The 288,358-nt window shown below is 44.8% G+C and overlaps 7 protein-coding genes across 11 annotated transcripts in view; 4 read left to right on the top strand and 3 right to left on the bottom strand.

Annotated features, from left to right (window-relative positions):
* Positions 1-7,008, top strand: part of ZRANB2 (zinc finger RANBP2-type containing 2) — a 10,691-nt gene extending 3,683 nt beyond the window's left edge. The window contains exons 7-10 of the mRNA XM_065657284.1: positions 550-722; positions 2,691-2,777; positions 4,532-4,696; positions 5,263-7,008. Of these exons, the coding sequence (XP_065513356.1) occupies positions 550-722; positions 2,691-2,777; positions 4,532-4,696; positions 5,263-5,326 (489 nt within the window). The 3' untranslated portion in view covers positions 5,327-7,008. The remainder of the gene's footprint in view (positions 1-549; positions 723-2,690; positions 2,778-4,531; positions 4,697-5,262) is intronic.
* A 2,338-nt stretch (positions 7,009-9,346) lies between these two features.
* Positions 9,347-14,339, top strand: PTGER3 (prostaglandin E receptor 3). The gene is made up of 2 exons (XM_065657408.1): positions 9,347-10,171; positions 14,052-14,339. Exons 1-2 carry the CDS (start codon positions 9,347-9,349, stop codon positions 14,337-14,339), a joined length of 1,113 nt encoding a protein of 370 aa, XP_065513480.1.
* A 44,484-nt stretch (positions 14,340-58,823) lies between these two features.
* CTH (cystathionine gamma-lyase) lies at positions 58,824-74,475 on the bottom strand. 2 transcript variants are annotated; one of them, XM_065656363.1, is made up of 12 exons: positions 74,398-74,475; positions 71,631-71,712; positions 71,002-71,097; positions 68,075-68,184; positions 67,652-67,783; positions 65,589-65,646; positions 65,263-65,340; positions 64,597-64,749; positions 64,296-64,417; positions 62,630-62,682; positions 61,294-61,432; positions 58,824-59,547 (listed from the first exon to the last, which is right to left on the bottom strand). In XM_065656363.1, exons 2-12 carry the CDS (start codon positions 71,650-71,652, stop codon positions 59,527-59,529), a joined length of 984 nt encoding a protein of 327 aa, XP_065512435.1. In that variant the 5' UTR covers positions 71,653-71,712; positions 74,398-74,475; the 3' UTR covers positions 58,824-59,526. The 2 variants fall into 2 exon arrangements, with proteins under 2 accessions (XP_065512435.1, XP_065512433.1); XM_065656361.1 differs by lacking the exon at positions 74,398-74,475 and adding an exon at positions 73,053-73,227.
* A 2,975-nt stretch (positions 74,476-77,450) lies between these two features.
* ANKRD13C (ankyrin repeat domain 13C) lies at positions 77,451-101,422 on the top strand. Its single transcript, XM_065657024.1, has 13 exons — positions 77,451-77,951; positions 83,391-83,432; positions 86,952-87,056; positions 87,608-87,693; positions 89,177-89,222; positions 90,469-90,535; positions 91,896-92,040; positions 92,775-92,906; positions 93,202-93,363; positions 94,053-94,132; positions 95,612-95,710; positions 96,327-96,427; positions 97,565-101,422. Exons 1-13 carry the CDS (start codon positions 77,603-77,605, stop codon positions 97,693-97,695), a joined length of 1,545 nt encoding a protein of 514 aa, XP_065513096.1. The 5' UTR covers positions 77,451-77,602; the 3' UTR covers positions 97,696-101,422.
* A 1,169-nt stretch (positions 101,423-102,591) lies between these two features.
* Positions 102,592-122,288, bottom strand: SRSF11 (serine and arginine rich splicing factor 11). Of its 4 annotated transcripts, none has more exons than XM_065655628.1 (13): positions 122,230-122,288; positions 121,959-122,108; positions 115,859-115,992; positions 111,774-111,883; positions 109,731-109,823; positions 108,367-108,416; positions 107,779-107,906; positions 106,729-106,810; positions 106,444-106,575; positions 105,807-105,896; positions 105,103-105,198; positions 104,505-104,643; positions 102,593-104,397 (listed from the first exon to the last, which is right to left on the bottom strand). In XM_065655628.1, exons 2-13 carry the CDS (start codon positions 122,084-122,086, stop codon positions 104,200-104,202), a joined length of 1,380 nt encoding a protein of 459 aa, XP_065511700.1. In that variant the 5' UTR covers positions 122,087-122,108; positions 122,230-122,288; the 3' UTR covers positions 102,593-104,199. The 4 variants fall into 4 exon arrangements, with proteins under 4 accessions (XP_065511703.1, XP_065511700.1, XP_065511701.1 ...); XM_065655630.1 differs by having other exon boundaries at positions 102,594-104,394; XM_065655631.1 differs by lacking the exon at positions 105,807-105,896 and having other exon boundaries at positions 102,592-104,397.
* Positions 122,289-124,691: 2,403 nt separating this feature from the next.
* On the top strand, positions 124,692-140,105 carry LRRC40 (leucine rich repeat containing 40). The gene is made up of 15 exons (XM_065655633.1): positions 124,692-124,866; positions 125,700-125,881; positions 126,385-126,458; positions 127,405-127,534; positions 127,916-128,039; positions 128,834-128,976; positions 130,057-130,229; positions 130,537-130,627; positions 132,335-132,380; positions 134,385-134,493; positions 135,079-135,186; positions 136,786-136,896; positions 138,042-138,119; positions 138,508-138,693; positions 139,467-140,105. The coding sequence occupies exons 1-15, from the start codon at positions 124,722-124,724 to the stop codon at positions 139,570-139,572; spliced, it is 1,806 nt and encodes a 601-aa protein (XP_065511705.1). The 5' UTR covers positions 124,692-124,721; the 3' UTR covers positions 139,573-140,105.
* Positions 140,106-146,981: 6,876 nt separating this feature from the next.
* LRRC7 (leucine rich repeat containing 7) lies at positions 146,982-283,180 on the bottom strand. Its single transcript, XM_065655878.1, is given in 26 exon segments — positions 146,982-147,089; positions 150,639-150,713; positions 151,936-152,028; positions 153,911-154,129; positions 157,691-157,810; positions 161,523-161,672; positions 163,176-164,853; positions 165,843-166,023; positions 166,251-166,362; positions 172,046-172,246; positions 174,907-175,031; positions 176,246-176,345; positions 177,846-177,915; positions 187,426-187,541; positions 187,948-188,077; positions 192,493-192,565; positions 194,609-194,753; positions 196,729-196,803; positions 200,346-200,409; positions 215,978-216,034; positions 217,456-217,545; positions 218,132-218,210; positions 218,541-218,658; positions 223,749-223,951; positions 282,506-283,108; positions 283,111-283,180. Coding segments are annotated over 26 exon segments (5,055 nt in total).
* Positions 283,181-288,358: the final 5,178 nt, after the last annotated feature.

The raw sequence follows: 288,358 nt of genomic DNA, 5'->3' as shown, positions 1-288,358 counted from the left end.
TTTCCAGCAATTATTTTTTAATCATTACTACGATACTGTTTACTGGTAGTAGGTAAGGTTTGGTCTGTATTTTTCGCTGTCTTTGGAGCATCATCGAGGAGTAGCTGTCAGAATTACGGTGCCTGTAGCTTCTGTAAGGTGTGGGCACAAGCTCTCTTTGGTTCCAAATGCCTCCATTCAAAGATGTCTCACTTTTTGAAGCCATCAAGAATTATAAGCTTATCTGAGATCAGGATCCAAAATTCTGAGATCTATATTTGGAACCTTTTTGTGTAATTGGTAAAAATGAATGTCTGTGTTTTTATTAACTTCATGAAATAACAGAAAATGGGATTTCAGATGAGGTTTTTGCAGCCTTTTTATTAGTTTGCTTTGAACCACAAATTTTCAGTCACTCTTCACTCCTAAATTGGTGGATCTCGTTGATGCACTAACAACGATATTTTCAAAGGTTAAAAAAAGAGCACAAAATCAACCATAAAATAAGTACAAAACACTAACTGAAGAGAAAGTATTTCTTAGGTATTTTTTGTATATCTGTTTTTTCAGGATGAGGATGAAGATGATGCTGACCTTTCAAAATATAATCTTGATGCCAGTGAAGAAGAGGACGCTAATAAGAAAAAGAAATCCAATAGGCGCAGTCGCTCTAAGTCTCGATCTTCCCACTCCCGATCTTCATCGCGCTCATCCTCTCACTCAAGCTCAAGGTCTAGGTCCAGGTAAACGGGTACAGGTCAAGGGTAACGCCAGGCAAAATGTCAGTATCTAACTTCTTTATTTACTTTTTTTTCTTGATTGCCTTACAGTTTTAGTTTAATAATGTTAACAATGTTATATACAGAGTTTCCACAGGTAGTTAATGTTCCGTTCTGCCCTCTGTGGTCTTCAGCAGGAAGGCTTCATGTGTCTTGTTGCTTGTTTTAGTGAATTTAAGTTGATATTTCGGTTGAATCCTTCAAATATCTTTAAAAATATAACTTAGTTTTTATTTTTAGGCTTGTTGGCCATATGTGATTAAATGAGTGAACTGTTTTTAGCAATGTTGGGCAGAGAAGCAGAAGGTGGGAGATTGTTAAAGTAGGAGAAGATGGCAGAAAAGGGCAATGGTGATGCAGTCCAGACAGGTTCAGGGAAAGGACAGAGTGAAAAATATCCCCGAAATAAAGAGAAGAAACTTGAACTTAGTTTGATGGCAAGCGACAAAGCTCTAACTACAATGGCAATTTTGTCAGGATAACAATAAAGGTTTATATTGATCACGGGGCCACAAAAAAGGTCTACTGGGTAGATGTAAGGTCTCACATTATTATTATATTTAGTAATATATGAACAATTCAAGAAATGTTTTGTAATCAGATGATGTAAATCATGTTGTAGCTTTTTAGCTGCCGTACAGCTGAGACAAGGATGATACCGTTAGGTTTGAGACTTCAGATTGGTACTGGCTCATAGATTTATACATAAAGTTCATATACGTACAGTCCAAGTTTCTTCTAATGTTCCAAACTTTGTCGCTGCACCTCTCTGCTCTCAGCGCTGTGATCACTGCCCGAATCCTGCATACCCTTGTACTAACCACACGTCAGCCACTCTCCCTGTTTTGTCTTTTTCCCCATTGCTATTGTGCTTTTTTTCATACTGCCTCTTCTCTGAAAAATTAGATATTTGAGTGCAGTTCTCAGGTTTAGGGCTGGGAAGGTCAGAGAGGAGAGAAAAACTTCATCTGGCCATAGCTTTGTTCACTAGTGCACAGTTGCTAACAGTGAAGTACGAAGTAGCTTGTCCTGATTGAAATTTGCTGGGGATCTTTCAACTTTCTGTTGAACTTTTTGCTTCTGGCTGCAGATAATTAATTGGAAATATCACTTGCCATTTGTGGATACTTCTTTATGCTTTTTTAAAATTTTAAATATACTTTCTAGTTAATGTGTGTTCATACTGCTTTTGTTTTGCACAGTAAAATGAAAAAGACATGGTAACAATATAAACTGGGAGGTTGACAGCATGTATAATGTATTTTTCCTGAAAATATTTTTAAGAATTTGATTGCAATGCATTCTTTCTACAATGGTTACTGGAAGTCCGCTACCATTTTTACATCTCTTGTGGTTTGTGCCTTAAAGAAAATCCATTGACATGAAAAATTTGAAAACAGTTCTGACTAGTTACAAGTAGGGTTGGATATGTCTGAATTTTAGCCAAGAATTAGCTACTATTTAACTTTTAATGCAGGGGAAAGTCTTAACAAAAACTTGAAACTGCTTCCAAAATGCTCATGAGAACTTACCTGAGCAGAACTGGAGCTCGCTGGTCTTAATGCTCTTAACTACTCTGCTTTGAAAAGAAACTGATGGTTTTCAAGTTAAGGCACAAATTAAAAGATAAGACATTGATTTCGTGAAATAGTTAATAGACACACAGTTGTTTCATTTTGCCAAATAGCTGCAATCCTGTTTAACTTTTGTGCTATAGGAAAAGTAATACAAAGCTGACTCTCATAAATTTTTAATGCATCATCTTATATTTTAAAGTTTCTGTTTTAAAATGTACCACGGTGATACTGGGGGTAGGGGGACATTGTCACTTGTTTAGTGGTACTGATGCCTCGTTGTCTCTGCTGCTAACAGTGCAGTTATTCTGCTAAATACGAGGCAGACACTGGAAAGAATATCTTCGTGTTGTTTCAGGTCCCATTCAAGAAGTTCTTCCAGTTCCAGATCAAGATCTCGTTCCAGTTCCAGAGAACAGTCTAGATCTCGTGGGTCGAAATCAAGGTGAATGAGGTAGCACTCCGTGCTTGCAGAGAGAAAAAAGAGCAGAAGAACCAACCGCTTGTTGATTCCATTGTAAAATTGTGCCGGTCAAAAAACATTAACTCGTTTTTACCTCGGAAGTCAGAATTCCTGGGGTCTCTGCGTGGGGTAGTTACCACCACAGATGTATTTCTTGAGAGTGCGAGGTTGTGGTTGAAGAGTTAAGTCTGATCTAAACTAGATGAGTGGTTGCCACAGAACATCTCTTGGAAGGAAGAAGAATTTGAATGTGTGTTTGCTCACTCCAGTCATTCGTGCTGTGTTTGCCGTTTCCACTTCGGCTCCTTGATGTGGAAGAGTATTAGAAAATATACAATACTTGTGGCTTTGTGCTTAGTGATAACTTATCTGCCGTAGCTAACTTCCACTAGATAGTGCAGCCGTTGTCTTTAGAATGTGGAGGAAATGGATAAAAACATTGATAGTAAACCCTGCGAGCAGCTGACAGGAGTTGGAGCTGGCTGGTGTTTGCCGTGTGGCGGTTATGGAGCTGCGTGGGGATGTGTCACAAAACCATATGAATTCCTCGAGGTGTCCTTGCACGGGGGCCCTGTGGCAGGACTTGCCCTTTGCGGTGGAACGAAGATCTGTCCCACCTCCGCACAGGCAGAGAATCTTAAACCTGTATTCAGGAAAAGAAATGGAAGTTGGGAAGACATTTGGTAGCAGAAACGTGCTGTGGGTTGTCCCATGAGGGTCAGCGTGAGATGGAGTCCCTGCTTTTAGGAAGAGAAAAGGGTGTTTGTGTCCTCAGCAGACGCTGAGCTGGGTTCATTGCTGGTGCCCCACGACACCGGCTGCCCCAGCGTGTGGGCTTGTGAGAAACGGGGCCGCTGGGCTGGCTGCAGCGAGAGCCCTGACAGTGCTTTACCAACAGCATACACTGTGGTGGTGGGGCTGGAAATACCCAGCTTGCTGTAAAAAAAAAAAAAAAAAAAAAAAAAAAAAAAAAAAAAAAAAAAAACCACAAAAAACCACCACCAAACAAACAAACAAAAAACACCACAAAAAAACAAACCAAAAACAAACAAACAAACAAAACCAAAAAACAACAACAACAAAAAAAACCCAAACTACTGGTAGGTGGTTTTAGACATGTTTTGAATTACAGTTGAGGACTTTCTAGCTCTATTACTTTTCCCACAAGTGTTTTTGTTTTTTTTTTTTAATAACCAGAGTGATTTTTGAGTCCTTGTAAGTGAAGCTGCTTCATTTTTTTTAAATGCCAAAGTGACTGTATTCTAAGAGGGGTTTTTTAATATTTTGGTTGTGGAAGGTCTTGCTCTCTACCCAGATTTGTTTTGAGATTTGTAAATACACCTTCTGAGGGTTTTTACTATTCTGGTTAGATAAAAATCACTTGACAAATTTCCAATGTGAAATATCCATTAATGTGAAGCGAAACATTGTGAAATCTGCGTTACATCTGTGGGTTTCAAACCATTTTGCTTTGAATTTAACTACTGAGGAAGGTCCTTGCGTAGCTACTTCCCATCCCCATCTTCTGTCACTTCTTTGTCAAAATGCGTCATTCCGGAAACACTATTTAGCAAAATTTATTAAGGAAACTACCACAGCAGTGAAAGTCTTTATTGGCAGATAACTAAAAATGCTGATGTAAACAGAGTAGTGAGTGTTCATGGAAACTGTCTCTTTGTGTTCTTTCTTTGTTCTTTATTATACCAGAATTAAATCTGATTTATTTCTTAATAAAGATCCAGCTCCAGGTCCTACAGGGGGTCTTCCACCCCAAGAAAAAGATCTTACTCAAGCTCTCGTTCATCATCTTCCCCCGAGAGAAGCAAGAAGCGAAGTCGCTCTAGATCTTCTTCATCTGGTGATCGCAAAAAAAGACGATCGAGATCACGGTCACCCGAAAGGTTTGGGTTTATGTAGAATAAGAATGGGTGTATTTAAATGTGTGATGATTTTTTTTCTTTTTCTTTTTTTTTTTTAACTGAAGGACTGAGGTTCACTGGGAAAGAATTGAATCTGATCAGTTATCCTGATATTAAAAGTAGTTTTCTCCCCTCCTCTACTATTCCTACCTATTAAAACCTCTGTAATTGCCTTTTTTTTTTTTTTCCCCTCCAATGAAACCTCCTCCTGCTAGGAGCATGTCCATAGAAAGACCCAAGTCACCATTCTTACAGTGTGTGAAAGTGTTAACCTGTACCTTACTGATTTATTTTCATTAGTAAAGATTGCATTTAGAAATTGTATTCTACTTTCAGTATTAAACTTAGTTTTCAGTATTAAATTCACATTCATGAGCTTAGTTATTTCTGTATTCTACAGAATATTCTATCTACTTCTATGTTCTTAGGAGGCCCCTGTCAGAAATACTTGGCTTCCAGCTGTTGTAGGATGCAGACTACTCAAAGTGGATGCCAAAATTAATTGCAACTTACTTCTTTGCATGCTTTTCTCCGTTTATATCTTACAGACGCCGCAGATCATCATCTGGATCTTCCCATTCTGGTTCCCGTACAAGTTCTAAAAAGAAATAATGAGTAAAGCTCACATTTGAAAAAAAAAAAAAAAAAAAAATTCCAGTCAGTGCATGAGACATTTTTAAGAATTTGGTGTCTTACTTGGTCAGAAGTGCTAAATCTGCTAGTAGAGGTGCATGTCTGTCCTTGCTTTCTGGAAAACTGCAGCTTTGTTCAGTCATGAAACAAAACTTGAGGTAGCATTTTAAGCCATAAACTCCCCAGAGGAGCTGTGAAGTGCTAGTGTTGGAGTAAAGGGGTTTTTATTGTTTTTAAAGACTCAGTTACTCAACTCCTGGCTCTGACACGTGTGAGCAGGCACAGGTTGGATCTGTTCTGACACAGCTCTGCTCTTCGTGTGACAATGACAAGTATCTGAGGAATACTGGAAGAACCCATGAGCTTTCTACATCCAGCTCCGGAGCTTGTTTGGTGGAGCTCGTGTGGGACCACAAGAGATGAGCGTAGCTGTAGGGCCGACGTTACCCACTCGGCGGCCGTAGTGAGTACTTAGGTCTAAGTATTTGTTATTTTCCTGTGTTGAAGTGTAGCTGGACGCCCCTCTCTTCAGCTACGCTCAGTGCACAATAGCCGTGAAATGCCCAGGCCATGGTATGACGCTGCAGAGAGCGCGTTAGACTTGGTTCCTTGGACTGTAGAGGTGGTTTCCCGCAGTCAGGACAGTGCCCTTTCTGCAGCGGGTTCTGGCTGCGGTATCGCACGTGCAGGGACCCGGGACTCTGCGATCCTTCTAGCAAAAGGATCATTTAGGAGCTGCCCTTGAGATGCAGGAGTGTGGAACTGGCTCCTTGGAATCACGTGAAGCTTCTGCAGGCCGGCTGTAAAATGCATTGGGGGCTGACTTAAAATTTTCAAGGTATCTGATTTTTATTTATATTTTAAAATGAAAACTAATAAACTGTGTAGAAAGTTCTGACATCTTAAATGTGTTCTTCCTCAGTCATTCTTCTTCCCTTAAACATAATTTATGGCTTAAAATGCTTTATTGAATCTATTTTACTAGCAATATCCCATTAAACCCTGGTCTCTCTTGAGCTCTGTTTGGTTAAGAAGGGTTTAAGTATCTTCAGTGCCATCAAAAGGTAAGTATGTTAAGGAAAACTCTTCTTTTTAAGCAAGAAAACAGCAATATATCGCTTGATTTCAGTAGTAAAACTTCCAAACCCATATTTGACCGCTGCTTTTTTTAAATGAACTGCACAAAAACAAACGGAGCAAAATTTAAAACCTATGTTCTGCTTGCTTTTTTTTTTTTTTTTTTAAACCCTTTATTTTGGACTGGTATATAAGCAAAGTGGTTTTGGTGTAGAAATATTTTGATAATCGTTTTGCAGAAAAAAATGCTCTGCAGTTTCTTCTTTAGTGCTTTCTTTTTTATCTAATTTCCATGCTAAATGTATGTAGATTGCACAAGAGCAGGTTAGTTTGTAACTGTGCCTCTGACGGCTTCCAAGTCCAACTACTAAATTGTAAAGATCAGATCTAGACGCTATGTTGTTAGCCTTTGGTTTTCTTCTCGTGCTTTGTATTAAAATTGTTGCCGTACTTAACAGATGGAAGTTTTTAAATTTAGCACACGATAGGCTACAGGCAAAGGGAAATTAAGGTTTCATTGGGCTTAGATAAAATGTAAGGCAAACTGATTCTGTAGACAAGTGTAAATAAAAGCTGTGAGTCAACCCTGTGGCGAGTGCTTTCTCTTGAACAGAAGCAAATCTTTCTTTACAGCCTGCGTGATGGTGTTCTCTGTTACTGCAGCACAAGCAGGGCAATACCTGCTCCTACGTGCCCACACCTGTCACACATTCTCAGATTATTTCACCTCTTTCAGCACTGGAACTATTTGTGGACTAAGGCAGTAGCATGTTTAAAATGAGCTTTTACAAATCTTCAGGGTATTTTCTGCTGTCTATGTTCCATGTTGTCCTTTCAGAAAGTTTTCAGAGAAAGCAGTATGTTTAAATCAGTTTGATTTCTACATTTTCGAATGCAAAAGCAGAGCGCCTATGGTAGCGTTTGCTGGTCATAAATGACACAAAAGATCTCTTTTTACTTACTGGATCAGCAAATAAACTAGAACCAAATGTGGTCCGCATCTGATAAGACACAAAGCTGGGTTAAGCTCAGGCACTAAAAAGGTGTGTGTTGGATGGTGACGTTGTCTCCAGATGCCCTAACAGTTGATTTTTCCGTTCCACTATAAATTATTTCCCTTGGCCTCAGTGTAGCCTTTGGGGTCAGGTAAATTGCTGCCTGTAGAACTAACAGGTATTTCTGGGCAGCTTTGCCAAAGATCAGTGACGTTTGCCATGGCAAAGGAGGAAGTTTGGATGAGTTTAAGTTAATGTGCTGATCTGAGATAAATGAAATACATTTTTGAAAGCAATGGTGGTTTTGTGTAAGCATTCTGCTGCGGTAACTGAAGACTAGGAAGTGATTCTAAATAAAAACAGACTAGCCTTTAGTTTTAGGTAAATTTGGCAGCAGGGTAAAATCCACTAATGAAAAACATTTCCCTTTTTCTTCAGATAGTCAATTAGTAATAAAAAGCATGAAAATGTATGTATTGGTGCATCTTGGAACACGATGGCTTTGTGTCCATGCCAGGGAACAAGCAACCAGAGATCAGATGGTCTGTGTTGGGTCTCACTAACCCCCAAACTCAAGTGTGGTTGCAATGAGCTACTGCAGGTCAGTAGTTGCACCCAGTAATGTGCAACTTTTCCAGCCCTTTGGGTGCATTAGGCGTTTGCTGCATCTCATTCTGTTGGCTTTATGGGGGATAACGTTGCAACCTGGGCTTACATTGCTGATGAGCAGACTGATCTTAAATTATGGCATTTTAAATGCAGTAACAGCATCATCAGCCCACCTTTGGGGAGTAATTGAGCATAAATAACATTTCAAGAGTAATGAAAAATACCCGTGTTGTTGAAGACACTTGGAACCTTTGTCATTTCAGTGCAGGACTGTGAAACAGATGTTGAAACACAAATAGCAAGGTGGGCAGGGTAGCTCCGAACAGTACTGATGCGCCTTTCATCCAAGTATCGGGAAGAGCCTCTGAAAAGCAGATTTTGAGGATCGGGAGCTGAGCGCTGGGCTTGGCACTGCGGGCTGGGCTCGGACCGCGCGGGACCTGGGGATTCATTCTCCATAACCACATCTTAACTGGTGACCGTGACAATTTCATGTCGTGTTCCGTTAGAAAGGACTTGGCGCTCGAGTCCTTGTCAAGCCAGGGATCAGCTGAGCCCTGTCCCAGAGCTGCACCCACGGACGGGGACAGCGGCGGGTGGGCAGCGCCGGGTGGGGACGGGGGAAAGGGGCCAGGGCCAGCCCCGGGGGGGGGACAGGGACAGGGACAGGGACAGGGACAGGTCCAGCCCCGCTGCCGCCCGGGGGCAGCAGAGCCCGCGGACCGGCTGGGGCAGCGCCGGGGCCGGCGGGGACACCGCAGCGCGGAGCCCGCGGGAGCCGCCCCCGCGGCGGGGCACGGCCAGCGCCCCGCAGCGCTCCTGCGCCCCAGCCCCGGCCTGCGCCCCGCAGCGCTCCCGAGCCCGAGGGAGGTGACGGGCCGTGCCGGGTTCTGATGGACCGTCCCGGCTGTGACGGGCCGTGCCGGGTTCTGCCGGGCCGTGCCGGGTTCTGATGGACCGTCCCGGCTGTGACGGGCCGTGCCGGGTTCTGACGGGCCGTGCCGGGTTCTGATGGACCGACCCGGCTGTGACGGGCCGTGCCGGGTTCTGACGGGCCGTGCCGGGTTCTGCCGGACCGTGCCGGCTGTGCCGGGCCGTGCCGGGTTCCGCCGGGCCGTGCGGGCTGTGCCGGGCCGTGCCGGGCTGTGCGGTGCCGCCTCTCCGCCCCGCGCGGAGCACCGCCTCCCCCGCCCGCCCCGTCTCATAACGGCTCCTCCCGCGGCGCCCCGGCCGGCAGCGCCTCCCGAGCGGCCGCTCCTCGCCCCGCCGCCACCGCCCGGGCAGGGAGCGGCGCTCGGCGCCCCGGCAGCCCGGCGGGATGAGCCGGGGCCCGCAGTGCCCGGGCGGCCCCAACGGCAGCGAGCCCGGCGCCGTGCCGGACAACGGGACGGAGCGGGCGGCGTGCTGCGGGGCCGTGACCGTGGCGTTCCCGCTCACCTTCATGATCGTCGGCCTGGTGGGCAACATGCTGGCCCTGGTGCTGGTCGTCCGCTGCTACCGGGCCAAGGAGAACCAGCAGAAGCGATCCTTCCTGCTGTGCATCTTCTCCCTGGCGCTCACCGACCTGCTGGGGCAGCTGCTCATCAGCCCCATCGTCATCGCCGTCTACCTGGCCGACCGCTCCTGGGACACCATCGACCCCACGCACAACCTCTGCATCTTCTTTGGCTTCAACATGACGGTCTTCGGCCTCTGCCCACTCTTCATCGCCAGTGTCATGGCCGTGGAGAGGACTCTGGCCATCCGCACGCCCCACTGGTACGCCAGCCACATGAACACGCGGGTGACCACCATGGTGATGCTCGGCATCTGCCTGTTCATCTGCGCCTTCGGGCTCCTGCCCGTCATCGGCCTGGGCGAGTACACGGTGCAGTGGCCCGGGACCTGGTGCTTCGTCAGCACCAGCAACAGCCAGCTCACCAGGAACCTCGTCTTCACCTCCATCTTTGCCCTCCTGGGGCTCCTCTCGCTCGTGGTGACTGTGGTGTGCAACCTGGTCACCGTGGAGGCCATGGTGTCTCGCTGCCGGAACAAAGCGACCATGTCGCACTCCAGCAAGCAGTGGGGACGGATCACCGCAGAGACGCTCATCCAGCTCTTGGGGATCTCGTGCATCCTCTTGGTTTGCTGGGCACCGCTGCTGGTAGGTCCCTCAGCCCCCAGCGCGGGTTAACCCCAGGCCCCCTCCCTCGGGACAGGGCGGTGGCAGTGGCGGTTCGGGTTCCGCGGGGACGGTGTGGCCGTGCGTGGGCTCTGGGGAAAGCGGGGACAGGGACAGAGCCCGGGGGTGCCAGGCGTGGGGAGCTGGTAGGAGGACACGGTGGCTCCCGCCCTGCGCAGCCCATCACCAGCACCCCAAGGCTCTGAGGGTGACGGGACCGTGGTGCCACAACAGGCTCGTTCCTCATGTGGAGGGACCTGTGAGGAAATTTATCAAGGGCTTACAGCGATGGAGCCCTGTGCCCTTGGGAAACGGCCATTGACAATTTTTTATTTGCTGCCGCCTTAGAGTTAAACTTATTTCAGTGCTTTATGAGAAAAGGTGCTGCTTGTGCCTTCTGGTCTTCAGCAGGTCGCTCACTGTATCTTATTTATGGCAGCGTTCTGGGCTTGTTTCTGTTTTTTTAAAGGACCCTGGCATTTGTTTCCACTATTTTGTTATTCCTCGCTTATGCCGTTTCTTTCTTGTCAAGCTGGAGTAAACCCCTCCTCGTGGTTTACGAGTGCAGGAGGCTGAATCCACATCTCTCTGCACACTCGCGAGTCTGGTACCCTGGCTGAAAAGGGAGGCTTATTCTGTTCCCAGAGGATAGTATGGTTTTTGGAAAGTTTGTGCTTGGGATCCATAAGCAGGAAGGGGCTGAAGGTGGCTGTGGGTATTGGAAGTTATGTGAGAGGTACCTAATGGCCGGAGAAGGATTTCTCCTCTTCTGCACAGAGAACTTGAGCTCTCGTGAATGGGGCTGTGACATGAGGAATGGCCGACAAAGCTGACGGGGCTGAGGTAAAAAGAGAAAACAAATTAATTTAGTAACATTATCCTTGTAAATTAATTGAAACGCCATAAAATCTCCAAAATAACACTTCCCCAAAGTGAGAGGCTGTGAGTTAACTTTCTAGAGATCGTTAACAGCTTGCGACAAAAGTGAAATATGAAACCACAATGAAAATTCAGTGAGAATTTGCAAGCAAAGAATAATGCTCTGCCCCCGCAAGCCCTGAGGAACATTGGGTTTGATTAGTTAAACCAGGTGGCTGCCCTGTCCCATTTCTGCTGTCCCACTGACGGGCGCAGTGAAGTCCCGAGGGGAGACACCAGGATTTCTTTATTTTACTGAAGTTAACTGTTGCACGCTTGTCTGTAATTAAACAGCTGAAAAAACGGGAAGGCGTTCATTAAATGAAGGACGCGTTTGTCTCCCAGCCCGTGTTTTTGTAGCCGTTCTGTTGGGATGTGGGTTCTGCCCCGAGATGCTCCCTGGAGCAGGACCACGGAGCCATCGCGCCCAGGGGTTTAACCAGCCTTGGAGAACAGAGAGAAAACCTCCGAGATGAGGGACGCTGTTTGTGTTCCTTCAGCCCCCGCGTGCTCAGCATAACCCGTGAGGACGCAGGGACCCCTCTGGGTGCTTTGCTTCCCGTGGTGTTTTTGCAGGTTTAGCAGTCGGGAGCCGAACCGGTACGGCTGCCCGCGCTGCGCTGGACGGGTCCGCGGGAAGGGTTAATGGGGCGAGTTAATGGGCAGTGCTAATGGGATGAGTTAGCAAAGCTGAGCCCGGAGCAGAGGCTGTGCTAACACCGCGGGCACCTCCGAAAACACTGGTGGGGGAGCGCGGGGCGGTGGGACGTGAGCGGAGTCGCTGGCCGGGGGCCGGACGCTGGGGCAGGGCCGGGTGAGGAGATGCTGATCTGGACCCTCTGCACGTGTTTCGTGACCGTGTGGGGGGCTGGTCCCCGCTGGGCATCCCGGCTGGGATCCAGGGCGAATTCGCCGGCGGTGCGGCAGCGACACTTGAGGGCAGATAATTTGCGCTGTGGAGTTCTGCAAAACTTCTCCAGCTAATCAGCGTGTTCTCCGGTCTTCATATGCTGGAGATCAAGCAGCATCCTTGATTTCCTGCAGCCGCAGAAGGATTTGTATACGTAACACTTTAATGTTTTCTGTACAACTACAAAGCACAAATTAGGAAAAGTACAAACTAGAAGATTATATTTGGGAAAATGTTTGTGTTTTATGGTTTTTTTTCCCCGCTAAGTACAGTGGAAGTTCCCGGTGAACTCTTTGCAGTACAGCAGTGCTGCCCGGGGCAGCGGCACCGTGTCAGGGGGAGGGTCGCCAGCCCAAGAAACAACCCCGGAAAGTCCCTGTGAGCTACAGGCCAACCTCAGCCAGATACTGTAGAGATATCGCACAAAATGCGGCTTGTCTTTGGTCGTAAGTTTGCAAACCAGGGCAGTGGAGGTCTGATGGTGATGGAAAATTACATTCAGTGATAACAGTAACGTTTTATTTACTCTAATTTAATAAAACCAATTTTTGACTATATTAACATATGCGTTTTGAGCCAGAATTTTTATTGGCATAAATTGTGTTGTTCCACCTGATGTTGTTCCTCCAGCTTTTGCAGTCCTTCTTTTAATTCGTTTAGAAGACCGGTACAGGCCATGATAAACAACGTTTAAGGACATCAAACAATTAAAATTTCCAGTAGAGCAATTGCGGGTCCGATAAATATTCCAGTAAAGGAATATTATGTAATAAAACCAAAAATAAGCAGCAGTTGTCTGCTTGGGAAATGTATTTTATTAGCCTGGTATTTTTGTAGCTCCATGGGTTCACTAACAAAAGGAACAAGACAAGGTCTGGAAAACAAGGCTCATTGCAGAGTTCCCAAAGGAAGAGCCAGAGGAGCCCCTCTGGTTTGTCCCAGTATTCAGATTCTTTTCCCCCAGGTTGGGTCCAAGGGTTCACTAACAGAAGAACAAGAGAAGGCGGTGTAGAGCGAGCTGTGGTGGTGCCGGTGCCGGTGCCGGTGGCAGTGTCCCAACAGGCGGCGGCGGCGGGGGAAGTGGTGGGGCTGTGGTTGAGAGTCTCTTTGATGCGGTCGGGATCCGTATCTCTCCGTACTTTTAAAAAGCTCTGCCCACCGTTACTTATTTTCAGTTTTATTTAAATTAAAGGTAGTAGATTAAATCCTCAACTGCTTCTATTTAAAGAAACACAAACAATTCTGCGTTGCCATCCGAGCTGCCCTGCCTTCCGGACTCATCTCGGTCTTTCCAAGGTCAACACACGGTGAATGATCTGGCACCCAGAATGTCTCTTGGAATGGAAAAATCCTCCCCCGTAGCCTCTGCTCCTGGCCGCTCTTGCTCCGAGTGTCCCCGTGTCTGGGGACAGCAGCAGCCCAGATGTGCCGTTTCTGGGTGACGCTGTGCTCTCAGGACAGCGTTCTGTGGGAAAACCTGGCCTGGCGTTTGGCTGGCGGCTTTGTCCTGGCGCTTTCTAAAGGCCGAAGTGGAGACGTTGGGCAGGGCTGTGAATGACTGGCGGCGAGTCTCGGGCTCTTCCCTGCGCTTTCTGTTTGTTTAGCGTGTGGTACCACTGAGCTTTGCAAAGTTAGGTGTGCAGCAGAGCCATCATGCACAGGTGTCCGTCTCCTCCACATGCACAGGAGACACTTCAAAATCGTAGAATCACAGAACAGTTTGGGTTGAAGGAACCTCCCCAGGTCCCCAGCGCCCCCCCTGCCATGAGCAGGGACATCGGCACCAGCTCAGGTTGCTCAGAGCCCCGTCCAGCCTGGCCTGGGATGTCTCCAGGGATGGTTCAGCCACCGCCTCTCTGGGAACCTGGGCCAGGCTCTCACCACCCTCAGGGCCAACAATTCCTCCCCCATGTCCAGCCTGAATCTCCCTCCTTTAGTTTAAAACCATCACCCCTTGTGCTATGTGACTACCCCTAGTGAAACACAGACACACTCTCTTAACAAATATCACTTTTTCCTCCCAACTCTCCTTAGATAATGATGTTGAAGATGATCTTCACCCAGACGTCATTGGAGCACTGCAAGGGCTTCCCCCTGGACACGCAGAACCCAGACCTGCAGGAGATCTGCAGTGTCTTCCTGACGGCCGTGCGCTTGGCCTCGCTAAACCAGCTCCTGGACCCCTGGGTTTACCTGCTCTTCAGGAATTTCCTCCTGGAGAAGTTGTGCCAGTTGGCCAGCGCCATCTCCAAGTGCTCCACCAACCAGTGGAAGGAGAGGTCCATCGCTCTGACCGAGGAGAACCGGCAGACCGAGGCCTGAGGGAACACTCAGCCCTTCGTGTGGAAACGACTTCAGCCAGCGAGCGGTTTTAAATCTTACTGTGAACTGGGCTACCTGTAACATGTTTGCGTCTGCATAAATAGCTGACAATGGTGGATTTATACTGCCAAATAATTGTTTGTCCAGTGTGCCAACAATTCTTAAATACAGAAGAAGGACTTAAGTTTGTTGCTGCGTTCTGTTGTCATTGCCATTCGTAACTGAGCTGCAGAACATGACGTTTCGTGTGCCTCAAATAGAGTTTGGAGGGAATTTTCTTGCGTTAAGGTAGAAAAAATGGGTTTCCTACCAGGGGACACTTGGGACAGATTCAACAGATTAAATTACTGAAGAGATCCGCTCCTATGTATATTTTAATACTAAGATTATCTACTTCAGAGAGTCCTCCTCCCTCCTTTTTTCTGGAGGGACAAGGGAAAAGGGGGAAAAAACTCAAGAATGAAAGGAAGACAAAACTAGGAGGCTTTATCTGGATTTCAGGGGCTTAAAACTGAAAAGGTTGTGTTGTACCAACGGGGGTACATCGGTCTCTTTGGAGAACTGAAGGCGGCGCGAGTCTCGTGACACGGGGGCTCGTCCTGGTAAATGCTCATTGTGCGTGATGCTAAAATCAGCTCATCTGCCGCGGGGACGGAGCAGTGGGACAAACAGCGCGGCCGAGAAACCTAATACTTCTTTTTTTTTCTTTAAATAGCAGCCTGTGAAATAGCCGGGCATTCCAAGAATTGCTGTTTGCAAGGCAGACTACAAAACTACTTTGAGCAGATGGAGAGAGCGATAAACAGGTTGTAAGAGACAGTAAATGTGCTCCTTCCTGTAGATTAATGGCGAAGGTTTACAAAGCCAAAAAGACTGTTTTCATAGGAGTTGTTTTATTTGTAAGTGCACATGTCCAGGAATAAAATGAACATCACGTGATTTCTAAGTCATGGGGATGCCACTTGAAACTTCTTCATTACTAAAATGTCCTATAAAGTGGCCAAAATAGTACCCCCAAAAAGACAAATTTGAGAGATACGGCAGCTTTGGGAGTTTGTAAAATAAAGCAGACTGGAAGAGGGGGGTGGAAGTGTGTGCGTTAGTCAGATCTTCCCCACAAGTAACCTTCAGGTTTTATTAGAAAACTGAGTTTGGATCCATTTGTGTCGCATCTGAAGTTTATTTTTCAAAGGGCTACATTTTTTTCCGTGTTTTCTTAGCCCTTTTGTAGACGATAGCCGCCAGTGTCTCCTGTGTCACGGCCTCTTAGGTGAAATTAGATGCAAATACAATATATCTTGTATTTGTACACTGTGTGCTATGTGCCATGTAGTGTTGAATTCGGGAGTCTTAAAGGCAAATGTAATCCTGCGTCTGCTAGGAATTTCTTGCACAGAACCTTTATTTTTACTTCTTTTATTTATAAAAGTACTCAGAAACTGGCCACTCGTCTTGTTCTGCTGCATTGTCTATTTGCTTATCTTCCTATCAGTCAAACAAAAATAATTAATCTGACAGCAGAAGCCGCAGTTTACATAAATCTGATTTTATCTGGGCAGCGTTTGAGTGCAGCCTAAAAGCGAATGTCTGTCTTTAATTCAGGAGCCGGCCTAGAACCACAGAGGCACGTTGCGGAGGGGCTGCCCTTCTTGTATCAGTGCTCAGCAGCTTCTTCAACTTAATGACATTAATTCCCTTCTAGTTAGGAGCTGACTGCATCCTCTGCTCGCTTACTCATCAGCACTTTGGGAAACACAATTAAGTAAAAATTTTACTCGTTCTCTTTGAAAAAGAGCCTTGCAAGATTCATATTTTTATTTTTAAAAAGTTATTTTGGAATATAAGAAGCCTGTTCTTCTGTCCAGAGGATTGGTATTGTTCCATTTATGTACACTAGCTTTTTAAAACAAATAAGCAAAGCCAGTCACTTGTAAAATATGTCGGGATGACCTGAACAACTGAACTAAATCATTTTTTCTTGCACACAATCAGCCAAATTCGTGGTAACAAGAGAAGGGCTCAATCTGAGGTTGCTGTGGGAAGGAACCCTTGTTCGGTTCTGGAGGATCTGGACACGAGTTTGTTCTTAAGGGTCAGGGAGGTTTCACTTCAAATAATTGTGTTATGCCGTGCCTTTTCTTAGCAAAATAGGAAACTTATATTTGGAAAAAGGCAATTCTGTCCGTCTTTGGCTGTGGTGATATGAAGAAGCTACTTTAAATATCAGAAAATGGGGAAGAACGTCTAATTTTGGTCTGTTTCCAGAGGAGCTGGGGCACTGTTTGCCAGCTGTGGCTGCCCCTGCAGGAACGCACTTTCAAAAACTAATTCAAAGGGTTTAGCGTCTGTGAAAGCTTTTGTTTCCCATGTACTTGTCTGAGCGGTACATTTTTGTTGCATTTCTTTAAAGATGCCTTTTATGTGATGTATTTAAATTCCACCAAAGTCGTGTTTCTAGTACTAGTTTTAATACGTTGTACTTCTGTCAAAGACATTGTGGGAATCATCGTGTATGGAAAAAATTATTTCGAGATCGTCTTTTTTTGCCTTAAAGCCAGCTTGTTTGTGTACCCAAGCCGTGTGTGTTGTGTCAGTCGGTATCAGGCTCAGCAGAATCGGCGGTCCCCGTTTCCTCGCCGCCGGGGACGCGGCGTCGCGGCGATTCGCACCCCCTGCTCGCGCGGTCCCTCCGGACGCCCCGAGCCGTGTTCGGTGACAGCCCTGCCAACAAACGGTGACGTGAGTTTTGCGAAAGCAAACCCGGCTCCCGGCGGGTCCGCAGGGCTCAGATTTTATCTGCGCACCTCCCCGGTGCTGGGTGGGGACGGCAGAGGGGACCAGGGCTCTGTGTTTGGGGTTTTTTTTAACATTTTGTGATTTTAACACAAAGCAGATTTATACAGAAGAGCAGCGACTCCTCTAATGTGCCAGAAGCATCGTTAGGACAAGCAAACCCAAAGCACCGCAGCAGGACTCGTTGTGCTCCTCTGACAAGTCAGTGACATGTCACCATGAATCTCCCCCAAGTTAAATTAAATGACTTTCAAAAGAAAAACAGCAAACGACTGTGTGCAGCTTCCCCTTGTTTCAGCTGCCCTGCCTGTTCCCTCACTGCTGGGGGATTTACAGTGGTTGTCGTGTGGGGGTTCCACTTTTCAGTGGGACCGGCACCCCAGGGAAATGGACACAGGCTGATGGAAGCCTTGGAACCCCTGCTGTGCAGCTAATAACAACAAAAGCACCTTTATTTAAATTTTCTCAACCCAGCATGTCACTGCAGAACTGGAAATATATTCACTTAATTGTTCTCAGTGTGCAAACAGCAGCTGGCAACCAACAGTGAAACACTGAAATCTTCCACCTCCGGGGGCCAGAAGGGACCAGGAACAACCTCAAATCCAGTCCCTTTGTGGTGTCACCCGTCGATCCGCAGTGCGGTCCCTCTGCAGTGTCACCCGTCACTCGTGTCACCCGTCACTCTGCAGTGTCACCCGTCACTCTGTGGTTCTGTCCCCTTGCGGTGACACCAATCACTCCGCAATGTCACCCATCACTCCACAGTGTCACCCATCAGAGAATCACAGAATCACAGAATGTCAGGGGTTGGAAGGGACCTCGGGAGCTCATCCAGTCCAATCCCCCCGCCGGAGCAGGAACCCCCAGCTGAGGTTACACAGAAGGTGTCCAGGCGGGTTGGAATGTCTGCAGAGAAGGAGACTCCACAACCTCCCTGGGCAGCCTGGGCCAGGCTCTGCCACCCTCACCGGGAAGGAGTTTCTTCCCATATTTAAGTGGAACCTCCTGTGTTCCAGTTTGCACCCATTGCCCCTTGTCCTATCATGGTTGTCACCCAGAAGAGCCTGGCTCCATCCTCCTGACACCCACCCTTTATATATTTATAACCATGAATGAGGTCGCCCCTCAGTCTCCTCTCCTCCAGCTCAGAGCCCCAGCTCCTCAGCCTTTCCTCACCCGGGAGATGCTCCACTCCCTCCAGCATCTTGGTGGCTGCGCTGGACTCTCTGCAGCAGTTCCCCGTCCTGCTGGAGCTGAGGGGCCAGCACTGGACACAATATTCCAGATGTGGTCTCACCAGGGCAGAGCAGAGGGGCAGGAGAACCTCTCTGACCTACTGACCCCCCCGCTTCTAATCCCCCCAGGTCCCATTGCCCTTCCTGGCCACAAGGGCCCAGTGCTGGCTCATGGTCACCCTGCTGTCCCCAGGACCCCCAGGTCCCTTTCCCCTACACTGCTCTCTAATAGGTCATTCCCCAACCTGTACTGGAACCTGGGGTTGTTCCTGCCCAGATGCAAGACTCTACATTTCCCCTTGTTATATTTCATTAAATTTTTCCCCGCCCAACTCTCCAGCCTGTCCAGATCTCGCTGGATGGCAGCACAGCCCTCTGGCCTGTCAGCCACTCCTCCCAGCTTGGTGTCATCAGCAAACGTGCTGATGGTACACTCAATTCCCTCATCCAAGTCATTGATGAATATATTGAACAGTATTGGTCCCAGAACTGACCCTTGAGGCACTCCACTAGATACAGGCCTCACTCTGCAGTGCGGTCCCTTTGCGGTGTCACCCATCGCTCTGCAGTGTCACCCATCGCTCTGCAGTGTCACCTATTGCTCTGCAGTGCAGTCCCTTTGCGGTGTCACCCATCGCTCCGCGGTGTCACCCATCGCTCTGCAGTGTCACCCATCACTCTGCAGTGTCACCCATCGCTCTGCAGTGTCACCTATTGCTCTGCAGTGCAGTCCCTTTGCGGTGTCACCCATCACTCTGCAGTGTCACCCATCACTCTGCAGTGCGGTCCCTTTGCGGTGACACCCATCACTCCGCAGTGTCACCCATCACTCTGCAGTGCGGTCCCTTTGCGGTGACACCCATCGCTCATCATCACGCATCATCCGCGCTCGCAAACGGGCTTAACGCCATTGACGCATGATCGGGTGCTGATCGGTATCGCTCAGAGCACGTGGATTTGGAAGCCAAGAGGTTGCACAGCTGCAGCCTTACCCGAGACGTTTATTTGCAAAACAAGCACGTAAAAGGGGGCCCAACTCATGCACGTAAGTAATTGTGAAAGACGGCTGTGTTTGCTCCACGGTGGGAGCAGAGGGGAGCTGCGCGGCGCTGGGCGGCAGAGCGTGACGCACACCCCGACAGGGCACAGCAAAAAGCAGCTGGCAAGGAGGAGCCGCCAGGTGCCCGAACTGCCCGACGTGCTGAAGCACAACTAAAGCACAGCCTCAGACACCCAGGACATCCCCCGCTAAGTGGCAGATTTTCTAAATTAAAATATGAGCTTTAGGCAGCAAGAGCAGCAAATCCCAGATTATATTTTTTTCGTTCGTTTGCTGGTTGCAGTTAATGCTAAATAATTTAGACTAAAAACCACACAGCCTGCTGGTCCGAGTCTGAACACCTGTAAAGGCAGCAGCGATCGAGCGCGAGACCTCTCCCGTCACCACCGCTTTATTTAACCGGTTTTCTGCTTAGTTACAACTTCCACCGTCTGGTTTGTCAGTTCAGCAGCTCGGATACCACGACAAGTGGTGGATTTGGGGTCAGGTCGCCGGCAGAGCTGCCAGGGATCTCATCGCGGGCGGGCTGGACCCCGGTGCCAACCCACGGGGAGCCCGCAGCACTCGGCTTCGAGCTCCAAATGTGGTTGAAGCGCAACAGCCTTGCTGCAGCTCCGCTGGCAGCACGAACACCACGTGTGATGGCAGGAACACCTCGCCGCCCAGCCCCGGCCCCCATGGAGCAGCTCATTTTCAATTTCCTTTTATCAGCTAATTTGATCTCTGCTTAAAAAAACAAAAACAAAAGCCAAACAAATAAACAAACAAACACACCCAAAAAAACCCACACACAAAAAAACCAAAAAACCCACAAAAACCAAAGCCAAAACCAACCAAACGAAAAAACCACAAACAGACAAACAAACAAACAAAACCAAAACACAACCCCCCCCACAAAAACCCCAAACCACACCAAAACAAAAAATCCAAACACACACACAGAAACTGTGCTTAAAAAAAGCAAAGTGCAAGAGCGCATTAAAGGCTGCGAAACGAAAGAGGTGGAACCACAAAAAGCAAATCTATTTTATCTTGAAGAGTGGCAGGAAGAGCAACAACCGACAGGTCTGGTTGCCCGGAGGCAGCTGGAAGCTCCCGAAAGTGCGATCTGCAAGGGTGAGCTGGTTTTTTCAAGATGCACGAGTGAGTGCCCAGGGTTGCAGGAACCTGGCGGGACGTAACGTGTGCTTTAGGGGCTCAGACCCGCGCGGCGCCCCGGGTGAGCTCTCGGCCGCGGGAAGGGCCGGTCCCGAGCGCAGCCCCCACCAGCGCGCCCCGTCCCAGCCTCGGCTCCGCTGGTTTTCCAGGCGTCTCCTCCGCCCCTGGGGTCACGCGTGAATTTTGTTGGGGCACATCCCGGCCCTCAGGACTCAGACGCTCCCTCCTTTCTGTTTAACAGATCGCCCAATGCAATTTAAAAAATTAAATGCAAAGTCTGCGATTTTCGTGATGTGGAAATGAGTATTTTAAGAATACTGTTTTGACAAATTATAAACCCAGCGACAAAGGCAGAAGATAACAATTTACAGATGAAGGAGCGATACTGAGCGGTACCAGAGGCATCGACAAAGCAGCCTTAGGGATGAGCTGCTCCCTGTTGGAACTGGGAGCACCTGACTGCCCGTGGGCAGGATGCTTTATGTTCAATAAAGTATTTAAGATCACACCAACGCAGTGAAAGACCCGGGCTGAATTACCTACAAGAGCTGTGCAGCCCAGGCCACTTTCTGTGAAGGACTGTGACCGTCCCCTGGCCCCCCAGTCCCCACGTCCCAGTGCCCAGGACGTTCCCCAGCTCCCCCCAGCAGCGCTGGGCTTCCCTGGGCGGGGATCTGACCGTGACTGATGGAAAATACATGAAATACACAATTATTTCATATACGTGTCCATGACCACCTATGCACACACTAATGTGCTATTGCACTTGCTCCTGCAAACCAAAGCAGCTTCCCTGGGGCAGCTTCTTCCATGCTCGAGAGTTCGATGAAGAAGTTGCCTGGACCCTGCAGAGTTTCTGGTGATGGCCAAGCAGGATTTCCACCACACGGATGGACCTCCCAGCTCCCATGGGCTGTGCGAGGGGGAAAGGGTGGAAAATCTGCAAAAGGAAAAAAGAGCCACCCCCCCCGGCTGCCTGCCAGCACCCAGGAATCATCAAGGACTTTCAAATAAGCAACAACCCAAACCTGGCTCGTGCAGCGACAGCTTGCGATGCGCGGGCTCCTCGTGGCCAGCCAGCTTGGGGCTGGTGGAGCTTTTCCAAAAAAGCTGTGGGCAAGAGCGACGGAACTGGAAAGGTGTTTACAGGCTGTGTCCTGCGGATCGCCGCCGATTTATGGGGACTCGCGTCACCGTGTAGCTCGTGGAATTGACGTTCCTGCGATTCCTCCTGTGGGATGGCTGGCTGCGTCCCAGCTCCGCTCTGCGCGTAACTGCTCCGCCGCCGTTTCGCTCGAGAACAACGGGTTATAAATTAATCGGCTGCTACTTTTATGGTTTCGGAGGTTTTTGTTGGCAGAAGCGTGGGTGAACACCTCCACACTCCATTTTCCTCGGTGTTTCCATTCCTCCTGGGAAGCGCAAAGAGAGATTTTTCCATTTCTGTCAGAATTTAACTGTTTGTGGGGTTTATGAAGGCCCAGGCAGGGTGAGGAGGAAGAGCCACGGCTGCCCCAGCTCTGCGCACCCCAGGCCTGTGTCCTGCCTGCTGCAATCCTGCATTTCCCAGCATTTGCTGAGAATACAGAGCACCAGCATCTCACCTCTGGCACATCTGGGCAGCCACAGAGTCCCCGCGCACAGGAGCCGCAGCAGCGGCGAGTCGTCATAGAAATGCCAACTATTGCTTATCCATCTCAAACTGTGATTTGTGAGAAATCGAACCTCAGGACACATCATTGTGGTGGAAGGACGAATCTTCCACCTTACAGCTTTTACAGATAAAAACGATCCCCAGCCCCAGGGCAGGCTGTGCTGTACATTAACATTTAAGGGAACAGCGCTGGAAAATGGAGAACAGGCAAAGAAAAATACCTGAAATGTACACTTAGACAATAAAGCAACAGCAATAAAATAAGTTCCTTTTAAATCCAAGCAGCTGGCAGCTCTTGGGCAGGCAGCGTGCTCCGAAGCGGTACCTGAGCAGCACTTTGGATGCTGATTTGCGGTGCCCTCCATGGATCCCAGCCGTTCCTGGCTGGCCACAGCCAGCGGCAGCGCTCTGGCCAGCTTCATCAGGCCCTGGTTTCCCTCTCTGAACATTTCAGATCTTTCAGGCATGAAGTCAAAAGGAGAATTAGTTCTGAGTTCAGCCAGGCTTGTCCCCACAAGCCCTGACGCCGATGCTGACAGGGGATGCGCAGAAATTCAGCCCTCGCTTTGGCCTGCTGCAGAACACAAAAGAACCGCTTTGAATATAAAATATGCTAAATATGTTCGAATGCATTTTATTAAAGACAATGTATTTATATTTTGGGCAGCTTTGTTTTGATAATAAATTGTAGCAAAGGATAGAAGCCCCAGCTCTAATGACTTTTTGTAAACATACAGATTTAACAAATCTTGTCCACCCTTCAACACAGGGGCTTGCAGATGAAAAGACGTATACACTCCATTTTATTAATAGAGTGACTTTAAAGTGTGAAGACATAATTCCCAACAGTTTGCGGTTTATATGACAGGTTGGAGCCGGTTGGGTTCTTGCCTGATGTATTTGCAATTCACTGGCTCGGGACACAAACAGGCTTTAAAGCAGAGACAAAAACATGCCTGGAAGCCCTTTGCCCACATTTGGGCAAGGTTTGGTCCCATCCTGCCTGCTCGTAGCCACCACGAGCACCCCAGAATATCAGAGGGTTCAAATGTTGCTTCAGACCCCCCTGGACCACATCTGCCCCCTTCCCTTCCCTGCACAGACACACAACACGCCAGGACCTTTAGAGGAGGAGCTGGCTCCTCTGATTCAGGTGGGAGGGAGCTTAAATCTTTAAATGCTCATACTTAAAATATTTAAAACTAAAGGAATCTTTGAAATATTAACATTTTTTATGGTACACAGGTGTCACAAGGGCAAGGCAATACCAACTCTTTGCAGGGCAAATTTTCACACTGAGACCAATCGGCCACTGGAATAATCTCCCCGGGGAAGTGGTGGATTCCCCAAAATCGGACACTTTTCAGATTGAGCTGGACAGGGCGCTGGGCCAGCTTGTCTAGACCGGGCTTGTGCCAAGAAAGGTTGGACCAGATGATCCTCGAGGTCCCTTCCAACCCGGTATTCTGTGATTCTATGATCTCATTTAGCAGAATAAAAGGCACCAAGGTTCAGTGGCTCAAGACTAAAACCAGAGAGTTTCACATTGCAGATTCGGTGCTGTGCACTTAAAACAGCGACTGTGGCCTCAGAATAAAACCACAAGAGGTGACAGAGTCTGTCCACATCCTGGAGTCATCACATCGTGACTCTTGCAGTGACAGGCTACGCCAGGACAGGTAAAGCCTCTGCAGACACGTTCCCCAGCTCCTCGCACTAAACCACCTCGCTGCCCCTCCTGGTCCTCATTTTTCTGTTAAATCTGTGCTACCACTTCGCATCTAATGAAGAGGGGAAGAGTAATTAATTTACAGGCATCAGATGTGTTGAAACAGCCTGGAAATAAACGATTTAGCGTCAGAATAATCAGGTTTCTGCCCCTCCCGCCCCTTTCGTGCTGCTCTCTGGATTTTTCGAAGGCCCTTGAAGGGCAGAGGAGCCGAGGCTCCGGACCCTGCACACCCTGCTGTCCCCAGCCGGAGCGTCTCCCCGCCAGCCGTCCCCACGTCAGCCTCTCCTGAGCCAGGACAGCAGCAGAACACCTCGTTACTGCCACCGCGACAAACTCCAGCTGGAGCCTTTTAATGGTTTGTCCAAACCATAACAATGATTAAACGGTCCCTGCCTGATTGAAGGACGTCCCTTTGACGGGGCTGGCTCCGGGAGCACTCCGTGCCCAGAGCCGCGATAACGCAGCCCGGCAGATTAAACCTCCAGCTACATTTACATGGCGAAGGGCAAGAACTTACTGTCCCTTTTGTCCTCTGCCAAGGCTGCTGTGTCCTCCCCAGGGGTGACAGCACAGGACACGTGCTCATTGATGTTATATTTGCAGTGGAGCTGCCGGCGGTGCCCAGCCCGGGGATGGATGGGGAGTAAAGATTTCCCCCCAAAACACACAAGTCTCATCTTTGCAGGGCTCCCACTGGACACGGGCTCTTCCCTGAACCTCCTGAGGTGGGGACCGGCCTGTGGTTTATCAAACCAAAGCGGGGTTCAGCCTCTACAAAGCCCAGCAGCGATGAATGGCATCACCACAGAGCATCTTCTTCCCTGGCAGGGGTGTGGAGGCATCTTCGCCACAGCAGCCTCCAAAGACAACCAAGGGAACAGACCCACTTAATGCCGCATTCAAAATCAGGTTGGAGAAATTTTTCTTTATATATAATTAAAGAAACCCAAACCAAACAAACATGAAGATCAACTCAAACCCGAATTACTTCAGATCATCTTAACCACATATGTATCCTTTACAGTCCTACAGTCTCACAGCTCAGCCACAGACCAAAATCCTGGAGAAGTACATCTTGGTTGATGGAAATGCTTTTTAACCGGACAGGGAGGTCTGCAGGAGACATAAACCGCCCCGACTGCGTCAGAAGTCGATAAACCTCTGCCAGCCCGCAGTATGACAGGATTTCACCCGGTGGCAACATTCATTTCTAGTTTTAAAATGGCTATTCCCAAGCCTCATAAACTGATCAGAAATTGAATAAAGGTAACATTGTGGTTGCCTTTAGGAAGTTTAATAAACTGAGTTTTATTGATTTTTTTTCTTATTAAGTGCATGCCCTGTTCTCCAGTATCTCTTGCTGCTGTATAATTAAAACATGGTTTTGGTACATGATGCATATCAATATATTCTAACCGAAGAGCTTCTGACAGAGCATTTCCCATCATCTCCCCAGTATGACTCAAAAGGCCAAGGACAGCGATATGTCACATTTTGCTGCCCACAATGTGAATCCACAGGAGTGAAGACAAAGCCATACGATGACTCTTGACCAAGGTAAACTGAGGCAGGTGCTCCTGCAGAAGCGTCCGTCCGTCCGTCTGTCCCGCTTTGCTCTGCACCACTGGCTGACGGCTCCACCCAAACCCACCAGTGCTGGGACTCTCCTCCCGGACTGGTGCCTTCACAACTGCTTCTGCTCACCCAGAAGTTATTTTGGTAAATCCCGCAGAATTAAGTTACGGATGAGTCATTTCAGTCAAAGCAAAGAAAAAGATATGATCAGGGCTGCAAAGGCAGCCTGCAACTGAAATGTTCATCTCTGAATTACACCACAAGCAGCTCACAGAAGACGTTCCCAAATTTGCAGATCGCACGGATGCATACCTTTGAGGGAGGAAAAACGACCCAGGTTTTTCAGAACCTTGATCTGATCTGGTAACCTGCAGCCAACAGAGCCTCAGCACAGGTGACTCGGGCAAGGAGATGCCCCAGCGTGAGGAGGAGCCGCTGCTGGGTGCAAGCAGAGGGACTGTTTGTGTTGTGACAACATCAGTGCGAATGTGCGATGTATACAAATGCTGCCAGTCAGTCCAAGCTGTCCATGTGCCCTCCTCCATGCTCAGAATATGGTTTGCCTTTTTTTTTTTAATATAAATCAACGCCACAGTGGGGTTTGAAAACCAGTACTTTGATGCATTATTTGCTAATGAAGTAATAACTCTTCTTGTTCATCACAGTCATGGTTTAACCCCAGCTGGCAGCTCAGCCCCACGCAGCCACTCGCTCACTCCCTCTCTGCGGGATGGAGGAGAGAATTGGAAGGGTAAAAGTGAGAGAACTCGTGGGTTGAGGTAAAAATAGGCCATCTCCAGGACAGCTGGGCTCCATCATGTATAACGGTGACTTGGGAAGACAAACACCACCACTCCAAACGTCCCCCATTTCCTCCTTCTTCCCCCAAAATACGTACTGAACATAATGTCATATGGCGTAGAATATCCCCCCAGCCTGTCTGAGTTGGCTGTCCCATTGTGTCCCCTCCAGCTCCTTGTGCACCTGCAGCTCCTCCTGGAAAGTCCTTGACTTGGTATAAACATGGCTTGGCAACAACCGAAACACCAGTGCACTGTCAACATTCTTATCTCACCAAATCCAAAACACAGCACTGTACCAGCTACTGGCAAGAAAATTAACTCTGTTCCTACAAAAACCAGGACAAGCACTAAAGATCTCTTCATTATTATTTTGGTGACGGTTTTTGACCATGTTTGGGTGACTGCTGGGGTGCAGCTCGTCATTGTAAGTCACCTGGTGTTACTGTCCTAAAGCTTTTCCATGGTACATATTCCAGTCCCCATGCTGTGGTTCTCTGGGGAGCCCCAAGCTGCTCCGTGTCCCTCGGGGGGGACACTGCACAGACAGTGCACCCGCTGCAAACACCAGCCCAGGGTCTGCGGTTGGTGTTCTATGACTCAGAAACCAAGACTTTGGCTTCCAAGCCTGGGTTTAATTGCTCCAAGAACCATTCTGAGTGTTAGTGGCCCCGGCGTCTGTGCTGTGCGCGGGGGGAGACGGCGGCTCCGGCTTCCAGGAGAGCAGCAGCCGCAGCGCTGCCCGGAGCCCCAGCATGGAGACAGATCTTAATGGGGCCGGTTACAAGCTGCCAAGTGCCCAGGAGCACTTATCCCAGGATAAACAAACAATATTCAAACACCAGGGACCGTATGCCCAGGCTGCCCCCCTCCCTCCCTGCTGCTCCCTGGGCACTGTCCCCTCCGCATCTTGAGTGTGCCCTGAGCCTTGTCCCCAAGTGTCCCCAGTGCCAGACCTGGCTGTCGATGCCCCAGTCCTGGTCCTTTAGCCCAGGCTGAGCGCAAGGAGCAGCTGCAGCCCAGTAACAGCAACGAGCTACCACCAGCCAGCAAAAATAATGAAAAGCCGCAGCGAGCAGGCTGGGAACAGGTCTCCCTGCCCCTGCCTCGCTCCCCAGCTCCGGGCTGGGACGGGGTTCGGCAAAGCCACATGCAGCAATGCATCGCGTGGGCTCAACCGGGGCATGGCACAAGTGTGATCAGTGCATTGCAGGAGCTCAACCAGTGCATGGCACAAGTGTGATCAGTGCATCGCATGGGCTCAACCAGTGCATGGCACAAGTGTGATCGGTGCATCGCATGGGCTCAACCAGTGCATCACACAAGTGTGATCAGTGCATCACAGGAGCTCAACCAGTGCATCGCACAAGTGTGATCACTGCATTGCAGGAGCTGGGCTGGTGCATCGCACAAGTAGCCAAAGGCCATCAGGATCCTCAGCTCCACACAAAGCTGTCACCAAAATGCCCTATTAAAGGCAATCTTAATGTCAAAAAGACACTCTAGAACCTGCAGTTGCCTGTGGTCTGCACTTTACATACTCAACCATGGCAATCGGGCATGACCAGGCTGTGGCGGGCAATGGGACGAACCCTGGGTGCCCAATCCAAGCCCTTCATCCTCTCCATCCCCATCCATCCCCATCAATCCCCTTCATCCTCTCCATCCCCATTAATCCCCTTCATTCTCTCCATCCCCATCAATCCCCTTCATCCCTATCCATCCCTATCCATCCCCTTCATCCCTATCCATCCCTATCCATCCCCATCCATTCCCTTCATCCCCATCCATCCCCTTCATCCCCATCTATCCCATCCATCCCCCTACATTCCCTCCAAGCTCACAACCCACCCACCCACCACATCCCCAGCAGAGCTGCTCCGCACCTGGAGACTTTTCCAGCAGCTTCAGAAACATAGCAAGCACCAGTTTGAGCCCGGCAGGGTTTGGTTTTAATCACCTGCTCCCCCCCACAGCGCTGTTTTGACACTGCATTTATCAGACGGCTGAGATCAGTTTATACACATTCATCTGGGGAAAAACAAAACCAGAAAGGCACTGGGTGCCAACTGTCTAATGAGCTGTTTGCCTCCCTCCCCCTGCCTCGCTTTAAAAACACAATTACAAAACCACCACAGCAGGTTTTGGCCCTGTTCGCTTTTCCCCCCATACATATTGACCCAGCAGAATTGTCTAAGGTACCGGAAATGCATTATTACAGCTGCTATGTCAATAAATTAGTTTGATTACAGTAACAATGTCAGAGTTAATAATTCAGCTGATATTTTACTGGACTACGCAGTCATTGCCCGTTATTGATTGGTTTTATTTGATTGCTGGATCTCAGGTACGTGTTCATTTTACACTAAGCATCTCACGACAAATTACAGGATCACGCAGCACCCTCCCTGCTTTTAGTGCTCTGGCGCCTTTGCCTCTGCTAAATCAGAAAGTTTACGCTTTTGGAATAAAATAATGTTGCTACTAAATGCAGACCTATATTCAAAGCAGACACACACATTTCCGAGTGAAGGCTGCTGTGAAACGACGGGGTGAGCAGCATCTTGCATTCCCAGTCAGTAGTAGGCGACTCTTCATAAAGCCATTAGTGGTTCAGCTGTGACATTCAAGAGTAACTACAAACCACCTGCTTTGGTTAACCTGGCATTTTGAAACGCTCCAAAGAGCAAGGCGAATGCAAGGCGAGCTGCTTGGTTTATTTCAGAATGTGCCTGTTAACCCTTACGGCATCACTTAATTCCCACATCACACCTTGGGCACTCCACATAGAAATAAACGCACAGATCCCTGTGTCGGGCTCTGCTGCGGCACCCACAGTCAAGGGCACGAGATCGGCTCTGGGTGGCAAGGTCAGAAGTGGGTGACAAGATTGGATCGGTGTGATGAGGTCAGACCTGGGTGATGAGGTCAGATCTGGGTGCATGGGCTGGATGAAATTGCACGTGGGCGCAGCAACCTGCGCAGCAGTGAGGGAAAAGCCAGTTAATAATTGATAGAACACGTACGGGTGCCGTTGCCCTGCGGGGGGTGGAAGGTCTCATTTCGGGAGGGCTCTGTGTCCCCACCTCCCCGCTGGGCACCGAGCCGGCTCCGCTCCGTGCACCCTTGGGGTGCAGCATCTGCCCAGGCTCACCCCCCGACAGGGCTCCCCCTTGCCACGGGAGCATTTCAAATGGAGCTTTCCTTGACGGAAAGGGTACCGACCCACCTGGGCCTGAGTCATCCCCGCTTTATGCCATCTTGCCTTGTAATTCTGAAATTAAATCATTGGCGTGATGCATGCTAACTGAACCTGAGCTCCCAAAATTAAAAGCTGTTTGTGCAAGTGGTCGCACTGCGGAGGTTCCATCCGACACGCTGCAGCAGAGGGCTGGGGGGATAAATAAGGAAAGTAGGATAAATAAGGAAAGGCATCACCAATCCCCACAATAACCCCTGACCGGGGTCTGCCCTGGGTGCTCTGCAGAAATACGGCTGTAAATCTGTACAGCCATTAGGATTTCCTAAGAAAACTCTCTGGTTCATAAAACCGAAAAGCAAACAGACCGTTTCCTTATGTACCTCCCAGAGCAGGAGACCGGCAGCATCCCTCATTTGCTGCAGTCCTGAGCCCACAGAAACCGCGGGTCTTTTTTGCGGCTCCGCAGTTTGCAAAGCACAGCCAGGGTCACGGTGACAGTGACACGCGGCAAACCCCGGGGTCTGCAGGTGACGCAGTGACACGCAGCAAACCCCGGGGTCTGCAGGTGACACAGTGACACGCAGCAAACCCCGGGGTCTGCAGGTGACGCAGTGACACGCAGCAAACCCCGGGGTCTGCAGGTGACGCAGTGACACGCGGCAAACCCCGGGGTCTGCAGGTGACACAGTGACACGCGGCAAACCCCGGGGTCTGCAGGTGACACAGTGACACGCAGCAAACCCCGGGGTCTGCAGGTGACACAGTGACACGCGGCAAACCCCGGGGTCTGCAGGTGACACAGTGACACGCGGCAAACCCCGGGGTCTGCAGGTGACACAGTGACACGCGGCAAACCCCGGGGTCTGCAGGTGACACAGCGACACGCGGCAAACCCCGGGGTCTGCAGGTGACACAGCGACACGCGGCAAACCCCAGGGTCTGCAGGTGACGCAGTGACACGCGGCAAACCCCGGGGTCTGCAGGTGACGCAGTGACACGCGGCAAACCCCGGGGTCTGCAGGTGACGCAGTGACACGCGGCAAACCCCGGGGTCTGCAGGTGACGCAGCGACACGCGGCAAACCCCGGGGTCTGCAGGTGACACAGCGACACGCGGCAAACCCCGGGGTCTGCAGGTGATGCAGTGACACGCGGCAAACCCCGGGGTCTGCAGGTGACACAGTGACACGCAGCAAACCCCGGGGTCTGGAGGTGAGCAACTGCTGCTGCTCCTGCCGGGGTCTGCTGGGACCCGGCAGAGCCGTCCCCCAGGAACAGAGCCTGCGATCAAAGAAATAAGGAGGATTTTTTTGTAATTTAGTGGATGTAAATGTGTTTGAATGAGCCTGGAGAGGTGCAGGACAGAAGAAATCGTGATGCTCTGTGATCTGTTGGTGTACGGTGGGCACGGTTCCAATGAAGAACACACTTCTGTACTATTTATAACAACCAGTGGGCAAAATCCCCCCCATTTTTATACAGAACATTACCAAATCATTTTGATTAGCATATTAAACAAAATAAAGGTATCTTCACCTTGCCATCTGACTTCAACTGCATTTACAATGTCTTTTCCCCATCCCTCAATTCTCAGCCCAGCGTCCCTTGGGGAGGTGGATGAAGGCAAACCCAGGACACCCCAGGGGTAGCAGAATCGGCACCGAATTCATATGCAGACCTCAGATTTAAGTCATTTTAAAGCTTCCGGCGTGCTAAATTAAAAAGCACTCTTGTTGAAGAAGGGAACTCAGTCACCTATTCCAGCGCCGTCGGGCAGCCCAGCGGCGTTTCGCAGCGCGGAGCTGTGAGTGCGGCACCCGAGCGCGTCCCCGGCGCCTGGCGGGACAGCGGCTGCTCCATCACGCGTGGCTCCGGCACAGCCCGGCAGCTCGGCTCCAAAAACCGCGGCGGGAGCTGCGCCGCCTTGGGAAAACCGGCTGCTCTTTACTGGCAAAATAAACATTTAGAAATACGGCGGCATCCTGTTGTCTTTTCCTTTCCTTAAATAACTGGGGCAAGCAATAGCCCAGAAAATAAAGGCTGTTAAGCCAAATAAAAGGGGCTTTGTGCAAGTGTGACCTTGTGATTTTGTGTGGCCAGCAGCAGCCGAGGGGCGAAACCCGCCCAGGCTCCCCGTTAGACATTTCCCACCCCGATTCCTGGTACCGCGTCCCTTGGGACCAGCCCTGGGTCCGCAGCAGGCTCGCCCTTTCCCGGACGGGGAGCTCGCCGGGGCCGCGGCCGCCGTTGGGAAAGTGCGGTGAGAGGGCAAGCGCCGGCGTGCCAAGGGCTGGCGTGCCACGAGCCGGCGTGCCACGGCACACAGCGAGGTGTCAGCACGGTCCCCCGCCACGGCAGCACCCACACTCACCCTTCTTGCTGTCACTGTCACCACTCGGATACAACCCAGCAGCCAGCAAACCCCCCGGAGTTTTATTCCCAAAGCACTTTGTTTTTCCCATGTAAAAATACCCCAGTGTGGACCTGATTCTAACTACTGCCAAATATTGCCTTCCCAGCAGTTTTCTCCCGTTTTCTTACCCGGGAGCCATGACCATCCAGCAAAATCAGACCAGGCACCACCAGATCCCACCTGCAGCCATCCAGGACGTGCTTCGAGTGGCCCAGGTCTCTGCTTTGACAGCAAACTCTTTGTGCTCATATTCACTGCCAAAAGCTTTCAAGGCTTGTTCATATTTTGCTGGCAGTTGAGCTGATACAGGTGACACATGGGAGAAGATTCCAGCATGTCAGCAAGGCTGGACACAGCACAGCTGGAATAATAAAGGCTGCAGATCTTCCACTGACGTTTGCTGGACGCTGGCAAAGCTTGGTTTTAATTTTAGTTGTCTGTCAGCAATTCCTTTTCTTTAGGACGCAATGTGACTTTGGCAAAGCTCCTCAAAGGCATCTTTGCTGCAATACCGAACACGTTTCACAACACAGCCTGGCAGCTCCGCAACGCCCTGGTTGAGTAATCAAAAGGGTGATCATCAGTTATTAATACCACCCTGCACAGGACCCACTGGAGGTAAGTGCAGTGATTTGCTCCTCCAGACACCTCCTGCACGTGAGCTGGGGAGCAGGAGAGGACACCAATTTCTTCCTTTTTCGGGAAGCTTTGAATGACGGATTTTTTAATCTCCAAAGTATCTCTGCTGCTCACCAGTCAGTGACAAATCCTCCCCTCCAAAGGCAGAGGAGGACCCAGCCCGCGGAGGCTGAGTCAGCAGAGAACGTATTTGAACATTGCTTGCTATTTATGTTGTGGTTTTTTTGAATTAAGTGTTCTAATATTACTTAATGCCCAAGTACATTTCACTTTCTCAAGTTCATCAATGTGCAAGCAATGAGGGCTCCCAAGGCAGAGCAGGCCAGTCAATGCACGGTTGTAAAACACCGCTCTCTGACGCACCGCATGGTCACGCTGAAAAAATGCGTGGATGCTTTTTCCCCAATCTCATCTTGTTTTTTTCCTTTCCCTTTGTCATGCATTGTGAATGTTGCTCTGACTTTTTTCCCTTGAGTGTCTACTAAGAACTGTCTGAGCTCATTACCCATTTCATTGCCCTGGATGCTGGAAGAAGAAAGTTGCTGGGACACTCGTAATGTCGCCTGGACCTGGAGTGGGACATTTCTCCCTTCCGCAATGTCCCACGGACTCTAATTCACCCAGGAAACAAAACAACCTGAGGATCTGAATTTCAGGGAAATGGGAGTACCTGGAAAGAGCATTACGTGGCTGCGGCTCAGAGGCACTAAATCAGGAGGAGCTGGCTCCTCATGTCAGGATGTCTCGAGAGGCTGCAGCATTCAGCTGGGGATGGATTTCATCAGAGGAAGGGTGAACACAGCCTAAAGAAGGAGGGGAAAAAAAAAAAGAAAATAAAAAAATCAGAAAAATCTACGTATTTCACAGCTGTGTCCTGTTCCCAAAGCTACCTCCAATATTAACTTTTGTTTCACATCCACCCAACCCATTGGAGAAGGAGAGATGCTGAGCCTCGGGGAGACATTTTCCAGGGACCCCGAGGGGACAAACCAGCAATTTCACGGCATGTTACAGACGAGGCTTCTGCTGCGGCTGCTCCAGCAATTACCTTCCCCATCTGCCTGCACATAACTGAGGTGCAGCGCTACCACCTCTGTCATTTATTTTAACACATACATATAATTTACTTTGGTTTCCGTGTCCCTCATTAGGGCGTCACGCAGATTTTTTGCAGTATTATTCCACAGTTAACATTTTATACCTATCTATTGTTTTTCTGATCTTTCTTCACCTGTTTTCCAAGTAACTTAATGCATTTTAGGGGGAAATTCAGGCATTGCTAAGCTGCCTGCTGCTGCCTGCAATAACTGCTCTGCACGACAAGGAGCTTTCGCTTTGAAGGGAAGAAGTGGATGGGGGCTTGGGGGGTTTTTTGGAAGAATAGAGGTTATTTCGAACAGGGGAAGTTTTCAAGATACTCTTTGTTCAGGGGTACTATTAGTGTTTTTTGCAAGAAAAAAAAGGTAAATGAGTAAGTGTTCATTTTTGTTAACGCCAAGTTGGATATACCTCTGCTATACCCTGTTTCACGGATACGTAAGTAAATGTACGCATATATGGCTACAGGTAAAGTCTGAATGTCAAACAGAACAAGAATGGGTCAGTTAGCAGATTCTTTCTGTTTCTTCTAAAAACAATCAAGACTTCTGACGTTTTCTCCGTATGCACAACCCGTTGGAGTGTATGCTGTAATTTGGGGGGCTATATTGCACCTTCAGACACTCGCAGTGGTTGAGTTCCCCCTGGCAGTGCAGAACATCATCCCAAAGGGTCAGGACAAGGCTCACGTCTTCCTGCACTCGCTCGCCAAGGATTTTGCTAAGAACCCACCAAGTGCAGGAACAGCAGCGGCTTTGGCACAGTGTGGCCCTGGGTTCCCAAAAGCAGGCCTGCCCTTGATGAGCTCGTCTGGCAGCCCTTCTGCTAGAAAATGTGTGCACTAACGTCACGCCATCGTCCTCCTCGCCTGCGCGATGTGACGCTGCGGTTGTGAGGCAGCGTCAGGCAGAGCAGTGACTGGATCCAGACACCTCATCAAATAATTTAGCTCGTTTTCATCCCGTGTGAGTGATGCTACTGGTGCAAGCATAAAGCGCCTGCAAACAGCAGCAGCATTTCTAACGCCGTGGCCAACAGCCAGTGTCCCCAAACCAGCATCTTGGCCATCAGCACCACACTCGCACGGTTGCTTGGGGACAAAAGGTGCATTGGCTGTTGCCACCGCTCTGGGCTTGAGGTTTGCTCCTTTAGAAAAAAAAAAAATTCAAACCGTGAAGATACAAATAGGAGGGTTAGTCTAGTCAGCTATCCCCTAGAAATGTGAATTATACCAGTCTCTGTGTAATACACTGAAAGCAGGATCATAGAATCACAGAATAATTTAGGTTGGAAAAGACCTTTGAGATCACCAAGTCCAACTGTTAACCTCACACTGCCACGTCCTCCTCTGAACCATGTCCCCAAGCGCCACGTCTCCACGTCCTTTAAACCCCTCCAAAGATGGTGACTCCATCGCTTCCCCAGGTAAGCATGAAGCAGATTGCAGGGAAAGACAGGAATCTGAGAAAAACATTTCCCCCGTCCACAAAATGAGTGTGTCATTAGAACTAAGAATGATGTGAAACAAAAAGGGAAAAAAACCCCAAACATGTAGAAGTGTGTGAGGACTCTTGAATCCCACAGCTGCTTCAGTCCTGATTCTCTGAGATGCCAAGTACTTGGCAAAGACAACGTTCAGGTAAGCCAGAGGTTACTCTGCATTCTTATCAGAACATTCAGCGGTTTGTATTCTTAGGCTATCAGCGCCCTGGGATACGGCACTGTTGCCAGCAGCACCCTGGTTTGGGAGCAGGGTGGTGAAAAATGGTTTGATACCGCTCCCCCTCATAACTGGAATGAGGTGCTGTGTCTTAAGCGAGTAACACAAAATTAAGAGAGATGACTTTTAAGAAGAACACTTATATTCCTGAAACGTGTTGACTGGGGCAGAGCGAGCCCCCCCAGCTCCACCCTGCAGCCCACAAAATGTCCATTTCAGCAGAATTTCCCTTTGTGCCCAGAGTACAGATCCACAGCAATGGGCAGTGGAGATGGGTACAGAGCCGTCGTGGTGAGACAGAGCATGAGTTTTGGAGAGGAGATGGTTACCAACACTGAAACTGAACAGGAGCGGTCACTGCCCAGGCACGGCGGGAGGAAGGTGGTCTTTGGTGGTGGATGCTCTTTGGCGGTGCCTGGCCTTTGCTGTAAGCAGCAGCGATGCTCAGCAAAGCGATGCTCAGCAGAGCGATGCTCGTCCCATCTGAATGCTTTCTGGGGCCAAAATCCCTATGGGAAGCAGCCCAGACGTCACCACGGATGCTCCAGGGAGAAGTTCCGAAGACACAGCTGACGTGACATTTAGTTATTTCCATGTGCTAAAGATATACGTAAAAAATACTGAGAATTTATAGTGCCAAGGAACAGCTTGACCTGCGCTGCTAAAATGATCCTCCAAAGCAGCAGAGACGCAAGGGTCCAGAAACAAGCAGGAGGATGATTGATGGGATGGAGGAGTCCCATGGCAGAGAGGGTGGAGGAATGTTTCCTTGGGACCACCCTTTCTTTTTAAGAAACACGAGCACATCACGACTTTGTGCGTCACTGCGGAGCCTCTCCCCACGGGGTCTGTCCAGATGGAGCCCTCAGCTTTGGTACCCACCAGGGGTGGTTTTGGGAATGGCCCCCCGGGGGTGGTTCCTGTTGAACAGGAAACATTCCTGTTAATCAGCCAAATAAAAGAGGAGAGAGGTCATTCTGCCACCAGGCTGTGACCGACATACAGAAACCTGGGCCAAGTGATGATATTTAGCGCATTGGGGAGGGACTGTAGCAGCACCAATAGCTGCTCTGACTGATCACCTTGTCTTCTAATATCCACAGCAATAACTGAGCTTAACAGCATTTCGTTATTTATTAAAAAAAGACGTTTTGGGAAATGGTACCATATTTTTCCCCTGAGAGATCAGACTGCTTTAGCCACGTATTATTGCTGCAGAACCTGACCGTAAAACTTTAAATGCGTCTCCTGAGGTTAATGAGTTACCCCAGTGCACATAGGAGAATACCGAATCCAAATGCTGCCACGGCTAAATACAGGGCAGCCGCAGGTGCTTTGTATCTGCATTCAGAATTTGAAATATTAAGGACCCTAAAACCTACTGTCGAGAGTTGGCATGTGAATACATCAGCCCAACATCAGCTCCTGCAGCTTCCGCAGATATGGAAATATAAACGGATTTAGCACAATTATAACTCCCTGTCACAATTATGCTGTGTATTTGGTTTTTATTGTTTTATTTCTCTCCTTGCACAAGAGCACTTAAAACTAAAAAAGGAGCTCAGGCAGAAACTAGTTACCCACACATCTACATGATTATGCGTTTGTTTACATGCATGAGTATTGGTTATTTAGCAGTTAGCCAGTTGCTATGACACCAAACATCACCGATCTATGAGCAAATAAGTGCTTACTGCCCTAGTTCATACATACCAATCATGGTAGAGCAGCTCAAAATTTTCCATTCGGATAATCTCATCCATTTTCTCCCCCATCTTCTTGTTATATGGCATTCTTTGCTTTCTATTGAAAATGCACCTTTTTAAGCTACTTTTCCCCATTTTACTCAATCTCCAAACGCAGTCCTTCTGCAATGCATCACCGTTTCGTGGTCTGCACGTCCAGCAGCCGCGAGCCCCCGGTGCGCCCGCATCTCCTGCGCTGGCCACGCGAGATGCTGAGTCAGCATCTCACCAGGGGTACCTTCAAACTCGGGGTGTGAGCGCCTGTCCCAGAGGGAATTTGGGAGGGGGACAGGGGAGTGGGGGCGGAGACGGGAGCTGAAGCTGTGATGCAGCTGAAAGCTTTTAGCGGTTTTCAAAAAAGAGTAAATTACCCAGAAATCAAAATAATGGTGCTTGGGTTAAAATACTGCTGCAGCAACCTGAACCTAAGCTGCTACACCCTCGGATTTAAAGTTTGCGGCAGCCTGTGTCACCAGTTTAAAGCTGATAAAACAACAAAAGGGACTAAAGGTATTAATAAGGATGTGAGTAACGGTGCTCCATGCAGCCAGACACCCGGCACAGCCCAGCATCCCGGGAGAGCAGCGTCACAGCGCTGGGAAGTCCCCAAAACAACGGCATGGAGCGTTGTGGCACATTTTTAAACCAGACAGAGAAAAGTCACACACACACGCTTTTCTTCAGAGACGTTAAAAACAAAACCTTTGTGCAAGGTCACAGCTGGCTGGAGGAGCTGGCTCGGGAGTGTCACGCGTTTGTGGGCAGAGAGGTCCAGAGAAAGGAAAACAGATAAAAGACCCTCTTGAGCGTCTTGGGAGCACCAGACCGGCCTGAGAACCTCAGCAGAGACACGGGAGCTGCGGGAAGAGCAGGGCGGGAGGCGAATTTGGGAGCTGAACCCACGGATGAGCACACGCACCCGGCGCTTCGGGCGCGTCCGAGATGCTGAGCTCAGGATGCACCGGTGCCGAGACACCGATTAGCGCATCTGGTGGAGGTCAGGGCAGCTCGCCTCTTCCAGCCAGGGTCTGTAGGTCTGCGTTTTCCTCAGCTCCCCGTCAAAGCCGAATTGCCTGACGAACCTCGCTCGAGCCTGGATCACAGAGAGGATGTGTGGAAACTCAATGAACACGTGGATAAATAGATAGAGAAATAAATAAATCCCTACCAACTGATGCAGCTACATGGCCATTTCCAAATTAATCTACTCTGCTTTCCTTCCCACCTCACCTCATGACACTGCAGCCGTCTCACAGATTTGACTCCATCACTGTGTTCTTACTGCAATCGCAACCCTCATGGGTTGGAAAAGGGCAATTTTTAAGTGTAAGGCTGTCTTTCGAGATCACTCAGCCACACAAAAATTGTCAAATTGGAAGATATCTGTCCTTCCGCAATATCAGAGACTGGAAAACCACCAGGTGAATAATCACAGCAATATTGGACTCAGTGTCTCACAGAAGCACAGACCCTGCGTCTTTTAGCCTCAGACCTCTAAGAAATGGTCTGACTTAACCTCAGTAACTTGAGATATCCTTTAAAGTTTATTTTCTCCAGGCTGGAAGGCTGTTGCTTCTAATTTTACAAGATTGGAGGAGGGGAACTGAAGGGTCTGTTGACATGGGAATAGTTTTAAAGATAATCCAGAGATGTGTTCTGGTGAGATTCAACTTATTTTTTAAGCACCAGTAGATTGATTTTCTTGTTATAAATCAACAACAAAGTGTTTGTTTCAGCGAGATCTATGTACAGTACTGGTGATAGGAAGCAGTGAAGAAAGTTGTTTAAAATTAAAAAGAAAAAAACAAATCCAAGTTTTTTCACACTGGTAGCAAGCCAGGTTATGTTCTCCTAGATATCCTGCCAAGATATACAATATATCGCAGTCTCAGCTTCCAGAAATGGGGCCTGAGCACGTCGTGGGCTGTGCGCTGGGTCTCGGACCCCAAAACCTGCCGGGTCTCCCCCACATTTCGTGCATACCTGGTTTTTGAATTTGTCTTTTTCAGCCAATATTTAATTCTACGTATTTGTCAGCGTTGGGTCAGCATTACCAAGACACGTTTGATGTTTAATGTGAATCAATATGATTTTACAAAGCATTTAATTTTGAGAAAACAGACGACCTTCTCACAGGCAGGTGTAGATGGGCACAAGACACACACATGTAACTATTTTCTCCACATCTGATGTCTTGCATAACCATATATCTGTAAATTTGTATTTCCAGGCAAGTTTTACTGCCTATTAAAGACCCCGTTTGTGTCCTGTTCAAGAGCACGAACTCCCCTCTTCACGTGCACCGACACCCCCATCCGAATTCTCCCCAGCTGAGGGGAGCACCAGCGCCCCGTGAGGAGGCCATCTGAGACCTGGGACCAGCACAGAGGTTAATATCCTTACTTCACAATGGACCAGTAAGAAAAAAACACCTACCCAGTTTGGAGAAGAAATTTCCATGTACACAAGTTTTCCAGATTAAAAAAAAAAAAAAAAAAAAATTAATATATGTCACTTATCTCTGTGGTTGTATTTCACAGGGGAAAATTTTCAAAACAACTTTGACTTTTATTAGAGGACAAACGTTTTCAACATTTTTTTTAAAATGAATCAGCTGTTCCATCTCTAGTCTGGGTCTGTACCCTCAGAAGGGAATCTATAAATACCTGCAGAAGACGACCTTGGGAACCAAGAACTGAGGAGTGATTTGAAACAATTGTTTTATACACTCGGGGGGCCCCAAACTGGAGGCCGCGTTCCGGATGAATCTGAGAAGTGCTGGGATGATCTCCTGCCTCCGTCCTGGCTGTGTTAACACACACCGGGATGCGGCTGGTCCTCCTTTCCCAGCCCGCTTTAATCAAATCACACATTTATCACGTGTTTTCATCTGACATGAAGCCATTCTCATCCCCTTGGCCGCTGCAACACGAGGTGCTGTGCTGGCAGCTGATGTACTTTGAAATCTGGCTGGTAGGAATGGATGGCTTGCGGGAGAGCAGAGCTCTCCCAGGCGTTTCTAAGCCAGGTTTCTGTGTCTAGTGCTAAGCCAGGACTACAAACCGTCGCCCGCTCATGCTGAGCAGCAGACAGCTCTGTGTCAGTTCCTGCACCACCAAAGCCCCACTGATGCTGCAACATCTCCAAGAGGGAACAGCACAACCCCTCCGCAACATCGGCTGCGAATATTAACCAGAGCGTGAACTCTGAGGCTGAAACCTGGGTCCTGAAACACAAACCAGATCCCAGCGCTCTGTGCTAATCCTGTTTGCTCCAGCAGCTCGGCTTTGGAGAAAACATTCCCCGCGATGGCCGGGAGCCTGGAGCCGGGCTGCAGCCCCGAGCCGTGACATCAGACAGTGTCTGGACACTTCCATTCACATTAGCTTCTCTTCTTCGGTGTATATTCAGAAAATTAATCTTCCAAAACCTGTGAGGTTCGTATTAGCTCTTCCTCTAGAAGAACCTGACAGACGCTGATGTGCGCCCACAGTTAACCCCGAGCGGGCTCCTTCCCTCCAGCCCTTTCTCCAAACGCCTCTCAGCACACCCAAAATCCTTTCCCTTTGCTCATGCAGCACTTGGGGAGGAGACAGACCAGCCACGGGCGCTAGAGTCAGAGCAGCAGAACGAATTCGTGGGCTCTGGGGCTGCTGCGAAGCCCGTCACGCTCTGCTGCATCCCCAGGCATGGGGCACAACTCACCTGGGTGGAGACCAGAGGAAAGAGGAGCAGTGCTGAGCGGAGAGAAAGGGGACACGAGCCAGCCGCAGCTGCCTGAGCGTCACCGGGGTGTCCCCTGTCCTCGCCCCACCGCTGCCCGGCCAAGGCAGCAGCTGCTCCACTGGTACCTCGGGGCTGGCGGGTGAAGGGCAGAGCCAGGCAAGGGCTGGGAAACGGAGAGGTGAAAACGAGCAGGCTCAGCACGCCCTCCGAACCCAGCTCTCTGGTTTTCCCTGGCCCAGAGCCTGATTCCTGCGGGAGGAAACGTTCTCAATTTAGGAGCAGGGACCTGGCCCCTTCCCAGCCAGCAGGCAGACCAAGGGGCGAGCATCCCGCTGGATGCCAGGAAAGTGCATAGACAGGAATACAAAACTACTAATTTATTTTTTTTTAAACAGCACATTAACTAAAACCATAGCGAGATAGCCTCTCTCTTATTTGATGCCAAATCTGGTATGAAGTTACAGCTTTGCTGTTGTGGTATATCTGACCAACATGCCTCATTGCACATCCTTCCTCACCCGGTCGTTAAGGCTGAATTATTTTTCTGTCAGCCCTTCAGAGAGTACCAGGAGCAGAAGTTCTCTGCACAAAGCTAACGTGCGTGACTCTGGCTTTGCTGTCAGCTTTTATTCTCCCCCTCCCCAAACACAGTTTTTCTGGGTTCAGTTGTGTGTCAGATGTACTTTTCACCAATGAATAAAGGAGAAGGTGGTGGAAAGGTGTTTCAGGACAAGGCTATTCTCTCCTCATTTGTAAATAACAATCAGCTTCTATATTTTTGTTGTATTAACATATATATATTTGTCATGTGCATTTATCTATTTTTAGCAGCAAATTTATTCCTTTGGGTACCCCTAGACTACCCACAGCAAGTAGGTTTATTGCAGCTCTACAATATCTTTTGTAAAGTCCAAATTCTATTTTCCCCGTGAACAATAACGAGCACGTTTCGCTGCAAAAGAGGAGCGTCGGTACTGCAGCCTGTGCAAAAATATCCCACAGTCACACCAGATCCCTGCCAGGTTTGGGAGAACAACAAATTTCACCCAGATAACAGTGTAAGAAGGGAAATGTCCTTTCGCAGCAGCCAGAACAAAGGAGCAAACCCGCCAGCCTGAAAGGAAGCAAACAGCAGTTGCAAGCGATAATAAGTGAGTTGTGTGGCTGCCAGCCGCGGTCTCGCCCCGCTCGGTACATTTTAACATGCAGCAGGAGAACCTGATCCTGCCCCGGCCGGCGCAAAGCCCCCGCGGCCGGAGCTCCAGCAGAGCGCGGCCGGACGGACCCACGAGCAGATCCCGGAGCCCCGACACCGCGGGCAGGGGCTGAGCGCCCCCCTGGCGTGGGGACACGAGGGACACAGCGTCACAGCGTGCCTTGGGTTGGAAGGGACCTTGAAAGATCACCCAGTCCAACCCCCAAGGCTGCAAGGGGCTCCCACGTGCTCCGCACCCCGGGACTCCCACAGAAACTGTGAAAACGGGGATTTTAAATCCCAGCGTGTTCAGCCTTTCATGCACCCCCTGAGCCTCCTGTGCTTCGGTACCATATGGCTGCTGGGATGGGAAGACGGGGAACCACCTTATACTCTTCGTTTGCTACCCCTGTTGCTGTCTTACTTTTAGACCAGCACTTTGCCAGCGGGGGGACTCCTGTGACCACCCCACTTTCTGAGGCAGCAGCACGACACAGATTTCCCTTGGACAGATCTCTCTTGAACTGAGACAGGAAATCCGTTCCTAAAATGATTTTGCCCCCTATTTACCAGAATTATCCACTCATCCGGTTTATCTTCCCCTACCCACCACTGGGCATCACTGGGGACCCGTGGGGTCTCTCGGCTGCCCCTACTCTCTCACCCGTGTGTCACCCACCTCGCAGCTGTCCCCAAAGCGTCCCCAGGCACCCCGGGGTGCCCCGGGGAGCCGCAGCACCCCCAGCCTGCCCGCACCCCTGCTCCCCCAAACAGCCCTTCCCAGGGGCCGGCAGACCCATTTGTCACACAGGCTGATGGGAGCTGGCTTTGTGCTGGCAACGTGCCTCCCTTTTCCCAAAACGCAGCCTGCAAAGGCCAAATTCTCTCCGCTCAGTCCCCGGGGGTTTGGCAGAGCTGCCTGTGCCTGGCTCAGGATGGGCACATGGAGCACCCGAGGGTGACGCTGTGCCACGACACCCCGGCCGTGCCAGAAACCGCGGAGCAAGGGACCCCAACAATGTGCCACGTGGAGTCAGCGGAGCCCTGCTCAGAGCAAAAAGGGACCCGAACGCCAGGTTTTTACTGGAAAACAGCCCTCTGGCTCTGCGTTCGCTGTGTCTGCTTTGTTTTCCCTGCAAACTTGGGGGATGACCTGACAGCCAGAGGGTTTGTCCCCGGTCTGAGGGCCGATGGGAGTTATAACGACCGTGGGACAGTCCAAACCCAGCTCCTGTCTGCAGTCAAGCCTGGAAAAACATATCTGCCTTCTGACCCATGAGCCGCAGCTAAAATGTAGATTATTAAATTGCACCTTTAGTGACTAAGCCCAGAGGCCCAACACTAAATTTTTTGTTTTAAAGACTAAACCAGAGAGGAAGACAAATTGCCGTGCCTTGGTGGGGTTTTTTTGTAAGGCAGGGAGTGGAGAGAGTAAAACATCCGACCGATCACAAGACGCACCTGACACTCGCAGCCGGCAGCTGCACAGGAGGCTGGGGCATCCCTGCGCGCTCGGAGGGCAGCGAGGACCACCCCAGTACCCCAGCATCCCAGGACTTCACCACCACAGTACCGCAGCATCCCTGTACCCCAGCATCCTCTCCCCAGCATCCCGGTACTCCAGCATCCTCTCCCCAGCATCCCGCTACCCCAGCACCCCACTCCCCAGCATCCCAGTGCCCCAGCATCCTCTCCCCAGCATCCCTGTACCCCAGCATCCTCTCCCCAGCATCCCGGTACTCCAGCATCCTCTCCCCAGCATCCCGCTACCCCAGCACCCCACTCCCCAGCATCCCAGTGCCCCAGCATCCTCTCCCCAGCATCCCTGTACCCCAGCATCCTCTCCCCAGCATCCCGGTACTCCAGCATCCTCTCCCCAGCATCCCGCTACCCCAGCACCCCACTCCCCAGCATCCCAGTGCCCCAGCATCCCAGTACCTCAGCATCCCAGTGCCACAGCATCCCAGTCCCCAGCATCACCAAAACGCATCACCGTGGCAGAGCTTTATTTATGGTCTGCGCTCCCCCTTAAAGAGAAACGGGATTGCCTTTAACGAGTCTGCTGGAGGTTCACAAGTCATGCCAAATGAGGCTAATCCAATTTGTTAAACAAATCCAGCTGAAGATGTGCCAATATTTGCCCAATATCGATTTTTTAAAAAGCTTTAAAGTGAAAAGTGCATTTATGCATGCATTTGTTTTATGGAGATATCTTAATCAGAACACAGGAGCAGGTCCCCAGGCAGGCTGTGACGTCCCCATTGTTAGGGATGCTCAGTTCCTCCTGACAGCCCCTCTCCAGGGACCCTGGTGGGGCCGGGCTGGAGCCGGGGGCTCTGGAGGCCCCTGCCCACCCCAGTCCTGCTGTGGGTCTCGTTTGGACACATTTTCCTTTGTGTCCAAAACATGAGCGCGGGGGCAGGTGCTGACCCGCAGCACCGGCATCCGCACCGGCCGGGCTGTTGGTGTGTGCCCTGTCCTCTGGGAGAGAAATTAGAGACATGAAACAGCTCTTTAAACACAGACAATCTGATGAATAATAGCCCCTTGGAGGAGTATAAAATAGCAGTAATCCATAGCAGGGAAAATTATTTTCTGTTAAAGGGAGGTGCAGTGGGGAATGTAACACAGCCAGGGAAAAACACAACATAAAATACAGCCTGAGCCATAACAACCCTCAGCGCATCCCCCACCTCCGGAACTGCTCAGCACCTTTTTTCCACCCCCGAGCCAGCTCTGGGTACCCCTCGCGGGGGGTATGGCGATGTCGGGTCACTGCAGCATCGCGGGGGGATGCGCAGATCCCCGGATTTCAGCAGGACTGACGGTGCGTGTGAGGGCAACACTTCGGCTGCTCCGCGTGATAAAGCAATTACATGGTTACAGCCAGATCTGGAAGATCCCGAGCAGGATGATACCTGGAAACCTAATCCTCCAATCTTTTCAACTCGACCCAGGTGTATTACAAAGGCATGTTTTAAATAATTGCTTTGCTTTAGCAGACGTGGGAGCAGGGAATTCTTCAGCACTTTACACTAGTTTTGGTGCACACGCCATACCGAATTTAACTTTGTCATCTTAGCTGGAATACATGAGGACAAGCAGACAGGCAATAAATATACATTATTGCTCTACAAAAGAAGATAAATGTCTTTAGGAATATATATGCAGCCTTTAACAAAAGTTAGCATCCGCTCCGTCTGAAATGAACAATTATTATTTTGTGCATCTCAGGAATGCCTCTCTCTTCATTCCACCTATGTTATCCTTCTTCTCCCATCCCTGTTTTTATAATTTCTAATGATCATTTGAAAACAGGAGTTTGTCTTAGAATCGAGAAGAATTTCCAACATAGCAACAAGGTGTAGGATAAACATGCAGCTCCATAGAGATTGAGCGCAGAGGACTGTCTAGACAGCCAAATTCCTATGGATTTCATTTATCGGCCAAGATCTGTTCTGTTTCCAAACAAGGTCTGGTGAGACCAAAGGAAGGAGATTCAGGCTGGACATGAGGAAGGAATTGCTGGCCCTGAGGGTGGTGAGAGCCTGGCCCAGGTTCCCAGAGAGGTGGTGGCTGAACCATCCCTGGAGACATCCCAGGCCAGGCTGGACGGGGCTCTGAGCAACCTGAGCTGGTGCAGATGTCCCTGCCCATGGCAGGGGGGCACTGGGAACGTCCTTCAACACAAACCCATCCGTGGGTCCAGCACAGCAGCGTTCCAGAGTGTGCTTCTGGTTTAGCGTATAAAGCTTTCTCTCTCTCTCTTTCTTTCTTAATTTTATCTGCAGCCTTATGTCCATCACATCATTACCAAGTTTTGACACACTTGCACAAAGTCAGCTCAGCCTTCTGTAAAGCTGAGCAGTAATATAGCGTTCATAATTCCATTATATTTATTTAAACTTTTCAATTACGGAATCCTGGGAGCAGGGTTATAGTAAACCGGTATTGCCAATGTAGTCTAGGGGTGATCTCGGCACTTCCCTTCATATCTACAGAAGCCAATTCCAAAAAGACTGATGGAACAAAGGAAAAGATCAAGCAAAGGAAAACAAACAAACAAACTGCTAGTTGCACTAAAAAAAATTTACTCACATACAAGCCAAACCAAATCAAACCAAACCAAACCAAACCAAACCAAACCAAACCAAACCAAACCAAACCAAAATTGTATTTGACCTGAAAGAGAAGCTGAACAAACCAGTCACTTAAAAATGATTTTTCCACATATAGCATTAGCAAAATCACTGCTGTTCATGCAGTCACACAGGAGCGGGAGGATGTAGGAGCATCTCTGCAGCCCCAGGCCCTGCAGCCCAGCCCCAAAGTCCCCAGTGACCACGGCTGCATTTTGGGAGCACCCCTGGAGCAACCAGAGCCCGACTTGTCCCTCCTGCTCCTCCCGTCCGGCTCCTGCCCCCCTGCAAACCCCTTCTCACGCCCAACAGCCCAAATTCCTTCTCGCAGCCAACATCACTGAAATAAAATCTTGCTGCTATAGCAACAAGGCCATGATAAACAGATAATCCCGTCTTGAAACGAGCCATCTATCATCCCAATTCTGCTCCTCCCTCCGGGGTCCCTGTGCTCACCCCTTCCTCTAACAGGGGTGGGCTTGTGAGCCTCCAGCTGCAGGGGCAGAACATTTGAGAGATGAGCGCTTGGCTGGGTGATTAACATAATTCATGTCTACCAGTGCTTTGCTTTTAACAGGACTTGGAACTTCCACATAGTTTTCATGGTAAAAAAGTCAAGTAATCGCCCCGACTGCAGCTGCCGGCTCTGCAACACGCCTGCTCGCTGCCAAATCTCCGTCCTGCTGTCCCTGTGGGATCACGTGCAGCGAACGCAAACGGGCCGTGGCAATTAGTATCCGTATTAATTCTTGTTCAGTTTTGATCCAGGAGAGATGCAGAAAAGTGGAGTTAAATCATACTCTTGCAGGAAATCTGCACAGGGGAGGGGGAACATCCTGTGTTCGCTATAATGAGAGGATAATATTAAACAGGACGTAATTATGTCCTCATTAGTTATGGTCATAAACGTTTATTTGTGGGATTAAATTTCTCTATTCGAACCACAGAACTCAACCTAGCCTAAAAGCAAGCAAGCAAACAAACAAAAAACTCACAAAAAAACCAACCAAAGGACAGCTTTTCCCCTCTGAAGTCAAAAACAAGTTTTCCCTCTGAAAAGCGCCAGAGTTAATAAAATCCATTAATAACCAAATAAGCAAAACTACCAGCAGGATCTCAAATGCCAGGGTTGTGGCACAGTGGAGGTGGCTGGGAAATGATGGCACGTTCCTCCCGGCCGGACACGGGGAGGGTTCACGGGGAAAGGGAAGGGGCCCCTGGAGAAGGAGCCCCGGGAAAACAACTGTCGTGGGAGGACGAACGCAGAGGCCAGCAGGTCTGCAGCCCACCTTCGTCCACGCAGCCCACCTTCGTCCGCGCAGCTCACCTTCATCCACGCAGCCCACCTTCGTCCGCACAGCCCACCTTCATCCACGCAGCCCACCTTCGTCCGCACAGCTCACCTTCGTCCACGCAGCCCACCTTCATCCACGCAGCCCACCTTCGTCCGCACAGCCCACCTTCGTCTGCACAGCCCACCTTCATCCACGCAGCCCACCTTCATCCGCACAGCCCACCTTCGTCCGCACAGCTCACCTTCGTCCGTGCAGCTCACCTTCATCCACGCAGCCCACCTTCATCCACGCAGCCCACCTTCGTCCGCACAGCCCACCTTCATCCACGCAGCCCACCTTCGTCCGTACAGCCCACCTTCGTGCCGTGCAGCTCACCTTCGTCCGCGCAGCCCACCTTCGTCCGCACAGCCCACCTTCGTCCGCACAGCCCACCTTCGTCCGCGCAGCCCACCTTCGTCCGCACAGCCCACCTTCGTCCGCACAGCTCACCTTCATCCACGCAGCTCACCTTCGTCCACACAGCCCACCTTCGTCCGCGCAGCCCACCTTCGTCCACACAGCCCACCTTCGTCCGCACAGCTCACCTTCATCCGCACAGCCCACCTTCATCCGCACAGCTCACCTTCGTCCGCACAGCCCACCTTCGTCCGCGCAGCTCACCTTCGTCCGCGCAGCTCACCTTCGTCCGCGCAGCTCACCTTCGTCCGCGCAGCTCACCTTTGTCCGCACAGCTCACCTTCGTGCCGCACAGCCCACCTTCGTGCCGCACAGCTCACCTTCGTCCGCACAGCTCACCTTCGTCCGCACAGCTCACCTTCGTCCGCACAGCTCACCTTCGTGCCGTGCAGCTCACCTTCGTCCACGCAGCTCACCTTCGTCCGCACAGCTCACCTTCGTCCGCACAGCCCACCTTCGTGCCGTGCAGCTCACCTTCGTCCGCACAGCCCACCTTCGTCCGCACAGCTCACCTTCGTCCGCACAGCTCACCTTCGTGCCGCACAGCCCACCTTCGTCCGCGCAGCCCACCTTCGTCCGCACAGCCCACCTTCGTCCGCACAGCCCACCTTCGTCCGCACAGCTCACCTTCGTCCGCACAGCTCACCTTCGTCCGCACAGCTCACCTTCGTGCCATGCAGCCCACCTTCGTGCTGTGCAGCTCACCACGGCCGCAGTGCCCACGGCTGACGGACCCGCAGCCACCGGCGCTTTGAGCCGAGTGGGCTCGGGCTGTGTACCCACCACCTGAAACGGTCTCTCTCTTCAGAGCCTAAAATATCATTTATTTTCTGATCTTTTTCTTTTTTTTTTTCTTTTTTTTTTTTTAACGGAAGAGGAAAGCTTCACTACCTTCCTCCTCGTTTATTATGGGGATTAAGTTAAACATCATTTCCTATTAAATTCAATCTAATTGAATTAATATCAATTTTGTACTGAGCCAGGCTAATCTAATTAGTGTTGATATTTAATATATTTTCTGCAAGTTGTGCTGAGAATGAGCTTCTCGCTTTCCATCATTGAGTCTGGAAAGAAGAAATAGCATTTTATTCCAGTTCAGGAATCCATACCAAACATGAATTAAGGAAAGGCCTGGGGCATTAAGAGACGTCAGGGTGAAAGAAATCTCCACAAGTGATCACCTTTATAAAGTACATCCTCCTCCTCCCATACACCCATCAAACGCAGCAGGAAAAAGCTGAGAAAGCCTGAAGTGCAGACATGAGTGTCCCTCCCTCAACACGGGGCGGAGGATAACGGCTCACTAACCAGCCAAAAAGTTGTTGGATTCCCTTTCGTTAGCGTGAGCTGATTGCAAAAACACGGGGCTAGCAAGCTGCACGAGTTACAGCACACGATCGTCACCGAGAAGCAAATAAAATGAATCCAAGATTCCTACATGCAACTGTCACGGTGAACACAAAGAGCTCAGCAATAAGCGCTATAAAAGGAGTTTCACCCTTGATTGCTGCAGCAGAGCCGTGGTCCGCGCATCAGACTGGTCTTATAAGTAATAACAATCTGCCGAGCACTGGTACCGCAACTCAAGCGGGCAGAACAAGCGATTCACTGCACACGCCAAGGGAGAAGGCACAAAGCCGCCGCGGGTCAGGGAAAGGCGTTTGGGGCAGAATCTCGACGTATTTTGCATTCTGGTAAGAGCAGCAAGCTCAAGATGATTCAGTATTATTCAGATTACTCCGTTTGAGTGTGTGCACGCGGGGTGTGCTGCAGACAGCCGCTCCCGCCGCCCGGCCGGGCTCGACGGCAGAATGCACAGCGAACCGCCGCGCAGCCCCATCCGGACACACCGCGCGAGTCCTGCAGCTACGTAAATATTTTTCTTACCCGGTTAAACACACCCGCTTTGTCCTTCCTCAGCGCTGTGATGAAAAGCACGTTTTAAATAAGCAGTGTGTGAAAGGGATGTTTTGATTTTGCGCGCTTTGCACCTCGTTTCATTCACTGGAATACGCTCCGGCTGTACTACGGGTGGGAACCCGCCAGCTTGGTCAGCTAGGGCTGGAAAAACACATCAAGTTTTCTGCAAATCCCTCGATTCAGACTCACTTTTAGACGATAACTCCTTGGTCCATGATTTTGCTGATCCCCATTGCTCCAGCCCCAGGGGTCCCATGTGGTCACAGCCACCGTCCCCCGCTCGGCCCTGCCAGTTTGACATCAACAGAAATTATTAAATTACAGACAGCAAATCGGTTACTTGAGGAAATAGACTCTTTTTTTTTTTTTTTTTTCCCATTAAGGAGACGGTCACAAACGGCCGGGGATTTCTGAAAGTCTATTTATTTTCAGTCAGCAGCTGCAGAATAATTTGCAAACAAATTTCGGCCCCATGTGTTTGCAGCCAGGCAGCTTCGCATCAATCCAACGTGCTGCTCAGGTCTCGCTGCCGAAGCTTTGCACCTAACTGTGATATAGTATTGATCGAGGTGGTTTCATACTTGTTTACTGAGCAATAAAGTCTTTGGTTTTCACATGAGCACAGCACGGCCAAGATAAAAATAGTTACCGTAAATGTTCCCCAGGTGCAACTAATAAGGGTTATGGACAGAGGAATAAATATTATGCACAGCCCAAGTACACTTTGCTAGCCTCGTGTTCCTTTTTTCTGACCGAATCCAACCAAATCTGATTAAAACAAAGTCAGTATTGTTGCAGCACGAACTGGTGAGGGAGGGGTTGATTCTCCCAGACCCTCTCCTTGAAAAACTGGGGATTTGCGCTGCAGAAAGGGCCGGAATTGAAGCCGGTTTGCGCATCACTGCGTGGCAGGGGCCAGAAAAGGGCTGGCATTGCGAAACCTTTGCGATAAGGTGTGCTGCGGGTCTGCGCGAGGCTTGGAATTAAAACCTAAAGAGCTTTCATCAATCTGAAGAGTGGATTTCAGTTAAAAAGAAGCCATTGTGACAGCCCTTATTTTCTTATTAGGGCATTTACGCAGCATCTGCTAAAAGATTAGAAAACATTCAGCATTTTTGGGCTTCTTAAACACACTGTTCAGAATATTTCTGTTTAAAATTCTTTCTATTTCAACACTTCTGCCCCAAACCAGCATTATTGGTATTAGACGGCCATGTGCAAAGTGCAGACGAGGGTTTGAGAAGCCCCGAGACCTTCCCCAGCAATATCCCCCGTGGCCATGGAAAACCCACCTTGGTTTGCACAAAGCGTTTTCATTTCCCTGAAACACGGAAAAGAAAAGTCACTCCAATATTCTTTGATTTGCTAATACTTGTCATCTCCCGCAGCCCAGACCAAACCCACGAGCGCTGCCAAGAACAAATAACTACCGTTTCCATAGATTAGCAGATGAATCATTCACGTTATTTTTAGCAGGTCATTAAGGGCTGGCAGCAAAATTTGCAAACTGACTTGTGGGGCTTTTGATCTGTGTTAACATAACCTTTTAAAGGAAACATAAACTGGGATTCAGAACAAAGGAAATTGAAGGACTGGAAATAACATCTCCTAAGTTTTAAAATGACAGTGAGAGATTACAATAAACAGACTTCATGTGAGTCTCCTACTCACAGCTCTCTCATTTAAGCAGAACGTAGCTGAACAAATCCACGTGAGAGGTTTTCTATAAAAGATGCCAGGCTAAGGGCTCATTTCCACCGGCTGGACATTCCCCTGCCCTGGGCAGGGATGCTGCAGGCGCTGGGACGGGACAGCTTTGCAGCCAGCGGGCTCTGCAGAGCTTTCCAGCCCTTGGTGCGGCAAAGCTTCCTAAAATGTGTGCTCAGTAAAGAAATCATGAGCTACATATTAAATACTCTTTCTTTTTTTTTTTTTAACAGCTACTCTCTCAAAAGCTACTCTTTTACCGTGCTGTTGTCAGCACGGTGAGATCCGTTCTCAGAAGCAAAGCCAGGGAGCATTGCCAGAAAACTAAACACGAGTGGGATGATGCCCAAGAGCCGGCCCTGTGCCAGGGCGTCTCGCAGCTCCCCGGAGGGGGACGATGGCCCAAGGTTCGCGTGTCCCCAACACAGCCAGACCCCCTGGGCAGCCGAATTTCTGCTGTAGCCCGAATCTGCCAGAGCAAGTCAGAGCCGGGCCTTGCCTTGCGCATACCTTCCCAAATGTGGAGGCACTCGTTGCAAACAGGACCCCAAGCGTGGCTTTGACAGGGCGCCAGCCATCCGCCATCAGCTTTCCTGGATTTCCCTGTAAAATGCGCTTAATCCGCAGCGATAATTTGTCACGCTGGCGTTTGTCAGCTGCACTGGCCACAGGCTGGGCTATCGGGGCATCACCCCCACAGAGCAGCCCCATCCATCATATGCAGCCTTACGTATCCACTCACCAGAATCAATGAGCCAGGGAGGCTCACAGGACAGTTGCACTCACCCTCATTAGTGATTTATCAATCATTTAACCGCCCTGTTTCAGCTGCTCTTGCTGTGGCCATCCCGACCCATCCTTAAGCGGCACGGCCCATGGGTAGTTGGAGCTGCCCGGTCGTGCAGAACATGAGCAAGGAGAGGTGGCACTCGGGTCGGGGTTACCCCTGCAGCGGGGGGGACACGGTGCCGGGGTGTCCCCCCGAATGTAGCTCTCACACCGGGTGTCCCCCCCGTGGCCACCCCGCTGCCGGCCCGGCCACCGCCGGCAGCTGGACGGTGGCCCAGGGCCAGGGGGCCCTTCAGGAGCCGCCGCCACCAAACCTCGTGCAGGACGGACACACGGCCAGGAAAACGGGCAAAGGGGACGGAGGGAGGCTGCACCACGGGGGATTCCCACATTTCAGGGAAAAACAGCTGGTGGATTCAGGAGGCACGAAAGCCCCGCGCCCTCCGGCCGGCCACCCACCCCGGCTTTTCAGCAGCTGCGAAATACAACTGCAAAAGGGCTCTCGGTTCCACAGGAACCGTGCAAGCACTAAACCTGGCTCCAGCTTCACCAGCTCCCGCAGCGCTCGTCAAATTAAAGGGCTCTGGTTCGAGGCTCAAAGGCAGCGAGGCCGCTCTGCCGCGGCTGGGCTGGCGGAGCCGTGAACGAGAGCACGCGGCGTGCGGGGAGGTTGCAGCAGACGGGCTGTGACGACATGAAGTCCTTGTCTGTTCTGAAGGGGGAAATTTGATGTCAAAAAGGGCCAGCGTTCAAGAAGGTGCTGAAAGTGCTTTACCTGAATATCCGAGGGCAGAGGAGAGCCGCTGCCTCGTTATCTGCTCCACAGCCTCCTAATAGAAAGCCCCATGTCCTTTATTAGCGGGATCAATAAAGCTCATTTCTCAACAGGTAATGAAATAGCACCTGTCCGCTCAGAGCAGCGCAGACAAGCGCCGAAACGAGCGCCCGTCCTCCCCTGCGTGTCCCCGCAGATCTCACTGTCGGGCTCCCAGCACAGGCACATCCCAACGCGGGCGGCTGCTGGGAAAAACCTCCCTGCGGAGAACGCGGAGCAGCCGGCGCCCTTCCCAGCACCCCCAGCTACACGGGCCGGAGCGCGGCTGCACAAACGCCGTCCCCAGACAGGACGGCAGCGGATGCCCAAGGACACCGAGAGCTGTTCTCGCCCTGGGGATGGGGACATGTGAAACGCACAGTCTGTGCTAAAAGTCCTGCAGCGTGTTCACTCGGATTTTTCTTTGAAGAATGGATTTAATACGGAGCGAATCGAATTTAACCTTTGCTGTAAACGGAGGCGTTTGTTTCTTGGAGTCTCAGGGGGAGTTTTCATTAATTATGCTGAGCTCAGTGGCCAAATTGGCAAGAAATCTCTCTCCAAGGCAAGTCAAAGGTAGACTTCGATATGGTTTTCATATACAATAGAAAAAAAATAGCACATTTCAGCATTAGGGCTTACCAGTGAATTTTGCCAGCTGAGCTGTGTCTCTGGCAGCCCCATGGGGAAGGTTCCTGCGGAGACAGCGGCAGCACCAAGGATGCTCCTGCCAGGGCCACCCGAGCCCGGGGCTGCGGGGCAGAACGCGCCCCTCTAGGAAACAAAATGCGTCCAGGCAGACCACGTCCCACCTGAAAAACAAGGCAAAATAAAGTTCAAGAAGCCAAATATTTGGAATCTAGGGAAAATTTTAGGATATGGATTGTCTGATTGCTTTTGCTTTTTCTCTGTTCTCTGCTTCTTTTCATGGTCACTCTCTCTTCTATTTCGCCTACAAGCAGAAGCACCTTCGTTTGTCTTTCTGAGACACTTGTCACTTCAGACAAATATTTGTTTGGCTATCTCAAATGCAGTTTTTCTAAATTTTAAATCTAAACCTCACACTGAAGCCAGCTGTGAACCCGCTGCCTGGCTGAACTCACCCACAAAAGCGGGCACGGTGATTCCGAAACGAAGCCTGGGAACAGAAAACATGACTTGTGGCTGGAACCCATCCGGTTCGGCTCTTCTCCATGTGTCCCAGCGAAAGAATTCCTCTTACGTTCATCTGTCCTCCAGAGAGCCTAGAAGAGGACAAGAGATAAACGATTAACATAATCTAAATAAAAAGATTTTCTTCATTCTCAGAGCCTCTGTGACACACTGTTTTGGGAAGTATTCCCAACTCAAATGGAATTCCGCTTCGTTCTTCACAGATCTCACATTGCTCTTCCAAAACACATGAAGCCTTTCAAAGCCGGTAATTCATGCTGTCAATAACGGTGCCACGGTGAGAACACAATAGGCAGCTTGGAAAGACAGGCAGATATGGAAATATTAAAAAATCTCCTGACTTTCCTACCCAGCGAGAAGGGAACGGCCGCAGCCCCTCTGCGATGGCACCGGCACCGGCGGCCTCAGCCTGCTCCCCGCTCCCGCTGACCCTCGCGGAGCTCCATTCGGGTCAAATGCATATATATATGTGTGTGTGTGTGTGTGTGTATATATGTGTGTGTATATATAGATGTAAACATAAGTGTGTGTGTGTATTTATATATGCTAGGTTTTATATGTGTGTGTGTGTGTGTGTGTATGTATGTGTGTGTATATATATATGTATGTATGTATATATATGTATATATATGCATGTATATATATGTGTGTGTGTATATATATATATATACACAACCTGGCACAGTGGCCCTGCTCCAGAGGCAGGTGCTCCTCTGAAAATTACAGATCTTGGATCCAACAAATTATGAATTACGATCCAAAATTGTGATTTTTTGGCTTTTTAAGAGCAGCTTGCTCAGCATTCCAAGTGCAAGAAATGTACCCCAAATTTCTATTCACCAACCTAATTAAAAGAGGGAGAGGAAATGATTGCAGAATCCTTCATGATTTCTAAAAGAGGTCAATATCTATAGTCATTAATTCATACTCACTCTCAAGTACTATCAGTAAATTAATTTTCATTGTTAATAGATCAAATACTCTCAATTAAAAAGCATTGCTATTGGATTTTTGTTCTTGCTGTAAATGGAGTGACCTGAAATTGTGTGTGACTCGCACTTTGCGGAGATGAAGTGGAATTTGTTTCTGCACAACCCGGACGGAGCTCAGTGCCACAGCGTCCCGGCCGGCCGGGGGTGCCCGTGCTTACGTCTCATTAATCACTTCTGCATTTTGCAAAAAAATATGGGTTTGTTCCCATTTCTGCTTGCCCTTAGAGCGGGGAAATGGGCTGGGCGGTGTGGTCCTGGGTGCAGGGGTGACGAAAGCCGAGCAGGGGGAATCTCTGCGGACCTGGAGCTGGGTTTGGCCACGGTTCTGTTTCCATTTTACAACACCTGACTTCTTAGCAAGACATGAGATAATCAATATTTTCCTAACAGAAGACGATAAAAGGAAGGAACAAAAACTGCATTTGCAATTCAGCTACTGCAACAAAAGCAGATGAAATGATTACGAAGCACTTATCAGGCTCAAACACATTTTTGTGTTTCACAAAGACATGGCCGCAACGGTTAGGAAGCCGCGCCAAGGCACAAGTGCATCTGCTTTGTTGGCCTTAAAGCCTTTGACTCCACTAAATCCATAAATCTGCCGTTCCCCAGCCCGTGCTCTGGCACAGCTCTGAAGCATCTTTGTATTTCAGTGTGTCACGGTCGGTGGTGACGGCAAGGGCCAGCCTGCAAATCTGCAAAATGGTGACATGGAAAGTATGCACAGTATCACTTGACATTTTCTATATATACAAGTTTATACAATTATGACAAATGGCAGATTTCAATTACAGTAACTTCCCTGTAAGTAAAAGCTGGAAGTTTCTAAGAACTATTCTGACTAATGCGATCCGGCTCTTGGCTGGGCGACGGCTGGAAAACAAAAAAGTCCTTCGTCAAAAGGCTGCAATGGTGACTGCAGCCGCTCAACGCCAAAATAGCTCAAGTTCGGGGAATCTGAGGCTGGGAGGGAGCGCGGGAGGCGCCGACTCCTGCACTCGAGCTTAGTTAGCCCTGTACGATTATTTACCAGGAACAAGCGTAATCTGTATTGAACACAAGAGTGATCTGGACCTCAACATAAAATTTAGGAAAAAAAAAAAAGAAATTCTTCTTGAAGTGTAACGCAAGCGGAATCCACATCTGCCAAATCTAACTGAAGGATGAAATGCAGCCTTTCAACTGCAGGAAGAATGTGGTGTGTGAAACGTGAGCTGGAGTCAGCCCGGGAGCGGGGACAGGTGGGACGACTCCAGGAAAGTCAGCGAACGGAGGGATGTTTAGAGGAGATCTCGCAGGATCATTTGCTGTTGAGACGGATAATCCACTTGCTGCGTTTTCCTACCCTTCACTTCCAACCTTCCCCACAAGGAGACCAGTTTCTGGCAGGTCCAACATGACACCAGCCCCCCTGCCGCGGGGACGAAAACCTTCCAGCCAACTCCAGCCCAACATCGCGTGTGTTACGAAAACCATCTATCAATTCATTCAGAATTTAGCTGCTGGCAGTTTCATCTGTTCTTTCCGCAAATAAACAGTGTAAAGGAAATTCACGTCTGCAGAAGGCAGCAGCCGAAGCATTAGGAAACGCACAAGCAATTCATTTCACGGCAGATATTCTTTTGATAGAAACCAGACGCTCGTGCCCCTTTGCAAGCAGCTGAAGACCAACCATCCCCACCCCAGGACCTGGAGCTCGTTGCACGACACAGCGGGTGCAGTTACTGTGAAAAAAACATGTATCTGAGAGACGTTCCGTGGATTGGCTTTTGTGATGTAACCAGCAACCAACATTTTGGAGTAACAAGAAAATTAAACCACAACCCAAAAGGTTGCACTCAACAGCCAGAACCTTGCTGGGCCTGTTGTGACAGGACAAGGGGTGATGGTTTTAAATTAAAGGAGGGAGATTCAGGCTGGATATAAGAAGGAATTGTTGGCCCTGAGGGTGGTGAGAGCCTGGCCCAGGTGCCCAGAGAGGTGGTGGCTGAACCATCCCTGGAGACATCCCAGGCCAGGCTGGACGGGGCTCTGAGCAACCTGAGCTGGTGCAGATGTCCCTGCCCATGGCAGGGGGGGCACTGGGGACCTGGGGAGGGCCCTGCAACACAAACCATCTGTGATTCTATGATTGCGAGAACACAAATACTTCCTGAGCTGGGGCAAGGCTGGGTGAGCTCAGGCCCTGATCCACCAAAAGGAGCCACATCAAGGCTGCAGGTCGTACCGGACCCGTCACCACCACCCCTCCCTCCCCAGGACTGCTTGCGGTTGATCTCTTGTCCCCCCCAGCCCTGACCAGTTCAGGCCCCCTGGGCTCAGCTCTCCCCCCTCCCACCAACCAGGCGCCCGCGCTGCTTCAGCGCGGCAGCTCCTGCATCCGACGTTGCACTGAAATCTCATTTTGACATTTGTGATCTAATTTGGAAACATCGATCAAGGAAAAAAACGACGTCTGGTTTCTGATCTCCAGGGCCGGGGAGAAGCGCAGGCTGCCCCCCTCGTGCCGCTTCACTCCGCACGAGCGGGGAGTTTGGGGGTTCCAGCCCGTCGCTGTCACCCCAGCGTGCGTGTGGCCCCCGGGATACCCCCGTCCCCCCCTCCATCCCTCGCAGACACAGGCTCATCTTCAGTTTATCCCAGCTAAAACCACCTGTGTTCATCACTCATTACATCCTCGTTAGTGAAGACAGTAAAAAAAAATACTCTCTGGCCTGGGAAATTAAATCAGACTTCTAGTCAAAAAACACTGTAACCACAAAAATAAAAATTTAAGAGAGGTTACCGTGGAAGAGAAGATGGTTTTCAGTAGATCATGGAGAGTTACCAGCTCACACCGTGTAACAACGATGCCTTTGAGGCTCTTCAGCACCAGTTGTGGGCTTTTCCAAAAAATAACAGGAGCTCCTCGTTTTTGTACCACCAACCAGCCCAATCCCCTGCAGCATCTTATCCATTTTGCAGGCGCTTTTATGACGTACTCGGCAATGCAGATGAGCAAAGGAGATGTTTGATACCATGCACACCTTCATCTCAGTTTTCCCAAGAGTTAATCTCTACTTAATCATTCTAGATAATCGAGACTTCTCTGTTTGTGTGTCCATATACACGATTGCTTGCTGCTCAGAAGGCACAGTGCCTGTACTTCACACTGAAATGCTGTATTGACCCGCTATAGAAAGCGCAGTCGATTTTAATTACAAGAAATGGAAGTTTTTACCTCCGTAAAGCTCTGCCTGAGCTCAGGTGCTGTGCAGATCGACGCCCCGTGACACTGGCTCAGTGCTTGCGCCAGCACCACACAAAGCAATTTATATCTTTTTTTCTTGACAAAAGTAAAAACAATGACATCATCTTCCTATAGGAAAATTTCAACAAATCCAGGGTCACTTTATCACCTGATTTTGAATGCACGTAGTATACACAAATGGCAAAACAAGCAATACATGAGGGAAGTTCAAAGCGTGTTTTAATTAAAATGATTCTTATTCCGAATATTAACCAAATCATTGCAACGGTTAATATTACATGATTTTTTTTTTTTTTTTTAAAAGGGAAATAATCCTCTTTGGAAAGTTCCTCATGTTATCCAGCTATTGGGTTTCACTTCATTTTCAATACTCCATAAAATATCAACAGGTAAAAGGCATTTAACTACGTTTCCAACCTAATTAAAAAAAAAAAAAAAAAACAACTAGGTTAAATCAACAGTTTTTAAGTGGGACTGTCGGATTAGAAGAGACGAAAAAAATTAGTTGTGCATCCTGAGGATCAGTAACAGAAATCAACCTTTTGACCTAAGGCCCTTGCAGCACTAGCATGACAAATGAGAACAGTCATTTCTGAGAGCAGTGGGACGATACTGCTGCGTGTGCACCCCGGCTGCTCCCAGACACAACTCACTGACGGCAGAAACGCAGAGTTCCAGAGAACAGCCCCGGGAGCAGGGGCTCTGCCGCGCACACGGGCCCCGCGCAGCCGCGCACCAGCAGAACAAACTAACGGCACAAAGCGAGAACTCCCAGGAGCCCGGCATTGGATTGAACAGATTTCAAGTCTCAAAGGCAAATCAAAGCAAAATCATGAGCAATTTGGCTTTTCGTGTCATCTTCTTCAGCCATTTCCGTGTTCGGTTGCAAGTTCCAGCTTTAAACGTCAAGCCTTATGGTCTGCAAACTGCAACGAGAAGGAAAAATGACAGATAATCATGTTATGCACCTATATCAACCATGCATTTTAAAATAAAATTTCATAAATAAGACCCATTTTAGCATTAGATTATCTTCCTGCTTTGTGCTGGCGTATAGAAATACATAAATAGGTGCAGTTACTGTGGCTAATTTTCCCTATCACCGAGCAAAAAAAAAAAAGAAAAAAAAAGAGAAATCGAGGGACAAAAAATTTCCTGTCTGCACAGTCCAAACCACTGTACATCTGCTCCAGATGCTGCCTCTGTGACCCCCTCCCACCCTGCGGCGCAGCAGAGCGTCCTGCCCTGATGAAATATTCTCACTGCCTGGCAGCAACACTTCTAATAGCGACATTGGCCTGCGTGGGAGCAACACACGACCGAGTGGATCCAACCGGCCCAGGAGTACGTTTAGATTTTTTAAGTCAAAGTTTTGAGTGAAGTTCTTTACCAGGCAAACAGGACACTTGGGAAAAGGAACCTAAACTTGTAGAGACAGAATAGCAGATTTCATGGATGGGAGTGTGTGACGGTGGCAGTTCTTGAGAACAAAAGCTGAGCTTGCTGCAAGATCCAGAGATCTTGTACGCATCCCTGAGCAATAGACGCCCTGGGATCTCCAGCAGCAGCGGAAAGCACCGGCTGGCGTGTTGGTTGCCGCCGTCCCATATCTCTGGTCTCTGTGGCTGCCAGGAGCAGCAGGAAACTCTCCTTCCTCCCCACAACACGTAATTATGCTTATGAAGGTTGGAAAGAAAGGTTGCAGAAACCAAAGACATTGGCAAAGCCCTTGGCGAGTCACAGCATGATAAATCCAGGGTACAGTACGACACGGCATATTCTGCAATGAAATACCGGTACATCAAACGGCAAGTCGCCAAAGGGGATCAGACTGATGTACCAGCTCAAAGTCAAGTGCCCGTGCTTTACATTGAATTTTCAGCTATGACTAATCCCTTCCAGTAAAAAAAAAAAAAAAGCGAATAAGAGAGGTGATTTTAAAAAAGGCGATTAAAAAACAAGGTGATTAAAACCCCCCATTATTCCCTCAGTTCCAGCATTATCCCACACGAAGCACAGCACAAAGCTGTGCAGGACCGAAAGATGATACACATTGAACATTTAACCAGCTCTCCCCTGCACATACGCGTGTGTGTATACTCGTACACAAACACACCTACACCTCACGTGTTTTAGATAAACCTGCCGTGAGAAGAAGAGTCACCACATGGCATCGCATTAATTACCACACGTAAAGAACAATTTTAATCTATTGCCTGAAATACAGAACTTTGGGTAGAGGAGCAGAAGCAGTGCTTATAAATAAAACGCCCTTACTCAAATATTAGATTGTCTGGTAGCAGCTCTTTTCTTGAAGCCCATGAATACATTTCAACCCTCTCTAAAACTGTGACATGAAACGTGCAGCGCACCGAGAACTGTGACACGTGTAGGAGCCTCCCCTCAGCCCTCAGCCAGCGCTCGGACACCGAGACACCCCGTCTGCTACAGAAATCCATGTAAATTCAAACCCTGACCGACAAGGACCGTAAACCTCGCTGCAAAGAGGCTGACAAGGAAAGCTTTCCACCCAGCCTGCCCTCTGCAAGGCACGCTTCTGAGTACCGTGAAAATGAAGTAAGAATTACCAGCAGACAGTTTAGTGAGAAAGGCAGAGGACTAGAGGGAAAAATATTTTGAGAGTGACGGCACTAAGATAACAGCCCACTTACTGCAGCTTTCAGAGCCTGATCGAGATCTTCCAGTAAATCTTCTTCATCTTCCAAACCAACTGACAGGCGAATTAATGTATTGCTGATTCCAAGAGCTTCTCTATCTTCTTCAGGCACTGAAGAGTGAGTCATGATGGCCCTGGAGGCAAAAAATAGCCTTTTTTCTAAGAAGTTTTTACTTTTATCGGTAAAGACCAAACAAATTGGTTTCCTGTCAGCTTCCCCAGAAACTCTGTGAAGATTTTACACCTTTTGTGTACCACCTGCTGGTTAAGCCACAGACGGAAAGAAATTGTATCATCGGTTACTGTAAATTATGGGAACTGCAGAGATGTCAGTGACTTGCATCTCCCAGTGTTTCGGTACAGTGTTTCCACGATACAAAGGATGAATAAAAACTGGATACTTAACAGTCTAGAAAAAAAAGAAGAAGAAAAAAAACCCTCCTATTCTTCTTCCATCCAGATTTTTTTTTTCTAAAAAAGGGTATCTAAAAGCTCTGCTTTAAGCATGTGGAGAAAGAGCTATAGTATATAATCACCAGAGGTTTTTTTCTTACTTCTGGTTTCTCAGATCACTTGTCAAACTGCACCACTTACATTGAAGAATTTATTCTCTCCAGCTACAGACAATACAGGTAAGAAACTATTATTATTACTGTATTTCCCCCATATGCTCACTGATGTCCACCAGTCAGCAATTACCCGCCAGCTGCTGGAGTGTTTTGAGATCTGGTGTTGTTCTAGAATGAGTAACTGAAACGATTTAGCATACAAGTCTAGCCATAACTTTCCATGTATCTTTTTGAAAAGCAAATTGGGCTTCAGTAAAATAATTTAATTCCATAGAAGTCCTGTTTTTAGCCTTTTAACCTAGACAGAGGCAACTAAGTATCACCAAAATCCCCACAAAACCTCCCTGGCCTGAAGACAGTGCAGTTTGTGCAGCGTGCTGACCGTGCCCTCTTGTGTGAGCCGGCAGAACGGCAGAGCTCCTTCCTCAGGCGTCACCCCATCTGCCCAATGCCACCTACTCCAACACACACTGATTTCTTGGATTCGTTCAGCAACGAATTGCGGCTCAGTCTCCCAGTTAAAACAAGGAACCGTGCAAACTCTTTCATCATTGCGTCCTTATCTTCACAAAAGCCACACTCATTTCTGGACTAGCCACTGTTTTTTGTGTTAACACAACGTACTACCCTCGAGTCTCAATTATATGCAAAATGTCTTAGTTTTACATACTACAAAAATTTTATAACTCCCATAGTAATAGATCAGAAACTTTTTTGCCACTCTGCAGCTTTTTTAGAGTTTTAAGATGAAGAATGACTTACGGATGCTCTGCTAGGCTTTCGTAACCACCCAGACTTTCGGCCAGTGTAAAAACCTACAGGGAAAAAACAAACCAAAGTTAATACAAGAAGTGTAAGGTTATGAATTTTTAGAAAGAGACAGTTAAGGAAAAACAAAAGTTTAGTGGTGTGTTTGTTTGTTTTTCTAAAATAAAATTTATGTTATAAAAGGTGTTAACTGTAGTTAGGGAAAAAAATATAAGTGTACACCTAACAGGTAAGAGCTATTAAGATATAGAACAGGCTTGTCCTGAAAAGGGTCTAAAGAGGTGCTGGTGAAAAACTGGATGAGCTCAGGAGGGGTTCTGCCAGCACAATGCAAGGGCAGCGAGCGAGGAAAAGCAGAAGGAAAATGCTCAGCACGAGGAGCAGGTTCTGCCTGGGCACCAGCAGAGAATTCGCTCTGCTCAGACAGACAGAGCAGGCGCCTGAACACAGCGAGATCTCCAACATCTCAGTCCAGGCTGAGGCGATTGTATCCCATCCTTACAGGCTCTTCTTTCAGCATCACTGAGGGGTTTTTCAGCATCGCTCTTTGAATTACAGACGTATATTCTGGGATGACAAAAAGGCTCTCTAGAGCCAGCTGGACCCACACAGGGATTCACCATTTGTCTGCTGTGGATGCTCTTACTATCCTCAACGTTTCTCTGCTCATATTGACATTTTTTTCCCTTTAACAAAAAAAACCCAAAAAAACTGCACAACCAAACAACTAAAGTTGTCAACCAGAGAATCCTCTTCTCAGCCTGGTTTAAGGAAACAGCTTTACTTTTGTACTGACTTTGTGACAAACAGATGCTTAGCCAAGTCAGAGGGCTGAAGTGAGTATACTCAGAAGGGATGACTATTCCTGGAATGCAATTCGTGATGCTTTTTGTGAAAGCTGGTAGATCTCCTGTGCAAGGATTAAATGTTCTCTCTCTTGTAAAAGGATATTTTGTGGGAAATTCATGTTTTTAGCAGATTCATTTTCAGTTGATGACACCAGCTGGCAAAGCAAGTAAGATAGGGAGGAGAAGGAAGCTCTGATTTATCCTTGTCCATTATTACTGATTTATTTTTCCAAGAACAAAACAGCAAACATACAAGAGCAGGCTGCAAATTAACCAGAGATCAAGACTAGCAAACAGAATCAAGGGCACAGGTGGAGTGAATATATTACAAAGACAAAAGCAAAAGCCTATGGTTTAGGTGAAAAAAACAACCACTTATTCTCCAAACCGAGGGAGTCCCTCTCTGCTTCATGATTCATGTCATTTCTCAACGGGTTTTTCTCCTGATGAGGACTTTGAAATATTACATCAGTATTACACCAGCCACAGCTTCTCTGCTTTCAACTATTACAGGTATTTTTGCAAAAGGCTGGCACGCAGGTGCTTTATTAGAAGCAACGCCTGGGCTATACATATATATACACACTACACCCTACTGTGTAAATAAATACTTCAAAAATACTTCCTTTTCTTCTCTCTCATTAGCCTCCAATTTACAGATAATCTATTATTTAGAGATGGTTACACCCAGAAGACTTTAGGAGCTTTGCAAGAACAGAGGAAGACTCTCGCCACCCCAAGAAAACCCACTTCCTTCCATCACCACCCTTAGAAGCACAGGCTCTAACGCCCCCGAGGTAGCGTGTATTTACCTTCAAATTCTTGAGAAAAGTAGCAGCATGATCGAGATTTCCCTTAATGTAAAAGGTGACCATCCCAGGACAGCCAGTACACTGCCGCTTGACCAGCTCATGCTGAGGGTGTGAGGGCAAGCCTGAAATTTGGAGAAGCCGCTTGAAGTTAATTACCGTCACTTCAAAGGGTAACGAGCTCACCCAGTGCCGAGGCAGACACCTCACCCAGAGTCACCCAGCGCGAAGGGCGCACAAACAGCACGTACTGCGACAGTCCCCAAATCCAGGCATCACCTGCTCTCAAGTGTCGCCAGCCTACCTGGGAAAATGACTTTCTGTACCCGGGGATCTGCCTCGAGAAATCGAGCGACAGCCAGCGCATTGTGGAAGTGTTGCTTCATCCGGATCTGCAGGGTCTTCAAACCACGACTACATAGGTAACAGTCGAAGGGAGACGGAATAGCTCCAAGAGCTACAGAATTCAAACAAAATCCCACATAAAACAAAGGTGTTTTGGTGTTGGGTTTTTTTTGGTTTTTTTAAGTAAAACTAAATACAGTCCTAACTTCCTAAATTTCTAAAGTTAGAACAAGACAAGTGGAAAGACATCTGATGCCATCTGTCTTCCTCACCTCACACACATGGGAAGCCAATTAATGAGCTGAATTAACAAGCTGAAGACTCAAGGATTAAATTTATTAGACATAATATGCCTTTATTTGAGAGAGAAGCCACAGAGGCCTACTGAAAGCTATCGCATTTGCTTAAGGCCACCCTACATACTGGTGAAAGGCCGGGAAGAGAATTCATGTTTCCTACATCGGTGTTACTGCTTTCTCTCCAGTCATGGAGACTTCTGCACATTTAAATGCCTGAGCTACAGCCCTAGATAGATTTCACAGTTGTGTGCATGCAACATGCTTATTATGAGCTGGTGTATTCAAATACAATTCATTTTGAGCTGTTTCCCACATTGACTACTTACAGTTTTGTAAGAATTTGAGCCTTTCATAGAGATCATCGCAGTTCACTGAAACAAGTCCCATCACAACATCACTGTGCCCTAAAAATGCAAGAAGACAAGGACAAATCAGCCACTCCACCCGCTCCAAGGTTCTGCCATGAACCCCCATTTTCTCAGTCTTGGTGCAAATAAAACCCCATTTTTCTGAGACGCTGCGTTCCTTCTCATTGCTGCAGCCAACCTCCCTGTGCAGCACAAGCATCAAAAGGCAGATTTTTTGTGAACTGCCCGCAGCCAGGATGGCTTTTAAACAGCCAGTCTGAGTTGTGGTCAACTCAGAAACTCACCGTTCATGTACTTGGTTGCCGAATACATACAAATATCCGCCCCAAGGGATAAAGGACGCTGAAATGAAAATAATAGGTCCGATTAAAGCTTTTGTGCACTCTGGTTCATTGCAAGCTATCCAGACAGGCTGTGATCAAACACAGAGAATAACAATAGGTGGAGATACTAAAAAAACATACAAAAGCTTAACACAAAACTTAACACCTTAAACACAGAAACCTGAGAATGAAGACCGAATATGTGACAAAAACAACAGTACAGGAAAGCACTCTGAATTCAAGATAGACACAATAAAAATAACCCAGGATAAAACTTGATTTAAAAGCCCTGGTATAATTCCCACCGGCTTCAGGAAGAGGAGTGACTGAGTACATCCAACATACAGCCTGTTCATACTGGTGACAAAAATAGCTCCGTTGCTTAGCTGAGGCAGGAATAAGTAATGGTATTTACTCTAAAGTATATTTCCTTTGAAAATGAAGACCTCAACACAGTCGGCAAAGCAAAAAAAAATATGCATTGTTTTCTAGATACCAAGACTGATGACACTGCACCGAAAAAACAGCTGAAAAGCTGCAGAAAGTGCAGAGGGTTTTGTTGGCCAGGGCTCTGCCCCAACGTCCCAGCTTTCTGCCCAGGAACCTTTTAAAGGCGAGAGGCAAACTGAGATCTTGACAGGCAAGAAGTAATGAACAATAGATTGGTTTTAATCAGTCACTAAGTAAAAGGTTTCACACATAATATAAGTGTATTATAAAGACTGAGGCGTAGCAATGTGTTAAAAGGTAACAAAGCGAGCAGATGTAGAATAAAAGCCTGCTGCTGTCAGGCCAAACACGGGTGTCGACTGAAGGGAGGTGGATGATGTGCATTCCCGCTGCGCATTCCCAGTGCACAGCCAGGAGAACGGCAGCATAAACACCAGTGCCTTTTACATCCAATATTGCCATATAAATCACTCTAAAATGATCATCTTATCAGTACGGTGTATCAGCAGCAGTCTGGAGGGCTTTAAAGACACTCCCTATTATATTTACAGGAATTAATCATTACAACTGGCTCTCTTTTAGCACCAGGCCAATAACAGATACATTAACTAGCTCATATATCCAGATACTCGCTTTTCTTCTTTCACATGCGTCTTTCTGAAATAATATACGTGGTGAGGGGAAAATCACCAAGCCTTTGGTATGTACAAGACAAACTCCAGTGCTGCTTTAGCTAAGCATTAACACTTTCTGTAAAGCTCTCTTAATTTATAAAGATCTCTGTACCCTTAGCAAAGACACCTTGCCTGTTGCACGCATAAAGAAGTTTTACTTCAGACCTGAAAGACAAGGGATTAGCTTGGTCTTCTGGAAAATACGTATGAATATTTCTAGCTCATATTAAGATAAATGAGACTTTGAAGCTTATTATTTCAAAGCATTTTTAGAACTTGAAAAAATTGTCTTCGCGTATCCAAGTTATAAAATCAGAAAAGTTATGTCAGTTAAGTTTGAGATCAAAATTATAAACTTCTGAGCCACACATTCACCAAAATATTGAAGAAAAGGTAACTTCAATGTCTAAAAGATAAAGTTAATACAGGTTGCTTGTTTTAATTTTTTCTTACATTGCCTTTTTAGTACCTCAAGCGATTCATAACAGATCATAAACAGCGTATACAAAAGAATAGTATAAAAAGGCCAAAGTCAGTAAACAGGACACTTTATAACAAGCCTGCTATGATTTCCATCAGCGAGAACTAAAAACTATGATTTCTGGATGACAGAGAAGCCATTCTCCCCATGGCTTAACTTGATTCAGTGCGTTTACTTGACTGGTGAGCTGTACTGGTTCTGCTGCTACCATACTGGTATCCAGTCAGCTATAACGTACCCTGCATATCACCTTTACTAATGGAAACAGCAGCAGCACACGGGTTGTGTTTAGAAACAGAACGAGCAATCTTACAATGCACAGCACAAAACCACAGCTCCTTGGGGGTGCTTCCATTTTAAAAACATACCTTCAAAGACAGTGAAATAATGGGGTAATTGCAAACAAACCAAGTGCTCACCTGGAAATACGCAGACATGAAGGTGTTGTCTACCACGAGAAGAACATCTTTATGCTTATGTACAACGTCTGCACAGGCCTGGATGTCAATGACCTTCAGCATGGGGTTGGTGGGCGTTTCAATCCAGACGAGCTGCAGTAATTCAACATGGAAACAGCCATTTAGAGACGTTACAATGCTGGTGATGGCCTGTGTGTAAGTCATAAGTGCTTTTGAACGTTAACTCGTGGAGTGTCAGCTTCCTACATAGGTTTGCAGAGTGGATATTGTGCCCCCACTGAAGAAAGGTGAGGTTTCTTGGGAGAGGTGATATTCTCCACACAAACAACGGATCCCCTCCGCTTCACCCAACACAACCAGAGCAAGAATGAAATGATTTAAGAACATTAAACAAGCGAGTTCAGCAACTTCCCTCTCCGCTACCTTGGTCTCCGGTGTAATCGCAGCTTCCAGGCATTCAATTTTCGCACAGTCAACAAAAACTACATTCAAACCCATCTTCATGGCTACTTTCCTGAAGTATCTGTTTGTGCCTAAAAAACCCCAAACGAAACAAAAAATCAGAGACACAAAATGAAACCATTTCCTTAACTTCACTGACCTCCAGCCTCCTGTACACATGCACGGAAAGTCAGGAGGGTACAGCTTTATGTTGTACATCATAAATGGCACATTAATATTTTGTTATTTCTAAAAAGTTTAAATATTGCTGTAGTTTTTAACATCACAGAAAAGTAACAATGGCAATATAGAACCAGAGTGATGTATGAAGTACTTTCAATTAACAGCTGTTCAGGGTTTTATTTAAAAGGGTCTGTGTACTTCTCCAGTTAGTTTGACAGCCTCTGCCTTTCCCTCCACCCCTGTGGTTCCAGTTTTCGGATCCTCTTTCCCCCACCCCACTTTTAGTAACTTTTTTCCACCACATCTTTTTAAACTATTCTTTTCTATTTAATAAACTTGATTGAGAATTCGGGAGAGGAAGAATCGAGGGGAAGATTCCAGCTACTGTGTGTTTCTTATAATTCCATTAAATAAACTTGTAGTGAGCAAGATTAAAAAGTGATTATTTCCTTCCTGCCTGCCTTTGAAGCCTTTCATTGGAAAGATTAAAAGAAGAAACCAGAAGCAACCAGTTGATCACTAGACAGCAACCTACTGGCTATCCAGCAACACTGCCTGGATTAAAAATTAATTCATTAGGTCTTTCTGCCAAGGTTATTTAACATTTACTCACATGGAACAGCAGTCTGCTGTCTAGCCATAAAGTCACAGTACACGCAGCGTATGATTCTGTGTGCTGAACGCTAAGTGTGAATGGTATTTCTTTTTCTTAAGGAAACACTTTTATTTCTACAATAACCTATATACTATTTTGTGCTGTAAGAAGCTCACTCAAGCATGGGACATTTTCATATAGGCTGTCAACTTTACTAATACAAACCACAGAAAAGCCTTACATACTTTTAATAACAGCACACTGCAAGTAACATAGATGGGAATGAGAGGTGACACTCTGCGCAGTCCTTTTAAGAAGTTACAGCAACGGCTCAGAATTCAGAGGTGTCACCTACCTACAGCTCCTCCTCACGCCTCCCAAAACCCAGCGCCTCTTCAGCACATCCCAGGCAATAGACTTTACAGCTTTGCCTTCGAGAGCTTTTCACTTTCTTTTACTGTTTTACTGACAAACCCAAATACTGTAGGCTCATTTGAGTTAGCAAGCACAGCGCAGCTTTCCTATCCAACCGGGGTTTTTACAAAAAAGAAGCTTCCCAAAGCATATCCTCCAAGGAGCAGGGACACATGCCGGTGCCCAGCAACCCAAAGGTTGCTAATACGGGGTTGAAGTACAAAAGGCTGCCCAGGGCAAGCGTGGAGGAGTAAACCCCACGCAGCAAGAAGTCAGCACGGGCAGGAGGTGGCTGAGCAAGGACCATGCACAGCGTGTGCAAATGCGAGCAGGGAAGACGAAGAGGAACAGCCAGAAGAGCAGAGGCCAGGAGAAAAGCAAGCAGGGACTTCAGGGACAAGGAGCCCTGAATATCTGAGGGGAGAGCGAAGGGGCTGAACACACGCTGGCCGCAGATGTGCAGACGTACCGTGTCACGGGTGTGAGCTCTGCTGAATGAGGCTGTGTGGGGAAGCTGCTCCCTTTACAACAAAAGTACGAGAAATTTCAGGGAAGAAACAGTGAAATTAATCTCTGCAGAAGCCACTACAGGCTGAGGCTTTAGTGAGTGGCCAAACTGGTTTTGCTTGAAAAATGGGCCTTTCTGAAGTGAGGAACTGATAAAATGCTTTGGCCAAATGACTTTGAAGTTCCATGGTGGGAGGGCCATGAATGAAAGGAGCAGATTGCCAGCAGGGATTCCTGCTGTCTCCACTCCGTTGTTCGGCTCCAGATGGACTTTGCTGAAGAGCTATCTGGTACGACAGAACCAAGACACTAAAACCAAATGTGTGTATTTATATTTGATGTGCATAAGCACAGAGAACTGACTGGCAAACAGTAATCACTCCTAGCGACGGGAAAGGTGATCACTCTTGCTAAAAGGTTTCCCAGCTATTGCTTGGGAAAACGCTACCTGTCGCTGACTTCTTTTTGTGCCAAGGCCCTGAAGCAGACAGAGGGAGACAAGAGGAGATGGCAAGCTTTGCTGAGCAGTGAAATGCAGGAGTCGGGCACCCAGGACACCGATTGTCACAGCATATCCTGGCACGTTTCCCAATTACAGACTTTAGGGTGGCATCGGCCTTTTGAAGGACTTGGGCGGAGGTGGATGCACTCTTGTTTGCTACTGGGGAGTTTCTTCGAGGAACGGATAAAAAAATAACTATGTAAGATCAAAACCTAACAGTGGGCTGCAGCATCGCTGATGCATTCAGAAGACATGGGCATAACAGATGCAAATTGTGCTTTCAGGGAAAATGACAGAATAGTTGTCTGAAACAGTCCAGATAAAATCCTGGTTGGTAAAGGGTCAAGCCTAGGGAAGTAATAGTTGAAATACCAGAAGCTGGAAAGCTGTGTTACATTGGAGCACAGAATACCCTGCCCTGCAAAAAAGTCTGTGCAAAGCTACCATGTTGTTATTTTCCCCTCATTCAAGCACATATTACCAGTTTACTATATTTTTTGAACCTCTAAATTGTGCCACAGAATCATTCAGTGTTTGAATTTCTAACACCAAAATCAAACAGGAGTGTTCTGTGTTCTCATGAAGTGAAAAGGCTTTACAGAAAAATAAGGTCCCATGTGAGAAATTCAGAAAGTTCATGAGAATCACAAATAGGTACATCAAATCATTTGCACCACGAAGATAAAAGCACCCTTGTGCTTTGCGTACCTCCATAGACGTCATCCATGCAGATAATCGTATCCCCTGCCTTTAAGAGGTGAGCAATATTCAAAGTAGCAGCTAAGCCAGAAGCATAAGCTAAACCTAAAACAGAAAAGAGTAAGTGGCAGACAAACTGTATTTTAATGTGATACAACCTTGTCAAACCTGCCGTAGCTTTCCTCACTTTGCTTTTCAAAGGAACCTGTTCTGTCACTCTCACTCACGCTATCTCTCTGGTTACGTGGATTCAGTAAAAGCAGCAGCCGGATTCCACGCGGGGTGGAAGCCGGGACGAGCACAAGTGACGCTGTCCAGTAACAGCAGCTCCCGCTCCCCCTGCACTCAGCGCTGCTGCGCGGGACGGATTCAGTTCAGCTCAAGCATCGAATGCAGTGGGACGAAGCAAAGCCGCTACAGAAAGTCCAGTGATTGAGCTGGGCTTTCCTGAATGATCAGCGTTGGACTCTTTCACACCACGAGGCTGCTTTTGCCCATCACCAGCAGCCAGCGGCTGGGAAAGTCTTGTTGTGACACAACTGCCGCTGTGTCCCTGCTCCCCGGGCCATGCCTGCTGTAGGCACTGTCAGGAGACACACGTGCCGACATCTTGCTTGAGGAACCTATTAATTACTTACAGTATTTAGCTCCATCTAGCATCGCCACAGCCTTCTCCAGGCAACTCCGGGTAGGGTTTCCACTCCGGCTGTATTCATAACCCTATTGGGAAAGCAAGAAACAAACAGATGTTAAGAGAAAGCACCGAGAAAGCTTCATACAAGAATAGTCCTGGGTTCCTTAAAAAGCCCTGGCTCGCATGGCCCTCCTCCGAGAACAGCAGGCTGGTTTTCTGTCTGCGCCAGGCTGCTGCACACAACACCCCATCAGGCATCTCCAACCTGGAAATGGTCTCTCGGGGGGCAGTATCGCACTGCCAGCCACGCTCTCCTGTTTTTTTCTAGATATCCATCTCTCGTCACAGTTGGGGAAAAGGCCTTACTCTGACACAGTCTGCTCATTCTTACGTTATCGGGAAGAATGTGTCCCATCTCCGCAATGCTCTGCTGTGAAAGATGTTACAGGGCACTAGTCAGTGCCAACCTGTACCTGCCAAGAGCTCCTGAATGCTCAGGCCTTTTGGTGGCACGCAATCAGGCCAAGTTCCACGCTTCAGTGCAATCAGGCTCTTATGTGACTACTGAGAAAATTTAAGGAGAAAAAAACCACTTATGCTTGCATGGATGCACTTGTTAAAGAGAGAACCTGGCTAAGCACCCTGGTGTTCGCGTACTTTGAGGATTTCTGTTTAATGACAACCCCATCACGCTCAGGAATGCAGCAGCCCGGTCTCAGAGCTTCCAGCAGGATGTGGTGACTCTGATCAGCACACGGACACAGCAGCGTGACTCCTGGGATCTTCAACACAGCCACCGACTCACACACACCAACGCTGGGCATGCTTCTGAGCGATTTTGTGCGGAATCAAAGATCACAAGAAAAATTCCTGTTGCCCAACCAGCAGTGTGATGTCCAGACCTTGGGTTTGGAACAAATACTGCTTTATGAACTGCAAATTTGAGCCATTTCTCTCACACGCACATGGTACCCATTAGAAACTTCGTGACAGTTCAACGCAAACACTTCCAGCGCTTTTCTACAATACATCCACAGAATACTTAGGAAATATTCATTGGGTCTGGAAGGACAACTAAAGCAGCCTCCTCCACAATGCGTGTAAATGAGACAATGTGTTCTGCCCGGGCCCTGCAGCGAAGTAAAGCTTTGTTATCACACGGTCTTCAAGAAAACCTCCACCTGCGTGCAAACCACCCGACCGAGGGGAAAAGAAGATGTTTGTGGTTTTTTGCAGGAGGTAGGACGAGGGAAAACATCTCCACCAAACCAGGAGCCCCTTCCCCTTCCCGGGCCTGCCGCGCCCCCAGGGACAGCCCGCCGGGCCGGGCTGCGCCCCCAGCCCCCGTCCTCCGCCCCCGGCCCCCGTCCTCCGCCCCCGGCCCCCGGCCCCCTCCCCGGAGCCCCCCGGACACGGCCGCACTCACCGAGTGCTGCCCGGGGGCCTGCTGCTTGAAGGTGGTGGAGAGGGAGATGGGCGGCACCACGGCGGCCGAGCGCCACTGCTCGGGCTCCTGCCCGGCGTGGATGGCCTGCGTGGCGAAGTGCGCGAAGGGCGGCAGGAAGCCCCCCGACCCGCCGCGCTCCATGGCCACGCTCCGACTACTGCCACTGCCGCCGCCGCCGCCGCCGCCGCCGCCACCGCGGGCGCCACCGCTGCCCCGCCCCGAGGGGCCCGGCGCGGGCGGGGCCTCAGCGCCGCCCCTCATTGGCTGGGGCGGGGCTGGGCGGTGCCCCTCATTGGCTGAGGCGGGGCTGGGCGGGGCCAGCGCCGCAGGGCAGGGAGCGGCGTCCCGCTGTGGCACCGCCCGCCCGCAGGGGGGCGCCGCCGGGCTGCAGCGCGCTGCGGGCGGGAGGCGAAATGGCGGGAAGGCGCCGGACCTGGGGACAGGGGACAAGTGACAAATAACAGGGGGTTCGGTGGCCCCTCCGGGCGATCCCTGGGGAACGGCTTCCTCCTGCCGCTGCACCTGAGGCCGTCGGCCCGGCGTTTGCCCGTGGGCGCACAACGTCAGCCAAGATGCAGACGGTAAGAGGCCTTTTCCTAACGCTTACACCTTCTCCTCTTACATTTCAGGCTGAATTTGAAATAATTTTCACTGCATTTGCAGGTAAATGTAGAGCAAAACTGGATCTAAGTGGAAGAAACACGCTGATTATTCTCAAGTCCGTTTTTCAGCCTCAGCACGTGGTAGAACCCTGAAGTTTAGGGTGGAGGAATTGAATCCTGCGGTGACACATCTGTGGGAAATGTCTGCACAGACCCCACGGGCAAAGCTTTGCTTCGAACCCGCCGTCCCGCCAGGACACCGAGGCACGAAGTTTCAGGTGGCCACTTCAGTATCATAACAGGTACGCGTTCTTTTTATAACAATTTGTATCGTGACATTCACGACAGTCAAGCTGAGACAAAGGGGAAAATGGAATTATTGTCATACACAATGTCTTCCTCTCCCTCGGTTTCCCGTTGTGGTGATCCGTGCAGCCCATGGCAGGTTTGGCGGCTGTTCCTGGAGGAGGTTGTCCTGTCCATAAGGACACAGCTCCTCACCCCCACATCCCCACAACTGGCTGCTGAAGCACTTCACAAAAAGGAACTAGTCCCACGGCTTCGTCTGAGCAACCTCAGTAAACGCCTTGTGCGTTTTTTTCTTTTTAGTAAGGAGATATAAAAATTTTTGAAGTGCTTCGGGACAGCACCAGTTGAAAAGAGAATTAATACTTCCCCTCAAACAGAAGCCATTGAGGCTACAGTGTCTTCGAATTTCTTACCTATTTTTTCCTGTTAATTTCTGTAAGTGTCCTTTGTCACTTTGACAAATGTGTTGCTGTCCAGCGTCTCTCCAGCCAATCATTCCGAATGCCTGGGGGAAGCAGATGTCAGTTTCTCCAGGGCTGGCAAATTCCATGCGCTGTCCTCCAGCACCCCATTTATTTTTGTTTTGCCTTGCGGAAATAAGAAAAAAGGCAACCGGAGAGCATTTCTCTATACTCAGGTGCTTTCAATATTCTATTAGGTATTCTTTATACGTTTAAATGTTACCGTTAGACTTACAGCTAGAATAAATGCAGATGCACACTTACAGTATATCGTTTTCGTTTACTGCCTACCTTTGGGTTTTGTAGAAATTTAGTCTTTTATTCCTCTCTATTTTTTGACCTATTCATTTCTATACTGAAGAAGTCAGCATCCTTGCTGGAGGAATCCACCCATGAGAAATTACTCCCCCATTATTTATTTCCTACTTGAGGAACACCATAAGTGAAGTTTCCACAGACTCACAGCCCAGAAACTGTAGAAAATGCAGTTCCATGTTGCCACAACACCTGATGCTGGTGCTTTTATCTAAACAGCCTAGTGCTTGGAAGAGAGCGATTTAAGTAATTTGAGAAGATGGAGAATATAACCAAGACAAAGTTGCGTTGTTAGATGGTAAAAAAAAAACCCAAACCCAAACATTCTCAGGAATTTGTAGGTATGTAATAATTACTCAGAACAGTCCCAGCACAGGAGGACACCTGGATTCACCACAAACGCCAGTTTTCACAGAGCAGTTCCCATTAGTAATGCGTTCCTTCTGTTTCTGGGTTGAATAAGGGACTCCATAATAAGCTGGTAAACAGTGACTTCATGCCTCTCTCTCCTCTTAGCTGGCCTCCAGTAATTAAAAATGCAACGTGAAGCTTCCAACATCAGCTAAAACCTGATGTTTCCAGCACGGCACCGGGGCAAACAGCATGTTGTGCAGCACTGGAGAGCAGACAAGAGACATCAGGGTTGCCAACAGTGTCAGCCTCTCAAATTCTGTTTGTAAATGGCTTTTAATTTTCTCTAAAAACAAGAAGAGCCAGAAGAATCTTGTCAGAAAGACCAATGAAGTACAGAGCAAAGGTGACTTTTTTTTTCCCCCCCTTGAATTACTTAAAATTCCGTGTTAGGATTGTAAGTAGCTGTGCAGGAAGCAGCTGTGCTGTCGTGCTGAAGACAGCAGGCACAGAAATCATATTTCATAGCTTCCATCTCCACGAAGAATTCTTTGTAGGCACTTAGTATGAGAGATGATGCAAACTGTGTAAAGAAAGGTCACCCACAAAGGCAGTTCTTTTATCACTGCAGATCTAACTCTCCTGACTTGTAGGTTATTGTCCCTGGACCTATTAGTAAAAAATCCAGTTTGCCTGGAATTTGACACATCATCCTTTTTTTTAGATGATTCATTCCACAATTGTAAGTAGATCCTTGCAGAACTAGCGCTAAAGAGGAGCTCTTTTAGGGAAATCTGGAAGCTCTGGACCTAAGGCAGTTGCTTTATAAGATGATAACCATCTGCAAGGGCTGATGTAAGGACAGGGCGGCTGTCTCGTCGTTTCCTGGCACGTGCTTTTGAGGAAGAACACTGGTACAGGTCCCGTCATTCTCCATGCAATGTCTTGTTTCACAGTCACACATCAGGCTGGGTCGGTTCCTTCCGTTTCCCTTTCCCTCGGTGGATGAAACAGCCACACAAAGGACACGGGTGCACAGTGCAGGGACAAGGCGACGTTTTGTGCACAACAGCATCAGCCTGTTTCTTGGCTCACAAGGGATTCTCGGGAGCACGGGCAGAGACGTGGGAACGCTGCCTTGAGGCCATGTTGAGAAACCCCTTGACCTTTTGTGACCTGGGAAGCGACCCGGAGCCTCTGCTCTCTTAGCAAACAAAGGGAATTGGCTCACGTCACCTATTACACTGTTGTGCGGTTTGTTTACACCTCTGGCACGCCGCAGCACACAGAACATACGCTGTTGTCTGTACAGTTGCATAACTAAACCTCAAACCAAGACGCTCCTGGAACCACCTCGAATCCGAGGGTAACCCCTGCAGTCCCCACGGCGGGTTTTGTACCTGGACCGGTGCTGAGATAACCCCGGGGGCACTTCCCACAGGCACAGCCTGTGCCGTGGCACCAGCGACACTCCGGGATGGGGCGTGCGGTCTGTGGGGCAGCAGAGACCCTGGAAACGCAGTTCCCTGGGGATGAACAGCGAGCGGCCCGGCCCGAGGTGCCCCGGTACCCATGAGACCGGGCAGGCCCGCACTGCCGGCACAAGCACAGAACAACAGGATGTCAGGGGTTGGAAGGGACCTCGGGAGCTCATCCAGCCCAATCCCCCCGCCGGAGCAGGAACACCCAGATGAGGTTACACAGAAGGTGTCCAGGCGGGTTGGAATGTCTGCAGAGAAGGAGACTCCACAACCTCCCTGGGCAGCCTGGGCCAGGCTCTGGCACCCTCACCGGGAACAAGTTTCTTCTCATATTTAAGTGGAACCTCCTGTGTTCCAGTTTGCACCCATTACCCATTGTCCTATCATGGTTGTCACCCAGAAGAGCCTGGCTCCATCCTCCTGACACCCACCCTTTATATATTTATAACCATGAATGAGGTCACCCCTCAGTCTCCTCTCCTCCAGCTCAGAGCCCCAGCTCCTCAGCCTTTCCTCACACGGGAGATGCTCCACTCCCTCCAGCATCTCGGTGGCTGCGCTGGACTCTCTCCAGCAGTTCCCTGTCCTGCTGGAGCAGCTGTTTCCCCAGAAATGCCGGATACATATTAGCGTGTGCACAAGGACAAACCGCAGCCCCAAACCAGAGCCAGCAGCCGGCCGGCGGGGACTGCCCGGCAGCGCGGGCCCGGCTTTCGCCTCAGGCTCCGGCCCTCCCGGAGCCCGCCCAGCCGGGCCGGGCGAGGGGCGGTATCGAACCCGCGTCCCCACGCCTCCGCCGCCTCTTCCCGCCGTCTCGCGGTGCCGGGCAAGTCTCGCCCTCGCCCCGCGCCTCTCGCGGGAGCACTCGGCCAAGATGGCGGCGCTGCCGGGCCGTTGAGCGGCTCCGGGCGGGCGGGGGATGCCGGCGGGACGGGACTCGCCGCCGCGGCTCTGAGCGCATCGACCCTCCGGCTGCGGCGAGCCCGCCCGGCGGGGCCGCGCCGCCGGCGATGACCGGAGAGAAGCTGCGCTCGCTGCGCAGGGACCACAAGCCCGGCAAGGAGGACGGGGACCTGCTGGCGCCCGGCGAGGAGGAGGCGGCCGCCGCGCCCGGGGGCATCTTCACCGGGGGGCGCGGGAGCAGCGGCAAGGGCGGCCGGGCCGGGGGCCACCGCGTCTTCAGCAACCACCACCGGCTGCCGCTCAAGGGGGGCCCGGCGGCCGGCGGGACGGGCCCGCCCGCCGAGCCCGACCGGAGCCCGGCCAGCTTCCCCGTGCACGAGTGCGTGTTCAAGGGGGACGTGCGGCGGCTCTCGGCGCTCATCCGCACCCAGGGCATCGGGCAGAAGGACACGCACGGTGAGCGGCCGCACGGCCGGGCCGGGGGGCGGCTGGGGACCCGCGGAGCCGCTTCCCGCCGCCGCTCGGCCCGGGCCCTCGTCCCTGTTTTCTCTCGTTTCTCTGCGTTCTCCGGTGTTCGTTTCTCGCCGGGGGTTCGAGGGGCAGAGGGTGAAGGGGTCCGCGGAGGAGTGCGGCCGCACGCCTGGAAAATTGCTGGGATTTTGGTAAAATGAGTGAGCGCGGGGAGCGGGTTTTGTAACAGCGTGATGCTGGGAGAGCTTCCTCCCTCCGGGTGTTGCTTCATGTCCAAATGCCTACTTCATTTGGAAAAAAAAAAAATATATATACATATATATATATATATTTTTTTAGAGTGCCTGAACTGTCACCTCTTTGCTTTTGGAGATGAGGAGTGCGCTCAGGAGGGCTTCCTTGGGCTGTTGGTGGAATTGTCTTTGGTTTTTCAAACAAACAAACTTTTTTTTCTTTCTGAAATCCTTTAGTTCTGGAACTTGAAAGAGCCAAAATCTTGTGTTCTGCTCCTCTGCAAGCTTGCTTTGGACACAGAAGTGGCAGTTCCAGAGGCAGAAATACGATCCTTGTGATGCCCTCTAGTCCATAAATATTTAAAATCTTGCTAGGACGATATTTTAAAATAGTACATTAAACTTGGGGAATGTTTTACATTGTTGAAAAATATACCAGCCTTACAAGTCAGCTTAAGTTTCGTGGTTAGTTTTCACCTCTACGTTTTTACCTATTTCAAGAGTAACATGATAGGTTTCTGCTGGAGAACGCTAAGTTGTACCACATGTGGGATCTGGAGAAGTGATTAAAGGGTACAGTTATGTTCGTTTTCTGACTAAGACACAAATGTTCCCTTTGTTTTACTTGTTATGTAAAATAAAAAGGAACATTAAGGTAGACCAGTGTTTGGGACCGGTATGATGGGAAGAATAATGTAATTGGCAATTAAAAGACCTGTCCGTGGTAACAGGAGGCACTCGGAAACACGGACTAATGTATGTGGAGTAACAGACAGCTCAGTTTTCTCAGTCAAGACAGGGAGGAGTATTTCTTACAACTGTCATAACATTTTTCTAAGAACGTTGTTATAAATATAGCTACAGATATATTTATCCTGTCGTCTTCATTCCAAACGTTGCAGCAAATACTGGTAGAATGAAAGCAACAGACTTGGGAAGAAATTTTCTCACTCCGTGTATTCCTTCTGCTGCCTTCTCCCCTACACCTCCTCCAGTTCCTCATCAAATAACTTTTCGTCATAAGTTTAATGTCTTTGCTTTGGAGGCACTTCCTGAGCCATCTTTGCTGCACTGCTATTACAGACATTGATACAGTCCTTTTTTTTAATACGTATACACACACACACACACACACACACACACACACACATATATAAAAATTTCAAACGACCGTCTTTCTGATTTCTCGGCGTTATTTACAATAGGAATGCTTTGGGGATTTCTCTCTCATTATCTTCCTCCACGTTTTTACTGTAAGTGTTACTTTGCTCTTCAGTTTCCAAAAAAACCACAACAACAAAACCCTTGGTGTCTTTGACATACCAAAGGTCTGACTAATATTTCCTTGTTATTGTTTTCTTTCTGCCTGAATCCATCTGTCACTTGTTTACATGTTTGAATTATGAGTTATTTGGGGTAGTTAACTTCAGCTTACAATTATAGTCAGAACTAAGCCAGAAGGATCCTAGTACATGATAAGGAAGTGACAGAGGGAAGAAAGAACTTGTAGTAACAGTTATTGTTTATGATTCAGTCCCATTTTTAGTGTGCAGTTAAGTGCAGAAAAGCCAGGTCCTGTAGAATGTTAAACTCTTGGTGTTCCGATAAAACAAACGCTGGCTGTGTCTGGAAATTGAGTGCAGCCCTGGCTCACTCTCTAAATTAACCTCCAAAAACGTTACCCATCGGAAGATAGTATCGTTATTCCAAAAACAATGAGTTTCTTGGGTGAAGCTTGTGTGTATATCTATTAGATTACTTTTATTTTTCCTATAATAGGCATTTAAGAGCTTAAGCATATATTCAGAATAAAAACACGTTATATTCTGGAATAGACCTCTCTTCTTGCCAAATTACTCCTGGCAAACAGACTCGGCTTCCTTGTAGGAGCGCCAGGTGCCTAAGGAGAGGTTAAAAGCTACATGTGCACACGCTTGTGGACAAGTGCTGTACTTCACGGTGGTTGTTTGCGCGCCCTGGCTTGCTGGCGCTGTTTGTCACTGCTCCCTGGGAGCCAGGCCCTGCAGGCTGGGTGGCTTGGGGAGGGAAGCACATATGCTCATTTCCCAAAACTATAGATATTGACGAAGTTGTCTTTAGATGGAAGGGAACCGTGAGATTTGTTTATACGGTGAATCAAGCTGTTGCCGAAAGAGGATGAATTTGGACGCGCTTGTTCAAGTATGTGCCTGTTCGTGTTCTAGTCAGTGTCCAGAAGGGATCACGTCAAACACATGATCATTATGATTAAATTGCACGAAAGTCATCAAAACTATGTGTCAGTCACTTAATTATTTACAGTGCCCTTTTTGTGACAGCTCTCTCACACAGGTAAATGACGCAGTTGTGTGCTCGCTCCCTTCTCTCTGGCCGGCAGCTGTCTCATGTAAAGCCACTTGTTTTTGTGGAATCTGACACTTGTGGCTTGTGCTGTGGTTCACCCCAAACCCCAAGCTGTTAGAAGCATCCATGCCACTGAAAGAAGTGAAACTGCTCTCTCCCACTCTCTTCCCTATCCTGGCAGACGCACTTAGTTGCACTGTGCCAGTACTGGCTGGGTAAAATTATTAGTGTTAAAGTTGACCCTTTTTTTTCATTGGACTAATTTTACCTGGAATTATTCTGTATGCTCTGGATAGTGAATGTTGTACAGGAGCCACAGCTGTTCTTGCCATGATGAAGCAACTAAACATGATTTGTATTTTAGGATCGGTGGAATTTGAGGTTACAGCGTGATAGAATTCCAGTGGAGCGGTTCCCTTTGAGTCCTGTAAATACTGATACTAATTAATTTATCAGTCTGGGACTTAGATCATTGCAATGCAAGCCGAGTGTGATAGTGTGGCCCTGTTTCAGCAGCTGCTGGGACTGGGTTTACATTTGCAGATCCCGTCTCTCCCAAAGGAGCAGAGGTTGAGCCGTGGTACCTTCCAGCCAGCAGGTTTCTGAGGTGGAACGCACAGAAGGTCTTTGGCCGCTGCTCGCTTCAGACCCGGGTCAGTGCCGCTGCTGCTCCGTGGGGACAGTTGGCAGCTGGTGCTCGGTCCAGACTGTGGCAGCACCGCTCTCGTCTTTTCCAAGGCGTTTGCCTTCCTTGGGTTTTCCTGCGCAGAGCGAACACTTGCCTCTGCTTGAGACTGTGGTCAGACAGAAGAGGATCTTTCTGCTTCAACAACTCTGCCCTTTCTCCTGCTTGGGGAAGAACCTGAAGATTGCACAGAGACGTTCTATGACCTGCATGATTCTTCGCCATAATGTCTTCATTTTGTGACGTCCAATCTTATGCAGTTTGGATGGCTTATACTGATAAGTCAGAGTTAAATTTGCTACTGATAAAACCCATTTTGTTTGGCCCAAAGAGCATCGGGACCTCCCCAGGTAGCCCAGAGCAGTAGGAATTACAGTGGTTCTTCCCAAGTTTCGTAATGTCCCTTTTCTATGTGTTTGTCTCCTTCTTACCCCTTTCCTAAAGCTCTTCCCTGCTAGCATGGCTCCTCTCCCGTCGGCACAGCAGCCAGCCTCTTATTTTATTTTGCCAATCTTTGTTAAACCTTGGATTCCTCCTTGCCAGGCACTTACTGGCCAAAGACCAGGAAGCAGGAGTTGCCTCTTCTCAGCTGCCTCATAAATAGTTGGGTTTTTTTTTCTGGAATTGACAGATTCTAGTTTCTGTGCTTTCTCGGTTGTTGTACTGTCTGTTGTTCTGCATGCTTCTCTCCCCCTGCCCCTTGGCTGTTGTATCCAAGTTTCCTGTCTCATTTTTTAATTGCATACTTTTTGGTGTGAAGACTATCATTAAGTCAAAGAAAAATCTGTGCTGGAAGAGCTCTCTGGAGGTGATGCGTATATATATCCTGTTGAAGTGCTTGATACTGTGAGGAAAATGTTTACCCTGGCTTGCATAATTTGAATTTTCTGAGTATGTGGTTTGGCTTGTTCTCAAGTTTGCTCCTCAATAACGTTGTTATTTCAGTCACTTAACAAAGAATGGCTGCATCCGGTATTCTAAATTATCTTTTGGCTCACAGATGTTGCAAAATCTATTAATAGAAAATTTGAGGTTAGCTTAGAGTGCATAATGAGCTAAGATGTAGCCGTCTGTGGTGGTGCTAGTGACCCACAAGAATAATTTGCACTACATGGTGAGTGGCTCGTTCCAAACCACTCAGCAAGTCTGCCTGGGGGTGCTTTGTCTAATTTGATCAGAGATTTCACGATACGATAATGTGCTGGCAAGTACTTTGTACACAGCCTCTCTGTTTTGGATTGCATCTTTTAGATGTATGGTACATCATCCTTTGCATGTGGCAAGTACTTATTGCTAACATGATACTGTAAGATAACCCCAAAATCAAGTGCATTTGTTATAATTGCAAAATAAATTAGTTTTCCAGCAAATTTTTCTATTAACTCCACTAAAAAATGTTTAAGCATATAAACAGAGTAACACAGTTAAATGGAAGAATTTTACGTCCTTAAGCTACATGAATAAAATGTATCAGAGTTCTTGTAGCAGCATTAATCCAGAAAAACAGCTCTCTGTACCTGTACCGTGCGTAGTGAAGAGCAGAAGTACAAAATGTGTCATATGCATAGCCAGGAAAACAGGGTGGCGTTTGTAATGTCTGCTAATGACCTGGGAAGCTTTCTTTGGAAACAGGGTACTAAAATAACCAAAAGGCTTTTTTGTAGTGAAGTTACTGTTACTTCGCAATCTGGCCAATACTGTACTAGTAAAAATCTTGTACTAAAGCTTTGAAAAATTAATAAAATAAGCTCTTAAAATTTTAATCAGTATCATATCTTTGAGTAGCTTTTAACCTAGATATGCCATTCTTTGTAAAACACCAGACTTTTCCGACCATGATAAGCATAGAGGTTTGGTTATCTCATTCTTGAAGATACAATTGGATCTCTTTGGCTGGAGTAAGTTTCATGGTGTAACTAAAAAAAAGCTCTTTTGGCCCATGAAATGTGTTTCAGAGATATTTATTTCAACAAGTATAATCCAAATGCTTGCTTAAAAAATTGTAACTGCTCTGGTGTATTTTAGTGGATTCCTTGATTAGGTCACGTAAATGAAGTTTCTTAACACGTAACGTTTGAGTTGTATGTGCAAACACCTGAAGGAATTGCAATGGATTCTGTTACCTTGGATCTAATATATTTTTATTTCTATTATCTATTTTAGGAAACACTCCTTTGCATCTTGCTGTGATGCTGGGACATAAAGGTAGGTAAACCCGTCAATTTTATGAGCTGTTAAATCATCCTGAAGAATTAGGAGCAAGAGGAAAAAAAAGATTTTTCAGTTTCCCTGAACGTAGTCTTGTGTTTCAAGCTAGTTCAAAGTCGAGGTTTTCTGAAAAGAAGACACCACACAGATTCAGAAGAGTTGGCGAAGAAATCAGAGCTGTTCTTCAGGCCAAAATGAAAGAGCTGGGTAGTGATTGGGTTGGGTGGAAAAGAGTTGCAGCAGTTGGACTCTTTATGAGCAAAGAACATAAACCATGGGTGTACCCAGCTCCTCGCTTTTTGCAGAGTTAGAAGGAAATTGGGAAACTTGGAATAACTCGGAAGATCAAGAAACAACTGGAAGCAATGGAGACAAGTGCGTGCACACCTGCTGCTTCCTGTCTGGTGTCTGAGCAGCCGAATCAGAGGGAAATACTCGGCACGTGTAGGCAGGGGAGCTGATCCAGGCACGTCTCTCATGTGCAGTCAGTTCATGGTGCAGAAGGATTATTAACTTCTGTTTGATGATACCTTGTCTCTTTATCAGCACTTTTCGGGTTAGTAGTGTCACTGTGTTTGTTGCTGACCTGCTCACTCGCAGTGCTGAACAACCCTTTTCCCAGTGAAGTGAATCAAAATGACACCCTCTAGAAAAAATGACTGAGTGGAGATGTGAGCGCTCACCTGCTTTCTGCTCCCCCCCGCACTCCCTTCATTCCCGTTTCCGACTCGCCGCGGGCACGGGGCAGCCCCTCGATTCACCATGGCTCTCATCTTCCCAGACATCCTTCGCGGATTTCTTTACAGCAGAATTTCAAGGCACAGGATTTAGAATTCTACTTCAAATAGAAAGTATAGAAATAGACATGTTTCAAGAAACCTGTAATATGATTGTTTGTGACAGTACAATTCCTTTTCACTACTGAAACGAGAATCCTTTGGTTTCATGGAGCTGTGTGAGTCCTGTGCCTGGCATGTGGTGCTGATCCATGAGAGCTGCTGTTAACTGAAACACCTGATGATTTGGAGAGGGGAATGCAGGAAATGCAATAAGTTGTCTCAGGATGTTTTGGCAATACCTAGGAAGTGATCTAAGATAATTGAGAGTTAGAGTGGGAAGTAATTTTGAAGGAAGGAGGGAGAGAGGTGGTTTATGCAGAAGCAGCAGCAGTAGAGCCTGCTGGAATCTGCCAATATTGATCTAGCCTGTAGTGATTTTTAAATTTAAAAAACAAAATAAAAGAAAATATCTGCAAATCTTTTTGAGACAGCAACGACGCAAGTATGTTTTACAAGTGCCTGCCTGCTGGAAGTCACAGATAGGAGGTTTTTTCAACTTGCAAAAAATGGGGCTTTATCAAAACTGCTGTTTTCCAGTGAGGGTCCTAGACCAGAGGCTTGGAGCAGCAGAAGGAAACAGAGGCAGAAGCCTTTCTTTAATTTCTCAGGCTTAAATAAGGCGATTTTCTTTGTAAGATAGATTTTAGTTTTGTAACTACTTTGTGTTTTCAAGCAATGAGGATCAGCTATGTGTATGACTTCTGTTGTGCCTTGTTGCAGTGTTTGTTTCCAGCTTTAGTTTATCACAGTCATTTGTTTATATTTACAATTTTGGATTGTTGGGCATAGAAGGGGTTGTGTAGTTTCGATTAAAAGGTGATCAGCTATCATGAGGGGACGCTTTTCATATAGCTGCAACAGTATCATACCACGTTAATAAATGCAAACAATTTGGATCAAAGACGCCTCTTCTAATAAAACTGATAGAAGAGCGTTTACCAACTTTAATTCAGTATGGTTGAATATTTATTCTAAGTCTCTCTTACAATGTCGTTATGTTTCAGGTTTAGGATAAAAAGCAATCTGTTCAGTGCTGACAGATTCCTTGGATATGAGTTATCCTCACGGCTAGCATATCAAGGAGAGGCATTTCTCTCTTGACCTCTTTTCGCCTTGGCTGCATGTTTTAGATTTCAGTTTGCAGTTCACCCTTGGCTTCTTTCCGTGTGGTCCGTCCCCCTGTGCGGGAAGCCCTCGCTCCTTTGGGATGCTTGTGCTGAGTTTTGCTGTAGCTGCCTGGAGCAGGGCTGTTTGCGCCTGACGTCCAGCACAATACCCGGGTTTACTGTTTCGCCTTGGGATCCCGCATCGTCGTTGATGCGCCGAGCGCCCAGCTCTTCCCTGCAGTGCTGGTGTGTCTCGCTGGTGTCGAAGGCTGGTTTCTGTTTTCCTGTTGAGCTGCGTACAGCAGCGTGACAGCCCGTCTGTTCTGAAGCGCAGGGTGAGTTGCCGTCCTGTTTGTCTAACTGAAACTCCCGCTGGTCCATGTGAGCTTGTTTGCCTGCTGACTGCGGGGCGGTGGTGTTGTGTCAGGCACTATATTTAAGCGACCGTAAAAATACCTCTCTGTGTTTGCTGACAGAGTAGTCAGGGCTTTGGTTTGTTTACCACCCAAGATAGTACGTTCACCAGTGAAGTGTCTCTTCCTTCCCAAACACTGTGCTGGCCAGTGACTCACGATTGCTGCATCTGGAATGATGAGTACGGTTTCCTGGAACACTCTGTAGGAGAATAATGCAGGAAGTCCCTCTGTCCGTCACGCCTGCCCATCCTGTTCATAATGAGACCTTTCTTCAGCCAACAGCTCCAGCTCGGCCCTGCTCTGTCATTACGGATGGGTCAGGTTGGTTTTAATGAGATGTGGTGAGGAAACTTTCCATAGTTAGAAACTGAAGAACCGTTTCAAATGAGGACGGCTTATTCAAAACACGGAGACACTGAAAGCTTTCTTCTCTCCTTAATTTTAAGGCTCATTCATCTTTCCAGCATCTCCTTTTCCCCGTAGACAGAGGAGGCAGTGCAGGCTGAGCGGTGGCTGTGCCCGTGTGCCTTTGAGGTGTCGGCGCTGCTTTTAGATAGCTTGAGATGCCACAAGATGTTACAGCACAGGTGGATGTGTTAGTGCCACAGCTTCGGCTCCCAAACATGCAATATTCTCTGGATTTCCCTAAGGTCTGTGTCCCCATGCACACTTCTAGCAAATCAGTTCCCCAGGGACCTCTGGGGAGAGGGCTGGGATGGGGAGGAGGAACATCATGCACAGCTGCTGTAGGGGGAGGACCAGCAAGTGTGTCTTGATACGTGGTTTTGTGCATTAAGTAGAGAGAGCTGATGGCATGTTCTGTACTGTTGTGTGTGTATGCACATACAGAAATGCATCTTTATAAAATGCAAAATACGAGAAGCAGAAGGGACGTTTCTTCATTGGTTGTGTAATTGGTGGCGGATCACCAATTATGGTTTTAGTGCTAATATTTAACAGGGAAGTGCTGCAAGTACTTACATAAATGTTTTGTGTCAGTTTAAGGTTTAGGTCACAATCCAGCTATGTATTTTGATAAACTATTTAATATATGGAACATTTACTACTCTTGCTTTATTACTGTTTCCTTTAATATGAATTATATTGCTGTATCCTTGATGTTTACTGTAAATAATTATTACTATTTTATTACAGAATGTGCCCACTTGCTTTTAGCCCACAATGCTCCAGTGAAGGTGAAAAATGCTCAGGGATGGAGCCCTCTCGCAGAAGCCATCAGCTACGGAGACAGACAGATGAGTAAGAACCTCTGCTCCCCACCTCAAATACAGGGCTTGAACTGAATTACTCGTTCGCTTCAGATACAAAGTAGTAAAGGGAAAATTATTCTGCTGCTACTCACTGGTGAATGTTAATAGCATTTGGTATTACCATGTCCCGTGGCAGAAAACTCACTATCCTTGTTCGTAATATATTAATAAATTAGTTTGTGATATCCTAATGACATTCTGCATGTCAGCTCCTCACTGCTGAAGAATTTTCCCAGTGGGAGTAGATGTTACGTGATGTACACGCTCCTGTTCGATCATACACGTGTGTACCCACATGTTTACTGGTACACGTGTAGAAGACCTCTTGCCATGATCATATACTTTAGATTACAAACAATTACTGAGGCTTTTCCTCCTGTCATGATCAGGCCATGTATAATTACTATAAGTTGAAGTAAATTTAATCAAAGTCTGATGAAATGTTACATTTGGGTTTTTTTTAAGATGTCAAATAGTGACACTAAGGTGTTAATAGCAAATCAATAGAATGGATTTAACTTATAGTTAATTTCTGTTTAGTTACAGCACTCCTAAGGAAGCTTAAACAGCAATCCAGGGAAAGTGTTGAAGAAAAGCGACCTCGATTATTAAAAGCCCTGAAAGAGGTAAGTTCAAGGCAGTTGTGTTGACAAAACCAGATGATGATGGAAAGCAGTGGCTTGTGCCCTTAGTGCGGACGCTCTGACAAACTGTAAAAAGGTTTTTGACTTGGATTTACAAATCTATTTTGCTCTTAAATTCAGTCTTGGCTTACAGTGTCCATTTTAAGGGGTCACAGAACTATTTTAAGGCATTTTTAAGATAATACTTCCTTCTCAACTTCTAGAAATTCAAATAGGAAGGTTTATGTAAGACAGACATGCTAGCTGTCTTTGCAATTTAAAAGTTAAATTGTGTATTTTCAATCTGTATCTATATCATTAGATTTTTAAGGCTTTCTTAAATCTTTTGGTGAATAATTTGCTGCTTTTGTTTAGTCGCCAGTCATTAATGACGCTTGCTTAGGAGTGAAGGAGATTTTTGGTTTAATTCTCCATGTCCATGCAGCAGCCAGTTCTTGAGCTTGGTAAAACATTCCTCGATTTAGAGAAACCAATAAGAAAAGCTCAGTTTCCTACATTTCAGACTACTGCTAGTGTGCTGAAAATGGGGTTGTAAACCTCAGGTTTTTATTTCCCTTTAGGTGGGGTGGGCTTCTCCTGCCTAGACAAGTGGTAAAATATGTATGGGCTTGTAGAAAACCAATTATTTATCTTTGGTTAATTAAACTGTACATCTGAACAGCTGAGCCACAGTGTGTCTGTGATACGCTATGAATACGCTCCACCAGTACGCCTACATTTTCATTGATCCGAGACAAAAACTGCTGCGTGTAGAAGTGAAAAGCTCGGGGTGTTTGAGTGCGAGCAGACACGGCCTTGCCAAAACAGCTCTGCTGGTCCTTATTCCTGCTGCTGCAAGGCCTGGCCCAGAGTCCTGTCCTGCGTTTTTCTTCTGTGTGGGGTGGCAGCATGAGGCTGCCTCCCTGTGTTACCAACATCTGCTGCTTTAGTCGTCACCCCTCACTTTGCTTTTACTTGTGTACGGTTTAAAGGGGTTGGCTGGAGTGTGTTTATGGAGGTAGAGGAATTTTTATATAAGTACTTAAGCGTATTTCCAGAAGATAAATTGAAATTTTTGTATGTGAATACTGCTATCTGAAGCTCAACCGATTAATTTAAGCCAGCACATATAATTCCGTATGATTTGATGTGGTCATTCAAAGCACGCAAAGAGCTCCACAGATTTTTTTTTTTTTTTTAAACCTATATTTACAATAAATCTTTTACAATCCACAGCTTAATAGCTGTGTAAATTATTCTTTCCAATAATTCATTAAAAATGGATAGTTCAAATGAGTTACCTAATTCTATTGTTATTGATTATGCTCTTGTTAAAGCTTCAGAAACGTTTAAGTTCAGTATAAATTCAAATACAAACATTAGAGAAGTTTTCTCCATTTGGCAAAACACAGCTGCCTGTCTTTCAGCAATTTTTACAGTTGTTGTTTAGACTTAAAAGCATATTAATATATTCTTTTAATCTCAGCTAGGTGACTTCTACCTAGAACTTCACTGGGATTTTCAAAGTTGGGGTAAGCAACTGCATATTTCTTTCCTGGGGAGAGAATATAATCAGTCTTCAGCATGCTTGTTCTCTCAAGCTGGAATTCTCTTCTGGTTTGCGTGTTGGAAAATTCCCAATCCCGTTCTCAAGATTGAAGTTACAAAGAAAGGACAGACAACTTTTTTTTTTCTGAATTATTTTTGTTTACTCTTTTTTGGAGCTGAATTCTGTTCTATAATCTGATGACACAACATGGGGCTGTTGTTTACTTTAAGAAATTGATTATTAGAAAAGGAAAATATTAAAATTTATCTGGTCAGTTGGTGTCACCATAGAGCAGCGGTTTGAACAATTTAGTTGAGTAACTGGACCTGGGGCATTTAATTTCTGGAATTTCAGCCTATGCTCTGAATGGCGACTGCCAGTTAAGTGCAACTATGTGGTGGTTCTTCAAACCTCAACATTTCTTTCATGTGACTATATAATGTTGAGTGTTTTCTCAATCTCCCCCTCCCCTGGAGCAGAAAAATCTAAATAAATTAGCAAAAATATGTTAACAATGATCAACATGTGTGAATAATGTAAAAGTATCGAAGTGATCCCTTCTGTTCCTGGTAGAAATTTCAGTTAGTTAGCCAGGCTGCCAGCACTGGACGGACATGGAACAAAATCCTCATTTTTCCAGGTGCTCAACCGTGCGCTGCGCATTGAATTCTTTGTAGTTCTTTGGGTTGAAATGCCATTGTGCTGGATTGGTTTTATTGCTATATAAATGGTCCCTTTTGGAATAAGGACAGCTGCAGTCTCATGCCCATCCCACAATACTGGGCGGGCTCTCAGTTCCGCTGGTGGTTTAATGTTTGCTTGAGGTTTTAAGCTTAGTGCATTGGATTTTCATTCCTGCTTGAGGGTGTTCTGCTGTAATTGCAGCTAGGATTGCAGTCGGTACAATAGATAAGTAAACTACGAAACCATAGAATTAAAATTTCAAACAGCTAGAAGGTGAGTTATAGCAATTTATGAATGATTTAGTTGTGGCTGAGGACATTTTCAATTACATCCCGATTCTGAAATTATCTGTGCAATTGCAAATCAATTTTGCAGTTATTGAATAGAAAACCCCTGGTATTTGAAACTTGAGATTCTGGTGGATAATGGGTGTGCTGTATTTTATTAAAATACACTGCAATTCAAACCGCGGTATAGTTGTAATAGAAATACTTTCCAGAGGAGCCTCTCTGTCCTAATTGTGTTTTTTCTCTCCCTGCCTCTAGTGCCTTTACTTTCCCGAATTCTGCCTTCTGATGCATGTAAAATACACAAACAAGGTATAAATATCAGGTAAGTGCTGATTTTACAGTGTGTGTTACCTAAGGCAGGAATGTCTGCGTGTTAGTGAAAGGTGGGTTCTGGTGTGCGGCAGCATCGCCTTGGGCAGTGCCATTCAGAGGCAAGCAGGCCTTGGAAATTCTTGTTTTCTCTATTAATCTGAGTTTAACTTCAGTTCCTGAGTCACGTAAAACATGAAGGAAAAGCAGTTAAGCTGTATAAGGCTTTGTCTACCAGACAGCTCCATAATTGAAAAATGGGTATTTTATATTTTTAACATACTTTCTAATAAATGGGCTTTCAGTATTTTGTGGAGAAATGTTTCTGCTCGCTTATGCCATTAAAAAGTGGTGTAGTTTCTCTTTTTAATACACTTACCGTGACAGATTCCCAAACTCCGTGGAGCGCTTCCACGAGTCTTTCCCAGCTCAGCTCTTCAACTGGTTTAGTTTGGGCTTTTGAATTCAAATGCCTTTTCTGTCTTTGCTTTAGGTTGTAAGGTTTAAAACAAAAAGTCAAGAATATGATTCCAAAGATTCAGTCTATAGTTCTATTAAAGCTGTGAGCATAGCTGCACGAACTGACTTTTTAGGTCAAATTTGAGTCTGAGACCAATTTTTCTCGTCTCATTCCTATGTGCTCTGCTGGTCCGAGACTGGGAGGCACGAGAGTGGCACAGGTGGAAATAGCTGCAGATTGTTCCTTGAAATCAGAGGCCAATACGTGACCACTTAAAGCTGAAATGTGCGCTAAATTCAGGTTCTTTAACCATTTTGTTGAAGAAGTAAATATTCTAGCAATAATGGATATGAATTGCTAGAGAGATCTTTGTCCTTGGCTCCATCTTCTAGTTATTAGGTCAGCAGAAACATTTCTTTTGTGCTGCTCAGGGGCGAAAAATAGAAATAGCAACTAAAATAAGTCAAATAAAAAAGAAAATCAGACTGTTTTGTAATCCTCTTCGTAATTTGGGTCATGTCCTAATATTGTCACTCGGATCAGTGGCTGCTGCTTGTAGAGCAGGATGCTGACCACAGGGAGCGGTTGTAGTTCTCAGTCTGGAGCACATACTGTATAAATTCTGTCGCTTCCTCGTGCTGGCAGTTTTGAAATAAAGTTTTCTCCAGAAAACTTGACCTTTGCCTACGAAGTTAATGTAAGAATAGTTTGGGATGCATTTGTAATGGTAGAGAGGTTATAATGTGAAACTTATCGATTGTTAATAGCATATTTTTTTTTATTTTTGCATCCAGGCTACACTTACAAAATATCCTATGAAAATGTAGACCTTAGTGTGTTTGGTTATGACTGTAAAAACTGTATTTGAGTGTTTCTGGGTAACTTCTTTTAAAGTACCGGTATATTTTCACAGGCTGGACACAACTCTCATAGACTTTACTGACATGAAGTGCCAACGAGGGGATTTAAGCTTCATTTTTAACGGTGATGCTGCACCCTCTGAATCTTTTGTAGTTTTAGACAATGAACAAAAAGTTTACCAGCGAATACATCATGAGGTAAGATCTGTGTGAATGCAGGGTGGGAAATACCTCAAGCTTTTACTTCGCATCAGGAGTCTGACTTATTTCTCTCAAAAAGACCCAAACAAGCTCCAGAGAAATGCAAACCAAAGAATTTTTTGTTCAGTTGTTATAATTTAAGCTGTATAGGTGACATAAAATCTCGTTATGAAAAGCAGTGCTTTCGAATACAGACTGCTACATGAGGAAAAAGCTGGAATGTGACTCTTTCGGGAAAATCTTTTATCGTACTGAATAGGGAAATATGTTTTAAGTTATGACATCTGATACTTCTGATCTTTCCAGTGGGTTCAGTTCAGGTGCCCTGGGGTGTGTTTTCAGGCTTGCTTCCGTCCGTTTGGTCGCTCAGTGGCCAGGCCGGTTGTTAACAACACAAGGGACGACTCGTTGGACCCCTCCTATTTAGTCCAGTTTTTAATTCCAGCTTTTTTCCCCAATCACTTAAGCGTGTGGATCTTTGCCTGTGGAAAGGTGTGGCTGCTGAGCTTCTGGGTGAATCACACTTGGATGCTTTATTTGCGTTAATATTGGAGATTAAACTATTTGGTAACAGTTCGGCCAGAGCTTCTATGAAACAGTTTGAAAACTCAGGAAATGCTATTTCTGGGAAAAGTGCCAAAGGAAAACGTTTATTGATTGATTTTGATTTTTTTTTTAGAAGAAGTAATCATTATTAAGTTCTATTCAGTATTTGGGAATTTTTCTTCTAGGAGTCTGAGATGGAAACAGAAGAGGAGGTTGACATTTTGATGAGCAGTGATATTTACTCAGCAACATTATCAACCAAATCCATTACGTTCACGCGTGCCCAGACGGGATGGCTCTTCCGAGAGGACAAAACAGTAAGCTGGAAGAAAATTGCACAGACCGCATTGCTGGAGGCAAAAATAGTTCAGGCAGCCTTGTGGGGAAGAAGTAAAGAGTGAAATAGGTTCAGGATGAAGGAGAGATGGTCTCCCCTTACCCTCTGCAATCGTCACTAGTTTGGCCACACAGAATATATATGATGATCTGCTTTCATCAGGAAAAAGCCTGGAAGACAGATAACAAACTGTAGGGGGAGAATAGATAATGTATAACTTAAATGTTTTTATTTTATATTCTGTGAGTCGTTAACATCCAATTCCTTTTGTGCAGGAAAGAGTAGGCAACTTTTTGGCAGATTTCTACTTGGTGAATGGACTTGTATTAGAATCAAGGAAAAGGAGAGAACATCTCAGTGAGGAGGATATTCTTCGAAATAAAGCGATCATGGAGAGCCTAAGCAAAGGTGGCAACTTAATGGAACAAAATTTTGAGGTATACTTAAGGAATTCTTCACAGTATGTGAATTTTTGCATAGGAGAATAATCTTCCACACCAGCCATTTAGCAAAATCCATAAAGAACGTTTTTCTTCTGATTGTCTTAATTCGAAAACAACAAAGATGATCTACAAGTATAATCATGGTGATATGTTAATGAATTATCCTGATTAGTGCACACATTGGGGAATTTCTGTGATTATATTGGATATTTCAGTCTTAATTTGTCTCTTAGTAAAAGATGACGGGTTTGGCTGTGGCAAATCACTGACTTCTAGACCAAGTGGTTATTGCTTAGAATGCCTTTCTGGTTTTCAGTCGTGTTTTCCTTTATCTTCATTGAAATGGACTAAGGCTGTTATTATCACCACAAAATCAAGAGCTATTCAGAATGAGCCACACATCATCTGGGCACACGCATGCAGCCTTTGAAAAATGATTAATTTATTTCTGTATCAGCATGTGCCTTGTGCCTGTCATTCAGACACTTGAATGAACTGATTAACTGATGGATTAAACCAGCCAGCTTCTATGTAAAAGACAGTTTGAGGCCAAGAGCCCCCAGACTGCATAGACCATATTACTGTTCTAGAATCAAAGTATTATACAATTGTACCTTTTGCATGGCAAAATTCTAAGGGAATCTAAGGCGAGATAAAGGGTTAAGCCGTGTTTCTCTGAACAGCCTGTCCGCCGGCAGTCGCTCACTCCACCGTCCCCTAACACCATTACGTGGGAAGAGTACATCTCTGCGGAGAACGGAAAGTGAGTATCGGGGTTTAGTGGCATGAGCTGCCGGAGCTTGTTGCTTTGGGGTTGTGGTGTGTTCTCTAGCTCGTGGGTGCTTTTTGTTCGTAGTTGTCTGGGGACAGAGGAATGTTGGGTTTCATGTCTCGGCCATTTAATTTGTCAGTAGGCTGGCTGGGAAGCTGATAGCTGTGTATGTTAACAGGATTATTGCAGCCGCTCGTGATTAAAAAATAGCAGATGGGTGTCTACCTGATAGCCATGGCTTGAAATGTAAACATTTTGAAAATATGCACATCTAAGCCGGCGTTTTATTTTAAGGAAAAATTCCTGACAAATTCATTGCTGCAACTGATTTATCTTACGATAGCAATGAATAATGCAATTCACCATGGTTAAAATGAAAGTTTAGGATTTAATGAGACTGGTAGCACTGGCCGTGTACAAAGATGTACCCTTCTGGAATACGGGGAGGTGCAGATCCCCCAGCACTGGCTAGATCTTGGCAAGATACTCCAGGGGTGTAGCTAGGTAGCAAACAGCCATAATTTGAATTAATTTACAGCACTTGGCTTGTAGAAGGTGCAGGCGGTGCAGCTGATTTCCTGGGGCTCTGTGCTGTCCAGCTGCTCTGTGGAGAAGGAGCAAAAAACGTACTGGGTGTTTCACATAAGTACCAATGATGAAAGTCCTTTCTCCAGAGTATCAGCCTCACCTGTTGCGGGTGTTACCGGGGAATATGATGATATGACAGTACAGGCTTAGTAAAAAACCACAGGTGTCTGGTTTGGGTTTTGTAGATTTTTTTTAATCTAATGTATTTGAGATAGAATGAATGTTTAAGCGGAATAAATAGGTTATACTTGAACGATTACTATTGGGACAGAAATATGTATGTAAGATTTTGCTTTGTTTAATAGTCAGATTAACGGAAGGGAGTTTAATGGGAAATTAGGTTTCTAGCTAATGTAAAGCAAAAGAGGAAAGGTCTGCTATCTTGTCACCTGTCCATTCCGCTCCTATGGCAGAACTTTCTGTCCTGTGGTTTCCAGTATTGCCTCCTAGTGATGGGAACTTTTCCACTTTCTCTGAGATTGTTTCACATTTTAGGCTGAAAGCAAATGAACATTTTTCTAGTTCCACGTGGTACTTTGCTCACATATAGACGATTTTAATTAACATCTGAAATCAGCTGTATGTATTTCTGGGTAGTTGTCATGTCTTTCTGTAGTGTTTTTTTGATAAAATGTTAATGGGGAGCTATTTGAAGGATTTTAAGTCCTTTCCCTGTTTTTGTCTTGTCTCCAGGTTTAGCAGAACTCTAAATTACGGTGGTTACTGACTCATCTTCACAATGCACAGCTGTTATTTTAAAGCATTAGCTTTATTGTAGGGATTCTTTACTGACATTTCCAACCTGAGTCTGTCTTCCTGTCTTTCAAGCCAAGGTTCCCCTGAGAGCAAAACTGACTGTGTGTCCCCCCGTCCCTCTTGCAGAGCTCCTCACCTGGGCAGAGAGCTGGTGTGCAAAGAAAGCAAGAAAACCTTCAAAGCCACAATAGCGATGAGCCAGGAATTTCCCCTAGGGATTGAATCGTAAGTCAGAATGATTGGCCATGAATGTTATTCGTACGAAGAGATGTTTGATGTTGAACTGCAAAATTCTTTGTGTCTTTGGCTCTGGGAATTCAGCAGTTCCAAACCTGGGAATGAAGTCCTGCTGCTCAGTAACTCAGAACTAGAGCCCTGCGTGCTGCTGGGCCTGGTGTTGGGAGGGCCAAGCGCGGATCTCCCTTGAGAAGGCCAGAGGTTTGACAGCTTTATCACTTATCACAATACCGACGGGCCTCATTCCACAGAATTCTGAAACGTTTGTGCCCATAACAAGTTTTAGCACAAAGTTATGTCCTCTAAATGAATACAAACCGTGGCAGGTTCCTTCTGGCCATGGAGGAGAGGGCGGGGTGCTATATACTTGTGTGGAATTAGGACAATAAATTAATATCTCGATGTTTATTTGTAGACCTATGGTAGTACGATACATTATAACTGAATGTCAGGATGCTGATCTTGAAGCTCTAAGGAGATAGATAAGCATGATGTCACTTTTCGTCTCCTTTTTTATCACCTTGCTCCTTGGGTCACTTTTATCTTTCCGTGAAGGAAAGCTTGTGAAACAAGAATTTGTAATGAGATCTGGTTTCCTTTTCAGATTGTTGAATGTTTTAGAAGTAATTGCACCCTTCAAGCACTTTAACAAACTTAGAGAATTTGTTCAAATGAAGCTTCCACCAGGCTTTCCTGTAAAATTAGGTAAGATGACTCCAGCAACTCTTGTGGCTTTACCTTTCCAAAATGCGTGTACTTACTCATGCAGTGTGTTCAAAACGTCTGAGTTTTGGACAAGAACGCTCTTACATAAATGTGTTGCTGTACATTTCAGGAGAACATAGTTAAGTGAGTGGAAATAACATTGGGCAGGAAATCTGCAGCTGGAAGGTGCCTATAGTCCAGGTCCGGAACAGAGCAGTGTAGTTTACGTTTTCCCGAAGCTGCAGCCTTGCTCTAAGGGTAGTGTAGATGTGCTGAGTTACCCTCGCATTCAAGGATGATCTCAGTCACAAGTTAAGTATTTTGTAGCATTTTTATATTCATTTTTCCTCAAGGATAACTGCAAATATGTTTTTTTCACTTACAAATTGATAGAAAAGTACTGCAGTTCTAACAAAGGGGAATGTATAAAGGAATTTATTCATGGTATAGATTATCGCAGCATCAACTGCCAAAAAGTAGTAATACCTTTTAGCAGTGTTAGAGGATTTCTGGCACACCAGTGAGCTCTTTAAGCCGGACAGTTCTGAACAGACCGTGTTCTATCTCCTATCATGTTTGCACAGCTCTGTTTATTGAGGGCTGGATTTTCGCTTGGCTCATTGCATTAGTCCATGGGCAAACCAGTGGTACGGAGGATAACTCTTCAGTATTCAGGCTCAATTTAAATTGGGAAGGGGTTATATTTTAAAGCAAACATTTTAAATGTTCGTCTCTCCGTGTGGGGTTGCTCAGCTGAAGCCTGTGTGTGCCAAGGTTATTTTATCCGGTGTCGCTTTCGGGCCAGTGTCCTCTGTTTAACAGGTCAGTCTGAAACCACAGCGCCCTGGTTTCCACGTCAGTCTGCATCAAGAAAGGAAAACCACTGATCGAGGGGTTTTGGCTGTTGTATTGAGTTGGGTATTGTTTCCATGCTCAGGGTACCTGAGTATAGTCTGAAATAACTTTTTTGAAACCACCTCCTTTTGTAGGAGCTTTGAATCGCCATGGTGTAGAACAGTAAACAAGAGTCTCTGACCGTGGCAACGCTGAAGTTACAAATCCCTCAGTACCGGTTGGTGACTGTTGGTCAGCCTGGGTCTCCTGGCTCCTCATTGTACCGTTTTGCCTCCTCTCTAGATATTCCTGTATTTCCCACCATCACAGCCACTGTGACTTTTCAGGAGTTCCGTTACGATGAGTTTGACGAGTCCATCTTCACAATTCCTGAGGACTACAAGGAGGACCCCAGCCGCTTCCCCGACCTCTAACTCAACTGGAAGGTTCCTGGTGCGCAGCCCACCAGCGACCACGGCGGCAGCAAACAGTGCACACAGCCCACAGACACAGGCAAAGTGGGCGTAAGGGAAGGGACAAACTTCATAATCCAGAACAAAAGGGAACATGCATCGAATGACTGATGTATTGATACTATAATGGGCATCTAATCTCGTTCCTGATTTACAGCAAGTCTCCTGATGTGTCCTGCTCACTTTTGTACATCCAGCGCTGCAAGCGTGCTAGTCTGACACCTCAGCGACCCTGAGAACACGTAACAGCTGTGAGGACTATCGTTCGTTTTTAAAGTTTTTTACACTACTTGGTGATACAAAAAGCACTCTTGGACCATTAGCGTCAAAGTTGAGATGTCTTAGCTGGATATTAGCCCTATAAAACACCCCACCCTACTTAAGGTGACCATATTATATTCTTTCAAGCTTTGCTTTCATGGATTGTAAACTATGTATCATTATGTATAGTTCAGTAATTTGAATGTTAGTTGAACGTATATTAGAAGGAATGCATTTTCTGTAGATGAATGAACCAAATGGTGACCATTAAACGACTGCGTTTGGGTCCCGCGGTGCGGGCGGCGGCGCGGGGAGCGCGGTCCCTCCGCAGCCCTTCCCCTCCCCACCGAGCCGTTTGTCCGTCCTCCCGGCGCCGGCTCTGCCGCTGTGCTGAGGTTCCGCGCCCACAAATTGTCCCTTTTTTCTTCTTTTCTCGCACTCCCTTAGGAGACTTGCTGAGCATCGCCTGGGTTGTCTTGCATTTGCATTCGGCAGCCACTCGAGCGTGTGGGATGTATAGAAAGTTACTAGAACAATAAGCTTGAGCATTAAATTTTCATATAAGCAAAAGTTTCTCTTGAAGTTAGTTTAATTGTAGTGCACATTGAATAGGGCTCACACTGGGAGGTTTGATTTGCAAATGCCTCAGGATGCTTCCGGATTAATTTCCTTCCTCTCAATGTTTTGACTGGGTAGGTATTTCAGTACTCCGGCTTCTTGAGCTGATTCTCATTCCAAGTGGTTCCAGTCTCCTAATTTGATGATAATCCAGCTGCTTGGTTTGTTAGAAAGAATTTGTGCAAAAGGCTAATGGTGCTATTTGTTTGTATTAAGAAATTTAGATTAAAGTGCTGTGGTGTAATTGTACAAAAATGTAAATATTTTCAAAATTATATTCTTTGTGCACTGTAGTTAAAACTTTTTCTGGAAATCAATAGAGTTAAATATCAAACGTTACGTTGAAGAGTGCGATCAGTGCTAGTGCAGGTGCCCGGCCTGGCTGAGCGAGCGGTGGAGGCGGCTTCTCGCAGGCAATAAAGCAGAATCCGTCTGTATAAAGCCCAGAGCGGCTGCCCCGGCTCTGCCGGAGCCCTGGCAAGTCGGGTGGGCCGGAATCGGGAGCCCAGGTGGATCCCGTTCCCGCGTCACTGTCACCCTGCGCCGGGCAGGTGAGCGGCGGCTGCTCTGCAGACCGGGCTTGGCACGCTGGAGCTACCCGGTCAAAATCAAAAAAAAAAAAAACTACAGCGGGGGAAAGCAAAGGGAGCTGCGGAATTGTGATTGTTGAAATCCGGTGTCAGTAGCAGATGTGGAACATGTGGCAGGAATGATGGAACTTGTTCTTCAAGTAATTATGAATTCCTGAAGGGCGTTACGTGTGTGGTGTGCGTGATCTCCACCTGCTGCTGCTCCGAGAGGCGGCCGGGGCACCCGCGGCTGGGAAGGATCCGCAGGCGCAGAGGAACGTCTCTGCACAAGGTGAATGTCAGAAATCCCTTTTCTCAGTGTTCCAGGGAAAAAAACCCACGTGTTTCTTGTTACTTTGCGGTTTTGGTTATTCCGGATTGCCGTGGCAGAGCTTGCTGCCGCGGGAAGGAGCGCGCGTAGCCAGGGCGGTGTGCTTTAGGCAATATCGCGACTGCCATGGCCTTCAGAAAAACAGACAAAGCTTTTTGTGCAGCCCGACGTAAAGCAGCGGGTTCTGCGGAGCAGCCCGTGTGTTCGGTGGAGCCCACCGCGGTCTGTGGAAACGTTTCCTCTGCTTTCCATGGGCTCTGGCTGCAGATCTGGTGGGTTTTTTAACCTTCGCGATTACACTACTAACTTTGATACATTTTAAGATTTGCAGGAACTTTTTATAGTGGGTTGCCACATTAAGGCTTGCTCTAATTTGGAGTGTCAGCAAAGGCTGGACACAGGTTTGGCCGTCGTATTTTTACGTTATTATGGTGACCGTTCCCTGCTGCTGCTTTTGTTCTTACCGCGGAGCTGAACGATCTGACTCACGCTGTCCTGTCCAGCTCGGTGACAGCTTCCACGTTCCTGTGACGGCCTCATGACATGAGACTCCAACTGTTTCTCGGTACATTTCCTTCTGACTTTTGGTGATGTGTTTTCTGTCTGAAGCATTCCTGGTGACGAGCTTTGAAAGGCGACTTGGGGACACCCGGGCCACGCTTTCCCGAGGGATTCGCCGCAGGAATCCCCGATGGCGAGCGGGACGTGGGGCTGAGCAGCGGGGTTGGCGGCAGCGCTCATGGAAACGTTCCATCTGCTGTCGTTTGTTTTGCTTGCCGGGGTGTCTGTGTCGCCCTGTGCTGGTTTGTGGATCTGGAGGCGTTGGCAAAGTTCCGCAGGCTCCGCGGGCGGGTGTTCGTCTCTGGCAGAGGAGCCTCCGGCCGGTGCTGCCAGCGTCTCCTGCTCAGATGCCTTTTGGAAATTTGGTTTTTTTCTACAACTTTGTTTTTGCCCTTCTCTTTTCCCGCAGGCCGCGCTGGGTGTTCGGGGCCGGTTTTGTCCTGCGAACTTGCGCGGGGGTTTTGCAGAGCTTGTCTCCGCCGCTGGGCAGCAAGGAGTGGGTTGGCTGCAACACCTCAGTGTCACTTGTGTAGGGACATTAATGGGAAGGAGGTGCCCAGGAGTGCATTAATAAGAGTGTCTGGGGGACTAAAGCCTTTCCAGACACGCAGTGGTGGGGGCATCGCTCTGGGCAGCACAAGCGGGATGACGACGGTTTGGGTGGGAATCGCCTGACCAGCCACGTTGACACCGCGGTGGCCTTTGGGGTGACGCTGAGAACGGGTGAGCGGAGGAGGGAACCCTGACCCTGCGCAGCTGAGCTCCTGTTCTGCTGTTTTCTGCTGGCTGTGAGGTGTGGGTTTTATGAACAAGTATTAAAAGTCAGCCATCAATGTTGGTAACTGAAATAATAATAAGAAATTGTTGCAAAAGAATTCCTGGGGTTGTTTCTTAACCAAACTGTTCCACTGGTCTTCCAAAACATTGCTTTACTTTGTGGCAAAGGGAATGTTTTTCCTTTCAAGGAGCTGCTGTTCCAGTCACTGTCCTCACTTTACTGCAATTCTTCATTTCTATATTGAAATGATTTGTTACAAAAAAGCTCTGGATACATTTGTGCTGGAAACCCACCTTGTTGAGTTGATGTTCAAAGCAACCGTCTGGTTTTTAAATGTATTTGTTCTTGATTTGTAATTCATGCAAGGATAACTGCATTATTTAATCTGTATTAACAAATTTCCTGTAATGCTGCAGTTTCACATTTATTTTCCTTACAATTTGTAATTGTCATGGAAACAATGTCACTTTTTTGCATTTTACTAGTTGTCTGGTCCATGTTTTTAACTTACCTTCACTAATAGTAACTTTTGGTTGTATCATTTGTTAGAATAAAGACCAAAATACGCTCTTTGATTCTTAAACTGTTCAACATGTGAAAACCAAGTTTAGCTGTCCCCTCCCGGTACTTTTCAGGAGATACAGATATATCCACATGTACTGTAGATGTGCATCTCTGAGCAGGATGCGATCTGAGGGAACAGGTTCACGGTGCTACGTTCTGCAAGGGCATTTGATTGGTCCATTTTGAAATAAAATCCTGCGTTTTCAGTACAGACTGTTCTTTACCCTCGGGCCTGTCTGGTTCAGCGGAGCAGCAGCGGTTGGAGCCCTTGGGGTTTGCCGAACCACGATGGGTAATTACGCAAGTTTTATCTCCTAAAGCCAGAATTGTTCTCCTTTCAATAACAAGGTGTGACAGCCACTCGTAAGGGTTGTCTCTTGGAAGAGCTGTGAATGACTTAAAGAGCAAAGCCCGGAACTTCAGGAGTTTCATTTTGCCTTGTAGGTTTTTTCAGTTTAGTTTTGACTTGAAGTGGCTCTTCCAGCCTCCTGCAAGCACCAAAGCTTGAGCTTGCAGAGACCAGCACATCCCTTTACAGGTAAGAAATCGCTAACCCTTAAAAAAATAATCTCATATTTATAAAGGGTGAAGAGAACTGACGTTTGCAGCTACAGAAAGTGCTTAAAACATCACTGGCTAGAAACCAAGGTTGAGCTGAAGTGCAGTTGTAGCCCAGACGGTGCCGTTCTGCACTCCTGAAGGCAACAAACCAAAAATAAGTTGTGTGATTAGCAAATGTGGCCAAAAACCACCTGTTTCTCCAGCGTGTGTTTGCGCAGTTGGGACACAACACAGCCCTGGGTCGTTAGTAAAATAACCCAAACCAACATAAATTAATTACACATAGCCCTTGATCTCCCCTCTTGAGCTCAACTCCCTGACTTGGGCCTTTGTTTCAGCATATGAACGACTTTCACGGCAACAGCATCCACAGAGGTGTTACTTTATTACAATAAATCGGTGTATGTTCTTGTACTTCACATATAAATATCTCAATGACAAGGAAGAAACATCGTGCACCTGGTCTGCATCTGTTTTGATTTTATTACAAGAACTATCCCTCTCCACTAGAAATAAAAGCCTAGAACTGGTTGTATGACGTTTCCCTCTGTATTGACAAAATACTCAAAACAGTTGGTAAAAATGTACATTTCTACCAATTGTAAAAACGACACCGTGTGTCTAAACAGCAAGTTCCGCTTTGCCTGGGGCAAAAGGCCGGTTGAAAGCAGAGGGGGTTTGACCGTTGAGCTTCCTTCCAAACCTTCCCCATCCAAACCCACAGGGCTGAGTTGCCATGAACAGCCCCGTCCATCCACTCTGCGCTGCTCCCGCTCCTGGAGAGCCGGGTGTTGGTATTTTCATTAAAATACCAAAGAGTTTTACAAATGCATGTTTCTTTTTAAAAGTACTTGTCCCATAATACCTCTAGATTCCCAGTCTAAGCCCATTCCCTTCACTCCTCCTAAAAGTACAATAATTCTTTCTTTAGTGTAACATACATACTCAACCTGTGCTGACGGGTTCTGACAGGATGGAGTTGTCAAGGTCTTTTAAAAATAGGCAGAAGAAGAAAAATGTGCCCTCTAAATGAATGAGGTAAAGCCTTGTACATTCAATGGTGTAAATAAATACCAGCAGAGTTTTATAGCAACATGAGTATAAGTTTAAGGGTTTTATTATCAAAGTTTTGTAAAACAATTTCAGAAACTGTACATCAACATGGCACAGACTGTCGCCTACTTTTGTCTTTTTACCTGCACAAAAGTAAAAGCTCTTGAACTTGGGTAACTAAGAAAACAGCTTGTCTAACTACTCTGCAGATAACATGGAATCACTGTGTGCATAAGATACTACTGCAGTGACAGTAACACAAATTTATTAGTTTATACAACTTGAGATCAAGTAAAAAGTACATTATCAAGTAGACTTGCTTTTAAAAGCATACGAAGGTCGATTTTAAAATGCACTACCTTTTTGCAATGTGTTTAGCTCAGTAACAAATTAAACAACCTGGCTTATGAAAACTGCACAAATCAACCTTTAATCACTGGGCGCTGATCAAGCGGAGATTTTCACTTCCCAAGGCTCAAGAGAAAAAGCGAAGAATCATTACGACTCACCTGAGATGGACTTGAACAGACGGATTACAAAAAGCCCTCAAAAAGGTCAGTGCATTTTAACTTTGTCAAAGCCAAACAAAACCCACCGGGAAAAACAAAACCAACCCCAGCCGCACGGCTTAAAAAAACGCAAAACAAAACAAACCCCCTACCTATATCAGAATGCTTACTTGCAGATGTACTGTCACTTCTTTTTTTGTGTAGTCACAATTAAGACCCTTATAGTAGATCCACCATATGCTGTAGGATTTCCGAACATATAGGATGTTTCTGCCACGATCAACATGCAGTCAGTGCATTCCCTATACTGCTCTATTACTGCAATGAATCAAATTCTAGGAACACTATCGTGGGTGAGCTGGTTCACTACAGGAGGTCAGACACCACCAGTCCGTGCCTGCTGGAAACGCATGCAGCTGGTCACTTGCGCTCAAAGCGTCACCAAGGCCGTGAAACCGCCTTGGGACGCATCCCTCTGGGCCATAACGAGGATGGTTCCCTCTCTAAAAGCGTTCAACGGGAGTTAGTATGGGAGATTTACAAACCATGGAGAGCTCAGAGCTGTGTACAGCTAGATTTAGGATTAACGAGTACAGCGTAAAAGAATCACACAGGAATGACACTGACGCACGTCTGCAGCCGGTTCGCTGCACAGGCTCCTCAGTCACTCATGTCCATGTCCTCCTCGTGATGATCATCCCCATTGACTTTGGATTCCCTGCCTGAATCCCCGCTGCCCCTCTCCGCCGCAGGCTCCTTCACCTTAGGGGAGGAAGAATCTGCCATTTTCTTTTCTTCCTTTTTCTCCTTCTCGCTGTCATATCCTTGTTCTTCTTCATCATAATCCCTTGTGACCTGCTTTGCCGAGATAAAAAAAAAAAGTCAAACTTGCTTTCAAATCCCCCGTTGCTTTAAGGTTGATACTGCAGTACAGGCAGGGAAGGTAAAGAGGTTTTTAAACATACTTTCACGTCTTTATCACTCTCGGATTTTCGTTCTCGATCCTTCTCTTTGTCTTTGCTCTTTTTTTTCTTGCTGGTTGACCGCTCCCTCTCGTCTCTACTTCTCTCCTTGTCTTTATCCTTCTTTTTCTCCTTTTTATGCCTACAACGACAAAGCATGTGGAAGAATGAAAAGCACAATCACACCACTCCATCACCAGCACACACACCACGGCCAGGCTGTGACCCACAGCTCATTACGGTCTGAAGGGAGAAACGGCTGCGTGCAAATAAATGCACCATTCGCTGTCAGAAAATAACCAAACATCCCGATCTGTCAGCTCTGGATCGAACCCCACGCTGAGACGAGCGACACTGTGTTTGATGCTGGAGCTCCTCCTGTCCCGGTCCAGCCCCGGGCACCAGCGCAGGGACGCTCGGAGCTGGAAGCCGATTAAAGCCGATCAAACCACGACAGCCAAGCCGCACTCGCTGCTCCCGGGACATCACACTAGAGCCAAACACCATCTTCACAACCCACCGTCACCTTTGCTACATCATATCTCAGCAATTTTCCACTCACACACCGTATTTTATTTTTTTAGCCAAGAGGTTCACTGACCTTCTTGGAGATGGGGAACGGGACATTTTCCTTTTGGGAGACCTGGGTTTTTTAGGTGACCGTGATCCACTCCTGCTTCTTCGACGTCGTCTTTCTCTACAGGAAAGAGAAACAGAGATGGATTTGTAGCTTAAAAAAAATAATAAAATAAAAAAGATGCTCTGACTCCAAAAGCAGCACTGCTCAAAAGGCAGCGAACACATTGAGTTGAGAACAGATATTTGCTCTCAGCAGCACTGCAGAGCCCACAGTCGCTGGGTGGCAGAGCCAGTCGTGTCCTGCTCTTTCTCCACCTTTGTGAGCAAAGTGCCAGCTTGGACCCTCCTACACATACTGCCCCTCTTTCTTTGTTCTTGTTAATCTGGCAAGTTGATTTTCAAAGTTTTTTTAAAAGAGAATGGTACCCATTTGCATGTATTTATCCCATAAATCAGGAAAGCGTTTAAAAGTGACCTCAAAGCATCATGTTCTCCTTGATACAGAGCAAGTAGAAACTATTCTAAGCCCAAACACTCCAGAAAATTACAGCATCAGGGACAAAAGTAAAGCATCTTCTAGACACAGGCAGAGTACACATATATATACATATCCTCAATATATGCACAACAGAATCATCCTGCTATTGCACACCAGAACGTTCTTTCTACTACGTGGATAAAGCATGCTGGAAATGGAGACCAAGGAAAACTTTCCTGTTACTGTACCTGCTTGTGCTTCGCGATCGTCTAGTTGTGCTGTAGCTTTTGGGGGGAGTTTTAGAACGTTTCTTTTCTTTCTCTTCCTTCTTTTTATCCCTTTTAGTAAAATACAGATTTTAAGTTTAAGTCATTTTCAAACTATTCAAGTAGCATTCACTACTTTTGCTATGTAGGAAAATGAATGCAGACATCATTACTTTGGATAGCATAGATGGTTTAGTTTTTTCTGGAGCCAGTCGTATTATATTAATGGAAAAGAAAGAAAGATTACAGTTATCTCAAGCTAAATACAAGAACAGCTCTTTTGTAGCTTCTGTGTATGAACAGCACAAAATCCGCAAGTCTGGACGCCTCCTGCTCTGCAAAGACGGCGACCAATTTGGCCCCGGCCACCAGCACCTCCTGACTCTTGGGAAAAACACGTTCCGTGTTTCCGTGTCCCCGACTATGCACGTGTACGGACAGCGCATTAGAGTTCCATAGGGTCTTACAAGGAACTGGTACTTCAGAAGAGCCACTAGTTCATTTTGCCCAAGGTTTGTTGTTTGTTTGTCGTTTTTATATCATTTGTTTGGGGTTTTTTAAGCAAGCACCAAAACGTAAGAATTTCTAGCAGACGGGATGAATTTACTGAAGCAATTACCTGGTTTTGGACGTGCTCCTGGACCTTCTGCTCCTCTCTCTGGAATGAGATCTTCTCCGCCTCGGGCTTTTAGATCGCCTCCTGCTTCTCGATTTTGAATGGGACCTTCTCCTTGATCTGCTTCTCGAGCGTCTGGCAGCACCACACAGACATGGCAGTTAAAGAGTTAGTTATTGTTTCGGCTATGGTTTCTGTTTGTTTGTTTGGGGTTTTGTTGTTGTTGTTGTTTGGTTGGTTTGGTTTGTGGGTTTTTTGTTTGTTTTTTAAAGCAAAGCAGCTACCTACCTGTGTCTAGATGAAGAAGGCGTCCTCCTCCTCCTCGAGCGTGACCTGGACCTTGAATGCCTTCGTTTTTCATCTTTTTTGTCTGGAGTTAAAAAGGAAAAGCAGAGTAAAAAACTCCATGTTGTTTTAGTATTCAAAAGGATTTTATAAAGGTAAGGAAGTTGAGCTTCACACTATAGATATAAATAAGGTAAAGAAAACCTAAGGAATATTTTGACATTTGAAATTTGGGCTTATTTACCCTTTTCCTTAAAAGATGACACACAAAGAATGAGCACATGACAAAGACAGGTATGTGACATAAACCAGCATAAAGTTTTATGCAAAATTCAGAAAATATTTTATTTAAGTCAGTTAAAATATGATAGCTGCAGGGCAACATAAAGTCTTGTTGAAATCTCAGAATCTCTGCCATTTCGTGATGGACTAAAGAACCTCTCAAATTACTGCTTTGAATTTCCCACAAAATGTCTCAGGTGAAACTATCATCAGCTTTTTTCTGGTATAATAAAAGGAGCTCTATTCTTTCCTGAAAATGATCAGGAGGCTGCAAAACTATATTTTCAGTGTTCCACATTATTGCTTCTCAGATCTGGTGGATCTGACATTTGTGGGTGAACTACTGCATCTTATTCTAAAATAAAATCTACTGAAATAAGCTACAAAAAAAAAATTCTTTAGAGAGTTAAACAGATAAGGAATGAAAAGAAAGGACATCACCCCCAAGCACAAACCAGCAGGACTCAGGTGGTTCAGCCACTTGCTGGTTTCAGCGAAATCTCAGAACTTCAACCAGGGGAAGCTCAAAGCATTTTACCATCTTCAAGTCAAGTGAATTTTGGGGAAAACAAGATGCGATTAACTCCCTGCATCATTCTGCAGGACACGTGCAGCATTCACGTGGTAGGAAAATTATAAACCCGTCAACTATAAATTGAGTCACTTCAGAACATGAAAGCGTTAAGCCAATGTTCTGCAGACCGTTAGTTTTTATCACACACTACGTCAAAACTCCATCGGGACTGAAGGAGTTCTACAATTTCAAATTACCTGGCTCGATAGCAGCAGAAATTAACGACTGTGCTTCTCGTACTCTTTTCATCGCTTCTTCTATTTCTTTACTGGAGGTATCTGATTTCAGACTCGGTGAAACAAGACCTGCAGCTACATGGTTCAGCCTGGTAAATTAAAGAGAATATTGGAAATTCAGTATTGATGAGCCCAAGAAATACATCCAGAGCGGCTGATTCAAGTGAATCACCATCTGCCCACGTTTTGTCACATTCAGGTAACAGCGGAGTAAGTCTAAGACGTGGTATCTGTGCTGAACGCAGTGGCATGAGATACCAGCACCGTTCCACTACAGACACGGTGACAAAAACGACACACAAAAAACTGGATTTCTGTCTCTAGCTCAGTTAAATCCCAGAGATCGACCGGTGTTATTCCGCAGATATAAGGCTGAATGACGTTCATTTCAACCCCCTCTTCTCTCTACCACAGAGTCTGCACAAGGCCCCAAGACAAAAGTTCTCTCCAACCTTAATTAGATCTGGACACAGATCAGATACTGAATCCCAACCAACACTCCCCAGACCAGTGTATTGCAACACAAGTGCTTCAAACACTGATGCTTACTTTGGATCCACTGTGCTCATGAGTTTTAGTAGCTGATCTGCTGCAAGAGACTGGGAGAGGAAAAAAGAAGTTAAAACCATGTTGCATGCTTAAGAAGATTATCTTCCTTCAATGCGGCCAAAGCAAAGAGACATTTTTTTCCAAAGTGGCCAAACACAGGTGCTTTCTTGGAAAGAATCAAAGCACTTTAAAATAAAACCCACCACACTCCTGCTATCTACAGGTTACTTCTCTGTTACTTCAAGAGAACAGAGACCTCATTAGTGAACTAATTCACCTGTCCATGGGAAGTCCTCAATGTCAATTTAAGACCAATAAGTAAAAGCTTTTTTATTCTAAAAATTCCATTAAAAATATATTTTGCAGTTCTTGGGAAAATCCAGATGTTATTTCAATTGCACTTCCCACTAATTCTGTTTATACAGAGGCAGCCACGTGTTGAACCCAAACAGTTCTACAATCAGTTGCCTTAATGGACACAGAAAACAATCCTTCATCAGACCGAAGGTAGATTTTTCTAATATACATTTAGAATGCTTATTTTTTCATCTGTTATTTCACTATCAGCCTTATTTGCTTGTCACTACACATGGTATGCACAGAGAATCCTAAATGATGGATTTCGTAGCACTGCATTAAATCATTACTACTTCTTGTATCTATAAAACATGTGCTCTGGTTTTATATCTTAAATAAGATATTTATTTATATCTTCAACAAGACATTTTATATCTGAAATATTAACTCAATATTCTACTATTTCTTAGTAAAGTCTTTTTAAATTCAGTTTTAAAATGACTACAGCCTAACAAAGTCTCCTCAGTATTTTCACCATCTACAAAACTAAAACGTCAAGCAATTTTTTTTACTGTAAGTACAAGACAGATTCATAGCTAGATAATGACACCTATCTGAAGTATTTCATCACTAGTCCCAAATAATTTTTTAGGTCTTTCTGGCCTTTAATTTGATACTACTACTGATACTATTTATTCCAAACAGGTACTTGGAGAAAAATACATCACTGGATTTTCAGAAAGCAGCTGTTGAACTGATATAAATGAAAATTACTTTTAAGACAGGCAAAAGTGTTCATATGTCAACCGGCTATGCCGAGAAACAAAGACTGTACACTAGAACAATTTTAAGAAGTTTAAAGAACCAGCAGGATGTGCAGACTACGTCCATTCAGAAAAAGTAATACCTCCTAACACTTGTTCCAACCTAAGTGTAGTATTTCCAGATCTTCAGCTTGTTATTTAATAGAACAGGAGAACACTAAGAGCATAACATATTCTAGTGAAATGTACATGCTATATAAATATAGATAAAAAATAAAGCAAACGCTAGCAGGTGTGACATACCTGAGAGTTTAAGTTTGCTCCAGGAAGCCCCAGAGCAGCCAGGGCAGGATCAAGAGCAGGAGCTCCCAAAGCAGCTAAAGGAACAGCACCGATCTGTAAAGGGACACAGTTACACACAGTACACACAGCCCTCTGCCCAGAATGGCGCTCGGATCAGCATCCCGAGCCTTACACACCGGGAAACCCCAACTGGGGTTTAGTCAGGCTTTAGCTAAAGGAAACATTACACTAACGTCAGGCAGAATATGCAGATTTCCTTATTCGGGTATTCCGAAGCTTGGTATAGGAAAGATTATTTTTTTTTCCCTATAAATCTTCCAACAGGAAATTATGTCTCCTTTGCATCCCAACAGGTAGGAGGAAAAAAAGAAAGAAGTAAAAAAGGGTAAATAAAGCAAAGCATTCCACTACCCTCACAAAATGGTTTGAAATGAATCTCTTTCAGAGTTAAAATGAAAATTCATTGTAAGTTTCTGAGCCAGCTACCCCATACCCAATGAATTTAGTATTGAAATTCACATGTTTTATCTTAAAAGACAACGTAATATTGTTACATCTCTGCAAATGAATCTACTTTGGTTAAAACTGGCAAACGGGTTGAAAAGCTATTGGAGGATGATGGCTTAAGTTTGAATTCCTTAAATTAATCTAAAAACTTCAGATAAGAACCTCATTTTTTGGCCGTTTGAAGCAAGACAATCAAAACATCCCCTTCCTTCCTTCCTTCTCGCTGCCCCTCTGCCTGCTCTGCCACCCGAGACTTGTCACCCAGCTCAACCCACCCACCCATCAGAGAATTATTTCTGCGCTGTCTGCACCAACGCAGAGCTCAGGAAAGGACCCAACGAGCTCCCGAGCCGGCACAACCGCAGCTGCGGGGGCGGGTGGTGGGAAGGGAGCAGAACCTTCCACTTGCTGAGTTTTTCGCTCAGCTGATTTCTGGAAACTGTCCAGGCCTCTTCCTGTGGGCTCCAAAGAAAAAGCCGCATTCCCACATCCTAATTTTGGGAACACAAACTACAGCGATATGGAAGTTTTACCAAGTTAGATGCCCAGCTCCCAGTGACAGTCAAAAGGAGCTGACCGTCCACCGCGATTTGCCCCAAAACGGAGGTGCTAAATTCCACCATTAGACAGGCTGTGATTAAACATGACAGAACTCAAATTAAGGTGGCTCGACAACCGTTTGCAGGAATTTATATAGATACAGTTTTTGGTGAAGTGAATCTTTAAGAGAGCATTTGTTTCTTCCATCCCTTTCCTCAAGCTTCCAAGTTAAACTTTAGTCTTTTCCGTGTACACAGGATTAAAATGCCCTGAGCAGCTCAAAGGCAAGTGTGTCTCTCACGCGATCAGAACTCACAGCGGATGCTGCACAAGGAAAAGCCTGGCACAAGCTGAAGAAGCAGGTTTGAGAGCTGCAGGACTAATGAGGCTTTATTCTTATTAATTTGCCTCTAGTACTTTGATTCTCTGTTCTCTAATAAGACACGTGCTTCGACCAAAACTTTTTCTACAATGTATTATTCTTACTGTTCATCTTCCACAAGAATTCCTGTGGATCTAGATAACGAGCAAACACAGGCTACAATTTTTTCCCCTCCGTTGCAGCATTAATGGAAGATATCTCCACAGCATGTCAGCTCCTGGAATTCACAAATTTAAAATCTACAAGATCTCTACTGCCTGTCAAATCTGCCCATAAGTGTAAAATGGGTAAGAGGGGTGAGAGATACAAACACAGGGCCCTTGGGATACCGGAAACTTGGTATTAGGGGAACAAACGCGCATCCTCTAGCAACTTAGCACCATATTGCCACAGTTCGTATCAGATAGCGGTAACGATCCATCGAGGTAGATGCACTAAAACGTTTTAGGAAGCAGCATCATCTATCAATCTATTTGTGCTGAAAAGAATTTAAAATGAAATTTAAAATCATTAAAAAAAAGAACCACACACAAAAATCCCACCAAAAAAACCCCAAACAACAACAAAAAAGAACCCAACTAAGGGAAAAGAAGAGAATCTGTGCAGAACAGTACCTGAGAGAGCGGGTTGGGCGTGGGCAGCAGTCCCCCCCCGGGCAGCAGACCTGCCACCGCGTTGGCTGGTGCCAAGAGAGACAGAGCCTTAGTCTCATCAGGAATCACTCCTGCAGAGAAACAGCCTCGCATTAGAACGCGGCCCATTCCCCAGGCAGAAAATACACAAATACACCCAGAAAATGTCTCCCTGATACACCACCTGAGTTTGTTGAAAGTACTTATGTTGGCTAAAATACAAAGCTTGATGTCTATTAATATTTATCATTAATTTTTATGTCAGAATGAAACTTCAATGTGTGAAAATTTGACTGTTCCTTTTTCTCTACAAATGGTTAAGTTTCTAGAGCAAAAAAATAGCACAATACACACTACTTTGTTGTTAACACTGCCAAGATTTCATCACCTGTACTCGATTTTTAAGTCATGAACCAAACGTAAGCAAGCACAGTCGGTTCTCCAGGGGTGTGCTCTCAACTTTCAAAAGCTGTTTTATGAACAACGACTCGTGTCGGCTGCTTCACTACAAAGCACACAGAAAAATCAAGATACACAAGACAAAAAAAGTTTGATTTAGGGGTTAATAATATGGTACAGTTCACTAAGTTTTCTTTTACACCTACCATATAAATTTTGTAAAACTTAAAGAGAAGGTATGGAAATATTTTGGGTTGAATCAAGCGTAGGGCTTTTGCTGACTTGTCAAATGACCACGAAAGGCTCTGCAGTCTGCAATGCGCTGTGTGTGTGTCTGGGGGTGGTGGCTGCAGACATACAGTACAGTGCGGCACATTCCTTACCTGCGCAGTAAATTGCAATTGTTCCAACATGTGCCATGTTATTGTACCAAGAATGCTGCTACATACTGCCACTGCAGAAGGAACTTCTGGCCCAAAATCTTGCAGCCAACTAAGACAAGTGTCTTACTTTACTGCCTGCTCTGCACATATAATTTTAAGGGCCCTACTATGAAACAGGTAATTGTGTAGGTATTTTTATTCTATCCAACAGCAAAAGCCCTATACAGATGGATTAATTTGTTAATGTGCCCAAGCCCCCAAAATGAGAGTTCAATAAAACAATTTTACTATATAGTTGCAAATACCAGTAGTGTTTCTGTAATACACATTAAGAAACTGCATCTCATCATAAAACATACAATATGTACAGGGCACTTAAGAGAAACTGGATAAGCTGCAGAAGAAAACTGTTGGGTGGTATTTTCAGCAGGGCCTGGTATATAGTTCAGGCTGAACCAGGGAAAAGAACTGTAAAACACAACAACAAAAAAGAAAAACCACTGTTAAATAAAGGTAATGGTTCCTTCCACCTATACTGAGAAGTGCCGATAATATAAACAAATGTATAATACACAGCACTGTTATCTTGCTTGTGTCATTGAGCTGTCACCAATTTAGATACCCAAAGTTATGGAGGGAGAGGGGTGGAAAAAGGTCATTTAGATAAAGGGCATTAATGCATAAATATATTAACATACCTACAGAGAGATTATGGGGTAATTTTGCATGCAAAATTATGTCTCAGAGGATATTTATAAATTATATCTAAACATTTCAAATTAGTGCAACTACAACATTTCTGGCATCTAAATACAAATCCTCAGACTTATCTTGAGACACCTCATAGAAGATCTGCATCCATTAAAAAAAAAATCATGCATCTGATCCTCTAATCGCTCTGGGTTTTTTTAAAGTATTTAGAAATAAATAAACTACAATTTTAAAAAAAGCAATGAGGCCCCTCACCAGTTAATTTTCATGCTTCAAGAGTTTTTTTTTACTGCTGCTTTGTTAGAACCATGAAATACTGCATGAATGTGTAGAAATGAAAGAAAAAGAAACAGACAAAAGAAACAAACATTAACCAAAGAACCTAAATACCCCCCCAGCCACCTTTAATCTTAGAATTCCTTCCAAATCTAGGAATATCACAGAGAAAATTACAAATACTAAACCTTACCGTAGACTTTGTGTATAGTTCTATAACACAAAGCAACAGCCAACACCAAAGTGTCTGTGTATGTTAAAACTGGAGTGCACTTGTGCTATAGGGGATAATTACTGCACTAAACAGATAATAAACATTTACTTTAGTGACAGGCAATATTAATACAGCATCATCACAATAGAAAATAAAAGAGAGAAGGGCCCAGTTCAGCACAGTAGTTAAGCATATGCCTGGCTTTAAGCACACGAGCAGTTTGACTATGATTTTAAGAACCTTGCTGTATGGTGCTTAAACAGCTTGTTGAATTGGGACCCTGGCAGGATGCGTTTGCGGGGAAAACTATCCTCCAGTACAGGGATAGAGCATTGAAAACCAGGGGGCAGAACTTGATGGGCTGAACATCTCTCTTGTGATACGCCACATCATTATGCCAAAAACATCAACATCCTGCACCGCTAGAATGCCCCAGAAATAGCCCATGAGGAACTCCTTGATTTAAACAGGCCCATTCAAATATTCTGCTTTATTAGTTTTATTTTCTTTACACAGTCTGCACCAAAACTGCTGGGTGGATTTCTCCACGTGCCAGATTTATCCACCATCAAGCACAACGGACAAAGGCAGACTGACAAAGAGAAAAATGTTTTTATCCTTATTGGAAAAGTTAAATACTAACATTCTTCACCATGGGCCTTGGAGAACATTTCAGGACTAACTTGGAGGGACTGTTGCTATAATATATCATCCTTTAATACCAAGACGAGGACAAGATGCCTTTCGACTATGCTATTATACCTAAACAGGGGAAAGCAGAAGCAGTAACTCAACAGCAATTTCAGAATGTGTTCTGTACTCTCAAAAAGCAGCACATCTTAATCAAAGGTCACGCTGCAGATTCCTACATTCCAGAAATTAAATTTTCACATCTTTTAAGTTTAAGGAATACAAAGATAAGACAGCTCACCAGGCCTCAAAAGGCAGCCTACAGCGTTACCATGTCTTGATTATAGGTCTGAACCCAGGCCACGTACCAAATTTATTACTGTAGTACGACTTAATCTGCAGAGATTCTATTGAATTCAAGAGATCTGGGAAAATCCATTATTTCAGAAGTAAATAAAGAAACAGTACAATGGAAATCAATTACGTCTAAAGCAAGTCTAGAAGAGTTTAATAAGACTTCTGCAAGAAGAGGTGTCTTCTCGGCACTTTGCTTTTAAGGTAAGTTCCAAAAACCCTGCTCAATGCCTTTCAAATTACTGTAACACCCTAAAATGTAAAAATAAAAAGAAGAAGAGAAAATGTAGTTAACAAGTGGTTACACCAGGAAAACACTTGGGGACTTGAGTGCTTGCTGGCCTTTAGTTAATGTCTAGAATCCCCTGTAGCTGCAGAGGACCCACTGTTTTTCAGTCATCTGGAAGGGCTTTGCATTTGCCTTCTCCACTACAAAAATCACACACACAAATAACAGAGAGAAGAGTTTATTATTTAGTGAAATTCGGATGAACAAGAAAACTTGGAATAAAAAACTAGTACCAGTGCCCATTTGGCACCTCTTGGAAGATCTCACTTTCAAATTACACCAGAATTATTCAAACCCTTGGTATACTGGACTTCAGAGGAGAGCGAGTGCCCTGGCAGGGAAGCTCCCAACTCAAGGCAGTGGCAGCGTATCTCAAAATAACATTAATCTGCTCTCCCAGGCACTCTTGGGGAGGGAGAAACCATTCTCGTGAAGAGACTTATGCTTATGTGAAAGTGGCAAACAATTAAGGCAAAATTGCCTTAAAATGTTGACCTGTTTGAATAAGTCTGTTTAGGAAAATGTCTCATTGAGACTGATAAAGAACAAAATTTGCAAATAATTCTGCCTAAAACGTTAATATTCTAAACTTAAAGACACACAAAACCAGTAAGAGTTAAACTTTTCACTTTCATTCAGTGGCACTAGATAAAAATGTATTTAATCCATGGGCCAATGGCAATATACCAAGGGTTTCAAAATGTTAATATCTTATGTGTTTGACATTTTACTAATCCTCATTTCTGTGAACTATACTGGAACAAAACGCCACCATACGGTGGCTCCATAGGCAATTAAACAATGCACAAACCTTCTGCATATGGTACGACTATCAAGGCTCTGTCAACGAATACAGTGTTTGTCAGATGTTGGGCCACAACTGCCGAGTCCGGATCATGGAACTTTACAAAACAGACACGCGATGAAACAGGCAAAGGAGAATCACTGAAAAACAAAGAAAGAAATTACTCAGATGGAAGCAAGTCTGACAGTACGAAACTTGTAACTTCTCCTGTCTCCCCAGCCCGGGAAGGCACGGGGGACTCCAGGTATTTCTCTGTGCAAGAACACAACTGCAGGTTTTGTACCAAACATCATTCTGCATGACCACAGACTCAAAATTACACTGAATGAAGCCAATTCACAGTAAAATTGCAGAAACAGTTTTATTGACTCATTTGTAACTGGGCATTAATTCTATTACGCACAATATATCTACGACGAGTCACCTAAATGGAAAGCGGTTTTCATGACCAGTCTGTGATAAGGGAAGGAGACAAAGAAAAACTTTGCTCAAGAAAGATAAAAAGTTCCCTACTACAAAAGCCACGTAAGTTAACAAAACCAGCAGTTTTACACTCTCTGCTTTAGGCCTCAATTACTTATTAAGGTAGATTATGAAATGAAGAGGGTAATGATTAAAAGACCGCTATGATTTTACTTATCAACACGATTTCATTAAAGCTTCCAAAACAAACTTTATCAAACTCAAACATAGAGAAACTGCCACGTCCATGCTGAAGGGACAGACACTGCTAAAAATGCATCTGTCATTCGCGTTAAGAGAACTAAACACAAAGAAATTCAAGAAGTCGAGGCAGGCAACACTTCAGTTTAAATCTCACTAATGGGTGAAAAGTTCCTGAAAAAAAAAATCAATCAGGAAACACAGAGTTCTTGACACAATAGAGCTGTAAGTACTCCCCAGCTCAAAACAAGCGTCTGTCAGCAGAGCTCCACAACAAATCCCAGACATGGAGAATCCAAAAGAGAATGCACAAGTTTTGAGTCATTTGGAAAGCAAACAACCAAACAACAACAAAAACCAAACAGAATGTCTACTTCCTACAATAGGAAAGAATGATTGGCCGTGTAACTGTGCCCACCGCCACTTCCCTGAAACAAACCAAACCAAACCCCCTCAAACCAGAGGCAGAATCAGCTCTGTAAAGGTCCAGAATTGGTTTCGAAAGTCCACATATCCTGAAAAGGTGCAGATTTTGCTTTAATAAAATGGATAAACTAAAAAACAGCAAGAAAAATCATTATTGCAGACACAACTGTGCAGCAGGTGAGTCAAAAGCTGCCTCCGGAAGGCACAGGGCAGGTACTGAAAACAGCAGAAAGTCCTAAACCCCTTATTCCTAAACCAGGCCAGGGTACAGACGTCAGTCCTGCCCTCAGGTACCAGAAACACAGTCACTGATTCTTCATGACAAAGATCTGCCTTTACTAACTAGATTCCCAGAACCCGTTATAAGACCAGCTCTTCAAATTGCATCCTGCTGCCAAAACAATTTTATCTGGGTTGAAGAACACTGATCAAGTCTTAAAGCACTGAAAGCGCAGAGAGAGTTGTCAGAATTCAGGAGAAAGGAGAATGACTTCGACATCAACAGACATCCAAGATCTATTTTTGTTAGTTGAAATGCCAAAACCTCTCTAACCTTCACCACCACTGAGCAAGGCACACAAACTCCAGAACCACCCTAAACGCCTCATGTCACACCTTAATACACTTCAAATTTAACCTGATGCTAAAAACTAGATTGGAGCCAATACATTGTAGCTTTTGAAATATCAAAATTAGAAACATGCACTTCATCTTGCCCATTTAATAAAATGGCAAGTAACATTGTAGAGATAAATGGCACAGGGATAGGAAAATGGAAACTATTAGCTCTTTTGTATCTAGGAATACACAGCAGCTTGCCAAAGTGGTGCCTTTTCTTAACACCTTTGTATGAAAACATAAAAACCAAAGGCATTAGCAGACAGTGCTTAACAAAAATCACAGTAGTAAAATTTTAAAGAAGAGTAAATCAAGGAATTATGGCATACCTGAATGGAATACTAATCTAAGTTCCAAATAATTTATAACATAAATGCAGTACAATACTTTCAAACATTCTTAAAATGCCTGTGGTAACATGAGAACATGAAACAGGGAAGATACTGTTGATAAAGATGAGTACGGCTACCTACTAAACTGTACAGCTAGCTCAGTCTACAAAACAACAACTGAAGATACATAAGGCTGTGCTTATGCAACCTGACATTTAATATAAATCAGTGTATGTTGTTTTTAAAATTTATTTCCAGTCATTCTAAAAACCCAGGCTGTGGCTGAGCGAAATTCATCAAGAACAGAACGTTCTCAACAGTTACCAAAAAAAGACCACCATTATTCTAATTCAGCGGAGACAGAAAAATTCAGTCATTCTCTCTCAGACATCGTGCCAGTGAATGCCGAGACACCCAACGATTTACTGTGGCTGGTGTCCGAACAATGTGCCCATCCTGAAGCACGGCAGATTCTGAAATACAGCGGCTAAACAGGGAAATCCAACCTTCGTATCGTAATCTCTAACTACTCGCTCTACCAAAGTTCCCTCATATTGCAACCAGCATCTTAAACATTACATCTGGGGTTTTTTAAAGGGATATTTGTGCCACTTACATAAACATTATTACTGATGTAAACTCAGTCTAGAATCAGGCTGGAGTTTATAGATTGCCCATGCAAAAGATGTTCTTCAACATTATCATGTTCATGGGGTGGGAAGAAACAGTAAAAAACAAAACCAAACCAAACTACAAAAGTTGTTGTCATCCTTTTTCACCCTTTCTCAGCAGAGCAGCAGCAATTGCAATAATGTCCGTGTTCTGACAGAGGCCTTGGAGAACTTTCATCAGCAGTTACCAGACAAGGCAAAAGATCTTGCCAATTACTATGCCATCCAACATATGATATTATTACTAAGTATGCTCCTAATTCCAGCAAGCTTTAATTCTGCAGACTGTATTTTTCACCGGATGTGCTTTTTTCTTTATAAAATTCTTTGTCCATAAAAATTTGGCCAGATTATTCAAATCTAAAGGGCAACCAGAGAACACGCTGGTTTATCTTTCAAGCACCAATGGCGTAAGACCTTTTATGTCAAAGTTTCAGAGCAGAAACTTAAGTTTTGATGGAAAGGCAGTTTTCATATGCTAAACAGAATACGCTGGAATAAGCTTTTTAATATATGTGTGTGTATACACACACACTTTTTTTTTTTTAAAAAAAGCACTCTCAGAAATCCATTCCCTCCACTTTTCAGGTTTGCCCACCATGGAGAATGAAGCTCCATGGAGTACAGTAATGACAAGAACCAGGCAATGTCGTTGAGGAAAAGCAGAAGAATGAGGGCAGAAAGGGTTTGGCAGAAGTCATCCAGCTGGCTGTGGATTAAAGCTGTAATATGAAGCTGAGGTATACATAAAGCTTGTAGCAGCTGATTAAATAACCTGGGATAAGGAGATGGATAAGGGGAGAGAAACAGAAATGCAGAGACGCTCAGGAAGTTTTATCTGGGAAAATCGAGAGCTTCTCTAGAGGACAGCACAATCGGGGTGACCGAGGGAAGGATCAAATGTGGAGGCGGAGCAATGGGACCAGTTAGGCAGGAATACTACATGCAAAAAACAATCCCAGCATAATCTGGGACACAGACATTCAGATTATAGAGAAGATTTACAGAGTATAATTTATATCCTGGGCCCTCCTAAAAATGAGTGAACACCATGGGCAGGGAAAAGTCAGGACCTGAAGTTTAAACGAGAAATAACAGAAATGGCTTTAGAAGAAACAGATAAAAGAACCTGGCACTATTAGAAAATACACCCCTCTTTGATGTGAAATGAAGTCAGAGGCTCCAAAACACTCCAAGATCAGATCCCCAGCAGAGACCTCCAGTGGGTCTAGAAGTGCCAGCACTCTTGGCATCTCTGTATGGACTGGAACACAAAGGAAATGACACAAAACCTCCTTAAAATAAGGTTAAAAATTAACTCCAGTCCAAAAAAGTGCCTGGTCTAGTTACCAACAGTACAACCTTTGTACACAGTTTGCAAAAATGGTCTTTTTCCACCAAGACGTACACTCCAGAATGAAAATACATAATAATATTCACTTCCAACAGCTGTTCCATATTTTCTACATCTTCCACACAAGGCTATTTAGTTACACTATATCTCTTGTTCTGTATTAATTTATTCAGTGGCTCTTCTATAATTTTTCTATATATTTTTCTTTTTTTTAAAACCTTTCACAGAATCACAGAATGTTAGGGATTGGAAGGGACCTCGAAAGATCATCTAGTCCAATCCCCCAAATTGCCAAAATTTCTATAACTTTTACATAAATACTAAGAAATCCTCACAATATCCCTATGGGATGAAGAAGTATTATCTTCCTCCTTCATCGCAGGCTTTGAAATAGAAAAGAAATTGAGGCTAAATTTTTTAAGTAATTTTTGGTCATTCAGTTTGGGTTATCTGACACCTGGGTTACTGGAGTTATTTGTACCTTGTTGCCTTTTGTACACTGCTGCGTTGTAAAGGCAGGCAGCTCGGTATGTTTCTGTACCAACAAAGTGACCCAGCTGCAGCGACAAGAACGTGATGCCAGAACAAAGGAGGCAGGAGTCATCACTTCATTCTGATACCACAAAAGTAATCTTTTAACAGATTGGTAAACATTATCTACAACTACAAAGTTTCAGAAACAGAATTCGCCTATAACGAACTTCCTTAAAAACTGGACAAAATATTAAAATACAGAGCAGCACATCAAATAACTGCACCTGTTTAAAGGTGAGGCACTTCGCTAGCTGCCAAGCGCTAACAGTTCTGCCATTTAAGAACAGTTATCCCAGCTATTAACACAACTCTTGTGCCTGGAACTGTCCCCCAATTCCGGTTACACATAAATTCCACTTCCTTCTATGCTTCAGTTTCCAACATGTAATTGTCAAAATCCAACCCAAAAATGGAAACTGCAAGAACACCAGAAATACTCTTTCTGAATTTGCATCTATGACCAGCCAGCAGGATGGGTGAATTCTCCAGGTTTTGTGCTAGAAAGGATTGAAGACTCAATGATAAAAAAAACTAAGTTATGAAAACGATAAAAATTCAATGATGAAAATAACTTTTTTCCCCTAAAACACAAAAATCCAAATAGTCTTGGGTATCAGAAATAATGGACTGTGTTCTTGTTTGATTTTTCTCAAATCAAACAATCCTCGTTCATCACGGCACAAAGAAACCTTTTTACTCACATAACATCCATGCAAAAGGTCAACATATAATGACACTAAGTTTTGTAAAACAAACTGACGTGGCCAAAATCAACATTAACATCTAACATCATAAATGTACATGGTTTGTATATTAGTGATTACCTGCCCATTTTGCACAGAATTCTCTGCAAGGAATGCATATTGATATCGGAACCTGAGTTGTAGGGCCAACCGTCCAGAAACTGCCTACAGTTCTGGAGGTTAAGGCAAGAGGGACAAACAGCTCCTGGAGAAAAACGTGCACTAGGAAGAGCCCGCATGTAACTGAGCCATGTAAATTACCGTCTTTTCCCCACACACGTGCGAGGCGTAATTACACGAATAATCACCATTGTAATAAGCACGTGAACTCTTACAGCAACTTTATGGGAGGAGAGAGGAGGCAGCAGGGGCACAGGAGATTCATTCCGCCGAGCACCCCAAAAGGCGCTGAGCGAGGGGCCCGCGGGGATCCCGCCGCCGCACGATCGGGCCGGTGGGCACCGCGGCGGGGCCGGGGGCAGGCGGGGAGCAGGCCGGGGAGCGGAGCGGGGGGCAGGCGGGGAGCAGGCCGGGGAGCGGAGCGGGGGGCAGGCCGGGGAGCAGGCCGGGGAGCGGAGCGGGGGGCAGGCCGGGGAGCGGAGCGGGGGGCAGGCCGGTTGTTCCGCCGCCGGCCGCCATGGAGGCCGCAGTCGGGCCTCAGCCTCGCTGGGGGAGGGGAGGGCGGAGGCGGCGGCCGGGCCTCGGGGAGGCGGAGGAAAGGCCTCGCTCCCCGCGGGGGATGCGGGAGGAGGGGCCGGCACTCACTCGGGGGGGAAGAGCCGCAGCTCCTCGATCTTTCCGAGGAAGCCGAAGAGCGTCCGCATCTGCTCGGAGCTGGCGCTGGGGGAGACGTTGGTGACCTGGATCACGTCGGTGCCGCTGCTCGAAGCCATCGCGCCGCCGCCCGCTCGGCTGCTACAGACACACCGGGGAGAGGAAGAACGCGTTAGGCCCGGGCAGCCCCCGGCAGCGCCGCCTCCCACCGCCGCTCGGGCCCGGCCCGGCCCCGCCGCGCCCGCCGCGCCGCCCGCCTCACCAGCCTGCCCGGGCCGCAGTGTCCCACAATGCCCCGCGGCCGCGCCCCGCGCAGGCGCACGCAGGCTCACCGCGCGCGGCCCGCGCCGAGCGGCCGCGCCTACGCACGCGCGTGGCCCCGGCCCCTCCCGGGAGCGCGCGGGGACAGCGCCTGCGCAGCCAAGTCCCCTTCCCCCCCCCAAATCCCACGAAGTTTTTTTTTTTTCCCCGCGCATGCGTCGTACCGGCTCCGTGCGCGCGGGACGCGCCGCGCATGCGCAGAACGGGGGCGGCGGGAACGGCGCGAGGGAGCGGCGGGCGCTGCCGGTCGCGTCAGGGACGGACAGGAGAGCGCTGGGGGCCCGGGCTGCGCTGGGGGCCCGGGCTGCCCGTGGTACCCGCGCTGCCCGTGGTGCCCGTGGTGCCCGCCGCACTCGAGCCCGTCCAGCTGGCGGCCGGGGTTCCAGAGCATTGGGGTTCTCAGGAGGCCTCATGTTGCTAACGGTGCCGTGCCTGAGGTGTTCCAGGCCGGCTTGGTAATGCCACTGTCTCCTGAGAGGATTGCCGTGTTTTTAACAGGCTAGGTCAACTGGTACGTTAATTAATTACATGGAGATGAGTGGAACAGGTATTTTGTTGCCTGGATTCACTGACATTAACGTACTTTGAGCGCTGTGGAAGAACGTTTTCTCCTGTATTACTTCTGGCATCACATCATAAATGAAGCAGTCAGTTACCTCTGAAGTCCATAAAAGCGGTTTTTAAGTGACCAATATTAATCATTTTAGGAAGCTCAGCCCTATCCTCAGCCCTTCCAATCCGTTGTTGTTTCTGCCTCTCGTGAACCAGCCTCAGCTTGTTAACTCCAGCCCTTCCAAATACATTTTTATGGGAACAAACAAACTGAACTAGCGAGTGTCCATACAAAATGGGGATTTCCAGCACTATTTTTTTTTTTTTTTTTTTAAGACTCAGTTGAAATACCCAGCTTTTTCTTAAGAGGGCTGCCTGGTGACTCCCAAAGAGACACAAAAAGGTGTAATTAAAAAGTAAAAATAAGCGGGCCAAATCCTTAGTGAAGTGCTACTGCCTGAAGTATATGAAACATTTCTTGAATTACAAGCTGGTTTACCTAACCTGGTATTTGGTCCTTAACTAATTACTTTTAAGTTCAATTGAACTATTAGTAGAAGCTATTTCCAAAAAGGGTGGTGTTTGAAACACAAACCTGGTGCTTCAAAGTCAAAAGAGCTACAACTCGAAACAATGACGGGGCGGGAAAGGGACTCGTTTTTTGTTGTTTACTTCTCAGCAGGAGCTGAACTGCTGGCAGGATCTGCCAGACTCGCCCTGACTCGCAGGTTCCGTGGCAGAACTGGTAATTTCAAGCACTGGCAGGCGGCATCTTTCAGTCTGTACTGTTATTTAGTTTGCAAGCTCAGGACAAAGGGAAAAGGAGATAATGAAGTGCAGTGCCTTTTCATTTGGTATGCGTCATGTGTGCGTTTAGAACGTTTTCCCAGGCTGTCTGGTCTGGATGCACAGTTGTGACCCAAGCGGAGAGCTCAGCAAACAAGAGGGAGGAAGGGGAGAGGTGAGATCTGCGTCATGGGGCGAGCACAGCCACGGTTAATTAGTTGCTGAGTCTCCTTTGTAATTATTAGTAAGAATTTAATGTCCCCAGTCCTGTCATCAGCAACAGCTTCTAGTCTTGCTTCATTCACAGGACGCCTGGGATTGCACACACTTATTTATAACAAGTATTCGGGTTGCTGTTGAGGTGATGGGGCCTCTCCTTCGTCCTCCTGTTTTTTGGGGGAATTATGGCCAGAACTGGGAGCTGGTCAGTGTAGGAAACGATTACCTTGCCAACAGAATAGGCCCAGGCAGGATCTCTCAGCAAAGCGTATTTTATTAATGATTTTGCAAGACCAGGTGTTCTACCTAAAGGTCGGAACATGGAATAGGGCAAAAAGCCCCCGTTTATATCCATCTCCCCCAATCCCAGCTGCAAATTCCCTCCCCTGTTCGCCAGTGGTTGGTTCTGCAGGGTTTACAGACCACCCGACCCTGCCTCAGTTTACCTGTCTCATTCATCTAATCCTAACAACCCCTTCCCCTTATTGATTCATTCAAAACATGGATTCCTGGCTCTTCGGCTGCCCTTCCCCCTAGATTAACTTCTTAAATACAGGAATCAGTTTGCATTCCAGGATTAGTTCAAAGAGACTGTGTTTCACATTAAGGATTCACAGTGTGATGTCTCCGGGTCCTTCCCCCGCGCCGGGGTCAGGCACCAGCTCCCCAGTTTCGGGAAAACAACGTTCCCCGTTCCATGGCTCCTCTCGCCAGGGCGGCGGGAGCCCCGTCCGGCCCGGGAGCGGCCGCGGCCGGGGCCGCGTTGGAATGGCGGCGCGGGGGGGCGGCGTCGGCGGCTGCCAGCGCCGGGAGCCCCGCGGAGCGGCCCCGCCAGGCCCCGCCTGCTCGGCGGGCAGCGCCCGGCCCCGGCGCGGGATGGCGGCGGCGCGGAGAGCGCGGGATCCCCGCGCCGGCTTCAGGCGGCCGGAGGCCGAGCCGGGCCCGGCCGTGCCGCAGGGGCTGCTCCGGGCGGCGCGGAAGAGCGGGCAGTTAAACCTGGCGGGCCGGGGCCTGGGCGAGGGTGAGCGGGGGCGTGGGGCGGGGGTGTTGGTGGGCGCTTGGTGCTCCCGCTGGGCCTCCGTTCGGGGAGGGGAACGGGGCTGGTGCGGGGCTGGAGCACAAGGGTGACGGGAGCGGCTGAGGGAGCTGGGGGTTCAGCTGGAGAACAGGAGCTGAGGGGAGACCTTCTGATCTCTGACCTGCCTGAAAGGAGCTTGGAGCCAGGGGGGGTCGGGCTCTGCTCCCCAGGAACAAGCGCCAGGACCAGAGGAAACGGCCTCGAGTTGCGCCAGGGGAGGCTGAGGTTGGATCTGGGGAACAATTTCTTCCCCAAAGGGCTGTGGGGCATTGGAACAGGCTGCCCAGGGCAGTGCTGGAGTCACCATCCCTGGAGGGGCTGGACAGACGGACATGAGGTTCTCAGGACATGGGGCAGTGCCAGGGCTGCGGGAACGGTTGGACTCGATCTTAAAGGTCTGGAATCATTTTGGTTGGAACAGACCCTCGAGATCATCGACTCCAACCATTAACCTGTAATTCTGTGCTTGGCAATGTCATCCAGGCAGTACAGGAAAAATAGGGAGGGACCAACAGCCATGAATGTTTCCTGCCATTTGTTTGCAGCTCAGCTTACTTGTGGCTGTTACTGGCAGATTTCTAACAGCATGTTTTTGTCAGCTCTGGAAAAATGTCTCTAGAAATACAGTTGACTATATGTGCATATATATATAGAATCATAGAATCACAGAATAATTTTGGTTGGGAGAGACCCCCAGATATGTGAAAAGCATTATGACGGTGGAAGCTCTAGAGTAAATAGAAGCATTTAATTGACATGTGTGTTTGTTTATGTAGTGCCTCAACATGTGTGGCGGATAAATTTGGATACTCCAGAGGAAGCTCATCAGAATCTCTCTTTTGGTGCTGCGGATCGCTGGTGGGAGCAAACAGACCTGACCAAGCTGATACTGGCCTCAAACAAGCTGCAGAGTCTGTCAGAGGATGTCAAACTTCTGCCTGCACTCACTGTTCTGGATGTAAGTACAATGATCCCATCGTGGTGCCACTGTCCTCTCTGGAGGAGGTGGGAAAACATCTTTGTTTCAATTTCCCTGTGGTGGTGGATGTGGAGAGGTGGCACTGGTGTCTTCTCAGGATAAAGAATAAATGGTTACAGATCACTCTGATAATATATCAGTTTATATACTGGTGGCGAGTACTGATCTGTAGAGAGATCTAGGAAGTTTTATCGTGGACACTGAAGGAAGGGCTATTACTGGATGCAGCTGCTTTTCCTGCACCCCCCCTTCTCTCCTCCCTTCATATCTAATCTCTCAGAGTTTACTATCAATTCAGCAGAATTTTGCCAGATTGGCATTTGCAGTGCTGCTATTGGTAACTGATTTGAGTCATGTACATAGCTGTTACTTGTGTACAAAATTAGTCTATGTATTAGTTAGCTTGATTTGTTTCTGGGGTACAGAAGGAAGACCTGCAAGGTACAAATTAGTAACTATATTCTAAAAACTTTATTTTCCAGGTGCATGATAATCAACTGACATCGCTTCCTTCTGCTTTAGGACAATTAGAAAATCTTCAGAAACTTGATGTCAGGTAAGTGCATGTTACAAAACTGGAGCATGAGAAATATTGCAGTGGCTTTTGTGGTATGAATAAGAGATTGCAGTATATCAAATTTTATTTCAGAAAGTTAATTTCAGATTTTTAACTGGAGAATGTAAGTATATCAAGAATCCTAAGTTTTGGATCAAAACCGATGATGTTAGGTTTGTTAAAATTATTTTCACTAGTATTCAAAGTCACTGTCTTACTTTGGAAGGTGAAAACGGTGGTATTTTTAATAATCACACAGGAGCAATGTCTACATACATTTGCTTTAATCTGGCAGATTTGACTAAAAATAGTTTTTGCTATGAATAATATACATTGGAAATAATTGTATAGATCTTGTTCAGGCTGGAAAGTTTATAATCTTCTGTTTACTGGAGTAATTTTGTAAATTTGTGCACGAGGATAAAGAGCGTATGCTGCCACAGCTATGTGAACTACATAAATCGAAACAAATTAAGATCCAGCTGGAATATTGTAAATTCAGATGAGAATTAAAAGCATTCTTGAACAAACAAACAAACACACATAATGAATTTCTCCCAGGAGACGAATCCATTGTAGAGGGCTGTCGCAGTTGTAGGAGACAGATTTTCCTTAGGGGTGACGGTACCCGGCACAGCAGGTGTACGTGCTGCAGCACGGGAATGTTTTGCTGCAGCCTGTCTCACTACAGATGCAATTAATAGTTGGTCTGTGCCACACGGAATATCCAGCATACGTGATGCTGGATGTGCTTCATCTGTGCTCTGGGCTGTGAAGAGTTGGTGTTTCAACAAGCTGTGTGTGGTTTGGATAATGCGGCCGATACAAGCGGTGCAGCTCTTGACTGGATTGCGTCGTGTGTAACAGCGGTGTTCTGTATGCAGTTGTCTTCTTAAAACTACTTAGTAATTGTTTTTTCCCTTTGTGTTCCGTGTTTTAATACCAGCCACAACAAACTGAGAAGTATCCCAGAGGAGCTGACGCAGTTGCCACATTTGAAGAGCCTCCTTCTTCATCACAACGAGCTGACTCACTTGCCGGAGGGGTTTGGACAGCTTGTCAATTTAGAAGAACTAGTAAATTACAACTTTTTGAAAAATATTTATTTGTGCAGAAAGGCTGGTTTATCCATGTTTTGTTACCGCTAATGGCAAAACTTTGTGAATATCCTAGTGACTTACGTAGATTGTCAGCTATTACACGGTGGGCTTTTATTTTGTTGTTTGAAACCAAGTTTTGCTCTTGGTTTGCTAAATATTTTAAGAAATATCAAATCCCTTGTAATCTCTCCGTCGTGGGAGACTTGTTTCTTCTTTTCACATCCTGGGAGATCCTGAAGATTTCAGCCATCTAATTTTAATGTTCTGCCAGTAATTAACTTTGCAGCAGCAGTACTCATGGGATATTTTAAACATCTCTGTTTCTAACCTTTCTCTCTTTCTTTTTTTAATTTTCAGGATCTGTCCAACAACCATCTCACAGACATTCCAACAAGTTTTGCTTTGCTCATTAACTTAGTGCGACTCAATTTGGCTTGTAACCAACTCAAGAGCCTGCCTGCAGATATCAGTGCCATGAAAAGTAAATTAGTTTCCTCAGATTATTAAATGCCATGCAGCCAGCTCTGTAGTTATGTTCAGAAACATAGTTCATATTGTTCAGGATTGAAAAATACATTCTTAAAGAGTTAATGTATTCTCAAGAAATTTAGTCCAGAATTATTTTTAAAAATTAGCTACTATATGTCCTCTTGTGCTTTATATTTCTTGATAAATGGGGCACAGAATGATCAGAAGAGTTTAAGGATTAATAATATTCTGTTTAGAAGTTATTAGTCTTAAGACTGCAATAAGAAATTGAGATTTTTTTTTTCTTAATTTCCTATTTGGAGTGGAAAATAAAGTATAAATGAGAGACAGCTGAAATTATTGGAGAGAAAAAAATAGCACCAATTATAGAGTAACAAAATTGACTCGTAGTATTAGAATGTGAAATCCCAAGGTGACTAGTGGTTGACATGAAGTGCATGTTTAACAGGTGTGGCAGATCCCCAGGAGCAGCAGGGACGGCCAGCTTGGAGAGATGCTGCAGGAATTACCTGCAGACCTTTCGGAGGTGGTCTGTGAGATTAGACCCTTGCTTGCCAAGAGCTAATGTCTGGCAGTGCCACTGAAAGCATTCCAGAATATTCTATGAAAAAACAAGATGCCTTGTTTTCAGACATGTTGATGTTAACCGATCTGTTTTCTGCCAAAATTCTGCTTGGCAAAATGCTGTTAAATTTATTATAAAACCCAAGATTTTTATGCTTCTGTAGAAAACACCTTTATTTTCTCTTATTTTCCCGTTTGTCACTTGTCCATTTACTTCGGTAGGCTTAAGACAACTGGATTGTTCTAAAAACTACCTGGAAACTGTACCTTGTGAAATAGCGACTATGGCATCTTTGGAACAACTTTATCTGAGAAAAAATAAATTACGTTCCTTACCAGAATTTCCCTCCTGCAAGTTACTGAAGGTAAGGTGTGAAATGGTTGGTACACCATGAGTATATTTGCTGGAAACTATTAAAATAATGACAGTTACTTTCAACACAAATTTTTGTGAATTGCTGTAATCAAAAGTTCTTTGTGTAGAACTCCGTTTCATACATCCCCATTTTTATTTATTGCCCACATGGGTCAGTCTTAAGGTCATGTAGAAGATGAATCTGCAGCAATACTCTTCAGATTTGGAAAATAAATATTTAGAAGAGGAATGACTCAAAAAGTGGATCTAGTATTCCCTGCAACAGTTATTTTTTATCTCTAGTGACATTTTCTGGATATAATTACTTTGTTCATGATCATTTTTTTCTTTATAACTGTAGAGAAAGTATACTTTTTTTTTTTCTTTTAGCATAGTCAGATCTTCCAGATATTTAATTCCTGACGTGTTTAAAATTGAAAGTCACCAGTCTCATAACATCAGAAAATGGTTACTCAACTAATAGACAAATGAGTGGGCCAGTGAAGGCCTGTATCACTGTGCTGTTTCCACTGACCAATTCCATCCAAGAATACAGATACCTTCTTAGTTCTGCATAACTCTGAGCTGAACAGTTACAATCCCCAGCTATTTCAGCATTTTCTAACAAAATGTATGTTGGCGTGTGAAGCTCCGTGCCTTAGTGCACCCGGCAGCATGTATGCACTCTTTTTGGTCTCAAGAACCATTGAATTTTTCCATTTTAAGTGAAACAGTTCCAATAGGGACACGCAGAGCTGCCCTTGCAATGTTCTCTAACTCGGAATTTAAGGAACTTCTTGAGTAAAGAAGTCGTTGGCAAGTTCTTGACAAAAGTGGAGCAAATGTATTCCTAGCTTGGAGATGGAACTCAAAGCTGAGGGTCCGTGATGGTTGCAGAAAAGCCCAGTTCACACTTGTGTCTCTGGATCTTCGCAGGCTTTGATATTTCATGTGCGAATGAAAGGGGACACAGATGGGTATTTTCTCCACGTCATCATATGTTTTTGCCAATGCGTGATTTAGGAGATGAATAAGTTATAAAGTAATTTTAATAGAGTAACATCATTGTGCATGATCTTTGTTTCCATAGGAATTACATGCTGGTGAAAATCAGATTGAAACATTAAATGCAGAGAATCTGAAGCATCTGAATTCCCTCTCTGTATTGGAACTTAGAGACAACAAGATAAAATCAGTTCCTGATGAAATTACTTTGCTTCAGAAGCTGGAGCGACTTGACCTGGCCAACAATGATATCAGTAGGTAATATTAAAAACTGCATTATGTCTGTGATGAGGCTTAGCTAATGACCTCTAATGACAACTAATTCTGTAGCTGATGTTTTCCACTTGGTAAAATGGGATTAAAAAAGGACTCAATCATAAAATGAAGGAACCCTTCCTGTGTTATGTAAATGCTATGAGCAAACTGCGCCCTTCTTACATGTAATATGTTCTGTATCTTGTTATTTGAACCTGAGCTTCAGAATACCAGGCCATCTGACAAACCACTGCAAATTGTTTAGATTTAGTTTTGAAGCTCCTTCGAAATGAATTGTTTCCATTTGCAGGTTACCTTACACGCTGGGGAACCTTTCTCAGTTGAAATTCCTGGCATTAGAAGGAAATCCTTTGAGAACCATTCGAAGAGACCTTCTGCAAGTAAGCACTCTAGACAGTATATAAACTTTGGTGATGTTGCATATGTATGTTATCCAAATTGTGTAGCCAGAGCATTAAATAAGGTTAGAAAACACCTGGATTTCAGGTAGCCTGTGCAGCTTTAGCCCATCTCTTTAGTTTGTGAGTGCTGTGGTTTGGGTGCTCTTCCTGCTGCAGTCTGATGTGATGCATGAGACCCTGGGGACTGTGGAACAAAGGTGCTCCCTGCTTTTTAGAACCTGTTTCTGATTGCTACAGAAGTTGTAATATAGGTTGCAAATAAAGCTACTACTGCTGCTCTAGGATTGCCTTTTGTTTTCTCTCCAGCAGGCCCCTCTTCTCACTGTTGGTATACATTACTTTTCTGTGCTTTTGCCAGTGTTATAAATGTTTAAAAAGCACTGGGATTCTTTAAAAATAGCAACACTGAAGACATTCTGTTGAAATGAAGTTTTGCAATGTCTGTCAGAAGAGGGAAAACATCATGTACCTGATTAACTGGGCATTGTATGCACTAAGTTAACGAACCGGGGTTCTGTGGATGGAAATCATATGTGATTCCAGAGTTCAAAGTTGGCTTAAAATGCATGTAGCTTCTGAGGGTTTGCTGTCTTTCAAATCTAAGAGCAGAGATGTGCGTAATCTCTCATGTATATTTCACATTTGAGCAAAGGACAGGTACAAGGATTCCATTATGATCTTTTATACTTACACTGTCTTGATCCATTACCAACACTGCAAATTCATACAACTGGAATTTTATATGCCTATATAGATTTTGTTGCACTTGATTTAGAGGAGTAATTGATAAAGCTTGTAGGGTTCCCCAGACACTTCCTAGCAGCAGGTGAATACTGAGGATTGGCAGGGACTGGGGGTAAGTGCAGCCTAGCAGTCACGGAGTCTTTTGTCTTTGTGTTGTCTCAGCAGGCTCCTTGTGAGAGTTCCTTCCCTTCCACATTTCCTTCAACCCCTCTGCATTCAGATCAGTCAGTCTCTTACTGTGTATAATATAGTTGTCAGCTGGAATGAGAAATGTTAATTCATATTCAGCACTTCAGGTCAGTCCCTGGTTTTAAAGCATCAAGGAGAAGCATGTAAAATTGTAAGGAAAATGTAGCTTTATCATAAAAGCTATGGATGAGATTATGTTTAATTGCTCATAGATTGTGCAGATAGTAACTGTGTTTGACCAGTAGAAGTTGCTATGAGAGGAGTGAAGGTCAAATCTTTTGAGAATCCAGCTGTTAAAAATTCATGCAAATTATGTCAACTGAAGTGTTTTACCCAGAATTTTGGACATAAAAAGTTCCTGGAACACTGAACAGTCAACTTCCTTGACAAATTTTAAATTTCTTCCCCAAAGCATAATCATGATAGACATTTTTAAAGAGAAGATTAAGTTCATTTGAACATTTTTTACTTGTTCTCGGAACTGGCTAACTTCTTCAGATAAAAAGCTAAAAATGTGGAGCCTGAGGTAGTGACGTGGGACTGGAAATTTTCAACTGGAATAAATAAACAAAATTGTAAATAGGCAGATTCATACACTGCTGCAAAGAGGGCTTTTCTCCAGGAAGCGTCAGGTGGCTCTTATAGTGGGCAGTGCCATGGACTCCACCTGTGTGCCTGGAATTGTCATTGTGCAGCTGTGGAAACACTGGCTGGCAAATACTTATTGACCTCTCTTCTGTGTTTTCTTTGAAGAAAGGCACACAGGAACTTCTGAAATATCTAAGAAGCAAAATCCAAGGTATGTTGCTCCATTGCATTGCATTTTAAAGAGAATTGTTCTAAGAAATTCAGGTAGCACCTATGGAGGGTAGCTGTTTCAATCCAGTTATCCTGCAATAATAGAGTTTTCTTCACTTAACAGTTTGCTCTTCTATTTTAGTGCTGTTTCTTATTCTGTTAGATAAAACCAAATAACAAACATTCATTATTGAGGATTATAATTTAGAAAAATAATCTGAAGTGTTTTTCTCCGCTCCCTTTATGCATTTTGCCTGAGGAATTCCAGTAGCTTTTTTATTTTTCCCCTAAACATCACGGGGAGTTTACAGAAGGGGTTCTTCTTTTCAAGCTTGCTGGCTGTCTGCTGCCCTGCTTGCAGTACAGAGGAGCAGGTGGGGTTTTGCAGATGTATTCTGTATTATTCATTCCTGAACAACATGGGCCGTACAGTCCCAAGATTCCCAGGGCGTACGTGCATGGAAAAGTCTGGGTGATGCCATGAAAACTGCCCCGCAGCTGACTAAGAATATAATAAGTTTTTGGGGAAGAAAGGAACTGATTATTTTAAACATCATTCTAATCCTGGCCTGTTAGAATTCATCTTTCTACTATCTAATAGTCTTGATCCCAACATGCCCTATAGAAATAATTAGAAAGTCATAAAGCAGAAAATGAGATGAAATATTTCAAGGGGATTACTTCTCTGTGCAAATGCTGTGTGCTTTCTGCAGAATCCTCTCTGCCTCTGTGGAATGAACAGCGCCTAGATGATTATGTATCACAGTTCTCTAACAGATGTGGTACTTTGTAAAAATAAACTGATAGTATAAAAAAGCAAACAAAAAGTTGCTAGTTGCTTTTGCACGCACAAGTCACTTTCCTGGGCTTCTAATTTGACTGAGATATTTTGGTTTCTGTTTTGTTTGTTTGTGGTTTTTGTTTGGTTTTTTTTTCTATGTTTCCTAAACAAAATAGTGGAGATGAAAGTTTATTTTTTTATATAGGAAACAGGCTGTCGGAGTCTTTAAGTAACTTTCATGCTGGGGAGATTAAATTCTTTGAAAACAGGAATTCAGTTTGCCGTCTTTAGAAATCTTCATCTTAAGGTTTAAAACATAAAGTAGGCAAAATGACTGAGTTCACCAGTCATGTTAAAGATAATATGGAAATGATTATGCTGCACTTAGATGGCACAAAATGATGAACTTCTTAATTTAGAAGGGGCCTTCATAATACCTGCAGGCAACTTGGATTGAAAATGGTATGTGTGCATTTTCCTTTTTGCCAAGTGGGATTTTTGCTGTGTGCCAGAGGATGGCAGTATTAATTAGGTTACTGCAGCATACAGAATTGCTTCAAAATGTCAGGTTCCATGCAAATCTGACACATTATTAACTTGACATAAATGAATTGGATGCTAGAGTGCGTACTCAGAAGCTTATCTGGTGAACTATAACAGTATAATTGTGGATGATAAAATTAGCGAATGTGTTGCATGTACAACAGTGCCTGTGATTTTACCCGTTCCGGTGTCTAAGTTGAAGCTGAACCAGCCGCAGTCCTTTTTTCTGTAGAGGCTGAAACTGGAACAAGGCCTCTTTTGGCTTGTTTTTGGTGTTTATTAATGAAAGGATAACTAGTTGGGACTGGCTGCAATTGTTGTTAGACTTTTATTCGTGAATGCTGCTGAATTTCCGTGGAGTTTTGTTCCATTTTTTCAGTGGAAGTCACTTTTATTATCCTTTCTGTTAGCGAGGCGTGTGTGAGCCCCTGGGGTGTGATGCCGCCGCTCAGGTGTGCAGAACAGTGGGTTTAACCTCTCGTCTTTCTTAAACATTCCACGCAGCCTTGCCCTGCCCATAGCTTTGTCACCTGGATTGCAGATAGCAAAGTGGACCCTGCAGAGGAGGGAATGGTGGGGGTTTCTATCAGTATTAATATTTTAATTATAATTGCGGCCATCCGGGTGACTCAGAGCGGCGCGTCTGCGGCAGTTCCGTGACTGTCGGTGTGCTCTCCCCAGACGATGCGCCCAGCCCCGCCGGAGAGCCTCCGCTCACAGCCATCACCCTCCCCAGCCAGGCCAGGATCAACATGCACGCCATCACCTCACTCAAATTGTTGGAATATAGGTATGTGTTTTGAAATACCACCTATCTAAAGCTGTAAGAACACTTTCCTGTGTTTTTTCCCCCTTCACAATATCTACCAATCTGTCTGCAAATCCTGCTGCATTTGTGCATTTTTCACTTTAGTTTGTGTGCTCAGGAATAGGCAGAATTGAATTGCAGGGGTATTTAATTATTTCTTTGTATTATCAAATATTCCACGGTGACATTCCTTTTAACTCAATGAAATGCTTAATACCTTCAGGTGCTTTTAGTACCTTTTAAACTTCTTTAGCAATTTTCATTAAGTCTCAGCACATCTCGTAGTGGGTGAATATCTCTTCAGTTATTTCTTAAATGTAACCAGCAATATGTTAGGTTGGGAAAGGGGAAAAAAGAACCTGTTTGCGGAGAAGTGCCGGGTGAAACGCGCAGTCCTGCTGGGAGCTGGGGTGGTGAAAGGGCTGGGCAGTCCTTTGAGGACTTCAAACTGTAGATATTTACATATTTACTACTCATCTTTTTTCTAAAAGAAGATGAAAATGTCTTGTTAGTAAGTAGGAAATGCTGAACTTGTTTGTGTTAGTGAGCTAAATCCGTGTCGTTCAGTGAGAAGCAGGCAGCCATGATTCCCGATGAAATGTTCGACGCGGTCAGAAGCCATCCGGTCGCCACTGCCAACTTCAGCAAAAACCAGCTGAGTGAAGTTCCTCCAAGGTACGTTTGTAAAGATCTTTCTCTGTTTCTTTATTTTCTACGTTTGTTCCTCAGCATCTCGTGGTTTTTTCTGATCAGGTGTATTTACACTTTGTGCTGTGTATGTGTGTGAATACACTTGGACACATCAGTGAAAGTATAAGTTAGATGCTGAAAAATCCTGTTGCGTTTCTCGGAGGGGCAGCACGCAGGTGGTTCACTGAACAGCACGGGGACTGCAGGGAAGCAGCTTGGCCACCCCCAGTGGGTGACACGTTTGTCATCTTGCTTTGCTCAGCATTGTTGAAATGAATGAGGGGAGACTGATGTGGCTTCCCATGATAATCGAGTGCCGTACTTCACTGCAGTGTCGTGCTGTTTCCTCTACAAAGTGGCCTTTTTCCCACAGGAAGATAATCTGTGTGGATTCACCACTCTATTGGGGGATAGGTTGTACTATAGCCGAGGTTCTATTTAAATTTGGTTTATTCAAATAGCATAATTGCAGGGTTTTTTTAAGGAAGCCTGAACAATTTCCGTACCTCTTTTCTTGACGGGTTTTGTGTCCCGTCACGTAGCATTTGATATTATTGCAATTGTTACTTCATCCTCAGTCAAGGAAAAGCTTTCTGTCGACACTAATGGAAGTGAATAGTGCAAAACTATTGCAATAGTGCAATAGTTTTGTGCAAGGAGGAAAATTATTGCATCTCTAGTAGCCCAAGAAAATCCTGAAAGCTGATTTTTAAGGATACCACCACGTTTGTGGGGGTAACTTATTTCTGTTCTTGGACCCGAGTGTGCTGAATGTTTAACCTTTAGCACACAGAACTTGCAGAGGTGCCATCTCTTTTTCATAGGAAAAAACCTCTTTTCAGTACAGTTTGTAGAAAATCAGTTTAGCCTGGTAAAGCTTGTGCTTCCCGTGCTTTTGCCTTCCCTGAGGAGGAAGGTGTGCGGCTGCTGGTGCCAGAGGATTCATTTTGGCATCCAGACAGGAGAGAGGAGCATTTAGTTCGTTTAATTACCTTGTTTTTAGGGCTAAAACAGAGATTCTGTTTTACAGGCATTCAACAGCTAACTTTTTGAGCTGTTAAATACTTTACACCAAAACATCTTAATATAATATCTTTTTACAAGAAGCAGCAAGAATGCTGTTTCCTGGCATCTGTAACAGCAGAAAGTGGAACAGAGATGAAAGATGGAAATAAAATAATCTCGTTCTGTTTGACTGCTAAGATGGATGGTGTTTGTGTTAAAACCTGTGCAGGGCAGGAGATGGCAGCGATGGGCATCTGTGCCGTAGTTCCTGAAATAGCTCTTCACTGCATTGAGTAAAATTTACTCTCCTAATCAGTGAGAAAAAATTTACCCTTCTAATAACTTCAGAAAACCGATTCTGAACCTTGTCTTTACATGAGGAGTAAGACTCCAGGACAGGCAGCTTTCACAGGTGGAGTTTCCATTATCTTTGCTCCACAAAATTGCTTCAGAAATGTCAGGAAACACAGTGTCTTTGATTTGTAGAATAAAGCAGCTATTTATTTTTTTTCAATAACTTAGAAAATCAAATGCAAATGTGAGCTTCCATAACAGAAGTGTATTCATCTTGGGTTTCAGGATTGTGGAGCTGAAGGACTCGGTTTGTGATGTCAACCTTGGCTTCAATAGAATCTCATCTATTTCCTTGGAGCTTTGTGTGCTCCACAAATTGACACATTTGGATATCAGGTTTGTGATGCGTGTTGGACTCCCTTTCTCAGTAACTGATTTTCATGCCTTTCCAAACCAGCCATCTGTTACAGTGGAATAGCAGCGCTGAAATAATTTTTCATTTCCCAAAATGCCTCTGTGACAGCTGAGTGACCGGCAGATCTGAAATAGCAAGTGCCCCAGATTTAGGCATTGGTTAAAGAAAACTGCAAAAAACAAGTAGACGAGCTCTGAGACTTGCTGTGATGAAAGGTCTTCTCTGAGGCATGAAAGGGTCTCAGGGATGTTAAGCTGCTATCTAAAAACAGCCTCTTCTCCCCCAAACCCACCAGAGAATCCTGGAGGGCGGCTGAAAGTGATGCAGTGAAGGTACAAACCTGCTGCCTGAAACTGAAGCTGTCTGGAGGGATGTTATTTGCAATATTTAGTTAGATATTTACTGTCGTTTCACCTTCGCTGCTTCTGAAAAATGCTCATTGCATTTGCTTAGACATCCTGACCATCTTGCTGGCATTTGTTGTCTTTGTCTTTTCACAGAATGCAAAGTGGCAAAGCACCCTTGCAGGGACAGGTTTTTACTTTGGTTGGCTTTAAAGGCACGTAGGTGTAAGTCTGATGTCTTTCAGTGAGCGGTCTCTATGTTCCTGTGTCACCCTCAGGAAATACCGTGTTTGTCCTTACAAACCCCTCGTCTTTGTATGTCAGAAGCTTCTGAACGGCTTCCCATGGTGGGAAACACAAGGGGAACGGCAGCGTACACGGGTTTAACAGCAACCGGGTACCAGGCTAAAGGAATTCTGAAGATGTTTAGAGTTATTCTGCTGATTCGCTTTGGCACCAAGATGTGGGCAGTTTCACGAGCTCCCCTGAAACGCAAGGAGCTGAGCTGCCACGAGGGTTTGTGGAGCTGTTGGATGCTTTGAAATACTTGGGAATCTTCAGCGGACAGACTTAAATCTGCTGCTGACAGAAATGAGAATGCAAACCTGGCTTGCATTAGGTAGCGTCCGTACTTGAGCATGGTCTTCACCCATTTCTGAAGCAATTAATTGGTTTAAGACAGCGTGTTAGCACTGATAAATATGTGTATTCTGTCTCTGTGGATTCTTAACTGAAACTTCATAGAAGTTAGTGATTATTGTTTGTCTTCATTTGCTCCACAGAAATAATTTTTTGACGTCTTTACCTGAGGAAATGGAGGCACTGGCAAGACTGCAAATAATAAATCTTTCTTTTAATAGGTAAGCAACTATTTAGATTTTTTTTTTTATATTCAATAATAAAAAGAGCTGGACTGAATTCAATACCCTGTAAGAATGAGAAGGCGCTTGATCACTGGCTGTGAGTTTAACACAGAGGAAGCGCCTGTGCTTCTTGACACAATGGGTTGTGTATTTTTGGAACTTACCGCCACAAAATGTTTGGAGAGAGACTGGTTAAAAAAGAGATTAAACGATCTTGTGAACAACATGTCAAAAACTGGATACCAACAGGGCTGCCCTTTGGCACCCATAATACAGCAGCTCTGAACTAACAGGAGCTGAAATGCTCTCTGATTTTTAAGGCTGCTAATTCTTTTCATGCCCTGTTTCTGACTTTCACTGCTTTGCTTCCTTTTTCTTCCCGAAGATTTAAAGTGTTTCCCAGCGTCCTGTACCGCATGGGAGCGCTGGAGACCATCCTGCTCAGCAACAACCAGGTGGGCTCCATAGACCCTCTGCAGCTGAAGAACATGGACAGGCTGGGGACGCTGGACCTGCAGAACAATGACCTCCTGCAGGTGCCACCAGAGCTTGGAAACTGCACAACTCTGAGGTGTGTGTCCTAACTGGTGACCTGGTTTATGTGTGTGTGTATTTATATATATATATATATATATATATATAGGTTTGTGTAAATCTATGTCATTTACCTTGTCTGTACGTACAGACACTGCTGGTGCACCTGTAGACCAGCTGAGCTAGGGCACATTTAGCTCCTTACCTGTGTAACTCACGTTAATATGACAGAGACAGGACAACACTCTCTAAAGAACGTACAGAGAGCTGTGGCTGAATATCCTTACATCGTACACCTCAAAAAAGACAGTCAAAGACAACAAATCACTGGTCCCTGTGGTTTTCCCCTTTAAGGACACTTTCCAGAAGGACTTCAAAAATACAAACTAAAACACCACCCCCCCGCCAAAGCAAAAACCTCCCCAGAGATTTATGTGCACCAAGGGCTAGCGGGCCAGCAGCTAAGCTGGGAGGTGGAGGGTTATGGTTGAACGTAGTTTTCCCCTTTTACTGTGCCATTTCTGTATTCCAGAAGTTCTTTTTCTCACTCCTCTGGCAGAGGCTTGTGAAAGCAGCAGGGGGTGTGTGTTGTGTGTCTACAATAATGCACCAGCACTGATTTATTAGCATAAATTAAAATTCAGATGTCTCTCAAGAAGATAAGTTAGTGTGAACTAGGGAAGCAGAAATTAAAATTCTTTCAGTAGAAGAGAGGAGGAATTATGAATTTCAAAAGATTTTAAAACCTATGAATGTGTTGGCACAAAGGAAAAAACCTTTATAGGCGTAGCTCACGCTCTGTTTCTGCAGGAGCCTGCTGTTGGAAGGAAACCCATTCCGCACGCCCCGCGCAGCCATCCTGGCCAAGGGAACGGCCGCCGTGCTGGAGTACCTGAGGAGCCGGATCCCCGCGTGACGCGGGACAGACGGACAGGGACAGAAGGAGCCTGTCGTCCAAGCGCCACCGGGTTTTACTGCCCCGGCTGTTTGGTTTTAATACTGGTTGTAATTTGCATGTTAAGAACTCGCCTATGGGACATTTTCCCCTGAAGGCTGCACGTTTCAGGAGTGCATTTTGAAATACCACTATATATGTTTACACTTTTTGTAATCAAGAATGCTGTCAAAAGCTGCCTTCAGTAATAGCAATGATGTTTTTTCTACAATTAAGCTAATTTTTAAAAGAATTGTCAACATCAAAGTATTTCAGCAAAAGGCAGAAGTAAACACTTTGATTTTGTGCACCTGTTTTATAATCTGCTGTAAGGTGTTTATCCCTCTTCGGTGCTGCCTCCAAAACACGGCTTCTGGTGATAAAACCCTTGACCCCTCACGCTGTGTGACGGAGCTGAGGACACCGTACGAGATGCGCTGCACCCGTGCGCGCCTCACGGAAAATAAGCAAAAGGTGGTTGCTGTTGGTAGCTGCACTGGCTCAATAAAAGTTTCCCGTGGGATGGTTTGGGTTGGTTTTCTTTTTTTATCAGCATTAAACTGCCCAGGTTCTGAATGTGTCTGGAATGAACGTACAATAGAGTTGAGGCAGGTGCCCAGGTTTGGGGAGGAGGAGTGGGGGTGTCTGCACCGCACACGCAGGACGTGACCCCGAGAGGAGCAGAGCTGCAGGACACCCGGAGAAACCTGCGCCAGGAGAGAGACGGACGGTAAAACGGGAAAAATACGTGATTGCGTCTTTGCACAGGAAGAACAGTGACTCTCGCTTCCTGAGACTTGCACAACAGCGTTTTTGGAAACCTCAGATCCTTTCCGAGAGTAAAAGATGACAAAAATTAATTACAATAAGGTGACATTTTTATTATTTATACAATAAAGAGACTTTTTAATGTTATTCAAAACACTTTTTTAAATACTGAAAAAGTTGGGTACACCAAAGCCGAAAAATGGCTCTGCTATACACTGCACAGCATTGGTTTAGTCCCTGTATTTGTTTTATGTACAGAAGCATCTGCAAAATGCATTCGAAACACAATATGCACCTTACGGATAAGTGTCATACATGAAAGAAAACTGGAAGGATACAACCTGCGTGTGCAAATTAACTAACAATATAATTGATTGCACTGAATCAATAGATTTAAAATAGAATTTTTGAAGTACCTTTTTGCACATAAAATGAAGCAGCTTTCAAGTTCAGTAAGTCTTTATACTGCAAAAAACATTAAGTACATTCACAATCTATGTTAATAAAGTAGTAAATATTTCTTCATTCAGCTTTATTTACATTAATACTGTAATTAAACTGAAAAGTACAGTTAGTCATTTGTAATATAGCAATCTTTTAACACATACAAAAATGACCATTTTTCTGTATATAATTTAAGCTCAAAATCACAATTATCTCAAAATATTAATTACAATACAGCCATCTCCATCATAATTAAACATGTCTTTTATAAAATGGTAAAATTTTTAATAAAGTAAGCTGTTGGTTGGGCCCGGGATACAGTACTCGCGAGTAGAAAAGGGCCGAGCGCTGGGACCTGTGGGCGCAGCCGGGAAGGCCCCAGGAATTCCTGCGCCATGCGGGGATGTCGCTGCAGACCCTTGCCTGGAACTGCCTGGGAAGGGGATGGGCTAAAGGCTTTTTATTTATTTTTTACGAGAAACTATTCTATGATTTGCAAATACCATCTGTTGAAATCTGCTTTTCCCTGACCGCTGCCGCAGAGCCACCCGCCGTCCCCAACAGTGTGCAAAACGAAACCAAGCCACCACCTAATTCCTATCCTGTCCAAACTGCTGGCCTGAAAGTTGTATCGGCCCGTTGTATTCTGCTCCCACCGGCACGGCCAACACGTGAAATAAATCCTTAGTGCTTGAAACGCAATGGTACATGTTTGCGCGCTTGCTCAGAGTGGAATTTTGGAGGGCAGAGGAGGGGAACGGGCGCTGTGGCAGGATGGGCTGCGGGTGCTCAGCAGCAGGGAGCTCGACTGCACATCAAACCTCATTCACACTTGGAAATTCTAGCTGTAAACCCCCCGGTGACACCCGCTGCTGAGGTAGGTGCTGACCCCACGACAGCGGCTGCTCACCCCCTGCGCCTGGCGGGGACGGCGGCAAAGGGACACGGGGGTCAGACCCGTTTCTGTGGGGCGGGGAGGAGCCGGGGGGCACAGAGCCGGCACTAACCCCCCCGAGCCCCCGAAATCAACACCCCGAGCCCCAGCGCCCGGCACTGAGCCCGGCTCTGCCCCTGCGCCCACGTCCTGCACGCAAGCACATCGAAATGGGGGGGGTGCACTTAACACTGCCTGTGCATTTGCTGTTGCATATATCTCTATCAGATATATACACATATATACACATTGCTATAAACAAGCTTTTTTTTTTTGATTGCATAAGGTAATTAGATGCTATATTACAAGCCAGAGAGGTTTAACCAGGGAACATCTTTACATTCAAAGTGCTTATTAGCAGCAGCAAACCAATTTCCTGAACATTTCCTACTGTAATTTTTAGCTGAATTTTTGGCTCACGAAGCTCAGTGGTGTTCTAGAGCACAGGAGCTCACTTTGCAGGTGCTCCTGTACCAGCTAAAAATACGGCTGTTGCAGCAGCGTTTCCAAGGTCTTTTCATCCCCGCTCAGCAAAAGGCCACTCTGCAAAAGCTGCCGCAGCCTTTCCCAATGAACCCCTGGCAATTGCTGCCGTCGCTGCCCCACGGACGCACCGCACGCGCCTTGGGGACAACCCGGGTGTCACACACATGGCTCGGCCCTGCCCGGGTCCCTGCGCTGAGTCCCTCTGGGACGCCCTGTCCTGTCCTGCCCTTGTCCCCCTCCGGGACCCCCTGTCCTGTTTCCCTGGGACCCCCTGTCCTGTCCCCTGTGGGACCCCCTGTCCTGTTTCCCTGGGACCCCCTGTCCTGTCCCCTGTGGGACCCCCTGTCCTGTTTCCCTGGGACCCCCTGTCCTGTCCCCTGTGGGACCCCCTGTCCTGTTTCCCTGGGACCCCCTGTCCTGTCCCCTGTGGGACCCCCTGTCCTGTCCCCTGTGGGACACCCCGTCCCCACCCCGGGAGCTGCGCGGGTCCGCGAGACGCGTGTGCAGACAGGGACACGTTGCAAATTATCTTGGAAAACATCAAACCAGATTTGAGGTCGTTAAATGAGAGCTATTATGAACAACTGTCTTCTCAATTTCGCCGTTTATCAACACCCAGATACAAACTGCAAAATGGGGAAATTCTGAGGACGGGGGAGTCCTGCAGGTTTCCTGGTGCTGGGCTTTTTTTTTTCTCTAAATAAAAAAAGCATTTTGGAAGCAGCTTTTTTTCTTTTTGTTTTTCCTCCCCCTTAAGAGCAGCCTTGTGACAAGGCTGCAGAAAAGCAGGCGTGTTCCCCCCAGCCTGGCCGCTGGTCTGGGCACACATGGGATTTCTACTTCATATTTAGTAAATAAAAACCAACAATATCATAACCATGTGCAAAGCATGAACTTAACCTGGCACCCGACCTGCGAACTCGGTCGCGTTTGTGTCTGTCAGGTTACGGGAGACCTTCCAGAAAAGACAAAAGGTACAAGTCATTTCGAAGGACTAATGTAAAAATCCTAAGTAGTCCCATTAAAGTAATTTTAATTGCTTATAATATTAGTCCCAGGTAAACATCAATTCTGCCAACTGGAATAAAAAGAATGCCAAAAAGAAAATATTCGGTATTTGGGGGGCTGTGGGGGTTGGTGTTAAAGCTCCAAACTCTCCCCCAAGTCCCTTTGTGGAGCCGGGGGAGTTTTGGCTGAGTGAAGGACTTAACTGCGCTCAACTTTATCGTAATTTCCTTTTCATTATAATCTGTTAATGGAAGCACTCAGCAATCTTGACACACAGCCTGACTGACTGTGCCGATGCTTGGGATCCGACAAACACAGCGCGCGGAAAAGCGGCCGCGCACGGAGCTCGGGCCGAACGAGCGCTGAAGCTCGCCTGATTTTCTTCCCTTTCCCACTTTTACCTGTCGGTCGGTCCCCTGGTTCGAGGTCCGGAGGCAGAGCCCCCATGTCCCTCCCGCTCCCCACCTTCCTGGTGCTACGTGCGCAATCTGGTTTTTCCACCCAAAGCCGAGGCCTGGGCGGGACCTGGGGCTGTTGGTGGCGGAACGGGCTGCGTGGGCACGCGCAGAAAAGGGCTTTTCTGCAGGAAAAGACAAAGTTCCCCACAGGGGAACTGAGGTGCCTAAATGTCTATTAAGGGACCTCATTCCCATTCAACGTATAATTAACTAAAAGCTGCGTAGGTGTCTGCAATTTTCTAAACACTATGTCAAACCCTATTTCTTTCTTTAAAGGGCAATAAGGACTTAAGAATGGCGATTTTTGCCTCTGAAATGCCATGAATGTTAGAAAAGTTTCAGATGGACCTTCCCAGAGCCCGTGTGATTCGATGGCACATCATAAAATCACGTTCTTGATACGGAAAACTGAAAGCTCAAAAAAATTGAGCGGATAACAATCCAATCGCGTGAATTCAGCGAGCTTTTTCAGCCTGTGGTACCGAGATTGTAATTTACTGAAAAATATTAATTATTTAAATTTATGTTCTGAACATCGCCAAATCATCTACTCACATTGTAAGTGTGGGATGAGGGGGCTGCTCTGGCTCGCGCGGTGCCCACGGGACAGCAGCTCCCAGCGAGAAAACCGTGCCGACCGAGTGACACTCCTGGGATACGGGAACCTGCGCGCTCAGCTCCGAATCGACGTTTCAGTAATATTTATACTAACAAAGACAATCATTGCTGCTGATGGAGGAGCAAAAGGGAGACGCAAACACCCGCACAGAGGTGGGGGTGTCCCCTGCAGCCGGGCGCGGGTGCAGCTGCCACAGAGCCAGGGAAACAAAGGAAAAAAAAAGGAAAAAAAATCCAAACAATTAAAAAGCTTGTGCTTCATAATAATATCAGGGCTTAGTTTCTACTCTACCTGCTCACCGACTGATTTGTAATGTAATTTTTATGTATGGGGCACTCCATCTCTCCTATGTGCACAGGTGGTTTTCATGATACGACCCTTCTGTCCCGACCAGAACGAGCCTTTCGCAGAGCCACCGGTGCCGAACGGCGGGGCCGGCCTTGGGAAGCCTGAGCTCACTGGGAAACCTCATCCGCAGCGGCTGCGACCAGCGCGGGGCAGGATCTGACACGTCCCTGTGCTCCCCGCACGGGCCGAGCCCCCGGTCTCCTGCGGTGCTGCGAGCGCAAGGAGAGGAGAAACCAGCAGCGCGAGGCTGGGACAGCGGCCAGCGCCAAAGCACGGCGTGACCTCAGCACGCTTATCTCAGGGACTTCGGTTTGCCTCAAGCCTGGCCTAAGCCCCTCGCCCACCCGCGCGGGACCTCCCGGTACGGGGGTGGGTCAGGATGTTGGGGACACGCTGGCTAATGGGGACACATCGGCTAAAGGGGACACATTGGCTAGCAGGGACACATCAGCTAACGGGGACACATCGGCTAGTGGGGACACATCGGCTAGTGGGGACACATCGGCTAAAGGGGACACATCAGCTAAAGGGGACACATCGGCTAACGGGGACACAGCGGCTAGTGGGGACACAGCGGCTAGTGGGGACACATCGGCTAAAGGGGACACATCGGCTAAAGGGGACACATCGGCTAATGGGAACACATCGGCTAGTGGGGACACATCGGCTAGTGGGGACACATCGGCTAGCGGGGACACCAGCTAAAGGGGACACATCAGCTAGCGGGGACACATCAGCTAGTAGGGACACATCGGCTAATGGGAACACATCGGCTAGTGGGGACACATCGGCTAAAGGGGACGCTGAGGGCACCGTGCCCAGGACCGCAGCGGAGCCCCACAAAGGGATTTTCATCCCTCTGCCCCCACAGAGCAGACAGGGCTTTGCACAGAACGGCACCATTGTCCTTTGAAGCCTGGTTTAATTGGGAGTGTAATTACCTCCACCGGTGCGCGCGTGCTGGGAAGAGCAGAAAGGTTTCCTGGCCGTGCCCCGATCCGCAGCTCCTCTCCGCTCTGACCCAGGATTTTCGGGGTGTTTCGATGCTCCCCCTGCACCCGTCACCAGGTCAACGCAAACTGGGGACCCTCCAAACATTGGCGGGGAGGTTTTCTGGTGTTTTTCCGCCTTGCTGTCAGTTACAAACACGAAGGACGCTCGAGCTGCTGCACCAGCGGCTGTGCAGAACTCCGTGCGGTCACAATCCTCTGCCGGGACCAGCACCAGGACTTTGACCCGAAGGGTTTTCAAACTGTGTATTTCACTGGGAAAGCTCGTCCCGGGCTCAGCATCACTCACTGCTCCCCCTGCGACTCAGCACATCTTCAATCAAATCTGCTCGCCTTCATTTTAGAGACCGCAGCTCAAAGAAAGGATCCGGTAAAGGTTAAAGCCTCCCTGGCAGCGAATATAGCGAGCAGGGGCGAGCACAGACCAGAGCGAAAACACAACCACGCAGGGCTGGGGGAACGGGCAGGGGAGTAAAGGGCTTATAATTTTAAATTAAAAAGTTAAATAATAAAATCAGCAGCAATGAAAGGAGTTTTGCTGCCACCCGCCGCAACCTTCGTCCATTCCTGAACCACACCTGCCTAAACCCGCGGTTTGTCCACCGAGCGTGTTCCCGTGGGATCAGCTAAAGCGGCAAACGGAGGGAATGAACCAATTCTCAGGTACGTTATTTATATCTAGGTCCCACGGTTGACAGTAGAATTTATTAAGTATCTCACCCTGTATAGTGACATTTTCACTAATTAATATGGAGCCAGCTATACACACTGCATATGTACAGGTATTTTCATAAGGCATATAATATCTTTGCATTGAAAATAAATGAAAATTATTAAATTTAATTTAATATATACTTTCTTTGAGGTGTTTATGAAAATATTTTTTCTCTATACTTTTTGTATGAGACATGATAGAAATATTTCATGGGAAGTACAGGTTAATATATTTTATCTTTATAAAGGCATATACAACTTTGAGGCAGTGTTTCTGATGGACAGCAGAATTCCTAAAGAATTTGTATGTGCTTCTGTGTTTTGAAATCATATGAAATTGACTTTAAGAAGTAACTCGATTAAAAAAACGCACCAATGCACAGCCAGAGGCTGACAATTAAAACCAATACATAGCCACATGAACAATATATTTATATCGTCTATATATTTTTTCCAAGATGATTGGTACTAACATATAGTATTATACATTTGGCACTACCGTTTGCCATTGGTCCAGCAATTGGCAAAAATTTGTTTCCTATGTATAAATCTGTTTGAACATTAGATCTGGCTAGACGTATTTAGTATTTATAAAAAAATATTTAGACAGTAAGCTCACGTTGAATAACTAGGTCTACTGTATTCTGGAAACTCTTCAGTAGTAATACAGCTTTCTCGTGTTCCATATGTACAAAACTGTGTCCGTTGGCCTGTAACACAAAAAAACAAGGAGAGAAATCCAATGAGATTCTATTTAGTGTCTTCATTTTGGGGGAGCAAAGGGATATATGAACATGAAAACCAGGGATAACACGGATAACAGTCACATCATGATTTCCCACCAGCAGGAACGGACACGTTTCTCTCTCCCTCCGCCGGACAGACCCTGCAGCCCCGGCTCTGAGCAGGGCTTGGACTAAGCGCCTCTGGGGCTCCTTCCCAACTAAAATTATTCCGTGGTTCCGATATTCCACGTATTTTCTGAAGAAACACTAACTCTGGGGTGCAATAGTTTCAAACGCTGTGGAGCCCCACGGATGCGAACGCTGACCAAGGCGGGTCCGGCTCGGGGAGACGCAGCCACGCTGCCTGTACAGAGAGGTGAAAAAACTGAATAAACCGCCCAGCTTTAGTGCTGATTAAATCTTTCTATAATTTGCCTGTTAAACTATGTGCAATAGTCAAATTTTAAACGTGATTGCCAGCAGTTTCCCGAGGGTGATCGACGTGCCAAAGCAGCAGGTCCGGCACGGTGCAGAACGGAGCCCTGGGAAGGCGATGGGTCCCAAACCCAGGAACCGTCCCCAGAGCCCTCCCGTTAAACAAAACGTATGTGTGTATATATCTATTATTTCAACTCTTTAACGTTTTAACTAACATTTAAAAATAGGTTAGGGAAGCCTTCTGGCGTTGGCCAATAGACAAGAAGTCCCACCAGACAGCTGTTCTGCGGGTCCAGACCATCACATTAATATAATACCTGGGTGTCTTCTTGGCCACCACAAACCCACCCTGCTGCTCCCCCAGACCCAGTGCTTGCAGGAAAGGCTCCCCATGCCCTCTCGCTGCATTAAAGGATTCGTTAAATCAAATAATTAAAGGACACCCAGCCCAGAGCGACAATTAACAGCAGCGCTGAGCACCCATCTCTGGGAACGGGAAGCCCGGGCTGTGCCGGCGCCTCCCTGCCAAAGGTTCCTGCTCTAAGGAGTCGGCTGCTGGGAGCTCTGGCGCTGGGGCCCAGCACCCAAGCGACACTGAAAAGTAGCTCACTTCGATCCAGCTTAATGCAATAAACCGTATTTGCCCAGAGGAACAGGGATATGGATTTCAGGCAGGAAAAGTTTCGAAGTCATTCACTTCTGTGCCAAAATCAGGCAGCTGTTTGGCATTCGGGGCGGGGGCAGCAGCGACCCTGATGTAATTCGGGGGGAAACTGAAGAAATGTCAGTGTGTTCACCGCGGAGCTGCCGGGGAGCTGCGGTTCTCGTTGGGGCACAAAGCCGGAGCCGCCGGCTCTGCCCGTACCCTGCCCGCCGGCAGCGGCACGGGGGCAAAGCAAGCGGGCCCCGCTCAGCTCCAGCTGCTGGGGAAACCTCTTTTCTGCAGGAAAAGCTGCTCAGCGGAACAGGGCTGCGGGAGACACACATCCCAAAATTCCCGAGCAGGCCACACCAGAGGGATTTGGGATCTAACGTATAAATATATGATAATCAGAAGCTACTTCTTTCATTCCTGCTGCATCTCGCGTTCCCCATAAAATATGCTATGAAATCCACATATCTATTTACACGTTGAGTTACTATTTAGTTCTAATTATTAGACAAGAAGAATGCCCTTTAGCTGAACCATGGAGCCACTAAAAGGCGGTTTCTCAGATCTGCAGGGCAGCCTTTGCCAGGCTGGCACAGCTGACTGAGCTGCCGGCTCCTGCTGCAGCCGGGAAACGTCGCCCCTCAAAAGTCACCCACGAAACTGCGGCTAATTTTACAACAGAAGAACCAATCTCACTTAGCAAATGGAGCTTCTGACACAGAAAGGAAAGACACCAGAGTTTTGCTTCCCGCAGGATCTGGGTTGTTCGGAGCAGCAGTTGTTCTGCACAAGACACACTCTGGTATCGCAAACAGACAACGGGCGAACCCGGGTTGCTGAATGGCAATTTCTCCGTGAGCTGGTAAAGTCCACCCAGGGAATGTCAAACCCTTTAATTTTTAAGTCTTCCCTCCCTCTTTTACCAAAACTGCTTGGGGAGACACATAAACGTGAAATAAAAGTTACTGCTTCTCCTCAAAACATCCTGCTAAGCTAATTCTTCCATGCAAATGTTTCAAAGAGTTCCCCTTGGAGCCCTGGTCTGATAACATGCTCCTGTGGATCTGGATACTCCAGCTAAAGGCTTTGCTTATATTTGAGAAGTAAAACACCCTTCAGCACAGTTACGGTTTTATTCTCTGTTAATTCCTTCATGAGATTAGTGAGTGCCCTTTTCCCCGCCACAATATAAATCAGCATCTGCTAATGGGTATTATGCATGAGTAGAAGTAATTGCAAATAAAAGGAAAATGTGCTTGCCAGAGAACTGGGAATGATGTCCTGGCAGTGACAAACGAGACACCGCTGAGACTGAGCCACATCCTGCGAGAATGACTGGGATGCAAAGCCAAACTTCCTCAACAAAGTGATGAATAAATTAGGAGAGTCGAATTTGCTACCTAAAAAAATATGCAGCTGTACCTTAAATGTGACTATTTAAATATACATAAATGCTCCTATTTTAGGAACAGATGCTGAAACATGAGAAATCCCAGTTCCCCATGGCCTGTGCCCCAAAGGAAAAATAATTTGACACAACAATAGCTTTAAAAACTGTTACAAGCCTTTCGGGCAACTGTATCTGCTCTCTTCCTTTTGTCAAAGTAACCCTAATTGTTGCCAGGGGAACACATTTTCCAGGCTTAACAAAAAATAAAAGAAACCACCTTGCAGGACATGGTAGAAAACCCTTTTCTACACGGACAACTGTTTTTTTCTGTGAATGAGGAATTTTCAGAGTTATGTTCAGGAATAGCCTGTCTATTTAAAAAGTTCATTGGAATACAGAAAGTATTTGTTACAGAAAGAAAAGCTGAGATTTCTCTGTAAATGATGCCGACGCTTCCCTGGTCCAGGAGTGGCTGTTTTTCGTGTGAGTGCATTAAAAATGCTGAGGCAGCAAAAGAGGCAAAAATGTTGCCAGTTACAATCCTGTCCAAAAAAAGTGATTATACAGCTCCTTACACCAGCGTCACATTAGCTGCAAAGGAGAAAATTATAAACACTGCCCGCTTCGTCATATACTTGTGCTTGTGAAGCTGCCTGTGAAGCTCCTTCCTCCCTTCACCTCGCGCTGCCAGTGTGAAACAGCTGGATGTGACGTAAGGATTTCTTTAATTTTAGAGTTTAATTAACCCTTTTCTGCAGGGCCAGAACCGGCGGGCTGGTCCCTATTCAGCATCCCTGTGCTGAGCTCAGCTCCCAGCCAGCGCCGCGGCCGCTGGACATCACACCCAGCGCCTCTTTTTCCACATCCCAGTTCTTTTCAAAAGGTTTTATTCCGAGACCAGCTTGCAAGAATACTGCAAGTAACCCTGTTATAAATCGACGTTAAAGTACCATAATAGCAAAACCCGTGGTTAACATTTACCGAAAATGATCTAATTGTACTGGTAAGACGCAAAGGCTGAGTTAAGCTACAAGGCGGTTAAAGCTGTCCCTACCTGGAGGATCTTGTCGCCAGGCTGGAGCAGGCTGGACGCTGGCCCGTCAGGCTGAACCCTAGTAACAAAGATACCCTATAAGTCAGAAGTAACAGAGGTTAGGATGCTATCAGCAAGAACTGGCTCCCAAAATACAGGCGTCTCCCTAACTGGGGGCTCTAGATACTCTGGCAAGGGCCTAAACGCTAAACTCTTTTTATTAATCTGTTTGTAATTAAACATTAGTATGGGCTTGTAGCAGCTCTCCGTGACCTTCAGCTAGTTATTGCCTGATACGGATATAATTGTGGGTCATTTGAAACTAAGATTCCGCGTCACAGAACAATGTCCAGTTTGAATAGGGTAAGAGTAACAGGGTTATCGGGAGGATAATTAAAATAGAGCAAGCATTAATGTATTAGAATGATGTGTACCATAATCTATACAGTAATCTTTGTTTTTCTTCCTTCAGGAAAAGAAAAAAAAACAACTTTGAAATAATTTCTAAAAGCAATCTTGATATGCAGCCCTTGAGATATTCAGTGCAACGGTCCGTAGGACCCACTTAATCCAGTGTCTGAGGAGAGAACGACTTTGAAAGGGGAAAAAAATTATTAAGTAACAAAGGATAGTTTTAATTTCATAATCTGCCAAACATTCTCAATATTCATGGAAGTCATGACTGTCTCTTAAAACTGAATCCAGTTTTATCAAAGAATATAAATGATAAGAATATGTTTAACAGAACTGTACCCATAGTACTTGTTTTTCAACAAGCTCCAGTCAGTTTTAGCGCACAGGACAGATAAATTCACAGGTTAAGAGCCCATTTCCTAATCCTAAAGCCCTATGTAGCTGCCAGTCACCAGATGTGGTATTTTTATCAGCCTTCCTTTTACTTTAAAGGGATTTATCAGCCTCTTAAACATGTAATTCCCAGGACGAACACTGAGTCTCCCTGACGATAATGCTGAGATGTTTAATTAACATTACAGAGCAGAAGACTGCTTGCCGTATTGACTCTTAAAAGAAAAAAGTGAGAGAGATGATTCTCTAGCAAATAGTCTGAAAGATCAGCTTGCACATGGAATATATGACAGACACTCTTGTCATTTCTGGTTTGATTCTCTTGACTTCATTAACTAGGAAAAAGAAAGTGAACAACACTCCACTAACAACAACAACAACAAGTCAAATATGGGAAAAATTCTTTAAATTATCAGAGCAGAAGTACATAAAAATTTCACTCATGTTATCTATGTCTCCAGTACATGGCACTCTAAAGTAAGGACCATTTAGAGAGAAATTTCTAACTCACCTTATCAGAAGGTTTGAATGGATTTCCTTGTCCGCTTATTCCACCACTGATACTAAAACCAAGGCCGGGATTCTTCTCTATTCTCACACAAAACTAGGTTAAAAAGATACGGCAAGATAAGTCAATGCCAACATTACAGCCTTTCTAAACAATGGCATCTTCTTTGTATATATCCCATTTCAGCACTAACCAGATGAGCTGACCCTCTCAAAAGCTGTATTGCACAGTACAGTAGAAGTCAAGGGAATACTATTATAAACCGAAAGTTTTTCCATGATTTTAGTGTTCTGCAATGATACCATAATACTCACAGTGCTGCATGCACTTTTTCATAGACTTTGAAATTCTATTTTCAAGGAGAAAAAAAACCAAAGCCTTTAGACTTGGGAAGGAGCAGTTCACATTGGCCAAACTTTTCACTTAAACATTAGGGTAAATCTGTCAGTGAGGCTTCATCTTGTGCACTTTTTGTTTTGTTTTGTTTTTTAATTATTTTCACAGCCCCCAGGCACTATGCTGGGACAAACCCAGGGAAAAAGATCAGACATCTTCAGCCCAGGGTCAGGCTTTTACAAGTGCCTTACTCCAGGCAATAGTGCTGAATTGCACCTTTTAGTCAGGGTGACTCTGAACGGCTTTGGGTAATTGAATATAAAATCAAAATGAGTTCAGTGCAGCTTAACGCCCACTCCGGGAGGCAGCCTGAGCACGTGCTCCGGCCACACAAGCAATTGCTTCTCAATCGCGCTGAGATACTCAGAGATTTAATCCAGGCGGCTCCTCATGTGGATCGTCCAACACTTTACACCAGAGAGAGCCTCACTAGTGATTGCAAACCTCGTTCTGCAGGTCAGGTGCCTCACACAGTTACTGCAGTCATTAAGCCAAACATAACAGGGATAGGACCGAGTAATGAAGCAGCTCCTCAGCACCCAGCGGTGAGACGGGGGGCACTGGTGGTTCTGAGCTGAACTGCGGCAGCCGACACAAATCTCAGCAGAGCAGCACCTTCCCAAAGACGCGGCGCTGTTAGCACTGAGCTAGGTTATGGGCAGAAATTGCTAATTAATTTGATGTGAGCCAGTCATGTCAACTGTGTTCAGGAACTTCCATGCCCAATTGTGTTGCTTGGTCAATCCAAGGATAAAATGGTCCTGGTCCCTGGCACTGGGAAGAGCAGGGAGCAGCAGCTGCCCCGGTGGCTGCCCCAGGCTCCGTCCGCCTGCGCCACACAATCACAATCACACAATCACACAATCACAATCACACAATCACACAATCACAATCACACAATCACACAATCACAATCACACAATCACACAATCACAATCAATCACACAATCCCAGGATGTCAGGGGGTGGAAGGGACCTCGGAAGCTCATCCAGCCCAATCCCCCGCCGGAGCAGGAGCACCCAGATGAGGTTACACAGAAGGCGTCCAGGCGGGTTGGAATGTCTGCAGAGAAGGAGACTCCACAACCTCCCTGGGCAGCCTGGGCCAGGCTCTGCCACCCTCACCGGGAACAAGTTTCTTCTCATATTTAAGTGGAACCTCCTGTGTTCCAGTTTGCACCCATTGCCCCTTGTCCTATCATGGTTGTCACCCAGAAGAGCCTGGCTCCATCCTCCTGACACCCACCCTTTATATATTTATAACCATGAATGAGGTCGCCCCTCAGTCTCCTCTCCTCCAGCTCAGAGCCCCAGCTCCTCAGCCTTTCCTCACCCGGGAGATGCTCCACTCCCTGCAGCATCTTGGTGGCTGCACTGGGCTCTCTGCAGCAGTTCCCTGTCCTGCTGGACCTGAGGGGCCCACAGCTGGACACAATATTCCAGATGCGCTCTCACCAGGGCAGAGTAGAGGGGCAGGAGAACCTCTCGAGCCAGAAAAAACCCCAAAAAACCCCAGGAAAACAAAAAAAAAAAACCCAAAAAGCTTTTGTCCAAGAGTTATTTTACAGCCCCACTTTCTCACCTGCTCCTGATAGGCATCCGTACTCCTCTGGCCCTTGGTTTGGATGAGGCAGCGTCCCGTCTGCGGGGGCCGGGAGCTCTGCGCCGAGGGGATCTGGATGGGCAGCGGGGGCTGGTACTGCTGGATGGTCACCTTGTTCATGCTCCCCTCGTAGGGCTGCTCGCGGCTGCGGTGCTGCAGGCTCTGCGAGCCCATCAGCGTCTGGATGTGGCTACCTGCCTGTGGGCAACGCAACCCGTTAGGTCAGGAACCCGGGGAGCTGCAGAGCGACCACGGCGACGTACAGAGCCAAGCGAACGCAAACCTCTTCAATCCCATCAGAGCTCTGCCTGTTGAGCACAGCTGGAAACAACCACGCTTGACAGCAGCAAGGAAATGCCCACTGCGTGCAGTGACCCCAGGAGGTTTACGGGAAACCAGCCGTATTCAGTATGTCTCATAAACAGAAAATATTTTTTTTTCTTCATGTCATGATATATGCTTCTGCTTAGAATGTTTTGTGAACTGAAAACATTTAATAAATTGAAGTTGAGTGGATTAGTCATCACAGCGCACTCTAAAGATACTGGAATGTTCGGTTTTGTTTGGTTGTTTTGGTTTTTTCTGAGGGTAGTTTGGCTAAGATTTATAACACAAATCCAGATATTGGCCAGTATTGTGCACTGTGTAGGAAAACCGTGATCAATGAATGAGAAAGAGCATTATGACTGTATGTCTCAATATCGACCAGTCTCTACGGACAAACCAGACCTACTTAAAATGATGTTTCACATGAAGTTTACACCACCCAATGACACAACGACGTCTCGTCAAGGTGGTCCAATCCTCAGTACTTTCGAATGATCCTGGTGGAAGAGTCACCGCAAAATATCAAAATACTTCTCACCCCTTGGCCAATCATTTGGCCTTGGAAGTTTTAGCAGCGAGGGCATTGGAATGAATTGCTTGTTGCCATGGCAAAAATACATCTTGCTGGATTTCCAAGATTAGCCCCTAGATCACATCATCAACACAGATCCAGTTGGAGCTACTCATGTCACTGAATACAGAATCCCAACAAGACACGAAGTGACTGTGAGTAAAACTGATCTGCTCCGTCTTACTGTTTTGCTGACTACATTTGAAGAAAGGAACTACATAGAATACATGACCGAAGGTTTTTCATTTAGTACAAGAGGGATAGTCTCAAAGTGAGTGATGGTAGAGAAATCTCTAACTCCTTGTGCCCAAATCTTCCATCTCCAAACTCTTCTTAAAAACCAGCTCAGCTGTGGATATGAAAGTGCTTAATGGACGTTGAGAAACACACTGCAAGAAGCACCCGGTGAAGTCTGTCTGTGCTGCGAACATCCCACTGTAAAGGTCAGAAAGATCTTCAACTCAGCCACGATCGGAAGGGAAGGAAAATGCTCGGGACAGATGTTTAGCTCTTCACGAACTCCCAGTCCACAGCAGATGGCCGAATTCGTGTCACCCCGCACCACGGAGACGCAAGCTGAGCAGGTGACCATGTGCAGGACAGTTCTGCGCTTCATGTTGTGTCGCTCATCACGAAAGGATCCCAAAAAAGCAGAATTTTATAAATTCTGCTATTTGCCCCAGATACCATCCACCACAGCAGTCCACAGCGGGCGCACTGGCTGCCTCAGAGGAAGATGGCTATTTGAAATACGAAAAAAATGGTGCTTCTTCACTGAAGAACTGCCTCCCTCCTGCCGCGGCTGCAGAAGGGGCCGACGTCCCCAAATCTGTGTTGCACATCCTCTCAGCGGGTCGTCACCTCACCCCACGTCTGCTCGTCTTCCACCTCCATTCTCGCCGTCCGACCTCTCCTCCTGACGACGAGTGACTTCCAGGTCCCGCTTTGGTGGCCCCCTGCCACACGCCTGCCCTTGCCCCTTGCGTGGCGGAGCAGCTCGCTCAGGATACAACCGATTCAATCAGGCGTGCAGATGACTTCTTGACATGCCAGAAAAAGTCCTCTTCCAGGAAGCATAAATAGTCTTTTAATAAATGAGTGAATTGTCCCATTTTAAGATTACAATATCCACCTTTTCCATAAGAGAAATAGCCCATAAATTATGGGGTGATCATATAAATGATCATACTTAAAATAAAAGTACCATTGTGTTACCGGAAAAACAAAACATACACTTCAATTTATATTTACACCATTTGATTGTTTGTTATGTTGAGCTTTAATTCTGTAGAAGATTTTCTGAGTCTGGCTTCAAGGACCTGCTGTGTCATAATCCCCAGATGCTGGGAAACCAAGACGCTCCAGGTGACTTCCCACGGAGGGGAGATTAACGTTGTCACACCAGCACATTGCAAACCACCTCTGGAGGATGGTGGGTAAATAATTTTCAGAATTCATTTTCTCACTCTCATTCAGAGACTTCGGAGAGATCATATCGCTGCTTCTTGTATATTCACACTGTAGCTTTTGCCAAGCTGCCTTGCTTGGGAATGGGATTTATTTATTCTGCGGAAAAAAATCTCTACTATGCAGACTGCTTCCCCGATTTCATTTGTATTCTGTATTTTATTTAACATCCACCACAAAAGTAAATTATTTTCAGCTCAGTGTCCAATGTTTACAGTATAATTAAAGTAGCTGACAAGGGCTGTAACAATGGATTGCTCCACTGAGTTAAGCAGATTTCAGCACAGTTATGCAATGTTTGTACTTACCCCATCTGAGCAGCCAGATACTGAAGTATTCAGAATAAAACAGAATCTGCAGTTTCTTATTATAGTAACACTGATGATGCACAAATGTAAGACATGGACTGTGTTAGATTGCGTTTTATCCCCAAATGCCGGTGAAGATAAGCAGTAACTCTCCTTAAATGTCTTATCCTAATTTTTTGCACATCAGAGGATGAAGAAGCCACCAAGGTCCCGTGGTGCTCCTGTCCCACCTCCAGCATCTCTCCTGCTCGGGTCTGTCTCTTGTCTCTAGCTCTGTACGGAGGCGAGGGCCACTGCTTCCCAAGCCGTCTTGGCTCCAAAGATGTGAAGCCAGCAGGGAGATCTCTGTCTCATCAGTGCTGACAGTTATGCTACAGAAATTATGAGTGTGCACCTTACGGCTTTCACACCAGTTTTATTCCCTCGGAGCACTGTCCTTCAGGAACGAGCAGGACCGATCCCACAGACAATGTAATTATCACCGCTCACAAGCGCGGCTGCACCTTCTGAAGCTGATTGCAAACATGGTTATTTTGTCAGGATCTCCATTCTCCAGCTTTATGATCAGAGGATTTTAAAAGGGCAGTTTCTCAGCTGATGGCCGGAGCAGCCAGAGTTTGCACAGAGCCAGCCCAGCTCCAAGCACTCCAATTCAATCTCTATCACCACAATGTACTAGAAATGAGACCCCCTTCTGGCGAGTTTATGAGCAAATGACGTGTGGCGGGGATGTCTCTGCCAAAGCCTCTGTGGCTGCCCAGGCACCAGGCTGCTCTCCACCTCAGCACTTTTATTTTTTGTCGTCAGCTGAAGAATGGAATTGAAATATCAGAACAAAGACTTTTCAGGAGAAGAGGGAGCTGGTGGCTGCCTGACCGGGGCAGGAATAGATCTGCCAAGCCCCCTGTGCGGGGGATCTAACTACTGGCATCTGCATAAATAATCACAAAAACGGGTAGCAGGCATGGAAGCACCGTCCTCGATTCATCCCGATTATTGCTGTAGGCTTCAAACCAAAGACAGGTGTTTCCCGAAGCCGTGCCCCTGCTCTCCTGGCAGCGACGCGCTCTGCCCTGTCCCGCTTACCTTCTTGGTGACGGTGTCGGGCGGCACGTCCCGCCGGCCCAGCGGGTAGGGGTTCCACTGCCCGCTGCCGCTCAGCTCCTCCTGCCCGTTGTCCAGGACGCTGCTCTGCTGCGACGGGGTCTGTGCGGAAACGTAGGGCACCTTTAGTCACTGTCACACCCCAGCAAAACGCCTCTTCCACAGTTAGTTCAGCAACCAACCCAGTTAAACCGTAACGCGCCGTGGCTAAAACGGAACGCCTTTTACATTTATACGGTATTTCGTTAACATGTAATCATACTGCTGTGGGACTGTCTGCAAGCAGGAGAAAGACATATGAGAGAAATAATGAGAATACTGAATGATGAGAGAAAAGAGAAAATTAATTTAATGCAACTCGCTATTTTCAGAGACACCAATTTTGGCAAAGCTCCACATTTAAACGTGCAGTCTGCCATTAATCATTTGACTTAGAATGTTCTTGCTGGTCATTTGAGCATCAATACTACTTTTATGAAGTATTTGCCACCAAGATCAAATCATTTGCTTATATTATCTTCAGAAAATATCCCTTAATGGCAATATCGACCTTGTCGTGTCACCTCAGGCTGTGCTCTGTGTATCCCCGTGTGCTTCCCCTGGGCTACGGCAGCTTTTGTTCTAAGTTCACAGGGCACCCTATGTAAATATTACCCAGTAATTAAATGCTTTCCTGAATAGGAATAGACATAACACACATTTAAAGTTTCCTAAACAAGCTCAATACTTTTGTTGTTATTTTCCAACTCTCTCTCCTTTTATATATGTTTCTTCTTTGTCGCTTCTCCCCCTGGTTATTTCACTCCTGTTTCCAGTACTTTGGAGGACAGGTGTACTTTTTCTGTCCCACCATGGTTTTCTGCTCTGTCTCTCTCTGTATTTCTTTACTGTAGCTGGAAATTTTGCTAACAAGGGGATGGCTTTTCGGGTCATTCTTTCCCAAATGCCACCGCTGTACGGCCGCTGCAAGCACGCAGCGTTATGTGGTGCTCGTTCAGTTAACTGCTTATTCAGCTCTGATTAATGGCGATCTGCAAAGAGAAAAAAGTCTTTGCTCCCCCTCATTCAAGCAATTTCTTCTTCAGCTTAGATTATAAAAAAACCCACAAAACACTCCTTTAGATGATTGAAGAGCAAATGAAACCATTGCCTTGAAATATTAAAGCTGGTAACTGGTTAATTAAGAACTTTTTTTAATGCAAGCTTAAAAATCTTTAGAAGTAAACAGAAGCAAATTGTGCTGGAAATTATGCTCTTCAGAGGTCAAGTAAAAATTTCAACCCTAATGATTTAAAACCAAAGAAAACTTCCGTTATAATTCTCTCATCATTCAAGAAGCCTTCCAGAAAAGTCAGGAAAGATGCGATTTTCCTTATGTTAAAGACCACTAGGAAAACTAGAAAAACTACAAGACCTCCCAGCAGAGTTTTCTTCACACACAGAAAAAATGGCAGAACCAGCCCCCGCCACGGGTTTCCCCTCCGGAGCGGCACCTGCAAACCCCAAAATCAGCCATTCCGCCCCATTTGCTGCGCGTAACCCGCACGCCGCCGGGGGCTGCGTCGCCGGAGAGCAGGGCAGCGAACGCCTGCGCACGTGAAAAATTCCCATTGCAGGGATGGGGATTAGCGAGGGAACGGCTGCTTTTCCTCCCTCGCGCACCAGGGAATACGCTGGTTATTCTTACGGGAGCTGGGACCGTACACTGCACCAAGCCATAAACTTTTAAAAGAACTGTGAGATGGATGCCAAAAATCGAAAGCATTCTTCTGAAAAGCGGTTCTTTTGTCACCGCGGCCAACGCTGGGCGCTTTTGATCAGCGACTGGCTAATCTGCAGAGGGGAATTCGCACTCGAAATGGAAAAAGAAAAAACCTAGAGGGTGCTTTCTGCTTTCTCAATAAATAGGAAATTTCTGTGATAACAGCTTTTTCTTTTCAGCATCTGCAGTAAAACGAATTTGTCTACTTGCAATATTATTCATTTACAGAGCTCGGACAGACTGCAAACAAACTACATAGCCATTAATTCTACGTAAAAAATGAAAAGCAGCAGTTCAAACATTTTATACGCGCAGAAGAATCGATGTAATAAACTTTCTCAAAATAAGTAATTGCTGTATTTGACTTCCTGATCTTCCACTGGGCAATTAGAGCTCACTCATTACTCTCTTGAATCCAGGCCACAAGAAAGAGGAAAAAGAAGAGGTAAATATCAAGCTGCCGTGACCTGGATTCATTAAGAAATGCAAATTCTTCAGAACATGTGAAGGAATAAAATTAAACAATACTAAACATTCATATTATATGTTCAACAATAATTTTTCACTGCTTTCCAAACAGTACAGTAAGAGAACACACCCCTCCATGCACTTCAGCATCACGTTTCATATGGGTATGTAGCAATGAAATGCTGGTGAGATATAAAGCAAAATAATTCACATAAGAACACATCCCAAAACACGTCACCCTAAACAATTTCATGAATGTCCTCAGATATCCATATATTAGCATATTGTTCATCTACAGCCTAAAATTCTTAAAGTGATGTATAATAACATATTCCTAAATGCGTGTATTATAGAAAAATAGTACCATTATTTGGAGTTTATGTCAAATGGACTTCTCTGAAGGACTTATGACAAGAATTAGCATATACCCAAGTAGACAAACAAATTCTTTGACGGAAAAAAACCCAGTACGACCAACACTGAGAAGCTGTCTGTGCCCACACACACACATCTACGGTGAGACTTGACCTGGACGTCACCAACTGAACGACAGGGAAGCAGACGCTGAGCCTGGGATTGTGTAAACCCGGCGGGACGGGGGGCGCAAGCGGAGCTCACGGCGTGTGGACCGTACAGCAGGAAAAACCTGGCAGTGACCTGGGGGTGTGCTTGCTTGACCTGCTACAGCTTGGCTCGGGAAGCCAGGCCTTAGCCCCGCTTAGCTTTAGCGTCCGCCTGCATTTCGCCAGCACAATCTAAACCCCGCCTAAGGCCAGGCCAGCAATTAACAGCGCAGCTGATCACATTTCAGCGCCTGGATCTCTGCCCTGTTTCCCTTTAATTACTTGCAGAGATGCCGCTAATTTGTGCCAACAGCTACTGATGCTAATGCAGACCCTTAATGACGCTGGGTCCTTCTAGAACCCCGACAGCGCGACCACTGACATCTCAGCATCTCCTGTCTGACACTCTAAAAACACTGCAGCAATGTCCCTCTCTGGCTTCTCATACCTGCTCTTCCCACCAAACATTTGTTTGGATGTAACTGTGTATGTATCATCAATATGTTGTTAATTGCTGTAAAATAAACAGTAAGAAAAATGAGAAAATTATTTTCTTTCTATAGGCATCGTTTAACAAAAGTTTAAAATTAATCTAGGTGTGATAGGCATGTGCTCAAAAATCATCAACTATTCCAGCATACCCAATTAATATTCACATGTTAAATTGCCTGTCTCTTGGAGCCTATTTAAATGCACATTAAACAGTTCTACATCGATTTTTCTAAGATCAAACGGTCACAAAAGAAAACACGTTCTCCCTTTCTGTGCACAGCTTAAGTCATTGAGAAAATGATCGCGTCGGTCTGTGACACAAGAGCGGGAAGCAGTAATGACAGCCACGGGAGCCACTTCATCCAAAAAGCAAGATCTTGAGCAGGAAAACTGTGTCGCCACCATCTTTGCTTTTTGGATTGTGTAGAGTATAAGCATGAACAATAGGCAAAAGCTAAACCAGGAAAAAGCAAGGAGTATTATTAATTTCTTTTGTAACGCTGGTATAGGCTGGCTATCCCATACTTACTTTCGGTAGAGGTAGCTCTTGAAGCATTTGGTTTTCAAATTTAGATTTAGGCTGCAAGTTTAAAGTCATGCTTCTGCCGGCATGCATGGCTGGAAACCCTCCAGAGTGCAGCATGCCAAGGCTAACTGTGTTGTGTTTGTAAGCAGCGGTCTGAGTAGAGGAAACAACCACGTGACAGATATGAACACACATGCTCATCGAATTAAATATCACACATATATATGGTTAATTTCACAAAGTTTTAGTTTAAGCAAACAAACAGTACCGAGAATAAATAGCTTTTTGATGCGTGCACTGGGTCACATGGAAGCAAATACATTGCTAGTTATACATAAAATGGATACCATAAAAGACTTCAACGCTGACGGCAGATGAAATATGTTATCTTGGTTTGAAAACTGCAGTATATAACAGTCTTTATTTTGCAAATACGGCTGAATTTTAGTACGCCTGCACAACCATGGGTGGGCCAGAAAACGTGTCTCTAGCATACGAGAGCACCAAAGGCAGCGGAAAACCCTACACGGGCGGCTCTGCGCCTCTGAGCGGGGCGGAACTCCCTCCCCGTCCCCTGAAGCGATTCCTCTGCGCTCAGCTTAACTAGATAAGCCCAACTTTCCACGAGATAAAGCATTTCTTATGCAAATATGCATTGTAAACTAAGTGGAAAGATATTCCTGAAACAACCAACATCTGGGAAGTGTTTATTCCCACCAGAAATGTCTCTGCCTGGGCTGCACTATTTTGCCTGGCTGTTATCTGTTTTCCAGCCAGTTTTACACAACACAAGGAAAACAGCTCAAGTAAGGAAAAAGCTTCAGCCTTCAAACCCGTTCTTAAAATTTGCCCAGTTGATCCTTAACGGTATTTTAATATGTATCACATCTGAGCAACTGGAAGGTGGTGAATATATATTAACACCAAACTCATTAGCAGCTAGCATAAAACAGGTATATGGACACGTTTTGAAACTAACTTATGCATTTCATGACAGTAATTTTTCGTAACCACTTCAGATCACGAAGCAAATCCGATTCATGAAGTAGGTCATTAAATAGTCAAGATCCTTTTTGGAATCATGCACTATAGTACTTGCACTGTTTTGTATTAAAGGTAAATCAGTGTAACTTCCTACCGCTAAAAGGAGTAATAATCATATTCCTTGTGAAAAACAGTGGCAGTGTATACCCAGTGACATTTTTTGTAGTTAGGAGATACCTTTAAATCCCCTCCACTAACAGTGACATGAAAGCTAAAGTGCATTATTTTACTTTTTATCTGTGATGTTTTTCTTTATTTCCTTTTACTGCAAAGATGTATCCAGCATCTTTTAAAGCTCTCAAATAGGTACTGAAGTGGTGGACTTCAGCAGCACGTTCGCATCTGTTGATAAGGAGCGATTTTTGTGGTTTTTATTATCGCAGGCAGTGCTGCGGCAGTTACTACAGGAGTACCGTGCACCGTGGTGCGTTACTCGTGCCGAGACTCTTTACCACTCATTGACTCCCAGACCCCTTTGGGGTCAGTTCCTCTGACACCAACACAGGAATTTCGTTACTGGGCATTCTGGTGGTTACCACTGCACGTGCACATAGTTTGATATAGCGAAACACACAACTAAAGGCATTAATTGCAGAGAAATGCCAAACATACCCTGTCTAACCTTCTAGCTTCTATATGTCTAAGTAGCTGTTGTCTCCAGTCAGCGGGCATTTTAGCACAGCTCTCATTTCCCTTCACAGGGGTAGGCCTTGTCTTTATATCACTGTTATCGGAAGGCTTGTCGCCATAGTTACCCAAGTTATAGTCTGACGGAATCTTTTCCAGCAGAGCTGCCATTGTTGGCCTCGCTGAAACCGGCCTGGTTTGGGACGTGCCGTAACTCTCTGTACTGTAGCTTCTTGCAGACAACGGCCTCCTTTGTGTGAGGTTTTTAACTGGAAAGCTTCCAGTCTGGGCTTTCACTTCTTGGTAGGAAAGATGCTCGTCTTCGTACCTGCCGTTCCTCTTGAGGAACTGAGACTCGGGGACCGAGATGCTGCTCTGGCGCTCCACGGCCCCCCGGTACGGAGCCCGGCCGTACCTGTCGCTGGGCGGCAGCTCGTGGGGCTCACTGACTCTCCTGAACATGGACATCTCGGTGGAGCTGGCCAACGAATCCGCCCTCCTCAAGAACCCCGGCCGAGAGCCCTGGCCCGCAAAGGGGACACCGACCGTCTCCTCGTTGACGGAAGGCTGGGAGAAGGAGAACATGTGCTCCACGGGGGGGTAGCCGCGGTACGCCCGGGGGCTGACCAGCTCCTGCGGCAGGTTTTTACTCTGCTGGGGAATGTACTCGGGGTTGAGCTGGAAAGGCGGCGGTATCCTCTTCTCCGCCGTCACCTCCACCGCTCCCTGCGGGTTGAAGCTTTGGTCGAACTGGTAGACTTTCTTGGTGACGGACGACTTCTGCTGCGGCTGCACCTTGACGCTGCCGTAGGTCAGCAGCTCGTCGTCCAGCATGGGGACGGACTGGCTGCGGGACATGCTCAGCATGCCGTGCTCCGCGCCCAGCAGCTTGTCCACCCTCTCGTGGGCTCCTACAGTATCGTTACCGGATGCATAGTTTTCTAAGGGTATATTATACACTTTGTACGTACCGATGTCTATCTCATCGATACTTTGCGACTTCTTAAATTTGTTAGTTTTTAAATCCCTCATCATCGGAGAAAGCCGTTCTGTACTCTTGCTGATCGAAATAACACTTTTGGAAGGATCCGGGCGACAGTGGATGTGGGAAAAGACGTTTGTGAGGCTTCTGTTAGCATTCGAATCGTGGTATTCCCACGCTATCCCTGGAGTGAAAGCGCTAGTCATTTCAGGAGACTCTTTGACGTGATCTTTCCGCTCAGGCAAAGGGCTGGTGGTGGGGGTGCTTTCCAGTTTGGAAGGAAACGCTGTCCTGTCTTCAAAAGGACTAGGGGTTCGGGTCCAATTTTGCCAAGGGTTGGGAGGAGGCACTTCAGATTCGTGTGTGTTTCTGAGCGCGGGCTGCTCCAGCTCCAGGGGAATGCCGACTATCCTGTCCTGCCTGATCAGCGGCCTGCGCCCGTGCGCCGACGTGCTTCTGGATTTGGTGCTCAGGAGGGGGTTGGTGCCGGCGTTCTCCACCGCGCTCTCCTCGCCCACGAAGCCGGTGTTGTCGTAGTGCGAGCTGTCGTTCCAGCTGTCGGCGAAGGCGTCGCTGAGCGGGCGCCTGTCCGTGCGCGGCGGCAGGTTCCCGGCCGGAGCCGCTTCCCGCTGGCTCAGCAATGGCTTTGTTTCCAGGGGCTGCGGGAAGGACTGTGCCAGCCTGCGAAAAACAGAGGGAGAGGAAACAAGGTAAAATGCCCTCTATCCAGAGCACCCAAGCAGCCATCAGAAAGATGCCATTATAAAGCAATTTGACTTTCTCCCATCTCTACTCTGGCTTTGGGATGGTGCTGTGAGATGTGCACCCTGTGCCGCTGGTTCGACATGAATGGCTGCAGCGGTTTTATTGCCCTGGAATACAGATCCTGTAAGTACGTACACAGAGGAACTAAGAAGTCAGTTAAAAGTCTTGGGTGGCTCAATGCCATGTCCATATAAATCTAGCTGAACATATTTTCCTGCTTTAAAAACAATCTATGAGTGCAGGGGAGGATTTTTTACACTTAACGTTATTCTTTTTTTTAAACAAAAATACCAGATTCAGTTTGTGCGTGTTCTCACCACCAAGATTTTATGCATCTCCAGCGAGCAGGCTCCAGCCTCTCTTTAATAGAGAAGAGCCTGTGGATAGAACTACACTTAGGATGGAACTACATGAGGTGATTTATGGCAGGAACGGACAGTGCAGGGTGTTCCAGGTACGGTACGAGAGCGTTTTCTGGTTACGGATGGCCAGTCCAAATTACAGCTTTCAAAGAACTGTGATGTTCTTGGAGATCCAGGGCAGAGTGAGGCTCAGGACAGCGATACCGTGGGAGACGCACACTCTGCTAGAAATGCTGAACTACAGCCAGCTGCAGCTCAGGACCACACGGAGCAATTGCAGCTCAATTACTGGGCACTTTTAATGCGTGGTTGTAGCACACAGTTGAAAAACCTGCTGTAGAATTACTGACATTTACAGAGTATGAGCAGGTGGCCAAGTCTGCACAGCCTAGGCTGTGAATAGTTAGAACATCTCTGTAAAACTGGGGTAAAAACATCATGTTTTTTCAATCGAATGCCTTAACAGCATACGATCGCTTTGAATGCATCCGACACCATAAGACGAAAGGCAAGCAGCAATTGCATTAAGAAAGACGATCACACCTGTTTCCCCACAAAGAGTTATTCACTGCTTCTTTAGCCGTTGTCTGCAAGGAGCCCATTTTAACGTGCGCGTTGGAGGACCCTGAGGAAGCCTGGGAAGGGGAATAGTCTGAGTAAGTGCCTGAGGAAACGCTGTTATTCAGACAATGGATCTTATCTGCTTCAGACTCATCTGTAGATTCTGAAACAAAACACAGCAAATGCTCTTAGGAGGTGGTATTTGAAAACTAAACTCCAGAAAAAGACATTTTAAAATTGATACTGTAGAGATGTATCTATATATATGTGCACAAATATGCATGTAATATGCTTTAGAAGTAGGAATGAAGTGTAGAACATCTTAAGTAATGTGTTTGTGTACATTATTACATACGATTTCATCTAGAAGGCTGTAAGTCAAGTGAGTACCTTTCTTCTCTTTACCCAGAAGAACAAGTTTGGGTGGGTAGAGCGGAGTCTCTGGGATGGACGGACGGAGCTCCCCTATCCGCATCTCACTGCCGGGGTGTCCATAGGCATCCTGAGGGACAGAACAACGGAGACGAAACATGGGCGACAGAATCCACTGCAAACCGCAGCGAAAAACCGTTCGCAGCCTCTCATCGTGAACGTGACAACACGCCCAAACCCCACCATACGGGCAGCGTCTAATCATGCTGATTCGTCACCCGAAAGTTCTAATTAGTCCTACAGAAATACTTGTAAAAAATTACGGTGATGTGTTCATTCTGAAAATGTGGACAAAACAGATGGAACTTGCAAGATACATCGAGGCCGGGTAAACATTTTTGATGAAGTGAAGGTCACAAAAATGCAAGCTGCCAGTAGAAATAAATAATAATTTAGAATAAACATTTACTTCTTATTTCCAGCCTAAGTATTCCTCATTCATCCATTCACGGCACAAAGTGATTCCACAGATCCAAGTGTCCCTTAGCTATATTTAATTAAAATGACTTTGTCTCTAAAGAGGTTTTTTTGCTAAAATAAAATTATTCAGATTTCATAAACTTATCAAGGAGAGTTCAGCAAATTCTGACCTTCAAAGACTGCCCTGCACAACTGGTTTGCTGTTCTAGCCAGTAACAGGACATACACTGAAAATAACATGGGTTAAAAAGTGAGATATATTAGGAGAAAATCAATAATTAGTAGTATAAATGATGAAGAAAATGGTTAGGAGAAATATATTTAGGATGGCACTTACACGAAGAGAGACTCTATGAAGATCTCTGTACCCTGACATTTGCTGTTAAAGGTACTCCAGTGATTTTGCAGAGGGAAGTCAATAAAGCAATGTAATATTTAGAGAAACAATTTGAAATGGACTACCAAACCCCCAAACACATTATTCAATTGTAAAATGCTACAATATTTTAAAAAGACACTTGCTTTTACTCTTAAGGAGAAAACTTTCAGAGGTTTACTCTACGTTGACTATTTTTTGTAGCAACACTAGAAAAAGAGCTTTGTAGAAGCATTTGCCACGTGGTTTGTCCTTGAAGAATATATTAATAATTACATTCGCACAACAGGTATTTTAATCCTTCTGCATTTGGTGCAGTTCTGGAGGTAGCACCACAGCACACCAGCAAAGAACAGGTACCTCCCCAGCCTGTTTGATTAACCCCCTCAGTGCTAATATTTGAGCAAATACAGCTATCAATACATACTGATTCTTACAGGGTGCAACCTGTTCGAGATGTTAAAGCGGTTTCACATGCAGAGAACCCCGGGCGCGTGTGGTGCGTCTTACACAGCAGTGGTGATGTACACACGACTTCAAGCCAACGAGAGTGCAACAGCGTTTTTTCCAGTGCACCACCCGCGTTTCCCAGTGCGGTGTAACCAACGCGTGCAAACCTGTTTTCTGAGAAACACACAAGTGCTCCACCTGGGAGCCGTGGTGCACGTGGAGTTTCTGGTGGTACCTCGGAGCTTTCTGCGTGCTCTTCCTGCTCCCTCCCGTCTGGGATTTCCAGAGCTGGTTTATTGGGGGTGTCTGTATCAGACAGCTGGCTCTTTTGGAATGCTTTCTTTTCTCTATCTTGAGCCTAGAATCCCAATATTGTGACATGAGACTTCCGAATGTTAAAAACTTAAAATAAAACTACTTGCTGCACGATAGGAAGAAACAGCAGTTCCATTTTTGACATAATGATGACAACAGGCTTTTATTTCAGGTGCCTGATTTTATAAGGTTTTTGTGTTATATTCTTTTTTTTTCCTTCTTCTTCTTCTTTTCAGCCCCTAGGCCAGCTATTTCTACAAAAATCAACACACTTTGGAAAGAACTAATCTGGCATTTGTGAATATGCCATGGAAGTGAAATATGTTGTAAAAAACCCAAATCATCTCCCATTTAATTCTGCTCCATTTAAGAGGTCATTTTTTCTTACAAGTCTAAGAACAAAAAGGTCACTAATAGGAAAAATAAAAGTATTATTAATTAGACCAATTGCAAGAACAAGGGGAAGAGATAACAGTAACTGTGTTGTGTCAGACCGTTTTCCTCAGGACTAACCAGACAAGGACAGAGGTAGGGGACAGAAAAACATGGTGAGCTGCTTCCCAAGAGAAAATACGTGGTAAGAACCATTAAAATAACCGGGAAAAAGGAATATCAGCAATTATTCATGCTGACAACGCAAGAACAGTAAATTATCATCTAGAGAGATGGAATTTTAAAATAACCTTACTCTTAAAAGTCTGCTTGAGGAGAATAAAAAGTGTCTGCCCCGAGCAGAGGGGGTCTGGGCAGAGGGAGCACACGGCAGAGGAACGCGGCCGCTAATGATGGAGCCGTCCAGATGGACAATTAAACAGACGCAGAGGGGTGGCAGCACTGGAGAACACTAGGTCAGCCTGGAGGATGACCAGCTGGCTATAAAGAAACGGAGAAGCAAAGGAATAAATGAAGATATTTCTGATGCCTGGTAAAATAGCGGAGATTCTGCTGCAAAGAGCTTACTGGGGTGTGGGCTTAAAGCAGATCCAAACCAAAAAGCTTTAGCACATATTGCTGTGCCAACCAGGAGACACTGGCGTTGTGCATCTCATTAGCGGAAAACTGCTCCCACACCAGACACATCAACTGAATTAATTGCAGCCAGGGATCCTGGGGGAAATAAAAGTGTGCAAGTCTTCCTGGAGGGGCAAGATGAGCTTTTAAGACAGTCTCTGAAAGCTGCATTAAAAGCAAAACAAAAAGAACACTCTTCTCCATCCCCGTCCACCCCAAAACCCCACACCCCAAACCCGCACAGGCACGAAGCCCAAGGTTAAAAGGATCGGGGTGTTATTCTGACGGAGGTGAAGGTCTCAGCACATCCCGTGCAGCCGAGGTGGCATTTTCCAGCTGTCAGCACCTGCATCGGCTCACTCAACAAATAACCATCTCTTTACCCGGTGTTAATAAACCTGCTGGGAATTAACACAAAGGATGGAAAGCTGTAGGTTGGACTAATCCAAAGCTGAGAGTGATACAGAAGTATTTCCAGTTCATTTGTCAATCCATACCTATCAAGAATATTAACTATAAAGATCTTAATTGCTGATCTGTGGTATTTCTCAGGGACAGGTCACACAATGCAGTAAGCCATCCCAGACTTTTCCTTTTGTTCCAAATGCACATCTTTCAAAATGACTTAGGACAATAAAGGTGTTTATTTTAATTGGTGATTAACTAAGGAACTGTTTGCTTATTATAACTGAAGGTGAAGGATGATACAGGGGATTTGAAATGTAGCTTGTTAATAATTTCAGATGCTCCCTTTAATTATTTAGAAACAGTTTTGTGAAGAGACGTGTAAATTAATTGCAAGAAAACCCAGAAGAGATCAGAAAAGAAACCAGCTTATCTGGCCTCTGAGGATGCAAAAGTGAGCATTGCTGGGAAATTAAATTACCTTGTTATTAGAAACCGTCTTCAGTCTAAATCTATATCAGAACACACCTGCATTTTCAAACTGTATTTTAACTTTTGGCTCCTAATTATCCGAAAAGCAAGTAGAGCTTAATTATGTTTTATTTAATGTGTTACAACTGAAATTATGCTAATACTATTCACAAAATCATTCACTTTTTTCCAGTTTCCCATACCTCTTCTTGATCTTCCTGCGGGAAGCCAGAGAGAGGAAAATGTACAAATGATGCTGCTTTACAGCCATGAAATCTTCCCAGGGTCACTGTTTGTATGAAGGACAAGAACACTTTTTTCCTTTTCTTCAGTTGACAAGACAGTTGCACTACTCGTCTTGACTAAGTACTAGGGAAACTGAAATCTGAAAAAGTTCCACCATCCTCACTAGTGTAATAATAGATGATGGAAAATACATCTTTGCTGATATGCTGGAAATAGTCATGCACTCACATCAGTTGCTTGTGGTGGAAATTTAACCAGGAAATTGCAATCACATTATTTAATTGCACTTCAGGAATTACCGCAGTGTCTTCAGCAATTCAGCTATATTTCAGAATGCTTTTTGCTTTTTTATTTCAGGGTGTTGCTGCCATTTACTCTTTCCTTACGTCCCCTAAGGCAGCTCCACTGGCTCTGCACCCCCGAGAACTCTGCTCTGGCTCAGTTCACGGGGTTCTTCGCGTTTGAGTTTAACAATTAACATTTAGTTTAACAGCAGCTCAACCTGTGCAGCACCTCTTCCTGAAGCCTGCATCACCAGCTCAAACACCCCATGTCTTTAGCAAACAAATCCAAGGTAGGTAATGGGTGTATATTCACAGTAGAGATAACTAAAGCCTGCAGAAAGCTATTAAGCATATTCAAGTTCAAAAGCTAGATGATACAAAATAAATCGTTATGTATTCAGCAACAGCTGCAGAACATGGTAATACTCATGCCACAAAACCTAAGGTGGTTCACAGGCCAGATTTACACAGTAAGAAAGAATTTAACGGGTAAAAAGGAATAATGGTGGAATTCGAGATTTCACATTCAGATTAAAACATGAACAATTTAACTTCATTATTTTAGCTTGAAGTACAAATTGAAACTGTGCCTAGATTTGAAGAAAGTCTTCTGAAGCCATCTGAAGAGAAAATGTTTGTTGGGTTTTGGTTTGGTTTTTTTTGTTTCTTGGGGTTTTTTTATGAAATGAAAACATTCAACTGTAAATAAAACACGCAGTACTGAGGGAGCAGCTACAGGGACTGTTGAATATGTAAGACCATCCAATCTGTGCTAAGGATACAGAAAATTGAGGAAGAAAAACTCCTGCACACATAACTAGCCATAGACAGGGATATTTCAAGGACAATGAATTTATCATGATGTTTAAATAACAAAGGAGTGAAAAGATAATGTGATAATTTATTTTCTTCATCTATTTCTTTTGAACATTAAGACTTCATAAAGATTTTTCAAGAACACTAGTATTCCTGCAGACCTGTCGAGGCTTATTAACTATTAGAACCGACTGCCAGGGCAAGAGATTGCCCTTCGTTATAAACTGTGCCTGCACTAAGTATTTTAAGTCGTTACTGTGAATGAGTAGATGCACTCTGAGATTCAGCAACGTGTAACAGCTTTGCACACGACTGCTGTATCGAGGGATTTACCCCTTGGTGACTGTGTTCATGTTAGAACAGGAGACTTGGTGACTGTGAGCACTGATCCGGTCCTGGCAAACGCGTTAGGAACGGGATTCTGCACCTCGTGCTAAGTCGATATTCAGGGGGTGCCTGGTCTGACATTCCCTGCAGTCGGAGAAGCACTGCTGCTGACTTCATTAACTTCTGACAAGGTTAATTGGCTATCTGCTACATGGAATGTGAACAGAAGAAGCAGAACGTCATGGCATGGTGGGGTCAGTCAGAACAAACTCATTTGCCCTTAACATATTTGATGCAGAAATACACTTACTGAAGTCTGAGATGTAAATCGTGGTCATGTCCATTCTCCTGCCAACATGCAAGTCTCTCATATCATAAAAATTTAGGAGAGTGCTTGCATATATCAATACCAAAATTCAGATCTAGGTAGATTTAAAACCAAAATTGCAGTCTGATAAACTCAGTAGTATTGGGAAAAACAGCAAGTCAACATAAAACTAAATTAACTTTATGGAATGAAACTAGAAAGTATTAGGTATGAGGTTCACAGCAGATGCCGAATATCACTTGATGGAGTTATGTTAAAGCCCCATCTCGAACTCTCGAGAGGAACAAGGATCCTTCCACGTTACCTCCACTGAAATCTCCTTGGGTGCCATGGGCCACTTGTGCTCGTACTTGTCTTTCACCGTTTGGTCGCTGTTCACGGTCGGCGTCGAGTTCTCGGGCCGGACTCCATGGCTTGTTTTGCCCACCAGATTTTGAACTGATTTTACCATATTCTTTAAATCCTCCGGGTATGGAGTGGGATAGCGTTTTAGATTTATTTCAACCTGAACATTCATAAAAAGAATTAAAACACGAATACAAAATGAAAACAGCATGCATACTAAACCCATGGTTACAGTACTATGGCTAAGTGCAAATTCCCCAAATTTTTAGTTAATCTATTTAAGGCAATGTGTTCCAATAGAGCTATCTTCACAGACTTTTAAGTCCTTGGACGGGAATTCACTCTCAGTTACACTATGTCAACCTATAATGGAATTTCAGTGGCATAAAAGAATGGATGGGAATGATTCCCTATGAGCCTATCTTTCACCCTGTGAGAGTATTGTATTTTAATTCTGCACTCTGCTTGAGAGTACTGACATATTAAATCACACTTTTTCAAAACAATACTAGTGTAAATGCAGAACTAATTTAGCTATGTTCAGTGCACTGAATTAATCTGAATTATCTATGGCAGCTGAGAACAGAATCCGATCTACTGGGAGCTCTTTGCGCTTTGAGATGTATAATGTGCATGCACGCAGTCAAGTGTTACAGAAAATACAGGCAAACAGACTCACACCACTACAGAAAAATCACCTAAAGTCACACTGAATAGCACTGTGACTGGCTGAGAGACCAACAGATTTTCTAGAAAACTCCACGTTTCAAGTTGATAATTTTTATCACTCAGAAGCAGAGAAACATTGTATTTCCCAAGTCCAAAGCAAGCCTAATTTGAGGACAATTGTGCAAAATCTCAGGGCTGAGTGGCTGAGAAGGCTCACGGGTGACACCCCCCGTCCCCTGGCAGGACATCCCGCTGTCAGCAAATCCCCCAGGAGACGGGGCAGCCAGTGACCACAGGAGGAATTTGGGGTGGAAAGGCAATAAAATCCCTCAACAGAGTAAAATCCCAGCTCCCAGCGCAAGCTGTGCCTGTCAGGACAAGTGTTCCCAATTACGAGGCTGTGAAATGTGTAAATTACTCCACATTCACCACGTGAGAAATATTTGGAAGCATTTACCACAAAGAAGCTTTCACCTCATTGTGTACGTGAGGTAAGCAAAGCGAGCTCACTTGTAATAGCTCCCTATTAGAGCTGTTGGACTTTAAACTCCTAACAAGTAGGAAAAATGTAATTTTAGATTCAAATGAATATGGTCTTTTGATAGGAATAGTTTAGAAGCAAAAGCATGATCGATTTGGAAAAGAAAACTATATGAAATACTAGAATACAATTCTGAACCACAATAGTATAAACATCACGGATAACAGATTCTGACACAACTTTAACATAAAACATTAAAATGTATGACTATGATGTCATATGTTAATAAAGAATTTCAACAGAAAAAAAAACTTTAATCTGTAAAGCATTACTAAAGCTCTGGTTGAATTATGGTTGAAAGAAATCGTATTTAGATGTGCCTTAATTAGGCAATTGCTTTTTCAGGAAATTCAGGCCATGATTTATGTGTAAAGTCTACAGCCAAACATAGCTAAAAGTCAAGTCACAGAGCAAATCCTCCGTAAGTGCTAATCAAGGAAAAACTAACTGAAAGACTTCCACGAGACAGCCAAGTCACAGACTGGCATTTCAGCAAGAGTTTTGTATCACTGTGAGTATTAATATTAAACCCCACAAATACTGGCAGCTGTGGTGGGTGATACCCACTAGAATGCAGATATTTTCGTCACCGATTTAGACCTATCATTACGAAGGAAATCTCTTCTCCCTGTCAATACAATTCTTGTACATCAGAAGTAGCATGACCCTGAGAATTTCAAAGTTCAAAATTCTCGATGGAAGAAGTTATTGAACAATTTCAACTACCAAATCTATTTTAGCATATAGTTGGCTGAGAGTTCAGTTTTAACTATGAAAGATAAAAAGTGAAAACTACGTATGCTTTTATAAAAAGCTACCAACGTTTGTGGTTACTGCCTAGTGATAATTTAAGTTAACCTTGCAATTCATCCCACAAAGGGCTGGTGACACTGCTAAAAACGTACGTGTTAAAACCTGCCCAAGAGCTACGGCAACACAGGGATGGAGAGACACACACCGAGCTCTCCAAAGGTTCCAGAAATTCACTTTTAGTTCATGTGCCTGCATCTAAACAGGCTGGTGACCATCCTTCTAACAACGCAACTGATTAAAGGCTCAGCTGAAAACTCTGGACTTATATTAATTTCAGATAAATGGAGGAGGATATTCATGTTTTGGTCTTCATTTTTGGTAGGGTACAAAATTGCTGAGAGATCCCCTCTGCACTGCACATTCCTGTGTTACTCCATAAAGCTGCAAAACTCTCACTGCTTTCCACTTCGAGAGGAATACGGAACACTCTATGTGACCCAAGTACTTCTAAAGAACCAGGTGGCTGGACCTTAATTCTGAGTCTCCCAACATCTTGTATTAATTCTGTCTTTGTGACAAAACACCTGTCGCAGTAGGAACCTGACACTGGGGTTTATGGGCCTGAACTGACTTATAAAATCAGGGGTGTGCTGTCTGGGCAACAACCGCAAACACAGAAATTGGTGATGTGTACTTCAAGGAGAACAGATACGCTGCTCTTCCTCAACTGCTGTACCCGCAACATGGTGACGAGTACTTTCTGTGTATCTAGAACACAAAAATAGTTCAACTCAGGATCTGTAAATTGGACCCTGACCATAACATGTGAACATCAGAATAAATGAAATAGAACTTACCTTAACTTTCCCTGCATTTTCCTCCTCTTCCTTTTTTTCTTCAAATTCAAAGGCAACAGTCATACGTTGCTGTCTCTGCTCCTCCCATAAAGTAGGGTTAAAACTGTCGCTGTCTGACTGGAAATCTACAGTTCAATTGCAAACAGCAACACACAAGGACAAGTCATTAGTGCACCCAGCTCAAGATTGGATCTAAAAGACATGTTGGTAATTGATCCCGCAGTCCTGGGCTATTGTTTTAAAACTGTTTGGGGGGGGGCAATGAGAGTAGGAACTGCTAAACCACCACAAACAGAGTTTAATATTAAAACTGAAATGAGAGTGATGGGAAGCAACATGGTTTGGGGGCAGCTGTGGAGCCGAGGAGAGTACATAAACTAAGTGAGCGTCGGTATGTCAGACGGCAAACCCTGAATTCTGCTCTGAGCCCCCTGTCTGGGCTGCCCACCTCCGGATCTCTCCGATCCAGATGTCCGCAGCTGAGCCGGCCCTGCCCAGCAGCCCGTCCGCATGGCACAGGGCACAGCCCGGATTTCTGTCCCGTGCACGCTCAGTTCCCGGGTCCAAACTGTTTACACAAAGCCATTCTTCTGGAAATAAAAACGTGTTCCCCTCTCCTCTGCCCTGGGGAGGCCGCATCTGGAATATTGTGTCCAGCTCTGGGCGCCTCAGCTCCAGCAGGACGGGGAACTGCTGCAGAGAGCCCAGCGCAGCCACCAAGATGCTGCAGGGAGTGGAGCATCTCCCGGGTGAGGAAAGGCTGAGGAGCTGGGGCTCTGAGCTGGAGGAGAGGAGACTGAGGGGTGACCTCATTCATGGTTATAAATATATAAAGGGTGGGTGTCAGGAGGATGGAGCCAGGCTCTTCTGGGTGACAACCATGATAGGACAATGGGTAATGGGTGCAAACTGGAACACAGGAGGTTCCACTTAAATATGAGAAGAAACTTGTTCCCAGTGAGGGTGCCAGAGCCTGGCCCAGGCTGCCCAGGGAGGTTGTGGAGTCTCCTTCTCTGCAGACATTCCAACCCGCCTGGACACCTTCTGTGTAACCTCAGCTGGGTGTTCCTGCTCCGGCGGGGGATTGGGCTGGGTGAGCTTGCGAGGTCCCTTCCAACCCCTGACATCCTGGGATTCTGTGTTTACAAAAATGTAAATCTGATGGCTTGAAAATAACGGATTTGCGAACAGGATTCCTTTGTGTCTGACAAAATAAAGGCTGTTACGTGTGCGCCACCGACACACACAGCGCCACGGCTGGAACCCCTTCCTCTCCCTCCTGCTTCTCTCTGACCGAGCACAGCTCCCGCCCCTGTGGGAGCCGCTGCTGCCGGTTTACCTTCATCGCTGCGGGGCTGCTGGGGAAACATGTAGTTGGTCAGTACTCGCTGCTTGGTTTCTGGGTGCGCCTCGGTCTGCAGCGGAATGAGAGCCTTGGACTGCACGGGGAGGCAAAACACAGGGCTGTTAGTGCCGAGACGGGGTTTTGGCAGCTGATAAATAGAAAATACAACATCGATTACAGTTCTGTATGAAAATAACCTTCTCTGTGGACTAAAATTCCTCCTCTCGCATTCCTCACTTAGTAATTCCTACCAGGATCAACACAAAATATCAGGAATACTGACTGCTGTTCAGAGTCACACCAGCGAGGAAGCCGCAGGATCGGTGGAACAGACCTGCAGCTGCACCATTCAGACACCCACATTATGCTGCGATCTGGTTTACACCAGGGTTAACGAGGAGTAAATTCACAATAGCTATTAGTTCATCTGAGGGTAAACCTGGTGCAAAATGCTGGAGAATTTACATGGAGACACTCTGAATATTCAGATGTCATTGTTGTGTTTTCCTTCAATTGATTATTTCTTATTATTGCTTTGCTCTAATGTAGCATCTAGGAGTGACTGTCATAGTTCATATAATAGAAATTAATCTATGCTATGCCACAGAAAAGTTTGCACCAGTGGTGCCCAGCACGCACCAGTGTGCACCCGTCAGCTGCGGGACCCGAGTCCCTGCGGCTTTTTCATGCGGGGAAAAGGATGGATTAATTTCCAGCAACATGATAATTGGCCCCTGAAGAATTATCCTCATCAGCCTCATCTGAAGAGGTGTATTATCTGACCGTGGCTATTATTGCAAAGTGAGAAAGAGGAGACTGAGATTTATTGAGATTATTAAAAACTGTTAAGTATGTTAAACATTTCTAACATTGTACAAATTGAGTTTTTCTCCATTTAGAGTTAAATTATGAAAGTGCAAAATTATTCTATCCACCAGTCCTGGAAAAGATCAAGACTTATTTTAGTGCTCTGAACCGTTAAATTTCTCAGTGTTCATGTTAGATAACTTGTTTTAAAATCAAATCCTAAAGAATATATAGGAATGAAACCAAATTCCTTGGAACAAGGAAAGGCGTACTTCAATTTAAAAGGAACTTAAATGAGAGTTTTCTTTGAAACAAGACTAAGAGTTCTTGTGCATCTTCTACATGTTTAAACTCCCCCTGACTTGATGGAGTTTCAAATCTGCAGGAACGGGAGCGTGGAGAGGAACAGGGAAAGCAAGACGGCAAGAACAGAGGCGCAGGTGGAGTAAAGGACGGGACAAACTCATCACGAGTTTGCTAACAAAGTCTTACCTCCTGGATTTCCATTTACAACACATTCTCCTGATACTTCTGGCCTTTATTTACTACGTTTCTAAGGATATAGAAGCTTAGCTAGATTCAAGTAACAAATCCCGCAAAGGTGATCCTTCCCAGTTAATAAACGACAGCCAGAGAATCTAAACCTTGCTATGAAAGTATAAACCCAGACTGGGAGCAAACACTTCTAAAATTCTACTGTGTTCATGTATTAAATCATGGGTTTCGTTTACAGCTCTTGCTAAGACCCCTAGTTACTCAAGAAAATATGAATATTGAAAGTCATTACCTGGTTGTCAGAAAGCCACAACGCTGCAAGTTCTTTAAGTTTAGTAAAAGTGAATGGTAAATTCTTCAGTCTGTAAATGATAACATTGGAACAATGTGAGTCCTTCATTTTCACAACAGTTTATTTTAAAGATTTGTATGTAGCATGTTTATCTCGATCATACTGAAATTGCTATAATTTCATATCTTTTTCTCCCACTTTTTACTAAAATATAATATTTTATTAAGGGCATTCCACATTAACAGTGACATTTGGAATCTAAAACTACTGTCATAAAAACCTAAAGATACTAAGGAGACACCGATATTTTGCCCTGGCTATAGTGTAACCAGAGTTACAGCTTATAACACAGAAAACTGAAAAAAATGTTTGTGCCAGGGCGACTTACAGGAAAGACCCAACAGTTTCCAGTGTAGCTAACGGAAATCTTTTTATCGGACATATAAGTTTGGAACAGAAATACTCTAACACTATTGAAAATTCATTTTTGCAGAAATGTTAGAAAAAATATTAAAATAATATAAAGATTCATAGCGAATCTACGTGACGAAATTAAATGAAACAAGAAAAAAACCAGCATTTTCATTATACATGTAAACACATTTCCTAAAAGAGACCTGCACGTGGGAGTGAGGAAATGATGAGCAGAGACTTGTGGCACCTTCATTCATGTTTTTCCCACTAATTCTGAACACATTATTTTTCTTTTCAGCCTGTACCAACACCAGAGGGTGTCCTAACCACACACTGCTGGTCTCCGTCTCTGTTACAGGAGGCTGAGGAGCTGGGGCACCGTAGGAAGAAATGGACCCGCCAAAGGACTGTCCACAAAGGCAAAAGCCAAATGTGGTTTAACAACAAGAAAAGAGGAAAACCCCTTTATTCTGAGAGTCACAACCCCGCTGTGTGCCAAGGCAGGCTTAGGGACGGGTTCACTCGCACGCCGATGAGGACGATCCTCTGCCCTCCATCAGCAAACAACCAACACCCCCTACAGTCTTCTAGATATCAAAAATCTGTATTTCGGGGAGATCAGCACCCCACAAGCTTTTGTACCATCGCCTCTGTGCAGCGCTTTGAACATGTATCCATCATGGAATTGCTTGAGATGTATTCTTGCCACAAAGTCATTTCCATTAAAAACAGAGTTATTTCAGAAAGTGTGTACTTACTGCAGTTTTTAAGGATTTGAATAAGAAAACCTTATTCTAAAAATGACTTCTCTATAAAAGTGAAATAACTTGACGTGAATGTATACACATACACATTGTGCTATGAGATACTCTCCAATTCAATGCCTGTATAGATTAGAGAGGTTTTACACGTTTCCAGGTTTAAACCTAGAATTAGTGCCATAAGAAAGTAAGGAGTGCCTAAACGACTCGAAATTTAATTTTCATTCCTGTCTTATTGTAAAATGGATACAGCAGTGTGGAATCGGGCAGTATGTGACATTCTTTAAAAATTAAGGTTACAAGTTTAAACTTTAAAATTTAACGTAAAGATTCTTAAATAGTGTTTATCCAGATGTTTTATTCAGAGCCTTTTTTTTCTGTGTAGAAAGAGAAGAACTCTTTCTTTTCAAGTCATACCTCTATCTATTTCCACTTTAGGATTCAGCACCTGTAAGATCAGTTTGAAAAGTCAAGAGAAGCCTTTGCCTGCATGGGTTCCTGGGGATGTTTCCAGCGCACTCGGGCTGGGAAGTGCGTGTGAAAGGGAGGACAAAACTGGTGAGTGTGCTTCAGAACCCACGGGTGCCAAGGGCATCTCTGACCTGCTTTTCCACCTCCATGATCAACTGAAACACAGAATTCTTTATTTTTAATTCTCCTTTGCCAATAAGCCCGGACACCTATTTATAAACGTCTGAAAAGGTCCGATTTTAAGGAGCCTTTAACAAAAAAAATCTCAAATTAAAGATCAGAGAATGGAGGCACCCAGAATCATTACTGGCTTTTGAAAATGTTCAGCCAAGATAAGCCTTGGCCTCTTTTTCTAACTGCCATTTCTTTTTGCAAGTTTAAAACTGCTTTTTAAATTGTGCACTGCATGAACACTTCTCCCTCACCCGTACTAACGATGCACGTGCAAACACTGACTTTCATGAACAACCAAATTACCAATGATTTTGCATCCATACCCACTTTCAAAACAAGGCCCACGATAATTGTCACTTACATTATATTGAAGTATGAAAGGGAAATACAGAAATGTTCTTCTAGCTTCACCAGTCAAACTAGTGCCATGCTGCAGCTACCAAGGATCACAAACCCTCGTTCTGCATGGACGTCGATGGGCACCTTTCTACATCCTACAGGCCAGGTAGGTGTAAATCAGCATCACTGCTGGTTTCAAAGAACTGGCTCACATCATCCTCAGTAAAGGATTTGGCCTCCTCTGAAGAGAAAACTGTTCATCAGTACTTGAAAAAAGTGATTAATCCGCGCTGCTTTCGCTGCTGTAATACCTGGCTGCAGTCAGGCAGCAGCACACAGAATGGAAAGGTGACGGCTGTGCTGCTCAACGGCCTTTCTCTTACACTTAAATGCTGAAACTTCTCACTAGACAGTTTGGAAAATTACGCTTGTAATTATTTTCCTAAATCTGAGGGAAAATATATTCACAATACTACATGAAACTGTATGGGTGCACAGAATAAAGAAAATAGCCAAATTAAATTAACTTACAATTCAGATACAAACTATGCTGTTTGAAAATGACTTATTCTTACTGCGGATGGTGCTTGACGCAGCCTGAATAAACCCCCGTTGCACGAGGCCGTTTCTCTGCTGGAAGGTGCTGGTTGGTGCTGGGAGCAGCACTAATATCAGAAATACACCCTGCATCCATCTGCACCAGAGACACCGAGGCCGGGGAAAACAGCACCTCTGAACCTTCAGAACAGTTACACCCCTGCTGACGCTTTCTTGCGCGAGCAACAGTTTCACTCCTGTGCAATTTTTTAATCACTAATAACTTCAGTTTGCAACCTCTTCAACTGATTTGTAAAAAGAGCTGAAAATGCCACAGCCAAATTAAAGAAATCTCTTAGTGCTATCGAGGTTGTAGCCATATTAATGAGGTTAAATTACACATAAAATCATGCGAGCCATTGGTAAGCAGGAAAGTTTAAAAGTTAGTAACAAAAACATTCCTTGTAAGGTAAACCCTGAAGCACCAATTGATTTTTTCAAGAAAAAAACCATACCCAGTAATAGTTTGGATATGTTCTCTTGATAGTGTTTCATTTTCACATAGAAAATGTTTTCTTATGAGAAAAAAGGAGAAGAGATTTCCCCTGAAGTTCCTCAGGTGAATAAAACCAACCTAAATCACGACCTGCACACTTTTTGAAATGACAGCCCTAAACATTAAATAAGACTTGGCGGCCTCAGAGAAGCTCCGTGTCAGAGTGTTACCTCATTCTGGAATGAGGCTTTGGAATAATTCCTTCCATTATTAATCCTAGATTACATCTTTTGCATACTTTGCTAAGTTCTTAAGGGCTAAATACTTTACGAGTACGCTAATGAATGTTATTAACGGAACACAAGAAAAGCAAAGAGAACGTCATTGATACTGTTCAGTTATAAAAAATACCAAAAGTTGATATTTGAGGGGTCTTAGAGGGCAAAGCTATCCTTTGCTTTTATTGTAAGCCCGCTGAAAGACATAATTTTAATTTTCTTGGCAACAATTGTTTTTCTCACAGTTTTGTAAAATAACCCACTACATACTTTTACCAGGTACTAAATTTGGGGTTTGTTACGCCCTAAGTAAGCAAGCTCAGAGTACGGGAAGAGTTTCCACTGGTTATTAGTCTGAGTAATACAAAGACCTTACCAAACACCTAGGGAAATACTTTCCAGATTCATTGATGCGTATATTATATTTTGGTGACACTCAGAAAGAACTTTCAAATAATAACCCAAACATGAAAACCTCATGTCAAAACATGCTGAAAATTAATCATAACAAGCAGCATTATCAGTCAGTCGGTCAAGCCCAGAGATAGCTGCTGTTTGTGACAGTTCTCCAAGGTAACTCTCAGAAAATTGATAATGATAGGGTTTTCAGAGTGTGCAAGTTCACAATAACATGATTCATGTTAACTCATCAACACACTGTTCACAAAACCACTTGTGGATATATATGGCCAGAAGTAATTACCTCTTTGGCAATGAGCAATATTGTATAATTAAATAACGAAAGAGAAAAAGAAAAGGTACACCAGGGAACAGCCTTTTTTTTTTTTTTCATGGATTGTGTAATCTTGGGATCTTTTTTCATCTCACTTCTGTGGGTGAGATTCAGAGCAGTAATTGAGTGCAAATACAAAAAGGTGATGATTCTTTCAGCTCTTCTTTAAGAACAATCTAAAACTAAAAGAAAGGTTACTTACCAGTAACCGATGCTCTTTGAGAAGTGTAGCCCAAATGTACATTCTAACAATTCTACCTCTCAATCACAGGACTCAGACCTGGAAGGACTCTGAGGAGAGAGGAGAAGCAGATGGAAGACAAATGTATATGTGGACTACACATTGTGAAGAACACCGGTTACTGGTAAGACATCTTTTTTTCTTTGAATGAATCCCACGTGCACTCTTACCAGTGACTGAATCCAGGCAGCCACCCCCACGGACTCATTACGTGCTGGAGGACTCGATATCTTTCATGCAAGTGTTAATTGCACAGCTATTTAACAAATGCCGCACTGGTTCTTGAAGCGCTGGAGACAGTGTTATGCCTGGCAAAGGAGAGGACGAACCTCCAGGTGTCTGCATGGACATATCTGCAATCAAACCTGCCCTGGCTGAGGAGGGTGAAGCCACCTGAGCTCCGGGCAGATGCACATTAACCCTCATCAGCCTCCACTTTTGCAACCTGATGGCAAGTCAGCATTCAACCCATCATTGCCTTTTATTGTGTAGAAACAACCAAACACCCAGGGCTGAAGAGCCTGTAACAGGGTTGAAAAGGTTTGGATCTGGAAAGAAAAAAGGAGAGAGGACTCCCAGCTATGGAGGTGAGAAGTATACAGTCTTAGAGTGCATGGCATGGGAAAGAAAAGCTGGAGTCTAATTCCCTGGTTAAAATGGAATTCTAACATGAATGTTTGAAGAAAGTCCTGGACCTAAACAACTTCTGGTCACTAAAGGTCAGCAAGGTCCATCTTATGGAGGTTCCTATCTTACGATGAAGGCCTTCAGAAGACATGGAACAAGAGTGAGAGCCTGTAGCAGCTGAAACCATAGTGTTAAAAACGTACTGGAGAGGGAACAAACACTGACCCACCGTTGAGCAAAATGTGTTAACTCACAAAAATTTGAGATTCCTGTTAGCCTGAGTGGCAAAGAGGTCTATGTCAGCTTTGCCTCCTTCCTGAAAGGCATCCAATCAGGATTTTAGACCAAATTCCCCAAATGTTTCTGATTTTCATACACAGACAAGCGCCAGATGATGCAAGGGAGGGAGAGCTCCTCTTCTCCTCTCTCCATGCCACATCACGGTTGTCCATCACTCCACGCGTGAGTGACCATTCAGGGAGCAGACTGCAGATTTTCCATGCACTTTGGCAAGGCAAGTTCAAAGCCACCGATATCCCTGTACTCTTCTTGCCCTGAGCCAGAGTACGCTCCCCATGCCATGAGGAACGTGTCCAGAATGAACATTTTTGGTGGCAAAAGGGCATCTCTCAATAAACACTTGAGCAGCCCAGCTACTAGCAGAGAAAGTCACAGGGTTAAAGGCGTAAGAGGCTGATGGATACACGAGTGCACCATTTACTGTCATAGTTGTAGACACTGGAGGTGAAATTTGGTACGTGATAAAGTAGAAGGAGGTGACCCTGAGGTATCATTCCCTGGGATGAACCTGCAGTGGACAGATGCGCAATGGTAGACTGTGTTCCCTTTGTAAAACTACACATCTGTGATGATCAGCATGGACTGACAGTCATGCTGACAGAGCCGGTTCCTCTGCAAGGAAAATACCGTGCAAAGATGCATGAGCAACTGGACACGGAATCCTCCCTGGTGTCAGGAGGAGAAAGTCATAAAGGACTGACCAGATAAATTCTGAAAGAATATGCGACCATATGCACAGTCCATCCCCTTTTGTTGTACAGTACAGGGATAACAGCTGCTCTTCAGACCTGTGCAAAGCTTGGAGCTTTCAGGCCAAAAAGGCTGCACCGGCAGTTTTTGGTGTGAACGAGCCTTGGAACAGGCTGACCCACGTCCCCAGAGCCCATCACCACAGGATGAAGTACATGCACTGACCCCGTGGCTCTAGAATTATTGCCCTCGTGCTCTGCTCGTGCCTCTCTGTCTCTTGTTCCAATGGCTGGAAGGGCTATCGAGGCAAAGGGCCGGCGTGCTCCACCTTCTCCTCTCTCATTTCTGAAGCAGGAGGAGTGCAGGGGCAAAGCTGCTGTGCTAACATGGAAAGGTTCCCAGCAAAAAGCACAGCTCATGCACACTCCTTGTTAATGTGTACATGTGGACTCATTCAAAGAAAGAATGGATATCGCGTTAATGTTAATATGAACATGAAAATGGGAAAACAGATAAGTAAGAAAAAAAAAAAATTCAACATTAGGATGGTATCTGAACTTTGTCCAAACTGTTTGGTGCCGAAACGTGGAAACCCTTTAGTTTCATTAAGGTTGGAAGTTCCATAACAAGAGCATTATCACAATGTCTCAGCAGGGCAACATTTAACCTCAGCTGGAACTGGTATCAACAAAGTAGGAAAAATTTACTCCCCAGGCCCTTCAAGAAAAGCACAGGAGACAATTTAATCAGGTTTAAAAGTCGAAGGTCTACGGTCTGAGTCAGCTCGTGTCTCTCCTGGTCCAGACTGCGCTCTCCCACTAGTTCTACAACTCTTACAAGTCACTCTCCAGTATTTCAGGTCGACCTAAGAGAACAGCTTCCCACCCCGAGCAGCAAAGGCCCCGTTCTCCTGCCCTCCCCACACCCTTCAGCCCGACCTGCCTCTGGGGTTTGCCAGACTCCATGGTGAGCAAAAGGACAGCGAGGAGTGCCAGAAAATGAACACTGCAAGAAGAACAGCAACTTCTTCCCTTTTCAGTGAGACAGCTCGGCCCAGCGACGTGTCCGGCAGAATGCAGGGGCCACAGCCAGCAGTGGGAAGGACAGCAGCTGCACATCCCGCCCGAGGAACATCACATCATGGGGACGCTGGCCCCGTAATCACCTTTCTCCACAATGGAAATCCCAATTCTCTCTTATACCTGTGCAGCTGGGGAAAAAGGCCAGTGGGGCAGGACCACTGTCGTGGCGGCACCCAGCCGTCAGGGCGGTAAACCTGGCCTGCTCCGAGCACCGCTGCCGCCTCGCCCCGCTCCCACCCCTGCGACAGCACTCAGAACCACTCATTGCACGCGAAGCCATGGGCCTGAAACCGCCACCTGACCTGGCTGAAACGTAAAGGAAAAAAAGAAAAGAGAGCCCAGTGTTCTACCTCCCCAGCCCATGCCCACCCTGTGCCTCCTCCTGCCACTCCAGCTGGCTGGGCAGCGACAAGACGAACCAGCCACTGGAAACGTCCCTCTGAAAATTCACCGTATTCCCGACAGTCTGCTGCCGTCTGGGTCACGGACGGACTCGGGAGCAACACACGCCCGGACAGAACCGCAGGAGGACGGGATGGGTACGGGGAGGCAGGGACCGGTACGGGGAGGCAGGGACCGGTACGGGGATGCAGGGACCAGTACGGGGAGGTAGCGACGGGTACGGGGAGGCAGGGACCGGTACGGGGAGGCAGGGACCGGTACGGGGAGGCAGGGACCGGTACGGGGAGGTAGCGACGGGTACGGGGAGGCAGGGACCGGTATGGGGATGCAGCGACGGGTACCGGGATGCAGCGATGGGTACCGGGAGGCAGGGACCGGTACGGGGAGGCAGGGACCGGTACGGGGAGGCAAGGACCGGTACGGGGAGGCAGGGACCGGTACGGGGAGGCAAGGACCGGTACGGGGAGGCAGCGACGGGTACGGGGAGGCAGGGACCGGTACGGGGAGGCAGGGACCGGTACGGGGAGGCAGGGACCGGTATGGGGATGCAGCAACGGGTACGGGGATGCAGGGACTGGTACGGGGAGGCAGGGACCGGTACGGGGAGGCAGGGACAGGTACGGGGATGCAGCGACGGGTACGGGGATGCAGGGACCGGTACGGGGATGCAGCGACGGGTACGGGGAGGCAGGGACCGGTACGGGGAGGCAGGGACCGGTACGGGGAGGCAGGGACCGGTATGGGGATGCGGCAACGGGTACGGGGATGCAGGGACTGGTACGGGGAGGCAGGGACCGGTACGGGGAGGCAGGGACAGGTACGGGGATGCAGCGATGGGTACAGGGAGGCAGGGACCGGTACGGGGAGGCAGGGACCGGTACGGGGAGGCAGGGACCGCGAGGGGGGCTGGGCTGCCCACATGGGGGTTTAAAGTGTTGCCTAAAATACAGTTTCAGGCTCTGTCTGTACAGACAAATGCACAAACGTAGGCTGCTGTGCCGACACACCGATGGGAGAGCTCCCCGTCCCTGGGAAAGCAGTGCCATCCAAACCCAAAACCAAGAGACACAAGGTTTGATGCTGGGACTTGGACATTTTCAACGCAAATCAGAGTTAAGTTGTTATAACACAAAATTGCAGTGCGGAAAACCATCTAACAGAATTAAGCAGATAATTTTGAACAAATGTATTACAGGGATTTCTACATTACTCCATTTTATGGTCAACCTTAATTTCAACTATGAAATCGATGACAGTAAATCAGACATGGATGTGCAAAGTCCTTCCCCTAATTTTTAGTGTGCACGGATGATAATTACTGGAAACAAAATTGTAATCACAGCCCATGTGTTGCACTACCAAGCAAACTTATATTTCTCTTGTTGTACTGAAAATTAACATATTCTTGGAACATACGTGTGTATAAATTTCAAGGAAAAGATGCCTGTGGCAGCACAGGGTAAGTATCAAGAAAGGCTCATTTTAAGCACTTCATTTCTCAGGGGAACAGTCACGTGCATAAGAACAGAAAAATCTGGTGTTTTTTGACAAAACTTTTGCTCTGCTGAGGGAAATAGAAAATTTTCTTTTGATTTCAGTGGAGTCAGGGTAACATTGATAACATGCTAGTGAGCTCCAGTTTAATGGTTTCCTACATATCAGCTTGTCATAATTTCTTAATCATTAAATATCACAAAGTTATATACAATTTTAAAGCCAAATATCAGGCTTTCACCTGGAAACAGCAGGAGATATAAACAGGTCTTAATCTATGAAAACACAGTGAGACCCAGATCTTGGCCTCATTCGAGGTTTTTTTTGGACATCAGTGGAACTAAGACCAAACCATAAAGGTTAAAAAAATAAATGAAGATTTTTTTTTCCTTATAGTTTAGGTAAGGTAATTCTAAATATAATTTTAATAGTTTAAAATATATTTTACATAAACGTATTTTACAAATATCTAAAAATAACAGTTTAAATTTTTTTAAAAATAAATGCTTATAATGGGTTAGAAAAATTATGTGAACTGTACCTGTTATCGCTCAGATTTAACACCCTCAGCTTCTGCATCTGACCAATTTCATCAGGAAGAAATTCCAGCTTGTTAGAGCGCAGAGACATCACTGTTACGTTTTTACAGCTTCCAATCTATAGGAATGCGAAAACCAAAGATGTTAGGACAGCTACTTTGATAACATTTATTATCACTAATTTTTTCAGTTGGGAGGTGGACGAATTGTATTTTTACTATAACTGACAAAAAGCAGAAAATACAGAATGTACAGTCAGAAAATAATTCCCCCTCTCTGTCAGCAACACCAGGGAAATGCCCAGGGTCGCTTGCACTGCTCTTCTGGGTGATTCTCTCACCTTTACATGAATTTACTAATTTACTGGTTTTACTGTTTTACCACGAGTATGTAAGAAAGATGTGGTCTTCCCCACCATGCAGAAACAACTGCTTTCACAGACATTTTGTCAGAGCAGGGATGAAATCCTGGGCCTACCACAAACCATTTAAATCTGTATTTTGAAAACAGAATCAGGTTCTCACTTCTCTGGGCAGTTCGGGGAGGAAATTCTCATCCACGGCCAACGTCCTCAGGTTGTGCAGGTACCCAATGGTGGAGGGTAAGGACTCCAACTCATTACAGCTGCAGTCAAATTCTTCTAATAAAGATAAACTGCAATTGTAGACACACTTGTTAGATGCTGTAGAAGGGCTAGGTAACAAAAATTAACAATCTAAAACCTTTGAAAGTTTTAAAGCGTCACTACCGCAGACATCGTGCCCTGAAGAGGGAACCTTTATTGCAGAGAAGTCTATAATAATATGATTATTATTATATTTTTATTATTTATAGTATTTATATATATTATATATAGTATTTATAATACTATATTATTATATTATATTAGGGATGCTGTTAATCGATGTTATCCAGTAAGGCAGTTGAAGAGAGACCACTTAGTTTCCCCACATTATCACTCTTAATTTTTGTCATAAGGAAGTATTCTCAGTACCTCAGACAGACAGTGACAAGGGCAATTCATATTCAGCTGAAGAATCAAACCAAAAACTTTATAATCTTAACATACAAAGACAGACAACAGGTAAAGAAATCCTGCAAGTGAGAGCAAAAGAAAGGGAAGCAGAAATTGCGTCCAGGGCGCACTCCAGCTGATGCATTTGGCGTAATTTCTAATACACATCAGTACTGAAGAAAGGTGAACTCGGATCCAAAATCAGCAAAGCAACCTCAGCCTGTTGCAGTCAGATACAGATGTCGTAAAAGTGCTTCTCTTTCACACGTTGAGAAAGCTGGCTAGATTGTCGTCTTCTGTCAAATTATATTGCACATATATTATGCACATACACATATATATACACATATACATATATATATATAAATATTCTGAAGAAATATCTACTGAATCTCTTAAAACATTAGGCTGTCTATAAAACTCCTTGAAATGAATGCTGTATGAAATGAATCCCCTCAGCTCAGGGACTACAAGTTTTGTGACCTGTTACAAACGCCATAATTCCCTCCTTCTGCCGCCCCTTTTCTGCTCCACGTGTACTGCCTTTTTCTCTCAAATGCCTTAATTAATAGTAAGGTTAAATGGCAAGCAATTATTTCTTCCTCAATGTTTGTCGTCTCCGTGTCCGCTGACGGAGAGACTAGGTGCCCAGGGGATTGACGGTGTGTTTTTCCAAATGTTTTGGTAGAGCTGACACAAAGCCGACCTGTGCTACAAACCTTGCTGCTTAGTCTTTGTATGAGTCACGGCTGCAGGACTGGACCTTCACTGCATATCTAACTTACCTTTACTCTGGTTTCTTACTTAAAAAAAGGCCTTTCAAATTTTATGAAGCACAAAACCAGAAATAGCTACCCCTAACATGGAATTCTCAGAACTTTCCTCTAATTGCCGTATTTCAGTAGGCTGCAAAGCCAAAGTGAGTCACACTGCCATTAGTGAGAGGTGCATGGAATCTACCCAAAAGCTCTGCCAGGTTTTGACTGTAGCTTTTCTTTAATACGAGCTTTGTATCCACCACTATTTATTTCAAACAGATGCAAAACCATTTCAGTAAAGGCAAAATTCGGTCATGTTTACCTACTTCATACAGAATATGTGCTTGACAGAACAAAGTCCAACTGGAAATTTAAATTAAATTGCAAGATGCACACATTCTTCCTGTTACTGATAACACAACCAGAAAAGCTTGAAAATAGATAAGCTAATTCAGAACTACTATGTGTCCAATAGCAATTGGAAAATCTGATACTCTGAATTGTGACTCTGGAAGTTTCCCCGACAGTGAAGAATGGCTTTATCGGACAACAGGATTTGATTTGAAAGGTATTGTCTGGCACAGACATTCTCAGCTTCTTTCCTTCCTGGCGACATCAGTGGAGAAGTGAAGACAGGGACAATAAAAACAACCAAGTCAGTGTGAAACTCTGTTTTATCTCCGTAACCACCATGGTTTAAAAATATGCGCTTCAGAAAGTCATTTTTCATACGTTGTGCATGAGAGTAAGTTGACAATAACAGCTATAATTCTGACAATGCTAATTTAGCTGAAATACCATTAACGGTACTGTCTTCTTGAGCTACATTCAGATCGTTCTTGATAGATTTAAAGTAAGGCAGAAAAAAAAGCAGATGTACACGTGCTGTTCGGTTTGGCACCTGTTGCAATGAGGCAGCTCCCAGTACATGTGCCAAGGTACATGAGGAATATTTTTAGGCAGACTAGTAGATATTCATGGAGAATGGAGACTGCCATGAAGAAAAGAGTAGTTCCAACCCATCTCAGCCCCATTTCATGCAGTCACAGCCCTTTTCTCCCAACAGAAAGCTGCCAGAGCAGCCCAAATCCTGAGCAAGCTACACCCACCACTTGGCCAGCATCAGGCAAAAGGCATTTTACAGACCCAGGAATACAGGAATCCACTGATTTTATGAGGAGCGTTTTATTAAGCTGGGTCTACCACACATAGTACCCTGCAGGGCCAAACTCCGAACGCCCTTTGAACAGGACTGCCAAAAATGAGGGTGGCAGATCACCATTAGCAACATCAACTCAGCGCAGAGGTGCTCGCTGTGCCATCGTGGAACCAGTTCCCTCCTCCACATCGCTGATCTGTGTGTGACAACATCCTCGGCAGCGGGCACCACGTCGATCGCTCGGGACAGAGAGACCCAGTAGGAAATGATCCAAATGGCTGAGTCAGAGCGAGGAGGTTCATTGCGATGTGGGAGACACTGCCCTCATTAAATGAAAGCACTTCATTTAAAAAGCACAGCAAATCACTCAAAAAATCATGTGATGATATTAGGCGATTAGCCTACTGCTCTGCATACACACGGTTCAGAGCAGCATCTTTAAAAACATAATGAAGGCTCCATGACGAACAATAGTCAAAAAATACTAGGTTAAAAAAAAAAGGGGGGTTCCCCTTCAATTTGAACAATTCAATAAATAAGAAAGCACCTTCACGACAGGTTTTAAAAATTGGCCCCCAAAATTGTTAAAGATAATGTTGGACATTTTGTCAACCTTTTCGTGTCCCAGTGTCCCAGTACAGCTTTGAGACTCATGAGATTTCACTGCCCATCAGAATTTATTGCTACACAATGTTTATAAGATTTCCCCTTTTGTGATTCATACAGCCAAATTTTAACACACTCCATGAATATCACACAAACCTAAAGACACTACAAGAAGTACAGCAGGGTAAGCCAAACTGAGCTTTCAGTTGCTACAGTTGTAATAGTTCACGAATTTGGATTTCTTTTTTTTTGACTGGCATACTAACAACTAATTTATTATTGAAATTGTTACTATAAAATGGGTGCAGGAGTAGTAAAGCACTGGCTGTGCAGGTTAGAGATTATTTCATAGTATCATAGAATTGTCCAGGTTGGAAAAACCCTTTAAGATCATTGAGTCCAACCATAACCCAGCCCTGGCACTGCCCCACGTCCCTGAGAACCTCATGTCCGTCTGTCCAACCCCTCCAGGGCTTCTTGTCCTGAGGGGCCCAAAACCGACCCCAGGATTCGAGGTTTGGCCTCCCCAGTGCTGAGTATTTCTATTCTAGAGACCTCACTGGACTATGATGGTATTTGTGGACAAATCTGCAGGATGCCTTCTAGGCTTTAATTTTGGAAGCCTCAGAACAGCTCTGGCTTAAGAAAATGACTCGTAATGGAACAGTTTGTTGAGCTACAACCAGCTGAACAGACACCGAGAGCACAGGCAGAGTCTGTGAGCTCACAGGTGCCCCACTCCCAAATGCATACAGCGTTTCAGAAGTAAAATATGTGGAGGAAGAGGCATCCCACAAAAATATCGATGTTAAAGATATGTTCTACTAGCAAGGGATATGTGTAGTGTGAACCAATAGAAAGAATTGCCTCTTTCCATACCTGGGGACAGGCTTGTGCCCGCCTTGGATTCTACAATAAATGGCAGATTTCATTTAGCAATAGGCTCAAGACACACAGCAATACAAGGCAGAACTTTGCACCAGTGATCATGTAATATCTGACAAAACGATGGCTAAAGGGCATCGTTAGTGCTTCTCATAATAAGATTACTTAGATGATACTTTCACATTTTGATGTATACACCTATGAAATTGTCATGACTTTTTCATTCATGCTACTGCAATATGTTAAGAAATCTTCATATAGATGAGGTTTACAGGCATTTTCTTTTCAGCATCAAGTGCCGGCTGTTGCTATGGAAACAGACGTATTCCCCCAAATACTTCTACTCTTCCTGCTCTAATCATCTAAATTGCAAGTGATTCATACAGAGAAATATCTTTGTTCTTTTTCTTAGAAAATGTGATACATTTCATCTTCCTATCACTTACACCAGTATAAGTCCACAGAAGTAATAATTTTGCTCTGAATTTAAATGTTATAAGCTGGCTGTTAGGCACACATTTTGAAATTATGTTAAAATTCAGTACATCTTTGTCTTATTTTTTATTTTAAAAACGCCACAGTCTGCAAGAAGAAGGGAAAACACGTCATTTTACTTAACGTTGAAAATCTCGAGACTTATACTCACTTTCCAATTGCATTGGGCAGAATCGTAAGCTGATTGTCATCGACTTTTAGAGTTGTGAGCCTTTTCAAGAGTCCTACAAAACAGGTAAGGAAGAAGTAACACAAAAATAGTTCACGTTCATCTTTTTACTTCCTGGAATCTCACATATCCTTAAACAAACCATGGTTTCTAACATGGGCTCACTTTGATTTAGATTTCTAGAAGACATCTGTATACAGGACAGTACGCAGAGACATTCTCGTTCCACTGAAAATATGTTTCATCGATATGAAGCGCTGACTAAATGCTAAGCTGGACTGTGAGCTGCAATATTAAGTGTATTTCTGTCTTGAAAAAACCAGTATCCTACGTGTGTAGGAAGAGCAATATTTCTACTTATCTATTAACGTTTCAATTGAATTCAAGTCCTGTTGCCTTGATTAGAAGGTGCTCAGGTCATAACAGGCCATCAGGGAAATTATCTAAAGTAAACACTACATTTATAAATGTACTTCACAGTGTGTAGGGGTAGACTAAAAAACAGAATTAGACTGAAAACCTCAATTCTGAAGGCATTTGTATATGCAATTAATTCTTATCATTAAAAGAATTACTACATATCTAAGTACAAGCAGATGCGTAACTGGGTAACATTTATCAAGAAGAGAATGAAACTTCTGCTTTACCAGCGTGTAGCAGGAGAAAACAATCAAAAAGACAGAAAAAAATGGGAAAATATTGCATTACAGTGCTAGAAACAGAGCTTGAAACAGATTTCCACCTTCTGGAAATTATCAACATCTCAAAATCTGGGGTTTTTTCCTGAAATAATTTTGGATATACTGAAATAGGATTCTTAAACTATTATTCGAAATTAATATTGAGAATAAATTAACCACCAATATAGAGAAAAATGTTAAACTGAATGTGCCATAATACGAAAGCTGAAGCAAATGAAAAATATAATGAAAAGGGATACTAGGAATAGTACTCATTTCAATTGCAGAACATTTTTGCTGAAAACTTTTTCAAAAATCAACATGTTCCAAGAATCACCCAGGTTTCAACAAAATTTTCTTTGAAGAGGAAAAGGTTTCACCAAACGGAATTTCAGCAAGCTCTCATCTGAAAATGCAGTATTAAAATAACTCTGTTTGCTTTGCTTCTGTTAAGTCTATTGCCATTCAGTAAGAGGAGTTTGGAAACGAGAACTGAATATATCTAACTGCAAGAATGCATAATTCAAAATGTTAACGTTCGTTCCTTTTGCACAGGAGCTAAATACCCTCTAAAAATCAATCTGCATATGCATATCAGAAAACCACATAAAGCAAAAATTCTAGAATTTATGGTGAGATGCAGAAGACCTGTAACAGACAACTAGTAACATGCGTGTGGCACAGCATTATTAGTTAGCAATATATTTTGAAGTCTTGGCTAAGTTAGTTTAAAATTGGGGAATTTAATAGTTCCATGTTCAAAAGGACACACTTCAGAACGTGAAAAAGAAGATGAGGATACAGTGGGCTCATGGGCTGGAAGCAACAGAGGAAAGATATCAAGTGTTTCTGAAGAAAAAATAAGGGATCAAGACTGAAGTGGAATATCCAGATGTATAGAATGATAGAATGGAATGGTATATCCGGATGTATAGACTGACAGACCTGCAACCACTTAGCTTCCAGAATTCCTATATATTCTAAATAATTCCAAAATTCTCTGCATGCAATATAGTCCAAAATGAAAATGAACAGTTTGAACTATTTCTTTGTTTAATGCGCTCATATGGAACTGCACCACTGTAACCAAGAGCAGCAATTTCCCTCAAGAGTTCCACACACGTAATCGCTGCTATACTTACTTTCAAACTTACATCAGACCAATTCTATCTTTCTTTGCGTATTTTCTTTAAAATAGCAAGCGAGAAAAATCAACACCTTCTAACCAGGGATATTTTTACTGACTTTACAAAATGGTCTTCATGGCCTGTCCAGACACATGTGTTTCAAACTCCTTTGGAATTTAACGGCAGTTCTTGTTCCAGCTATTCTAAAGTCTCACCATTACCAAAAAGAGAAAAATATTTAAATGAAATCCTCATTCGTAAATGTTACAAGAAACGCTGAGCTTTTCTCACCTATGGAGTCTGGCAGTTGCTGCAACATGTTGGATGACAACAGGAGATCTTCTAGTCCTTCACATCCCGAAATGTCCAAATCAACAGTTTCTATCCTGTTTTTTGACACATCCAGGTACACGAGCTGTTTTAACTTTCCTATAGACTTAATAGCATGTTACAAAGAGTTACTTGAAGAGATATACACTGCTTGCCAGGTAATTAAGGTTAATTAAAGACAAACAATAGCAATACAGGCTTGTACTGAGTTATCTCAGCATCCTTTTAAGCAGATCTGTTTCCCTGAAGCAGTGTCAGGCGTGGTCCGCCAGCCCAGATAACCGCAAAAGGAACCGTACCAAACCAAAGGACACACACCAAACTAATTACTGTGGTCCAGATTCATTACATCTGCTGAAAGCTTGAGTTCTCAGCCACACGGCTGTATTACTTCTTCATTTGGCCACAGATCCAAAGGGCATTTCCTCACAGTTCCCGTCTGCTCCTAAAGGCAGCCCCAAAGGCCCCCGAGGACCGACGGGCAGGTAAAGCTTTCCTGTGTCAAACTGATCCTCTGAATTTTATAAAATCTAAACCTAGACTTTAGATATTTGTAGTTCAATTACGAGCAGTTAAGCCCAATGGTGCACTTTTGTGAATACAGTATTCAACGGCCACTATAACCTCAATGAGCAACGTGACCGGAATTCTGCCCTAATTTCTTTGAAAATCTGTGCAGCATGGAAGAGCTGAAGCCTGGCAAAGCAACCTGCTGTGGGGTCCGTTATCGTAAGATGGTCGCTTCATCCTAGATGTGAAATTTCACCGAGAAAATCAACAAAATGATGCTGTTAATTTCCTTAAATGAAAACCTGCAAGTGGAAGAGCAAAGAGGGGTCACTGCTGGGGCTGGAAGAAATGAGGCGAGGTTTTGTATAAAGGGTAAATCTCCCTTTCAGCCCAACCTTTGCCATTCTACCCACGTTAATAGCGTAATACAATCTTTGTTTCTAGGACAGGCTACTTTTTCAAAAAACTGAATTACCAGCATCGGAAACCTGACAAATCTCAATCTTAAAATCAGTTACCAGTTGCTATTTTCTTTCTATTTTTATCCATCAAAATTTAAAGCTAATACCAACTGTTTTAAACCTCTTCTTTTGGAGAAGGCTTGCATAAAACATCATCTAGAGTCTACCAGAATCTGGTTCAGGGAATGCGAATTATTCACTGAAAATAATTACGCTCCTTGGGATTCAGTTCCATAACCTACTGAAGATCTTCGACTCTAAACACCCTCTCCAGGGATTACGACAGCTCAGCACGACATGTTACACTGGATATATTGACCAATTTCATTGCGAATAGAAAAGAAACAGAATAATGGTTAAGATGTCTGTGCCCACACTCTCATATATCTGATACTTCTTCTACTCAGTCACACTGCGGCAACAACACCGCGATATTTCTGTGCTTGATCTCCAGCTGGTCTCAGTATCAACAAGTTCCAATATCGGGGGCTTTTTTCACTAACAAAGCACTCCAAAAGTGGCTATTTGGACAGTGACTGAAAATGATAATTTTCTGTGCAAACATCCTGCTTAACACAAAATAAAAGCTGAATGAAATCTATTTATGACAAAAGCCAGACACTGCTCAATGCAAAAAAATGAATTTTGATTAACAAAAGTGCTTTCTAGAGGAATATATCTTCATTCCGCTGCCTTAGAATTGCTTTTAGTATAATTGAATCCGTACACCCCAACTGGGGTGTTTTTAAGTTTGTTTGGATTACTTAATATTTCCTCTTCCTTTTTAAAACACGTGTTTTTTATAAAAGTGCTAGTTATTGAATGGTGACTGAGAAGGCAACAGGAAATAACTTCCCCTCACAGGGAAAACTACACAACACTTAAATAAAACAGGCAATCCCCATTTTGACACTATCATGTAATAACCACACTTAAAAGGTTTTCGTATGCATGGCTATACTGAGACTTTAATTTCTTGATAATGATTAATGACTATATGAACTAGGAATATGTATCCACTCAAGAAAATGCACATGCATTTATTTACTGCAAGGTAAATAGTTCACTATATCACACAATAATTTCAATACATAAAATAAATGTTCATACCCCAGGTAGTACTTGCAAAGAATTATTGTCCATCCACAACTCCCTTAGATTTTGTATTTGTTCGAGAACCTCAGGCTGAGGAAAAGAATATAGTATTACGGACAGTTAAATAAATCAGTATTTTTTTAGTTAAATATAATTAAAAAAAAAAAAAGATTCCCTCTTCACCTTCCTGTGTTTTACTTTTAATAAACCACATCAGATTTTCAGATAATTAATGACATAACAGTACGCTCATTTCATTTCATTTTACCACTGTTGCTCTTTTTCAAAACTTGTAAAATTTAAGAATCCATTGGAAAATAAATTAATACAAAGAACAACCGTTTAGAAGTTGTTCTGCACAGTCCCCTGGCAGGATGCAATTGATGAACAAGGCAGATGAGAGAAGTGAGAATTGTGGAGCTCCAGAAACAAGACACTGGAAAGAACGACCCAATCTCGTCCTGCAGCACGTGCTGAACTCTGCATTTTGCATGATTTATAGTCTTAAAAATAGCTTAACAGGGGCATATTCCTGAACTCTCTCCAGGATATACCACATTGATGTACAATTTAATGCCTGCAATTGTCATATTCAGTAGTTAAAACAGTGGTATGTAATGATCAAGTCTTGAAATTACAATATTAAACTTTAATGGAAGATGTTCGATTCTTTTCAACACTGTAGGATATTAGTGAGAGAAACTGAAAAAGGCAATTCCCCAACTCATTTCTCATTCAGTCCAGCTGTGAAAACCAAGAATTCTCAGGTCACGAATACTTCCATGTTCCAGCCTAAGCAGTATTTTTCTTTTTCATGAAACACTCGCAAGTAAAACAAGACTTAGGATTTGCCTTGGCTCTGTAAAGTTGTAGAGTTTTTTTGCGAAGTCTGAGAGGAATGGATATGAAATATTTCATTTGGTAATGACTCAACCAGATGCTGGAATTACTTCAACACAGTAAGAAACCAGTGTTTCTGTTTAGCACCATGGGACCTCCAGAGAGATCGCTGATTATCTCCTGTGGTCCAGGTTCCCTGGAATGTTGCAATTCCCATAAGAAATAAGATTTTCCAGTCGCCCAGGTCACATGAAACGCTAGGGGAGAAGCTCTGGATGCATCCTCGGGTAAGAAGGAACCTGCTGAACTGGAGAGCCCAGCCCCTCTGTTTCCATGTTATCGCATAATGTGTTTCTATTAAAGAATGATTAGTCAATAGTTTGAAGATAATTTATTTTGTCTTGACTAATACTGTTGAAATTTTGTTGTCCTTCAATGGTTAAAACCACTTCTAATTTCCAGGCTAAATTAATTAACGGTCATTTTATACTATTTGTTCCTGTGATGACTAATGATTCTTCATTTCTCCAGAGTGTTCGCTGACTGAGGTTATTAGAGATAATAATAATTTCCCCTCTCTACTGTAATTTTCTTTTAAATCCCTCTCATTAGGCAGTCGCCCTTCTCAAAGGCAACAGCCCATTCCTACGTTGTACAGATTACGGCTTGAGTTGAAATTTCTTGAGTACGGACTATGGCAATCCGTAACGCAGATGAGATCTCAGTAACGTTTCAGTAAGTGGTATTAAAAACCTCTTAATTTGTCTCTGTTAGAAATGCTTCTGCTGACACATTTTTGCTAAAAGCATATTACACTTTATCTTCTTTCCCTTTTCTCCCTACCTTTAACTATTTTCTTCCAAAGCCCCCTCTGAAGCCTGGCTGCTGACCGCAGACTCCTGGAACTTTTTGCCGTTTTTTGACACTTGGAAGATTTCAAATCCTTGCCCCACACCTCGTGATTTAAAGCCCCAGTTTTCTGGAGACCTGGACACAGATGACTGATTCCCTTCCTGCATTCCATTACACTTGAATACAACTGCTAGTGAGGAAGTGAATTTCTATTTTAGGAACAAATAACCTATCTTCTGATTTGTGTAATCTTGTTTCCAGAACATGAATGAACAGAATTACTTCATTTTTGCAAGTACCTTTCTGCCTAACCCATGTCTACTGCTCCAGATTGTCTGTATGAAGAGCTCAGAGTCCTCCAGGCAAGGACTCTCAAAGAATTAAGCTCTTCCACACCACCACAGTGCCAGGCAGTATTTTTCTCCAATACGAATGAAGGTTCTATTGAAGCTCAAATCAGATTTTCAGAATCCATGACAACAGGACCTTTGGATCCTTTTTCCCAGGTGATCTTGATCTAAACTAGCGCCACTTTCCTACGGCGCCTCTGCAGACGCAGATGGACGCTCTTCCCTTGCCTCTCAGCCCAGTTTGCTTCTGGCTTTTGATTCTAGTTCACACATTTTTTCCTGAAAAATATGTCAAATCAGAGACTCTTGTCCTAGTACCAGTATGGGGTCACTGGACTCCCGATTCCTCATCCTTAGGGCACAGTAGGTTACAATGGAAAACATAGGATGATGTTGAAGTCACTTAAAGACTACGAAACCAACCCACTCCCCAAAAAGACACAGTCTGAATTCAGGAAGCACGCACATATTTCTTTTGAGCAACTTTCCGAATACCACTTCTGAGGATTTTTATTCTATTTGTCTACACAAAAGATTTCTAATATCAATTCAAAAAATGAGTTAAAACCATCCATTTTCTCCTACATAGCACTATAAATCAGTAAATATTAACAGGTTTATAACCACAACAGAAGAAGACAGCGCGCTCTCTATAAAGCAGACGCAGAGTCTTTGCTACATCTTTCTACTACTAGACGACATTTCAAACTTTCTGTAAAGTGACATTATCTTAATTTTAATTAAAGCTGCAGGAAGTATCATCCTCATAAAATTGGACGCCCTGATTCAGCAGCACTATTCTTACTAATTGTTCTTCTACAACTCTGGAGGAAAGACGGTCCAGCTGACGGTTTAACAGGCACTGGACAGGCACACACAGACATTTATCTTGACATCAGTGCAACAGTGGGCGTCACAGTTTTCATGTGGTGTCCTCCCAAACAGCCCCAGCAGCGCCAGGTCTCAAACAGGATGAGGCAGCAGCTTTTCAATGTTTTGTTTCTCTCCTGCAGGATGAGGTCCCCTTAAAAACAGGCTCGATTTAAAACACAGTTTAAGCACCTCATACTGTTTCTGAAAAGTGCCAGTTCCTGTAGGTGCAGTAGAAACACACCTAAAGGGAACAGCAACTTGATTATTTCTGTACTGAGAGTGGAGAAAATCCCCAAAGCTGCTAAATCTCAGTGAACCTCATTCTCATCTTAGAGGTGAGTTAGGGCCAGAAACTGCTTTCAGAGGCCAAAATTTACTTCTGCTAATAGCAATTGGTAATATTTGCAGGAAATAATGATAGACAATAAGAAATTAATACATAATTGACACGAGTATTTATCCCGAGACCGCCACGTTGCAGTATTCCAGCAGCAGCAACCAGCGCAGAGTGAGAATCAGCTGTGACCTTGACCTGAGCCCCAGAAGCCTGATGTAGGTGTCGGTTTTTTATCAATATTCACGTCACAAACTATGACACATCTTCTGTTCTACAAGGAACTGTGACCACAGCACAGTAATGCCTTTTCAGTTTAATGCCCCATGCACAGAAGATCCCAAACACCCAGGCTTTCTATGAAATAATGGTGCATTTCTTACCAGCTCCGAGAATTCGTTATTGCCCAGATCAAGCCTCTCCAGTTGTGTCAGTTTGTGCATTGACCTGTAACAGATAATATCCAAGATGAGATTTTTACTTGCAAAATGTCAGTCAAATTCTGTTTCGATAAAAATAAAGCTCAGATGAAATTGTTATTGCGGAAAGAATCCCATCAGTTTGATGCTGATGCAAACGTGAACAATATACTCCAGGTTTAAGACATGGGCGGAAGATCTTGAACTAAAAAACCAGCAACAACTATTTCAGTAGAAAAATAAACACAAAATCTGGTATAATTTTGTATAGCTGCTCAAGGAAAATGAGCCATGTTATATTTATAAGCAATTGAAAGTAATATATACTGTGACATTTTTGATACAGATTTATAAATTCGTTTCCAGTTTCTTTATAAACCACTAGAAAGTGTTTTGGGTCTTCACAGTAAAAGCTGCTGAAGGAATAATGAAAATATTTTATGAAGATAAACCAGTAAGTCTCAGTATGCGAGAGTATCTGGAAGGCTGGGGCGGCTCAGGAGGCGCCAAACGTTCCGCCAGCACAACACCTGGACACGGCCAGAAAAGGGTTCCACTTTATCTGTAGTCTCCATAAAATTAGAAAGAACAGGGAAACGCGTTTTTAACCCCTCTGGTGCTCTAACTGCACTGTCATTCCCTTTGGAAATGTCTTGCAAAAGCTGACTGAGATTTTACACATCCACACCTTTCCCTGAAAATAACGCAAACATCCCAGAAAATGTTTATGTTTGGTCTAACTTACTCTTCCTAAAACTTTCACTATTGTGTCTTAATTGATTTGTTATTTAGTTTAGATTTCTCATATTTAGGAGTATGATGCCTTCACAACAGAAAAAACACCCCAGGAAATGCAACACGTTGTTAACAGTTTGTGCAAAGTTTGCACTCACAGGCAGTATTGCAATAGTAATTTTGACTTTATCATTCTGCATTAAAGTCAATAACAGCTTCTAGTGATTACGACTCCCCAGATCCCTGTTAAAAGTGCTCAAAATCCCCAGCCACAAGACTCAAAATACCTGAAACTGGAACTGGGAACTGAGCTTATTGTCCTTCGTTATTTACAGATCTAATTACTGTTTATACACGCCTCGTATTATAGAGTTTGAAATGTGAAACTCTGAAATTCTTCAAAGAGGAAGCGAATGGTAATTAAGTTACAATCGAGTTGGTAAAAACTTCGGTATTTCATACTATATTCTAACTTTGAACTAAACTTTTACATTACAAAGTTTGGTTTGTACTACTGTAAACTCATCGTGAAAGGCAACTTTTAAACATTACTTGGTGTCATTTTTACAGTCGGACCCAGAGTTTCAGAAACGGTAACATTTATCTGGAGGCAGATTAACTTCAGTCAGCTGGTAGTATATCAAAAGATAACGCACACTGCCGAATGTACCCAATGGAATATTAGATGTTTTATTAGCTTGTGATATTTTTATCTCCTTCATGTAATTACTTAGATTTTTCTTATTAAGAGATTCATTATATCTTTTTATGTGGGGTCATTTTATAAAGGTGGAGCAGGAAAGGTGCAATTATGAGTAATGCTCAGTTAAATATTCATTGCTTAAGTGATGTGATGTAATATAATGGATGTGCTAATAAAACGTGCAGCCAAAAACTTCACATAAATCTTTATCCATATCGCATTTGGATCTATTCTGCCATCCAAAAGTACCTGCAGGAGTTACATGGAGAAGACCTGATTCTCGGCTATTGACGTGGACCTCACGGTAGGTCCAGACCATGGTGGATCTTTATTCTATTGTTTTTAAACACAATAGTGGAACATGGTGCTCAAAAAACTACAAATGCATGAAAACCAGCACAGACACATGACTGAATATTTGGTGAAAAATTAACATTGATCACAATAGTTTTAAAACATTCACACTCCATAAATTATAACTCACGCTATACAATTCAGTGATATTAATATTAAATATAAATCACAGTAAGCACATCCATTGCCCAGCATAACCTTCTCATGTTCTTGTATGTTTGTTTTTGCTGCCTTCTTTACAAGCTACTTATCTACACGTTGTGAACGCTTCAAATAACCAGGAAAGTGTTTTGCCTTTACAGTTTAAGGCAAAATAAATGAGTGTACTGCCATAAATTATTTTAATGAAATCATGGTATTCTTATCGAAATCCCAGTTTTCTGACCGATGGGAGATGGTGATTAGGCAAAGGTTTATTCAAACCGTCATTCACAAACTTCTAATCCCATCTGAATTATTCCCACATACGAAGAGCTGTATCCACAAATAACAAAAGTATCTCTAACAGGTAAAAATTCACGAATGAAAAGCAATTGTGCCAGAGACACAACTGGATTTACACAATGAGAAATACAAAGAAAGAGGTAATACAATACCACTACACGATTAATGCATGTTTTTTTTAGTCGTAGTTCTGCAAAGATTGGACTGAGAAAGTCATAAGAGCTATATGTAACAACACACAGAACTATACTTTCATATGAGTTTCTGATAAATGGATACCACTATTCTCTGAGGAAATAAAAAGCAAATAAGGGCAAATGTGTTGCCATTATCGGATTATCTGCTGTATTAGTTTCAAATAATGTTTTCTCACACTATTGCTGTACACAGTAACCTTTATTTCCAAGTTGTTAAAACATCACATTTGGGAGTCTCTTCCAGTTTCAGTATTTTAAACCTTGCAATGTACCTTTAAATTCATTAATTAATCAGTTCAGAAGTCCCACCGTAAAATTAATACTTCATGTTAACAGTTCAGCTGTTGCAGAGTAGTTAAATCTTAACCAGAGCTAAAATCTTGACATGACAAAATCACAAAGAGCTATTAACTTATACTGTACATAATGGATTACAAGGAAAACTCAGTGTTAGTTTTCAGTGAATATCAAATAATGTATATCATTTCTAGAATATAAAGCATACGTGGTGTAAATCAAAGGACCACAGGGGTAAATTAATCCGTCGTAAGGTATTGAATTTATGTATTATCCAGGCTTCAAAATAACAGAGCATGTTTAAAAGTTGATTTTGATGATACAAAATATTGTTACACATGGACTGAAATATATAACAGAGAAAATTCTCCAAATAATGTATATAGTATCTACAATAACGCCTATTTTAATTTAACTACAACTATGCTGGAGCCACTGAATGCTCTGGGGTGATGGGAAAGACACTCGCCATCTTCAGCCCTAAGGGGAGAAAAATCAATTCCAGTGCCCGAGAGACAGAACGGCTGGTGCAGAAGGAGTGTACACACAACCAACGCGTCTGTGGCACGGAAGGCTTGGGAGACTTCACCTAATTCCGTATCGAGAGCCTAAAATAAAAAGCACCACAAAGACAAAAGTCCTACATACAGAAACTGGAAATCAAGCTCTTACGTGATTCAGTCATAATAAAAACACATGGACACTGGATTTCAGAAAAAATTGTTTGCTTGCAAATGTAAGGATTTAAAAAAAATCACACCACTGACTTAAAATATTGCCTTCCATATAGGATCCTAAATTCCCATCAGGTTTTTTTTTATGGTGGAAAGGGATCAAAACTCTAAAATTAATCCTTTATTTCAGGACCCAGTTATGAATCACTGTACAACTGGAAAGGTTTGCTCAACAGATTGTAGAGAAAGGTGAAATCTTCATAGTTTTGACCCTCGTTCACACACAAATTTCTTTCCCAACACAGCTTTCAAATGGTTGGGGAAGGGCATTCCAAATTTCAGTTCAGATCCACTTCTGCTTAATTGAGTGCATAAACAAACAGAATGCAGAGAAAATCTCATGAGCCAGTGCAAAGCTCCTGGCAATATCAAGACTTTATGAATAAATTTTTTATCCTTCCCCCCACCCCCCCAACTCCTTTTTTTCCTCTTTTTATGGTGCATCCACATTCTGGATTCCTCTGCCTTCCTCCTGATAACGTACACAGGCACAGCGTGACCCTGAAATGTCCCACTTTGCTTAGCAATCACCACTACTTGAAGGATCCCTTATATAGAAAACTGAAAATTTAACTTAACGTTTGGCATTTTCTACTTCGTGATGTTTATCTCCGAGAAACCTGGAGGAACACTGTTCAGAAGATGCAAGAAAACATGTGCCCACCTGCAGGATTAAATTCCCGCAGCTAAACTACCGCCCCTCTTCCAGAAAGCAACGTGTGTTTCTTCACCTCGCATCCCTCTTAAAACGCTGATTTCAATGGACGACTTGAACATACGAAATTCACCTTTGCAAAATTTCCAAGTGTATCTAGTTTCCAAGTGTATCTAGTTAAAAGCATTCAAAACACAAGTAACAGCAAACATTCGGCTGCTCTGTCAGTGAACGTCAGGATTAATATTCCTTGAGGGAAGCAGGAGCTTCGGCACATCGGGGCCACAGGGGAAATACCCCGCACAGCCACTAAACCTTGAGCCAAATTCACTTCTAGTAAACGGTATGTGGCTCTGATGAGATCAATGATTTTGCTATGAGATGTCTGCATTTGGACAAAGAAACACAATATATTAGTAACATAGGTGACATAATGCCAATAATAATTGCTCTGTGTCCTGGGACAAATACACCTGTGTACCAATGATCACCCCGGGACCCGCTGCAGTTCTCTAAATTCAAACCCAACTCATTTTTAACCACTGCAGTACTAATCAACTTGAACATATTATTAGATGACCCTCCAACGATGAGCACCTGGGATCTGGGTCTCCACCATCCTGCAGACTGAAGAAGCAGCTCTAAGTTCCCCACTACTAAAAGTTGACTAAAAATAATCGCTGTTTCACCATGACATACAATTTAGTATCCCAATCTCTAAGGAACTGACCACATGATTTACGCTCCTACGTACTAGTTCCACGTGGACTGAATGGATATAAAGAGAGACCCAGTTTTAGCCCGCAAGACTAAAAACGCAGGTTTGGTCCTGTTTTCCCATTTACTTTGCCAGAGAGCAGGAAGACGACCTGACTTCAGATAATGAATAATTAACAGGGACGAACCAAGTTCAAATGGTGCTAATGAATATCTGATGATTAAATGTTAACTGAATCAGCTAATTCAAAAAACAAGAGTAAAAGAGTCTTACTCTCAAGACAGGTTCCTTATTTAGTAGTCCTTTTGATTCCTGTTTCTACTGAAATATGGCCTAAAGACAAGACAGCGTGAAGTCATATCAAAACCAGCATTATTTCTAAAGGGAAAGCCAGAGAAATAAAATCAGGATGTGCTAGAAAAAGACAAGGATGAATCTGAGATGAAAAAAGCTATTTCTTCTCCCAGAGTCTCCCTTGAGACACGGCCAAAAAAATGCCACTCCAGCCTTTAGACCACAATAATTAAGGCAAATTTTTTAGACAAGTTTAACACACTATAGATGTTGGAAAAGAATTCTTACAATAAGAAAACAGTATAATAGATTCTTCTGCATCTTCTCTGAGGAGTGAATATATTCAGTTTAAAAAAGCCTAAAGGGAAGATATGTAGTAGTAGCTGCTTATTAAAATATTGGCAATATTTTACTAATGTACTGCCAAAGTAGTAAGTCTTCTGGAATATGGTTTATTAAACTCAGCCAGAGTTACTATTTGAAGAAAACAGGTCATCATGAATGGTGAAAATATTTGTAATCTCAAAGTGTGGGAAACAGTTTACATCTTTATCATAAACTAGGAAGAAAGTGGAACGGCATTTCAAAAAATAGCAGCCTAAAGCTCAGCTTTTAAACCTATATTTAGATGCCTCTGGACAGATTTTCAGCTGATCTAAATTCTCTGTTCCACTGACTTCAACACACTTAAGACAACCTGTGATTTTTGCAAATCCACTTCCTAAAATGGGATTTTTCAAGTGCTAAGGATGTTAGGAATAGAAATGTTATTGAAGTCAATGGGAATAATGGTCTTAAGTCACAAGAATGCTTTTTACGACACCATTTTCAGGTTAGTGGAAATAATAATAATCACTTTTATTCAGCAAACTCCCCATCCGAGAACAGGTAATGGATTGTGACATTTTCAGTGTCTGAATATCCTTCTGAATCTTTAGTGGCTCATTCCTGCTGAGATGAAACTGCAGAAACAAGCAAGGCCGCATCTGCCAACAACACAAAATGTTGATATTTCTCTTAAAAAGTCAAAGAAAAGTGGTCTTGAAATAGGGAACAAGAGCAAAACAACTTTACCTGACAGTGTTACAAACAATATTGTGATAAAACTCCAAGGATGGAGATCACACTGAGTGATCCATGCTGGTTTTCATACCAAGCGATGATTTAAGAGGAATGTCAGCATTCAGCACACACACCGTGTCTCTGCAGAACTGACTCATCTCTATTATTCTGCTACTTTCTCAATTTGTAATAAAGTCTGAGATACAGAAGGGCAGAAGAGTTGAACTCTCCCCAGGTTTAGATACATCCAATTTGCAAACTTAACCTCTGCAAAACATCTACTGTTATTTCATATGTATTCTGCCAAGGAAGAATCTAGTCTCCCTCGCTTTATATTATTTTAAAAACAAATTACTATGTTCTTTTTACACAGTTTCTGTGGTGACGCTTAGAAACCTTGACCCTTTGATCAAGTATACACAGCCTCACGACTTCCAAGAAATAAAAAGCACAAACGAGAGTTACAAGTAATTTCAACAAATATGTGTTTCTGATCATTGCAAAGAGAACAGGAAAACCTCCACCACTTTGGTTTGTCCGCCCGACGTTGCAGTTGCAGGTAACTGGCACATCATTTGGTGCCATCTACACCGGAGTTTGGTAGTGGAAATAATTACAATTTTGGCATTCACAGTGCAGCCCGTAATATTCTGGCTCATTTTTCAGGTATGAAAGAGTTACAGTATTGCTAGGTCAGGGAATATAAGAAATAACAACTTAATTTTTTAAAAAAAATTTAATCAGTTCTTAAAATAAATTAATAAAGAAATAAATTGCCTGGGGGGTGGACGGATAAAGGCACATGTGTACTCCCCACCACCACGTTATAGAGCCGCTACTTTCTATGGTTTTATCTCTAAATTTTGGGGGAAAGAAATAAATGGAAAGAAAGAACTTGATAGAATGTTAGAGAAAAATGTCAAATTTTCACACTGCATTTAGAGAAAAAATAAAAGTACACTTGGAATTCAGAGAAAAACTCAATTTGATGAAATTTCATAAGGGTGAATTCTTCTGGGTGAAAAATGGGATTCTTTGTCTCCCCCCTTGAGTTTTTGTTACAATATATATTTAACTGTGAAGCTGCAACAGATACTTTCATTATATATTCACCAAAATTGTTTTCACACCTTCACTCATTACCCAGAGCATCCTCCTTCTTTCCATTTCTCTTTGAAGTATTATTTATGGGAAACTTTGGATGAGACTGACCTGTGCATTCAAATTATTGGAAGAAAACGTATTAATTGCCCTTCATCAAGGAAGATATTCAAGCATTGACAGTAAAAATATTATACAAAAATAGGAAGGTTTATTTTTCATACAGTTTTGGAGAACCACTTTTGTGGAACTAGGATGCCCAGAAGTCCTGTTATAATGTAACTAGTGGCAGTTAAACCCAAAGATTCTTTACAACTTGAGACATTGGCAGAAAAAAGCAAACCAGAAAATTACCAACTTTACATTATATTGCCTACAACAGGTAAGTTTAAACAATGATTTTCCAAGTAGTCTGAATGTGACAGCAAACACTTGTTAGCAGCAATTCTCAGAAATACGACTGTGTGGCTAAAACATATTACCTGTATTTTCACAGAGTTATATTTTATTACAATCAAAGCCTAAAAACATGCAATCAAGAGTAAAAAACTGTTCCTTACATTTTAAGGAACCAATAAACATACCAATATAAAGCAATACAAGCAATAAGCATACCAATATAAAATGGCTAATTTTAACAAAAGAAGAAAGAAAAACAGCCAAACCAAAACTTTATCATCACCATCACTTCCATAAAGTCCCTGTATTCCCGAGTCAAACCAGGAGTAAAATTACAGGTATAAAGTATTTTGGCAATGCAGGAAGATTGCACTAAAATAATTGCAAACCAAGGGGAAAGAGATAATTGGAAAATAAGTCTTAGAAATGTACTGATTTGAAACAACGCCGAACAAGAGAACAACACATGTTCAAAGGAAGATCAAACTGCTGGTCAACACAAAGAACCTTACAACGTAGTCAGAGCATTTGTGGTAAAAAATTACCATTTCTGGTTGATTTCAGCCAGTTTGCTTAATAACCACTAAAATTTGCTTGATGCGGCGGAATGCACGTCCCCACGCGTGCTGCTGTCAGGACACCCACAGCTGGTCCCCCTGGCAGCGGGGGGACAGGGACCAGCCCAGGGCCACCTCCACTGCTCTGCACCAGGGAGACCCAGCCCCAGCCAAAAGTGCTGCTGCTGTCCTTCAGCTCAATGTAGAGTGACGGGATTTAGTCTTAAAAGGAGGAGGGAGAAGGTACTGATGACTCTGATACTCTGGAAACTTCTCATTTGCACCTCTCATGGCCAGGTTAGCCTCATTTCTTCTTCTGCCTTTGTCCAGGCAGAAATAGTTCTCTCCCAAGTTCACAGAAGGGTTCACGTTGCAGGGCCCTTCCCAGTGCCCCCCTGCCATGGGCAGGGACATCTGCACCAGCTCAGGTTGCTCAGAGCCCCGTCCAGCCTGGCCTGGGATGTCTCCAGGGATGGTTCAGCCACCACCTCTCTGGGAACCTGGGCCAGGCTCTCACCACCCTCAGGGCCAACAATTCCTTCCTCATGTCCGGCCTGAATCTCCCTCCTTTAGTTTCAAACCATCACCCCTTGTCCTATCACAACAGGCCCTGCCCAAAAGTCTGTCCCCATCTTTCTCATGGGCCCCTTTTAGGTACAGAAAGGCCGCACTAAGGTCTCCCCGGAGCTTCTCTTCCCCAGCTGAACCCCCCAGCTCTCTCGGCCTGTCCTCCCAGCAGAGCTGCTCCAGCCTCGGGTCGTTTCTGGGGCTGCTCTGGCCCCTCCAGCAGCTCCACGTGTGTCCTGTGCTGGGGACCCAGAGCCGGGTGCAGGATCCCAGGTGGGATCTCACCAGAGCAGAGTAGGGGGCAGAACCTTGGCTCCACGTGTAGAGACAAACACCAACAGATCTCCCCTCAACTCGCTTCCTTAGATTAAGTAACACGTTATTTTAGGCTCTTCCATATAGCACACTCTGCATTCATTATATTTCCTATCAGATGAGGACCTCGTTTAGCTGTTTCTCACCCTCATTCCATTGGAGCTTTTCCAAATGAAGCCTCCCTCCCTCGTTTTTTTATACAATGTCATAAACGCCTCTTTGTGCTAGTGAAAATACTTTCACAAAGAACATTTAACATTGTCATTGCTCTATTAGACCAATGACTCACAGACATTTTACATCCTACTAATACGTTCGTGTCTTTTTTTTCCAAAATGATTCCTGATTAAAGAACTCCTAATTTATAACATAAGTTCCTCTTAGTCCCACGGTACATGACCTCACACGCTGTACTATTAAATTTCACCTAGTTTTTAATTGCTCTTGTCTTCAGAATTACATAGTTCTTCCAATTTTAGAGACTGTACTTGAGAACTCGATCTACAATTGTTACTCTTCACAAAGCAAATTGATTCTCAGCAGTAGCTGAAGACGAAGAGAAATCTTGTTTTCCTCTAACATCAGCTACTAGGGCTCTACCCCTTTGGTAACATGTCCTTTGTACATTATTTCCTAACAGCAGGGTATTGCAGGAAAACAATAGCTGTAACACCTACTGTCAAGAAAACCAAAGAAGAGATGAGAAGCCACAGCTTCAGTTGGGAAACAGTGAGTCATTAGGATGAATACAACAAATACAAGTATTTTCTCATCAATTACCAGCACCTACAGGTTCTCAGACACGAGTGACTCACCACTTACAAATGCAGTTTCTCCAATTTTTCAGTTTTACAAGTCTCTATTGAAAGAAATCCCACAAAACCCTGAAGAGGTGTTTTCTTCAGCCCAAACAGCTCTAAGAGCAAAGATCATACTAAGTATTTTATTTTACACGATTTCTGAAAAAATACAGGCAGCTGCCTGCTGCTGAGTGCAAACAGCACAGGTACAGCTTCCAGATTCTTACTGAGATATGAAATATTCCTAATTGCTCTCAGGGATTCAACAGGATCTTGATATCCCAAACCATCCAGTTTAGGGGTGGCAAGTCTGCTGACATTCGTTTCTATGAAGAGCAATGAATATTTATGACAGAGATTTATCTCAGAAAATATAAAATTCAATGCAAATTAATGAGCTTCAATTGGAGTAGTAACCAGACCAGGCTTAAATACAACTGCTGGATAAATTAAAAGGTTTTTGTTGTTACATTTGAAATGTGCTCAGAAAATTGCTTTCCCAACCGAGCTGCAAATTTAGCTACTAGATTTGTTTGAAGAATTGGTGATTGACTGCAATGACTGCAATAACTCTGCGCTGTCCTGACACAGCCACAGATCCTCAGCACGCAAACAAGCAAAGTGATGAACATCAGTGAGGAAAACCACCTCTGAGCTTTGTCCATGTGCCACAGTTCCTAGAACGCTTGGCCAAAAAAATTAGAAAAATTGGTAATTTCGATGTGGAGTTGGGATAAATTACGGACTAGCTAGTCTAGACCAGACTATTTTTTAAGACCAGAAAGTCAGAATGACTTTTCCCAGGGCAGGACAAGGACGGGTCTCTGACACCAGCAGTCACATCGCCAACGGCATCCAAACCTGCGCCCTCCTGTCCCCCCGACCTTCCTGTCCCACTCACACTCTGCGCATTCCCCATCCCCTCCCTGCACTGACCCGCACGCTGTCCTTTCGCCTACCGCTTCTTTTGGGGTTGGTTTGGCCACGTTGGTTCCCAGTCTATGAGATGACTGGCTATAGATATATCACATGTGTGTATATAACATATATACGTGTATGTACATATAAGTGTATATACACACATATAAATAATATGTATCTATGTCTGTCTACATAATGCACAGTTGTATATAGCCTTTACATGTCTCTGCTTCTGAAATACGCCAGTGTGATTATGCTAGGAGATCTTTTAGGCTTTACCGATTCCCTGTTCGCTCCTGTGAGGTTCTTCCATCAGCCTGAGTATCCCGGTTCCTCTGAACACCGAAGCAATGGCACGGGTCTTTATTACCAATGCACAAACCAAGTTATACTCAAACTCTGGGAAAACAGTCAAGACAGAAATGAAAATATAGTCTGTGCTAATGTGAAGTCTGCCTAATATAACTGCCTTATCATTTACAAGTGAAAAAAAAAAAAACCCAAACCAACCAAAACCAAAGACAACGCCAGGATTGAACCAGCTGCCCTTTGGCAGAAGGACAATAGCAATATATACTTTTCAATATTCTGGACTTACATCCAATTTGAACGCTAACTCTTGGTTTTCAGTTATTTTGGGAGAATAGCGGACTGTATTTGGAAGACGTACTGTCTAACAGTACACTTATTACAACGAAACATCCAGAAAATGGTCCCCGGCCTCAAATAGCCGTCAGAACCGAAGCGGTGGAAGCCGAGGGCTGGTGGAACACCGGGGCTGCAGCTGCTGCACCATTTCATTGACTCATCACCATGTCAAGCTGTTTCTTGCAGCGTGGGCAGCACAAACATGACTCCTGTATCGGTACCCACCGTGAACTTCCATTCAACTAGTTTGAAATAACTTTCCAGAAAGAACTACTGGTAGGAAAAGGTTTACTTTCTCTGCTTTGTCTTATACTGTTCTTTGTCTTATACTGTTTTCTTCAAAGAAAAAACACTGCTTTAAAAAATTGCTATAAACAGACCGATGTCCCACACAGGGAAATATACAGGTCCTATAATGCCCCTCACAACTTGGAAAATGCTTAAAATTAAAATCCAAAGAATAGTGGAAGCCAAGGAGATCTGATGACTACAAGAAGGAGATTTTTTGGTTTGGCATCCCTGTGGTCAGGCTGACACAAACAGCAGTGCTTACTGCCTGAACTCCTGCACATTCAGTAAAATCCACTCACCAAACAGTGGGAAAACACAGTGGTATTGTACGTTCATTTTTTTCTTATAAACTTGAGAAAAAACTTTCAAGTGAGGTGTCTTCTGTTTCACCAGACGACAAGTACAACTGCAATCAGTGGTTGTTACACGCTGAACCCAGAGACGCTGACACGTTCACTGACATTCCCGGCAACACCTACACAGATAATAAATACTGAACAACATGGGTAATACTGAACAAGTTGGACAGAACAGGCAGAGCCCACTGGCAACTGGAAAACCTCACCTGGAGCTGCAAATACACGTTTGTAGGGCAGTGATACAGCACAGAACACTAGGGAGCCACAAGCTATGAAAACCATCCCATTACATGTTGTTACAGCCAGTAAAGTATACTTTTATCCACCCAGAATAATAAAAATTTATCTTTGTTCATTCTTCACTCCAACAGACAACCCTGTGATCTAGGTGGTAACACTGTTCTGATGTAAGAAACTTGGTCAGAATCTCACAAATGCTCTGAAACACTGAACAGAAATTAAAAAGACTTGTATTTCTACTTTTGGTGCACAAATTAAAGCTTTAATAAAACATTAGAAATGCTTTCCAATATTGGCCAGGGATTTCCAAGTATTTCTAAATTCTCAAAAGGTCCTGGAAGCCAGTATCAATGGTAATCGTTAATTAAACCATATAAGAGAGGAAATAAATAACTGATTTTTCTAAAACAGTATTGTGAAGATCTATAGACTAAACATACAAACATTTTCAGTGTGTCAAAACTATTCGTAAGCCTAGTAGTATTTTCCGAGGAGAAAGTCCTGCTGGCAGAAACCAGGACCATCCTGCGACATCGTCATCTGAAGAGCCACGAGCATCCGCAGCCCCGGATGGCAGAGCGTGACGGTGTCAGTTGGAATGTTCGAGGTGCTCGTCAGAGGAAATCAGAACAATCTTCAAAACATCGTGAACAATGCTTCACTAATTTTCTATCAGGAAAGTGTCTGGGAATTCAGTGATATGTTCGGACGTGTTTCAGATGCCCTAAAATTGTGTCAGCAAATTCAAGCAAGGGAAGCTCTCATTTTGAAGGCAGGATGGACTGAAGAGGGACACTGGGGATCTGTCTGCCTGGAGAGCTACCTGTCAGCCAGCGATAATTTGCGCTTAATCTCATATTTTTGTAGATAATTTTAGAGCGTTTTGCATTCAGGTACTATGGATACATTTTACAACAATCTTGACTGTTGATTTAGTATGGTAGTTGGTATTCTCCAAAGGGCTGTGGGGCATTGGAACAGGCTGCCCAGGGCAGTGCTGGAGTCACCATCCCTGGGGGGGTTTAAAAGGCATTTAGACGAGGTTCTTAGGGACACGGGTTAGTGCCAGAGTTGGCTGGGTTATGGTTGGACCCAATGATCCTGAGGGTCTCTTCCAACTGAAATGATTCTACGATTCTAAACATAACAAAATTAGAGCCACGTTAAACACAAAGCACATTTAACTCCTGTTTATGCCAAAATGCTAAATCTTTCCTTTAAAAATTCTTTATATATATTTTTTACAGCACAGAACAGATGAAAGAATATGATCCATTTTTTGATAACTTCTTTTAAGTTCCACTTAACATGGTAATAGTACTGAGCACAAGCTACATAAGACAGTTTTATGGTACACTTCACATCTATTTAAAAGTCAAATTACAAGATTAAAGTTATTTATTTGCCTTCCTTTTGATGTCTTTCCTAACATTGGAACGACTGGACAAACTACAAATATAATCAGGTTATCTGATTCACGACACATCTAAGAAATCGTAGGATAAGGAAGAAAGCCTTGAAGTATTATATCATAGCCAAGGCTTCTGCCACAGGGAAGAGCAGAGAACAAACACACCTACAAATGACGTTTCCCGTGGTTACAAGAACCACAGAACTTCCCCACTTTCAGAACCACACAGTGGGAAAAGTCTCGCTCGGCCACCTCAGCAAACTTTGTGCTACTGAACCAGAGGCTGCTGCGCTTCGGTACCAAACACCTGCCGAACCTGGCAAAATCTGCCTGTTGGACACCATGTAACACACACAAAACATATATTTTTATTAGTAAAAATGATACACAATCACAACCCTCCTCCCACTGAATTCAGCAACAAGTCTGTTACCATCTTCAGTGGGATTGGAACTAGTTCAGAAATATAAAAATATTCTGGTTGATCAAAAGTCCTCTGTTGTGGGATTCCAGGTCCTCAATCCTAGCACACACACAGCCGTTTATTCCAACAAGCACCTTCTAGATACAGAGACCATGCAATTCCCTCTTAAAAGAGACTGCTATTCCAGAGGTGGTTAGATACCGCGTATATACTGCGGCCTTTCAGGTGATAAAGACCTTAAAGGCTGCAAACCTGCTGTCCTGGACAGGTCTCATTTTTAAACACAAACACTTTGGCAGCAGATTGAAGCTTTATTTTGTTTTTCAGAACTGTAAACGTAACTCAGAACAGTGGAAATAGAAAGTTTGTACAAAAACGTGTATTCCGCTGCTCTAAAGAGCATTGCCGTTAACACAAACCCGGCTTTCCTTCAAAAAGGCGAGTGCTGCGGATAAAAACCCGCAGGAATTAGTGAAAATCTCACTATATCCCAGCACAGGCAAAGTGCCTGTGCAGGAGATGTGATAAATGTGTGCCTGATAGGAAGGGACCCCTTAAATGAGCTAAACAACATGCGATCCAGTATTAGCACCATTTCATAAATACAGTCTATTCCCACCACTCTGCGTCTTGCTTGTGATGGGGACGTACAACCCCATCTATAACAATCCCAGATCCATGGAGATTTTTTCATTGCTTAGGATCCCTGTTGCAGAAAATAAATAGCGCTGGTCTGAACACAAAATCATATTCCTTGTTTTATGCAGTGCAAATTCCTGTATTTAGCATGGGAGGTGTACAGATTTATTTTTCCTTTCTTTAATGGCTCCTTTTCAAAATATTATTTAAATGTTGGTCAAATTATAGCAATAAATTATAGCAACTTACTTTTTTCATAAGTAGTACCAAGAAACACTACCAAACTGACAGTCCTTCAATATTCTGACAATACAGGTTTCTAAACAGTGTTGTAAACCACCAAATACATTTCAGTTCTGTACAGATCATACGAGGAGATTGTTCTACTGAGGTTACACTGAGTACGTTCTCAACACACCAGATTACTTCTTGATCAGGAAAATACTGTCATGTAATCACTGACCAGGGTTATCTCACATGTTGTTTTCCAATTTTGTATTTTAAGATGTTATAGATTTTGCATATTGAGCTACCATCAGCCAGTGTACCAGTCTCCATCTTCCATTATATGTTTGCTTTTTGCTAAAAAACTTCAGCAAAATGTCTTTACACCATGGAAAAAAAAAAATCACTCTGAACAAAAATGACATCACTGCATTGCTAACAACAAAAATATTTTGCACTTTTGGAAATTTCAGGTAAGAGACTGTTGTAAATATTCAATCACTTACTTTGGTAGAGTTTTCAAGTGATTTTCTCTTAACTCCAAAATTCGCAATTTGACAAGTCTAGAAATATGATAGAAAACAATTAGTTCATTCAATGAATTAGTTCAGGAATGCAGAAGGATTATTTGAAACTACTAATTTCAACAAAAAAGAGTCCGCTTAATGCACATGAATAAGATGTCCAGTTATCGTGGGGCTGAATACGACACAAACTGTATTCAGAACCCAAGGGCTTTGTGGGAGGACACAGCTGCAGATAAGGACACATCTGCCTTTACCTGAACTCCTCCTGCCTTTATTCACATGGCTAAATGAGACTGTAACAGCCTGACTCAATATTACTGTACCAGAAGATGCAAAGAAAGCACTAAAATGCCCAGAAGAGCAATAAGGGAGATACAGTTCAAGAGCTACATCTGGCTAGTAAGGAAAAAAAGAGCAATGTCTGTATGTCAGTGTGCGAAGCTTCGGAATCAGGACAACGATTTGTAAATGCAAGATACTAAATAGAAAATATAGGAGTAGAATAATAATAAAGGAATAACGACCACAACTGGAACTAATGCCATTTCTTTTAGACAAACTTTGTATTTGTAAAAGAAAAATAAAGTTGGTGCTTTCTGCTAAAAGATTTAGAATATGAGACAAAGTACCAGCAAGGCTTGAGAAAGCAGAATGAACATAAACACTACACATTGATACATTGCGGGGTATTTCATATATGTATTTCTCCTTGGCATTTGAACATAACGTCGGATTCCAAACTGCAGAATCAGGCTGTCTTAGGATTACTCTGATATCCCAAACGCTCATCAAATGCAAACGACGACAATTTGTCTTCGTCTTTCTTCAAGCAGGATTTTCTGAAAGGTGTTCAGGGAAAGCCCCACTCAGCTCTGCTCACTGGCAGAGCCCGCCTGTCCGTATCTAACACTTTTTAGCTCAGTTTCTGCTGCATTTCTTTTTACTCTCATTCTACACCCATTCTGCTCTGTTGTCTTTTGAATCTTCTCTCTTGGTCTTGCTTCCACACTTTTCCTTTGGTAATTTCTTTCTTTCTTTCTGACTCACAACACTTTTTCTCTCTCTTCATTTTTCAATAGGCACAGACCGTAGCATTATTTTCTGCCCTTGCCATAATTTAATAACACATTTGGTCGAGGATGTGCCTCTTCTTCAATTTCCACTTCTCACCTTTTCCCTAAACCACCAAACTGCATCAGTTCAGCATGAAATTCTTGCTGACAAAACATCCTCTCCAACAACAATCATTCATCAAAATAAGGCTGAAAAGGCAATATTTTTTCTTTTTTTGGTGGGGGTAGTGGGTTATTTTGTTAGTGTTTGATGGGTTTTTGGTTCGTTGGTTGGTTGGCTTGGTTTTGCTTTGCTTTGTTAAAAAGAGTACAGCTTCAAAATGGTCCACGAAAATCTAAACTGGGTTGATATGAAAGAGCGAGGTGCTGTGATGAGTAACTCACCTTCCAAAGTTGGCTGGGAGAAACTCCAAAAAGGCATCGTTGAGATAGAGCTGGGTCAAATTTAGCAGTTGTGTGAAGCCATCTGGCAGCCTAAAAAAACAGTTAAAAGCTTAATGCTCACACCAAAGTTGCTATGGAAATATTAAGAATGTATATTTAGAAAGAGAAAGATGACGTTCTCACCTTCTTTTTCTCCCCAAATTCTCAAGAACTTACTTGTTACAGACAACACTTTTACCTGTTTGCATCTTTTCCATGTTGCTATAACCACATAAAGTTCAAATGCCTGGCACATCCAAGTTACATCAGCCTTTTCTCCCTTCCTAGCTGAGGGGTTTAAGCCAAAGGTGTTTTCTTTCTTCCTTTCTCTCTCTTTCTTTCTCTCTCTTTTTTTTTTTTTTTTAAACTGAAACAGTAACATTTCATCTTTTCATCTCCATTTTATAAATCACGCGATTATACCACAGATTCTTTGTTACGGTTATTGCAAGTTTTTGGAAGGAATAAGGGTTGCCAAAGTCCCAGCCAAGAGATTACGGTATGTGAGGATGCTGCACAGCTTTACTTGCCAAAGACACGAAGCAAATGAACTTGACACAAGGCCTGGACATTTTAGTTCACTTAGTGTAAGTTTTTCGGCCCTTGCCGTACACAAACACAAGCTACTGACACTTACTTAGAGACTGGATTGACGCTGGCTTCAATGATCGTTAAACACTTACAACATTTAATATTTTCTGGAAAATCTTGAATTCCTAGGAAAATATTGAAAGAATTATTATATGCACATAAAAAAACGTGTTTATCTTGGTTTGTTCATAAATGAGTTCATTTGGCATTTTCAGATCAGACTTAAAGTATAACACGAAGAATACATATATTTTAGTATGTAATGTCTTTAGTAAGTAATGTCTTTTTTTTTTTTTTTCCCCACAGGAAAATAAATGAGGTAGAGACCTACCCAGACTTCTCAAAAGTGCCAGACAGGAAAACAATATAGTTTGTCAATCATTAGGAATGAAAACTCCATCATTGTTCGCATTCATTACAACTCTTTAAAACACTTAATACTTTTGAACTCTTACCATTTTTACTGATATCGAGTTCTTTGAGGTTAACTAAGCTGGCAATGGTGGTGGGCAGGCTGGAGAGGTCGTTGTCCGGAATACTCAGCTTGCGTAAAGCCTGACAGTTGAACAGTTGCTGTAACACAAAGAGATTCTTTACAGGGTTTCAGGAAAAAGAGCAGTTTGGGTTCATTATTGATACACAGAAGCAACAACTACCACAAAATTGCATTTGCCACATAAGAATTCAATAATTAAAAAAATTTTTGAAAAGCCATTATTTGACAAGACATTGTTAGAGCAGCACAAACACAGGTGACACACAGCCAACAAGGAAATCAGAGCAGTTGATTGGTAGCAAGAACGTTCAAAAAGAGCTTTCTGTCGAAACCCGTGTGCTTGCTGCAATCAACATTTTGTACATGATATTTCATGTGTGTCCTATCAATTGACATTTTTTGTGGTTTGTGGTAAATTAAAATATTTGATTTTATAATTTCATCTCATGATAGATTTTAAAATACTTTGGCTGCATGCAGAAGAAATTTGCTGCCTTCAAGAAACAAAATGCTTTGACATCATCGAAACATGTTCTTTAATTCTGCCCCCCCTCCCCAAATTCAGGAGTTGATTCTAATTCTTAATTCAATTTCAAATTTTATAAAACAAGAGAATTTCCACTGCAAAACCAAATCCTCCTTTCAATGTGAAGTAATCAATAAATCATGTTGAAAGCACCTATTTAACATCGCTGTTTTCTGCAAGAAACTTCACTGTCTCATCCAGCACCTTGCACACGTAAAAATTAATAAAACCACCATACAGATGGCAGCCATGAAAAGTGATTTCACATTTAGGGACGCTGTCCTGCACGGTCAGAGCTGCTGTATGTGAAGAACAAGCAGGTTTATTTTTTAGCCAGAGTAGCTTAGAGTTTCCTCAAGCCCAGTGTAGGTATAAAGTCTATATACTCATCTCCAGGCTGTTTGAAAATGCATAATAATTCCATTGCCTATATGATAAACTCAGCAAGTTGTCTGGAGAGCAGAAAGTTAACACAGAACGGTGTGCAAACGCCAACCTGGCACTTCACTGCAAGGAAAGTTTAGATCATGTTGAAGCTGCATTTTTCTGCGCTAACTCAGGATCCTTTAGAGAAATCCTGCTTTTCCTTCAAGATAATCTCTCCTCAGAAACCTGAGAGGGAATCAGGTGAATAAAACCTGCTCGGACTGAGGAGCACAACACACCAACTGGCACCAGATATGAAAGAGCCTTTTACTGAGAGACACTTCCCAAAGTGCCTTTGGATTTACAGTTTTCTCAGGTTTCCCATGAGACGTACCCAGTACTAGAGCCCAGTAACCGAACCATTTCCATACTGGGGTATGCCCTTCCCAGTATCGATCAGCCAGAAGAATTTCTGTACGCCCGAGAAGCCAAACTGGGATACACATTTCTGCTTGCAGACAGTGGTAATAAAGGGAAATCTCTCTGCAGAGCACGAGGAATCCCTTTGCAACCCATCTGAGAGCACCTGCTTTTTGAACAGAAGCTCACCATTTTGGACAAGACTGGGAATGCTGAAATTCCAGGTGCTGGGGTTTGCTCTGGACATTTTCAGCGTCGTGCTGAGAACAGCTGTAGACAGGAGGAATGTCCAGCACAGGGAACCTGCAGACTTCTGGTTCATCTACAAACCATTCCACGCTGTTCTACCTGCAGAATGGAATTCCCAGGGCATGTTCCCGGAGAGAATTCTTTTATTAAAAGCCAAGGAAGGCTTGGAAGCTAAAGTGTGGACAATATCTGAACAGATACGAGGCTTTGGAACTGGTGAGTGAAGGAGTGTAATAAAAAAATACTCCCTCAGGAGTAATTTTCTGACGTACTGCTGTCTCAGAAAGAATACGAGAGCGTGAATACAGGTATGTAGGCCCAAAACTGCCCATTTTTTTTTTACCCCTTGGATTTTCAAAAGGCGTCTTTCTCAATTTCTAGTGCTTTCTGGCCTTACCATCACAATCTGGATGTAATTGTCAGACTGTATGTCCAAATAATACTTTTATTGCTTTCAGAGTGGAAGCGAAATGATGCTAATAGTGCTGGGATGGGAGTTACAACAATGGACATTATTCTGCATATCCGCAGCTCGTGACTCCCCAGCAATAGCTGTTGGCTCCCAGGGCCATGAGAGAACAATAGGAAATTTCTGCTTTTCACTTTCCACAGAAATAACCGTGAAATAGATTGGGCAACATATTGGGGGAATGTGAAGTCAGGAGCACAAAGGAATAACACTTTTTAGCTTTGCAGAACAGAAACACCGTTTCTTATTGGCAGATATAGAAAAAGCGTTCAATGCTTTCAACGGAAACTGTAACTTACACAGCAAATGCAATGCAAGAGAAAATATAGTTAATTTATAACAGCTTCCCATCTATGTGAGCTGTACATCAGTGATCACCTCAACAGCATTCAGCTTTCAGTTGTTTCGCTTGTTCTCAGGGAGACAATTGAGCATTAACTGTAGCTCTAATTTCAGGGGCACACTGAGCATTTCTGGTGTCTAATTTACCAGCACGGGAGATGGCGAAACACACAGGTGGTTATTTCTAGAACTGGTTATTAGAGACAGATGAATTTTTCCTAAGTCATTAACAAGTGAACTAATTTTGTCCACCACCAATTCATCCAGATTTTGCTTTATATTTATAAGGGAAAGCTGCTGGGGAGAATTTTCGTCTCATTCAGGTTTTTCTGGATACTGATTGCCAGTGACTCGACCTTCATTAAAATCAATATTCTTTTTTATTAGTCACTGATTCATTTGACTCATACAAATAGGGACAGACTTGCAGTAGCAGCTCACGATAATGGAGTCAAAGGCAAATAAAATAAAAGACTTGGCTAGATTTAGGGAAAAATAGAAAAGAATTACACAACAATCCTATAAGTCCTTAAAAGAAAATGATCAGAAATTAGGAACTAGAAATCCATTTCAATGAAGATAGCAGAGAAAAAAAGTGTATATATGATGCATAAAATGTAAGGTAAAACAAATAAAAAAACCCTGGACTGTATAAGTTTAATACATCAATTTCATTTAAAATAATTTATTGGTTTCTAGTGTATCATCATCTACCTAGGTAGATACAGACTTAACAGAGTTTTTACCCATGCTTTTTTCATCACATTTTTGAACATGATAAAGCATTCTGATGAGAGAATATTTCCAAAGAATATTGTAACTTCAGAGGCACATAAAGCTTGGTAAATAATAGAAAACTGACAAAACAAATTGCCTCTGGAAAAAGTTATTTGAATTCACATTTACAGAGAGAGGAAAGTTCTCCCTGTGGTAGATCATAACGTGTAATGCAAAAGCTAATTTTAAGTAATATGGTGCCATTTTAAGAAAAAAATAAAGCATTTTCTCTCCTAGAAAATTAATTAAATAGTTCAGACACATGCAGCAAAAAATATTTGAAGCAGAAATCTGATAAAGAAATTACTTAAATTGTTTAATTTATGGTCATGATTAATAAAGGCTTAAGACAAAAAAATTATGAATGGTATAAAGAAAGTAAATTAACGCTCCCATCAATCTACCATACAAGGCCAAGGCTACGTTAAACTATGCATTTACCAAACTTAAGACCAATTTTAAAAGTTTATTCAATACATCGTCTTTGCTTCAAAATAATACTTATAACAAAAATGAGAACGAAGATGTGCAAAACTAGAGGCCTGCACAGTTAAATCTCTCCAAGGTGTGTATTTCTCTGCTGGCGTGTTTCGCAAATAACGGGTACAACGCAGGTGACACCACACCACAGAGCAGAGGTTCATTGCACCCCCAGCTCAGCTCTGACCCTCCCAGCGGGCACCTCTGTCCCAGTCGCACCAGTTTGGACCCCTCACCTTTGGCCCTCAGTTTTTCCATATAGAATTATGGACTATCTCTCTTGTTTGATGCCCTGATATATTTGTCTTCCACTATACGCTGCAATTTAGCGATGCACACTTTCAAGAGACCCCAAACGAACATTCCAAATATCCCTTGCTACACGAGACACTTTTTTATATTCTTCAGTAGCGTGATGAAAATGTCCAAGGTTAACCATATATTATTATTAAAAGAGAAGCAGTCCTGAAGGTGTTCATTAGCAGTAAAACGGCCTTGGCTACAATCCATGCCATATTTATGGGGACAGCAAACACCTCGGGTTCTCGCTGTCCTTCCCAGAGCAGAGATAAGGCAGCTCTCCAGTCTCCTGACACTGAAAAGATTGTAGTCACCCTGTCTCACCGTCCGTAAAGAATTTCTTGATGGAGTGAGCAATCCGAAGCAATGAACCATCACATCCGAATAAAGGAACTCCGTGTAATGGAAAAAGTACGTTTTCTACATTTGTAAATAGAAATTATATGAAGTCTCTATGCAGTGTAGGTAAGAAATATGTTGAGAGATGATGAAGAATGGATTACAGTGGAACAATGTTTAATTAAAGACTTGTAAGCATCTTTCATTATTGTTGAGAAAAATTCAATTAAGGAATGGATTACATTACTTCACGCTTCATTATGCAGCCAGCACCTACCCTTAACTGGTTTTTCCACTACCTTGCCCTCTTTTGTTTCCAGAATACTTAAGTTACAGTAACTTTTCATTCCTCACAGTAAATATTAATCAACAGAAGAACAGATTTAAAGATTCCATAAAAGAAGTTTTACACAGGAAGGATAACTTAAGTAATCTTATTGCAGGACCTCATTTGCAATTATAAAAATATTAGTCAGATAGCCCTGGTGTTCCTCCCATAGGGATAAACAGCTGACAAAGAGCTCGTTTTAACCACAGGGATACAGAGGATCCGAACGGGAGACCGGCTACCCCATATCTTAGTGTATTCCTGGTCAAGGTATCCAACGCCCCATTAATTACTTGTTGCACAAGAACTATTTCTTTTGAACAACGGTTAATTTCCCAATTTAAGCCTTCATTGCCTGCCCCTTCTCCTCCCCTCGCAGCAAGAACATGTCTCATTGGGTTGGGCTCTTCAGAGAGGGCAGGAAAAAAGATTTGGAAAACTGTAATTGAACCTCCAGAGTTCATAGCCATGACTTCCCACAGCAAGCCCTATTTGAGAGCTGAAGCACGTGCTGAATACAGGTTTAAGAACACGACTTCGACATGTGTATCACAGGCAGAACACTGATTACCTTGGGTAGCTCCTCAATTTGATTGGCATCCAGGTAAAGCTCCTCTAACGTCCGCTCAAAGTTAAAAACCTCCTTTGGCACCTGCTGCAGGCCACAGTGGGAGTAATCCAACACCGAGACGATTTCTTCTTCACCACGAAAACACCGACAGGGCACCAGGCGGCCGATAATTTTCCTTTTGGTTGTCATCTCCAAGCAGCATACTGAAGGAAAAGGGGGAAAAAAACAGTTTTCTGAAACATTTTGGGGACTATTTCTTTAGAATTATTATCAAGATTGCAGGCCATTAAGTACACTCTTTCCCGAGTCTGAATTCTGCGTTTCTTATTCTACCTTTCTAGAAAACACGAACAAGCGAGATTGGCCGGCATAATCCCCCAAAGCAATCTCAGTCCATCGTCTGTTCTCCTAACACACCAAGACCATCCACAACCGTTGCTTTCTTTAACTATGAAAATCAACGGTGTAAACCCTACAGGTATGAACACGTTCATCAGACAGAGCACAAAACGACGACGTGCACTCCCTGCCTTTCAACCACACACAAGGATATGTAAACTTAATGGGTTATAAAACTAGAACAAAAGCAACCCCACCCCAGTTTGTCTGCCTGTCATTCCTGCTCCCTCGTGTCACCTGCTGAAAACTCAGGTGAGGGACTCAGCAGAAATACCTGGAATTTTCCTGCAGTAAAATAGACGGTTGGGACATTTCAGCACAGCCGGTTCCCCGACTTCTAATCCAGACGCCGCGTTCTGCAGCTGCTCCCTGCGCGGTTTGCGTGAGCCTCTAACCCACAGGAGTCACACTGCACACACCTGGACCTTACTGGGTTTCAGTGGAATAATAAACACTTTAGCTCACTACTCTTGAGCTGAGAGAACTCAATAAGCAGATTTTATACGTGTCACAAAGTCTCCAAATCTGGAATATTGACATTTTTAGAAGTTATTTTAATACGATTATACATAAATCAGGCTGTTCTGAAATGTATTACCACAAAGCCAAGAAGGGCTAAACCTTCAACTTCCATTTTCTAAACCACTTACAAGGTTTTTAGTTATACTTATGAAAAAAATTGCACAATATTAGCCCAAGTAAAGTAAAATAATGCTCATCAGGATCCTTTTTCACAGGATGCCAATGAAAAAGCAACTGCATATTTATGCAAAATATCAGTGGAGATAAATAATGGCTCAAGCAATACGAATTATCTGAAATGTAAGATTAAAAAAAAAATTAATTGGTCAGATAATGCTCCATTCATGGATCTCCGTGACTTTTTTCCTCATGTAATACATTAATATTTTGGAGATAAACAAAATTCTCAAATGTTTTATTTCCTTGTTTAGACTTTAGTAGCACCTAATGTGCCTCCAGCAACCCCAATGAGCTGAGCCCACGAATACTGTCAGAACAAATACTGGTTGTTCATGTTCCCAGGAAGGCAGATGTCGAAGGACGCCAGTGAAGCCAGAGTGCAGCTGGTTGCTCATGTGGCAGAGCCGTGTGGCTCCTCTTGGCTCATTCTGGCTTGAGGGTAAAGTTTAAAACAGGAAAAAAAAAAGAGTATAGTAATTGTGTAATTCAGCTTGACCAGGTGCCAGCTTTGTGGGTATAACGTAAAAGTTGTATCTTAATTACAGCCAGCTGATGCAGTGAAAAAATTTGCGTAAAACAGTGTACCTAAGCTTCCGAAAATGTAAAAATAAAATACTTATAGGTATGAAAAAAGAAGCAATTAATTTACAAGCTAATAAATTGCAAACCCAAAAAGTTTATTTCAGTTCAATGGTATATTCCGCGGCAGAACAGAAACATTAACATAGCTAAAATGTAAGGATGCCACACGCCAATCAAATCTACTCTGCGAACTTTGATTTTAAATATTCTTCATTTCAACTCCTTCCAGTAGGAACACCAGGTCACAGTCAGAGTCCACGCTCAGCACTGGGGCCGGACCCGGGTTCTTGGCTGGCACTCAAGATCTCCTGCGATAAAGACATGTTTATTTTAACATTGCCCCTAATTTTCCTCTGGAAATAAGGCTATGGCCTTTGCAGCTTGAAATCTGTTGGTTCGTTACTTTTATAGTTTTCTCAACTTGAAAAAATTTTGCATTTGTCACTTTTTCTTTAAGGTGGGAAAAGTCCCAAAGCTCTGCTCCAAAGCAAGTCCAGAAGAGCAGCCCACCCACCAGACGGGCTCCCCGCTCTCTCCCACCAGGGTTTTTCCAATTCCCACGTTATCTGCTCTCTCCAAACTGTTTTCCCTGTGTCTGCTCCCTCACCACAGCACAACACGCAATCAGCTCGTTTGCTCTCAGAGAGTCTGTATTTGGATGTGAAAAGCGGCTTTGGCTGCTTACAGTTAGTCACCCCGCACCCGTCCTACCCGACGTGGGGCTCATCTGCAGCTGCTGCGACGGGTGACTTGGGAGGCAGCAAGGACAAGGGACAGGGCAGTGACAACAGGCAGAGCTCCCAGCCGGGCAGTGACAACAGGCAGAGCTCCCAGCTGGACAGAGCAGTGACAACAGGCAGAGCTCCCAGCAGGGCAGTGACAACAGGCAGAGCTCCCAGCAGGGCAGAGCAGTGACAACAGGCAGAGCTCCCAGCAGGGCAGAGCAGTGACAACAGGCAGAGCTCCCAGCTGGACAGAGCAGTGACAACAGGCAGAGCTCCCAGCTGGACAGAACAGTGACAACAGGCAGAGCTCCCAGCCGGGCAGTGACAACAGGCAGAGCTCCCAGCAGGGCAGAGCAGTGACAACAGGCAGAGCTCCCAGCTGGACAGAGCAGTGACAACAGGCAGAGCTCCCAGCTGGACAGAGCAGTGACAACAGGCAGAGCTCCCAGCTGGGCAGTGACAACAGGCAGAGCTCCCAGCTGGGCAGTGACAACAGGCAGAGCTCCCAGCACGGCAGGGCTGCAGGACGGGCTGTGCGGCACACAGTACAAAGCAGCCGCCAGCTGTGATCCCTGGGCTGGGAGGGCCAGCTGTGGTGGCCGATCCCGGCCCTCCACTCCCGCCAGAGCATCCCAGGACCTCTGACAGAGCACCCTCCATAGCTCTGATGGAGCACACCGGGACCTCTGACAGAGCACCCTCCGTAGCTCTGATGGAGCACACTGGGACCTCTGACAGAGCACCCTCCATAGCTCTGATGGAGCACACCGGGACATCTGACAGAGCACCCTCCGTAGCTCTGATGGAGCACACCGGGACCTCTGACAGAGCACCCTCCATAGCTCTGATGGAGCACACCGGGACCTCTGACAGAGCACCCTCCATAGCTCTGATGGAGCACACTGGGACATCTGACAGAGCACCCTCCGTAGCTCTGGTGGAGCATCCCCATATGTCTGATGGAGCACCCCGGTACATCTGATGGAGCACCCCCAGACCTCTGACAGAGCACCCTGGTACGTCTGATGGAGCACCCTCTATATGTCTGATGGAGCACCCCCCATACATCAGAGAGCACCCACCATATCTCTGATCGAGCACCCTCCATACATCCAATGGAGCACCCCCATACATCAGATGAAGCACCTCCATACATCTGATGGAGCATCCCCATATGTCTGATGGAGCACTCTCCATACAGAGAGAGCACTCCCCTATACATCCGATGGAGCACCCCCCATACATCTGGCAGAGCCCCCCTGTACATCAGACAGAGCCCCTGCATACATCAGACAGAGCTCCCCATACATCAGATAGAGCCCCCCCATACATGTGATGGAGCCCTCCCATATATCAGACAGAGCCCCCCCATACATCAGACAGAGCCCCCCATACATCAGAGCACCCCCATACCTCAGAGCACCCCCATACCTCAGACAGAGCCCCTCCATACATCAGACAGAGCCCCCCCATACATCAGACAGAGCACCCCCCATACAGAGAGAGCACCCCCCTATACATCTGATGGAGCACCCCCCATACATCAGACAGAGCACCCCTGTACATCAGACAGAGCCCCCCACCCATGTGCCGGAGCGCCCCCGTTGAGCAGGGCGCCCCCACCCTCCGTGCCCGGCCAGCCCCCCGGGGCCGAGCCCAGCGCAGGGTGCAGCCCCAGCCCTGACACCCCTGCTCACAGCTCCTGCCCCACAGCTCCCCCCGTCACTCATTCCACTGCATCGGCTCAAAACAGATGAGAACTGTAAAGTGTTGGTCACACAATCCGTATTTCACAAGAAAAATGAAATCAGCTCTCAGGCTGCACAGCCTCTTTGCATTCAAGCAGAGGAAGCAGCATTTTCAGCTACATATTTCAAACCTTGACACAATAAAAATAAATGCCCTTGGAATATCAAATTATTTGTAGCTTTTCGAGCCATTTAAAGATAATGAACAATTGAACAGTGACATGTAGTTCAGAAACTACTCAGAAAAACATTCTTCCCACAGGCATTGCAAAGCACTTAGCTTTGCATTATTCTCTGCTGTACACATATGCATAAAACAAACCCCACGATTCATTTTAACAGAAACCCAGAACAACAGCAGAGTAATAGAACAGCTAGAAAGTGTACAAATAGTGCGGTGATAGAACTGTGCTAAAACCAGCCATTACAACAGCAAAAACATTTTACAAGACAGTTATTTCTTTTGCTTATGTAAACAGAAGTGTTTCCATTATTGCAGTTCATAAAAATATCTATAATTTCTTGTTGGATAGAAAATTGTTTTAAAATTAGAAAGAAAAAAATTGCAGAGGATAAACAAAAGTGATTTAATTGCTTTGCCTTCCACAAAAGCTATGGTAAGAGACAATTGCCACGATAAATTAGGTTGGTGTGATTAATTGGTTATTTATTGAAATTGTCCTCTTCGGGAAACAAACAGACAAGCAAAAAAACCAACCAAGCAAACCAAAAAACCCACACCAAACCAGAATGTGATCTGGATAGATGAGCAATCTGTACTTAAGAAAAGATCAGTACTGGGATAAGAAAGGTATTTGGACCAGAACTGTGGTGTATTGCTAAGATTTTGTGAGAAAAACGAGTCTGAAGTAACTCGGGCACAGAAACTGCTGCTTACAGAATTTTCGCTGGAAGAATGGCCATGGGAAAGTGTGAACTTCAATGGATCTTGCTAAGAAGTGGGTTTGCATGTATCCACGGTCTGCTCCATCAGTTACCCTTTGTAATTAAAAAGAAAACAAACAAAAATGCTGAAAAATTCATTTAAAAAAAAAATCCCCATGGATTTATATTGTTCTTTGCAGTCACTTCAGAAAGCAGCAGTACAGAGTTAAAGGACCTGTGGTAGGATTGAAAAGAATAAAATTTCATGCCCTGTGGACCAATGGTAATTAAACCCTTTATTAATTTCAGTATTATTAATTCCTACCCTGGACTAATTCCAGCTTTGGTAATTACACTTTTCTCACCTACATTTTATTCCTCCATAATTTCCATAAAGCTTTTCTTTTGTTCTGATCGCTACTTGGGATCCTCAGGAACCAACTCGAAGCGCAAGGGTGAGCAGAGAGCCAAGCGCCCGCCTTCGGGAGCCCGAGTCACACACGTCGCGGCCTCATCCCGTTCCTTACCCTTGTGATACAGAACACGTTCCCACTTCCTCGCGAAAACACCAGTGCTTAGTCCTTTTCCTCATCTAAACCAATGAAAGAAATAGAATTCTCCATAGCCGAGTATTAGAGGTGATTGCTCGGCATACGCCGCACGCTCTACATTGAAGGCTCTATAAGATTGACATCACAGTCAAAAATCAAGACCACACACAGAAATGCTCAGCCCTTGGGAAGCTCTAAGTCTGCCCTGCAAAGGCAGCAGGAACAGGTCATTTGTTGAATACCAAAGAATTAGGATGAAACGGACATACTTTTTTTTTTTTTTTCAATTATGATTTAGGAAATTTGTTCACATCTTAGCTAATAATTAATTCTACACAAGTGCATTCATAACAAACGGTAGCGTACCACTTTTCAAGGATTCAGAAAAACAAAATGAAACACAAATATATTCTTCCCCACAAAAGCTTAAAAATGTTACGGACTGTTTTCTGGATGCTTTTTAAAAAATGCATTCTTACTTGAACTAGATTAAAGAAACTACGAAGGAAGTGCAAATATAAACTGCTATTTATCAGCTCCATGCAAGCATCTCATTATCATTATCTGCAGTTCATTCTCTTCTAAAGAAAATCCTTAATCTAAGAAAAACAGTGGGTTTATGGAAATTAATTACAACAAAATCTAATCTCTTCTCAATTAATGGATCTTTTGTGCAGCAAACCCACTAATCCCTGTTTCTCAGCAATCACAAGAGAAGATATTCTCCTTACCTATTTAAAAGACAGAGGCAGAGAAAATTGCCGTATGGCTCACAAAACTGATTTAAAGATGGAACAAACCAGCTTGGCAGACTTCAAAACTTCAAGGATCTTGAAAGAATAGGAGAGCAGCAAGTTTTTTCAAAAGACAAGATAGAAGAATTTATTTTTTCATCTCAGCAGCTTTTTCCTCTGCAATGGGTCCACACATCATCAGATATGGCCATTTTCCCTTTTCCCCCTTCACAAAGTAATTAGAAATTTGCTTAAAAAAACACAACTAAAAAATGCCGTATCTCTATGAAAATATTTTTATCTAATCAGTTCAGTTTTATCCTAAAATATGCAAAGTGTTATCTTCAATGTGCTTCACTTTTCTATTATCAGTGTAAAAAACCAGTAAGAACATGTAGCAAGTGGCAATTATTAGGCAAGCAATTTGAAAGAGTTGTAACATAAAAAGTACTTTCAAATTGCCTTTGGAATCCATTTGATTTCTCGTCGATAGTACATTTAAAAGAAGAATTCCCAAATACCATATTTAAATATCTGACTGCAATTACGAAGTCAACGCTCTCGATCACCTCGGACCTGCAAAACTTCGAATCCCTATATTTATGAACATGCTAAAACCAACAAAGCCCCAAACCAACCAACCAAACCACAAACAACAACAACAACAAAATCAAAAAACACCAGAAATTCTGGGTAGAAAGCATTGGTAAGAGTATTAAAAAAAGGTTTGTGACTCCCAGAAGCTTTGGCTTATGTCAGGCTCATTGGTTTATATCAAGCACGACAAGAATAATTGTGTTTCTGTAAGGAAAGCAGCTCCTAAAACTGGGCTCCGACTGCATGCTGTGCAGTTCATCCTTCAAACAAATACCATATAACCCGCCATTTAAAAATACTCTAGACTTCACAGTAATCCAATCAAACACAATTTTTAAATAGTTGCTGTAGAAGACAGAGATTTACCCTGATAAAGAAGTACCAGGTGTAATTTTTGCAGCATATTCTGCTGAGAGGACAATGTGAGTGCAAACAGATGAGGAAATGGAAATACCGGTGACGTTTCCCATTTTGATTCCGTGCCGCAGCCAGGCCTGGTGATCTTCCCACAGCCCTAAGCTGGGCCAGCGACCAGACCAGCTGCCCATATACACGCCATGGATTAATTATGGGTTTAATTTTTCTACCAAGCAAGTGTTTGACGTTAACACTTCACTTCAGCGTTGTTATCTCGGGAGTGAGCCACAATCCCAACAGGGAAAACCCAGCAGGTGGGGAGCGCGGTGGGACCGGCCTGGGGGACTGACCGGCTATCAAACATCGAATTGTTCACACTCTTGAAACTTCATTCAGAAAGCTGAAAGAAGTTGCCAAGTGTAAGTGCAAGAAAGTTACCGAGAAATCCTGAGAATACAGACACTAGAAGCCTGAATGAGAGCATTGCAAGGCTGACATGAGTAATAACAGCAACGTTTGCCAGAGGGTTCAGAAAATATTAATTATATTCAAAGCAGCAGACAATTCGCTTCACTGATTTCTTTGTCATACATCACAGACAAGTGGTTTTTCTGTTCCTCTTTTCCTTCCCATTTTATCAGCATCATCAACAACATCAATATGCTGATGTGTTGGCTCTTTGCAGCGAGTTACACTATCGGGCTTAGAAATCACAAATATATCAATGGCCAAACCAACCACCGTTTCCATCATCCCTCCCACTGGAGTTTTCCAGTTCATTCCGAGAGGCCCAGGATTTCTTGTTCTATTTTCTCTGCTGAAACAGATTTGCTCACGGGGACTGTGCATATGAAATGGAATGAAGCTGAGCATACGGCTGTAATCTAAACAAACCCCAAAAAACAACAACAAAAACCAAATCGACCCTCTAATTTCCTTCAGCCAAAAGCCTTTTCCTCATCGATATTCTCCTAGTACTGGCCAGACATCCACTTTTGATTTCTTTCTCCTAATTAATGATGTGTGCTGTTTACATGATTTACATTGTATCCATTTTCAGTCTAGGTCACTGAAATAATTAGGGAACTTCAAAGCTCTTATAGACAACTTAATTTTCAGTACATCTTTTCAATTAGAAACACGGCACTATTAATAATTTAGCTATTTTTTTTAATATAGAAAGGTTTTATCTGCATATCCAGGCTGTGTGTCCCCATCCAGCGTTTGGTGTTTAAATACCCTGCTCACCTTTGGGGACACCATCTCAGTGCTGTCTTGTACGAAACTCTTTGTGACTTTTACCCATTTATTTCTTTGCTTAGTCAGACATATAACTCTTAATACCTCCATTTTGTAGTTTTTATTCTAGTCAAGACTTTTTGTCTGTAGCCATAATACCAGACTTGTGACACGAGCATTACAGTTATGTAAATTCTTACATCAGTAGTCACTGCTACTTTTCATATTCTCACTATTTTCCAATTCAAAAAGAAGTTCTGAAGGAATGTAATCTGCTTATTCTTCGCCTGCAAATCAGCATCCCGCTGCCTTAAAACTGTATGTCACCTCTCAAATTTGCTTTTTTTCCCCCTGAAGATATTGAAATGGAAAGGGGCATTAATGCCTTTGCAGAAGACATTAATAACACTTCATTGGAAGCAAATAGACAACTTGGCTGAGAAAAATTAAGGTCAAATTTTTTGCAAGGTTCCAATTAGTATATTTTTAAAAGGAGAAAGCACACTGCTTGGCTTGACCACATCTTTTTCCTTTTTCACCTCATTTTCTCCATTGGAAGTCCCTATATATATATTTATTTTAAGTTACAGTTTTACATATCCTGTTTAGACGCAAGAAGCATATTCCATGGAAATGTCACACCTGAGCCAGGTGAAGGAGTCAGCCATGTGGCTTTTGTGTTCTCATTGGTAACTCAAATTTGGGAATTTAGATATTCCGTTTGTATAAACCATTTTTAATAGTTTTCATTAATCTTCCTGAAAAGATTCAGAAGCCATGGTTCTAAAGGCGAAGTCACAATAGCAGAATTATTAGAATGCTTCCAAAGGGGAATTAGTCTTATCAAAAAGAGGGGTGTGAAATATTATTTGAATTGTTTTCTTGCACAGAAATACCATGATAACCACCATATCTTACCCAGAAATGCCATTTATTGCATGATAATTGAATGCTCTTCATTATATTTCCATTATAATATTCTGCATTTGAGTTCTTATTTAGATTTTGCTAATCCTAAGATAACATAACCAAGCGTGAACAATAAGATTTCAACTTTACCTTTTGTCTCCCCAGAATATTAATGAGAGAACGTTTCTCTGTCTTTGCTGCAAGATGTGGGATGTCACTTGTCAATTGAGATTTGGGAAATTTGCAAAAAGAGTGAAGCAAAACTTCAGACAGAATTATTTCTACCAAACACCAGCCAGTTTTGAATTACCAGACCTCCAAGCCCTCTCTGTGACACAGGACCCAACCTTTACCTTTTCTGATAACACAATTCATTTATTTCAATTCCAGTTTACTATTGCTCTTGCCTTGAAATTCCTAAGTGAGGTTTTCTGAGTAAATGTTTTTTGGATGATCCTAATGATAGCCAACGATGACTCCAGGAACAAAGACAGTTTAGTGACAGCAAAAGAAGTTGTTTGGGTTGGTTTTTTAAAGACAGTTTATATCCTATTCCCCCTAAAGACAGTTTTTGCATAACCTTAAGAAACACTCCAGTTTTCTTCGGTTTCTTTTTAGGCAAGAACTGACAGAATGTCAATAATTTGTTGCATATTAGTAGCACGTGCTGAAAATTAATAATTATGCTCTTAATTGCTAGAAATGACAATCAGTTTGATGGCCCAGCCTGAAGACACTTGAGTAGGAGAGAATCCCAATAAACTAAGATGGGAAATTGCCTTCTTTGGAAAGCGTACTTTCTGGAAACCGGGAAATTCACATTTAAACTTAGATCTTTGATGTGTTTCAGCATTCACTCGAATAAATCCTTTAGTTTAAAAGATTACCTGGTATGAAATTTCATATGAAATATGCTTTATTTCTTGCTTTATGGTGCAATGGATTTTGCTGCCCATATGATGGCTAGAACTGCAATCCGAAGGAGCAGCATAGAAAACATAATTTACCTGCTAAATACATCAACTAAACAAATTGGTATTTAAATATGAGCTATATAACTCCCATTAAGTCTGGGTTTCTTACAGATCATACAGAATACCCAATTACTTTTCAGCGGTTTACATCCCAATCTGTCTGCATTATTCCTGACGTATTAATCAGCTTAGCAGGAGCTTACTGGAGGAAAACTAGACGCATTTTGCTGAGTTTGCAGGATGAAAGTTCCAAAGATAATAAAGTGCAACTACAAACTGCAGCTAGAAAAGGAAGTTTTAATGAGAAGTGACAACTCTGACTCCCAATGGAAGTTGATCTGCAAAAGCCCGGGCAGAGATGTGTGGGACAAGGGACCTTTCTCTGCCCATGTTACTGGAGTCCAAACAGAAGGAGATTAAGTTCATTTTCAACATGCCATAACACCGATTTGTTTTGAGATCTGTGTTTCCAAAACACGGTTACGTTTGAAATACATATAACAAACTGCCTAGAAAACGCATGTTGTTTGCCCACCATAGTAAACGTTCACATCCAGTCACGAACCCTTTCCAAAAACCTTTGTCCTCTTGAAAAATAGGGGGGTTTTCCTATTTTATTTCCAACAATCAGGCTGGCTTTCTTTACTACACAATTTTTCTCTCTTCTACAAGTTCCTACATAAACATTAACACTCTCCAGCCGAATTGCACAAACACATAACTCAGTTATTACCATTGTTCACTCACAACTAACAACTTTCCCCCCTGCTTACTCTCCCTTCTTTCTACAGAAGATCTTAAATTTTGCCAAGAAACATAGAAAACCTTTTCTTGTCCATCAGTTCCTCTTTCTCCTGTTATTCTATCATCCTTCCTGGCTACGGACGCAGCTTATTTCCAGCGCTCCCCATTTGTTCCACCATAGCCATCAATGCTGCGCATCCATGCTGCCATATGCTTGCATGTATGTTCACAAATCAGATTATCGAAATGCAGCAGCCTAGGTCTGTATAGCAAAATGTCAGCACAAGTGAAATCTTAAAAACAGAATTCCCCCAAGTAACCATGAGAATTGGTTGCTTGAATATGAGAATACAATTTTACACCTAAAGAGACATTTATCTCTATAAATATTTTATTTCCCATGATTACCTGAGTACATCTGCTCTGTATTTCAATGTATGTAGTAGCAGCTACGTTTCTCTCGTGCATATTTTCAGCTCGAATCAAGTAATAAAATCGGAATTTTGCCCTTTCCCCTCACCACCAACTAGTCCCATCACGGGCCTTGAGCTGTGAAGTATTAATCACACACACCCATCATTAAAACCTGCCAGAACTCAGGGGGATTGCCTATTTCATCTTCAGAGTTTAAAATATATTTATACTGGAAAAGGTTTGTTTCGTTTCAGCAAAGACTATATTATACAATTGCAGAAGTATGAATTTTTTTATATGAATTCGCAGGAGAGATCTGCACAGAGAATTCTCTTTCTGTCCAACCAAACTGACTTCTCCTTAAACTCTTGCAAGCCTCACATTTAATGGCAGGAGACAATCTCGGGAAACTACTCGAAAGGCAGAAAAGATGTAGACCAACGCAAAAATTACATATGACATTATCATCATGGTAAATGGCTTCTTAAAATTTGATTTCACTTCCCTAAGGAAATCTGTGGGTGGCAAATTCTCACTTTCTTTCAGTAGCCCGTTTTTTCCACTTCAGTGCATTTTGCGGTTTTCTCCATTGGTGGTTTGTGTGTGTTCCGCCAGAGTCACTTGTCCCATGGGCCGGAGCCGAGTCCAGAGCGGGCTCTGCAGAACGAGCAGCTCCGTCCTCCGGGCCGTGCCCTGTGTGTTCTGTTGGGCAGGGACAGAAAACAGCAGATTTAAGGGCAGCTCTGGGACAGATCCTCTCTTTTCCAACTAAATGAGTGTGCCAGGAGGCCTCGGCTTGATAAGTCTGAGAAAAAGCCCTGCCAGACCTCTTTTTGCTTCAAATGTTCTCAAAGAACAAGAAACAAAGCCTTTGATTGCCTTACACAAAATCAGCTCCCATTAAAAATTCATTCATTCAACAATTTGTGGATGTGAACTCCACAGGAAAGACCAGGGAGTCTTATCAGCTTAGATCAGTCACTCTCAAAATGCTGGAGACAATGGTCAGTCTAATGCTTTAGACACTGGAACGCTGTGAAAGTCGGGTTTACTGCGCAGCAGGGATAATAACAAATATGTTTAGGGGCATCACGGAAAATAAAGATGTCCATGTGGTCTCTTCCACCCTCATATACAGCAACTCAAACCATCCCGTCTGAGAAGGATGGGATGAATAACCCCAGCCATTGAAAAGAAAGACATTAGAAAAGAACCGTATTCCTGAAGGTTTTCATCAGCAGAGGGCTCTAGAACTACGTTCTCTTAAGTATCACGTTCCCTCCCATGATTAATCCGTCCCAGTTTTTTTTTTTTTTTTTAGTCAATTAACATGCTGTTCTTATGGTACAAATGTTCTCTAAAAAAATTCTCACAGCTGAGCTGTCAACCACTGAAATTCAGTACATTGGAACGGCAGGTTTCTAACAAAGTCCTGGGGTTTGTAAAGTATAATCAGAACTTCAATGTCCAATTATGCAATCTTAGCAATGACTTTCTGAAGATAATTTTATCACTTTCATTGTAAACTGGGATCACCAACCAGAACTGTAGCAAACTGTTCCACTGAAGTACAAGGGCTTGATTCTTAACGGGGAGGTTCAGGAGATCCCGCAGGTGTGGACATAACAGCTTGGGAAGATTCAAGCACTTTGGCACATTCTTTCCGTTCAGAAACAGTGAATTTTTTTTTTAAAAAAAATTCCTTTCTTATGCATGCTTTTATCTGGTGGGCACAACTAAATCACTAACTGTTCACTCTTACAAAACATAAAGTCTTTCCTTGTCCCCGCTCATGCAGTTCAGCAGCCGCCTCCCCTGAGCAAGCACAGTGAATGCCAAATGTCCAGCGGAACTTCTCACAGCCTGAAACAAGATTTTCGAAGTGTGGACAAAGAACTGAGCGATATTTTAGCAACCACGCACCTGCTAAATGAAGTCTTAGCTGTATATAAACGGTGAGAGCCTTTTGGCAGCAGCCTATAAACAGACGCACAACTTCCATGGTCCGATCTGCTGTGGTGACACGGAGGCTGAGCAGTGCAAGCTGGCCTGGGGGCACGTTCTTGTAAGGCAGGGAGAGCTGAAATACAGAATTTCCTGTCCTCGACTCACTTAGCAGAACTGTGGGATTTTCATGGGCAAGCTTTCTGTACCAGGTATCAAGTACTAGAATGATTTGGACAACTACAAGCCAAAGCGAATATTCCATTGAAGTAGGTACTATGCTAGTGCCTAATAAAACCGAAAAGATGTACCCAGATCTGCCTGAATTACAGCTCTGCCATAATAATCACGCTAATATTTGTAAAGGTGCTAAAAGGTACTCCTCCTATTTTAAAATGTTCAGGCTAACTCTTAGAGGAACCATCAATAACATAATTTAATCTGCTTCAGCATACGACACTCAGGCAGCTGCATTTTATAAAGATTTAACTAGTTTTTCTGAGCTGCATCCATGTAGTATTTGATACATCTTTTTCCATAATCAAACAGAATAATCCCTATTTTGTCATGCTTACAGTGTAAGTGAAAGAATCAAGGATTTTCCTGAAGGTCTTATAAATTTATCTAGATAGTTTATGATTTCATCAGTTTATTTCAAATTAAATTATTCCAGGAACATTTCTACTGATAATTATGAAAATCAGGTATCGATAAATTTCTCCACATGAGCAGCACAGGAGAACACAGTCCACGCACCTGCTCAAGTGTTCTCTTGCATTTGACATTTTTCTCTTGCTATTGCCTGACTCATGAAAACACTTCTAAGCTGATTTGTATTGAAATATTTATAACATATTTGTAATTCAACAGTTGAAAGATGCTTTGTCACTTTTCGGTCTCTGCCGAATGGATTCTCTGTGTGAGCCAGAGAAGGCCATGGAAAGGGCTGCTGTATGGATGTCCTCAGCAAAAAACAGAACAAAACCCCCAAATGCTTGAACTCTGAAGTCCTTAGTTCTGCAACAGAGGGATGGGCAGAAACTCTTCTGCAGTAGATGTTGCAAAAGCCAGGAAAAAGTTCTGGAGGGCACTTGTCAGGCTTCAGCTTCAGAGCCAGTTTCTCAGCCTCAGCTTTTTTGTTCACTTATTTGAAGGCATAAAACAACAGACTGAAATAAATAAAAATAAAAATAAAAATTAAAAAATATATTTATCTGCGTTCAGACTATCAGCTGTCTGTTGAAACAAAATACCTTGATCTAAAAATGAGGACAGGCAAGATGACAGCTGTGACAACAAGATCAGGACACTGCCCATCATTTTAGTGGAGGGGAAAATAAAGAGAATTTGGAGTGGGACATGAAAGAATCTGGAAACGCATGAAAAACCTCCAGTAGTCAAGATGATTACAGGGAAGACACGTAGGAACAGACAGAGGTAGCGCAGATCTGGAACAAAAGCTGAACAAAAAGCCTGAGGGAAAGCATTTAGTCAATAGACAAGAAAGAGTAAATTGTAAATCCAGCAAGGGAACGCAATGACAGCTCCGCTGATGAACCACCGTCCTTTGCATTTGTAGCAACTGCCTCAGACCTTTTTGTCTCTATAAAGAGGTGATTACAGCTTTGTGGGGTCAAGTGCCATATGGATCAGGACTTCCCAGAGTACAGAACTCCAAGTGCCACTGAGCACATTAGGAACTGAACATGAACATCTGAATTTCAGCCTCAACGAGGAAAAAAAACATTTGGAACAGCTTGGAATGAATCCCATTTCTCCCTCCCACCAAGGAAAACAGATGGTATCAGAAAGATGAACAACATCCTAACAGTCCATGCTACTGTTCTCAAAGAATAAAAACAGAGGCAGAGGAGTACGGGACGGGCAGGATCTTTTCTGGCGAATTATGACGCCCTACAATCGCTTACAACCGCGTCATTCCAGCTCTTGACTCTTCCAACTCCATCTCCAGTCACACTTTCCTGCTCCTGGCGAGTCCTGCTGGAATGTTCTTGTAGAACTTCACTTTTTCTGAGTTTCACACTACTATTAATAACTGGCCTAAATTCAAGCAGAGCCTATTTATACCAACTTCCTCCTTTGCCAACATGTTCATTTATAGGTATGAGCTCCCTAGAATAGACACAAGTCTAACAGAATAAGGATATTCAGAAGAAACAATAGCAACTGTTACAAAGTCATCAAAACCAGATTCATCCTTGTAGAATCCTTCCTGACCTCATCTGGCTACGTAAGGTATAAACAAGACAAATATTCTAAAATACTACGGAGCTGACTGAGGATCCTCTGTGCTTTGAATTTTTATTTAGGGTTTACTGTTTATTTCTAGTTCGGATTAGTTGCAAGCTGAGTCAACGATATATACACAGAACCGTGCACCAAAAAGAGAGCAGCCTGTTAAGTTTGAAAATTTCTAGAGATGAGGATGGAAGTTGCTGAACTAGTACTGTGAGATCTGTGAGCATCAATTTATAACAGACAGAACTATAAGAAAAGGATTTCATTTTGTCATTTTCTATGATAGAAAAAGGATATTATTTAGCTGACAAAGAACCTGTCTTCTGGATTTAGAAGATGATTATAATAGATGTCAGCCTGCCGGAGAAAGAAGTTCCTACTTGTTTAGAACAAGTTTTTTTCCTCCAATTTTATCAAGTTACTTTTTTCCTTTTATGAAATTTTTCTTAAAAAGAACTGTCAGTTTACAGACATATATCTGAAATTTGAAAGCTTGTTGAAAGATCAGCAGTACGGTGTAACTAACGTGCTAAGGCTCCCTCACATTTTCATAAAGAAAAAAATACCAAATATTTTTCCTGTTTCATGTACATGGGCAGCAGCCAAATTTTAAGCCACGGTTTTTATCATCTTTTCAGCTGTTGCATTTGTACACAAGCAGCCCATTCAAATGCAGGGTCATGTTCCATAAGTGAAGTCAAGATACCTATAAAAAAGTCTGGTAGGGTATTTGCCCTTCGCAAACAAATGTCAGACTCTGCCATGACTGAAGATGGTTCACAACCAAAATCTCAGTTCTTCACACTCCAATGAAATCAAGGTTGGAATTTTGCATATAAACCTTTACTTTCAAAAGTACATAAACAAATATTTTAAGAAGTTTCTTTCATGAGTAAAAGAAAAGAAGAAACTACGCCAAAGCTGCCTGTCACAGCCAGCTCCGCTTCTGGAGAAAAGGGATCGATTGGTTACTATCAAGGAAAAAGGGAAAGTAAAACTTCCCATAAACTGACCTGAAATTGCTATTGCTATGGTGTTATTGCTAAAACACCAACAATGGTGTTTTAAACATTTTATACTTTACAGAAAATAGTGATGTGCATATTCCCAAATACAGATGTCATAAATATAATACTGTGCAAAAAAAAATTAAACTAAACATCAATTAGTGTCTCAGATGCCATTAAGTTTCATGAAAGCCAACACAGAATATCAGACTCATCTTCATTCAAAACTTCCTGTTTGAAGGCTCCGAAGGCATTGTTTGAGGGCACTGAGACTCACTACGTCTGTTTCAAAATTAAATTGCAAAGTTTCAAGACCAATGCCAGAATCCAGCCTTTGTTTAAAAATGCATTTAGTACATTTGTACATTATTGCACATTGTTTCAATTGTAACAGTGCACAGTATGGCGTGTCTTATCATTTCAAGTCATGTAGAAAAATGAGATCCTCAGTGAACTAATTAGAGGAGCAGCTGTTTTTAACACCCATGTGTTAGACTGTGATAACATTTCTAGACTACTGCAAATAGCTGCGCCTCCAATTTACTCACAAGGTGTCTAATATTTTCTGTTTTAAACTGTCAAGATGTTTCATTATAACATAAACAGGAGAAACTTTGACTAAGAAAACAAGGAAAAATGTATCAATTTGATGTACCGGTTTAAAAATAAAATAAAATGAAACAAAGATAGTATTTTGACTTTCATTTCTGTGACATCCATATACTATATCGAATAATCCCAGATGACATCAGATGTTATTAGGAACTTTTAGTGACAAGTAACAAACTAATCGATACCAAAATCAATATATTTCACAGAAAAAAAATTCTAAATTTAATTGTGACATTTTCCAAATAACATAGGAGAACACCTCTGTTTCAGAATTAGCCGCCCAACTTCTGCCAGCTTTTCCACTCCTTTGCATTCCGCTCTGAATGCAGTTTTACTTCCCTCCGTTAAAACTACGGAGTAAAGAAACTTATAATCAGGAGGCGTGAAACCGCCGAGCAATAAGATAATATTCTGGCATGAACTGCCAATGGTGATTTAAATCTAAGGGCTTCTAGGAGAGTCAATTTGAAAATAGCCTATAGGTTCTGAAGAGCTCATGGTATCACTGAGCCAGCCCTCTCGGCTCATCTTGTTTTCACAGCGCTATCGTATATTAAGAGCAGGAACTGGTTTTGAATCTTGAAGAGAAGTTTGCAGAAAAACAACGATATATTCCCAGCGAACAAAATGACGCTGTAAAGCGGAGATTCCAGACCTGCCTTTCCTGACGGTGTTTTGATTCCTTCGTTGCCAAAGCAGAGGCAGAAGTTCAGAAATCCAGCGTGTTCCCAGCGCTGCTCCCACTGCTCCCCTTGGTGCGGCTTCACAACTGCTATTGCTTGTTTGTTTGCTTTAGGCAGCTTTTAGACAAGTATAAAATCAAACTGGATTTTCTCAAGTCACTCCTTTTCTCAAGCCCATTTGGGCTGAATTTCGCAAATAGTAAAATTGAGGAAAATAAAAAGTCTTTCAAAACAAAGTTAAAAAAAAAAAAATCAAATAAAGTCTCCAGCTTCTACTGATATAACCCTACGAGTAAACAGATGTTTTTAAATAAAAAAGTTTCTTACTAGACAGAAGCAACAGACTCTTGAAAGATTGTTCCAACACTGCTACATGCTGCTTATTGTTCTTTTCATACTTTCATAACTCACTCTCATTTGAAAACCCCCTTTACAAATAATCTTTGGCTTCACTTCAAAATGCCACGGCCATAAAAATACAGTAAACCCTTTGGACAGATTTAGATTGCTGGTCATTGTTAGCTTGCCTTTTAATTAATTGCGATATAACCTTTTCAAGTAGATTTAAAGCCTGTAAAAGAAGAGAAACCCTTTGATCCGAAGACGGAAGCAATCCAATGAAGGTGACATTTCAGTGCTGACCCGACGCCGAGGACACGGGTGTTCGTCCCTCCCCAGCAGAACGTGTCTCCCCATTCCTGAGCTATGGGGTGACCGCCAGCGGTCGCAGCCATTCCTGTGTCACTGCAATCCTGCCACCTATTTCAGTACATCCCATCCGACACAACAAAGAGCAATATTCGTTTCAAAATGAATGGAGAAGTCTTAAAAATACTTGAAATGCAGCCCTCTGCAGACTGCAGCCACTCCGAACACTCCCGAGTGCTGTTAATTCAGTCAAATGACTCTTTAATGTTTTCCTCCCTTTCGTTCAGACACTAGAATGAAAATCCAAATGTACACGTGTACATCCACTCAACAGCTCTGATCACAAGAATGTAAATACCGAGGAAGAAATGGAGTATCTCTTGCTAGTTATTCCTGTAGCTGTAGATTTCTAGGTAGTGACCACTTTGATTCACAACAGTTTTTCACGTACTAGGCTCCTTAAAAAAAAAGAACACATTTTAATTAACTGTGCTGAAAGAGGACCCATTTAAAGAAGTAGGTCAGCACCTGCTTTGAAAAGACTGCTTTGAATGGAGTCATTACAGCAATGCTTGTGCTGAGAGCCGGGTACCTTCTCATTTACACTGGCTACCCTGAACGTGGGCCCAGCCCACACAGTTAACTTTAAAATGCATGAAGCAAAATGGAAATAACTTCAACATTTTAAAAAGATGGGCTAAGTTGTGTCTCCAAAATGGGAGCTTTCTGCTGTCAATCAGCTAACCCAATCATACCCTTTTAATGAAAGGCTGATAATCTCATAAAATCAAATTTGTCTTTATCGCAGGCCAGCTCTGATATCTTGACACTTACCATGGATCACAATGGGGAGAAGTTATTATAACAGACATCAGAGACTGAAAGATAAATTCTATTGATTTCCTTTTAGCGGTGCAACAGAAACATGAAAATTAAAAACCCTGCCATATACTAATTTGCCAATAACACAATTTCGGATGAAACTAAATGACTGAGAAAGGGGGGAAAAGCAGTCATTCTGCATCTTATTAAAAGTTCTCCAATAATTATTTTTCAGAAGCTCTATATATGCTCTTCATCACAATCTAATATTAGTACCAGCAGAATGTCAAAGAAGTGCCAGACATCGAGTTTGTAAGCAGACAAAAGCAGACATTAAAGAGGGGACAATTATGCAATGCTCTTGAATCGAAAAAATAATCAGCAAGGATGAAAAAGTCACTGGACTGGCGTAGGTGTGAACGGAAAGCCAGAAAGCTGGACTTAGAGAAACAATCTCCTAAAAAATTTCCAACTGAACAGTTTTTCCATTGAGAATAATATTTTGCCCAGGAATGAAACTTGCCATACAAGATCTTTGTTTTCCAAATACGAGATATCCAAGTGTTTTGATGAACTCAGGATGGTCCATTTTAACCTCTCTAGAACAGAATACCAAAATAACTCTTCAAGTAAATGTTCTATATCCTCTACCAGGCTCTAAATTAAGCACCTGGATTATATTGCAATGAAATGCCTCAAGTGACCACTTCTTGGTGATTTTGTAAGAAATTCTGCAATCTTTGTTCCAACACACCAAAAAAGAAAAATTCCTCTGGGACTGAAATTCCACGGTTTGACCAGCTGTAGCTCCCAGGCAACCAAATCTCTCCTCGAGGCAGGAAGCTTAAAGTAGGTTGTGCAGAATGGAGCGTCCCCAGGGAAATGTCGCGCACTGAGCTGTACCTGCACCGAGGGCCCACACTTCTGGGGGAAAAAAAGGCATATGGGAATGAGAAGGTGTCTCAAGCAGCTCTAAACACAGTCTGGACAACCCTGACACTGAAAACACAGATAGAATTGAAAGAAAAATATAGAACTCTCCCCAAACTAAGCTACTCGCTAAACAGCAAGGCCTGTTCCTTTATTGTCTTGCATGATTTAACCTCGTCCCTTGGCAGCCGCACGACACGCAGAGAACCAGTACCAGTCACCCACGTCCACACTCAGACACGATCCAGGGCAAGAAAATATCTCGGAGGAGAAAAAAAAGCACGTCAGAAATGTTTTCATTCAGTATTTTTAGAATAAAGGCAAGTAAGGAAAGCAACAATATTTAAAAGCCTTGTATTAAGGCTGTCTGCGTTCTACTACAGAACACTGTTGCTTTGCACAGCAGCCGCAGGGGAAAACTGCTTTCATCAAGGCTTTCAAACAATATTTATAGGTCCAGTAACAATAATATTTGAAAGCCTTTGAACGTCAGCCTCCTAGCTCTTGGCTAGTCTCCTTCGTCGTTCTCCCATCGTGCATGGAAAATGGCAGCACGCGATTGTACTTCTATAAGGTCCTTCACAAAAAACGTTTCTAAAGAAACTGGAAAATGAAGCACTTTGAAGAGATGCCCCAAATAAGTTGCCCTTACAACCTTAATTTTACCCATTTTTATGACTACAGTGTGACCCAGTCTTTAACTGCATGGAATTATCAAGGTGAGCATGTACCAAAGCCCACCAAGTATACAAAGGAGCTGGATATTACACAGGTACAAATTCTTCATAAACATGGAAACAGGAACAATTTCAGTTCAGAATTACTCACTGCTAAACTTCCACATTCTGCACCAGGTACCTGAAGCGCCAGAATGTTCCAAACTACTATAACAACGGTTAAGAACAATAAGTAAGCGATTATTTATTGGTCCTCAGAAGCTGTTTTGATAGCTATTAAAACTTGTAAGTTTAAAGGGAAAAAAAAAAAAAAAAATCTATCAAATGCTCTATCCAGCCAACTTCCAAACAACTAGAACTGTGTGGATATCCGGGAAATTATTCAGCCTGCTTAATTATGCATATTGACACTGTTCTGTCTATAAAGCTGAGAGGCACAGATGTAGCATGAGAAATTCAGCCTCAGATGAGTAAACACCAGTTTCAATGGAACAGTCTCTTTTACATTTAACTTTTCATTACATTTTAATGAGAAAAGGATAAAACAAGAAAACAGTCTGATAAATTTGTCCACTAAAGGTGATATAGTGGGATAAATGACTGAGAACCTGGTTCTGCAAGTAGCGCGTATATTTAAACATAAAAGCCTGATTTCTAGATAGTCACAGCTATAAATATGTCTGAACATGGTCTAAGACATAACAGTATTGCCTTGCAAATACAGAGTTTTTACCCCTCTTACCCCGTTCAGCCCGCGCCTCGCTAACATAGGAGTAATTAATTCACTGACTGCCACCTAAAACCTTTGGTTAGAGCTGAACTGATTAAGGCCACTCTTATTTAGGTAGAATCCATCCTCTGGATATCATAAACACGTATCTGGAGAAAATCATTCCAATGGCATTGTAAGTAAGTCTCTTATTCAGAACATACAGTACCTGGAGGCACATACAACCCGAAAACATCACACACCACCATCAGGTTCTTACAAAAAACATGTATTTTTGTTATCATAGAAAAGCTGATCCGAAGTTCCACATTCTTCAGCCGCGTAAAAACATTTTTTTCCTGCAGAATATATTGTTTGCTTTTTAATGTCAAACCTCGACTTACAGCCTTTAAAACAAGAAGAGAGCCAGAGGATGAGCGTGACAGCGATTTTCTGTGATGCTGTGCCCTCCCAAGAGCTGCAGGCGGAGCAGCTCAGTGCACTCTGCTGGTTGGAACGCCCAGATTTCCATTGCATTTACAAAATGTTTTAGACTGCAAAAACACCTCTTATGGATTGAGAAACACAGATGGGGACCACTTGAGAGCATCATAAATTGCTTCAGATCTGTAAATGTGGCAGGGTCTCGTTCTTTCACAACCAAGTACTTCTTACATCATAGGATTACTAATAACTGTGAAACTTTTCCTCTCACTTCTTGATACGGCTCACTCACAACTTGTACGTTATTTCTGCCCCCCTAGAACAGTAGTATGGTAAGAAAACAAAAGGAGCGCCAGTTCGTAAGATTTCTGCTCTTTCTTCTTGAATATTTTTGCTATCAGCAGTGTCCCACTCTTTTTCTCCATCCTGTCTCCCATTCTAGAAAATCAACTTTATGACAATCACCTTCTGGAACTCAGGGGTCATACTTATCAACGCATTACAACAATTACAAGGTTGAATGTGGTTTTAGAATGTATCAAACCCATTTTTCATTATTTCACTGCTATTTTAGGAAAGAAACTTTGTATCAAAGACAGCCAATCCTATTAGAGGAACAGAACATTATTTCCTATAAGCAGCAATAAGATTAATGTTCTGGTTTAAGTATTGTGACTCTCCAACAGGAGACAGAAAACTATGTATCATGTAATAGAATGGATTTCAAAAAATTGTCTGATACTGCTAGCTTTGGGTTTCCTAGTAAATGAAATACAGACTATTGGAAAGCCATTCTCAAAATGGATATTTCACACTCCATTTCCAGTACAAACATCAAAAAAATTCAGGGATATTTGAAGAACTGCAGCAAAGTAGATGACCATGGAAACAATAAATAGAGAATGAAGCGCTACCAAACACAATTCTGTACACAAGAGATGGTACTTGTTTAATATATCATTTAATCACAGATGTAAAATCAGACGTGTCTATGGAGAGTGCCCAAGAGAAGATTCTAGCCTGGAAGAGCACTCAGCTCACCCCTTCAAATCAGAACCTGTTTCTGCCATTGCCAGAACATTGTGACTTCCACACGACGAGTTTGGAAACCTATCATGGCACACACAGAATGGAATTTATCTGAAACCAATCAGCACCACAGTTCCCGAGATTATCATCCTAAAACTAATGGATGGCCCTACTAGGTTTGCACTGGAAAATCAGGATCACAGTAAGTAATCTAAATATATGTATTTCATATGAATCATACCAGCATGAGTTTATCTCAAGCAAAGGTAAGGAAGTGCTATCCATCCTTAAAAAGGGGACTGGAACCAGTTCATCCAGCCAGACTCATCCACTGTTAGTGGGAGCTGAAGGTCCATGAGAAGGAACCTGGGATGGCACGTTGTGCAGCGCTCTCCGTGTTGGCTCATTGATGTAAAAAATCAGAGAAAAGGCACAGATTTCCCAGCTGTTACACACCTGGCTGTGCCGTGCTTGCGGATTTTCTCATGTAATAGAAGTGTTTAGAAAACAAAACCACAAACAAAAGAAAAATGTAGCAAGCCACAGAATGTGAAACGGTCCTTAATTAAAGGCAACTAATACATCTTGTTTTACTGACTTGTATGCAAGCATCGACACAGTTAAAGTAACCAGAAGCATTTGTATTATAATACCAAAGTAGTCTCAAATGTCAGAGCACGATACCAAGTTAATTTTCACAGACTCTGAATTATATAAGCACCTGGCAATATTCACCATCTTCTGAAATCATAGAAGGTGGTTTTGAAAAGAATGAATGCAACATGAATGATACATGCATAATTCTGGGCTATATTTTGTCACCCAGCACGCTGTAAATCAGCTTTCCAGCTGACTCAACCAAGTCTTGCAGCCTTTCTTGTCAACAGGAAAATCTTCCAGAGCACCTTTCTCCCTTAACAGTACATTTGCCATTTTTTTTTCATCTGGCTTCCAATATTAGCATTGTGGTGACAAAAAGGAATAAACGTTTCCTTAAGTGCAGGAGTCACTGTCTTTAAGGGCAGCCAAGCATACGACCACCAGCTGGGTGAATTGTCCACATTTAAGGACAGGAGATGCTGTCAACAGCACAAAAAATGGAGACTATATATCCCAGGGCTGAAATATATTTTAGACGAAAACGAAACTTCTCTCATCGTTGTAGCTTTACACAGAAACTCTGCAGGGAACGTGACGAATAACTGAAAATGGGAACCTCCCCACTCATAAGTTAGTGCATCTGGCTTTATCCACTGGACATATTTCTGAAATAACCAGGACAAAGTTGCTTTTATTTAGAGTGATCTTTCACAAGTATCAGCTCAGTACAAGTTTTATGTAGAGTCCTATAAACAAAACAAAGCTGCCACTTTTTAGGCAAAACTTTCAACATCTTTGAAAGTCCCACATGCCGTTGCTTGGAAGCAACGAACAATGAGTCAACACAAATCAATGACATCTATTTAATCCAGCTGATTAATATTGCCAGGAGCTATCAAGAAACTAAGTTGCTCACAAGCTCCCGGTAAAGAGGAAAGCCAATTTTTCAAGTCCTGGAATCACTCCCATTCACCCCAAATCTATGCGTGTCTTTCACTAAAAAGATCAGAAAATAGGAACTTTATACCAGTGGTAGTTCCAGCAATTGAAACAATTCAATCATAATTTTGAGAGCTTAAAACCAGCACACGATTTGCACAGAACTGGATTAGCTGGGACATGCCCATCAAATGCTGGGCAGCCCTGTGTGCCAGTGGATCAAACAAGGTCATTCCTGCAGGTCCAGGACTTGCTCTGGCTCCTTCTCTTCTGGATACCTGTTTTTTCAAGGGATTTGCCATCCAGATACTTTTAAGGCGAACAAGTCATTTCAGAGTCTGTATCAAGCTTGCAAATAGCTCTCTGGGATGAAGCCTCTAAACTTTGCTGCTTCTTCTGTGCAGAAGACATTATTTTCACTGGAGAAAGGGTGATTAAATTCTTAATTACCCAGCTCACACATAAAAATGCCTTTCGGTAGAAGCAAATGTGGTTTTTATAGATAGAGGTCAAAGCCCAGTTTGAAAATATGTCCCTTGGTGTCTATTCAGCAACTACCAAGCTGCTCCAAACTTGGAAAAGTGAACATACCCACTTAAATAATGTCAGAGGCTCTCACTGGATGGTTTGTGTGAGGTGGTTCATAGGCACAATACTGCCTGGCAAAGGATGCTTGCTGCAATGTGCAGGAGATATCCCCATAAGTCACTCCATCACAATTTAATCACGAATTTTGAATACACTAGAAAAAAATATTTGGATGCACTGCTTTGAGAACTGCAAGAAAGCTGAATATATGGGTAATAATAAAATTTAATGGTTAAAGATGGTTACATCTTTAATAACAAATATTAGTCAAAGCATCATATTAATTTATGTAATTTAGTACCTCGTTCAAAGATCTGTTTCTCAGTACAGCTAATTTCAAGCGTTCAAAAACTCTGCAAAGATAACACTGATTTATCCTGTGCATGAGGGCAACATGGGAAAGAAATAGAGATGAGTCATTTTTCTTTAACTCCTTCCAAGAGAGTTGTATACATGCCAAAGTTATAAATGGATTTTCAAAAGCATTCAGACACATGAGAGGGGAAGAAAAACCAACCAAGAGCAAGGAACACACAGACACAATGCCTGGTTCAGGAAGTCCGTAAGGGGCTTCATATGATTAGCATTTAGGAATGTATACCAGGGAAGCATAAGCTTACATGATATTATAATACTATATACATCACATTTTATATTAAAAGAGACTTAAATGTCAATGTACCGACCCCAGGTTTCTACTTCTCGCTGCCATTAATGCCTATGGTCAAACTGCCTACTGCCCAGCACAGGAGATACCACGGCCAGCAAACCTTCCAGAGAAATAACGGGACAGCAAAGGGTAAGAAGTCACGGTAGGGAATTACTTACTCATACTGTTTGCACAAGCAGAGGCCAATAAAGCTTTCTTGACAGCTTGTTGTAAAACACTCAGGCTCCTGGAGCCCCACACCTCTGTCCCTGCACGTTCCTCCAGATGTGCCCGTATTTGATGTCCTGCCCGGCTCTTCAGGTGGGATTTCACTATTCATATTTTCCTAATGGGGAGGTTAGCTACAATCCATTACCTTGTTTAAGCAATATGTGTGAGTTGTACTGAAATCAACCCACTTTTGTTCAGGTACTGAGGTCTGCTCATGACGAGAGCAAGAAATGAGCTCCAGGCTCAGGTCACCAGAGTCCAGGGCTGCAAATATCCCGTGAGGAATGGCCTGGAGGTAATACTACCTAATAATAAATGTTTGAAGGCTTAGGTCCTCAAAGATCACAAATAATAATTAAAACAGCGACAAACAAACAAACCCCCAAAAGCACAAAACCCCCTGAGATAAGAAATATATATTAGGTATATCTAGGAGGTTCCTCCATGGCACTGCATGGAGAGGACAAAAGAAGGTAAATCAGACATTCACACGATGAGTCAGGAATGCTTTTTCTTTTTTAATGAACAAGGAGTACATACAGATGTCTATTGACAAAAGCAGCTGATTAGGGTAATACTAAATCCAAGTGGAAAAAGGAGAAAAGAACTCCCAAATGTGTAAGACTACAAAGACAGAAGACCTTACAAAACTAAGCTGAAGTGCACGTGAAAGCAAAGAAAGGTAAAAATGACAATGGGACAACTGCCCACCTTACATGTGAAAATAACACAAGAGTATAAGGGTAGGTAAGTGCCTGGAGAGTAGGGAGATAAGATGTGTGAAATAAATTATTATACATGAAATAAATGCTTTGCTTTGAGCAAGGGAAGCATCTTTTCCTGCTGTCCCAGAGCAACACCTTATCCAGCCCGTAACCAACTCGGCAGCTCAGTATCTATTCCAGCACCTCTGCTCGTTTGAGGAAGAAATCACCTTCCTGCAGAAAATCCCGCAGCCCAGTGTGTGCACACCTGGAAACGCGTGAGCAGAGCCGGGGCTTTGCTTTCCTCTGTTTTGCTTCCCATGAGCGTGCAGGAAGAAGAAAAAAGCAGCAGCAAAAACCGGCTCTAAAAGAGCTGGGAATCATTCATGTAAAACAATGAAGAAAAAGTGAAAGGGAGCCAAGTAAGAGGAAAAGTGAGCTGGAACATTGCGCTTTTCTTTGGTGGTCATGAGGGAAATAAGAAATGGAGGAAAAAAGCTTCCTCCAAAAATTAACAGTGAAGCACAAATCTAACGTGAGAGAAAATGACTGCAAAAAAGGGAGATCGAAGAGATTATACCCCCTAATGATTCACTCCACATTAAAGGGAGAGAGTAGAGATGAAGAGAAAAAAACCCAGCGCAGATCTCTTGGAAGGGCTCTCACTCTGGAAAATGAGAAAACTTAGAGAAATATGTATTGAGCAAAATCAACCAGCAATTTTTCCAGATGACAGATGATACCTAAACCATCTGATAATAGGAGTACAAATAAGGCATGAGAAAGGAAAGAAGCATGAATAAAAGGAAAATTCGTTGTGGCTGCAAATCTCATTGGTGATTAAAGACAAAGCACAGAAGTCAGAAAAAACACATTTCATTATTATTGACAAATACACCATTTAAAAGCATCTTGCCACCTTCACGATGACATAACATTATCAATACATTTTAGAAACTGAGGAAATCACAGAAAATTATGTTGAGATAACTCCTGGAAAGACAACACGAAAATACAATCTTTTGTATAAACAACGATGATATAAAAAGATGAAGCTGTAAAAGCAAAGAAACAAACTCCAGCTGTTTTAAAGAGTAACTGGTACCTAAACAAAGCTTATATGGTATTGGCAAGCACCCTAAAGTTAAGCTGAAAAACTCCATATTCTTATAATAAGATGGCACTCTGTCTGCCTTGGGTTTTCAAACTTGACGGTAAAAATATTTGGTTTAGCATTCAGCAATGTGGCAACGGCAAAGAATCCCAGAACGCCCCGAGTGCTTCCCACTAAAAATCTGCGGGCCAGAACAACACAGTAACACTGCATTTTGTGACAATACAGTAAAGCAAAAGATATAACAAAAGTTCTAAATAAAGCAAGAAAAACAAGGCAGAGACAAAAGTTTGAGAGACTCTGGATTAAAAGAGAAGACACTGACACAACGGATAACATTAAATTTTCACCTCACCCGTTACATTTTTTATATTTTGTTCAAATATTTCTCTATGTTTACTCTGAGAAGTGTTGAGCAAATGTACCGGTAACATCTAGTTTGCAAAAACAAAAATCTAAACCCTGAACTATGTGAGCTATCAGCCTCTTCCTCCATCACTGACTAACCACATCAGCAATTTGTATTTGCCTTTTAAGGCCATAAATCATGATTTCCAGATTAGGAAAAACTAGACAAAAGACCTGGAAGAGGTGCATAGAGTGACAGAGTTTCAAAGGATTGTCATTATGTGAGCCAAGAGGTAACAAACCGGTCTATCAGTTACGGTGTTCTTAAGATAGAAAACAAGGCACCGGGACAACAGTAAATCCCAAAGCCATAATGTGCAATAACCTACGGTGTCAGCTACGGAGCTGCCGACACAGCAACAGGAAGATCTGCCAGCAACGGAGAGCAGCAAACGCTGCTCTCACAAACACGCCTGCCGTGTCACTTAAGCAACTACAAAAATGGCTCAAAACCAGCTTAGACCTTGAGACAGGATCCAGTTCAAGCTTTTACCACACCTGTTACCTTCAGCAATATGTTCAGAATATTAAAACCTTTAAAAGCACATTAGGGGAGTTATTTTCATGACTCTTAAATTTGAAAGTAACATAAATTAAGATTCTAGTTGCTGCAACAAGGTGTAAATGGAAGTATATTAAGAGTACATATTGCAAGGAAGCACACTTTTAAAATCCTGTGCAAATTTTTTTTTTTTTTTTTAAGAAAAAATATATTTTAAAAGTAAAAGACAGAGGTAAAAAAGTGAAATGAACAGATAACAAAATGTGTTTGGGACTACAAAGTAAGCTCCTCTGAAGCTCATGGCAATATACTGGGAAACTGCAGATAACCCCTTGGCAGCCCACCAGCGGCAATTCTGCCCACTGCTGTATTTACTGGATTAAAAAGAAAGAGCCACAACGGAATCCTCAGGTCGTAGACCACCATCTCAGCTGCAGTAAGAATATGTAAGCCATGATTTTACCTTTCATGCTCAACCCAGAAAACTAAGAATTAACTGTACAACACGAGCTCCCTGTTTGCAGGTCTCCGCAGCACCAGCTGTTCCCCTGGGGCCGGGCAGGGATGGGATGGGGGACGGAGACCTAATCAGCCTTTTGATTCTACAGCCACTCAGCTTTTTAAAAAAATTTACATATGCGTGAATAGAAAGCAAAGAATAAGTACATATAATGTTAAAAGAACCCCAAATCATTGTAGCATATAGTATTTTTGCTATTTTACACTGGCATATCAGCATGCTGCATTTCTCTTTGTCTTCACCTCAAGATAACTCTCAGGGGCTTATTCTGTGTTAAGTAACTTAATTGACAAAACTTCAAAGTAGAATTGTCTGTAGGAAACCATAACTGACCAAGTCTCACTGAAGTGAAGGAAAGCAGAGAATATAGACCTAAAGTCATTACTAGACAGTTAAAGCTACTCTCTCCTGGGCTTTTGCTCTTTTTTTTTCCTTGCTGGAAAGCCAGAAACACGCACCTGTGCCACGACCAGCTCGCGTTCTCTCATGATCCCAGGCCGATGTGCCTTTCCCTGGAATCGCTCATGTTTCATCTTGGTAATTTCATTTCATTAGCTTCCATTTCCAAGGCGCATACATTTTTTCCCACCGTACAGATGTGGGCGCTGACACAGACAATACATCACGCTAAGTGTGACGGGGCTCTGCTCTTTCTGCCACCAAGCCCTCCCACCGGCTAATGAAACCTTATGAAACCACTTGTGTTAGAGCTAAAACTTATCGCTTCGGTGTCAAAAGCATAGAGAGAAGTCTAAGAAAAATATACTTAATAAAATCTGCTGTCCTTGTGTGCTCTGAAAATGACAGTAATTAGCCTGAATGGGAGTTGTGCACCGGCCACACTTAAGTTGTGTGAAATCACCGGACTCCCATTTTAACCCTAAATGTTGTGTACTAGTGCCCAAAAAGGCAATGAATAAAATGAATAAACTGTGCTTTTCTTTGAAGAAGCTATTTCTGAGCCCACTTGTGTCTCACCAGTGAGAAGCTCTGGAATTCGTTTGTGCTTTTATTCCAGGGCCGGCCCATCAGCCCTGCCTGGTACCGGCTGCAAACGTGGATCTGCAGCCCAGAGCTCCCAACCCAGGGACAATCTGGGGACTCCCGGCGCGAGGGACTGAACTCACAGCCTGCAGCATGACAGCTCCATATAGCACTGTCCTTCTGATGCACCAGATGCTCTTTCTCTCCTCAAAATATAACAGCAATTCAGAAAAAAAATACAGACATAGAAGCAGACACATTCAGGAAGTCATATTCACACTTTCAAATAAACCCTGTGGGTATCTGTGCTGGAAGCAAAGCGAGGACAGATATATATTCTTCCAGTTTTGTCCATCAGATTTTGATTCCAATATCTTCTTGGCCAGAAATGCCCATGGCCATACTGCCTTCACTCAAGAGTAAATGCAGCAACATCACGAGCGTGGGGCGGCAGAGCAGCCTCATGTTTCTCTGCACTATGTGAATATATTTGCTGGGATTCCGAAGTCTCTAAGTTTGCATGTGTGCATGGATCAGACCACACGCTTCCCGCGCAGCCTCGGTCACCAGGAAGGTGCGGGTGGGTTCCCTTATAGTTGACACCATCATTTCAGATGATCACAGATCAGGAAACCACAGTTATTTTTGTAGTACACAGCTGTCTGATTAAACATTAAAATCGCTAGGAAATGACTAAAATAATCTGTCCATACTTTCATTTTTATCAGAAGTACATCACTTTTGAGCAAAGTTGAACTAATCTCACAGACAGCCTTACTCTTTTTTTCACTTACATAATTATCTTCTGGCCCTTTCCATCTCTGGCACAATGACCAAGTAGCAATCCTTTTATATTAAGAGGTTATTTATTGAAGCAAACCACACCTGAACAGCTTAAATCAGACGAGGAGAGGAAACACAATCTTGGCCAAAGCATCTGGTTGAGCATTCGGAGACGTGCCTGAGCTTTTGGCTGTGCCGCAGGTGACAGATGACAGCGGGCAGCTGACACCCACGGCACGCACAGATGGCTTCCCCGCTCCCTGGATGTCAGGGCAGCCCCTATAGACGTGTACATCACAGTGATGTGTATGTCACTGCTCACTGCGCGTGGCCGAGGGCACGGGACACTCTGGCTACAGAGAACCACTCAACAGAAAAACTGGGGTTTGATCCCTAAGCCCTTCCCTTTAGCTGACCCCAGGGAAATAGTGACCAACAACAGAACCCAGGGAATGGCAGGAAGATGTGCCAGGAGAGGTTTGGGTTGGACATGAGGAAAAGGTTCTTCACCCAGAGGTGCTGGACACTGGAACAGGCTCCCCAGGGAGGTGTCCCGGCCCCAACCTGACAGTGTTCAAGAAGAGACTGGACAACGTCCTCAGACACACGGGGTGACCTGTGGGGTGTCCTGTGCAGGGACAGGAGTTGGACTCAATGGTCCTTGTGGGTCCCTTCCAGCTCAGGACGTTCTATGATTCTATTGACAACACTGCCGGGTTTACCCATCATTAGATTCCGCTCTTGCTACTGGAACTGTACCACTAATGAGTTTGATACATATTTATTTCATATTCTGTGTGGGACTGGCGTTGGCAAACAGGCTGGTGTGGTCCCTGGCTGCTCTCCTCGCTGGAGCTCCTCGTGCGTTGCCCGCGGAGGGCTGGAGCGGCTCCCAATGACCACGGCCACCGGCAAACCCACCCGTGCAGAGCGAGGTGTCCCGGGAGCCGGGGACACGGGGGCACAAGGAGCACGTGGGGTTGTCCTGTGCGGGGACAGGAGTTGGACTTGATGGTCCCTGTGGGTCCCGTCCAACTCAGGACATTCTGTGATTCTCTGACCCTCAAAAGATGGCTCCTAATTAAGTCACCAGGAATAACCGACTCCACCTACAGAGAGTGAACAGAAGCCTGAATTCACCTGGCTTTCAATGAAATTCCAAATAATACATTTTCCTAGTACAGAGAGCTCTTTGCATGCTGCCAGAGGAGTTCTGCACAGTCAGACTAGCTGGCTTCTAAAAAACAAACTCTAAGAAGCGAACTGAAAAAAGAACTGATAAAAGTCCTGAGTCAGCTCCACCACAACACATTAAACCGATTTTACAATATTGACAGAAGTAAGGGATTTTTGCATCAGGGGTTCGGCCCCACTGGGCAGGGAGGACTCGCCGCCCCGCAGGCCGGGCTGTGAGGGGCCGGTGCCGCCCGCGGCCGGTCCGAACCGGTTCCAGATGGTTCCCACACAGCCCCTTCCTCCCTAAACCCAACAGGCACAGCTCCCCACGCCCCCACAGCGGCTGGAGGGGCAGCCCAGGGGTTTGTGTCACCAGAAGCACGTGTGAATCGGCAATAAGGAGTAACTGGCCAAGTTGAGCCTTTTCTTGCCCTGTGACGATATGGAGTAAGAGATATTTCCTCTCCTGCAGCAAGTGCTGCTGCCCCACGCAAACACAAGCACAGCAGCTGTGAAGAGATCACAGCATCCCAGAATGTCAGGGGTTGGAAGGGACCTCGGGAGCTCATCCAGCCCAATCCCCCGCCGGAGCAGGAACCCCCAGCTGAGGTTACACAGAAGGTGTCCAGGCGGGTTGGAATGTCTGCAGAGAAGGAGACTCCACAACCTCCCTGGGCAGCCTGGGCCAGGCTCTGCCACCCTCACCATCAAGAAGTTTCTTCTCATATTTAAGTGGAACCTCCTGTGTTCCAGTTTGCACCCATTGCCCCTTGTCCTATCATGGTTGTCACCCAGAAGAGCCTGGCTCCATCCTCCTGACACCCACCCTTTACGTGTTGATAACCATTAATGAGGTTGCCCCTCAGTCTCCTCTTGTCCAAACTAGAGACCCAGCTCCCTCAGCCACACACCTTCACACACACAGCTTTTCCAAACAGGCAACAGCACTTGATCTACAAATTTTTTTCAAGTTTTTTGCCCCTGAGGGTGGTGAGAGCCTGGCCCAGGTTCCCAGAGAGGTGGTGGCTGAACCATCCCTGGAGACATCCCAGGCCAGGCTGGATGGGGCTCTGAGCAACCTGAGCTGGTGCAGATGTCCCTGCCCATGGCAGGGGGGCACTGGGGGAGCTGGGAAGGGCCCTGCAACACAAATATGAGCTGAGAAGGGGCCTTCAACCCAAACCATTCTGTGGTTCTGTGAAAATTAAATTCTTCTAGAAGGACAAACCTCTCAGCACTGACTATACATCCCATGCATAGCACAGCCCATGGTATCTCAGTACAGTAATGAGGAATGCAGCAAGGAGTACTTCAGAACTATAAAATAAGAAGTACCAGGGGGAGAGGAGAACTTCAGCTTTGTGCAGTGAATTCTCACAGAAACAGGTCTCTACACACACCCGTGACTTGGTCACACCCAGACCCCGCTGCTGCAACGGGCTCCTCGGCTCCCTCCTCCCAACCCACCTGCCCCCATCGTGAACCGGGGGATGCGCTGGGGAACCGGCCTCAAGCTGCGCCAGGGGACGCTGAGGTTGGGTCTGGGGAACAATTTCTTCCCCCAAGGGCTGTGGGGCATTGGAACAGGCTGCCCAGGGCAGTGCTGGAGTCACCATCCCTGGAGGGGCTGGACAGACGGACATGAGGTTCTCAGGACATGGGGCAGTGCCGGGGGTGGGGAACAGTTGGACTCTGTGACCTTGAGAGGCCTTTCCCACCTAAACAATTCCATTATTCTATCTCCTCCTATGTTTCCAGTGGATCAAAGAAAAAAAATCTCTGTGCCACTGTGTCAAAAACTAAGCATTTGAAAAGAAAGCACACTACGAAATATACACAAGGGACTGACATTTATGTTTGTATGTTTCCATATCTGATTTCTCTGTTTATATTTATGTATGGGTTGGATGTTTACATTATATGTCTGTATTTATATTTACAAATGTATGTGTTTATATTTATATACTTGTAGGTTATGTATTTATATTTCCGTATTTAAATAAATATTTAAAACAATTCACATTGTAACTAGCGAAACTGGAAAGAACAAAAATTACTTTGTAACTGAATACGTCTGATGTTTGTTCCTCAAGAGTTACAAGCCATTGATAACTTTATATTCATTTTCATATTAAAAATGTTGTTTTCCTTAAGCTCTAGAATTTCTTTCCTGTGCATCCTCCACATTTAACTCCAAGTGACAGTAATGGGAATTATATGAGCCCTTTTTAGAGAACAGAATGAACCTTTTAGCTGTAAAACCTTTAGGTTTATTTGGTGGGTTGTAGCCCCTGGTGCCAGCTGAAGATAGCAGCTTTCACATCAAAAAGGAGATGTGTATTTTACAAAGCGCAGGAGCAGAGAGGCTAGCTGCCACGAGACAGGAATATTTCAGATGAAAGGTCAGACCTGAGCTGGTGCCTGGGGTGAGTCCTTTGCCCGGCCCATCGCCGCAGTTCCGAGCAGCTGGTTTGGCTGCTGGGGTCGACAACCCCCCTCTGCCACCGCTGGAGCTCTGCTGAATGTTTTGTGCTGTACCAGTTGCATTCAAGGCAAAATACACGGTGCAGCGCAGCAGCATTGCAATGGACTACACTAAGTATTCCTGAAAACTACTGTAGTTTTTTCCTGTATGCTTCCAAGCTACTGAGTATCTTCCTATTTGCACACGGAAAAACTGGGAAAATTATGGTAAGATAATACAGGCTTTAACCCAACTACTTTTTAACTGTTACAGCAGACAAGGGTATTTTAATGTGAGAAATACGAGGCAAATTCAAAATGCAATTTGCTTGTCATCTATTTGAATTATATTAAAAATATATGTCACGATCAACAGGAGCAATATCTTCAGCGTGGTCGATTAAACCAACCGAACAAGAAGTCACCCCCAACGCACACGGCAGAGAGATTCTCAGCATATTGTGGTATACTCCAAGTTTCCAAAGGAAATTACTGAGTATTATATCAACCCTGCACAGTCCATTTTGACTCACTGATGCAAAATACCAACTGCACGTTAGTCACTGCCTAGGGCTACACATCTGCGCATCGCTGCTGCTGCCCATCAGCTGCACGCCCTCGCTCCTCCCGTACGGAATAATGGCAAGTTCATTCTCTAAGTGCTCATCCTTGCTTTCTCCTTCCAAGGCAGCAGCAGAACACAAAACTGACAAACTGCAAAAATTTTTTCTTCCTTACAAATGCATTGGCCAATATTCTCCAGCTGGTGATAAAAAAACAAAACCAAAACCAACAACTTTTATTTTTTTTCAGATTCCAACAGCCAGTCAAAAAGATCAGGTTCAATGTTAAGTATTAATGATTCATTTTGTTTCCATTACAGGACAGCTGAGAGGCAGCAGTTCGAGACAGTTTAAGAGCTCTTGGTAACTTTGAACACGCCGAGGCTGTGGATGTGCATGTGTATCTGTCACAAGCCATTTTCCTCCAACTTACTGACATGCTCCTTATGTATATCACAAGGCACCAACTAGAATTTTTGGGTCAGATCCAAAAAAAGAATCACTTTACTCTCCCAGACGCACATGGTTTCTAATGTTATTTAACATTCCCGGCTGCTAGCAATAATTAAACCCTTGGCGGGTCTGCCAAGGATGCTCCTGGTGCTGAAGGAGGAGGACGGGGCATGGACCAGAGCTGAGCCAGGGCAGCGAGCAGCCCGGGCTGCCCGTCCTCGGCCGAAGAGCCAGGATGTCTTTGAAAGAGCTGCTCTCCTCATTACCAGAATCCAAAGGAGGGCAGACTTTCTAAATGTTGGAAAATCTTTAACGCAACAGCAGAAAAAGATAGCAAACAAATCTGAATATTCGAAGCACTAGGAAGTTAGGAATTTGGTCTTTTAGACAAAGGATGTCACACTGATATGGCAACTTTTTTTTTCTTTTTTTTTTTTTTTTTCTTCTGCTTTTGCAACACTTCACAGTCGGGCCTTCTATCAGAGGACATCCAAGGGAGATTTACCCACTTACTGGTTCACCCTCACACCTCAGTGCCCAGCACAAAACCAGCCTCTGAGCATCCCAGATTTGTTTGACACATCAGAATTCCACTTCTAACTTAGTTTACATTGCCAGCTTGATTAATGTTTATTTAAGCAAAGCGAGATAGCAAAACTCAAAACAAAAGATAAAAACATTAAAATAAGCCAGACAAAATTCCTATACACATTGTATTTAACAAAAATATTTTTCCTTAATTATTCCAATTAACCTCCTCAGGGATCTGGAAGCGAGGGCCCAGCCCTTGCCCCCAGGCTCTGTAACTTGTAGGGGCATTCTGAGGTTGGGTCTCTTTGGACGAGGGAATCAATCACTCAATTGTTCTTTTCTCTCTTGCTTCGCTTCCTCCAGGAGTCCATTTTCTCTTTTATCTCACATAAACGCCAGCAATGAGCTTTCATTTCCAAACACGATGGCAATAAGAGACTGGTTTTCTCTCGTGTGCAGCCTGAGATTGAGTTTCTTCCTCCCTTACCTTGCTCTCAGCTGCACAGTTACAAAACGCAAAGGTAAAAAGAACCCATTTCCCTTTCCCTGGAGCTTCTCTGAGATTACATTCCTATCACAGTCTTTAATTAGCAAACTTTTCTATAGCTTAAATGGTGTTCTTGCTCCCCTCAGCACTGCAAGACTCTCAGAGCACTACAGCAACATGCCATGGGAAGAGCCCCTGAAAACACAGTTTAATAAACTTCTAATCTCTAGTCCTCCGAAGACACAATCCATGATGACCGGCAGGTGACGGCTCTGGAGTTCAGAGCAGTTTCTCTAGCTCCACATTCCCTGCACCAGCCCCTACCCCACCACCTTCTGTCAGTTCAGTGCTTCACTCTGCCGCAACAAGCCTGCTGAAAAACATCCCTGTTTTGCAGGCATCCCAGTTGTCCAGCCTGCACGCGGTGACGCCCACGGCCTTGGGCACACCGAAAGCAGGGGGACAGCACCGCAAGAACCTCCGTCCCGAGGACGCAGCCAAGTGGGGACGTGTCAGGAGCCACCAGCCTGCGCAGCCCTGACCTGTTCATCGCTGCTCGGGACGAGACGCCCGGCAGCTCTCACAGCAGCGCTCAGACCGACAACGTCTGCGCACAAAATGGATCGGTCTGCTGATTTATAAAGCGACTGTAAAGCATTCTCCACCACTGAAAACAGAAGGACCTCCATGTGTCTGCGTTTTCTGAGCCTGGTATCAGAGAATCACAGGATGGTTTGGGTTGAAGGGCCCTTCCCAGCTCCCCCAGTGCCCCCCTGCCATGAGCAGGGACATCTGCACCAGCTCAGGTTGCTCAGAGCCCCGTCCAGCCTGGCCTGGGATGTCTCCAGGGATGGTTCAGCCACCACCTCTCTGGGAACCTGGGCCAGGCTCTCACCAGCCTCAGGGCCAACAATTTCTTCTTCATGTCCAGTCTGAATCTCCCTCCTTTAGTTCAAAACCATCACCCCTTGTCCTATCTCAACAGGCCCTGCTCAAAAGTCTGTCCCCATCTTTTTTCTTGGCCCCTTTTAAGTCCGGAAAGGCCACAATAAGGTCTCCCAGAGCTTCCCCAGCTGAACACCCCAGCTCTCTCAGCCTGTCCTCCCAGGAGGACGCAGCCACGGGGCTGGGAGGTTTCCCCACCAAGCCCAGAGAAGGCTTTGCTTAACTCCTATTTCAGATTCATTCCCAAATAACACAATTCTTTCCTAGGGTAGTCTGCAAATGCCCGAAAAGCTTTTTTTTAACAAGACCGGCTGGCACAAGAGAGGAGTCTGCAATTAAATTATTACAGTGGAGCAACCCAGAGCATCACTTTGGCATCATCTTCCTTCCGAGTTCCACCAGACACCTGAAGAAAGGTAGAACATCTTGCCCTGGTGAATCAAGAACACCTCAGCACAGTCCAGCATTAGCTGGAAGAGATTTTCATAGTCTTTGAACAGCAGTGGGGATTTCCTCTCTTAAAATCAATTTTCTTATTTTGCAAATGTGGCAATGGGTCAGTAGATAAGAGAGCCATAAACAGCTGAAAGTATGAATTTCCCTACAGTACAAGGCCAGCATATACAATCAGCCAAAAACCCCATTTTATTACACAGTAGTTCAGAAAAATTTTAAGGTAATATTTTCCTGACTAATAAATTACCAACCACAAATACTAAGAATCAAAGGGTAGTTCAATAGCTCTTACCCCTTCCTTTACTGCTGACTTTTGATGAATTACTTTTCTTGTAAATAAGCAAACGGAATGACATTGCCTGTCCGAATCTGTAAATAACATCACATTTTTTTATAAGTTTCCATGAGATATTGGCCCCTTTTACTACTCGTCTGTGCGCCGTGCAAGGGGCGTGCGGTGTGTTAGATCACCCCAAGCCAAGGCGCGTTGTGCAGTGTGGTCCGAGCGCAGCTCAGCTCACAAAACCCGTTCTGGCTGCGATTGCACACCCGAGAAGTGCAGTTTTCCCCAAATCGCAGGAATTAACTTGCTTTCCAAATAGGATTCAAAAGTGCTCAGGCCAAATGGCTGTCCTGCTGCTCGCTGCCAATATTTTAGGAAGAAATCTGGAAGTAAAATAACCCATCACTTACTGGAGCAGTGGATATATTGATGTCTCTCTGGGCCATTCTGGAACTGGCTTAATGAGATTTTATAGGAACCTCTGGGGAGTTATTTCAGCAAGAACCACCAGGACGGCACAGGGCAATCTTCTCTGCACATTTCTAATATATTGGGCCTTCTTTTCTAAAAGCAGCATCTTTAGAGATTTTGGCTGTATATATCTGGGGCCTTTGACTTGTGTTCTAAGACTATCAATATGTCGGTCACAGGTATAATGGCAATAAGCTCTTTTTTGCCATATTGCACATCCTTGGCAAGGAAGAATTAGAATGGGCCAGGCAGCTTCTGTACCAAACGATTAACAGAGAAAATGGGATAATTCAAACAGTTACAGGCCTGTCAGCCTGACACTGATCCTGCACAATGTAATGGAATAAGCAATGCACAACGTTATTTATGAAGAATTACAGCAGCTTAATAAAATCAATGCCAGTACACACATCTATTTAAAAAAAAGTGTCCAACTAGCCTAACAAATGTCTTCTGATGGGATTACAGGTATGAGGGATAACAGCACCAGTGGTAAAGCAGCATAATTCAGCAGGCACCGCATTTACTGCTGTATAGCTTTCGACTGAGAAATCAGAATGTTATAAATCAGTTTATTACATTAAATAGACTTGAAGCTCACAAAAGAAAAATTCAGAAAAGAAGCTTAATTGTAAATGGAGAACCACCAGAGAAGGAGTGTGTTTTTAACTGAGGTCCAAGTTTGGTGCCTTTTGTTACTTTACCTCTTCTCCAATGACTTAAGAAGCCATGAAATCTTTTCTGTGCAAGTGAATTACAAACAGGCGAGGTGAAAACAACCAAGAGAGCAGGAGACCGTCCTTGGTTGGACAAGAAGGAACAAGCCAACAATGTGTGTTACAACATAGCCAAACAACTGTCCTACCAGCCGGCAAAAAACCACCAGTACCCACCGGAGCTGGGAAGGTAAAGGACTCCAGGATGGGAAGCAGAGAGGAAGGACTGTGACCACGCAGAATTGCTTGGGATATTGTAACATTTGCAGTAAAAATGGAAAATAAAATTAAGATTAAAAGTCTCAGCCTGTTCCGGCTGCTCTCACAGCCCAGCCCGTGCAGGGTGCGTTAATGAGCCCCGCGCTCCAAAGCACCAGCCACAACCGCCACGTTCTTCTGCATCACGATAAGATCCAAATATCCATTTTCCACAGCTCAGTTCTTGTAGAAGCTAATTTCTTCCTAATAAAACTGCAAGAGATTAAACCTCAAATGTGAGATGTTAGCAGAAAAAGAGATGTTCAAAGGGCAGGACTAAAGGAAAGCCATCTGAGACCAGCAAGTCACACCAAATGCTGGATAAGTCAATTAAAAGCAGTGAAAAATGCTCAGATGTGCGGAGCAGGGCTATAGGTTTTTCATTAATTGTGACTGTACAGAGGATGAGATGCTTCCACTTAGCTTGAGAGGAAAGTGAACAAGAATATTCAAAGAAGCTTCAGTGTCATCCCGGGCTGTTTATCAGGGCTCCCTTCCCTTTCCAAGTGCTCTTTGTCCAGTAGGATGAAGGACACCATTACTGACGTCTTCTCTAACTCTTTTTAACTACACGCATTTTCCTTTCACAGAGCCAGAGGAGATGCTGACACATTTCCAACCTTTTTCTTAGAGATTCATCAGCTAAAATAAATCCTGCATTTGTGAATAGGAAGTTAAAGTAATTCACACTTCTATGATTAACAAATGTAACAAGTTAAATTAAAAACATTTAACTCATAAGACTTAACAACATGCTTTGTATGCTGATTTCACATTTCCTACAAGAAAGTTTCCTTCTACCAAAACTGGAAAGCACATGTTGAAAAACAGTGAAACTGGAAGTAATGTGGCAAGTTATTAAAAAAAAAACAAAGAAAAAAATCAACAAGGCCTTTCGGGGACAATTACCATGGCTGAGGATCACTTCTAAAGTCATTTAAATGCTGAAGTTCATAAGGAGTCCACTAAGAAGAATGCTACAGTTATCTTTATTCCAACAGAGAACTATTTTAGACCACAAGCTGACATTGCAAGTGTGCTTAAATATGACACTTAATTCTGGAGCACTCGTCCCCCCACTCTCTTGATTGCTGAGTTGCAGCAGAAAGTACAGCCATCATTTTAGGGTGAAAGGCCTCAGAATAGGTAAAATGACTGGCCTTAGGTTTAATCTTGCCCTAACAGCATCATCCACCACTTAGAAGGACTAATAAAACTCTCATTCAGCTACCAAGTGCAAAGAAATATATGCTCAACTTACAATAAACACAAGTCATTCTGACCAACCTGGAAAGGCTCCAGCTGGTAGAAGGAATCTCAAATAATTTTATGGGAAAGTGCCTGCTAATGCCAACATGTACTCAAAAAACCAAAGTATGTTGGAGGACTCTTCAAAGACCTTTACAGGCATTAGTGAGCCTGTCACTGACGATGCCAATTTTAAAGCCTGTATTTGCCCAAATGCAAAAAGACAAATTTGTTTTAAATGAAAATCCCTCTTCAAGCTTTTCACAGGTTATTGTCTATAAGTATACAGAAAAGACCGCCTATAAATAGATAATATATATGCATAGGCAATAAAGTATTTATGAATAAAAATGGATAATTACCCTAACAAATTTGGGCTAAGGCAGAATAGCCATCATTTTGTGTAAAATACACAGTCACAAGCTGCAGCCACAAAGTTGAGGGTTATAAACCGCAATGAAAACAAAAACTTGCTACTTCACCTTAATTTCAAAGGGAGCAATTTGATTGTTAGATATACAGCTTTGTGGGGAATGGGGAATATACACCATGGAGAAAAATACCAATATTTGTTCTCTGCCACAGTCTCTCCCACCATTTCTTTATGGAATATACATCAATTGAACAGAAGAAGCAGGAAGAAAAAAACCCAAAAAATCCAGTCGTGTAAAAATGGAAATATTAGTCTGTGCTCCACAGATGGAGGGCCCGCCTTGGACAGGCTGCGGGATTCCTGTGCCCAGCCAGGAACGTCTGCTGCAACCACTCAGCTAATCTATCAAAGACTGGCACACGGTGAAGATGAGTGATCACAACTTGACACCCGCTTTCTTGGCCCAGAGATGCCGCCTTTATTTAGTCATTTTCAGAAGTTACCGTCTCATCCCTAAGTCTCTGCTGCTCCAGGAACCTGACTGGGGCTGCTCGGGCACCGGCCCAGGTGAAATGAAGCTGCAAATCAGAGCAGCATGAACCTCGGCTGGGCCTGGCTCGAGTAACCTGGGAGCAATCTGGCTCGTAATTAGTATTAAAAGCGAAATGAAAAGGAGACAGGTCACCTTACGCGGACAGGCTTATGGCCACCATGCCACAAGCATTTGCCATCTCACCCAGAGGACCAACATCTGTCACTCAGTGGTGACGGCAGAAATTATGAGATTATTACAAACTTCTATGAACATCTACCTGTCTAAATTTAACATTTTTGCAGTTTTACATGCGTTTTAAGACATTTACTCATAATAGCATATTTAGCAGGGATCTCTTCTCCTCTTGAAGCAGGTAAGGCAATGTTGTTGTTCCAGAGTATTACAAAACTATTACACCTAATTCCATAACTTGCTGTGGTCGTACTCTAAAAACCTAATGAGACTATGCAGTGCCAACAATAATGTTATTTTAGTTTGGCTGGGAAATGTTAATTGCTTTCAACCTCTTTTCATTTTATTTTAGAATTTTCCTTTGAAAAGTCACAAAAGCCCCAGTTGTTACATAGACTTTGGAGTTTCAGAGACAGGAACTGTGCCCCTGGCTGCGAGACCAAGCGTAGCTGAGCCAAGACCACCGCAACCAGTTTATTAAAGCCATGGTCCTTACCGGTACATTTCAGATGTTTTTCCTGCTAATGTTTAAGCAAGAGATACAGTTAAAATGCTTTTCACTCTTGCAACAAAAACAAGTATCATAATAAAAGAAAAATAAACTCCCAACCTCCACAACATGCCTTTGCCAACCACATTCTGCAAGGAGAACGGGAAAAGCCAAGCTGGCATTCATAGAATATAAAAAAACAGCCAGGGACAAAATGGTGTCCTGCAGCCACTCCTTATTAATGGATATATTACGGATCAACCATGTGAATGTCACTTCCGACAAAAATGTTTAACATCGCCACAAAGCCTTCTAAAGTTTAAGCTGAGAAGTGAAAACATCTTTATTTTAATGTACCTAAAGATCTCAGCCAGTACTTTTTCTTCTATGAAAATCTAGTTACGCCAACAAAGCCCCGTGAGCCTGCACGCTGAACGCAGCCAGCAGCCACGGGAACTTGGCCCCAAAGCCACAGGAAGGGCTCGCACAGCAACGTGCTACGGGACGATGCGCGAGGACCTTCTACCGGCTGCATTTAACTGGGCTGCGGCTCTATTCTGATCAGTTCTGGTCAACGCTTGCAAATAACAAAGCTGTACTCAGTGCATAAAATGACTTCTGTTGCTATTTAAAAGCACCACAGGAAAAAAAAAATAATCCAATGATGAAGCTTTTCGATCTGTTCTATAAGAGGAAGCATTAGCAAACAAGCTAATCTATGCAAACCCAGCGCAAAGGCGGTGGGTGAGGACTCGAGGTGATTGCAACGGTGTGGAAGCTCTTTGCAAGAGCAGCGGGTGCCGACCCGTCCCGGCTGCAGGGAGCCTGTCCCGGCACAGCCATCGCCCGCCCTGCCCTCCGCGCCCCCGCAGAACCGCGCACTTGGGCGGTTTGCCCCTTTTACCGTCATTTCTGCTGGACATCACTATAACGTAGCTGATCTCTGGTTAAGAAAACACGGCCTTCCATTTGCCACACTCAGCTTGCGAACCAGACTGATTTTCCTGGAAGAGACACTGGATTTCAGCACACTGAGCTGCTCTAACGGCTGTTTCCAAACAAAATCTTGCAACAAACAATGAAATATTATCAGGGGATTACGTTGCATGCTGAGAGGCATCTCGGAAAGATCTCTTATCAATATTTTTATATTTTCATCACACTATGCACTATTTCAAGTACAAATATCGGCTTCTTAAAAACCTGTATTTAGCTCTGTGCAGAATAAAACCTCCGATAAAGCCGTGCTAAATACATAAGTTTTGGCAGCCTGAATCATATCTCATGCAAGTTAAAGCAAGTTTTAATGCTCTCATGGAAACTTTGGATCAGGATCCAGTTTGTGTTTGTGATTCTGAAAGCATGAGGTGACTCATAATTTCCTACCTTCTCCTTAATGGTTTTAGAAAAAAAATGAAGCTATTTGGGAGGTTTTTTTACAACCTTCAAGAATCGAGACATCATACACACTTGCAAAAAGAAAACAAAAAGCCCAGAAAAACATCTGGGTCATCCCTGTGCCTGAACATCTGAGAGATTCGTGTTCCGGTCCTGTGACCGCACGCGAGACACCAAGTTTGCTCAAGCTGATAAAGGATGGGCTAGAAAACATCTGGACCTGCAGCTCCTTTCCTGGTGCTCCAAAGAAATCATTGGATTTACACTAGTGAGAGGGAAGGGTAAATGAGAGACACAGCAGTTCCCAGATGCAATGACTCCAGCAACATTCAGTACAAAACATACAAATAAATATACTCAAAAATATGCCCTTACAATAGAGAGCCTGTAGAAGTCATTGCAGCAACTTAACTGAGTCTCCAATAAAATTCCATTATGTTGTGTAGTATAAACCACAGCTGAAGTTGACTTTCTATCCATTACACGTCATCAAATATACCTTGTTACAAGACTCTTAAAACTACTACCAATAAATACAACTTTTGTTCACCTTGTTGACAAATACATCACAAATATAGAGGACAGTAAAATATCCTAAATTTTTTTTTTTTTTTTGTCCGGGAAATCAATTACAAAATCACGACTGATATTGCAAAAGACCTGGATTCCTTTCTTGGCGTGTTTTTCTTTAAGGATTGGTGTTTATAAATTACTTCACCATGTAACCGCCGAGGTGACTGTCTCATTCTGTCCCTGCCTGGCTGCCGTCAGTGTGTGTAGGAGAAGCTGTGAGGATGCAGCACAGCGCCCTTCAGCTCTATTTTCTTCCCTGAGAAGAACGCGACACAGATACTGACGGGATATTTTCGTAGGGTGGGTGTTAAACCGGGCAAAGCAACTCCTGGTGCAGCCCCAAGGGCCAGCGCATCCCATCAGATCTATCCCTGCACACTCAGCGTGTAAAGCTGTAACACAATACGGTGCATATAAAATAGAGAGGAAAATAATAAATATGAGCCAGCGTGTGCCCAAGTGGCCAAGGAGGCCACCAGCATCCCGGCTGGTACCAGCACTGGTGTGGCCAGCAGGACCAGTGACCGTCCTGTGCTGGGCACTGGGGAGGAAAAACCTCCAATCCTGGGGGCGGTTTTGGGCCCCTCAGGCCAAGAAAGGCCTTGAGGTGCTGGAGCGAGTGGAGAGAAGGGAACGGGGCTGGTGAGGGGCTGGAGCACAAGGGTGACGGGAGCGGCTGAGGGAGCTGGGGGTTCAGCTGGAGAACAGGAGCTGAGGGGAGACCTTCTGATCTCTGACCTGCCTGAAAGGAGCTTGGAGCCGGGGGGGTCGGGCTCTGCTCCCCAGGAACAAGCGCCAGGACCAGAGGAAACGGCCTCAAGCTGCGCCAGGGGAGGCTGAGGTTGGATCTGGGGAACAATTTCTTCCCCCAAGGGCTGTGGGGCATTGGAACAGGCTGCCCAGGGCAGTGCTGGAGTCACCATCCCTGGAGGGGTTGGACAGACGGACATGAGGTTCTCAGGACATGGGGTAAAAGGGGACTTGGCAGTGTTGGGTTGATGGTTGGTCTTGATCTTAAAGTGTTTTCCAACCTAAATGATTCTACCATTCTAAATGGGCAAGATGGCATATCCACACAAAGCACCCAAGAGCATCTTCTAAAAGAAGAAAAGAAAGCATAAAAAAGCTCTGGTTCGGCAGAAGTGACGTGAGGACCGAGGGGTGACACTGGGCAGGACGGCCACGGCCACGCTGAGAGCTGAACACCGGCACGGCCCATGCTCACGTTGGCACAGGACAATCCTCCGTTTTGCACACACAAACTTAGCACCAAAATGAGAATCAGTCAAAGCAGAATTCATCCCATCATGATTTGGAAAGACGAGCAAAAAGAGCAGAAACCTAGAGAGACAAAATGTGAGAGAACAACCTTAAATTATGTTTAGCTGTGGACTATCTTTGCTTTCAAAGTAATTTTAGCAACGAAACCCCTACTCATCTCCAGAACAATGTCATGACATAGCTTGTTAATAAGCTTTTTTCACTCACTAATTAATAATAAGCATTCACATTATATCCACAGTTAAATGGTGTCAGTAGTCACTACTCTGTATTTTAATTCTATTTAAATTTAAAATCCCTATTTTAATTCTGTTAGCTAAATAGTAGCTGCTCCAGCTGAACTGATGGAAGTTTTTGCAGGACACACATCGGTGGACGGTTTTCTCACTGGAGAAGCAGCCAATTCACCCATGTGCTACCACCTTTCCTTGGAATTCAGCAGCCTCCGGTACCGCACTGCTATCTACTGAGCGTACTTTCATCTATACCTATGGAGCTTTCCTGACTTCAATTAAATTACGAGGACGGAAAGGAGCAGAATTTGACCTTCTGGGTATATCCAGATAGAAAGAACAAGCTGCCTGATATCTCAGAGGCAAATCTCCTGCATCTGGTCATAAACTCCTTTCAGAAGATGAATTAAATTAGCCTGTGTAACAGACATCAGAGCAAAAAGCTTAATGTGTTTTGATGTTGAGATGAACTACCCACGATTTATTAGGAAACAAATAATCACAGTAAATTACAGTTCACAGTTGAAAACCAGAGAAAGTGCCTTAATACTAACGGCTTTTTCCACCATGCGATTTCCAGATACTCTTTCTGGATGGAGGGGTGAAATGCAGCGCATTACTGTGACGCCCTTGGAAATACCTGCTTTACTTCTTGAAACTTGTGAGCAAAAAGCTTTCTGCCCACACCCCTCTGCCTGGATGGCAGAGGAGGCTGGAGTTGGTCCCTTCTGCTGTTGCTTGGCAAGAGCCGGGTACTTCACGTGTGGAACATGAGGAGCGGCACCAAACGCCCGCGCTGGGGCCAGGCTGTGGGGTTTGGCTGATCTCCGCTCTCACTGTCAATGTGGGGTCCTCTGTGCTCAGGGAATGATGCACAGGGTGGCTTCAAGGTCATTGCAAAAAAAAAAAAAAAAAAAAAAAAAAAAAGGTTTTCAATTCTGTGTTTTCTTGGAGCAGAGTTGGTTCAAATGAAATCGACAAAAATAGAAAAAGAATCTTGAAATATCTTATAGCAAATCTGTTTTGTCCATTTATGCTTAACTGGCAGTTTACAACTAAGGCCGCACGACTAAAATTAAATACATGAAGTACTAAATGCATTACAGAACTGCAATATATGTTTTTAGAAGACACAAACAGATGCTATATATGAGAAAATAATACTGACATTCTACATTTCTGCACACGGAAAGTCTGTGTTACAGGATCAGAAGGGCAAGCCAAGCTTCCCAGCAGCACAGCACTAATGCTCCTCCGGCATTAACGCGGTTTTGCCATGTGTTTTCATCATTAACCACTGGCTCTCACACTAATTCTTCCACAGAACAGCTGCTGCGGTGCACAGGGATGGTACTTTATGGGCAGTGGTTCTTATCTCCCTTCTCTCATCCTTGCTCAAGGAACAGTTTTATGTACTTTTATGTACACATCTGGAATATTGTGTCCAGTTGTGGGCCCCTCAGCTCCAGCAGGACAGGGAACTGCTGCAGAGAGCCCAGCGCAGCCGCCAAGATGCTGCAGGGAGTGGAGCATCTCCCGTGTGAGGAAAGGCTGAGGAGCTGGGGCTCTGAGCTGGAGGAGAGGAGACTGAGGGGCGACCTCATTCATGGTTATAAATATATAAAGGGCGGGTGTCAGGAGGATGGAGCCAGGCTCTTCTGGGTGACAACCATGATAGGACAAGGGGCAATGGGTGCAAACTGGAACACAGGAGGTTCCACTTAAAGATGAGAAGAAACTTCTTCCCGGTGAGGGTGCCAGAGCCTGGCCCAGGCTGCCCAGGGAGGTTGTGGAGTCTCCTTCTCTGCAGACATTCCAACCCGCCTGGACACCTTCCTGTGTAACCTCATCTGGGTGTTCCTGCTCCGGCGGGGGATTGGGCTGGATGAGCTTCCGAGGTCCCTTCCAACCCCTGACATCCTGGGATGCTGCGATACTGAACACTGTTTAAAGCCTCAGAAACCAGGACTCTGTTTGACTCCGTGTTTCTGCAGGTACCGCACAGCTGCGGCAGAGCCGCCTCTCGCGCTGAGGGGCCAGGCCCTGCTCCCTGCCCGAAATGTTGGTGCTCAGCCCCGGGACACCGAGCAGCTCCGGGCCGTGTCCCAGCCCAGTGACCCAAAAGCCAAGGATGTTCCCAGGTTGGACTGATGTGTTGGTCAAAGCCACCTGGGTTCTCAGGAGGTGGGAAAAGCTCCAGTGCAAGCCTGGCCACCCACCCCAAACCTCAGCGTGCTCTTCTGCTGAAAGGGCCACAACATTTCAAAATGGAAGGCCATCAAAAGTTACTGTACAAGGCAGAGAATCGTGTATTTTCCCCTCTACTCTTAGGAAGAAAATGTAATACTTATCAGGGAAGCGATCATAAACTGGAAAAATTCCATTCAGGACCTAAAGATGGTGGATGTGCAAACTTTTTCATGAGACTGAAGAAGCAGAGAGCTGGCCTGGAAAAGTCTTTGTGTGCTTGAAAAATCTGGAGTTTTTATGTTGACATTTCACATTTTGATTCTGGGTAAATTCAAAACAGGGAAAAAACCCACCCAAGCAGCTTTCCAAAGAGCCAGTATCCACCCGTGCAGCTCCTCCCCGGGGAACAGGCGCAAGCAGCTTGCCCTTCTTTTCTGCAATAATAAACAAGGAACACTAATGCTCTTCAGACTTCGAGGAGAAAATTCAGCTCCAAGAATTCTTTTGTGCTGTTTGCTTTCACGCTGCTTCATGGAGTCCCTGCCTTCACTCATCACCTCCTGCCAAACACGTGTGACAATTGTGACCCTTCCTAAACACATCACCTGAAACACGCTCTGCTCACCCCGTTCCCAGGGTCACCTGTTCCAGCACAAATTCCCCCACCACGCATCCTTCGGAGGGATCCGAGAAGCCACAGGAGGTAAAATGAAGCCCTGGCACCACCATGTGCTGAAGGTTTTGCAAAGTCATAAAACTCCTCAGTGCTTTGCATTTCACTTGCTCAAAGTTTCCAGGCCCTCTACTATTGTCAGCATGGAAGATTATTATGGAGCAATCTCTGTGGTCAGTGTGAATTCAGATTTTTATGCATATATTCATATAAATCTGTATTTTATATATATACTTATACACACACACATACGTTCGTATAGACACACAAATTGTGTGTCAGAGACAAGGGCAGATGACGGGTTTGTATTCAATGCCGAAGTGCTTTTTCTTAACCCCAAAGAAACAAGCAGCCAAGTTCTCTATTGTAAAGTAGCTGGAGAAGGAGGATGGAGAACACTGAGAGGTGGCTCCTGCAGATCACGTCATATCCAGACTTATCAGTTCATTAGAAAGATAACAATCGCTCTTTTTTCTTTCTTGTCAACTATGAACTTTCCTCTTAAAGGGTATTGTATTTTGGGTAGGCATTTATTAAGAAGAACAAACTCATTGTATTCTTTTAATCTTATATTTCTGTTAATACCGGTTAAGTTTTTTCATGCTGTTCACGCCATGCTGCCAAAGTCAGTGCATTCAGACTAATGGACTAGAAAAATACAAAGTATTACAGAAAGGACACAATTTATTTTACTTTAAGGTTTCCCAGAGCTATTCTAAAGCTATAAAAAACGGTCCCCTCATTGAACTAAAAGGGAAGGACATAGTAGATATGGAAAATGCTCAGAATAGGATGAAAAGGAAGGCAAAGGTATAGACTTCTCTGTGACAAGTCACTAAGTAGGTCAGTTTATAAAAGAGATGAGTTGGAGGAAACATGACAGATCTCCACCAAACCCCAGGACGGGGTGGGAGCCGCTCGGCACCATCTCCAGTGCAAAGGCGAGAGCTCCAAATAAACCTGGTGTTGGAGAATCACTTCTGATAGCGCAGGACATCAATCCTACTGCTCAGCTTCTCCCCAAGTGACCTCGTAGCTTATTATCATGAGTTGAGTGTGACTAGTCAGAATCAAATCTAGCAGAAGTAATTAAGATTTATCTAATCTCAGGCTAATCTGACAGAACACTGATGAGTTTTTTTCTGCTTTAACCAAATGTACAGATGATATCGCAACTGCAGGAGCTGCAAGTCCTGAGAAACATCAGTGTCCTGCCTCCTCGCTCTGGTCCCGGTGTCATTCCCTGGGGCAGGGCTGGTCAAGGGGCTGGGGGAACATCGGAGCCCAGAAGGATGATGACCCAAAGTCTTTCTGCTGAGACATAATATCCAATATTGAAAGGGGAACAAGCCCAAGCACCACTGGATAAGGGGATAAGGAACCCCCAGGAGTATTTTAAAGTACCATATTCTGAATGAGGGATGCAGACCTCAGTGTTTCTACAGAGCTACGGACCAGAGCCAAAGCCAGCGACAACCCGTGTCACCCCATTTAGCTCCACGCGCTTGGAATTTGCCCTAAATTGAGCAGATCTTTAAGTTACTGCACAAAACAAACAACTCACAAGCAGGGTCATCACTGTGTTGGAAACTATTTATTTGTTGTATTTGACATAGAGCCAGTTAAAATTAAAAAAACCTTGGGGGGTAGCAAATTATACAACTACTTTTTGTTTGTTTTTCCCCACCATTCATCATAGATAGAGACTGACTTTCTTGATTGATTTTATACAAAGAGAGCCATTCCAAAACTCCGATGTCTTGGGCAAGGACTAACTATGGTCTGACACTTCACATCACACCTATTTATGCTAAATCTCTGCACACAAAAATAGCAGCGACGATTAAAGAACGCCAGCAGCTCTTGCGCTGACTGGCAGCTCCGGGATCTTCATTTTTAACTTGTCGAAGTTAACGTATTGTTGCCATTATAAATGGAAATAGTCAGCAGCAAAGTGTTAATGACATCCCATTAAAAAGAGTGCCTTTCCCTGGCAGAATGAAGGCACAGACACCAACTAGTCTTGGAAAATGCACAGAAATACCTACTTTAAAGGAGTTTCTGTGCACGGATTGGAAAGCTGATGTGCTAGCAGAGGCCAGCATGTCAATATTGATTTTTTTCGTGTGGCCTCTTCCACAGATACTTCTGCAGGAATCCTGAAATGTGGCTTTACTTGGGAAAAAAACCCTCAGTACTTAGAAAAATACTGCAGCACTTGCAACCACAGAACAAACAGAGAAAACCATATTTTATGGCACTACAAAAAATTCTTACAAATCCATCCATATGAACTGAGGTTTGTTCTCCCCAAGACCATTGTTCCCCACAATGTCCCATCGGGCAGAAGCCCCCGCCCAGGGAGGCTGATCGCCCTTGTCCTGGAGACACCTCCGAGTCAAACCCTCTCTTCCAGGTGACGTTTAGAAACCGCAAACCAGGCTGTTACACAGACCATATCAATATGGGGCTACAAATAAAATACAGCTATGTTCCAGCTTTTCTCACATAAACTGTTATTCTATCAAGTATTTGGTAAAAAATACTGTTAAAAAAACCAAACAAACAAATTTTGTCTCCAAACTCCTACTGCTTCTTCCTTTCAGAAAGCAAGATACTGTTCTACTTAACTGCCACATCCAAACCCTGCCTTAAAAATTAAAATAGCCACTTTCGTAAATAAAGAAGGTTTGCTCAGTTGTAGAGCTTTCAAAGAAATTATTACACCTTGGAATGTTATTAATATCGATCATAACTAAATTTCTGTACTATGACGACTCAGTTTGCTGCCGTCCGCAGGGGACCACGATGTCCCTCTGGGCCCGAGCACAGCAGAGATGTGACTGTTGACTCCCAGACACATTCACTGTCTCAAGAATTAAGGAAATACTGTGGTGACATCCCCCACGGGGCAGGAGGTGGGAGCTAGTGGACCCTCCTGTCCCACGACACAAGTCACCGCAGGCGCCGGGTGCCGTCCTGCACGGACACAGTGTGCCGGACATTCTGCAAGCCAAGCCGCTGAAGCAAAACCTCCTAGTCTGGTACGGGACAAAGCACAGACGAAAAAAGGAAGAAGTACCCTCAAAGAAATGCAGAATGTGACCATCAACCCAAAGAGTCCAAGAGGATCCTGGATCCCCTGTTCAGGCTGCAGCTCCAGCAGCTGCCTGACCCTCTCCTCTCCCCACGGATCCCTGCGGATCCCCACGGATCCCCACTCCTCCGTACCTCCACACTAGGCCATCTCCTTCCCCTCTCACCATGCACCCATGCAGGAGCGGACCGACAGACAGCCCCTCGAAACAAGGACAGTCATGGAAGGCCACGAGATGACGTGGCTCACCCGTGGATAACAGCACCCATGCTCGTTACATCGGGCGAACGTCCTCCAGACTGGGTGACCACACGGGCCTTGTACCAAAACACCCGTATGGCAAGGAACCTCCCAACGCAGGTGGCACCGTGTCACGTCACTGAGATGGGATCCTCAGCTCCAGCCCCAGCAAATCCATCCTCAGCTCCAGCCCCAGCACGGCCATCCTCCGCTCCAGCCCCAGCAAATCCATCCTCCACTCCAGCCCCAGCAAATCCATCCTCAGCTCCAGCCCCAGCAAATCCATCCTCAGCTCCAGCCCCAGCAAATCCATCCTCCGCTCCAGCCCCAGCAAATCCATCCTCAGCTCCAGCCCCAGCAAATCCATCCTCCGCTCCAGCCCCAGCAAATCCATCCTCCCCTCCAGCCCCAGCAAATCCATCCTCCCCTCCAGCCCCAGCACGGCCATCCTCAGCTCCAGCCCCAACCGCTAGCTTGCCCAGCAGCCAGCACACCTCCTCCTGCACATGGCCATGAGGTTTAGCAAGCCCTTCTGTGACAAACCAAAAGGGTTTTGGGGTGTTATGCCAGTGGGTAGGAATATCTAATGCAAAAATGAGTATTCCTCAACCAAATCCATTTGAGGGTAATTCTGCTCTTCCCCCAGCCTAAAGAACTCTTCACCCTTTGTTTCACATGTTCATGAACTTGTAAGCAGCCTCTCACCAGCGTTCATTCAGAACATGACGAGGTGCTCTGGTCACTCAGATATTTCACAAATCTCACTGCATGACACAGCAAGACACCTTCCGGCACAGGACTGGAACGCGGGGCACATCGCCGTGCAACATGTCACTGTGCCATGACATGCAGAAACCTCAGTTCTTCTGCAGCACCTAGCCATGCGAGATGGCAACCGCGCTGCGACAGGGCTGAAACGAGGAGGAGCATGTCAACTCAAGGCAGAGATGAAGAAGAGATGCACAACACCAGGCTGAACTAAATACTGGTACCCCTGCTGCTCCCGGGTACTTATCTATTAGTTTGGCATCTATCCATTGATTTGCTGTTGAAAACCACCAGCCATTTCTAGAAACAATTTCTGAATGGTTTACAAGACAGAGATACTTTTGCCAGGAAAAAAAAAAAAAAAAAAAAAGACAGACCATTTCATATTTCTGGTTCATAATCAATATCCAGCCTACAAAGCACCAGGAAGATAAAACTGCATTATTACTGCAGGAGAAAGAACTGATGGATTTAGGAAAAAATCCCTCACCATATAAGGGCTGTGAACATTTTCCCACTTAAGACAACGTGTGGGATCAGATTCACAGACACAGAAATATGTTCTGTTCCCTGACACCCACAGTCCTAGAACACCGGGCTGAAGTGCTGGCAAGAATAAGAACCATTTGTTAAGTACAAAAAATGTCTCACATAATTAGAGAACTGCTGAAAGCCACCAATTTAGTACTCAGGCTTTAAAATCTCAGAATTTTTATTGTAACAACAGCTAAAGCTTCAGTATGCTTCGAGGTGGAACCGCCCAACACATGCACCATACGGGCTGATTAGGGTATCAAATACCTGAGGCAAAATTAAGCACGAGGTACAAAGAGATTTCGCCACCGCTCCAACAACACCTTGAGCAGATTTTACGCCAATTATGCAGTGGAGCTGCCCACCAGGTACCAAGGGGCCCCTTCTCGCTGGGGTGACACCTCCCTCCCCAGCCTCATCCCTGCCTCCCCCTCCATCGCCCGTGACCGTCCCCACGTGTCCCTTTGCCAGGGGGTGCTCCAGCCCGTCAGCAGTGATGAGGACCAGGAACATCTCCCAAAGCATCTACCAGGGACAAAGAGCAGCCTCTGCCCCAAAGATTCTTCAATGGTCAAACACAGAACAGCGACGAAGAGAAGATGGGAATGTGGCATTGGAAACAGAACATATGGCATTCGCATGTGGTTTTTTAATATATTTGAGAATAAAGTGACGCAAGAGAGGAGCAGACGGTGGGAGGGACACCTACTACAGATGGAATAGTGATGCTGAAGAAAGGAAAGACAGCGCTGGTGATGGCCTCTCACGCAACTCCTGACAACACAGGTGAGGCAGAAACCCACGTCATCTTCTCCTGGCATGCTATTATCCTTCTTCCACACCCTTCCCTAAGTCAATTGCAGCAAAAATTTTAAAAGTACCAAAAAAGGACAACAACAAAGCAGTGTTTTAAAATCAGCAGCTGAAAAACAACCCAAGTCAACCAAAGCTCTAAATGCTGCTCCATTCTCCACTTTGGAGCAGCATTCCCTGGGGAGTGGAGCATCAGCTCCGCGACTCGAGGTCGAGCTGCAGCCGCCGACTCCGACCGCCGACGTTGCTCCTCCACGCTGCCCGCGGTGTCACACAGCACGAACTTCTCAGCTCACACGCATTTCTGTTTATCAAAACGCTCTTTAAGTACCTATTTCATACCTGGAAGATTGCTCTATTTATAGTCCGTGTCATATCCTCCAAGCATCAAATTCCACTGATAAGCTAAGCATCAAAGATTTCACAAGTATGTCTTCACACCTTAAGCACATCATTGGAAAAATAGTAACAACTGACAATTTCTGTGACATAAAGCCCAGTGTTTGTTTCCCATCCATGGGAACTCGCACAGACTCTCAGGAGTCCCAGCGATGATTTCACACATTGATTATTGGACCTGAATTCACGGTATCGCTGCCCTTCACCCAATTGAGAGATTCACATTTCTTCTGCCCACTGTCTCCCAGGCTTCTGAAAGGTTAAACTCGCTCTCCTCGGATATTCTTTGCACCAGCTCTTCTTTTCATTTCTTTGCCCCAGCAAAATATTTGGGGGAAAAAAAATAAGCATTTTCCTCCAATAAGCTTAAAGGCCTGTAGCTATATATTAGTTCACTCAGGATACGAGTGAACCAAAGGATGAAGAATGTTCTCCTTATGATAAAGAGAGTAGCCTTCCTGAGCTCATGGCTTCCTTTCTTTATTCACCGTAACTCGATCCATTACCATTTTACTTGCTCCACCTCACCAGAGCACCTCTCGAGCTGTACGAGTTTAAGCTCCTTTACTTGCCTAATTTTGCACTTAGCGACAGAGCTGCCTGTGACAGCCTCTCCTCGGGCTGGCAGGCCTCTCACACCCAGCCTAACATGTTCTCCCTCCTGAAGGTTCTCTCCACCTTCCACTCTTCCATAGCTTCTCAGCAGGTCACACTAAAAGAGATATATCTGCCTGGAGAAGATGCACAGTAAACCATGTAGGATTTATCTGCCACCAACAAACTGCTGCATTCCCAGGAAAAAAAAAAAATCTGACAAAAAAGCCAACAGTTCTGAAGGACTCATCCTAGGATTCGATGCAATCTGCCATGCAGGCAAATTAAAGCCTACAGAAACCAGGCTAAAATTAGAGAGAGCTGAGATGAGAACCAAAGACACGCAGAAGCTCTTACAAATCTTTAAATAGGGCTTAATACAACATGTAGGTGCTTGGTCTCTGCTCAGCTTAGACCTACCGAAATCATTAATTTATACTATAAAGTAGCACTAACTGTTTCTAGGACAGTTTTCTACACTGCCCTTTACAGGCTAATCGGTGTGGGCTTTCAGACACGGCTCTGGTGGACCAAAGTGCCTGCGATGGGTCTGATGGATTCACACACCCTTATTTAAAGGGCAGCATGTCCTCCTACCCAGAAGGCTTGAGTCTCGGGCCACCAGCCCAAGCCCTGCCCAAGCAGAGCCACCCGGGACCACGGGCGGGCATCCCTGGGACTGCGCAGGAGGAGCCACCGCCCACACATCACCCTGCAGCACGTGGGGTTGGGGCTGCACGTCCATCAGGCTGAAATTCCCCATTTCTGAAGCACCGGGAGACCTTTGCTGCACATGGGTCCCCCGCTCCCACCCGTGATCCCAGGTACGGAATGGTCCCTGTGGGAGCTGTCACCGCAGCCTCCTCTCCTCGGGAGCGTCTGTTCAGATGTGGGTTAATCCCTGGTTTCTGGGTTTACGATGAAGTTTGATGCTCTGCTGTATTTTGCATCTCTGGCGGCTGCTTTAAGATCAATGCAGGCAGCCGAGGCTTTGTACAGATGCAAATACCTCCGGGGCTATTAATCCCTCATTAATCTGAAGTTTCGTGGCTTTAACAGTGTGCCAGAGATAATGGCCAGCCTTGCTTTTAAAACCCCATTTTGTAAGTAACTGCTACTTTAACAAATTTTTAAGGAATGATTGCGAAGCATTTCTAAAATCCCCTGGGCCCAAGGAGCGAAGGTTTGCCCGTGACCCAGCCCCGCTGCTTCCCACGGGCTCCGGCGCAGGCAGCACCGCGGCCGAGCAGCCACCAGGCTCTGCACAGCCCAGCTGCTGCTCCCTGCTCCGTCAGCATCCACTGGGCTTAACACTAACTAATCAATTAATTATTAGTGATGATCACTGTTACTTCAGCAACTGCAAAAATTGGCTTCATGTAAAACCTTATATTAAAGTGTTTCATATTATGTGTGACAGAAACACATAGAAAAGCTCCTCCTGTGTGAGATAATAACAAAAGATTTAAAAAATACTGGTTTATCAAATAAAAAGTTTTACGTTTCAAATACTGGCAGAGGTTAAAGTTCACATGGACATCAAGCTAACAAGACATATCAAGATATTTCATTATAAGATCATTAAATTAGTATGGTTTTGAAATAAATTACAGTAATTAATACTGTTTGCAAAATGAAAAAAACCTTCTTTGACTGCAGTTGCATGAAAAGAAACACCCATGACCTCCTCAAGGGGCTGATTCCCTTTCCTTCCCAGCACCTATGAACTGAAGCAACATTAATATTCTCAAAAAAAGAGGTCGTGTTCTCCAAGACGCACAATTTATTCATAATTACATCAATTGCGAAATCAGCTGTTCCTATTTCTTTAATAAGTCTTGCTACTGCCAAAAAAGTGGCTGCACTCTGCACCGAGGTTGCCATGGCAAGCATACCTTCCCTGTCGAGGATCCGGGCGAGCACATGCGTAACGGCAAAACCCACCAGATTAAGTCACTTCTCCTGTCATGTAACGATGAGGAAAATGCTTTATATTTCACCCGTTCCTAAGGATTATAATGACTCGGAACACCTGAGGTTAAAGCCAAGAACGGCACATGGCCGGAGCTTTTATCTGAAATTCACAGCTGTGCACAAGCAAAATGAAGGGATTTAACCGGAGTGACAGGTATATCAAAAAGACCCAGGGTACGGATCATTTTTATTTCCCAAAAAGCAAGGAACTTCCAGTAGTGCCATCACAGACACGACCCTTCCCCAGTCCAGTCTCACGGAATTCACGAGCAAACCCAGCTGTTTCCTCGGAGCCCTCGGCACACGCTGTCCCCTGCCCTTGGCAGGTCTGGGGGACACACAGACCCCCGGCTCCGGCGGCCCAGCCCTGCCAGGGCTCGGGGAGGTTCTTCTGAATTCCCCAGAACAGGCACGAGCTCACACCCACTGCCCCGAGGTTCCCTGAATCCCCAGCAATGAACTTCCAGCACACCCGAGCCCTCTTCAAAGCGGCCAAGACTGAAAACTGGGGTTATGTTCGCAGAGGGACGGCAGCATCTGGGCCCCGCGGGACCGGCAGCAGCCGCGGAGGCACCGCCGCAGCCCGCCCGGCTCCCCGGTACGGAACGGAACGGGAAGGGGCGCAGCATCGCCCGGGAGCTGCGCCGAGCCCGATGCCTCAGTTCAGGCGGGTTGAAGGGAACGACCGCGAAGAGACACCCGAAATGTCATTTCGGTGCGGGGCGTGGGGGCGGCGGCACCGAGCGCGCTCCGCGCCCCAGGGCTGCGCACCGAGGGGAGCCCCGGGCCGCGCTGCCCCCGCTCTCCCGGCCGCTCCTTTGTCCCCGGCGGAGGCTCCGCGGCGCCCGAGCGCTCCCTCCCCGCGCTCCGCGGACCCGCAGCCCGACCCGGCCCCAGGGACGCCCCGCTCCGCAGCAGCAGCCCGCACCGGGGGCGGAGGCGGCGGCATCCCCGCGCCCCTCGGGACCCCCCGCGCTCCGCGGCCGCGGCTCGGCGGTACTCACGGTGCAGGCGGGAACGCGCGTCCATGCGCGGCCAAGCCGCGGTCCGGGGGCGCGGAGCCTGCGGGGGCACCGCCGAGGGCTGCCCGCGCCCGCGGCTCCGCCGCCCGCCGGCCCCGCCGCGCAGGTCCCGCCTCCGCGCACGGGGCGGCGCCCAGACACAAAGGCGGCGGTGGCACCGGCGGGGTGGATCGCGCTGCGCGCCCGCGCTGCGCTCCGCGGCGGCGCAGGGGCGGAGCGGCGCGGCTCCGGGAGGGAGGGGCGGGGGGGGCGTGCCGCGGCCGCGCCCTCCCCGCGGAACGGGAACGGGGCCGGTGCGGAGCGATGCCGGGGCCGGTGCGGGGAGCAGCGCGCAGGCGGGGCCGCCCGTTGCCGCCCCGACGGGGCGTCCCGCGGCTGGAGCATCGCCGGCGGGGCCGAGGCATCCCCGGGCTGCGGGGGCGGGGGAGACGCCAAAAAGCCACCGCTCCTGTTCCCCTCGGCCTCCCCCGGCTGCCTCGCAGCGCCCGCCCGCCCTCGGTCCCCCTCCTTTCCTTGCGGCAGGAGCCATCTTCTCCACTTTTGATAAGTTGCGGGGGCCGGTAACCTGCCGAATGGGAAGGGGACCGGGGGCCGGCGGGGAGGGGCTCCCAGCCTCCCGGGGGTGGCGGGGGAAAGCGCTGGGAGATGGCTCAGCATGCCCGGGAAAGCGCTGCGAGATCAGTCAGCATCCCTACCACGGGACTGGGACGTCGCAGGCCACGGGCTACCCCAGCGTGGGCGATGTACGGCCACCCTGCCCCTGGGTGGTGGCTGTTCTCTGTCACCGGGGACATCCCGCCACTGTGGGAGGGAAAGGGGCGAGCGCGGGGGTGTCAGAGCTCTGCTCCCATTAGCCGACCTGCCGTGGTGTTTGTGCGCTACCTGGGAGTGATGCTGAGGACCTGTCGGCTGCTGGGTTTTCTGCAGCTTCTCCTGATGTTCTGCAGAGCCGCTGCTGCAGCTGGCGAGTGCAGGTGCTGCTCGGCTGGTTTGGTTTCACTCTTTGTTTCCAAATGCAGCAGAACTCGCAGCAGCAGCCGTGGCCCCAGCAGGTCCCATTGTTGGCCACCTCTGCCTCTCCCCGGTGCAGAGCTGTGCTTGTTGGGGCAGACACTGCCGAGCACGGCTCCTGGGCAGGCTGTGGCAATGGCACTGATTTCCTCGGTGAGAGGGTGGCTTTACCGCCAGCCCGCTCTGTGCTGTGTAAGGTTGTCACCTTGCTCTTCCAGCACCCCAGGATCTAAGAGGGAAAGCGCTAGCAGGAGCTGGAAGAGGATCCCAGGAGGGTTTGTACCAGCAGTGAGTTCTCCAGCCCTGTCCCACCTGGCTAATGAAAACCTCTCCCCATCGCTGGTGCAGGAATGCTCTGGGGACCGGCCAGCCTCGCCAGGCTCTCCCGCCGTCACCACCTCCAGAGTGGGAACTGAAATTTAGCCCAGAAAAGTTTTGCTCACCAACATTTTTGCACTGTTTGAAGTGGGTATTCACCAGTTGGGTTTCAGCAGTGAACTGGGGAGGGGTCTTCAGTGTCAGCATCTTCCCACCTGCGACAGCTGGGCAGAGAGCACCCACAGCCTGCCCGACCAGCCTGAGCCCTGCCCGCAGCACCCCGCGGTTACCTGCCTCCAGCACTGAATGACCATGAAATAGAATATTCTTCCAGTAGAAACACATCAAAGAAGAGAAGCAGCCTTTGCTGTTATACCAGTTGCACATAAAATAGGTGCCGGGTGAATGCAGGTAGCTGTGTACACCGGAGAAAACAACCTGCAGTCTGCACAGGAGCAATGGGTACGGCAGCTGCTGGTAGGCAGGGGAGGGAAATTTATCTCCCAAATCCACTGTAGCACGAGATATGGAGGGGTTTTGTTATCATGGGGAGTTGCAAAAAGACTTGCAACTGGAAAAACAGTGGAAGAGTCTAGTCCTTACCTACAAAATACAGACAGATCTTTCTCCCCAGTAAAGACCAGTGTGGAGTGGGAGAAACACACAGCCGTGCTGTGGGAGAGCTGCAGAAGGACAGGGGGAGGTGGGAACCTCCTCTGAGGGGCAAAAAGCCCACGATCTGAAGCCTGGGAAGGGATGGGAGGGTCAGCTCCAGGCTGGGGCTTCGTTTCCTGCTTAACATCCCTGAGCTTTCTGCCTATGTCACTAGCTGGTCACCTCACGCTCTCTCTGAATTCCTATCTTTTTAGCAGCACATGTTGGAGATCACAAGGATGGAGCCAGGCTCTTCTCGGTGACAACCAGCGATAGGACAAGGGGCAATGGGTGCAAACTGGAACACAGGAGGTTCCACTTAAATTTGAGAAGAAACTCCTTCCCGGTGAGGGTGCCAGAGCCTGGCCCAGGCTGCCCAGGGAGGTTGTGGAGTCTCCTTCTCTGCAGACATTCCAACCCGCCTGGACACCTTCTGTGTAACCTCATCTGGGTGTTCCTGCTCCGGCGGGGGATTGGGCTGGATGAGCTTCCGAGGTCCCTTCCAGTCACTGACATGCTGGGATTCTGTGATTCTGTGATGCTGTGATCTTCCTGCAGCTCCCATGTGGCTTTGGCAATGGTGCAATTAGGAGTTCGGAGGGTTTTGTTCTGGCTCCAGCCTTGCCTGTCACTAACCACTGCCCCGGGTTGGTGGTGTCCATGCAGAGCGGGGACCGACCCGGGGAGATGCTGCAGAGGCGGCGGCCAGCGCAGGACCCCGCTGTGCGGGGAGGTGGGAGTGACAGGTTCCCAATGGCAGCGGTACCTGTAACACCAGCCATCCCAGCACCCGGCCCTGCCGGCTCCTCAGGGAGGACAAACACAGCCGCTTTCGCGTGGCTGGGGACAGCTCGTGGCACGGGTTGCTCTGCCAGACGGCAGGAGCCGCTCTCCTTGCCTCCCTGCATCGCTATCGCTGGCACAACGAGCCGCTACGCATAGCTGCGTCCAAACAAGCACCAGCCGATTTACTGTAGTCGTGTATGTTGGCAAAGCTTTGCTGCTGCGCGCCCGTGTGAGCAGGGAAACCTCTCGGGAACGGGGTGATCGCTGGGGAAACGGCTCCGAACGGGGCTGGGCTGCGGTGTCCCTCTGTGCCGGAGGAGCCTGGTGCTTTCTTAACCAGTTCTGGGCTGCATGTGTTATTGTTTCTCTTTATGGGTAACACTGAAGGGCTGAATATCATATAAAGAGCTTCAGGGATCCTGAATCACTGTCAAACTTAAACCCCCAATTCCATTAGTCTTGCGCTGGTTTCGTAGTGGTTTCCCTTCCACTTCAGTGGAGACATGGCAACCAAGGCAAATAAAGAGCAGGCCAAAACAGTCACTTTCTGAAAAAAATGTGGATCCCAGGCATTTCCCTAAAGGCAGATGCCTAAATGCAAAACTAAAGTTGATGAGTTGAACAAGTCCATAGCCTGGGCTTTACCATGTGTACTTAAATGTATTTTCACTGACATGCAGATATAAATAACCCCCCTCCATACTGATTTCTATTAATTCATAGACCTGGCAAAGGAAAGTTTTTAATTAATGAAGTTCCTTCAGCAAATTTTATAGGAAAGCTGGATGTGTTCCTCAAGGGGTTCTGCAGGTTTGGGCTCACTGGTGTCCATCAGGGTCACACTAGCTGGGAAGACAACATGGTAGATCAGAGCACACCCGTAAGACTGATAACCCTGAAACACAGCTATTCTTTCTTCTAGGTTTTAAAAACTTTGTAATATAGAGAGAAGAAACCATTATTAAGGACACAAATCCTTATATGTAATAAATGGTGGTGCTATACAGCTTTGACAATTGTCCCTGTAGAAGTCCCAATGTCTTTTTTTTTCCCTTCTGGTTATACTAAGTTCTCTCAAGTGCTACTTTGTATATTCCCAGATGACAATCTCCATTTTTGGAGGCTTTAATTTTAAGACTGAGGAGAGTGGATGAGTCATGGGCTGTCGTGGCAGAGATGGATGCTGATTTTTAGGTCACCTCCTAGCAGACCATGGTGGATGGTAACTAGAAGTCCAGCTGGGTGGTGCGAGATGGTACCGGTGGTTTCCTCCTCCGAAGAGCCGCTGCCACCCGGGTACCACCTCGCTCTGCATCTCCAGGATGCCGTTGTGTCTTCACCATTAGCAATGAGATATTGCAAAAGCCCTCGCATCAGGAGGATGCCAAGAACTGTGACAACACTTGGTGAGCTTTTCTCTCTTGCAGCGAGCTCGAAGGGCAGGCTGTGGGTGCAACGACCTCAGGAGTCACACGTGCCTTTGGCAAGGGTTGGGGTTAAAAATGGGTTGCAAGTGGAGAGAAGGAGCAAGGGACAATCAGCGCTGAGGGGCAGGGGAACTCACTAGAAAAACTTGGGATATTCGTATCCCCGTGGCCTGTAGTAGGTCAAAACACTGAAATTACATTGGATCAGGTAAGAGAAAAAGTTAAGTTCTTTCTTACATCAGCCGGCTGTAATATCAAAAGCTATAACCCTTTTAGAAAATGGAACAACTAATTTCTTCTCCTTAATAGTGAAATTATTTAACTGATATTACCTGCAAGCACTTTAGAAACCTGTTATAAAATATAACGACTGATCATCTTAAACTGCCCATCTTCCCCACCGGGAGAATTAAAACCCTTGGGGGTCCCTGGAGGCTGGTGCTGCTGGGTTCATCCCACCGCAGTCCCCTCCTGTTCCTGACCCGGGCAGGACGGGCGCATGCTAACAATAAACCAACAAACTTCACGCGTGTTTTCCCATCAGAAAGACAAGCGAAGGCGGGAGAGGAGCCAGGAGAAAGCTGCATCTCCTGCTCCGTGATTCTCGCCCGGAACCACCCTGGAACAGCTCAGCCGCGCTGAGGTGAGCCCAGACACTTACTCATTTCCTCATGTCGCAATCCTTTTCACATTATATTTTTTAAAAATGTTAATATTGCAGGCAGCACGTGGGGCCACTGAGGCGCTCAGTGCTGGCCACAGGGTCCAGGGCTGTGGTCAGGAGTCACTAATCCTCTCACTTCAGCCGGTTTTCCTCCGAACTGTGTACCCGCCTCCCCAGATCTGATGTTCAGGTGCTGCACAAAAGCCTTTGCTACGACTTAAATTCCGCCCCAGCAAAGGCTGAGCTCTCTAGGTCGATCCAGCAAAAAGTATTTCAATGTCTGCTTCAAACCTAATTACAGCTGTCTCTCAAATCCATAATTTCATCTAAATTTGCCACAATCCATGCATGACTTTCCCTGTCAGAGCCGCCCGTATGAAGAGCAGATGAAGGTCATTCCTAACTCCACTGCTAACGTGGGGAAATTAGAATTGCTTTGATGCAGAGGCTTCCCACCAGTGCTTTCTGTCAGGGCTGGCAAAGTTGTTGGCTATTACATTTTTGCTGTACCTCCCATCAAAGCACACACACGGTGCTTTCCGCCGAGCGCAGAGGGAAGAAAATTCGCCTTCCCTCCTTTGCTGCAGTGGGCTGCACTCTGCAGCAAGCGTGTGTCAAAAATACATTGCAGATACTGCAGCAGGAACAAATACTCGCCATGTGCTCCATTATATTTTCACAGAATCAGTCTGTGTTTATTCCCTGTTTCATATCCTTCTGACCTTTAAGATACTTGAATTCTTTCTACCTCTAAAATTAAAATACGCGCCATGTAGGCGGGTGCTCGGGAGGGAGAGCTGCCAGCAGAGACCCCCGGCAGCAGCTGCCCCCGCCGGGCTGCCAGCCCCGAAATGCCGCGGATCCCAACGGGCAAGATAAAATTAGTGATAAATAATAATCCTGCACCAGATACGGACTGAAGCGGCGACGGGAGAGGAGATGGCGCCAGTTATTCAGAGGATGTGCGCTCTGATT

Source organism: Caloenas nicobarica, chromosome Z (assembly GCF_036013445.1).
Source record: "Caloenas nicobarica isolate bCalNic1 chromosome Z, bCalNic1.hap1, whole genome shotgun sequence".
NCBI lineage: Eukaryota > Metazoa > Chordata > Aves > Columbiformes > Columbidae > Caloenas > Caloenas nicobarica.
This window is presented reverse-complemented; position numbering and strand designations above follow the sequence as displayed.

Coding starts and splice junctions, on each gene's coding strand:
- PTGER3 (XM_065657408.1), top strand. CDS start 9,347: ATGAGCCGGGGCCCGCAGTGCCCGGGCGGCCCCAACGGCAGCGAGCCC. Junction 10,172..14,051: donor TTTGCTGGGCACCGCTGCTG/GTAGGTCCCTCA, acceptor AACTCTCCTTAG/ATAATGATGTTGAAGATGAT.
- CTH (XM_065656361.1), bottom strand. CDS start 73,214: ATGGAGCGCGGCGGGTCGGGGGGCTTCCTGCCGCCCTTCGCGCACTTC. Junction 65,341..65,588: donor GGCAACCAAGTACATGAACG/GTGAGTTTCTGA, acceptor TTGCATTTTTAG/GGCACAGTGATGTTGTGATG. Junction 61,433..62,629: donor GAAAGCCTAGCAGAGCATCC/GTAAGTCATTCT, acceptor TTTTGCCTCCAG/GGCCATCATGACTCACTCTT.
- ANKRD13C (XM_065657024.1), top strand. CDS start 77,603: ATGACCGGAGAGAAGCTGCGCTCGCTGCGCAGGGACCACAAGCCCGGC. Junction 87,694..89,176: donor TATTAAAAGCCCTGAAAGAG/GTAAGTTCAAGG, acceptor TTTTAATCTCAG/CTAGGTGACTTCTACCTAGA. Junction 90,536..91,895: donor AAACAAGGTATAAATATCAG/GTAAGTGCTGAT, acceptor ATATTTTCACAG/GCTGGACACAACTCTCATAG.
- SRSF11 (XM_065655628.1), bottom strand. CDS start 122,086: ATGGCTTCGAGCAGCGGCACCGACGTGATCCAGGTCACCAACGTCTCC. Junction 105,199..105,806: donor CGATCGCGAAGCACAAGCAG/GTACAGTAACAG, acceptor TCTTTCCTGTAG/AGAAAGACGACGTCGAAGAA. Junction 104,644..105,102: donor CGTTCCCCATCTCCAAGAAG/GTCAGTGAACCT, acceptor TTGTCGTTGTAG/GCATAAAAAGGAGAAAAAGA.
- LRRC40 (XM_065655633.1), top strand. CDS start 124,722: ATGGCGGCGGCGCGGAGAGCGCGGGATCCCCGCGCCGGCTTCAGGCGG. Junction 128,040..128,833: donor AGATATCAGTGCCATGAAAA/GTAAATTAGTTT, acceptor TTACTTCGGTAG/GCTTAAGACAACTGGATTGT. Junction 130,230..130,536: donor GCCAACAATGATATCAGTAG/GTAATATTAAAA, acceptor TTCCATTTGCAG/GTTACCTTACACGCTGGGGA.